At 43.9% G+C, this 282179-nt stretch overlaps 2 protein-coding genes and 1 long non-coding RNA gene across 8 annotated transcripts in view; 1 reads left to right on the forward strand and 2 right to left on the reverse strand.

Moving 5' to 3' along the window:
- Positions 1 to 72420, reverse strand: part of CFAP44 (cilia and flagella associated protein 44) — a 444725-nt gene extending 372305 nt beyond the window's left edge. The window contains exons 1-6 of the mRNA XM_030203902.1: positions 72277 to 72420; positions 67733 to 67874; positions 38150 to 38312; positions 23583 to 23685; positions 14136 to 14352; positions 11482 to 11596 (exon numbers count right to left, since the gene is read on the reverse strand). Coding sequence (XP_030059762.1) covers positions 11482 to 11596; positions 14136 to 14352; positions 23583 to 23685; positions 38150 to 38312; positions 67733 to 67874; positions 72277 to 72418 — 882 coding nt within the window. The 5' untranslated portion in view covers positions 72419 to 72420. The remainder of the gene's footprint in view (positions 1 to 11481; positions 11597 to 14135; positions 14353 to 23582; positions 23686 to 38149; positions 38313 to 67732; positions 67875 to 72276) is intronic.
- Positions 72421 to 99520: 27100 nt separating this feature from the next.
- Positions 99521 to 243199, reverse strand: SPICE1 (spindle and centriole associated protein 1). 6 transcript variants are annotated; one of them, XM_030203904.1, is made up of 18 exons: positions 243129 to 243199; positions 241138 to 241236; positions 240518 to 240565; positions 222117 to 222263; positions 221044 to 221146; positions 211828 to 211949; positions 211020 to 211126; positions 204833 to 204978; positions 196000 to 196137; positions 193768 to 194027; positions 180586 to 180717; positions 155685 to 155811; positions 148380 to 148604; positions 121927 to 122444; positions 120276 to 120444; positions 107746 to 107848; positions 102501 to 102597; positions 99521 to 99737 (listed from the first exon to the last, which is right to left on the reverse strand). In XM_030203904.1, exons 2-18 carry the CDS (start codon positions 241234 to 241236, stop codon positions 99684 to 99686), a joined length of 2595 nt encoding a protein of 864 aa, XP_030059764.1. In that variant the 5' UTR covers positions 243129 to 243199; the 3' UTR covers positions 99521 to 99683. The 6 variants fall into 6 exon arrangements, with proteins under 6 accessions (XP_030059764.1, XP_030059765.1, XP_030059766.1 ...); XM_030203905.1 differs by having other exon boundaries at positions 242947 to 243177; XM_030203906.1 differs by having other exon boundaries at positions 243107 to 243166.
- Positions 209134 to 229722, forward strand: LOC115470608. Its single transcript, XR_003942223.1, has 4 exons — positions 209134 to 209204; positions 212540 to 212545; positions 227777 to 227783; positions 229712 to 229722. It is a non-coding gene; the product is annotated as an uncharacterized LOC115470608 (long non-coding RNA).
- Positions 243200 to 282179: the final 38980 nt, after the last annotated feature.

Below are 282179 nucleotides of genomic sequence, written 5' to 3' on the forward strand. Positions count from 1 at the left end.
TACTGGGTGCCGACTGCCTCGGCGACCCAGAGCTCTCGGTACCGAGACGGGAAGGAGACCGGTGATGATGCTTCTTAGACTTCTTCAAGCGAAGCATGTCACCGGAGCTTCCCGGTACCGACGAGGAGGACGTAGAATCCAGCCGTCGCTTCCTCGGGGCCGAGGCCGAAGAAGGTCGATCTCGGGGGGGGGGGCTGTACCGCAGGAGCCCTCAGGGCAGGGGGAGACCCACCCGAAGGCTCACCGCCACCAGAAGGGAATGGACAGCCCTCACCTGCACTCCAGACGAAGCACCACCGTCCGACGACATCAGCAACAGCGGAGGTCCTGGTACCACCGACGTCGACGCAGACTTTCGATACCTCGGTACCGACGATGCCGAAGGTAGGGGCCTCGATGCAGTCGATGCCGAAGGTAGAGGCCTCGATGCAGTCGATGCCGAAGTCGAAGACTTCGATGCTGTCGACGTTGATGCACTCGATGCCCGTGTTGTCGTCGAAGAGCCCGAGAACAACGCGTTCCACTGGGCCAATCTCGCTACCTGAGTCCTCTTTTTTAAAAGAGCACAAAGACTGCAGGCCTGCGGGCGGTGCCCAGCCCCCAGACACTGAAGACACGAAGCGTGCCTATCAGTGAGCAAGATTACCCGGGCGCACTGGGTGCACTTCTTGAAGCTGCTGGAAGACTTCGATGACATGGGCGGAAAAATCACGCCAGCGAAATCAAATTTGCGATGATGACGAAGGGCACCAAAAAGAAGGGAGAAAAACCCGAATTGAGGCCAAATAGGCCGGTCCCGAAAGCGAAAGGAAACTTTCGCGGGGAAAAAGCTGGAAACACGGGAAAAGGGTAAAGACCGAGCGGCCTCTTTTTTTTTTTTTTTTTTTAGCGAAAATCGCGAAGACGCGCGAGGTCAACTTGAGGGGCACGAAACGGCGGAAAAACACGACCGTCCCGAGTGCGGACAAAAGAAGACTGACGAACACGAGCCGGTTCGGGCGGGAAGACGGCCGCGCATGCGCGGTGCGCATCGGCACACGAGGACTAGCAAAGGTCTTGGCTAGTGAAGTTTCCGGTTGGAGGGGGCTGCCGTGGACGTCACCCATCAGTGAGAACATGCAGCCTGCTTGTCCTCAGAGAAAAGAGAACAAAGCCAATCATTTTTCTGAATCATGGGTAGAAGGGTGGACAGGGTCCTTAGGTCTAGGATAGGGCAAAATTCTCCCATTTTCTTGGTGATGAGGAAGTACCTGGAATAAAATCCCTGCCCTTCCTGCCCTAGAGGAACAGGCTTGACCAAATGGGCCTGGAAAAGAGCAGAGATTTTCTCTGAAAGTACCTGCTTGTGCCAAGCGGTGAGAACAGACGCTCTTGGTGGGCAATTTGGTGGTGTTTCTTGCCAATTGAGAGCGTATCCCACTCGAACTATCTGGAGTACCCATCGGTCAGAGGTTAAAAGGGGCCACCTTTCTTGGTAAAAATTCAGCCTCCCCTTTACCGGTATATCATTGATACTTTGACTGCGGTTATGCTCCTCTGGAATCAGTCAAAAGCTTATCCCTGCTTTTGGCTGGGGAACAGGCTGTGACTTCTGTGGACAGGACAGGTGGTCCAAAGGGTGTTGGGTCTGAGGCTGCTGCTGTGGATGGGCTGAGGAAATAAATTTACACCTTTGAGAGTAATAGGTACTTTTTCAAGGCCTGCCAGAAAACCTCCTAGTAGAGGAGGATGCAGGAGGAGGTCACCAGGAAAGGGACTGGATGGTTATCAGCATGTTTTTTGAAGAGGTCAGCAACCTCTTCCACCTTGTTCCTGAAAAGATTGTCTCACCAGCAAGGTACATCTGCTGGCCTCTCCTGAGCTGAAGCTTCAAGGTCACAGACTTGCAGCCATGAGTGTCTGCATATCCCCACACCTAAAGTGGAAAGTCTGGATGCAATATAAAAAATATCATATGCGGCCCTAGCAAAATATTTTTGCCATTCCTTCTGCTTCTTGGCCAGCCAAAAAAGCTTAGCAGCCTGCTCCTGTGGGAGAGTATCTGAAAAGTCTAGTACACTGCAGATCAAAGACAGCAAGTAAATGCTTGTATAGAGCTGGTAGTCCTGGATGCAGGAGACTAGCATCAATGCCTGATAAACTTTCCTCCCAAAAGAATCTAGGGTCCAAATCTCTCTGCCTGGGGGCATTGAGGCATGAAACCTGGAACTCCTAGCTCTTTTGAGAGCAGATTTGACCACCAAGGAATGGTGTGGCAACTGGCCCTTTTCAAATCCGGGAGCCTTCTGAATCCAATACATGGAATCCACCTTCTTTTGTGCAACCTACCATCTCCTTAATAAAAAAGGTAAGAGATATGGGCTCAGGTGGACACTTCCTCCATTTATCAGGTGGAGAGGGATCTGAGGGTATGCTACAAAACCCCTCCTCTGAGAGGTAGTCTAACTCTTCCTCAGACTCCCATGACCAGTCTGTGTCAGACTCAGCAAAAAGGTCTTGATAAGACTGCTCAGACTTCCCCTGTTGCAGTTGGCGCGAGGTATGTCTAGGCCTCGAGGTCAGGTGCCAAGGTGCCAAAGTGCCTGCTCACATCTCAATCTCGAGGGAGCTTCCTCCTCCAATATTGAGCGGTGCTATGCACAGGGAGGCATTGACACGGATGTCTTGAGGCATAGGGGTCGGAGACTGCTCCACAGGGTGTCATGGACCTCGAGGTTGGTGTGACAGTGCTGTAGCTGGCACAAGCACCCTCGATGCCTGAGCACTGGGGAGCTGTGGCAATCCTGCCAACTCCTCTCTCAGCATGGCCCAGAACTGGTCATCAAGGACAGGCATCAGTAAGACTGGGGCTGGTGCCAGTGTGGAAACAGCCTGCTGAGTTGTCGGTGCCATATCGGAAGTGGGGTTCTGGCTGCACAGGTGCTACACCAACGGCACCAGAATTACAAATGGGGAGCAGCCCTCTCGGCGCTGACACTTCTTGGGTGCTGGCAATGCCAATGCTCTGGAGCTCTTGGCACCATGCGTCGAAGGGGACTAATGCTGATGCTTCTTGGCCTTCACCCAACACTTGGCATGTGTGTCCCTCAATGCTAATGAGGATTATGTTGAATCCACTCATGTCCTCGGTGTCAGGTCTGATGCAGATCGATCCCGGGGCTTCTACCAGTACCCGATGTCAACAGAGGTGGAGACTTCCTCAATACCAGTGCATCCTCAGTGTTGGATGAAGCCCTGGCAGCCATCAGGGTTGATGCTTCCGATGTCAACGTCGATGGAGTGGACTTAAATGATCCAAAAAGTTCCCTCTGACAGGCCTGATGTGCCTTCTATGTTCTTTTCTGCATTTGTAAGAAAAGAACACATTTAGATGGGTCATGGTCAGGCCCCATGCATTCCACACACTAATTGTGTGGATCAGTACAAGATATCACCTAATTATATTGGGTGCATCTCTTGAAGCCACTGGGGGTCTTCTGGGGCATGTCAAAAAGCACTGATGCCAAATCAAAAGGCTTAATGGTGAGTTCAAAAAGGAGCTTACCTCAAGTTGAGTTCAGTGCTCCAGCCTAAGAGGGCCTCTGGAGCCGTGAAAAATAAAGAAAACTTTAAAATGCCAAAAAACACTAACAAAATAAAAGAGAGAGAAGTAACTAAACTTTTATGAAGAAAAATAAGTAAACTAGCTTAAAGAACCCCAAACGGGAAAGCACAAAAAACGCAAAGAGAAGAGCTGAGGAGGAGAGACACAAAACGCGACCTCCTAGCAACGCAGAAAAAAGATGACTGAGGATCCTGCACTTGCACTTCAGGTGGGAAGGCACTCATGCATGCACAGTGTGGCTGCTGCCAAAAGCCTCTTAAAGTTACAGAGTGCTGGGTAGCATCACGCACTGGAATCCATTGGATGATGTCACCCAGATGTAAGGATACCACTGTCCTGCTTGTCTTTGGAGAAAAGATATTTTCCATTCCTAGCCACTATGAATATTGCAACATGTCTCAAGTAGGGAGCAAGATATTTGAAGAAATCAGCTGCCTCCCTTGAGGGCCTACAGTTGCTTACACCGTCATCCATGTGAAATCCAAAGCTCCAGCAGATACCAGCAAGATGTTAGAAAATCATTTTATGAAACCCTCGCTCCTCCAGGAATACCCAAATTCAAACAACATCCAAGACCCACTGGTTTGAGATAATATGGGTCCATAATTGAGAAACTATCAAAGGTGAAACCAACTGAATCACCTCAGACTGCTTCCCTGGAACGATGCCTGCTTTCCCTATCTGTAACACCTAAAGTCCTTAAGGTGCTTGCAACTCTTATTGGTCCTGGAGAATGGATGAACTTTCTCTTCCAATACTGTCTTGAATGTAGTCACTCCAGGTTCTTAACTTATCTAGGCCGTGAGTCTACCCCCCTTTTCACAAACAAAATCTCATTCTACAGGCTAAGCTCCTGGAGCAGGTCTTAGAAGTCATATCCTCTGACAGTTGTACTGCCCCAAGAATTTTTGTGCTAGAACAGCCAAAGAAATCAGGCCAAGAAGAAATCCTCATAAGGCCAAAGACACAGCATCAATCAAAAAGCCTTGATATGATAGCTTGACTCTTAGTGGTAGTACTGCAAAACTGCTTTGAGGGATCACTGGCACCATTTTGAATCTGGCACTGGCAGGAGTGACTGTATTTCTGGTTTAACTGGGCATAATGTAAGCCACATTGAGCCTGCAAATAGGTGGGAAAATGTGGGATACAAATGCAGCAAATAAATAAATAATGTTATGTAATATGTGATGAAATGATATTGTATTGATTTCTTTGGGCCTGATTTTTAGCGGTCAAGACACCAAACTAATTTTTAGCAGTCAAGACACCAGACAAACTGCCAGTGGTGGTGCTTTACTTTATTCATACATTAAGCAGTACTGACCATTAATGGGGTGCCACTGAATATAAATTTATGCCATGACCATTTTGCTGCTTCAATGCATATTTTAGACATGCTTTTTTGCTGGTCTAACTTAAGCATGTAAGTTGTACACAAAGCAGCTTAATTTCACAACTTTGTGTATAACTTAAATGCCTGCCCCTAGCCCATTCCAAACCCCACCTTCTGGTCTATGAGATGGGTTGGATGGTTTTGTTTTGTTTTTTTAGAAAGGCTTTATCAGGGGTGTCAAACTGCAGTCCCTAATGAATATTTAATGCTAATGAATATTCATGAGATTTGCATACAATGGAGGCAGTACATGCAAATATCTTTCATGAATACTCATTATTATCATCCTCATTATTGCACACTATAATTCTTATGAATCATCAGAGCTAGTGGTGGGAGCTGTCGTTCTTACCTAAGGTCCTTTCCTGTACTGAGCCATATGTATTGCACTTTAGGTAGCCTCTCTGGTCCACTCCCAGATATCATCCAGCCATTTTTTTTTCAGTCTTACTCTTTTCTTCACTCTGTCATCTCTTCCAAGCATCACCATTTTTATCAACCTGTCACCTTCCGTCCTACACATATGCCCAAATTTCCTTGCTTTGATCTTGTCAGCAACCATTTTTTCCTTTGAATCCTCTTGGATCTCTCTGTTGTTCACCATATCCCTCCAACTTATTTTTCCTACTATCTGTAATACTTCATTGCAGATATCCTAAGAACATGACTGGTTTGTGGCCATCCAAGATTGCTGCTTGACACCCATGACATATGCAGCTGGCATTGACAGCAGTCAATTAAGTCTTTTTAAATATCAGGGCTTTTATTTACATTTCAAGGCATATTTTAGATAGTACATAGAGAGGGAATACACACATCCAGGCTGGGAAGTGGAGAATTCCCATAGTATTTACAAGAGGCTTTGTCAAACACAGAGCTTCTTGTAAATTAAGTACAGGACTGCATGAGTAGGACTGTTCATGTGTAATGGGAGCAGCGACTTTACAAAGTTGTAAATAGTGGGAAAAAACTCCACATATGCATGGGAGCAGCTTTTTAAAATTGTAGCTCGAGCATAACCCAAGTCAGCATTGCTGCTATTGCTCCCCTTTGATAATGATCGTTCCGTTAATTGGCCCCTCAATATCCAATCCCCCCCCCCCCCTCAAGGCAACTGAAGACCCTCTATTCCATACCTGTACCTGGTATCTCAGGCGGGCAACTGACACAGCCATGGCTCTAACATTGTGAGCTGTGACATGCCCCTCAAAAATCAGCCCTGCCTGGGCATAAGCAAAGGAGATGCAGTTTGCTATCCAATTTTAAAGTATGCATTTGCTGATGGCCATCCCCAATCTGTTGGGATCAAAAGAAACGAAAAGCTGGGTGGACTATCTATATGCTTTAGTCCACTCCAGATAGAAGGCTAAGGATCACTTGTAGTCTAAAGTATGTAATACACTTTCGACAGGATGGGCATGAGACCTGGGGAAAAATGTTGGAAGAACACTTGACTAGTTAAGACAGAACTCTGACATGACCTTAGGAAGGAACTGGGAGTGTGTTCAGAGGACTACTCTGTTGTGATGAAATTTAATATATTGTGGGTGAGCTACTAGGGCTTGGAGCTCACTGACTCTGCGAGCTGAAGTGACCGCCACCAAAAACACAACTTTCCAGGACAAAACTTCAGATACCTGTTTGTTCGCAAATACCTGTGATTGTTCATAATTTCATAAGTTCTGGATATGGAAATATAAATTAAAACTAAATATGGATAAAACTAAATTTTTGTTATCAAATAATAATCCAGACCCATGGGTAGATCATATTCTAGTAGACTACAATAATTATCCACTTTCATCTGAGATTAAAATTTTAGTTGTCTATTTAGCTCAAACCCTATCCTTGGAGATTCATGCCATACCTTGATAAAAAGTTCTTTCTTTCTGATGAGGCAACTGTGACACATTAAAAAAATGTTTTGAATTTGAACAATTTAGATCACTTGTGCAATCCCTATTGTTATCTAAATTGAATTGTAATCTCATAATTGGCAGCTTCTAAACAGGCTATTCAAAATCTGCAGACAATCCAAAATACAGCAATAAGGTTGATTTTTTTCTTTGCATAAGTATGATAACATTTCCAATTATTATGCAGATCTGTATTGGTTGCCTGTTGAGGCCAGAATTTTGTTTAAATTTTCATGTGCGCTGTATAGAGTTTTGAATGGAGAACGTTTGGAATACCTAGGGCCCTGTTTACTAAGGTGCACAAACGATTTTAGTGTATGGTAAAAATTAGCACACGCTAATGGTGTATGTATATGGTTAGTGCGTGCTAATGCTTAGTGTGCGCTAAAAACGCTCTAGCACGTCTTAGTAAACAGGGCCCTTAATCTCTCATTTTGAGCTTATGACTCCTAATAGGTCCAGAAGATAGTGTAACTATTCTCCATTCACACTTCCATCATTCAAGGGTATAAAAAGAATAAGTTTCTGTGAAAAACGTCTTGCCGACCAAGCAACAAAAATTTAAAATTTATTATTGCCTTGTTTTAATAATTTGTTTAATTATTGTATTTTTAGGAAAAATTTGAAGACCTTGCTTTTTAAACGATATATCTAACACCTATGTTTACTAAGGTGCGCTATAGGCATGTTAGCATGGTTAACGCGCGTTAAATGCTAACATGCCCATAGAAATATATAGGCACATTAGCGTTTAACCCGCCTAAAACGCTAACGTGCCTTAGTAAACATACCCCTGAGTTTGTTGTTAACTAAATTCTGGATAGAATTATTGTGTTCTATGTAATTCCCAAGAGTTTGTCTTCATTTTTCTTTTAAACTATTGTAAACCATTTAGAACTATATGTTGTTTATATAATGTAAGGTAATGGTACAGCTTTATTCCAACAAATTCAAAATATCACAAAGCCTGACATAAATTAGTTTTGCCCTATCAATGGGCTGCATCAGCGGCCAACTAAGAAATATATATAACAGTACACATATAAATGGAATAAATACATTTATTTTTAAAATATCTCTAAGTTACTTACAGTCGTCCGGTCAATCATATAACACTTGTTTTTAAAAAGAACATAAGGGGGGAGACACGTGATGCTGTGAGCGCCACCAGATGCTGGTCGAGTGACTTGCTTGGGAGATCTCCCAAAACCCTCGCCAATCTTACATAAATCAAAAAGTTTCCAGCTTGCAACAGGGCTGCTGGAGAGTAGAACTGTATGGACAGATACTTAACTCACTCAGGAGACGGCATGATGGTGAAACCATGGCGAAAAAAGCAAAAACATCCAAACTGGTATTTGTCTATGAAGTCCATCAGAAGTGCATTCAAATTACAAGGGGCGTGTTAGGGGCATGTTAAGGGCGGGATCTAGGCATTCCTAACACCTGGATGTTTTTCTGCCATAATGGAACAAAACAAAAACATCCAGGGCTATAAGTTGGACGTTTTGGTCTAGCCTGTTTTATTAACAAATAAGCCACAACAAAAGTGCCCTAAATGACCAGATGACCACTGCAAGAATAAAGGAATGACACCCCCTTACTCCTTCAGTGGTCACTGACCCCCTCCCACCCTGCAAAGATGTAAATGAAACAGTATATATCAGGCTCTAAGACAGCTTCAGATGTTATGGCCAGTCCTATTAAAGCAGCAAGCAGGTTCCTGAAATAGCCTAATGGTCAGGGCAGTGCACTGTAGAGCAGTGGCGTAGCTACATGGGGCCACTGCCCCCCCCCCCCAAATTTCCTGTGGGCTCCAGGTTTTGCTGGTGGGGGTCCCCAACCCCCGCCAGCTGAAGCGTTGTCCAGCGCCGGTCTCCAGCGCCGCCATGTTGCCTGCAGTGCTCTTTCTTCCCCTCACGTCCAGAAAGCTCCTTTTAGTGACCAAAATGTGCTCTCTTCCCACCTTAGGCTCTGGCCCCCTCCCACTATTGTAGTGGTGTATAGTTGGGTACAGTAGGTTTTTGGTGAGTTTTGAAGGGCTCACCATACAATAAAAGGAGGTAAGGGTTTATCACAGAAACTTATTCTCTTTATACTCTTGAGTGATGGCAGTGTGAATGGAGAATAGTTACACAATCTTCTGGACCTATTAGGAGTCATAAACTCAAAATGAGAGATTAAGGGCCCCGTTTATTAAGCCATGTTAGAGGCACATTAGCATTTTTAGCGCAGGCTAAGCATTAGCATGCACCAACCATATAGATGCCCTAGGTATTCCAGATATTCTCCATTCAAAACTCTATACAGCACACATGAAAATGTAAACACAATTAAAAACTGAGCTATTATCTTGGGGTTTAATCCATAAAAACTTTTGTAGGCCATACATGCAAGCATAAAATGTATATCACTATCCACCTTAAGCCAATGCAAATCATTTAACAAAGGAGTAGCTTCTAGGAGAATATCTACCTAGATTAAAAATCAATCTAGCAGAGGTATTTTCCAACAATTGAATCTTCTTCCTCAGTTTCACAGTGAGAAAATGATAAAGCGAAAAAGCCAGCTGGAATCAGAAAGGATCTTATAGATCTTAAAAGGCGCAAAACAAAAAAAAACCTTAATTAGTTCATTAATCTGATGTTCAAATGTTAATTTTGAGTCTAAAATAATCCCCAGCATCCAGACTTATGGGCCTGTTTACTAAGCCACGCTGTAGGCTTGCTAACATTTTAGTGTGCGCTAATGACAGAGACACCCATTATATTCTTATGGGTGTCTCTAGCATTAGCGAGCACTAATTTTTAGTGTGCACTAAAACGTTTGTGTGCCTACAGCATGGATTAGTAAACAGGGCCCTTAGTCTCAAATTTAAGGACTGCCCCTGAAGGTAAAACAGCATCAGTTGTAAAAACCCACTGCTTATACTCACTTTCTCTATCAGGTTCAAAGGTTAAAACTTAAAAATTTTGTAACCAGAACATCATAAAAAGTTTATGTCATCTCCAAACCTTCAAAAAAGTATGAAAAAATGAAGCAAAAAAAAAAAAACCCTAGCAAACAAGTGACACAAAAAAATTGCAATAAAAATTACGAATATGCATAATATAGCCCACTACCTGTTATCCAAACAAAAACGGTGGTGGAATTTAAAAAAAAAAGGGAGTTTAAAAGCATTGGAACACTGCGCGCTCAAGTCTGGAATGCATACGGATTCCAGTGATGCATTATTGTGTTCCAATAATGTCAGGCATCAAATTCCTATTGGACAGGCCAAAACCAACATGTAAATAACACCAGGGCCAAAACATCTTAAAAATGAAATAAATAATCGTGTCACATGCACTTGTTTAAGAAACTGGTGACTTTGATTAAAACAACCCAGAGGGAAGGAGGTGTAAACATCCAAATGCGGGAAACATATATTGATTAACATATAGAACATAATGTTGCAGAAGATGGGCATTAAATAACAATTATAACAGACAATGATTCAAAAGAAAAAAACAAAACACAAATCATAAATACAAATATCAACAAGTACCACAACTAAAATAAAAGGTAATACAAGAGAAGATTAAAACTTAAATTAACTCATTGACATACTGCAATAAAGCATGTCTAAAAAAAACATCAAATAAATAATATGCATATCTTTAATAATAACAGAAACAAAATTCCATTAAGGGCTTTTCTAGTTGAACATTCTGTGGTTCCCTATCACAGATTTGAAGTTTATACATTTTTAGTGATTTTTTGACCTACCATTTCATGGATAGGTGGACATGTGGAGGGGCATTTTCGAAAGGGACATCCTAGTTGCGATCTGGACGTCCTTGCAAAACGTCCAAATCCAGAGGCAGGGAAACCCATATTTTTGAAACAAGATGGATGTCCATCTAGTCATTTAGGGCACCTTTTGTGCCTTATTCGTAAGAAAAACAGGTCTGGGTGAAAACGTCCGTCAGGGACGTCCTTGTTTTTTTCCATTATGGGTCAAGGACGTCCAAGTGTTAGGCACGCCCAAGTCCCGCCTTCGCTACGCCTCTGACATGCCCCCTTTAACTTTGGCCATCCTTGCGACGGAGTGTAGTTGGGGACATCCTAAATCGGGTTTCGATTATACCGATTTGGATGTCCCTGGGAGAAGGATGTCCATCTTCCGATTTATGTCGAAAGATGGACGTCCTTCTCTTTCGAAAATGAGCCCAATAGTGGTTCATCTTCAAACTGTGCACTTAATCAAGAGACAGACCTTTCAGTTTTTTTAATAATGTTTGTTAAGAGATTGACCAATTTTGGAATTTTGCTTCTGTTAGTATTAAATGTATGCATAGTATTTATTTGATTTTTTAGATGTGCTTTATTGCAGTGTGTCAATAAGTTAATCAATTTAAGTTTTAATCTTCTATTGTATTACCTCTTATTTAACTCTTATACTTATTGATATTTATATTTGATATGTGTTTTGTTTTATCTTTTGAATGTTTGCCTTATATATGATTAAGTGTTATTTAATGCCTGATAGTGAGAGGAGGAAGATAAAATAAATTGCATCTCACTTTCCCATCTGGCAGCTCCACATAGCCTTCTATGTCAGTCAGTGCTGTTTTACCGAACCTCCCCAGTGCACCTTGAAGTTTGAGGCCTGTGAATGTTCGTGCCATCTTCCAGAACCTTGACAAAGAGAAATCCTCAGTATTAAAGAAGGTCCAAAAAGAAACACAATTTAGAACAGTACTTGGGTAGCTTGATTACCTAGTCAATCTTTTGAGAAATAAATTATAAGCAAGACCAACCCTACCAATAAGCAACTGTATTCTTCAACATGGCCACACTTTTCAGCCCTTACTGAAGCTCTGCAGTGAGTCCTTGCACACAGCCCTGCATTCCCCCCCCCCCCCCTCCATAGGCGCCCCGTATAAGAGGCTTGGGGAGGCTAAGCCTCCCCAGCCCAACCCTGACCATCTTTGTGTTTCTTCTGCTGCCCACCGTCTCCGTCGTCATTTTTACTGCCCTGAAGAGTTCTGCCTCGGCACCGGCGATTCAGAGTCAGCCTTCTGCCAGCATCGGGGCTTTCTCTTCAGGCGCGTCTCACTCCTACCTCTGTGGAAAAGAGGAAGTTACATTAGAGTCCAGGACGCCCCTGAGGAGAAGCCCCGATGCTGGCAGAAGGTTGACTCTGAATCGCCGGTGCTGAGGGAGAACTCTTCAGGGCAGTAAAAATGACGATGGGGAGACAGCAGCTGCAGGCAGCAGAAGAAACAGGGAGAAAGATGCAAGACTCCGGGGGGGAGGGGGGGAGAGCTGCCCAAGGAGGTTTAATAGAGGAGTGGAAAGTGAGCCTTTGTAGCCCAGTAAGTAAACAAGGAAGTCAATTTGTTTAATGTGTTTCCCCCCAATAGCTGTCATCCTCACTGCCTTCTCACCAAACAAAACAAGCAAACTTATGAGCTGCTGCATCCAGGTTGTTCTTGATTGTTGATCCGTAACAAGGCTAAAGCTGTTTCTGTTAATAGGCACGGTATTGCAGCTGGTAGAAAAAGCGATTATAAACTCTGTAGTTTGTGCTTATATATCCTGTTTCTGTTTCTTGAGCTTATACATCCTGTTTCTGTTTCTTGAGAGTTTATCTGAGTTTATCTTATTGTTGTTGTACTCTGCCTTGGGAAGCTGGTGTTATAAAGATGATAGAATACTGTATATTGAAATTAAATGGAAGTAGAATTAAACTCACCTTTCATTGGGGCACATGGAATCACATTTTAACGTCATCTCATTTGTAGGAATTTACATTTTAGATACACAACTGGATTATTCTGTTTTTAGGCATGTTTCAGGAACAAGCGGTTTTATAGGTCAAAATAAAAATAAATATTTTTTTAATGCAGATCTCTTTTGTTTAAACATAACTAAATGGGCTATAAGCCCCTAATGGTGTATTAGGTTCTGCCCAGTGTAATATTTATGGTACAGTAAGGTTTTGAGTGTGTTTTTGCACAAAGATGTGCATAGTGTTTTGCAGTTGAGCGATTGTGGTTAGTATATGCTTTCAGTAAACACTTTATTCTTTGACATATGATACATATCTAATATCTAAATTTAATACAAGGTATTAATTGTGACTTTTATTTTTTTTTTCTGTGTGTTATCAATTATGGATTTCAGCTTCACTCCTGGCCCCACCCCTAACCCCGCCCCCTTTAGCCTCCCCAAACAGTTGGGCCACTGACCGCCTATGCCCCCCTCCCCCAATTACAGGACTATTTAGGACTGACAGACTCCTCAGGATTTAAAATCACTACAAGTTAGATTAATTAGACCTAGGGCCCTGTTTACTAAAGTGCACTAGCGTTTTAGCACGTGCTAAACACTAGAGACACCCATATATTCCTATGGATGTTTCTAGCATTAGCGTTTGCTAAAAATGCTAGCACGCCTACAGTGCGGCTTAGTAAATAGGGCCACTAGTCTTTTTTTCTTAAGACTTTATAATGGAAGGTGTACACTTCTCTTGGTAAAATGATGAGTAAATAATCCTTTATTCCCCAAAGACTCTATTAATGAATAGCTCAATCTAGTTTTCAAGTGCCATGAGCTTCTAAAAACTGGATATCTAAGAGTTGTATTGGCATGCAATGAATCTGTACAGGTAATCCGCACAGTGGCGTACCAAGGGGGGGCGGTCTGCCCCAGGTGCACGCCGCTGGGGGGTGATGCGGCGCGCACCTGTGAGCTCTGAGTTCGCTACGCTAACTTCGCTGGTTCGTTGCAGCTCCCTCCCTCTGCCCCGGAACAGGTTACTTCCTGTTCCGGGGCAGAGGGAGCTGCAGCGAACCAGCGAAGTTAGCGTAGCGAACTCGGAGCCCACAGGCGCGCGCCGCAGCACCCCCCCCCAGCGGTGTCATTTCGCCGGGGGGGAGGTGTCATTTCGTGGGGGGAAGCACGCTGCACCCGGGGGAGGGGGGCGCATCGGCAATCCGCCCCGGGTGTCATCGAGGGTAAGAACGCCACTGAATCCGCATATGCTTCGTTTAACCTAAAATCACAAGTGGTCGCAGAATTCAAATACCAAAATTGCCAACAGTCTTTATGCTCTATTTCATCAACTGAGAGGTAAAATCTTTTTTTTTCCTGACAATACAATTCTTCATCAATTCAAGACAGATGTACAGAGCCATTAGTGCCATGTTATTCTTAGACACTGAAGACATACTTGATGTGTCCTGTTCCAGATGTGGTGAGCTGATCTTCATTTTCAGTGGAAAAAGTGACCCTGAAAACATCCTGAGAAAATGCTTTTGACCTCAGAACAATCTGTTCCTCTTTCCAGTTCCAGACTGTCAACATGTAATCAGGACTGCTGCCCACACTGGCCAAGAGTGTGCCAGAAACATTGAAATCGACATATGCATAAGCTTCTACAGTACCCCCTGATAAAATGAAAATGACAAGAGTAGCAAAAATGTGAAAATTTTAAAAAATGATAAAAACAAACAATCTCAACATTCTGCAGTTTATAATGGGGCGCTTTTACTAAGGTGCGCTGAAAAATGGCCTGCGGTAGTGTAGGCGTCTGGTTTGGGCACACAGAATTATTTTTCAGCGCACCTGCAAAAAAATGCCTTTTTAAAATTTTTTGCCAAAAATGGACGTGCGACAAAATGAAAATTGCCGTGCTTCCATTTTGAGTCTGAGACCTTATCACCAGCTACTTACCTAGCAGTAACCGAGCGGTAATGATCTACAAGCATCTAGTGCGCGTAGACGCTTACGCAGCTTAATAAAAGGGCCCCAATATTTGCAAATACTGAAGCTAGACTAGTCCAAAGTAATTGGATAACCCAGATAAAGAACATTTTTCATAAACCATAAGGGATTGGGGGTAGTTACTAGGATGTGTTAAGGGGATAGTACATGATTTTTGCAATTTAACACAAATTAAAATGGAAAAATCCTGTATTATTTGGATTTAACATGTTAGTTTATTAAAATGTCAGTTACATAAAAGTGTGGTGCAAAACACCTCAATATTCTGCAAACTGAATAACATTGCTTGTGCTAAACTTCACAGTCTATATTATTCCTGGAAAAATAACACGAGCGTTGAGGAATTAGGCTTCTAACACATAGTCGAATGCTCCCAGGCCAGTGCCTAATCTTGTACCCCTGACACTTGCAACCCCCTACCCCCACCCCTGCACCTACCAGGGGCTTGTGGAGGAGGTAGGAGCAATCCCCAGTTGTTCATTCCCTTGACCCCCAGCACCATTTTGAACCCAGTGCCCAGCAGTATAAGAATGACTTGGGATTACTCCTGCCCTTCTGCTAGTCACTGGAGAAGCCTCCAGTAGGTGCTGGGGGTTTGGGGGTAGAGAACACATTTTTGAGTACTAGTATGGAAATAGTAGGTTAGAATTTAGTTAAGTATGACCACTTTCTGAATGTGTACTACTTCACTATTTAACTATAAAGAACAGATGGGTCCTTTTACTAAGGTGCACTGAAAAATGGCCTGCGGTAGTGTAGCCGCGTGTTTTGGGCACGCGCAGAATTATTTTTCAGTGCACCTACAAAAAATGCCTTTTTTAAATATTTTTGTCAAAAATTGACATGCAGCAAAATGAAAATTGCCACGTGTCCATTTTGGGTCTGAAACCTTACCGCAAGCCATTGACCTAGCGGTAAGGTCTCACGCTGTAACTGGACGGTAATGGTCTACACACATCAAATACCACTTGATACGCACAGCTGCCGCGTGTCAGAAGATAAAAAATATTTTTCGGATGCATGTAGCAGACATGCGCTAAAATTGAAATTACCGCAAGGGCCACACAGTAACCGGGTGGTAACTCCAATTTGGTGTGTGTTAGGCGTGCATAGGTGCCTACGTAGCTTATTACAAGGGCCCCAGAGTGATCAGAGTATTAAGTGACCTAGGGACCTTTAGGAATAGAAAAACATTGTAAGTCATTTGTATCTTGGGAGCAATTTATGATTCCAATATATTATGGATAATCTGATGGTCAAGAGGTGAAGGAGACTATCACGGAGACGATAAACCCTAACCTATGCTCCTGTAATAATAAATCTTTTTATGTATTGTTTTGATCCTTTTGTGTTCAAGATGCCAAATTCTCTATATAAGGAACTGGCCTCTGTCCAGAAATTAGGACATACTGGTTTGCCATTAAGCCTTGTATATTCTTATATATCGATATATCAATAGTTGAATTGAGCACAGTCTAGTGTTTTTTTTTTATTTCGAGTTCTACAATAGTGGTGCAGGATGCGGACAGTTTAACTCCCTACGAGCCACACAGGACAGACCTTTCCCTGGCACCAACAAAAGGAGGTAGGAGGACCTCAGTTATTTTTTAAAAAATCCTCTAAGAAATGGGGCCAGATCTGTCCATGTATGGAGGAGCGTTCAAGGATACAACAGATTTCCCGGATAACATAAAACAGTCTGTGTTCAAAATTATCTGCAGATAGTGTCTTGTTTGTTTCTGTCACTAGTGTGGTTGTTGCTGTTAAATGTCCTTTGTGGGCAGGTCACTGTGGTCTAGCACTCTCTAACTTTGCCACCTGTCAGAACTCATTCTACCTTTCTCTTTGAAGTGTCTGCTTCTTCCTCTTGATCAAAATTCAGGGCTGCAGTTTCAGGAGGTAAGTAATTGTGCACAGGTTAAAGTCTCTAGGAAAGAGACAGGAAGTCTAGGTGAGAGATATAGGGACATATCCCAGGGCTCTTCGGCAAAAACAGCAAATATTAATATGGGAACTGGCATGAGCCAAATGCCAGAAGGTAAGGATATATGTTTAGTAATTGCATCTCAAATAGCCATTGAATTTTAACTAGGTGGAATAAAATCTAACAGACACTGGGGGGGGGGGGGGGGGGGAGAGAGAATTTCTAGGAAGTCATAAAAACTCCTTACAGAGTGATAGCCTGTGCTGTGTTTAAATGTTTAGAATTTTAAGTCGATGCAAATTGAAAGGGGGGAAAAAGGTTTTAAGGTTGCAAATCATTGTTGGTTCTAATAAACTGACTAGGTATGAAGCTATTTGGTTTATGGGAGCTGTCAAACTCTTTAGTCTAACGTGTGATTTGTATTTAATGTATATTTCTCATTGAATCTGCTTGCTAATAGACTTCTATAAGTTAAGTTTTCTGATTGTTGTTTTACCTTGCTGACAATTGATCTCTGTGAGTTTGAATTATGTTTAAATCTTTTTATTGATAAACGACAACATAAACTTGATACAATTCTCATCATTTCTGAGCATAATACCTTTCCAAAGGAGTGGGTGTAGAGGTGTGAGAGAGACTTATTAGCACACTAGTAAAAAAGGCCCGTTTCTGACACAAATGAAACGGGCGCTAGCAAGGTTTTCCTCGGAGTGTGTATGTTTGGGAGAGTGTATGTGAGAGTGGCTGTTTGAGAGTCAGAGTGAAAGTGTGAGTGTGTGTGTGTGAGAGAGAGAGTGAGTCTGGGTGTGAGTGTGTTTGTGAGAGAGTGTGTGTGTGAGAATGAGAGTGTGTGCAAGTGTGTATGTGAGACACAGTGTGAGAGAGAGTGTGTGTATGTGGGCGAGAGAGAGAGTGTGTGTGAGACACAGATTCTCTGTGAGAGTGAGTGTATGAGACCAAGCGAGTGTGTGAGTGACTGTGTGGCACATAGAGAGTGAATGTGATACAGTGTGAGACAGAGTGTGTGAGAGTGAGAGTCAGAAAGACATTGTATATGAGAGAGAGAGTGTGAGACCTGCCCTCCCAATCCATGCCCATCTGTCCCCTGCCCCCTCCATTCATCCTTTTCCAGCAATTCCCCTCTTTCCCTGAGCCCTGCCCTCCCAATCCATGCCCATCCATGCTCCTCTGTCACCTGTCCCCTCCATTCATCCCTATCCAGCAATTCCCCTCTCTCCCTGAGCCCTGCCCTGCAATCCCTATCCATCCATGCCCATCTGTCCCCTCCATTCATCCCTATCCAGCAATTCCCCTCTCCCTGAGCCCTGCCCTCCCAATCCATGCCCATCCATGCTCCTCTGTCACCTGCCCCCTCCATTCATCCCTATCCAGCAATTCCCCTCTCTCCCTGAGCCCTGCCCTGCAATCCCTATCCATCCATGCCCATCTGTCCCCTCCATTCATCCCTATCCAGCAATTTCCCTCTCTCCCTGAGCCCTGCCCTCCCAATCCATGCCCATCCATGCTCCTCTGTCCCCTGCCCCCTCCATTCATCCCTTTCCAGCAATTCCCCTCTCTCCCTGAGCCCTGCCCTCCCAATCCATGCCCATCCATGCTCCTCTGTCGCCCTGCCCTCCCAATCCATGCTTCTCTGTCCCATGCTCCTCTCCATTCATCTCTTTCCAGCAATTCCCCTCTCTCCCTGAGCCCTGCCCTCCCAATCCATGCCCATCCATGCTCCTCTGTCCCCTGCCGCCTCCATTCAACCTTTTCCAGCAAGTCCTCTCTCTCCCTTCCATGACCCCCCTCGCATCCATGCTCCTCTCTCTCCCATGTCCCAGCCTGGCCCGCCCTCTTCTCCCCCCCCTTCTCATCCATGCCCCCCCCTTCGCATCCTTGCTGTCGTTTCTCCCCTGCCCTCCCGCTCCCATTGTTCAACTTTACTGGCCACCCTCTTCTCTCCCCCCAACTTCTTTTTTTTTTTTTCTTCTTCTTTTTAAATTTACCTCCGTGGCGGTTCCGGCAGCGAAGCGTCAGGGAAGGAGGCGGCGCTCCCGACGTCTAGCCTTCCCTTCGCTGTGTTCCGCCTTCTTCTGACGTCATCCTGAAGGTGGAACACAGCGAAGGGAAGGCTAGAGACGTCGGGAGCGCCGCCTCCTTCCCTGACGCTGCGCTGCCGGAATTGTTTGGTTTTTTTTACGCCCTCGACGTCATGACGTTTGACGCGAGGGCGGGGCAGAGACGGCTGGCTGGCTTGAAGGCTTCACACCACGAATCCACGAACCCTTCAGCCTGGGAGTGACGTCAGATGGCTTCAGAACGTTGTCCTCAGAACGTTGAGGGTGCGTTTTATTATATTAGATGTCAAGGCACTCTTTATGCAGCAGCTAAACTGCAGAGGCATATTTTCAAAGCACTTTGGGAGGCTAAGTTCCATAGGTTTCTATGGAACTTTGGGAGGCTAAGTGCTTTGAAAATGAGCCCCTAAGTGTAACATTCTTTAGTGTTGCCAGGTAGATGCTGTTTCCAGATACCTTGAATCCCTTAGTTAAATTGCTAGGGATGCCAAACCCCCATATTATTAGGATTTTTCTGTTTTTGCAAATGGACTTTATCATCCACACATTAGAGATTAATATATAGGCTTTCTAGAGATAAGGGCATTTCATTTTATAGGTAAAGGAAGAGTAAAGTGTTCCTTTTCTAATGACTGCCACGAGAGGAAGGAAAGAGCCCTTCAACCCTGATTTTCAGGCAGAGGGAAAATTACTATCTATCTCATAGTTTACGACCTCATACCTGAGGATGACTCAATAGTACCTTTCCTGGTAGTTCCAACTTGTCACAGGGCAAACAAAAAGACCTGAGGCTACATGTGTTGCCTGTTATTAAATGACCCCCTTCATGTTCAAATTCTATCTGGTCCATTATTTGAAACTGAATTAAACAAATTAACATCTCACACTGATGTAGGGAGGAGGCAAGCATACCTTTTACTAACTTCAGTAGGGGAGAGGAGTTAGATAGTTTGGAATACAGACAGCAGTTGGTGGGGAGAAAAAGGGGCCAGGGTCTGTGGGGATTTTTAAAGAAAGGATAGTGGTGAGAAGGAAATCAGTAGGAATGTGTACAGGGCAAAACATTCAAGTTTGTTTGGAATTTTGTCTTGAATTTGAGAATTTTTTCGGTTCATTTTACATATTTGTTGTAATAAGAATTTTAATGCATGTTCGAACGTAATATGTGCTAATCAAGGGCCGAGGGGCATCCTTGCTCAGTTGTGCTTAGGGTAACAATCCAGCCTTGGAAAAATGCTTTGAGACAGAGAACTAGGTGCAACAGAAGCAGTTCCACTCACCCCCAACTCCTGTTCCTACAACTTTGATTTTCCATTTCCCCACAACTTAAAAAGAACCAAAGTTCCTGGTTCTTCAGCTCCTCAAATGACTCCAAAAGGGCTCCGAAGAGGTCAGACCTGCTCCTTAGGGCACTCCCCTTTGGGAACACACCTTTGGTTGCATCATCCTTGTCCGATGAAGTAACCAAGTTCACTCCCATCTACGGTTATGCCTGCATCCCAAATCAGACACTCACTTAGGGGCCCTTTTACTAAGCAGCGATAAAATATGGCCTGCAGTAGTATAGACGCATGTATTGGGTGTGCGCTGGGCCAGTTTTTACCGCATCTACAAAAAAGGGTTGTTTTTTTTTAATGGGACAGGAAAGAGCCCTGCGGTAAAAATGAAACCAGTGCGTGCCCAAAACCGGCCTGAGCCCTTAACGTCACCCAATGATCTAGTGGTAAAGGCTCACGCAATACATGCTAGGAGGAAATAAATAAATAATTCATCCACACATTATGGGCGCACACCAAATCTGAAATTACCACCAGGAGGGCGTGCTGGCCTGGCAGTAGTTTCATTTGGATGTGCGCTACCACGGCTTAGTAAAAGGGGCTCTCTGACTCTACCACAGTTGTTCCTCCTTTTGAAAACATTTAAATTCTGAAAATTTAGGATGTCTCAAAGACTCTTAGACTTTATACTACTACTAATCATTTCTATAGTGCTACTAGAGGTATGCAGCGCTGTATACATGATATGCAGGTATTTTCTCTGTCCCTAGAGGGCTCACAATCTAAGTTTTTGTTTTGTTTTGTTTTTTTGTACCTGGGGCAATGGAGGTTTAGCGACTTGTCCAAGGTCACAAGGACATGTGGTGGGAATTTAAATCAGGTTGCCATGATCAAAGCCTACTGCACTAACCATTAGACTACTCCTCCACTCCACTTTATGGGAATAAGAAAGTAAGGGGCCCTTTTACTAAGATGTGCTAAGAAATGGACTTAATATGTTTTAATGCAGGACTTTCAACACATACTGTGTTGTGTTGGAGTGGAGGAGTGGCCTAGTGGTTAAAGCACCGGTCTTGCAATCCAGAGGTGACCAGTTCAAATCCCACTGCTGCTCCTTGTGATCTTGGGCAAGTCACTTAACCCTCCATTGCCTCAGGTACAAACTTAGATTGTGAACCCTCCTGGGACAGAGAACTATCCAGAGTACCTGAATGTAACTCACCTTGAGTTATTACTGAAAAGGGGTGAGCAAAATCTAAATAAATAAAAATACTAAACATATCCCTAAAATGGGACTTCTTCCTTTAGCATGTAAGACCTGTAAAAATTTTAACACGGGAGCACTTACTGCCTCCTGTTTAGAAGGTGCTAAGTGCTCCTACATTAAGTCTGTTATGCAGTTAGCATGCACTAATGCGAACACGCTAATTGGATAACACCTACTCCCCCTTTTCCTACCCATGACTTGCCCCTTCCAAAAAAAAAATCACAAAAACAAAATAGCACATGGCGGGCAAATTACTGCAGAACACTTTAGCGCATTTTGCAGTACGCTTTTTTTATGTGCTAAGCCCATATTGGGGCTTAGCCCTCTTTAGTAAAAGGGCCCCTTATTTTGAGTAAAAACCATGATCTCCTTCAAGGCTGGCATTTCTTCAGTTCATCTAATAAAATATACACAATCATAGAAAAAAAATATAGCAAATGTCAGCACTGCACTGTCCATCCAGTATGCCCAACAAGGTGACCAAAGCTGTATCTAGCACTCTGCATAGGTTCTACTTCTTCATGATTAAACAGTGGCATATTTAATTTGTATCTCTCCCTACCAATTCTGGGGCACAGACCATAGAAGTCTGCCCAGCATTGGTTCTACTTCTCAACTACTGGAGTTGCTTTTGAATCAATCCTGAAGAAATACTGAGACAGGAATTGTTACTGCTAGGAAGAAATTTGCACTTGTAAGTGTTTACCAGCTGAGAAATTGACTTAAAACTTAGCGAAAAGGGAGATTTGGGTTAAACTGATCATTTTTTTGTCTATTTAAAAGTGTATGTTTATTTATACAAACAGTTAAGATATAGCTTAGCAGTTAAACTTTTTTCTGTTAGAGGTGACAATGCAGAACAACTGAAAGAAATTTCAGTGAACCTGGAAGATGTACTGAGCCAAATCGACAGACTAAAGAGTAGTAAATCACCTGAATCTTTTGGTATGCACCCCAGGGTACTGAAAGAACTCAAACATGAAATTAATGATCTGCTATTAGTCATCTGTAAACTGTCATTAAAATTGTCCCTAGTATCTGAAGATTGGAGGGTGGCCAATGTAAAGCTGATTTTTAAAAAGGCTTCCAGGGGTGATCCGGGATATTACAGACCAGAAAGCCTGACTTCAGTGCCAGGCAAAACAGCACAGACTATCACAAAGAATAAAATTACTGAGCACGTTAACAAACACTGTATAATGGGACAGAGTCAGCATGGATTCAGTCAAGGGAAGTCATGCTTAACCAATTTGTTTCATTTCTTTGAAGGTGTGAACAAACCAGTGGCGTAGCCAAGGGTGGGCTTGGGTGGGCCCAGGAGAGGGGGGAAGTTTGAGAGACCATATGGCATGCAGGCGAGAGAAGGAGAGACCAAATCACCTGTGGGACGGGGCGAGGTTCTTCTGCTCACCCATCTTGTGCCCAGGCCCACACAAAATTGGGTGTCTGGCTACGCCCATGGAACAAACATGTGGATAAAGGTGAGCCGGTTGATGCAGTGTATCTAGATTTTCTAAATCTGTTATGAATACTGATCTCACAGTGCCGATGTGATACTCTGCCAAAACAAATACAGAATATTCCAAAACATTAAGGGGCCCTTTTTCGTTTCAGCACAGCAAATTGGCCCTACCGCCAGGCTTGCCCAGGAACTTGGTGGTAATTCTGGGTCTGTCACATGCAAGTACTGGTGCTAGAAATTATTTTTTATTTTCTAGCACCAGTGAGTGCCCAGTTACCACTGTGTTACCAAGAGACCCCTCACTGCCTCCTAAATAGGAGGCGGTAAGGGCTCCAGCAGTAAATGGTCGTGCGGCAATTGTTTAATTACTGCACGGCCATTTACTGCCTCCTTTAAAAAAAAACACTTTTTCCCACAGTGGTAAAAGATGGCCTCAGCGCACGGCAGGGGCGTAGCCAGACAACAGATTTTGGGTGGGCCTAGGCAAGAAGTGGGTGGGCACCAAGTGTTCTCCCCCCCCCCCCCCCCCCCCCCAACCTTCAAAAATATATCTCAACTGGCAGGAAAATGCTTCTTTCCACTTTGGCAGTCTGAAGTAGGCATGCGCTGAAAACTGAGCATGCACAGGTGCCGTTATCATGGAGAGTAGCGTTTTCGTTACCATTAGGAGGAAGTCTTCAGTTGGCAGAGCTTGAGATCCCCACCAGCTACCGTTAAACGTGTGCTACTGTTGGGTGGGCCTGAGCTCTAAGTGGGTGGGCCCCGGCCCACCCAGGCCCACCTGTGGCTACGCCACTGGCGCATGGCAATCCCACGCACTTACACCACTGCAGGCCACCTTTTACTTCCGCTTGGTAAAAGGGCCCCTTTCATGCTATTACCTACCCCGCAGTATCCTGAATGGCCGCAGAGAAGGATATTCATAAATGATGACATGAGGGTTGATTCCTTTTTCTGCTACTGCGAAATACTGATAACTAGAGTGTACCTAGGAGCAAAAAAAACCCAAAATAAAACAATAACTGAGGCAGTACATTCAAATCTGTTTCAAGCATATTCTTTATGAATATCCTGAAAACCTGACAGCCTGGGGGAGTCCAGAGGGTGTTTCTCAAAATAGTCCTGGCATATTGTCTGGCCAGTCTGGTTTTCAGGATATTCACAATGAATGTGCATGAGATGGAAGCAGTGCATGTAAATTTATCATATGCAGAGCGATCTCAAATTCAGACTGCCTTCAGGAATGGCTTGAGAAACCTTGTAGCAGAGAACAAGTTTAGGAATCACTATTCTAGAAAGACCATAAAAAAATTTCCACATCCACTGGAAATTACACTAAAAGAATATTTGAGTTCCCAATATAATAGGGGTATCAGATGGAGATATGTAGTTTATTTTTCTGTATTTTCTTTATAGCTTCCTGATGTCTCATACTGTGCATAAAAGGCTACTCTGTACCACCTGGCATAGTGTGGGACTTTGTGATAGTGTGAGTGAGGATTGAGTGCTGAGCCTTCACAGAACAACAGGACTAGGTAGGAAATTTAAACAAGAATTCTTTATTTCTTAAACCAAAATATAATGAAGCATGTTTACTGCACAAGGCAGGTTGTCTTGCACATAGATTTGCTCAGACCTTTTTTTCAGCCGATGCGCAATAAGTACAGAGTACCAGCACTTTTCTTCCTGCCTTCCAAAAATGTCCTATCCACCCCACTGCATTTCTCACTTAAAATCTCCCAGCTTGTTTTGGGAAATTTGGGTTTCTGCCAGGTACTTGTGACCTGGATTGGCCACTGTTGGAAGCAGGATACTGGGCTAGATGGACCATTGGTCTGACCCAGTATGGCTATTTTTAGGTTCTTAGGGTACACCAGCCAGCTTCAAACTTGTGACCTTCAAATTCAGAGGCTGCCACCTTCCAGGAAGAGCTATTCCGGGTCGCATGGCTGCCGCATTGAGCCTGCCATGAGTGGGAAAGCGCGGGGTACAAATGTAACTAAAATAAAAATAAAAATGCACTGTACCAGTTGAAAAAAAAGTCCTGGTTACCTCACCCTCTAAGGTTGGCTCTGCTTAAGTACTGGCACCTTTTTTCCTTAAAAAAAAAAAAAAGCACTGGATTTGCTTGTAAATCAGTGAGAGATCCTTCCAGGGTTAGCTTCTTGCCCATCCTCAAACACAGAATGAAGTAGGTTAAACACAGCTTTTCTGTAACCCAGGCCTACCACAAAGGTTCAAACTCTCCAGGAAAAAGACTTTCCACCTTGGCAATCTTCCATTCCCTCAAATATACAGTGGGAGCATATGTGGAAGGAATTTGCTTCTTTTCCTGGGCCCATCCAGATACTGAAGCCCTTCCCGTGAACCCCCCTGGAAGACTCCTCCTCCCTGTTCTATTCTGCTCCCCCTCTAAATATTTTGTCTTAGTCTGGGCCCTGCCCTCCTGACTCAGAAGGCTAGCTGTGCCTGACTGAACCATGCCCCTTCTACTATACACTGCACTCTCTAGCCTCTTAAAATGATCCTGTGAAGGAGTGTTTTTAAGGGAGACTATCAATTTTCTATGCAATCCCTCACATACCCTCCCCCTCAACTCAACCATGCCTGGTTGAGTGCCTGCCACTACAAGGGCCACTGCAAGGGAAGAGGATAACCTCCAGCTAGAGAACCAAGAGCCCAGGGGACTGTCCCCTAAATAAAGCTATCACCCATTCCAGACAGGACCCCCCCCCCCCCCCCTTTCTTCATGTCTAGTTAAAGGGGATGCCAGCACCAGACTCTCCCATTGCAGACTCTCTTTAGTCAGTGAAATCCTGTGGTACTAGAGTCCAAACCACCTGCTTGGTGTCACCAATCTTTCTTAGGTACCTGTGAAGCCCCTCAGATTCTGTAACATCAAGATCAAGTTAGACTTCTAAATTCCAGTTCCCCAGTCCTCAGGGAAGTCCAAAACCATAAGCAGACAGAAGAGTGGAAATTCACATGACTCTGAGGGTTCAGCATCTGGGAATCTTTTGGTCAGTTGAAACCCATTGCTTCACTTGTACTATGACACCAGAGTTCCATAACCATACTGAGGTCAGATACTCTTACTGAAGACCACCACTGAGTTGAAGGACTAACATAGTAAATGACGGCAGATAAAGACCTGAACGGTCCATCCAGTCTGCCCAACAAGATAAACTCATTTTACATGGTATGTAATACTTTATATGTATATCCGAGTTTGATTTGTCCCTGCCTTTCTCAGGGCACAAACCGTAGAAGTCCTCCCTGCACCGGTTTTATTCTCCAAATACCGGCGTTGCCACCCTAAGTCCGCTAAGATTCCATAGATCCATTCCTTCTAAACAGGATTCTTTTGTGTTTATCCCACGCATGTTTGAATTCCTGACATTACTCCTGAGTCTGCTCCCTTGCAACCTCAATTCATGTCCTCTAGTTCTACCACCTTCCTGTCTCCGGAAAAGGTTCGTATGCGGATTAATACCTTTCAAATATTTGAACATCTGTATCATGTCACCCCTGTTTCTCCTTTCCTCCAAGGTATACATGTTCAGGTCGGCAAGTCTCTCCTCATACGGTTTGCAATCCAAATCCCATACTATTTTCGTAGCTTTTCTTTGCATCGCTTCCAGTTTTTTTACATCTTTAGCCAGATACGGCCTCCAAAACTGAACACAATACTCCAAGTGGGGCTTCACCAACGACTTGTAAAGGGGCATCAACACCTCCTTTCTTCTGCTGTTTATACCCCTCTCTATGCAGCCTGGCATCCTTCTAGCCAGGGCCGTCGCCTTATCATATTGTTTCTTCATCTTCATATATATCCTCCGACACCAACACCCCAAGGTCTCTCTCCTGAGTTGAGCTTGCTAATCTCTCCCTCCTATTCGGTATCCCTCTTTTGGGTTTCTACACCCCAAATGCATCACTCTGCACTTCTTGGCATTAAATTTTAACTATTGTTAGTCACAAAGTACTCCACTAAAAAATTCAAACAAACATGAATACATTTATTGTTACCCATATATATGCATACATTGTTCACAATAACCCTCGGTTCCCATGTAACTCACTTCCACATGCCTTTCACAGCGTCATCCACACAGTCAAACCAATCTCATATATTGCTCACCACATACTACAATCCACTGAAATTACATTACAATACTTGCACTTAAGATTCAACATATGACCACCTAAACTTCCGGAAACTACTAAAAACTCACCTGTTCAAATAGGCATACTCGAACGATCCAACTTAAATGCCTCAACTCTGCAACACAACAAAACCAAAGCTCGTACTGGACATAAATTAACTCTTCCTCCTTATGATTCCTAAATCTGTCTGTCACACATGATCTTTACTCTACCATAACCTCACTCTGTATTTGTTTATACCGATACTGGCGATCGCCTCTACGGTACTATGTAAGCCACATTGAGCCTGCAAATAGGTGGGAAAATGTGGGATACAAGTGTAACAAATAAATAAATAATGTATTCCCTTGGCTTTTGATGATATTAAAAAATGGTTACTGCATTCATTTAAGACCAGCAGTTCCAAAATGGCTGACACGGGCCGCTCTTACTTCTCAGCCCTCGTTTCGATAATCCCAAATTCAAAGTCAAAGTGACTGTTGTTTCTAAGCGCTCAGACTCCCAATGCTTAGCATGGTGATGAATCTTAGTGTGTACTCAAACCACAATTATATCACCCACAACTGGGTATCAAGTTTGGCTGGGTTCGTGGCTCCACTGCGCGGCATCTAGAAGGCTTCCATGAAAAACCGTTGATAAGGTCACCTAGATGACCAGACTTCAACTCCTCTTTAGTTCCTCAATGCGAAACCGCATTTCGTGGTTTACTTCATCAGGAAGAACCACTCCCCGTAACCTGTAACAATCAATAATACACATCCACTCCTAATCATCTCGAAATCTCAAAAGCCTATCTAAATTTTAACCTTGTATCACAATTGTAAATACGCTTAGTGGCTGCTTACCATCCGGGCAACTCTGCAAGCGGGGGATCCAAAGGTCTGCCCCCACACTTTACGACCATACTTTCCTGTTCCGGGGATTAAATACCCCCATTTGAAACGTCCCTCAGAAGAAATTGCCAAAGGTTATATCCATTCTACTTCCAGATTAAGACCCTTAGGGGCCACCATATCCCACGTGAAAATGTAGCGCTGTTCTATAGCCAGCAATTGCGCACTGATGTCACCACCCCAAGAGGGGGCGACATGCACTAATACTAAACACTTTAAGTCCTCAATCGCGTGGTTTTGTGTGGTCCAAGGGTGCTTCTTTTTTATAAGTTCTAAGATTACTGATCTGCTCAGCCAGTCTGTGTTTTAATTGTCACTTAGTATTACCTTGCAGATAAACTTTTTTGGTAGACCCCGGTATTAAAACCCACTTGGTAGTAACTGAATATTTGCAATAAACACATTTCCCAGAGGGGGAATGTTGGCCATCTAATTTATCAGGGGTAGATCTTTTTAACAGTTCTCCCAGGTTCGCTTTCCGACGTTAAGCGATCTTGGGGTGCTCACTGAATTCTGAATGCACAGCTAGAACATGCCAATATTTGTGTATTAGATGTCCTACTTTAGGGGCATGTTGAGAAAACGGAAGCACACAGGCTACAGACCTATGGGCAGGTTTTTGTCTAGGCAAGAATAGCCATGGTCTATGAGCATACAGCGCTCGCTTGTATGCCTTTCTAAGAACCCCCATTGGGTACCCTCTTTGCACAAACCGATTCATCATGTCTTTTGACTGAACTTTAAATTCATTAACTGAAGAGCACAATTGCCTCAGCCTAAGAAATTGGCCGACAGGAACATCCCTTCTCAATGCTGCATGATGATGACTTGTATAACGCAGTAGGGTGTTCCTGTCAGTCTTCTTTCTGAAAATCGTAGTGTGAAAACCATCACTATTGGTCTTAATGATCTTAATATCCAAAAATTCAATTTCATATTTATCAATCTGACAAGTGAATTTGACATGCGGATCGGCAGTGTTGAGGCTATCAATGAAGGCTAACAGCTCATTTTCAGGCCCCTGCGAAAACAATATGATATTGTCAATATATCTCTTCCACAGCATGACCTTATCATAAATACATAAGTAATGCCACACTGGGAAAGACCAAGGGTCCATCAAGCCCAGCATCCTGTCCACGACAGCGGCCAATCCAGGCCAAGGGCACCTGGCAAGCTTCCCAACGTACAAACATTCTATACATGTTATTCCTGGAATTGTGGATTTTTCCCAAGTCCATTTAGTAGTGGTTTATGGACTTGTCTTTTAGGAAACCGTCTAAACCCTTTTTAAACTCTGCTAAGCTAACCGCCTTCACCACGTTCTCCGGCAATGAATTCCAGAGTTTAATTATGTGTTGGGTGATTTGTTTTAAATTTACTACACTGTAGTTTCATCGCATGCCCCCTAGTCCTAGTATTTTTGGAAAGCATGAACAGACGCTTCACATCCACCCCACTCATTATTTTATATACCTCTATCATGTCTCCCCTCAGCCGTCTCTTCTCCAAGCTGAAAAGCCCTAGCCTCCTTAGTCTTTCTTCATAGGGAAGTCGTCCCATCCCCGCTATCATTTTAGTCGCCCTTCGCTGCACCTTTTCCAATTCTACTATATCTTTCTTGAGATGCGGCGACCAGAATTGAACACAATACTCAAGGTGCAGTCGTAACATGGAGCAATACAGCAGCATTATAACATCCTCACACCTGTTTTCCATACCTTTCCTAATAATACCCAACATTCTATTCGCTTTCCTAGCCGCAGCAGCACACTGAGCAGAAGGTTTCAGTGTATTATCAACGACGACACCCAGATCCCTTTCTTGGTCCGTAACTCCTAACGTGGAACCTTGCATGATGTAGCTATAATTCGGGTTCTTTTTTCCCCACATGCATCACCTTGCACTTGCTCACATCAAACGTCATCTGCCATTTAGCCGCCCAGTCTCCCAGTCTCGTAAGGTCCTCTTGTAATTTTTCACAATCCTGTCGCGAGTTAACGACTTTGAATAACTTTGTGTCATCAGCAAATTTAATTACCTTGCTAGTTACTCCCATCTCTAAATCATTTATAAATATATTAAAAAGCAGCGGTCCTAGCACAGACCCCTGAGGAACCCCACTAACTACCCTTCTCCATTGTGAATACTGACCATTTAACCCCACTCTCTGTTTCCTATCCTTCAACCAGTTTTTAATCCTCAATAGGACATTTCCTCCTATCCCATGACCCTCCAATTTCCTCTGTAACCTTTCATGAGGCACCTTGTCAAACGCCTTTTGAAAATCCAGATACACAATATCAACCGGCTCCCCTTTGTCCACATGTTTGTTTACTCCTTCAAAGAATTGAAGTAAATTAGTCAGGCAAGATTTCCCCACACAAAAGCCGTGCTGACTTGGTCTCAGTAATCCATGTCCTCGGATGTGCTCTGTAATTTTGTTTTTAATAATAGCCTCTACCATTTTCCCCGGCACCAACGTCAGACTCACTGGTCTATAATTTCCAGGATCTCCCCTGGAACCTTTTTTATCATACTGGGAAGAGGTATATACATGCTTCTTTTCAAACTGAGTCATGTAGAGACAGGCTAGGGAGGGCGCTACAGTAGCCCCCATTGCCACACCACACTTTTGTATGTAAAATTTATTCTGAAATTCAAAATAATTTCGACCAATGACCCAGGACATCAATTGCCACAGGACTGTAACTTTTGATTCTGGAATTAACCCTTCAGCCAGGTATTCACACGCTAACTGAATCACTTTGTTCTGGGGTAAATTGGTGTACAGAGCCACTACGTCTAATCCAACCATGTAAAAACTGTTATTATCAATCCTTTGATAATCCACTTGTTCTAACAACTGTATGAAATGAATAGAGTCACGAACATATGACTCTGCACAACTAACAAACGGGTTTAATAATTTGTCTAAAAATTTAGAAAGAGGTTCTAAGACCGAGTCGCGAGTAGATACAATGGGGCGTCTGGGTGGGTCCGACATGGATTTATGAACTTTGGAGACAAAATAGATGTAAGGAATCTTAGGATTAGGATGGCACAAAAATCGTTGCTCTTTAACAGACAAAATGCCATTCATAACCGCTGTACTCACATATTCATTATTACTCTGTTTTAATTCATCAGTAGAGTCATAATCTATTTGATCATAATATTCACTTTGTTGGAGCTGTCTTAGTCCCTCCTCTACATATTTTTGTGTATCCATAACTACTGTGGACCCACCCTTATCCGCCCTCAGAATAGTCAATTGTTTATTATTTTCCAATTCACAAATACAGCGACGTTGACTGGTAGACAAATTACTACCATACTTTTTCTCTGACTGCTCAACCTTTGTCAAGTCAGACAACACCAGTTTTTGAAAAGCCATGATTGAAGGGTCCACAGGGCCCGGAGGTACCCATTTTGATCTATAGCCAGTGCGGGGCAAAAATTCTTCTTCCATTGTATCAGTCTGGACTTAAACGAATGCAGTGAACATTTTTTGATATCATCAAAAGCCAAGGGAATGCATTAGAGTTGAATCTTAAGTGCAAGTATTGTAATGTCAGTGGATTGTAGTATGTAGTGAGCAATATATGAGATTGGTTTGACTGTGTGGATGACGCTCTGAAAGGCATGTGGAAGTGAGTTACATGGGAACCGAAGGTTATTGTGAACAATGTATGCATATATATGGGTAACAATAAATGTATTCATGTTTGTTTGAATTTTTTAGTGGAGTACTTTGTGTCTAACAATAGTTATTGATCGTACTCTAATATAAAGGGAAAGGGAAATGGGACTTGATATACCGCCTTACTGAGGTTTTTGCAACTACATTCAAATCGGTTTACATATATTCATGTACTTATTTTGTACCAGGGGCAATGGAGGGTTAAGTGACTTGCCCAGAGTCACAAGGAGCTGCAGTGGGAATCAAACTCAGTTCCCAGGATCAAAGCTATATCCCCCTGTGTGAACAGGATTAAATTTTAACTGCCAGACCCTCAACCATTCTTCTAACTTTCGGAGATCCCTAAAGGCAAACCTTTCCTTATAACCCTTCAGCAATATCACTCACAAATATATTAAATAAAATGGGCCCCAGCACCAACCCCTGAGGAACCCCACTGCTCACCATCCTTTCCTCTGAGCGGATTCCATTTACCACCACCCTCTCAGGCTTATTTTCGAAAGAGAAGGGTGCCCATCTTTCGACACAAATCGCAAGATGGGCATCCTTCTCACAGTGTCGCCCAAATCGGGGACCAGTGCACTATGAATGCTGGCTCCTCCCATGACCAAATGGCTTGGATTTGGTCGTTTCTGAGATGAGCATCCTCGGTTTCCATTATCGCCGAAAATCAAGGATGACCATCTCTAAGGTCGACCTAAATTTCACGATTTGGGCGTCCCTGACTATTATCGAAACGAAAGATGGACGCCCATCTTGTTTCGATAATATGGGTTTCCCCACCCCTTCGCCGGGACGTCCTGTGAGGATGTCCTCAGGAAAACTTGGGCGCCCCTTTCGATTATGCCCCTCTCTGCCACCTGTCGGTCAACCAGTTTTCTATCCAGTTCACCACTTTCGGTCCTAAGTTCAGCCCTTTCAGCTTATTCACGAGTCTTCTGTGGGGGACCGTATCAAAGGCTTTGCTGAAATCCAAGTAGATTACATCTAGCGCACGCCTTCATCCATTTCTTTTGTCACCCAGTCAAAGAAGTCAATGAGATTCATTTGGCAGGATTTTCTTTCCTTTGGTAAAGCCATGTTGCCTCGGGTCCTGTAACCCATTGTCTTCTAGAAAGTTAACTATCCTTTCTTTCAGCAGTGACTCCATTATTTTTCCTACCACTGACGTGAGACTTACCGGTCTTTAGTTTCCCACTTCTTCCCTGTCTCCACTTTTGTGAAGAGGGACCACATCCGCTCATCTCCAATCTCGCAGAACCTCTCCCGTCTCTAAAGATCTATTAAATAAATCTTGTATATAACTGTCCTTCCTGTGGGATTGGGATTGGAGCATTGACCTGGAATTTAACCGTTCCACTGTCAACATTGGGCCACTTAGCACAGGTCAGAGGCTTACATGCTCCCCTGAAAAAGAACCACTAACATTGTTTCTGGTTGTGAGCTCTTTGTCATCACTGCCACTGCTACTGTGTCCTGATCACTACGTTTAGGTTGAAATTCTAATGCAAAACTCAAAAGTTGCCCAAGTTCTGAGAATTTCACTTTAATGTCTTTCAAACGGTTCAAGACAGCATCATCATATTCTCAGATTAAGTCACCGACCCCTGAGGAACCCCACCGCTCACCGTCCTTTCCTCTGAGCGGATTCCATTTACCACCACCCTCTCAGGCTTATTTTCGAAAGAGAAGGACGCCCATCTTTCGACACAAATCGGAAGATGGGCATCCTTCTCACAGGGTCGCCCAAATCGGCATAAACGAAAGCCGATTTTGGGCGTCCCCAACTGCTTTCCGTCGCAGGGATGACCAAAGTTCATGGGGGCGTGTCAGAGGCGTAGCGAAGGTGGGACTTGGGCATGCCTAATATATGGGCGTCCTCGACCCATAATGGGAAAAAAAGGGCGTCCCTGACGAGCACTTGGACGACTTTACCTGGTCCTGTTTTTCTTACGACCAAGGCACAAAAAGGTGCCCGAACTGACTCAGCAGGAGCACAGAAGGGAGGGTGTGGTCAATAAAATTTCTCAGCATAGCTCAGTCAGAGAGGCCCAGAGGAAAAGTCTTACTTATCATTTCTATGGTGCTACTAGAAGTATGCAGAGCTGTGTAGTTGAACATGAAGAGACAGTCCCTGCTCGACAGAGCTTACAATCTAATCAGGACAGACAAGCAGTACAAATAAGGGATAAGGGAATTGCTAAGCGGGGAAAGATAAAACAGACATGGGTACTGAACAAGTGAATATGGGTTAGGAGTTAAAAGCAGCCTCAAAAAGGTGGGCTTTTAGTCTAGATTTGAAGACGGTCACAGATGGAGCTTGACATACTGGCTCAGGAAGCCTATTCCAGGCATACTGTACAACAAGATAAAAGGAACGGAGTCTGAAATTCACAGTGGAGGAGAAGGGTACAGATAAGAGAGATTTACCTGATGAACTGAGTTCCCGTGGAGGAGTGTAGGGAGAGATAAGAGTGGAGAGGAATTGAGGAGCTGCAAAGTTAATAAGAAGAGTTTGAACTGTACATGGAAACAGATAGGAAGCCAATGAAGTATCTTGAAGAGAGGGCTAATATGAGCATATGGACACTGGCGGAAGTTGTGCAGCAGAATTTTGAACAGATTGAAGGGGAGAGAGATGGCTTAGAGGGAGACTTGTGAAAAGCAAGTTGCAGTAGTCTAAGTGAGAGGTGATAAGAGTGTGGATATGGGTTTTGGTAGTGTGCTCAGAAAGGAAGGGACAAATTTTGGTGATATTATGCAGAAAGAAACAACAGGTTTTAGCAATCTGTTGGATATGTGCAGAGAAAGAGAGAGAGAAGTCAAAGATGACCCCAATGTTACGAGCTGATGAGACAGGGAGGGTGAAAGTGTTATCCACAGAGATTGAGAATGGGGGAAGAGGAGAGGTGGGTTTAGGGGGAAAGATAAGAAGTTCAGTCTTGGCCATGTTTAGTTTCAGATGGTCGTGAGACATCCAGGCAGCAATGTCAGATAGGCAGTCTGATACTTGGGCCTTGATATCTTCCATCCTATGCCTCCAGCACAGACCTGTAAGCTGCTGCAAAAGCTCTACTCAGGTAGGCCCAGTTTATCCTGAAACCTGCTGAACTGTATTGTTGAGACTAAGGGCTAAGCCTTTGCCCAAATGTGCTGAATACTGAGATACAGCACTTAAATCTGGGACTCTAGTTCAGAGACTAGTACACGTTGTGGCCTTGCCAGAGAAGGCCACAAGAGAGAGAGAGAAACTTTATATATGTATACAGACTGGTTTTTGTGTTTATTTGTCCTAACCTGTGAAGGCAACAGGTCACCCAATCCCCTGCACATAAATAAATCGATTTTTATTTCACCTTCCAACTTTTATGTGGCTGTGTTTCAAGGCTCACAAGCCCACCCTTGCTCACATTGTTACATATTATGGCAGTGGTGGGATTTGAGCTTCTGCAGATAGAAGAAGCCAGAATCCTCAGTCTCCAGGGCTCTGGGCCTTGTAACCAGTACCAAAACATAATTTGGGCTAAATAGATTAGCTCTGCCTCAGATAGGGACCTGAAACAGTGTATTTGGTGCTGGATAGGCAGGATTATTTTTCTTGTTTGTTTTTGTTTTACTCAGTGCGTATTAGGGCTGCAAGCAAAACATGGAGAAACTAATCCAGGCCCTGGTGGAGGGCCAGCAGCAGCAGCAGCAGTTCATGCAAAAACAGCAATTGTTTATGCAGGCGCACTTTGAGCAGCAGCTACAGCAACAAGTTTTACAAAAGCTAGTAGAATGGTAACAGGGCTCTCTGGCCCAGACTTCCCCTATACTATAGGGACCAATGTCCCATGCGAATGTACCTAACCAGTATTGCCTAAAATGACCCTGGAAGGTGACCTGGATCATTTTCTGGTGAATTTTGAGAGAACTGCCCACATGGCTGGCTGGCTGGAGGCAACATAGACTACATATTTGGGAAATTTGTTAACTGGCAGCAACCAAACCACCTTACAAAGTGCCAACCCTGATGGCTAGGCTGCCTATAAGGCAACCACCCTGGAATCCTATTGGCAACGGTTCAGGAACAGTACACTCCATGCAAAAGAAACACCCCCGCAGTTTTTTCTACAGGTTGAAAGAGATTGTGTGAAGGTGGTAGCAACCAGAGTTAAAATCCAGTGTGGAAGAACAAATGAGGTTCTCCTAGAGCAGTTCCTGGATTGACTACCTCGGTCTACAAGACAATGGGTGAGGCAACACCCCAAGCTGATGTTGGAGACTGCCTTAGAAGTGCCAGAAGGATTCCACCAAGCGTAACCAGTCCCTGATCCAGGGAAGGAGAGGAGACTAGGTAGAAGCCCCAGAAGAAAAGAAGAGAAAGCAGGATTAAGCACTCCAATGAGAGGAAGTCACCATCAAGCCAAGGAACCCAAAAGGAAAGGTCAGAGAATTGGAGGCCACCCTCCCCAGAACGCAATGCCCCATGTGGATTCAGGGACAAGAACTTGACTCTTTCACTTTGTGGAGACAAGGGACATTTGGCAAGAGACTGACTGGGAATAAGTGAAGAGGCTATGGATGTGAATGTCGTAGAACCACACCTGTAATTTTGTGGAAGCCTTTCAGCCAGGAGGCAGGAACCTAGTGCTCCAGACTGAAATGGAGGGGAGTCTATATCTACTACTACTACTTATCATTTCTAAAGTGCTACTAGACGTATGCAGTGCTGTACACTTGAACATGAAGAGACAGTCCCTGCTAGACAGAGCTTACAATCTAAGTAGGACAGACAAATATCAAGTATATTCCAGCAGTGTGAAAACTCTTATCCGAAAAGGAATCCTCACTTGACCTCAAGTGAATTATGAGTAGACAACAACTTTGTCTTGTTTACATGGAGATCAGAGGGAATAACCAACTGCTCCAGTTTCCATCAAAACTATTCAAAATTACAGTTGGAGAAGCCCATTTAGAAGTTGGGGTTTTGCCTTAGTTACCTTACCCAGTTATCCTGGGCTGGGATTTTCCAACGTTCGAGGCCCTCTGGACATCACCAACTACTAGCCTAGAGAAGAAGGATGAGTCTTTCCCCAAGTTCTTCCCTTTGGAGAATCCTGTTTTATATGTGGAGAATTCCATGTAACCCAAATCCGCTGGCAGCGATACCTGGAAAAGCTATATGACACCCATAATTTAGGGGCTGCATTAGATGAGGACCTGGGTACAGGTGAAGACACCCCAGAACATCCTGATCCATTAGAGAATTTGGCCAAATGGCGCAGGGAGGACAATCCGGGGAATTTTAAGAGGGCTCAGTTAGAGAACGAGTCTGTCAGAGAGGCACCTACCCAGGTGGTGATGGTAGATGGGAAACCAGTGGATAATCAAGAACCTTTCAAGATAGTTCCTCCGTATTTTATATTGAAAAATGACTTGGTATACAGGGTGGCCAAGGGATTGTTGGATGGAGAAGAGGTGGAACAATTGTTAGAGCCTCAACCCTTAGGAGAAGAGAAAACCTGGGAGCGGATAATGACCTGTTTTTGCCAGGCTTATAAAAACAGGTCTAGCTCTATTGCCAGTCTTGCCCAACCTGCCAATTGAGCAACCCTGCAAGGATTTCACCTACCCTGCTCATGCCCATGTAAATTGTCAAAACCCAATTTGAGAGAATAGCTATGGACTTTGTGGGACCCCTGGAGAGGACCACCTAAGGCAACAAATACATCCTGGTCATCTTAGACAATGCAACACACTATCCGGAAGCCATTGCATTATGTAACATGAAGGTCACTACAGTAGCCAGTGCGCTAAAGGAATCTTCTCCCACATGGGAATTCCCATGGAGATCCTGACTAGCCAGGGGACAACCTCAATGTTGCGAGTCATGAAGCAAGTCTGTGACTTATGGAAAGTGAAAACTTTGAGAACTTCTGTGTACCACCCCCAGACAGATGGCCTGGTCAAATAATTTAATAAAACACTGATACAAATATTAAAGAAAATTGTGGATGAAGATGAAAAAACCGGGACATCCTCCTCCCTTATGTGGTGTTTGCCATTCAAGAGGTGCCCCAGAGTTTGACAAGGTTCTCTCCCTTTGAATTATTGTATGGGAGAAGACCCAGAGGAATCTTGGATGTCATCTGAGAAGTCTGGGAAGATGAACCTAGCCCAGGGAAGAACCTGGTAGATTACGTGCTCCAGATGCAAAAGAGATTCAAGAAAGCAAGAGAGGCTGAAAAACTCTGCTTAGAGAAGGCTGTGATTTGCCTTCAAGACCTGCACCTTGATTCACAAAATTATCTATGGCATTGTTCCAAATTATATGCTAGATTTAGTTGATTTACCACCCAGGAACAAATCTAATACCACCCGATCTTATTTGAACCTACACTATCCAGACTGTTTTGGCCTCAAATACTTCACTGCTGCACTAACCACTAGGCTACTCCTCCACTCCTTTGGAGAGATAATTTATCTTCATTTAAAAAAATGTTTAAAGGCTTTGATTGTTTGTACATGTCTTTGGAGAGTGAGGGTTATTTAGGCTGTCATTGTATTGTACTTTTAAGAATATTGTTATGTGAAGATATTATACTGTAAACCACTTTGTTATAAAATATATTGTTGAAAGAGATAAATCAAATAAAATGAAATATAACAAGTATCAACCCAATAAAATTTTAAACACTCAGTCTTACCTTGATCATACCAATGCCTCCACCACTGCAACTTCTCAGGCATCTTTGTTCTTTAGTTTTCATATTAAGAATTAGTATTAGGTTGCCAGCAATATACATGACTGTCTGTTCATCCATTAGTTGCAGGTTTGCCCGTTTGGTGCAATCATAGCCAAAGGAATGCCTGGAAGAGCTACATTTAGGAAACTGTCTGTGCAAGATAACCAGGCAAACTTTTACCAGAAATACAACTTCAGTTGTATTGTATGATTATATAAATTAATTAATGCCAATTACATGTAGAAATTTAAATTAGTTCCTGTTAGTGGTTTGGAACATGAGGACAATGCCGGGCAAACTTTTATGGTCCCGCATATGACGAGATAAATTTAGATAGGCTGGAGTGGGCTTTGACGTCTTCCAAGCAAAAATGAACACACTGCTGACATGGCCAGGTTTAACCCAACAGTGGATGCAGAGCATCTAGGACATTTCCCCATAAAACTCACCATACAAAAATGTTTGTTTCTAGTATAATCTCAATAACAGGCATATTTTTGAAAGTAATAAAAAAATCTATCAAACAAAAAGTCACTCAGAACCTAGAGCAAATCTACCATACCAACACTAACATCCAAAACAAGGATCCTATTCCTACCTAAGATACCTTAGGACCCTAAATATTACAGTGGGGCCCTAAAATATCAATAAATGTATCAAGAAACCTGAACAAACCAAATCACTACAAAATACTACATAGAAAATTCATGCTAACAGAATACCTCAGTCACACACACAACACAAATGCCAAATACAGAATAAGTGACCATAAATATAAATTAAATCGAAACCCCAAGAAGACAGACCTTGCATGTAATACAACACCAGAGAAACAAAGATGCATTTCTTCCCACAAAAAGATAGCACAAGCCAGGGATGGAATTAGGGCGTAAAACTAGAGCAACTGCTCTTGGCCCCCTGGCCAGAGAGAGCCCTCAAACCTGCTAGAAGCTGAAGAAGATGCAGTCTTGTAGTAAGCTTTGGGGTCCCCTCCCAAATTTCTGCACTAAGCCCCAGCCATGTCTAACACCAGCTCTGGCAGGATGCCCCTTTCAAATCTGACATATTCTAATCACAAAATAGAAAAATAAAATTATTTTTCTACCTTTTGTTGTCTGATCATTTTATTTTTCAAATGTTGGCCCCAAGCTCTGGTTTCTGCTTCTCTTTCTTCTCTTAACTCTCTGAGTAAGGTATCCTGTCCATTACACATTTCTTTTCTCCCCATGTCCACTATACATCTTCTTCCATCTCTGTCTATCTTCCTCTATGTTCGGCATCTCCCTTTCTCTGTGTCCCTATATCTCCCTGGCCAGCTTCTCCCTTCTCTTCCTCCCCCATGCCAATGTGTCTCTCTCCTCTCTAGCTCCACCCCATTTAGCTTCTCTCCCTCTCACCCCCCCCCCCCCCCATCATTCCAGCATCTGGCTTTCATGCCTGCCTGTCCCTCCTCCTTCCTGATGTGGGTTCAGTATTTGAGCCCCACTTCGTTCATCCCCTTGGTCTGGCATTTCTTTCCTTTCCCTTCCTCCCCCCTCCTGCAGGCCCAGCACCTCTACCCCATCCCTGCAGCCCTCCTCCACCCACACGTCCAGCACACCTCTCTCTTCCCTGCAGCCCCCTCCTCCAACACAAGTCCAGAACACCTATGACTTCCCTGCAGCCCCCCAACTCCCACAGCAAGTCCAGCAAACCTCTCTCTTCCCTGCAGTTCCCCAACCTTCCCTGCAGCCCCCAAACAAGTCCAGCACACCTCTCTCTTTCCTGTGGCCCCCCAACAAGTCCAGCAAACATCTTTCCCTGCAGCCCATGGGCGTAGTTTGACTGTTTCATTTGGGGGGGGGGGGCATATTAGCATATTCATTTGCATATATATATATATATACACACACACACACAAATTAATATCCTAATATGGAGGAAGGGAGAAAGAGCTGGCTTTTTTGGGAATAACCAGGGCTTTTTTTGAGGGGGTACTTGGGGGTACTGAGTACCGGCACCTTTTCCATTGTCTACTAAAATTGACCCATGGACCCCAATTTTTAATGAAAGAGTTAAGGCTCTACACACCAATTCTGCCTTGTCATAGGTTCAGTGACTGGTTGCAGGGGGCCTGGCTATTGTGGGGTGGGTCCCCTCAGTGATCACCCCACCCCTGAAGGGTGGCCTGGCATTTGAGTACCGGCACCTTTTATGCTAGAAAACCGCACTGGGAATAACCATAATGAATATGTATGCGATATCTCATACATATACATTATGGTTATTCCCCAAAAAAGCCAGCTCTTTCTTCCTTCCTTCCTTCCTTCCTTCCTTCTTTTCTCCTTATCCAGAACTCCCTCTTCCTTTCCAGTAGTATTTCCCACCCCCTTTCCCATACCATGCCAGTGTAGACCTTAGAAATGCATAAGCTCTATATGTAGATCCTTCAAGAGGTAGTGTGTCATGATTTAGGCTCTAAAACCCTTTCTGATGTTTTGGTGCCACCTCAGTAAGACCAACACACAATTTCTCCGCTGCAAAACACTATACACAAACTTGTGCAAAACCTTACCAAACCATAACAGCACTAATTCCAAGGACAGGATGAGCTACAACCTTATAAGTGGAAAGGCAGCTCTGTAATTACACCAGGCTCTAAAACACCAGTACACTACCTAATGAAAAAACAAAACAAAAAGGACTGCAAATACTACACACTAGCAGAATACTGCACCTTGATCACACATGAAAAACACATGACAACAAAAATGACATAAGGAACTAGAAAAAAAGAAAATATGAAGGCAAAATACTGAACTGAACAGTAACCTCAAGAAGTTAGACTCGGCATGCAGCAATACTAGAAAAATGGAAACTTACATGCAAAATATCACAGATGCACATTTCCAAAAGCTGACATATTCAGCGAATGATACATACCTGTAGCAGGTGTTCTCCGAGGACAGCAGGCTGATTGTTCTCACGACTGGGTTGACGTCCACGGCAGCCCCCACCAACCGGAACAAAACTTTGCAGGCGGTCCCGCATGCAGGGCACGCCCACCGCGCTCCGTCATTCTGCGAAATGAGAGTCGGAAAACACTCCAATCTCCACGGTTCTTCGGAGGACAACTCCAGAAGAAGAGGGAACCAGATCTGGCGGGGCCAAAAAGGTGCTATCAGAATCATGGTGCCGTGGTCTTGCTTGAGCTTCAGTAAGGTCTTCCCCACCAAAGGTATGGGAGGATAAGCATACAGGAGGCCGGTCCCCCAATGGAGGAGAAAGGTATCCGACGCTAGTCTGCCGTGTGCCTGTAGTCTGGAACAGAAGAGAGGCAGCTTGTGGTTGGTCTGAGAGGCGAAAAGGTCTACCAAGGGAGTGCCCCACTCTCGGAAGATCTTGCGTACCACTCTGGAATGGAGCGACCACTTGTGCGGTTGCATGACTCTGCTCAGTCTGTCGGCCAGACTGTTGTTTACGCCTGCCAGGTATGTGGCTTGGAGGAGCATGCTGAACTGGCAGGCCCAACGCCACATCCCGACGGCTTCCTGACACAGGGGGCGAGATCCGGTGCCCCCCTGCTTGTTGATGTAATACATTGCAACCTGATTGTCTGTCCGAATTTGGATAATTTGACAGGACAGCCGATCTCTGAAAGCCTTCAGTGCGTTCCAGACCGCTCGAAGCTCCAGGAGGTTGATCTGAAGATCCTTTTCCTGGAGGGACCACAGACCCTGGGTGTGGAACCCATCGACATGAGCTCCCCACCCCAGGCAAGATGCATCCGTCGTTAGCACTTTCGTGGGCTGAGGAATTTGGAATGGGCATCCCAGGGTCAAATTGGTCCGAATGGTCCACCAGTGCAGTGAAGTGCGGCAACTGGAGGAGAGGCGGATGACATCTTCTAGATTCCCGGTGGCCTGGCACCACTGGGAAGCTAGGGTCCATTGAGCAGATCTCATGTGAAGACGAGCCATGGGAGTCACATGAACTGTGGAGGCCATATGACCCAGGAGTCTCAACATCTGCCGAGCTGTGATCTGCTGAGACGCTCTGGTCTGGGAAGCCAGGGACAGGAGGTTGTTGGCTCTCGCTTCGGGAAGGAAGGCCTGAGCCGTCTGAGTATTCAGCAGAGCTCCTATGAATTCCAGAGATTGGGCTGGCTGGAGATGGGACTTTGGGTAATTTATCACAAACCCCAGCAGCTCCAGGAGGTGAATAGTGCACTGCATGGACTGGAGAGCTCCTGCCTCCGAGGTGTTCTTGACCAGCCAATCGTCGAGATATGGGAACACGTGCACTCCCAGCTTGCGTAGATACGCCGCGACCACCACGAGGCACTTCGTGAACACCCGTGGGGCAGAGGCTGTTGGAATAATGTATTGTATTTTACATGCATTGTCTGTCACCAATTTTTTCTCTGTGATTACTCTGTGACCTCTGATGTGAATTGCATAGAGAGGTCACACCCATGCAACTTCCTGTGGGGGTTAGGCACAGCACATGGAGCTCTAATGATCTCTCCTAGCCTGAGGATCTATGGTGTGAGCATCCATTACCATCTAAGCACATGGAAAGAGCTGATAAACCAAATGTATTATATTATGTATATATAAGCCTGTCTGAATATAATCTAACTACAAACTGTGAGTAAACAGATGTTTTGTTACTTCAACTTTAAAGTGACTCAGCAGTGAATTATTCTGGGGTGTATGTGAGAGAGATGAAGAAAAGAAATTAACATTTCTAAAGCTGAAGCTGTGTGTATAACAATCTGCTAATTATTTACTACAAATAATCCAACAAAAGGGTTATGGGCCCAGCCCAGGAATTGAAAAAGGGAGAAATATTACCAGGCAGTGAAAAAGCCAAATTTTTCTCTTAAGTTTTAAAAGAAAGATTCAGTCTGTCTCTCTCTCCCCCCACACACCAAACAGGCTAAGAAATGGCTGAGGGAGGAAATTCACCATTTTTCTACTCTCTCAAGGTGCCTAAATTAACTGAATTTAATTATCAGCAATGGGAACTAAGATTCAGATGTCTCCTTCAAGCAAAGAAATTAAATATATGTTTAGACCAAAACAGAACAGCTGAAAATATGGCTGAATGGGACAATGCAAACTATTATGTGAAGTACATGTTTTTGGAAGCTCTCTCAGAAAAACAAGCCATATTAGTGGAGGCAAAAGATACAGCAAACGAAATTTTAGATAAACTAAGAACTATGTATGCAACTACATATGCAAAACAGCAACCAATTTGGTTGGCAGAGTTAAATGAGACCAAATTAAGGGATAAAAGTAAATGTAATGATCACATTATGCATCTTATGTCTTCATTTCAAAAGTTAGAACTTTCTGGAATTCCCATGTGTGATGCATTGAAAAGAGCATTTCTTTTTACCTCACTATCAAAGAAGTTTGATGTTTTTAGGTCTGTAAATGAAGCCATTGAAGGGCAATCTTTTGAACAGGCAGCATCAAAACTGAGGCAGGAATGCATAATTAATGATTCTGAGGAGATGTGTTCTCAAAGACAGTCAGAGAGAAATGAAACAAATTTCTTGGCAAAGAATAGAGGAAGGCGGAGCTATGGGAAAACTCCGCCCAAGGGCAAGCTGATTTGCTATTCATGTGGAAAGGAGGGACATGTATCTAAATGGTGTAAGGAAACACAAAACACCCCCTCTAGCTCACCTAAGCCAATGGAACAAAAGAATTTTCCAAGCAATGATAAACATAAGAGTTTTCTAATGGTAGAAAAATCTTTGACTATGGTAAATAATAATTCAAATGAAAGTACTTGGATTTTGGATTCGGGGAGCACATGCCATTTAAAATGCAAAGTGTCTAATGAAGTTAAAGAAATTCCTGTAAGTGATGTCTTGTATATTCCCCAAGCAGTTTGCAATATGCTTAGTGTATCTACATTAGATAAGAAGGGATTTGCGATTCATTTTGAAAACAATAAGTGCACAATCTCTAAAAATGATGAAGTGTATGCTGAAGCTTTTATGCATAATGATGTTTATAAACTGAGCATTTCAGGTGAAGCCTCACATATGGCGCAAGTAAGGAAGAATGATGGTAAATGTAGTCTGGAAATCTGGCCCCGCCGCCTGGGACATCGTGATTTTAAGGTGATCCAGGATCTTTACAGTAAGCAACTTGCCACAGGCATTCAAATCAGTGCAGATACTGGTAAAATGGAGAAATGCATAGACTGTGTTACTCAAAAAGGTGTGAGACCCTCATTTCCTGCATACACAGGAAATAGGAGTAATAAAGTACTGGACTTAATACACAGTGACTTATGTGGACCGTTTAATATCCCATCATTGGGAAATAACAGATTTGTGCTAATATTCTTAGATGATTTCTCTAGATATTGTGTGGCCTATTTGCTGAAAGAAAAAAGTCAAGTCACAGACATGCTGAAGAAATACGTAGCCATGGTGAGCAATAAATTTGAAAGAAAACCAAAGGTTCTTCAGACCGACAATGGTGGTGAGTTCACTTCACAAAGCATGCGCACATTTCTACAACAAGAAGGCATTCAGCATATCACAACAGTAGCTTATACACCAGAGCAAAATTCTGTTGCAGAGAGAAAATTTAGGTCACTTGTGGAAATGACCAGATGTATGCTGTCAGATAGCAATCTCCCTAAAAGACTATGGGAGGAAGCCATTCTCACAGCAGTGTACCTACAAAACAGAATGCCAACTAAAGGCGCTGAGCACACACCACATGAGACATGGCATGGTAGGAAGCCAAACCTGTCACACATAAGAACATTTGGAAGTACAGCATATGCTCATGTACCAAAGCAAAGAAGGCATAAGCTGGATTCCACAACAGAAAGGGGCATTTTAGTTGGCTATGCTCCAGGACACAAAGGATATAGAATTTTGAATCTGAAAACTGGCATTGTTGGCATAAGACTTGTTACATATTTTGATGAAAACAAAAGGGTTGATAAAGGCTGGATTATCCCAGATGAGCCTTATCATCCAGAATATGAAACTAGAACCATAATAGACATGCCAGTGTATATAAATGCCATACCAAGGCAGATGTCTGAAAGCAACTCATCTGTATCTAACGAGGAACAGGCAGAGGAAGCAGACACAGAAAGGATCATTGAAGAAGACAGTACAGTTGGAGAAGGGGAATCAATTGGAGAAGGACTCTCAGATTTAGAGGATGCGGAAAGGTCGGACCAACCTGTTGTCAGACGCTCATCCAGGGAAAACAAAGGTGTTCCACCCCCAAGACTGTCTTACCTAACAAAGTCAGCAGAAGCTCAAGAGCCCTTAACATGGGATGAGATTGAGAAAATGCCAGCAGAAGAAGCTGCTGAATGGCGTAAAGCTGCACAAGAAGAAATTGATGCATTGCATAAAAATAATACTTGGATTCTTACAAAATTACCTCCTGGCAAGAAAGCTATAGGATGCAAATGGGTATTCAAGTTAAAAAGGAATGCACAAGGAAAAGTGGAAAGGTATAAAGCCAGATTAGTCGCAAAGGGATATCTTCAAAAATATGGAGAAGATTTTGATGAAGTGTTTGCACCTGTAGTGAAACACACGACAATTAGAACACTTCTGAGCATTGCAGTCTCAAAAGGCATGCAAGTCAACCACATTGATGTGAAAACAGCATTTCTTCATGGAGATATAACTGAAGACTTGTACATGGAACAGCCAACAGGTTTCATAAATACAAAACAAAGACAGCTAGTGTGTAAATTAAACAAAGGTCTTTATGGATTAAAGCAAAGTGCAAAATGTTGGAATGACAAATTGCATGAAATATTGACAAATTTAGGATTTAAGCAAGGTGAAGCAGATAAATGCTTGTACACTAGGTGCAGAAATGGACAATATGCATACATTTTAGCTTTTGTTGATGATCTGCTCATTGCAAGCGAAAGTGAGCAAGAGTACAAGGACATTGTAAAATATTTAAACCTGAATGTTGAGATAAAAGAACTTGGTAATGTGTCATACTATCTTGGTATAGAAATTGAGAAACAAAATGATGGTTCTTATCTTCTAAGCCAGAAGCAGAAAATAAATGAGCTTATTGAAAGTTTAGGTATGCAAGATGCCCAAGTTGTAAGCACTCCCATGATCACTGATTTTCTGAAGGATGAAACAGTAAGAGAACCTTTACCAGATAACATCCAATATAGATCAGCCATAGGTAAGCTTTTATATCTGACTACCACATACAGGGCTGATATAGCAAATGCAGTAGGAATTTTGAGCAGAAGGGTCAGCTCACCTACCAAATCAGATTGGACTGCAGTTAAAAGGATGGTAAGGTATTTAAAAGGTACCATTGATTGTAAATTAAAGATTTCAGCCAATAGTAATCCAAAACTAATATGTTACTGTGATTCAGATTGGGCAGGGGATCATTCTGATTATAAATCCACAAGTGGATATGTGTTTATGTATGGAAATGTACAAATTTCTTGGGCCAGTCATAAACAAAGTATTGTGAGTCTGTCTTCTACAGAAGCTGAATATGTGGCTGTATCAGAAGCATGCAGAGAACTGATGTGGATTGAAAAACTTTTGCTGGATTTTGGAATAGCTGAACAGAGACCAATCCAGATAATGGAAGATAATCAGAGCTGCATCAGACTGTCACAGAATGACAAGGTTCAGTCACGCACCAAGCACATCGCAACAAAATATCACAACGTGCGAGAGCTGGCAAAAGAAGGGGTCATCAGTCTACACTATTGTCACACCAGTGAGATGACAGCTGACATCATGACCAAACCGTTACCCAGAGAACATTTTGTGAATCTGCGAATAAAGCTTGGACTTTGTATGAATTAATAATTGCATGACAGTTATGCATGAGAAGGGGTTTGTTGGAATAATGTATTGTATTTTACATGCATTGTCTGTCACCAATTTTTTCTCTGTGATTACTCTGTGACCTCTGATGTGAATTGCATAGAGAGGTCACACCCATGCAACTTCCTGTGGGGGTTAGGCACAGCACATGGAGCTCTAATGATCTCTCCTAGCCTGAGGATCTATGGTGTGAGCATCCATTACCATCTAAGCACATGGAAAGAGCTGATAAACCAAATGTATTATATTATGTATATATAAGCCTGTCTGAATATAATCTAACTACAAACTGTGAGTAAACAGATGTTTTGTTACTTCAACTTTAAAGTGATTCAGCAGTGAATTATTCTGGGGTGTATGTGAGAGAGATGAAGAAAAGAAATTAACATTTCTAAAGCTGAAGCTGTGTGTATAACAATCTGCTAATTATTTACTACAAATAATCCAACAGAGGCAAGCCCAAAGGGCAGCACACAATACTGAAAGTGCCATGTGCCCAGGTGGAATCTGAGATACTGTCTGTGAGCTGGCAGTATCGGGATGTGAGTGTATGCGTCCTTTAAATCCAGGGAACATAGCCAATCGGTCTTCTGAATCATTGGCAGAAGGGTGCCCAAGGAAAGCATCCTGAACTTTTCTTTGACCAGATATTTGTTCAGGCCTCTCAGGTCTAGGATGGGGCGCATCCCCCCTGTTTTCTTTTCCACAAGGAAGTACCTGGAATAGAATCCCTGCCCTTCCTGCCCGGGTGGTACGGGCTCGACCGCATTGGCGCTGAGAAGGGCGGAGAGTTCCTCTGCAAGTACCTGCTTGTGATGGGAGCTGAAGGATTGAGCTCCCGGAGGACAATTTGGTGGAGGGGAGGCCAAATTCAGGGCGTATCCGCACCGCACTATTTGGAGAACCCACTGGTCGGAGGTTATAAGAGGCCACCTTTGGTGAAAAAATTTTAACCTCCCCCCGACTGGCAGATCGTCCGGTACGGACACTTTGATGGCGGCTATGTTCCCGTGGATCCAGTCAAAAGCCCGTCCCCGGCTTTTGCTGTGGAGGCGCAGGGGGCTGCTTAGGCACACGCTGTTGACGGGAACGAGCGCGCTGGGACTGTCCCTGTGCCTGATGAGGCCTTCGGGCTGGCTGGGTGTACCTACGCTTGTTGTAGGCGTAGGGCGCAGCCTGCCTGGCCCGGGAAAAACATCCACCTGCTGAGGTGGATGCTGAAGGCGCCCGGTGGGAGAGCTTGTCGAGGGCGGTTTACCGCTGATGTAGTTGGTCCACCAACTGCTCGACCTTCTCACCAAAAATATTATCCCCCCGGCAAGGGACGTCGGCCAGTCTCTGCTGGGTGTGGTTGTCCAGGTCAGAGGCACGCAGCCATGAGAGCCTGCGCATCACTATACCTTGGGCCGCAGCACGACATGCCACGTCACAGGTGTCATATATACCCCTGGACAGGAACTTTCTGCACGCCTTCAGCTGCCTGACCACCTCCTGAAAAGGCCTGGACTGCTCCGGGGAGAGCTTGTCGACCAGGTCCGCCAGTTGCTTCACATTATTCCGCATGTGGATGCTCGTGTAGAGCTGGTAAGACTGGATGCGGGTCACGAGCATGGAAGATTGGTAGGCCTTCCTCCCAAACGAGTCCAGAGTGCGAGACTCCCGCCCCGGGGGCGCCGAAGCGGTATCCCTCGAACTCCGCGCCCTCTTGAGAGCAGCGTCCACGACCACCGAGTCATGAGGCAATTGGGGCCGCATTAACTCTGGGTCCGAGTGGATCCTGTATTGGGACTCCGCTTTCTTGGGGATGGTGGGATTAGATAATGGTCTCAACCAGTTCCGAAGCAGTGTCTCTTTGAGGACATTGTGCAACGGCACCGTGGAGGACTCTCTAGGTGGTGATGGATAGTCGAGGACCTCGAGCATCTCAGCCCTCGGCTCATCCACAGAGACCACGGGAAAGGGAATGCAAATGGACATATCCCTGACGAAGGAGGCAAAGGAGAGGCTCTCAGGTGGTGAGAGCTTTCTCTCTGGTGAAGGAGTGGGGTCGGAGGGAAGGCCCACAGTCTCCTCTGAGGAGAAATATCTGGGGTCCTCCTCGGCCTCGAGGAATCGGGTTCGGTCCCGAGGGCCCTGGGTAGAGGGAGTGACCGGGGCCGATTGCCCACGCGGCCTCTCACCCCTGCCGTCTTCGGAGGACCGGCGGGCCGACAGGACCTGTGCTCCTGGGGTCGGTGCCGATTTCGTGGACATCGATACCGGTACCGAAGATCCGGCCATCGATACTGATGCCGCCGAAGTCAACGTCGAGGGGCCGGCGCAAGTTCCAAAAAGACGGTCCCGAAGAACTTGCCTCGCTACCTGTGTCTGTTTCCGGAGACCGAGACACAAGGTGCACGTCTTGGTATCGTGCTCCGGCCCGAGGCACTGGAGGCACCAAGCGTGGGTGTCGGTCTGCGAGATATGCCGGCCGCACCGACCACACTTTTTAAATCCACTCGGGACCTTCGAGGACATCGACGGAAAAATCGCATCGGCGAAGTCAAAGTCATCGATGGTGGCGGTAAAAATCACACCTCGAAAATAAATCGACCGCGCGACCACAAGGCCGCCACGAGACGCCCCCGCTAAAAGACGAGGGAAAAACAAAGTTCAGCGTTTTTTTTTTTACACAAAATAAAAGAGAAAACGGAGAACAACGAAAGAGAAAAAAGTTCGCGGCGAAAGCGTAATCCGGTTTCCGGGGCTGACAGAGAGAGAGACGAACGCGGCTCTCTCCAGCGCGGAAAAGAAAAGACTGAGCGGGAACGGTCGCGCACGGGCGGGAAGATGGCATGCGCGGTGGGCGTGCCCTGCGTGCGGGACCGCCCGCAAAGTTTTGTTCCGGTTGGTGGGGGCTGCCGTGGACGTCAACCCAGTCGTGAGAACAAGCAGCCTGCTTGTCCTCGGAGAACAATTAATACATTCTGAATAAAATACTTTTTTCTACCTTTGTTATCTGATCATTTAGTTTTTCTATTTGCTTTGGTCCCGGTGTCTTCTGTTTTATGCAGTGTCTTCTTTCCATTTGATATTTTTTCACTCACCATGTCCACCATACTCCTGTGTCCTTATGCGTCCTGTATACCATCTGTAGCCCTGTCTCTATCCTTCCTCAAGTTTCAGTATCTGCCCTCAAAGTGTTCCGATCCAGCCCTTAAATTCAGCAGTTTCCCCTCCATCCATATCCAACATTTCTCCTCACTCCCCTCCCCTCCATCCATGTGCATCTACTTCCTCTGTCTTCCCTCCCCTCCATTCATGTCCAGCATTTCTCCTCTCTCCCTTCCCCTCCATCCATATGCATCTCCTTCCTTTGTCTTTCCTTCCCTCCGTCCTTGTCCAACATTTCTCCTCTCTTCCCTGCCCTTCACTCCATCCATGTCCAGCATGTCTCCTCTCTTCCCTCCCCTCCATCCATGTGCATCTCCTTCCTGACTTCCCTCCCCTCCATCCATCCATGCCAGCAACTCTCCATTCTCCCCTGCCCTCCCCTCCATGTCCAGCAATTTCTCTTCTCTCCCCCTGCCCTCCTCTCCATCCATGCACATCTCCTTCCTGTCTTCCCTCCCTCCATCCATGTCCAGCAACTCTCCTCTCTCCCCTGCCCTCCCCTCCCCTCCATCCATCCATGTCCAGCAAGTTTCCTCTCTCCCCTGCCCCCTCCATCCATGTCCAGCAATTATCCTCTCTCCCTTGCCCTCCCCTCCCCTCCTCTCCATGTCCAGCAATTTCTCTTCTCTCCCCCTGCCCTCCCCTCCCCATCCAGTGATTCTCCTCTGCCCTCCCCCCTATGTCCAACAATTCTCCTTTGACCCCCCCCACCCTCCCCTCCCATTCATGTCCAGTGACTTCCCCAGCTCCCCCTTTTTAGTCCCTGAGTTCTAGTTCCCTCCTCTCCATCCATGTCCAGCAACTCTCCATTCTCCCCTGCCCCCCTTTTCAGTCCCCAAATTCTAGTTCCCTCCTCTCCATCCATGTCCAGCAACTCTCCATTCTCCCCTGCCCTCTCCTCCATCCATATCCAGCAAATGTTCTCTCTCCCCTGACCCCTCCATCCATCCATGTCCAGCAATTCTCCTCACTCCTCTGCCCTCCCCTCCATGTCCAGCGATTCTCCTCTGCCCCTTCCCTCCATGTACAGCGATTCTTCTCTGCCCCCGCCCTCCCCTCCATGTCCAGTGATTTCGCCTCTCTCCCTGACAGCCTTCCTCTCCGTTCCTTCCTGCCCCCCGCGCATTTAAACCTTTTATTTTCAGCAGTAACGACAGTGAAGAAAACAGAAAAGCAAGTGGGCTCGCCTCCAGCCTTTCCCTTCCCTCACAGTGTCCGACCCTCGCGGAAACAGGAAATACGTCATCATAGAAAGGCGGGACACTGTCTGTGAGGGAAGGGATAATGGAAAGGCTGGAGGCAAGCCCACTTGCTGTTATGTTTTCTTCACTGTCGTTGCTGCTGAAAATAAAAGGTGTAAACGCGCGGGGGGGGGGGGCAGGAAGGAACAGAGATGAGGGCTGTTGGGGACCTGAGGTGGGAAGGAGAGACCGAGAGCGTGTTGTGCCAGTCCTGAGTTTGGGAGGGGCAATGCCCCCTTGCCCCCCAAACTACGCCCATGCCTACAGCCCTTTCCTCCCATAACAAGCCCTGCACACCTCTACCTTCCCTGCAGCCCCTCAACAAGTCCAGCACTACTACTACTACTTGACATTTCTAAAGCGCTATTAGGGTTACGCAGCGCTTTACAATTTAACATAGAAGGACAGTCCTTGCTCAAAGGAGCTTACAATCTAAAGAACAAATGTACAGTCAGTCAAATAGGGGCAGTCTAGATTTCCTGAAAGGTATAAAGGTTAGGTGCCGAAAGCAACATTGAAGAGGTGGGCTTTGAGCAAGGATTTGAAGATGGGTAGGGAGGGGGCTTGGCGTAAGGGCTCAGGAAGTTTATTCCAAGCATAGGGTGAGGCGAGGCAGAATGAGCGGAGCCTGGAGTTGGCGGTGGTGGAGAAGGGTACTGAGAGGAGGGATTTGTCCTGTGAGCGGAGGTTACGGGCGGGAACATAAGGGGAAATGAGGGTAGAGAGGTAATGAGGGGCTGCAGACTGAGTGCATTTGTAGGTAAGAAGGAGAAGCTTGAACTGTATGCGGTATCTGATTGGAAGCCAGTGAAGTGACCTGAGAAGAGGGGTGATATGAGTATATCGGTTCAGACGGAATATAAGACGTGCAGCAGGGTTCTGAACAGATTGAAGGGGGGATAGATGGCTAAGTGGGAGGCCAGTAAGGAATAGGTTGCAGTAGTCAAGGCGAGAGGTAATGAGAGCGTGGACGAGAGTACAGGTGGTGTGCTCAGAGAGGAAAGGGTGAATTTTGCTGATGTTAAAGAGAAAGAAGCGACAGGTCTTGGCTATCTGCTGGATATGCGCAGAGAAGGAGAGGGAGGAGTTGAAGATGACTCTGAGGTTGCTTCCCTGCAGCCCCCTCCTCCCATAAGTCCAGCAAACACCTCTGCCTTCCCTGCAGCCACAGCCCCCCTCCTCCCACAACATGTCCAGCACACCTCTCCCTTCCCCTAGTCCAGCCACCCACCCACCCACAATCCCTCACTGGCTTCCTCCCACATGTCCAGGATTGCTGCAGCTTTGGCTTCCTTCTCCTTCCCCCGCTGCAGTGCTTGCAGCTTACATTTTTGGGATACCCAGCAGCGATTCACAGAGGCACTCCGGTTCCTTCCCTTTGCCGTGTCTGGCCCTATCTGATGTAAGTTCCTGTTTAGGGAGGGCCAGACACGGCAGAGAGAACCTGGAGTGCCTCTATGTATCGCTGCTGGGCGTCCCGAAAGTGTAAGCTGCAAGCAGTGCACTTCAGCGGCAGCGGGGAAAGGAGAAGGAATCCAAAGCTGCAGCAATCCCAAACATGAATTGATGCCAGCCATCCCGCAGTGGGGGAAGAATTTCAGCGCAGATTCTAGGTGGGCCTTGGGCAAAAGTGGCTACGCCCCTGAATTCCTTAACTGCTATGTTTCAGGGTATCAAAGTTTCTATGCTGCAGAAAACTGGAACTGCTTCTCTCACAGAAATGCACTGGGTCACTATTGGGGGAAACTTTCTTTTCTGAAACCCTTAGTTTGATATGATCTATTTTCAAACTTGACGTATCATTTAAATTCTTTTTGTTCATGCAAAACTTGGTATCATTACATCAAATTTTTGGAGAGTTATTTTGTCCCCAGACAGACATTCTCAGTCCCTCAAGTGCAATTTCTTTCCAACATCTGTTGGATTAGAAAGAATTTATTTACTTCAAGCACCATTAACAAAGTAATAAATATGTTAAAATTCCAATGGTCAGACTTTGTTGATGTCTCTTTGTGGATTAAATCATCTTTTCACTGTAAAATTTCTCCTAAAACACGTAAAATTTGGTGCTCTACTAATATTGGGTCACCTTCACAGCTATTAATAAAAGATAATCTAGTTCCTTTTCAGGTTCTATGTCAACAATATGGTCTTCCTCCAAATCAACTGGATTTTTGGAATTTAATATCAAAAGCTATTGATACCCTTCATCATCACAAAGGGCATGCACATCATCAAGCTTTGTAAATTTTTGCCACGCCTTGCTTTTGGCTCCAAGGTTTACAAAAAAACTTTAAATCCCTTAAATCTCAGCACTATTCTAACCTCTCCACTGATAAGAAAACAAATTAAACATCTCTTTGTCAACTAAAGAATGGGAATTATTCTGGACAAAAACAATAAAACCAACTTTATCTGCAGCGTTGCTCCAATCTTCATACTTGATATAAGTACATAAATGTTGCTGTACTGGGACAGACCAAAGATCCATCAAGTCCAATATCCTGTTTCTAACAGTGGCCAATCCAGGTCACAAGTACCTGGCAAGATCCCAAAACAGTACAATACATTTTATACTGCTTATCCCAGAAATAAGCAGTGGATTTTCCCAAGTCCATTTTAATAATGGCTTATGGATTTTTCCTTTAGGAAGCTATCCAAGCCTTTTTTAAACCCTGCTAAGCTAACTGCTTTTGCCACATTCTCTGGCAACGAATTCCTGAGTTTAATTACACGTTGAGTGAAGAACCATTTTCTCTGATTTGTTTTAAATTTACTACTTTGTAGCTTCATTGCATGCCCCCTAGTCCTAGTATTTTTAGAAAAAGAGTACACAAGCGATTCATGTCTACCCATTCCACTCCACTCATTATTTTCTATACCTCTATCGCCCGTCTTTTCTTCAAGCTGAAGAGCCCAAGCCATTTCAGCCTTTCCTCATAGGGAAGTCGTCTAATTCCCTTTATCATTTTCACCACCCTTCTCTGTACCTTTTCTAATTCCACAAAAAAAATTTTGAGATGGGGTAACCAGAATTGCACACAGTATTCAAGGTATGGGCGCACCATGGAGCAATACAAAGGCATTATAACATCCTCGTTTTTATTTTCCATTCCTAATAATACCTAACAGTCTTTGCTGCCGCAGCACACTGAGCAGAGGGTTTCAAAGTATCATCAGTGATGACTCCTAGATCCTTTTCCTGGTCGGTGACTCCTAACATGGAACCTTGCATCACGTAGCTATAGTTTGGGTTCCTCTTTCCCACATGCTCACATTAAACATCATCTGCCATTTGGATGCCCAGTCTCTCAGTCTTTAAGGTCGTCTTGCAATTTTTCACAATCCTCTTGCGATTTAGCAACTTTGAATAACTTTGTGTTGTCGGCAAATGTAATTATCTCACTAGTTACTCCCATAGCTAGATCATTTATAAATATGTTAAAAAGCAGCGGTCCCAACACAGACTCCTGTGGAACCCCACTATCTACCCTTCTCCACTGAGAATACTGACCACTTAACCCTACTCTCTATTTTCTATCTTTTAACCTGTTTTTAATCCACAATCAGTGGACTTGCCGGCTGTTAAAATTTGCGACTTGCGAGCCGGCTGTTAAAATTTGCAAGCCGGCTCTGGCTCTGCTCCCTCCCTCTGGATCCAGTCCCTCACCAACTCCTTGTCCTTCTAATTCTTCGCGGCAGGCAGTCTTGCCTGCCCGCAGCCAGCTGACTCTCCCCCGTTGCCGATTCGCACTTTAAAAATGGCCACCGAGACTTCCAGAGCCAGAGGCGGCCTCGCGAGACTTCTGCTGAAGTCTTGGCGGCCATTTTGAAGTGCGAACCGGCAGCGGGGGAGAGTCAGCGCTGGCAGCAGGCAGGCATGACTGCCTGCCCCGAAGAATTAGAAGGACAAGGAGTCGGTGAGGGACCGGATCTGGAGGGAGGGAGGAGAATTCGCTGAAGGGAGTTGGGAGTCGCTGGGCATGGGTGGATGGAGGGGAGAGAAGGGTCGCTGGGTATGGGTGCATGCAGGGCAGGGGAGAGGAGGGTCACTGGGTATGGGTGCATGCAGGGCAGGGGAGGGGAGAGGAGAGGAGGGTCACTGCTGGACATGGGTGGATGGAGGGCAGGGGAAAGGAGGATCACTGGGTATGGGTGCATGCAGGGCAGGGGAGAGGAGGGTCACTGCTGGACATGGGTGGATGGAGGGCAGGGGGAGAGAAGGGTCGCTGGACATGGGTGGATGGAGGGCAGGGGAGAGAGAAGAAATGCCGGACATGGATGGAGGGGAGGGAAGAGTGAGGATGGAGATGAGATGAGGGGAAAGGAAGAGAGGAGAAAAACTGCACATGGATGAAGAAAATAGGCAGAAGCTGAGGACCAGAAATGAAAAAGAAAGGAGGAAAGGAAAGAAATAAATGGAAAGGAAGCCCTGGAAACGGATTTAAGTGGACAGATAGCAGCAGAATCGGATACTGGGCCAGCATGATCAGAAAAACAGTCACCAGACAACAAAGGTAGAAAAAAATAATTTTATTTTTATTATAGTGTTTGGAATATGTTCACTTTGAGAATCAGGTGCTGAACATTAAAAGTTTATATTTATTTACTTATTTATGGCATTTTATCGCACATTAAACATGAATTAGATTGGAACCTGGGATCATTTAATTTTTTTTCCTGGAGGAATGCATTGCCACCCCCTCCCCGGGCTCTCTCCCCAGCTATAGCCAGCTCTGCAATTTGGGGAGAGAGCCTGTTGTTAAACATTTACCAGCACACCACTGTCCACAATAGAACATTATATCCTATCCCATGATTCTCCAATTTTCTCTGGAGTCTTTCATGGGGTACTTTGTCTTATGCATTTTGAAAATCCAGATACACAATATCGACCGGCTCACCTTTATCCATGTTCGTTCACCCCTTCAAAGAAATGTAGTAGATTGGTGAGGCAAGATGTCCCTTCACTAAATCCATGTTGGCTTTGTCTCATTAATCCTTTATTTTGAATATGCTCTGTAATTTTGTTCCTTATAATAGCCTGGCACCGACATCAGGCTCACCGGTCTGTAATTTCCTAGATCACCTCTGGAACCCCTTTAAAAAATCGGTGTTACATTGGCCACCCTCCAATCTTCCAGTACCATTCTTAATTTTAAAGATAAACATATTACTAGCAATAGTTCTGCAAGTTCATTTTTCAATTCTATCAATACTCTGGGATGTATACCATCCGGTCCTGGTGATTTGCTACTCTTCAGTTTGTCAAATTGCCCCATTATATCTTCCAGGTTTACAGAGATTTGATTCAGTTTCTCTGACTCATCAGCATTGAATACCATTTCTGGCACTGGTATCTCTCCCACATCTTCCTTGGTGAAGACCAAAGCAAAGAATTCATTTAATCTCTCCGCTATGGCCTTGTCTTCCCTTTTACCTCTCAGTCTTCTAGCAGTCCAACCGATTCTTTTGCTGGCTTCTTGCTTTTAATATACCTAAAAAAGTTTTTACTATGTGTTTTTGCCTCCAACGCAATCTTCTTTTCAAAGTCTCTCTTTGCCTTCCTTATCAGCACTTTGCATTTTGATTTGCCATTCTTTATGTAGTTTCCTATTATTTTCAGTTGGATCCTTCTTCCATGTTCTGAAGGATTTTCTTTTAGCTCTAATAGCTTCCTTCACCTCACTTTTTAACCATGCCAGCTGTCATTTGGTCTTCCTTCCTCCTTTTTTAATAGAAGGAATATATTTGGCCTGGGCTTCCAGGATGGTATTTTTGAACAGTATCCATGCCTGATGTAAATTTTTTACCTTTGCAACTGTTCCTCTAAGTTTTTTTTTTTTACCGTTCTTCTCATTTTATCATAGCCTCCTTTTTGAAAGTTAAATGCAAACGTATTGGATTTCCTGTGTGTACTTACTCCAGAGCTTATATCAAATCTGATCATGTTATGATCACTGTTATCAAAAGGCTCCAGCATCATTACCCTCCTGCACCAGATCATTTGCTCCACTAAGGACTAGGTCTAGAATTGTTCCTCCTCTTGTTGGCTCCTGAACCAGCTGCTCCATAAAGCACTCCTTGATTCCATCAAGGAATTTCACCTCTCTAGCATGCACATTTATCCAGTCAATATCAGGGTAATTGAAATCACCCATTATTATTGTGTTCCCCAGTTTGTTAGCCTCCCTAATTTCTGATAACATTTCTACATCTGTCTCTTCATCCTGGCCAGGCTGACAGTAGTACATTCCTATCACTATCCTTTTCCCCTTTACACATGGAATTTCAATCTATAGGGAATCCAAGATGTGTTTCGTGTCCTGAGAATTTTTAGTCTATTCTATTCAAGGCCCTCCTTAACATACAATGCTACCCCCTCCACCAATTCAATCAACCCTATCACTGCGATATAATTTGTATCCTGGTATGACAGTGTCCCACTGGTTATCCTCCTTCCACCAGGTCTCAGAAATGTCTATCTATTTTTTCATTTAGAACAATATATTCTAACTCTCCCTTTTTATTTCTTAGGGTTCTGGCATTCGCATATAGACATTTCAGAGTATGTTTGTTGTTTCTATTTACATCTTGCTCAGCAGTTGACAGTGATAATGTGCAATCTTGAAAATCTATCTGCTTTTTATTTAAAGTCTCCTGGTCTACTATGCTTTTTATTGCAACCTCACTATCAGGATGCCCTATATTCCCTGATTTGGTGATATCTTTGAAAGATACCTTATTCTAAACCTAGCACCTTTGAGCGACTGTCTGCCTTCCCCCAGATTCTAGTTTAAAAGCTGCTCTATCTCCTTTTTAAATGCCGATGCTGCAGCCTGGTCCCACCCTGGTTAAGGTGGAGACCATCTTTTCAGAATAGGCACCCCCTTCCCCAGAATGTTGCCCAGTTCCTAACAAATCTAAAACCCTCCTCCCTGCACCATCATCTCATCCACGCATTGAGACTCTGGAGCTCTGCTGTCTCTTGGGCCCTGTGCGTGGAATGGAGAACATTTCTGAAAATGGTACCCTGGAGGATCTGGATTTCAGCTTTCTACCTAGGAGCCTAAATTTGGCTTCCAGAACCTCCCTCCCACATTTACTTATATCATTAGTACCTATATGTAGCAAGACAGCCGGCTCCTCCCCAGCACTATCTAAAATCCTATCTAGGTGACGCATGAGGTCCACCATCTTCGCACCAGGCAGGCAAGTCACCAGGCGATCCTCATGTCCACCAGCTACCCAGCTATCTACATGCCTAATAATCGAATCACCAACTACAATAGCTGCCGTAACCCTTCCCTCCTCGGCAGAAGCTCCTGGAGACACATCCTTGGTATGAGAGGATATTGCATCCCCTGGTGGGCTGGTCCTGACTACAGGATTATTTCCAACTTCACCAGGGTTATGCTCTCCATTTAGGAGGTCTCCTTCCTCCAAGGCAGCACAGAGGCTGCCAGACTGGAGGTGGGACTTCTCTACAATGTTCCTGTAGGCCTCCTCTATGTACCTCTCTGTCTCCCTCATCCAAGTCTGCTACTCTAGACTCAAGAAAGTGGACTCATTCTCTGAGAGCTAGGAGCTCTTTGCATCAAGCACACACATATGACCTCTTACCAACTGGGAGATAATCATACATGTGACACTCGGTACAAAAGACTGGATAGCACCCCTCTCGCTGCTGGACTGCTGTCTGCATCTTAATATTATAGAGTTGTTTAATTAAAACTTCTTTAGGTACTAGGGATATTAGATGAATATAAAAAGCCTTATGATTATATGGTATAATGTGTAATTTATTGTTTTCTTCCCAGAAACTAATTAAATGTAATTAAAACTAATGAAAACACTCCACTTGTTATCCTAATTAGAATAATGACTATAAATGAAGAGTTGTGCTAGGGGTAGGTGGGAATGAAGATTGAACTAAGTCCTGCTGTGCCTGTTAGAGGCTATCTGTTAATGCTGTGATACAAAGTTCAAGTTTTAAAACTAGGGGGAAAAGGGATAGAGACTAGTTGATAAAGTTTGCTTTTTCTTTTCTTTTTTTTTTAAATTCTGCCTATCAATAACCTACAATTCCTCCATTAAGCCCCAATCTTTAAGTTCCCAAAGCACAGAGCAAAATAATGTTCTCTTACCAGATAAATGTCCTCTTCTCTCAGAATTTCTCAGAAAACTTTGTTATGCATAAAGCATATTGGACTCCAGCAAAACTGGCTAAACTGCCACAAAAACCATCAAATCAATGCTGATTATGCCATAAAGAAACTGGCACACTCTTATATGCTTTTCTACAGCACTAATCTAAAATCATACAAGTCCCAAATCTGGGATTTTTCCCCACTAGAGGTATGGAAGGATACACATAAAGAAGACTTGTCCCCAAATTGAAGAGGAACACATCCAATGACCTTCCCTGTCATGTGCCTGAAGCCTGGAATAGACCTGAGGGGCCTTGTGGTTGATCTGAGTGGCAAAAAGATTCACCGAGGGGGTGCCCCACACTCTGAAGATCTTGCAGGCTATGCCCATATTGAGAGACCACTTGTGTGGTTGCATTACCCTGCTCAGTCTGTCGGTCAGGGTATTGTTTTTGCCCGCCAGATAAGTGGCTCGAAGGAACATGCCATGCTGGTGAGCCCAATGCCACATTCAGAAGTCCTCCTGACACAAAGTGCATGATCCAATGCCCCCCTGCTTGTTGGTGTAATACATTGCAACCTGATTGTCTGTTTGAATGAATACAATTTGATAAGACAGCCAATCTCTGAAAGCATTCCAAATCGCCCGGAGCTCCAGGAGATTGTTCTGAAGATTTGTTTCCTGGGTAGATCAAACACCTTGAGTGTGAAGCCAGACCCCCATCCTAGGAAAAATGCATCCGTCATCTGCACTTTATATGGCTGAGGAATTTGGAATGGAAGTCCCAGAGTCAAATTAGATTGAATTGTCCACCACTGAAGAGAGCATACAAGCTCTGGGGACACTTGGATGACATCTTCTAGGCTCCCCATGGTTTGATGCCACTGAGAAGCTAGGGTCCATTGAGCTGATCTCATGAGAAGATGTGTCATGGGTGTAACATACACTGTGGAAGCCATGTGGCCCATCAATCTCAACATCTGCCGAGCTGTGACCTGCTGAGAGGCTTGAATCTTAGAAGCGAGTGCAACAAGAGTGTCCACTCTCATCCGCGGAAGGTAGGCTTGAACCTTCTGTGTATTGAGCAGGGCTCCTATGAATTCCAATCGCTGGATAGGGCGAAGATGGGACTTGGAATAGTTTAAAATGAACCCTAGTAGCTCAAGCACTTGAATAGCCATTCACATGAACTTCTGAGCTCCATCTTAAGAGGTGCTCTTCACTAGCCAATCTTCAAGATATGGGAACACATGGACTCCCAGTCTGCATAGTGATGCTGCAACTACAGCTAGAAATTTGGTGAAGGTCCTGGGAGCTCACGCGAGGCTAAAAGGCAACACGCGGTACTGAAAGTGATGTGTTTACAGTCAAAATCGAAGATACTTCTGGTGGGCTGAAAGTATCAGGATGTGAGTATATGCATCCTTTAAGTCCAGAGAGCATAGCCAATCATTTTTCTGAATCACTGGAAGAAGGGTGCCCAGGGAAACCATCCTGAACTGTTCTCGGACTAGGAATTTGTTCAGGACCCTTAGGTCTAGGATGGGATGCACCCCCCCCCCCCCCTGTTTTCTTCAGCATAAGGAAGTACCTGGAATAGAATCCCCACCCTTCCACCCCTGGTGGAATGGACTCGACCGCATGGGCCTTCAGAAGGGCTGAGAGTTCGTCGACAAGTACCTGCCTGTGCTGAGAGCTGAATGAATTAGCTCTCAGTGGGCAATTTGTAGGTTCTGATACCAAGTGCATATCCGAGACGAACTATTTGAAGAGCCCACCAGTCAGAGGTTATAAGGGGCCACCTTTCAGGAAAAACTTCAACCTACTCCTGAGCAGCAAGTCATCTGGGACAGACACTTTTACTATGGCTCTGCTGAAGCCAGTCAAAAGCTCACCCCTTGCTTTGACTGGGGAACAGCAGGGGCCTTAGGCGCATGCTGTTGATGTGAACGAGCACACTGGGGCTGTGCATGAGCAGACTGATGAGCCACAGTAGTGTACCTATGCCTAGAATAATAGTAGGGACTGCACCATGGCTTGCCAAAAAACCTCTTAGATGAGGAGGTTGATGCAGAACGTGCCCAGCAAGAGATGGTATAAGTTTCTTGATTTGGTCAGCAACCTCTTCAACCTTCTCAATAAAAAAGTTATCCCCGGCAAGAGGCATCCACCAACCTCTGCTGAACAGAATGTTCGAAGTCAGAAACATGCAGCCATGAGAGTCTGTGCATTGTTATACTCTGAGTAGAGATCCTGGATGCCACACCAAAAGTTTCATAAGTGCCCCTGGCCAAGAACTTTCGACACACCTTCCACTTCTTGATCAACTTGCGAAGTGACTCGGCCTGCTCCAGAGGGAGTGTCTCAGCTAAGTCCGACAACTTGCACACCGAGTTTCGCAAGTGAATGCTCATGAAGAGCTGGTATGATTGTATCCGGGAGGTGAGCATTGAAGCCTGGTACATCTTCCTCCCAAAAGAATCCAATGCTCTACTTCTCTACCAGGAGGCACCGAGGCATAGTCCCTGGGACTCCTGGCTCTTTTGATAGCGGATTCCACCACCATGGAATTGTGAGGCAACTGAGGCTTATCAAGACCAGGTGCACTATAGATGAGATACTGGGTATTGATCTTCTTGGGCACGACCAGGACCAACAGAGGGGACTCCCAGTTCCTAATGAGGACTTTCTGGAGTACCTCGTGGAGAGGGACAGTCACATCCTTCCTAGGAGATGTGTAGTCCAGGACCTCGAGCACTTTGGCCCTGGGCTCATCCTCCACTTCCAAAGGAAAGGGAACAACATCAGCCATTTTCTTAACAAAAGATGGGAATGAAAGGCTCTACGGAGGAAACTTTCTCATGGAGGGGAGAGTTCAGAGGGAATTCCATAGGACTCATCAGAGGAAAAGTACCTTGGATCCTCCTCTGAATCCCATGATTGCTCCTATTCAGTGTCAGACAATACCTCCTGATGGGCATGTCGAGACCAAACCTCCCTCAACGTGGAGGAGCCAGGTCCTCAAGAACAGCATCAAGACGTCGGACCCTGTCTCGACTTAAGCGAAACTTCCTCCATCGACATCGAGGGAGTGCCAGCTTGAGTGGCAGTCGACATCAGAGATGCATGCGGTATTGGTGTCTGAGACCGCACCGCAAGCTGAGGGCCAAGTGGGGCTGCAGGGTAGGCACAAACACCCCCAATGTCCACCGTTGCGCATTAGGCTATCCAGCAGCTCAAGGAGCAAGGCCCAGATGTGCTTGAGGGCCATGCATTAGGCCATCCAGCAGCTCAAGGAGCAAGGCCCGGATGCGCTCGAGGGCCGACGCCAGAAAATGCTGGATTGCCGGCTCAGGTGCAGTTTGCATAACCGCTGGGGTCAATGCAGGAGCTGGGTCTTGGCTGCTGGGAGAGCGACACATCAGCACCTCCTGTATGAAGGGGGAGCAGTTCCCCCGGCACCGATGCTTCTCGGGTGCCAAATCCTTTGACACCCGGCACCATGCATCGAAAGCGACCGATGACGCTTCTTGGCCTTCACCCGAAGCGTGTCACTGAGACTCCTCAGTGCCGAAGAGGACAACATCGAATCTCACACATCGCCTCGGGGTCTGGTCTGATGATGGACGGTCCTGGGGACCCTGCACAGCAGGAGGCCTCGAGGCAGGTGGAGACCCATTCAATGCTTCACTGCTCCCAGGGTCTAGTAGCAGCCATGCTTACTGACGCTCCCAATGCCAGTGCAACACTCGATGTTGATGCCGATGCCGACGTTGAGGAACCAAATGGCTCCAAATATCTCTAGTTGAGCCTCTCTGGGTCCTCTTCTTCATGCAAAGACAGAGAACACAGTTAGTGGGACTATGGTCGGGCCCAAGATACTTTAGACATCAAGAATGGGTGTCCTTGCCAGGGATCGTTCAATTGCACCTGGTGCAGCGCTTAAAACCACTTGGAACCTTGGTGAACATGGAAGGAAAAACTTCCTCGGCTAAATTAAATAAACGATGATGCCTAAAAAAGGGGCAAGGCACAACAAAAAAATGAAGGGAAAAACCCTGGCACAAGTTAAGGCCTAAAAATGGCCAAATGACAATGAAAAATAAAGGAGACTTAAAACCGGGCAAAAGAAACTAAAAATGTAAGGGAAAGACAAAAAAGGGGATTCCACAACAGGGAACACAATAAAGGAGAAAAAAAAAAAAACTTGCCGAAAGGCAAAAAAAAAAGTTATTTTGGACTGAGCAAAGTAAGGAGACAGTAAAAAACACACCCTCTCCTCACCACGTTAGAAAAAGAACTGAGGATACCGTATTCTTGCAGCAGGTAGGAAGGCACGCACTCATGCGTGGTGGAGCATGTCTCGTGCTCCACAAAGTTCTTCTTATACTTGTTATAATTTCTGGACCGGGCAATGCAGGTAGGCGTCACGCACTTGTGAGAATTAATAAGCCTGCTTATCCTCAGAGAAATTATTATCCTCACCACCAGCATTTTGAGAATTTGAAATTCTGAGGTGGGGGTTGGGGGTCTATTCTACTTTATTGTAATAATTTCCTTTAACTGCACCTGAAAATGTTTTTTCTTGCCAACATGTAAAGGTGTTTTATTTTCAAAAAATATGATAAAATTAATAAAATAAGAAAATAGGTTTCACTTTCTTGGTATAACAGCATTGAAGCAACTATACTGTTACATAAGCAAATTGGATTCTTTGTAGGTTCTGACACTTTTTAGGTGATTATCATAACAATTATGATAGGGTATACAAAATTTTTAGATAACATATATCCCTTTTTCAAATGGGATTCAATCACTCCAAAGGAATTTGTATACTCCTACTATTTTGTACAGTCAGTGCAGTTTCACTCATCCCTGATGCTATTAACCCTCACTACTTGCACTACAGTCTCACTGACACCCTAAGCAATCTGGGTTCCAAGCCCATTTCAATATAGAAACAGTCTTGGCAGCTTTGTTGAGTGAACTTTATTTTCATTTGGATAAACACAATATTGTGCTAGCTAGCTGTATCTTTAGACTTATTGGCCGCTTTGTGTTTGGTCGACCATTCACTCTTACTCTCTCAGCTCTCTTCCCTTGGGATATCAGGCACTATTAACTTGGTTTTCCTCCTTTTTTACTGGTTGCTCCTGCAAAGTCCAAACTTCTACTATGTCGAGACCCTTGATCTGTGTTCCCCAAGGGTCTATTCTCGCACTTCTTGTTTTCAATCTATTTCTAAGCCCCCTTGCTGCACTCATCCAGTCCTCTGGTATTTCCTGCCACATTTATGTGGACAACATACTGTCGATCTTCCCTATAAATCCTTACTCGCCCAATATTGGTCCTCTACAGGACTGCTTAATGTTGATATCACGGCAGCTTCTATCTCATAGACTGGTTCTAAATAAAAAAAAATGGTGGCCTGCTAGTTTTAGGGGAGCTTCCCGCCCCAAACCTTACCTTGTTTCTTTTTGGGACTGTTATTCACCCAGTAGAGTCTTTCTGCTATTGGGAGTTATACTAGACTCCCAATACTCTTTTCAGCCACAAATTTCTGTGGTATGTAAATTTGGCTTCTATATACTAAGACAATTACGCTCAGTGTGGCGGTACTTTGAACACAACATCCTGCATTCTCTTATTCTTTCCCTGATAGTTTCTAGGCTAGATTACTGTAACATTATTTACCTTCGTTGCCCACACTCATGGCTAAAAAAGCTCCAAACTCTGCAGAACACAGCTATTAGACTTCTATGCCATGCCTACTATTTTGACCATGTTTCTCCTGTTCTCCAGCAACATCACTGGCTCCCTGTCGAGCAGCAAATCTCTATATATAAAACGCACCTCCAACGTTCTAATGAAGCCACACTTTCCAAACGTTCTAAAGTAAGGCGGAAGAGACCACTTTTCGTCCATGAGTGACTGCCCCGCCCATGTGTCAAACGTGATGACGTCAAGGGCGGAGCAATGACACACAACCAATCACATCGCACAAACGACCTACCGACCCAGGCAGGGGGAGGAGTATTTCCCTACTCTTCCCCCTGCCTAAGATTAAGCTGACAATGCCCGCCCCACGGACCTTAAAAGTAGCCCCTCCACACAAACCACATAACTCCCCAGCCCACGCTGCCCAATACGGAGTCACCCTTCGCATTTGTCAGCCTTCGCATTTCGCATGTCGTTCTCCGTGAAAGGACTCACGTTCGACCACAAAAAATGGAGCCTGCGCACACTCACAAAAGGACCAACACCATGTGCTGCGCCGCCGCTATCAGAGCCCAAGAAAGGCTCAAACAGGGGCATGCACAGCTTCATGCCCACAAACGAAAAAAATCCCGATTTACAGCAACGGAGCACGCTCATCTGCCGGCCCAAAACACAGAATTCAGTATAGACGCTGCAAAAGACAAACAGCTCTCCCAAACCTGCCAAAAAAACCCGACACTATCTCCAGGACCATCCACGAACAGCTCCAACCACAAACATGACTGGGTGAGACAAAGAACAGGGAGGAAGAAGGGGGAAGGATCCAGAGGTGGAAAGGGGGGGTCCAGAAGGGGGAGGGGTCCTGCAACCACACAAGAGGGAGGGGGGAAGTATCTCTGGCACACACACAGTGTCAGAACAAGGAGGAGGAGGGGGGAAGGGTCCAGAGGGGGAAAGGGGGGCAGAAGGGGGGAGGGGTCCTGCAACCACACAGAGGGGGGAAGGGGTCCTGCAACCACACAGAGGGAGGGGGGAGGTATCTCTGGCACACACACAGTGTCTCTCTCAATCTCATACACTGACCACCACACACTCTGTCTCACACTGTGTCACATTCACACACACTCTCATTCTCACACACACTACCTCACAGACACGCTCGCACCCACACTCTCTCTCTCACACACACACATTCACTCTCACACACACTCTCTCAAACATACACTCACCCAGGAAACCCTTCCTAGCGCCCATTTCATTTCTGTCAGAAACGAGCCTTTTTTACTAGTAATTTATCAGACACTGTTACTTAGTTTTAAGGCACTACGAATCAGTCTCCCTGTTTATCTATCTTCTCTCACAATTCCATACTCTCTTTCCCAGACTCCTCGCTCTCTGAACGACCATCACCTGGTCTTACCAGGTCCTAAACAGGCAATCTTAGAGATGACTAGGCATCAAGCCTTTTTTTTCACTGCTCCATTCCACTGAAACTCACTTCCATTAGCCCTCCATGTTGAATCATCTATTAAAAATTTTTAAATTGCCTTGAAAACCTGACTGTTTACACTTGCTTTTAACCCTGGTTGAAGGTGAGTGCGGTCCAAAATTGTTCTTCTATGGCTTTTAGCCTTGTTTAATGCTGCTACCTTGTATGAATGATGTCTCAACTTTCCTATCATTTTATTGTAGTTCCTTTCTGCACCTACTGTTTATAATTTTAAAGTGTTCACTGCCTTGGTCTGCTTGTTAATGAAGGTGGTATAACAAGTGTCTGTAAATAAATAAATACAATTATTCACAAAACACAAATATCAGTAGATGCCAGACTACCTTGAACTGGCTGTAGAAGTTAGAATTTAACAAATGTGCACATTCCCTCAATCTACATATATGTAGAGAATGAAATATATAACTGTATGGACTGTGTACTTTAACCCTTTCAGGGTTCCTTTAACCAAGCTGCAGGAAAAAGGGCTTTGCGCTAGCGGTGGGGGCCATTTTTCCCGTGCACTAGGGCCCTTTTTACCGAAGTGGGTAAAAAGCTCCCAGACACACATGGCCATGCGGTAAGAGAACTCTTACCACGTGGCCATGTGACTGGGAGCCCTTACTGCCACCCACTGAGATGACGATAATGGCTCCTGCGCTAACCTGGCGGTAACCAGGCATCATGCAGCAATGCCCGATTACTGCCAGGTTACCGCCACAGAAGCCATTTCCAGGGGTTTTCTTTTTCCACCAAAATGGCGCACGCTTAGGGCGGGACTACCGCCAGCGGCCGTGCTGGGCCGGTAGTAGTCCTGGAAGAGCGAATTGTAAGCCTGTGTTGGGCTTACCGCCGCTCTGTATAAGGGCTCATTAGGAAATCTCTGCTTAGCAAAGGAATTCCAAGAATACAAAATTCTCACAGAAGGATACATGAGCTGGAGAAGGTTGCTTGGGATTCCAGAGTCTGCAGTCACAGATGGCCGAGAACAAATTTCCTCATAATCATAGAAGAAGTCATCAGGAATTTTCTTTATGGATTCCTCAGTTGTTTTAGAATCAAGTACTTCTGCCTCTATATTGAAATACAGAAATAGTAATAGGCCAAATGGTTTTCAATCAGATATAGATCAATCCCAGCACTGGTACAGCATTCTTTCTCACCTGTAAGAGATGTTTTCTACAGACAGCTGAATTGATCAGGAACACAAGTGGGTGATGTCATCCAACAGTGCTGGGATAGAATAGCTCTCTCAGAATTTAGAGCTAGTACAAATTTCTGAGCATGTGTGACCCTTCCCATGAGCACCACTCTTCCTAGCTCTTCAGTTAGTTTCATAGATACCACCCCCCCCCCCGTCGCTCACTGGAAGAGAGGGAGGGAGGGGGTTTGGCTGGCGGCCACTGGACCACCAGGGACCATTTTCTTTGGGTTTGGGGGGGCTGGAGACCCACCGGATCTCCAGCCCTCCCTGAACCTGGGGGGATGGGATCGTCGGGGGGGCCGGAGGTCCGCCAGACCTCCAGCCCCGTTGGCAGGTTTGCTTTGGGGGGGATGGGGGCCTGCCAGCATGCAACTGCATGCTGGACAGGGCTCACCATTCCTCCCCAATGATCTGCAAACCCTAACGCCAGCTCGGAGCTGGCGTAGGGTTTGCCGCGGCCAGCAACCCAAATTTTGTAGTGCTGACTGCTGATCATTGGAGATGAATGCGCTAAGCCCTGTTTAGCATGCATTAGCATGCTACTTGCTCAAAGAGCCCTCGAGCGTGGTTTTAAGCGCTCGAGGGCTCTCATCATGGGGCGGTAGCAAACGCTGTTGCTAGTATGGCGCTAGCAGCCTCTAGCGTCAGCGTTTGCTTTTGATCATCTGCCTATGAGAGACAGACACCTTTCTCTGATGGGTATTATTTCACTAGACAACATGTAGTCCTTCTGAGTATTACTGAGGGGCTAAAGCCCTTAGTACACATAAAAGAACTGAACTACGAACATGTGCTGTACTGAGTAAGAACCAGTACTGGGTGGCATCTTAGATTCAACTAAGATAGTTCCAGAGAAGAGCTGTGTGCATTCCAGCTTCACCATTGATAGCCTTCCACAACAAACACAGACTGAAGACACTGTGGAGTAGACAGCCTATCTACACAGCGTTGGACTCCAAGCTGAAGTTTTCCTGCTGGCTTCTGAACAAGAGGAAAAGGAGAGACCTGCTATGCAGAGGGAGCCAAAGGATTTTTCCAGTCAGCCTAAAGGGCAAGCTCAGTTATCCTTCCTATAGTCAGGGCGACATAGAAAGCATTTCTAAGTTCCGAGTGAGTCAGAACCTTTTGGCATGTGGTCTAAGGGTAGCACCGGTAGTTATATCTCAGGAATAATTATTAGTTGCACTGTTACTTGTTACTTTTGCCATACTATGCTTTTCTATGCTTTTGCCATACTAATATATCTATCTTTCTATTTTACATAAAAGCAATAAAACTTAGCAAGACTTCTCAGTAATTTATACATTTCCAAAGTGTGGTATTCTTCTCTCATATTGCCAGCAAAACCTTCGTAAGAACCCTTTTCTTTGTTTTAGGACCACTTTAAGGAAAAACCATACTCCAAACAGAAGAGACAGGTCACAAATTCTACCAGAGTAATTGTTAGCTAATTAGCTAATCACCTTATTAGCCCTACAACATCACCTCTTTTACAACTCTCTCAAAAATGCACCATAACCCAGGCTCCTCTTTCAAAGACCCCTACAATATAACCTACAGCTTTTCTTTTATGACTTTCGCCTTTGAAAATAAACCCATAGTAGCTCTCAGCAATTTGTTCAAAGCCCGCCCTAATAAAAAATCCCCACTAGCACCCAGCTTCTCTTTTCCCCTGCATCCCACATTCCCATTCTTTCCCTGTCTTCCTCTGTACCCTATCAGTTGGCAAGAGGAGGAAAACAGTGGCAGCACCTCGTCACGTTACTTCTCTGCCACCTTGTACCAACTGAAGCATTTTAATCATATGGGACATCAATTAGCCATGCAGTTCAAACAATTGGACTTGGACCCAGGTAGTACAGGAAGAGGAAGTGGCTAGAGGTGCTACCACTGCTCATAGGAGCCAACTTTTCATAATTATTGGGGGTGCTAAGCCCAATGGAAATAACCCCTCCCTGGACACATACAAGGAATTTTCTCAATATTGGGGGTGCTCAAGCACCCACAGCACCCACAGAGTCGGCTCCAATGCCACTGCTTTCCTCTCTCCTACTGCCTGATGCACATTGGAAAAAGGACAAGACGGAAGTTCAAAAACACTCTCACTGCCACTTCTGAAAACCTCTACCTCCCCAACCCAAATCCTTGGTCTCCCATGGTGATTCGACAGCCACTGGCCAATTCCCCATGAAGGGCCAGATTTTGCAGCCATTCCTGTTGGCTGAGGAATCATAGGGGTATTAGGAGCCCTGTCTATCAGTCCCTGATCACATGGAGGTCAGTTTACTAATCCTAATGATTTTCCTTGGGTTAATGGCCTCCTTTGCATGAAAGTATGCTAACCATACAACATGGCCACTGTGAGACCAAGCTGGACCTGGGGCAAATGAGGGAGGCCCCCCTCCCCATCTGGCAGTAGCTTACTGCTCGCTTGGTCTGTCTCCTGCTTCTGTGTGTGCCAGGTTATCACGTTAACTCTGCTCTGCTGACCTCAGGTCCTTCTGCCAGCCACTGGTCCCTTCTTCCTTCTACATCCCCTCCCACCTATGCAAAAATAGGAAGTACTTCACATAGGAGGGGGGATGTGGCCAGCAAAGCAGAGTTAATGCGACAATGCAATAACCTGGCACACAGGAGCAGGAAAGCAATCCAGCCTTCTGCCTGTGCCTGCCACCAGAAGCTTGAAGAAAGAGGCTTTTCTATTGCTGGTGTTGGGCCCTCCTTGGAGACTGGACCCAGGGGAATCTTGCCACCCCCACCACCACCCCCCCCCCCTCCCTTGGCAGCCTTGCCATACAAATGATCTGGGTAGCAAAATCTACTATAATAATTTCCACCTCCAACGTTCTGAAGCTGACTCCGTGGCTTCACTGAAGTGAAGGGTTCGTAAGGTTTGTTAGGTTTGTCAGTCTGTCACCATCTCTCTCTGTCTCACCCTCACGTCAAAACGTGATGACGTCGAGGGCAGAACAGTGAGAGGCAAGGCAACCAACCAACAAAAATAGTTGAAAGCGCGCCTGCGCACAGCCTACCCTCTCTGTGTCTCGCGGTAGTCGTTCATTGGTTTTTGGCAGCCGAGCGAGCAAAGAACTCGGCAAACAAGAAAGGCAGTGTGGCGGTGAAAGCCGCACGGAAATATCTGACAGCATACGCGGAGACAAGACCAGGAGGCGAACTTTATCCTGCTGAGTGCCCGTGGCTGCGTCAGCCCCGCCGTTGCCTCCAATGTGTGTGAGTGAGACAGTATGAGGGAGCTCCTACTGGCTGTGGGTCAGTCCAGGACTTAGCTGGGGGACGGGAGAAGCACTGTGGTAGGGTGGGAGGGAGAGGACCCTGGAACTGGGTGGGTGGGAGGACCATGAAACTCAGAGGGAGGGACCCTGAAACTCGGAGGGAGGGAGGGACCCTAAAACTTGGAGGGAGGGAGGGACCCTGAAACTCAGAGGGAGAGAGGGAGGGAGGGGGGAAGGGTGGACCCTGAAACTCGAAGGGAGGGAGGGAGGGGGTTAGGGGGCCCAGAAACTCGGAGGGAGGGGGTGGGGACCCCTGGCACACACTCTCATTCTCACACACACACACTCTCTCTCTCTCACAGAAACACTCACACCCAGTCTCACTCTCTATCACACACTCACACATTCACTCTCTCTCTCTCACACAGTCACTCTCACACATACTCTCCCAAACATACACACTCCAATGAAAACCTTGCTAGCGCCCGTTTCATTCGTGTCAGAAACGGGCCTTTTTTACTAGTATTTACTAAAAGGATGGCTGAAAAATATACCTACATCTCAAGAAGCCAGTTTATAGTGTGATAAAACCAATATAAGGAAAAGAAACATGAATCAAGCTTGTTTCTTTTGGAGGCAATGTTTCCTTATGGGCTAGTTTTGCACATAGGAGGGGTGGGGAAGATAGGCTCTATCCAAACAATGGGGGAGACGTATAATAAATATCATTGTTTAATTAAATTATACGTCTCCCCCATTGTTTGGATAGAGCCTATCTTCCCCACCCCTCCTCTGTTCCCTCCTACTTGTCTAGTGGGGATCAAGTGCACCTCCACACTTTGTGTGGTTTTTCTCTGGTTAGTTTTGCACATACCATGACAGTAAAGAACCTCATTCCTAAGCCAGGGTAAGTAGAGTATGATCTCAGTGTCTAAAATTTGCTGCTAATGCTCATCGTAGTACTTTGTAGGCTTCAAAGATCTGTATTGAGAACAAGGCCTCCTGGATTACTTTAACTGTTAAAACGCCTTTCACTTACTTTCTTGTTCTGATGGTTCCTTCTCAGAAACAATACCACCACCTGGAGCAGCTGATATCTGTCTGTCTGGTGCTGTTTGTGATTTTCCAGCACTGGTCTCAGTAGTAAGTGCTTCATCTTTTTCAGTGCTTTCTCCTTCCATTTCCTACTTGTCGATCACTACAATATTAAAGGCAGTACAGTGAAGTCCCTTCAACCATTTGCTGCAGTTGCTTCTAAGCTTTCAGGATAATGAAAGCATCACCTACTGAAATGTATTTTTTGTGGCGCTTTCCTTTATTCCTATGATTTACCACCTATCTTCAAGTTATTAAAGACACTGAGCCAGCCATGATTTTACAAAGATGGGAATGGGTCATGAGGCTGAAATAGAAAGGGATCCCCTACAATGTCAGGTTGTGTGACTCTTCCTTTAGCTTAAGGCTTCCCAAACTTGTCCTGATGATCCCAGACAGGTTTTCAAGCTAACCACAATAAATAAACACACATTTGATTTAATTTGATATTCCACATCAAGCATATATAAAATATCAACATATCAAAAAATAAATATTGTGAATGTTTTAATTGTAAACTGTTTTGATTTGACCAGTGTTGATGTTGTGCGATATATACATTTTTAGTAAAGATTGATTCCTCTTATTTCCCATTTGTCAGACCTTAATCCTCATAAACCTGGCCAAAAAAACATGATTTAGTTTTTTTGTGAACTGGAGATAACCAGGGCCAGCTCAAGAGATAGTAGCACCCTGAGCCAACTTGCTTTGGCAGTGCCCTCCCCTCAGTCACATCACTTCTGGCTCTCCCTCCCATGCGTGTTCAGCATCTCCCCCGGGTCCAGTCTCTCTTTCCCCCTTCTCTGTCCTCCCCTCACAGGTCCAGCAACGTTCCCTTGCCTTTCTCACTCCTCCACTCATGCAGGGGCAGACTGACAGTGCCCAGGGGCCCAGAGGCTCTGCCCTGATGTCCGCTGCATACTACAGCCCTCCCCGATCCTACCTTTAAAAGGCATGCCACTGGTGATCTAGTGGCCTCTGCAGGGGGAACATGTTCTTTCCTGCTCATTGTGCTGCCGCTATTCCCCCTGCCTGGCACCGTCATATTTTAAAAATGGTGGCCAAGACTGTCGAGATCCATGAGACTACTGCGAGAAGTCTTGGCCACCATTTTGAAAGCACGGCGATGCCGGCAGGCGGGGGAATAGCGGCAGCGCAGCAGGCAGAAAAGAACATACTTTCCCCACACACAGACCACTAGACCACCAGGGCCCTTCAGGTGGGACCGGAGAGGGGGGGCGTTGGCTGCAGTGATAGGGGGCAGCAGCGCGGCACTAGGGGGGTGTCAGGCAGTGGCCGGGCAGAGGGTCCAGACCACTCTCAGTGCCCAGGGGCCCAGACCACTCTCACTCCGCCCCTGCACTGATGTAAACCACCAGTGGCAGCAGCAGCATGGCAGGCTGCCTTAAACCAGCCTTTGGGTCTTCCCTCTGCTGTGTTCTACCCACAAGAAATTGCATCAGAGGAGGCAGGATGCAGCAGAGGGAAGACCCAGGGGCTGGCCCATGGCAGTCTGTCATAAGTACATAAGTAATGCCACACTGGGAAAAGACCAAGGCTCCATCGAGCCCAGCATCCTGTCCACGAAGGCGGCCACTCCAGGTCAAGGGCACCTGGCAAGCTTCCCAAACGTACAAACATTCTATACACTAGTAAAAAAGGCCCGTTTCCAAAACCAATGAAACGGGCACTAGCATGTGTATGTGTCACAGAGTTATTTTGTGTGTGTGTGTGTGTGTGTGAGTGTGCGGTGTGTGTGCAGGTTGTTGATGTGTGTCTTTTTTTGTTTTGTTTTTTGCTTGGGGGTTGGGGGATGTGCTGTGCTGGCAAAGTAGGTTGGATTGGTGTGTGGCTTTGAGGGTGTGTTTCTGTTGTATTGTGTGTGTGTGGTTTTGTCTGTCAAGGAGGTTTGTGGAGGGGGGTCTTTCTGTTGGTGAAATGTAAATGTGGTTGTAGGGGGGTCAGCCTTTGTTGAGTGTTGGTTTTTTTTTCCATGTTTTTTTTTTTTGTGTTGTGCTGAGGCATCAGTGTTGTTTTAGATGGGCGGAAGGTAGAGGAGCACGTTCTTTGTCGGTATTTTTTGGCCGTTTCAGGGCTGCTGTAGGGGAATGCTGGAAGAGAAATGTGCTGTTGGAAGCAGCGCCATCTTTTTCCATTGGGCTGGGGTTCTGGGCATCCTGGAGGTGGGTGACGGCTTGCCTGAGGACGGGGATGGTTGTTTTAAGTTGGCGGAAGGGAGAAGAGCACGGTCTCGGGCCATCGGGGGGTGATCCGGTATGTTTGGTCCATTTCAGGCCGGCTGCAGGGGAATGCTGGAACATTTATGCGATGCAGGAATCAGCGCCGTTTTTTTCCGGGTGCTCGGGGAATCCCCGAGGTGGGAGACAGCTTGCCTGAGGCTGGGGATGGTTGGGCACGTCCTTGGCCGCTTCGGCAAAAGGGGAAGGGGGTGGGGAGTTACCTGCAGCCGCCTGAGAAACCATGTATTCTTTGTTTGTTTTGTATTATTAGTTTGCATTTCTGTTGAAGAAAGAGTGGATGCCTTTCGAATGATGGAGGTGGTGCGTCGGTGTGTGGTTGTTTCATTAATTTGGCAGCCAGTCTCCAGCGATTCCTAGGCAGGGAAGGAGTACTCCTCCCCCTTCCTTGGTCGCTGTTTGCTGCTGGCTGGGTCGTGGGTAATCCTTCCAGCTGGACCGCAGTTTGTCCTGTTCGCCCACGTCCCAGATGGTGACGGGCACGTTGTTTTCCGGCTCCTCTGACTCCATGTCAAGCGATCCCAAATATAGTCTGTGCTATAGGCCCTCTGGCACTCTTCAGTACTGACATTAGGCATTTAAAAATTTCTCCCCCCCCCCTCCCCTGGTCTATTTTTGCACATACCCATAGCAGGAATATTCTTCTCTCGTTCCAGCGGTGGTTCTGTGCTCTCCATGCTGCACAGATAATGAGCCATTCTGCTGGGGAATGCTCCTCCCTTATTGTCATGTAGTTTCCTCTGATTGGTCCGTCTTACGTTGCCTAGTGTTGCCTGGGAACGATGTTGTGATGGTCCTTTGTGTTTCAGAATGTTGAGGGTGTTTTTTCTGATTGGTCCGTCATGCGAGGGCGGGGCAGAGAGACATGGTCAGTGTTGTGGCTTCACCACCATGAATCCATGAACCCTTCAGTGAGTGACTGAGTGACTTCAGAACGTTGTCTTCAGAACGTTGAGGGTGAGTTTTATTATAGTAGATGTTATTCCTGGAATCAGGGCCGGTCTTAGGCAGAGGCGACCAAGACGGCCGCATAGGGCCCCGCACCTAAGGGGGCCCCGCGCGGTGCGCCTCAACTCTGCCTCCACTCCGACCTCCACTCGCCTCAGACGACCGTCTGCATCATTCATGATGATCCCGCGGCTCGGCTGCTCCGCTCCCGCCACCACCGGTGCGGCGCCCACCCCTGGCTTGGGCCCGCTGAGCCCACCGTCAGCTCTCGAGTCCTCGGACCCCGGCGAAGTGGCGACAGTAACTTTGCAGGCTTGCAGCGAGCCAGGAGGCAGCGACGGCCCCACCCGCAACGGCGACAGACAGTTGCAGTGCGACAGCTCACCTCCAGGCTCCAGCTTTTCACTTCCCGCTCAATGTCCCTCCTTCTGATGAGGTATTTCCTGTTTCCGCGAGGGCGGGAGTCACTGCGTGGGAAAAGCTGGAGCCTGGTCCGAGGTGGTGAGCCATCGTCGCTGACTGTGGTGCGAGCTAGAGCGCAGCCGTGCAGACTCGTGGAGCCGAGCGAGGCGAGCAAACTAAGCAACAGACAGGGGAGGGCTGCCTACAACAGTTGTGCCAATCCAGGCAGGCAGGCAGGCAGCAAGCCAGGTATGATGATAGCTTTTTTTCTAAATTAGGAAGAACCTTTTTAAATTAAAGTACTGTCTGTCTCTGTGGTGGTTTGAAATGTTTCAGCTATGTCCACCATTTTGTCAAAGCTTTTGCCTTGGACCCTTGCTTCCAGTGACAGTGAGCCACAGTAGTCCCCTTCTTCCCCTTTCAGTCCCTGCCCACCTTCACCCATAGATATCCTTCTAATCATCTTTTACCTCCCTTCTTCAATGCACCTTAATTTTATTAATTCTTCCTTCTGAGCCTTACTCATCCTCCCCTAAGTGGTCCCATATGCCTCATCCTTCCCCAGGGTTCACCCCAAGTCTCACTCTCACCTGTACTCCACACTACACCTCAGTCACCCTCCACCCTCCCAGTATCATTCATTCTCTCACTAGTGCTGCCATACATCCCCATCCATCTTCCTCCCTTAGTGCTCTCCCACTCCAGATCCTGTTATCCTTTCCCAATATTTATGTCCAAGCCTCTCATCTCCCCAGTAGCCTGTATTAGTCAGCCTTAGTCATCCTTGCTGCAGTGCTCCCCTAACTTCATTCATCCTTCCGCTCTCACTCATCCTGCCTCCCCAGTGTTTCCCCTAATGTTAGTCACTTAATTTCTCCACTGCTTCCCCAGGTATCTCCCTTCTACTCTCCACATCCAGTGACTCTCCCCTCTTCACCTCCCTCCAGCATTTCTCCCTACCCTATCCCTCTATGTCCAGTATCACCCATCTCTCTTTTCCTCTCCATGTTCACTGTTTCCCTTTTGTGTCCTATTCCCTTGCACCCCTTGTAATAGGGGAATTTGAAAGTACTGGATCTTTTCTTAATATTTTTCCTTTATTCTCCTTTGTTATGAGAATTGGAACTACTAATTGTAGTGGACTTAAGGAGGGGGGGTTCATGATAGCATTATGCTTATTATTTCAATCAGTTTTTTGTACAAGTTTAGCTTCATTTGTCTTTATTTGAAATTTCATAAATAAAATTTTTTTTCTAAAAATGGAATAATCTTATCAATGGGGTGGAGCTAGGGTGGGGGGTGGAGCTAGGATGGGGGGGGCTAGGATGGGGTCCCACCAAATTGGTCTGCACTTGCTAAGACCGGCCCTGCCTGGAATTGTGGATTTTCCAAGTCCGTTTACTAGTGGTTTATGGACTTGTCCTTTAGGAAACTGTCCAACCCCTTTTTAAACTCTGCTAAGCTAACTGCCTTCACCACTTTCTCCGGCAACAAATTCCAGAGTTTAATTACGCGTTGGGTGAAGAAAATTTTTCTCCGATTTGTTTTAAATTTACTACACTGTAGTTTCATCGCATGCCCCCTAGTCCTAGTATTTTTGGAAAGTGTGAACAGACGCTTCAACATCCACCTGTTCCACACCACTCATTATTTTATATACCTCTATCATGTCTCCCCTCAGCCGTCTCTTCTCCAAGCTGAAAAGCCCTAGCTTACTTAGAGGCTCATTTTCAAAGCACTTAGCCTCCCAAAGTTCCATAGAAACCTATGGAACTTAGCCTCCCAAAGTGCTTTGAAAATATGCCTCTTTGTCTTTCTTCATAGGGAAGTCGTCCCATCCCCGCTATCATTTTAGTCACCCTTCGCTGCACCTTTTCCAATTCTGCTATATCTTTCTTGAGATGTGGCGACCAGAATTGAACACAATACTCAAGGTGGGGTCGCACTATGGAGCGATATAACGGCATTATAACATCCTCACACCTGTTTTCCATACCTTTCCTAATAATACCCAACATTCTATTCGCTTTCCTAGCCGCAGCAGCACACTGAGCAGAAGGTTTCAGTGTATTATCGATGACGACACCCAGATCCCTTTCTTGGTCTGTAACTCCTAACGTGGAACCATGCATGACGTAGCTATAATTCGGGTTCTTTTTTCCAACATGCATCACCTTGCACTTGCTCACATTAAACGTCATCTGCCATTTAGCCGCCCAGTCTCTCAGTCTCAAAAGGTCCTCTTGTAATTTTTCACAATCCTGTCGCGATTTAACGACTTTGAATAACTTTGTGTCATCAGCAAATTTAATTACCTCGCTAGTTACTCCCATCTCTAAATCATTTATAAATATATTAAAAAGCAGTGGTCCTAGCACAGACCCCTGAGGAACCCCACTAACTACCCTTCTCCATTGTGAATACTGCCCATTTAACCCCACTCTCTGTTTCCTATCCTATCCTTCAACCAGTGACCAAGGAAAACTTTACAGGACTGTGGGAGAGTGAGAGAGGTGAAGGAGCAGTGCCAGACCAACATTGAGGGGGGAAGAGAGAAGAGGAAAACCAGACCGGGGGGGGGGGGGGGGGGGGGGGGGGGGAGAGAGAAGAAAAGGCTTAACCTATAGACCAGGTGAGGTCAGAGGTTGGGTATTTTGGCACCCTTAATTGCTGGGGCCTCACCTGGTCTAGCCCTGGAGATAACACTGTTGTGCTCTCAGTTCCACTGGAAGTTTAATATACAAAAGTGCTGCTGCATAATAGAATGATTTGCTTCCCAGTTAAGTCAGATCATCATACACACAGAAAGCAACTCCAATAGCCCTTCCTGTGATGTTCTAACACACTCCTTGGTTCATCATACTTACAGAGCATATTTGCTAGGCTATTTGTATTGGACAAGGTATACACCAATTTTAAATTTAACCCAGGCCTCTAGCGACAACAAATTCAAGACAGAATAATCTCCCCCAACATGATACACAGATATGCAAATTTATCTCAAGTATATTCATTGCAGACATCTTGAAAATGTGCAATCACCAGGATAGGTTTTGGAAGTCTTGTTTTAGATCAGTAACAAAGTTTTAGTTTCAGAGATCTGCAAGTTCAGATCGGCGATCTCTCAGCTAGATGACTGTGGAGTGCTGCAGCAAGTGTGGAGCCTTTAGTAACCTGAAAGATGTGATGTTGACCAAATCACAATCTCCCTGTGCCTCTTGGATCCATTTGGAATAACCTAGCTTTCTTATTCAACAAATTAATTTATGGCATTATTAAAAACTAAAGCAACATTAAAATATCAGGCAACTGATATTGAAATAGTCATGACAAGCAAACACTAAGCATGTCTTTTCCGTCATTAAAATAAGCAGATGCCCCATCATCAAAAACTAATGGATTATTCCTTGTACTTTGCATCTCTTTTCCCTGTATCATTATAGATTAATAAAAAAATTTCATGGCAGCAAAAACTAAAAATCACTAGCCCAGGAATTTTAGAATTCTTATTAATTTTTAGACTCATCAAAGGCCCCTTGTCTACTGCCCTTTCTTCATCAGATTTACCATGAAGGAAGATTATTATTATTATTATTAACATTTGTATAGCACACTTGACATAGATAGACAGTCCCTGCTCTATAGAGCTTACAATCTAAAAATACAGACAGACAATTAAGGGCGAGGGAAGTACTGGGTGAGAAGGAACAAGGGGGGAGGCAATTGAGTAGTAGCTAGGAACCAAAAGCAGTGGTGAAAAGGTGGGTTTTCAGCATAGATTTGAAAACAGGTAGAGATGGAGCTAGACGTACAGGCTCAGGAAGTCTATCCCAGGCATAGGGTGCCGAGAGAAAAAGATCATTACGTTTTGCTCGTAAGGTGGCCGGTTCAAACTTTGCTCATATTTCAGTGCCTGTCTTACAAAAATATAGTGCAGAAAATGCCAGTAAACAACAGATATGGGGGTGGGTGTGGGGGGGGGGGGGGGGGAGAGGAAGGAAATTACCTTTAGCAGCTCAGTCCTGCTCCGAGCCCTCGTTCTCGCTATTTACTTTGGTTGCTAAGCAACGATCGGCAACGCTTTCCGTGGTCACTAAGGAAGTGATGAGCAACGCACTGTGGAAGTTGTGGTCCTCAATTTATTGTTCTGACATCATACTAAGTTGCTACTGCTAGTTATTTTTATTGAGCCGTACATTTTCTTTGTAATAGAGAAGACTACAGAAGAGTGAAAAACGTATTTCGTCATTTACTTAATCTACTTGCCTGCTTCCGGGCAGTGCCTCCAATAAGTAGTTGGTGCACTTTGTAAACCTAGAAATACGTGGTCTAGATAGAATGCTGCAAGAAACATTACTACATAGTGATCTCTTTATGTTTAAAACATTTGCAAAAAAATAAGTCCCCACTTCCTACAAACTCAATTGTGCACTTGTAGCAATATTTGGGACTTTTCTGGCAAGCTTTAAAAAAATAAATACGTAGATTACTGACTGCTACTTAAATACCAGTAAACAAAATAGTAAGAACAGCAGATCACCCAAACTATTCTAGTCAGCTTGCTGAGAGAGTTGAGGAGCTAGAAGCAAAACATCGTCGTTTATACCACTTTGTCGTTTGTTTTGCAGACATGGGGTGGGGCAAGGAGAGATAGGGGAGTCGGGACCTCAGGAAAAAAAAGGTGAATCAAGGGTAGAAAATACAGCTCTCGTATCGCTAATGAACTCTATTTTTCAATCAGAATCCTGTAGGTTTGTTTGTTTTATTTATACCCGACATTATTCCAATAATATTAGAGTTCAATGTGGCTAACAATTAAGGTTATGTAAACAATAAGTAAGTTTACAGCTTTTACATTACAATACAATCGGGATCAGAAGCATTGACAAGTAAGAACAAATACAAAGAGCAATGGTAGGATAAATAAGGACATATTACAGCCTTGATGCTCAAAAGTAAACCCGGGTGCTACAGGCAATTAGCACCGGACTAGCGCCTGCATTTAGCTGCACAGAATGTTCAGATGCTCCGAGTGCAGGAACAAACCAGCATACAAACAGCCAAGTAGCATGCTAATGAGCCAAGCTTATGTAAATAATGTAATTTTTGTATTCCTTCCCAATGCTCAGAAAAGAGCGCCCAAAACAAAGCTGCCTTATGGGCTGATGGTCAGAAGCAAACGCATGCGCTAGAGGCTGATATCACCATACTAGCACCTGCGTTTGCTACCACCCCATGATCAGAGCCCCCTAGTGCATGAAACACGCTCACAGGCTCTGAACACAACTAGCATGCAAATGCATGCAAAACAGGGCTAAACCTATTCGTCTCCAATGATCAGCGACCAGTGTGCCAAAGATTAGCTTGCTGGCTGCGGCAAACCCTAAGCCAGCTCAGGCACAATCCTCCCACACTTGTATGACAAGTCTGGGCTGTCAAAAGCCCAGTCCTGTCAAACACAGAGGCTGGAGGTCCATGGAACCACCAGACCTCAACTACCCCCACCCCGAGCCAACCAAAACGGGGCCTGGAGGTCCAACAGGTTCAGGGGAGGCTGGAGATCCAGTTTGTCTCTAGCCCCCCTAACACCCCTCCCCCCAGCATCCCTCTGATGTCCCTGATGGCCCAGTGGGCTGCGGGTCATTGAATTCTTTGCTTCAATCTTTATGGAAGAAGACGTAGGAGATCTACTTGTACCATAAATAGTTTTCAACGGTGACCATGCGGAGGAACTGAACCTGGAGAGATGTGGTAGCCGTTTTAGATATACTAAGTCAAACTGACAAGTTAAAGAGTGGTAAATTGCTTGGACCGGATGGCATACACATAAGTACTTAAGTATCACCATACTGGGACAGACCAAAGTCCATCAAGCCCAGCATCTTGTTTCCAACAGTGGCCAATCCAGGTCACAAATACCTGGCAAGATCCCGAAAAAGTTCAATACATTTAATGCTGGCTCATCCCAGAAATAGCAGTGGATTTTCCCCAAGTCAATTTAATAATGGTCTATGGACTTTTCCTTTAGGAAGCTGTCCAGACCTTTTTTAAACCCCGCTAAGCTAACCGCATTTACCACATTCACTGGCAATAAATTCCAGAGTTTAATTACACGTTGAGTGAAGGAAGATTTTCTCTGATTCGTATCACATTTACTGCTTTGTAGCTTCATCGCATGCCCCCTAGTCCTAGTATTTTTGGAAAGAGTAAACAAACGATTCACATCTACGCTGAAATTTTCTGCCATGTGTGGCAGTGGCCAAAATGAGCAAACAGAAAGGTAGAAATTATTAGGAAAGGGATGCAAAATAAGACCAAGAATATTATAATGCTTCTGTATTGCTCCATACTGCGACCTCACCTTGAGTATTGCATTCAATTCTGGTTGCCGTATCTCAAAAAAGATAGAGCGGAATTAGAAAAGGTTCAAAGAAAAGGTACCACAATTATAAAAGGGATGGAAATCCTTCCTTATGAGGAAAGGCTACAGAGGTTAGGGTTCTTCAGCTTGGAAAAGAGACAGCTGATGGGGGATATGATTGAGGTAGAACAGGTAGAAGTGAATCAATTTTTCACTCTTTCAAAAAGTACAAAGACCAGAGGACACTCCATAAAATTACATGGCTGTAGAGAACATAACAAACCATATGCACAAAAACAATTATAATGCAAGCCAACCAATCTCCAACTATTACACATCCCTTCCAGACTCATACTACCATCCTCCCTCAATGAACCCCCCCCCCCCCCCCCCCCATTTTTGGTTTACAAAGCAGCAAAAACAATTCTAAACATCCAAGTCATTGAGTATGATGGAACGTACACGTGGGGAAAGTATGTCCAAATATGGTGTCCAAAGGCAAAGGAATCTATGTTTCATCTTTGTGCCTCTAGCCTCCACCAAGAGTTTTTCCATGCGCAAGAGCTCATACATATGGCACTTCCACCACATTAACTTTGGTGGTTCTGGAGATATCCATTGAAGAAGCAGACAATGCTTGGCATTTAGAAATGCTTTTCTCAAGAATAATCCCATAAATCTGGTACCTTCTTTAATCATTGTCACATTATCCAGCAAAGCTGCTTGTGGTGTGGTAAGCCATGAACAGCTGTATACATATGGGCCACAGTGTGCCACACAATCTGCCAGAAACTCTGAATCAGTGCACAGTCCCAGATACAGTGTTTCTAGGAGGCATCTGGGATGCCACACTTCACACAGGTACCATCAGATGGGAATACCATTTTCCAAACCCGAGAGGGATGGATATATGTATCAAGAATTTGTAATGAAGTTCTTGCAATGCACACTCTTAATGATCAAAGGTGCGGAATGCAAACTAGCCTGGAATTTTTCATTGTCCTGGTATCCAAAATCTGTAATCCAACGCAATACCACTCAATACAATGGGTGGAGTCCAAGGGGTAATTTCAAGATTTCATAAAAGTGACCCACCAGGCCTTTCATGACCGCCGCTAAGGGCCAGGCATCAGCAAAGGGTGATTCCTCAAAAGCTGCACGATTATCCCTCAACATGGTAGAGATATAATAAAAAACTTGCAGGCAGGCATAGGCATACCAGTTTTGAGGTTGGAAAGCATAGACAGTATGCACCACATCATAAGTCAGTAACAGAGGTTCATCCTCCTCAACTAGTAGATAAATGTAGGTCAATCCCCTCGTCCTCCACAATTGGAAATGTGGATTCTGCTGTCCTGGAGGAAAATCTACATTACCAACAATAGGAAGATACTTAGAGCAACAACTAGGCAGGTGGAAGTGTCTATGATACAAAGTCCAAGCAAAGCGCAAAGATCTCACCAAGGGATGTCATTTCAGTCTACAAGGTAGTTGTTGGGCTCGAGCATGTTATAGCGAGGAGAAGGATATGTCCATAGTTAGAGTGGATTCAAAAGCTACATCACTAAATTCAGAGGAGTCAAAAACCCAGTCACGCACAAAGAACTGACTCACTATAGCATAGGTCTTAAAGTCAAGTAATCCCATACCTCCCTCCCTGTGAAATAGTTGAAGATGGCTGAGGGATATGCACGGGCACTTGCCATTCCACAGAAAGCACCTGATCATTGTATGCCACCAATGCAAGTCCCTAGGTCTAAAAAGTAATGACAGATTCTGGAACATACATATAACAAAAGAGAGGGAACGAAGTACAAACTAAAGTCCCCAAAAAAAACAGCACCACGGGCCTTTAAAAATGGAACACAGTTCTTTAATGAATGAGCCTTGACAAAAAGACCCGGCACGGGCCGTGTTTCGGTGACTAGCACCTGTGTCAGGGGTCCCCACGTCTCATATAGTAAAAGCTACAAAGCACCAAGGCACTTTCACTTTCTGTATCCAAACGGATGAAAAGCTGTGCTCTCAAAAGGCTCTGCTTTTAATACCACATCACACAGGGTGGAAAAAAATTGTAATATACATATACATCCACTTGGGAAGGATAATCTTTTTAATCAAATGGATTCAATTCCAGAGAGAGAGAGCGGAAGTGGAGACCAGTGCCGAAAAAGCATCTGCGTCTCAGGCAATAAGGGAGCAACATTGCTATCATACAGGTGCGTGAGATTTCTAGGCAGTATCAAACAAATATTTTAAAGTAGTGCAGGCCCAATGGAGAGGAAAATGTCCCTTTCAGTGGGCCTCCAACCCCACTTCCAGACTCAAGGCTTCAGATTTATCCATATTAATCCATAAGCCAGAGATGTGGCCAAAGTATAACAAATGTGCAAGAGCTCTAAGCAAGGACACCCGGGGGGGAACTGTGATACCTAACAGCAGATCAGCTGCGAACAGCGCCAGTTTAAAAGTCTGTCGCACCCACCAGTATTCCCTTGAATCACTGTGTTGTTCTGCAATTTTAAGGCCAAAGGTTCCATAAAAAGAATGAACAGGGTAGGGGACAAGGGGCAACCCTGTTAGGTGCCCCAAGCAAATGGAGCAGAAAGCACACCATTAAGCAAGACCTGTACCTAGGGATCACAATAAAGCAGGCAGATCATGGATAAAACAGGGCCACTAAAATCAACAACTTAACACTTCCCACAAATATGGCCAAGAGACATAATCAAAGGCTTTTTTTTCAGATCAAAACTGATCAATAAGGCATCCAATTTATGCTCTTGTACATGTTCTGTGGCCATAAAAAATAGTGAGGCATGCACCAGATGGGACAATGCTCTTTTCTCAAGGTACGCAAAGTTAAATATACCACAGCGTGATCCAAGATCCCCACCTGGGCAAGATCAACTGCATCCACCTCTGAGAACACTGACACTGACATCCAAATATAATCTAGCTCACTCTCTGAGAGGTGAGCATGGGAGATATGCATTAATACACGTTCCCCCCAGATGGAGCGTCTGCCAGATATCTAAAAGATCCAAACTGGAACAGAGTAAGTCACCACCCCACACACTTAGAGGGAGCATCACGCCTCGTACTAACAGATTTCCTATCCCAGCTTGGGTCAGCCACAGCATTGAAGTCTCCACTAATCACAACCGTACAATGTGGCAAGGTCAACAACAATAATTTCAGAAGCTTCGGGAAGAATCTACTATCTGGGACATTAGGCACATACAGGGAGACCAAGATGTAAGGGGTCCCATATAAAGAACAGTGTAAAACCACTCAGCGTCCCTGCTCATCTGTATGACATTTGAGTTCCTCAAAATGGATTGCTTTGTTAATAAAGATAGCAACTGCTGCTCGACGGATACTGGAGTGGTAGAAGAGTAACAGTGACCCACCCATTCCCTCTGTAATTTTTGCCCTCCGTTAAATGGGTCTCCTGGAGGAGGGCAACACCAGTCCCATGGCAACGCAAGGCCATCAACAATTTTTTTTCCATTTAATAGGAGAATTTACCCTACAGATATTCCAAGACAAGATATTAAGGACCATCAGCACCATAAGACCAGGTCGCCTCATCCCACATAAAGACACAGAATCTGCCATCAAGCATCAGTTGCATGTAGAATTCCTTGAAGTCCAATATCAAAAGCATCCCATCATATCCAAGCTGTTGCTGCCAATCCCCACAACCTACTGCCCCCTCTCCCACCCTGCACCCCTTCCACCTCCAACAAGGATACTAAGAGAGAAGGAAACAATACAATCATACTTCCTGGCTTATCAAAAATAAACACAAACATACACATCCTCACTGCTGAGAATAGCTACTACATGAATATGAAGCAAACATTGCATAAAGTCATCAAACTGCATCCACTGAACTGGTATTAGCAGAATGGTGATGCTTGGCTCGAGTAGTGTGGGTGGATTGCCTGTGCAAGGGCTGGGGTGCCTCTGCTGATGTAGCTGTTGAAGTAGAAACAGGCTCTGCTGCTTGCCACATTCCCACATGGCTCAGGGATTCTTTCACTTCCACCAGGGTTTTAACTCAGTGCTGCTCGCCATTGAGAAAAAAAGATAATCCAAAGGGAAAAAGCCAGTATTAATATATGTTACAACCAGGGACCCCTCCACTGGAATAGTGGTGGGTAGAGCCATAGAGCCTAGGCTACTAAGAAGCACTGACCAGGCCAGAAAATCTGATGATGGCTTGAAACTGGGTACTTGCTGAAGCAGGGCCTAGCTGACAAGCCAAATCAGGATCTGGTGCAACATCCAAATACAGTTTTAAAGCCTAGATGAAGGAATAAATGGCTGGAATAGCAAGGAGTTAGGTCAAGTAATTGAATTTAAAATGGAGTCCTTTTCATAAAATGGATACCTGTCCCTGCATTTGAAGTTAGAAAAAGTTGTTTATCACAAAGGATGTTGCAGACATTGGGAAATATAGAAAGAAGGGGGGGGTTTGGGCTTCCGATCTAGCTTGTGGTTAGCAACTGTAAGAAAAGCAAGATTTGCATAATAAAATATACAGTTTTAATGAGTGAAAAGGGTATTTAAGAAGTGTGAATATGGGTGGAGTTTGGAGAATTCCCCAACTTTACCCAGAGGTGCAGAACTACGGTCGGTTGTCCTGAAACTTTGATTGATGAGCGTGCCTGATTGATGTATCACTTGGGTAAGAATAAATTCTATATTATCAGCTATCTTCCTTGTCCTCATCTGTTTCTTGTCTATACACTTATTTCTCCTAATACACCTACAGAGACAGATTATTCTCTATAATATCCACATAAGCAAGCAGACTCCTACTCATTAACACATTATGTGGGAGAACAGATACACAAAGATGTTCTTAGATATCAGGAGTCAGAAAACAGAGGTCATGTTAAAGGGACTTATTCTGAGCCTTCTAGAACTCCCTCTTCGCCCCCGTGGACAAAGGTCCAGCGAGGGTCAAGAGAGGGGTAATTAAAAACACCAGTGACATCTAATGCGTTCTTTTTGGAGGATCTTAGTTATAGGGTGAAAGTCTCTGTGCTTTTGTAGAGTGAGAGAAGACAAATCTTGAAAAAGCGAGCTCTCCAGTCCATGAAATGAGACTGGCACCTTCTTGCGCGCTAGTTTTTAAATTATGTCTTTTAAAGCATAAGATGGAAAATATGTACCAAGGCTTATTATTTCTGGGAGTCCACAATGTTCTGTGTGCATGCTCCACAATAATGTCATTCATACCCATCAGAGCAAGAGAAGCAAAGTCTGGGTCCCCCATTAGGATTTGATGGCTATTAGTTGAACCAGCCACCCCCCAATACATAGCTTGCCCTCCTGTTGCCACTCCAGATATTTTGTCTAGAGACACCACTATCTGTGTGCAATGGGGTAAGGCTAGGACTGGACCAACCCTGTCGGGCGAATATGGATCTAGTTGGCAATTCTAGCTCTACTCTGCACTGGCGGAAATGGGATGAAGCAGGGAAGGACCTGCCCAAAGCCTCCTGTCCCAAGGGAGCATAGTAATTGGTAGTAGTTGCCTTTCTCACCACTTTTTTGCATCCCTCCCCTGACTCCGCAGCGGTAGCAATGTTCAGCTCCCTGCTCTTGTAGCCCTGTCGGAGCAACGCCCTGTCCCTGGCCAGCCTGACATTGAGGGGGGAGAGAGACCCAGCACCATTACCACAGGAGCATGAGCAGAAGCAGGAGGGGCCTGAAAGCTGGTAAAATCCACTACAACGTTTAAATTAAAAAGAGAAAAATCGCATTGTACAACGACAATTACTACATGTCAATATTGTCTAAATACTTTTAAGGGCGGGGATGTAGGATTAGGAAGAGAGTTGCTCCCTTCACATTCAACTCTCTCAACTACTGGTAGCATAGCCCCTTACCACCTACTTTCTTCGTGTGCACCTAAGGCTCCACCGAGTCAACAAGAAGTCTATAAGCTATGCAGTCAGAGACCAAAAAAAATGTGAGAGACACAAATATTTCTAATTATCTTGGGCACTATGGGCTGTTTTAAAAACAATAAAAGCACATTTTAATAATTTACTTTTATTTGTATCTTATAACCCCCAAACACCCTTTTCTGATTCAATGCAGTTTACAATACGAAGAACTGGGCATACCCAGGATCAACCATTTTATCTATTAAAGAATACATATTTTCTAAATAGAAAGGTTTTAAGTAAGCTATGAAACTTACCGTAATGAGCAAACTTCCTCAATTGTACAGGTAGCAAGTTCCAACATTTAGTTGCCTTGTATTGAAATGTTTCTGAAGTTGCACTGAGAGACATTTTTGACATGATGTCCAAGTTAAATTGTAGTTGTTTTGCTAAAAATATCTAGAAATCTCATCCTGAACATGTCTATTTTCAAACTTGAAAAACATCTAACTTTTTGTTCCAAAAATCACTATTTTCTGGGAGCCAGCATTCTTAGTACACTGGCCACAAAAACATCCCAGCAGAGCAATAGGGCAGCCTGGGGGGGCACTGCAGTGGACTTCACATAAAAGGTTACAGGTACAAAATCAGTAGCTTTTGATTGAAATGGGTTTTTCTTTTATATATATTCCTGAGTAGAGAGGTGTGGTAGCTGTGTTAGTCCACTTTTAAAGGTAATCAATAGAAATAAAACAAAATAAAACATGGAAAAGAAAATAAGATGCTACCTTTTCTATTAATGTATTGTCATGTCCAATAAAAAAAGGTAGCATCTTATTTTCTTTTCGATGTTTTATTTTGTTTTATTTCTATTGATTACATATATATCCCTAGTAGAGAGGTATGGTAGCCGTGCTAGTCCACTCTTAAAGGTTATCAATAGAAATCAAACAAAATAAAACATGGAAAAGAAAAAAAGATGATACCCTTTTTATTGGACATAACTTAATACATTTCTTGATTAGCTTTCAAAGGTTGCCCTTCGAAAGCTAATCAAGAAATGTATGTATTAAGTTATGTCCAATAAAAAAGGTATCATCTTATTTTCTTTTCCATGTTTTATTTTGTTTGATTTCTATTGATAATATATATCCCTGTAATCGACTGGGTTGGTTGGCAAATAGGTTTCCTCCTCTTTGTATGGCTCTGTTTGAATCAGACTTCTGTTCTATATTTTAATGAAGTTCCTTTCTGTATTACTTTCTTGCTATTTTATATTGTTCATCGCCCTGACTAGCTATACTACTACTACTTAACATTTCTAAAGCGCTACTAGGGTTACGCAGCGCTGTACAGTTTAACAAAGAAGGACAGTCCCTGCTCAAAGGAGCTTACAATCTGGTGGACAAAATGTGCAGACAATCCAATTGGGGCAGTCTAGATTTCCTGAATAGAGGTATAATGGTTACGTGCCGAAGGCAACATTGAAGAGGTGGGTTTGAGCAAAGATTTGAAGATGGACAGGGAGGGGGCTTGGCGTATGGGCTCAGGAAGTTTATTCCAAGCATAGGGAGAGGCGAGGCAGAAAGGGCAGAGCCTGGAATTGGCGGTGGTGGAGAAGGGTGCAGAGAGGAGGGATTTGTCCTGTGAGCGGAGGTTTCGGGTAGGAGCGTAAGGGGAGATAAGGGTAGAGAGGTAATGAGGGGCTGCAGATTGAGTGCATTTGTAGGTTAGTAGAAGCTTCAACTGGATGCGGTACCTGATCGGAAGCCAGTGAAGTGACTTGAGGAGAGGGGTGATATGAGCGTATCGGTCCAGGCGGAAGATAAGACATGCAGCAGAGTTCTGAATGGATTGAAGGGGGGATAGATGGCTATGTGGGAGGCCAGTGAGGAGTAGGTTGCAGTAGTGAAGGCGAGAGGTAATGAGAGAGTGGACGAGAGTTCGGGTGGTGTGCTCAGAGAGGAAAGGGCGAATTTTGCTGATGTTATAGAGAAAGAAGCGACAGGTCTTGGCTATCTGCTGGATATGCGCAGAGAAGGAGAGGGAGGAGTCGAAGATGACTCCGAGGTTGCGGGCAGATGAGACGGGGAGGATGAGGGTGCCATCGACTGAGATAGAAAGTAGAGGGAGAGGAGAAGTGGGTTTGGGTGGAAAGACAATAAGCTCTGTCTTGGCCATGTTCAGTTTCAGGTGGTGGTTGGACATCCAGGCAGCAATGTCGGATAAGCAGGCCGATACTTTGGCCTGGGTTTCCGCAGTGATGTCTGGTGTGGAGAGATAAAGCTGGGTGTCGTCTGCATAGAGATGATATTGGAAACCATGAGATAAGATCAGGGAGCCCAGGGAAGAGGTGTAGATTGAAAAAAGACGGGGTCCAAGGACAGATCCCCGAGGAACTCCGACAGAGAGCGGGATGGGGGTGGAGGAAGATCCATGAGAATGTACTCTGAAGGTACGGTGGGAGAGATAAGAGGAGAACCAGGAGAGGACAGAGCCCTGGAACCCAAATGAGGACAGTGCGGCAAGAAGTAAATTATGATTGACAGTGTCAAAAGCGGCAGATAGGTCAAGGAGGATGAGGATGGAGTAGTGACCTTTGGATTTGGCAAGGAATAGGTCATTACAGACTTTAGTGAGTGCCGTTTCTGTCGAGTGTAGAGGGCGAAAACCGGATTGAAGCAGATCGAGGACAGCATGAGAGGAGAGAAAATCAAGGCAGCGGCTGTGAATGGTGCGTTCAAGTATCTTGGAGAGGAAGGGTAGGAGGGAGATGGGGCGGTAGTTGGAGGGATAGATGGGGTCTAGTGATGGTTTTTTTGAGGAGTGGTGTGACTACAGCATGTTTGAAGGTGTCAGGGACAGTTGCAGTGGAGAGAGAGAGGTTGAGGATATGACAGATGGAGGGGGTGACAGTAGGGGAGATGGTGTTAAGTAAGTTGGTGGGGATGGGGTCAGAGGAACAGGTGGTGCATTTCGAGGAGGAAAGAAGGTGGGCGGTTTCCTCTTCGGTGATAATAGGGAAAGAGGAGAAGGAGGCCTGGGTTGGTTGGTTGAGGGAGTGGGTTAAAGGGTGAGGAGGAGGAGGTGGTTTGGTAGTGAATTCGAGGTTTATCTTCTGTACCTTGTTGCGGAAGTAGTCAGCCAGTGATTGAGGAGAGAGTGAGGAGGGGTGGGAGCGGAGGGCACTTTGAGGAGGGAGTTAAGGGTGGCGAAGAGACGACGAGGGTTGGAGCTGAGGAAATTAGTCAATTGGGTGTAATAGTCCTGTTTGGCAAGGAATAGGGAGGACTGGAAGGAGGATAACATGAATTTGTAATGAATGAAGTCGGTATGGGTGCGAGATTTCCTCCAGAGGCGTTCAGCAGATCGGGTGCAGGAGCGAAGGTATCGGATGCAAGGGGTCAGCCAGGGCTGGGGATTAGTACGCCTTGTGGAACGGGAGATGGATGATGCAAGGGTGTCCAGAGCAGAGGAGAGAGTGGCATTGTAAGCGGAGACAGCTTTGTCGACAGACTCGGAGGACATGATGGAGGGGAGGAGATTAGAGATACTAGAGGATAAGGTGGGAGGGTCGACGGCCTGGAGATTCCTTAAAGTAGTGGTTAATGTAGGGCGGGACTGAGGGGGACTGTGATGAAGTATGAAGGTGATCAGGTGATGATCTGAGAGAGTAAGAGATGAGGCGCAGAAGTTGGAGGGTGAGCAGGTAGAGGAGAGGACGAGGTCAAGACGATGGCCAGTTTGGTGAGTAGGGGTGGTGGAGCTCAGCTGGAGGTTGAAGGAGGATGTCAGAGTGAGGAACTGAGAAGCGTAAGAATCGGATGGGTCATCAGCGTGTATGTTAAAGTCTCCAAGAATGAGGGACGGAGATGAGGGTTCAAGAAAAACGGAGAACCATGCATCGAAGTCGGTAAGAAAGGAGGGGAGGGACTTATCAGGGGGGCGGTAATTGACTGCCACTCTGAGTGGCAGCGGGTAGAATAGATGGATGGAGTGAACTTCAAAGGATGAGAAGCAGTGAGACTGCGGTAGTAGGAGAGGTTGAAAACTACAGGCGGGTGAGAGTAGTAACCCGACACCTCCTCTGCGGCCGACTGGGCGGGGAGTGTGGGAGAAAAGATAACCTCCATGGCACAGGGCCGCGACTGAGGCAGAGTTGTCGGGGGTGAGCTATGCAACTAGGGCAGTTTTATCAAATTTCAATAAACAAACATAGAAATCTCACCTTAACACCCTTATTTTGTATTGTAAGCCCTCCAGGAACTTAAAAAAAACAAAACTTACTATACCTAACTGGACACCACTACAATAGCCCTCAAACCTGCAAGCCTATATATAGGTACAGTGAATAGTTTGTGAGTTTTGGAGGGCTCATAATTTCCACCACAAGTGTACTAGTTAGCATGGGATATGGACCTGGGTCTTTTTCTCTACAGTCCACTGGACTGATCACTAAGCCTACTCCTGGGACCAGGTTGCTGTTGTAATAGGAATGGCCATAACTTCTGACACTGTCATAGAGTCTGGTATGTACTGTCACATCATATGGGGGTTGGAGGGGGTCAGGCTTTAATCCCTCCAGTGGTCAGCTGGTCAGTTATGGCATGTGGAGGGGCATAATCAAAAGGGGCGCCCAAGTTTTCATGAGGACGTCCTCACAGGACGTCCTGGCGAAGGGGCGGGGAAACCCGTATTATTGAAACAAGTGGTCACTCCCTGTCAAAAGTACCCGGCAGATCCCAAAAAGCAGATCTGTTTCTCTTAGCTTATTTACAGGATAAGCAATGGCTCTACTAAGTTGACCAAGCTAATACATTTTTTGGACTCTTCAGAACTTGTGTTCAAACCTCTTTTGAAGCCCATTATGGTAGTTGCCTTTTAACTACATCCTATCATAATAAAGTCCACAACTTAAATATGCACTGTATGGGGGGGGGAGGGGACCTTTTCGATATTTGTGTGTGTGTTTGAAAAGCTAAACAGCTATTCTCTATTTACCCATTTCACTCCACTCATGATTTTATAACCTATCATTATCCCCTTTCAGTTGTCTTTTCCCCAAGCTGAACAGCCCCCACCTGTTTAGCCTTTCTTCATAAAGGAGGTATTTCATCTCACTTCTTTCTCAACCTCTTCCACTATATCCATTTTGAGATGTGGCAATGAGAACTGCATATGATATTCCCTAGTTAAGTAGTTCTCAACTTTAACCACATGAAGCTCGCCATCCTTGAAGTTTATTTCCTATTCAGAGCTGCAAGCAAAATACAGCCTCCTAGCACATCAATTTTATAAGTAGCTGCAATTAACCCATTCCATTAAAACCAGTTCTATTAAAATTTCTATACTGCAAAAGTCATCACTCTTATTTAATACTTGTAATAGAGTTCTTATGAAGGGCAAAAGCACTGTGCTCTTTTTATAAGTTCCTTAACACTGCTCATTACCCATGTTTGATCAAAGGATTTAGAAATTATTTCCAAGAATATTGACTGGATTTATTTCCGGTCTAAGTTTAACAACTAATTGCTTCTACTAGTTTGTCAATCATTGTACTTTTTAATACACAGAACTATTTGGACCCCTTTAAAAAAAAGTGGAGAATTGGTATCTTCACTACCAATCAGTGCTGGCACTACAAAGTTTTTGAAGGAACTCTTGTGCATCTGTTATACCAAGGTCCACTGATTCAAAAGTATTGGAAAGAAATTTGGATCTACATTCGAGATATACTTAGTGCAAAAATCCACTTGTGAATAACAATTATTTTTTTCAGATCAGCTTATTCCAACCTCGATTTGTCGCAGGATAAATTTCATTTATTTGACAATCTAATATTTCTCACTTTGCAAACTATTTTGGATCTTGGAAGAATGCAGAAGTTTTAAATCCAACATTTTAGTGGAATACCATATATTTAATTTATAATTACAAATATAAATATGAATGTAAATCCTCTGAAATGACAAACTTCATAGGATAGAGTAGGTATGGCAACAACTAGAAAACTTTATTTTACAATTAGAGCTGGCATTCAGAGTTTTATATTGGTCTTCGTAGTATTTTAGTAACACAAAATTACTTCATTGTACCCTTTCCTTACTTAAAAATATTTTTCTTTTTAAGTTAGCCAAATGTTTACTGATTAATGTTTAGTGTATTTTTCTGTATTTTACTTGATTATACTCATTGGCTTCATAGTATTTTGGGTTTGGAGAATGAAACATTTTATTGAAATTTGAAATGTACAACCTGAAGCTCACCATCCTTGGTTTTTGTAAAATGTAAATTTGTTTTAGCTTGCTTGAGGGGTCTAGGTAAAGGCAGATCTAATGGATCTCCCTCAGCATATGGCCTTAAATACACACTGTCTTTGTTGTGATGGCCGCGGGACTGTCTTTCTTCTATGTTTGTACAGCGCTGCGTATGCCTTGTAGCGCTATAGAAATGCTAAATAGTAGTAGTAGTAGTAGTTTGGGTGCCACAGGCCCTCGTGCTGACTTCCCCTCTTTCTCTGCCAGGTCCCACTCCCACAGCAATAGGACAATGGCACCAGAGGGGGTGGGACAAAACACAGAGCAGGTTGACGGAAGGGCTCCTGGCAGCCAAATGAAAACATCAGTGAAAACAAAATCATTGCACACATGCCCAAGTTTGGCAGTGACATCTGCCTGCACAAGCAGCTCATTATTGGGGCTATTTTTTTAACCAGACCGGGGAGGGAAGGAAAGAGATGCTGGCTTGCTCCAGGTGGTCTCTGCGTTCCTAGCCCACCCCCACTGGAAGTAACAATTTTGGTACCAGCTCTTCTCCCTGGACAGAAAGATCATGTAGCCACACAGCTGAAGTGACGTCATGGTGACGTTACTGACCCGGGCCTTTCAAAGCACAGAAAACTCTAGAAAGACTTCTGCACGTCCACGTATTCCCGCCACACTGTAACTAGTGTAATAACTGCACACCACCCTCCCACCTCAGTTTCTTTTTATCCACGGTTGACACAAGAACCGCAGAGCCTTCAGCGTCCTTTCATAGTTGTAGACACATAATTATTATTCATTTTTATTTCTTCCTTTAATTGTTTTATTTTCAAGAGTCATAATTTACTAATTTAATTTTGCTGATTTACTTTTCCCCATGTCAACACAAAAACCAGGTTTTAAAACCTGTGATTCTTTTGTTCGTAAGATATACATAACGGATCCACATACCAACTGTCTCCGCTGACTTGGACAACAGCACCTTTCGGAGCAGTGTCCAGATTGTAAGAGTACGTTTCCTAAAACAATCAAAATTCAGACACTGAAAATAAAAAGTTATGATCACAGGCTCTTCTAGCTCACACTTCAAATTCAGCCAAAAGGAAGAGCTCCCATAGTAAGACTCAACTTCCAAAATAGGTTGACTCTTGTATGCAATTTGAATCAACGTCTGCAATGACTGAACCTGTTCACCCTCCTGTGATGCTGCCCGGGGGTCAGGATCAGGTCCAGAATGTATTGCAGAGCACATCTGGTGCCAAGGTGACTGCCAATGTCGCAGAGCATGGAGCTGCATAGGATGATCAGGGTCCTTGAACTGACTACTCTGAAGTGCTTGCACAAGCATCCACAAAGTCAATCACTGCGCCGAACAGGATGTCTGCAGTGCTCATCGACATTGAGGCATGGGGGGAGGGTGAGTGGCTCATCATTCTCAACTCTTAGCTCCCAAAGCAGATCTAGGAGCCGATCTCATTCTGGAGGTTGCCATCGATCCTATCATTCTCGGCATTGACATCACAAGCATGCCTTATCATGTAGAACATCTTCCAGAACTCCTCATTTCACGCCATCTGGCAGATCATCAAGATCTTACCACCATTCATCATTGCACCCACCGCTTTCACTGCAGTCGGGTTCTTTACAACAACACAGGCAAATGAACCGGTCGCATCAGACATCCTGAAATTAATTGCACAATTTTTACAGCAAAAGCACCGGCAGCTGCAGCCTGCTATACAGCAATACAATGTTCCTATTCCTGAGCCTCAGCCAATGCATCAGCAGCAGCAGTCTACATCTAGTCCAGTGTCCAGCCAGCAGAACACTATACACCACTCACTGACAGATACAACTCAGTCAAGGAAAAGAGCATGATCTGTGTCTTCTGCTGCTTCTCAAGGGAATGATATACCATCACAAAATATTGCTGCACACCAAACCAGATCACCATTTCCTCACTCTCATGCATCCTCAGCTAAGAAGTAAAAGGAGCATCTGACAAAAAAGAAGAACAACTCTCACAGGAGGACTCACCATATCCCAATTTTCTACTACAAATAGCAGAGGCATTGAATTTGCCATTATCATCTTTGACTACATCTACGTAAGAATCGAAATGTAGTGTTGAGATATTTAAAGCTCACCAAGGAAAAACTGCGCTACCTATTGACAACATTCTCCAAGAGCAACACAAACACATTTGGTCGACCTCATACTTAATACATCCTACAAAACACAACTTTAACAATAAATACAAGGTCCAAAACATATTGGGCCATGGAACTCAGCAGCTTCCTCACAACTCTTTGGTAGTCAAATCTACCATGAGGAACAACAAGATAGCTAAAGAATGCACTTCATACCTGCGCACTAAGGATTTAAGATGCATGGATATGATGGGCAAGTGTGCTTACCAAAATGCTATGTTACAGTCATGCATTGCAGTACATAATTATTATATACAGTATATCTATACAATAATGGATGAGCTCAATAAACAAAATATCTTGTTGCATAAGATTTTGGACAGTTTAAAACATTGCTTGAAGCATATGATCAGTGAAGCAGGCAATAGTTATGAAACTGCAGTACAAGGTTTGGGTATAGCTATAGCTACTAGACACAGATTGTCTGCTTTCTCCTTTTGCTCCTGCTACCAAGTTGCTGCACTTGGCCTCCCCCTGTCCTCAATGCCAGGCCAGCCAGGGACAAGGTGCTGCTCTCATAGCTCCTAGCATTGGAGGGCCCCAAACAGTGCTGCTGCACGCATAGTCAAGGGTTGGCAGCGAGGGAAAAGAAGGCGAGAAAGCCAGCTACCACCAGCTACCCCTAGAACAGGCGGCTTCAGGGCAGCTCATTCCCTGCTTCTTCCTGCTGCCACTAGTACTAATCAGAGCTGCTCTCACATCGCTCGCGGCTGCCATCTGAAAACACATAAAATATGGCGGGTCCACTGAATGTTCTCGCATGTTATTTAAGATGGTATTGGCAAGATGTGCCGATAACCGGGAAGATGCATCTTTTACTCATTCTTGGTAGGGTCTGAAGTATATGTTTATATGTAGTTTGAGGCATGGCCTTTCAGAAAGGAGGCCCACGCCTCACATAGAATGGGACCTTTATTTGGAAAAAATATTTAATATTAACAGAACCGAAAAATTAATTCAGCTACTGGATTTTTCCTTAATTATAAGTAAGTTTAAGCACTTTTACAGTTAAAAGTCTGCCTCAACTTCTTATGCATCTGGGGCCTCCTAATTTGCACTAGACACCTGCTCTTCACTCCCAGACTTCAAGGGCCACCAACAGGTTAGGTTTTCAGAACACTCACAATCCCACTGGCAGCCCTAGGCAACCCTTCAGCCATAAGCTCCCCTCTCATGGGTAGTGCAAGGTCCTATATTCCTGCCCCCTCCTCTATAGTCCAGTATCTTCTTTTCCCTACCCCACCTACCATGTCCACCTACCTTGCTGTCACTGCTGCCAGTCTACCTCAATCCACCCCCCCCCCCCCCCCCCCAGCCATAGCTGATATTAAGAAGATGAGATCTGGGCAGATGCTGAACGGGGGCAATGGGGGAGGTAGAATAGAAAGGTAGAATGGAAGATCATGAGATACTGAGAAGGGGACAGGAAGGAATGAGAGGGGAGTTGCTAAACACAGGGGAAGGAAAGACATTGAGGGATGACATCGATGGAAGGGGAATGGAAGAGGGTTGCCTAACATGGATAAGAAAGGAAGAGAAGAGAGAGGGGAGATGCTGGACATAGATGGGGGAGAAATGGGAAGCTAAAAAGTGGAATCAGTAAAAAGTGGAAGCTTGGATGGTGATATGGAGGAATGACATATATGAGTGGATTGAGAGGAAGAAAAATAAATGAAAGAAAGCTGAGCATGAAAGATCAGTTGGAGAATATAAGGAAGGAAGTGAAGACAGAAAAGAAATGTCAAATGGGCAGGCGGCCCTGGACAGCAAGCAAAGCAGATACAGGAAAGAAGAGATTGGGACCAATATGATTAGGAAAATGAAATCTGCAAAGGTAGATAAAAAATTATTTTCATTTAGTGATTGGTATGTCAGATTTGGGAATGGACATCTTCTATCGTTATATTTTGCACAGTACAGGAAGAAATGCATCTCTTCCTATTTCTCTCATGCTGCAATGCATGCAGAGTCTAGCTTCTTGGGAAGATTAATTTTTATCCAAATATTTATACTTTTAGTTTGTAGTCATTTACCCTGTATTTGAGTGGGTCTATCTGTGTTATGCCTGTGTGACTGAGGCCAGGGATTCTGTTAGCATTGAGTGTCTGTAGGGATCAGCAGTTATCATGCTTATTCAATTTTCTCAATAGGTTTACTGATGTTCTAGGGTTCACTACAATATTTACAATGCTGCCTTTACCTAGGAAAATCCCTGTTGGTGTAGGTATGAAATGGTACAACAAATCTATAGAACCTGGATTACTTTTGTAGGGTTTTGTATAAATTCATAATATACTTGCTACTGGAGAGGGCTTATGATGCTGTTACTGAGATGAAACCAAAATCAAACTTTTTTTGTGTGGTGAATTCCTCTAGTTCTACTCTGTACCCATTGTTGTGAAGAAGGCTTCTTAGACAACTCACCTACAGATATATCCTCACATACTCCTATTGTCCTATTCTTTGAGTGAAAAAAATATTTCCTCCTATTTGTTTTAAAAGCATTTCCATTATGAAGGGCTTTTTAGAACGTCCTTCAAAATACCTAGAGAACATCTACTCTCTCTGAAGGTACTTTGGCCCATCCTCCATTACATTACATCACATTACATTATTACTCAGCACAGATTAGGCGCAGGGACTCCAGTAATTTTCTCAGGTTAGAGATAGAAAAACGTTTTGCTGTCTTGTTGCAATTAATGCATCTTAAGTGCTTCAATTTTACACACAGTTGATGTAAAAGTGCGAAATGCTGACAACCATTCAAGAAAGGCTTGGCATTAGTTTTCTAGGAGACAAGAGGTGCTTGTCTATAGCAATTCAACACTGGAAAATGCAAAATCAGTATAACAAGGTAGAATTTATTTCCATCGTTCACGATTCTTTACTTACATCAATTCATCAGATAAAAAGCTGCATACTGTTCATGAGAATACGTTTAATAAAACATGCATACATATACACATATATTGTTTTTAAACAGGCCACAGGTGACAGCTTCATTCACTTCACATGTGTTGACAGCGCAAACCAGCCTTCCTCTCTTTGCTTCTCTACCTATAGGCGAAGAAGAGTACAGTGAAGTATATCAGATTCATTACTTAATAGAATTATTTTTATGTATTACAGCATTTTTTAAAGCTTATACATTTTATTGGTAGCCCACAGCAAGTTACATTCTGGTACAGTACGTATTTCCCTGTTTCCAGATGGCTTACAATCTTACAACTAGATTTATTAACATGTGTTAATGCACATTAATATAATTGATGCAATGCTCCAATACTGTCAATAGGGCCTACTTACTAAGTGCATATTAATACATGGCAAGGGGTACAGACGGGACATAGCCCTGGCTACTTTCAGGCTCGCTTCAGGGGCATCCCATTGCGCTGATATTAAGATCTGCATGGCTTCATGAATGTGGAAGGTTCTAGGCGGGCGCTTCGTTCCCAGCATAATGGCGGAGCCAGTAGAGGCTGAGAGAGGGCCTTCCTCCAGAGAGGCAACCTTCAAAATGCTCATGGCCTGCACAAGCAGGTTGGGCAAATCCTCTGAGCGAAAAAGCCGTGCTGCAGAGGGGTCGTCCACTCCATCCAAGCGAGGATCAGTCTCTTCCATTGAGTCCGCTAAAGATCTCTGGGAGAACTCAGACACGCTGCCGTCATCCACATCAGAGGAGACCGAGTCCCCCGGGGGTGGAAGATCCACCCGAGGGCGCTTAAGCATAGAGGCCTCATCACCCCTATCAGAGAGGTGAGCAGGGGCAGTGTTCTGCATGAGAAAGGCCTGATGCAGCAGCAAAATGAACTCAGGGGAGAAACCCCCCCAGTCTGTGCATTTCTGCAGCCTGTGCCGCGGCCCTAGAGGCGCCCTCCATCTGCGCTCCCAGGAGCGGGGGGAGAGGCGTGTTGCGCGTCCAAAATGGCGTTCGGCGCGAAACTCCGAGAAGGAGCTGCGCAGGAAGAATGGCGCTTTAATTTAGCCAAGGACGACCGAGCTGTTAACGTCTCCCCCCTCGAGGGCGGCCCAAGAAGACGCCGTCCGAGCAGCGTGGCCGGTCACGACCGGGAGGGCGGCCAGTGGGGGATGGGCACCTAAGGTGGGAAAGGCCGCCATGCCGGAGGGAAAACCGGGGAACTCTCCTGGCTCTGAAAGGGCACCCAAAAAAGGCGACTCTACCTTCGAGCCCCCCGCTTCCCCGCTAGGCGCGCGAACGCGTTCCGGGGAGCGTCTTTTCGCACCCTTGCCATCCGAGGCCATAGCCACGTGGAGACTGTTCGGGGAACCCCCTGCCCGCTAGTAAAAGGTAAAAATTACCTGCTTCTTGCTCCAAGCAGCGACGACTTGTTCCAGTGAGCAGCTGCAAATGGACGTCCTTTTTGAACGTTTTTAAAAAATCTTTTTTTTTTTTTAAATGGAGCCAGCGGGAGTGGGGAGAAAAGGAGGGACCCGGCACCACCAGGTTTGCACTTGCTCACGAAGAGCCCTCAACCCCAGGTACTCAACAAAACCTAAACAATTAGGCTTGGAGACCTAGCCAGAGCTGCTGCTGTGCGACCACACCCCTGCTGAGATAGAGAACATACTGGGGAATTTCCGGCAGCACATGACCACATATAGGGAGGCAAAAGATTGCTCTCTATCTCCACCTGCTGGTAGATGGACATAACCCACCAGTCTATGGATTGATCAGCTTGATGATAGGGAAAGTGACTTGCCAAAGGTCACAAACAACATCAATAGGGAGTGACATCATCAATAGCGCCCAAACCTTAAAGAATTAGGCAACTCTCAGGGAGCTGGGAGGTTCTGTGTACCTGCTTAATCCTGCTGTCTATGGACAACATCTGTTACAGATAAGCAACATTGCTTTTTTTGGCAACAAGCAGGATTAAATAAGGCACGCCTGTGGGTGACTCCCAAGCTTTGGACTGCTCAAACTGTTCATACTTTTTGAAAATTTAAAAGCAGCCTACACTAACAGAATGCGAGAGGTGCTAGCCTAACCCTTTAGTGTCCAATGTTCCCATCAATCTGTTCCCATATGGCTTATTACGGGAACATTGGACACTAAAGGGTTTTAAAGGGAAGATGGACCAGAACAGTTTGACTAAAGACACTGTCTGCAACAGAAGCTTGGTCCAGGCAGTAATGTGAAGTAAAGGTATGGGGGCGAGGACAACATTAATGCTTTTGAATACTGGATTGAATGTAACGGTGATCACCCTTGACAAAAGGTAAAAACTAAAAAAAAAAAAGTCAGCCAAGATTGGATTGGTCCTCTCAAAATGCCTCAACACCTTAGCTACATTTTTGTTTTGTTTGAAATACTGCTACAGCTATGTTCCACATGTTTTTCAGAATCTTATTGCTTCCTTAACTTGTTCTGTTGGGGATCAGCACTGCATATATCACACATATAGCCTAGCCACCTCATTCTCATTTGGTCTTCAAAACCTTAAAATCCTAATTCCTTAGAATTAGTTTGGACTGGCCTATTTTACTGGAAGTCAGAAGCTATACCTAAATGAAATTTGGAAATAAATTTTGTACTTTCACCATTGATTATGATTAAAATTTGAGCATTAGCAGCTGTTTTCCCTTCAATTAATTTGTCTTGATTTTCCAGTAGATTTCATTGGTTTGCATTTCTATATCTATTGTACTAACTGTTCAGCAGTTTGCATAAGATACATGATTTAAAATGTGTTTAGCATATTAATGTTTACTTAACAGTACTTAAATGTGTTCTAAAATACAAAAAGCAGAACAGGAAAGAGACACTGTAAAACTAAAGCCACATATCAGAAAACATACCTTATCCTTCTGTCTAACTGGTGTCACCCTTGCACCTGCTGTGGAGGTATTTGATGGAGAACAAACCTTGTTAATGCCCCATGCAGTTCTAGGGAAACTAGAGAAATGGAGTAATGATAAACATCAGAAAACTGACTGCCAAAGAATCAGAAAGCAAGCGATCTATGCTTAGGATATAAAAAAAACAATCAGTATATCTCACCACTTACCTGTGAAATGACCTTATGATTACTAACACCTTGCACTAGAAATCATTTGGTTGATAGAATAGGAGATGGAAAAGGGGCAGTGACTTTCTTTGAAAAGGTGAGGTAGTGGAATGTTGCACACTAATCCACCCTGGCTCCATTTATAAGTCTAACTCCTTTTAGAACAGTTTTTAAATTATAACTACATTTATTTAAGGAACAAAGTTATAGAATACCCATAGCACAAAGTCTCTATCGTATCTCCCCTCCCGTCTTTCTTCCAAAATAAATATATTGAGAACTTTAAGTCTGTCCCCAAATGCTTTATGATGAAGACCACTGACTACTGTAGTAGCCACCCTCTGGACTGACTCCATCCTGTTCATATCTTTTAGGTTTGGACTCCAGAATTATATGTAGTACTCTAAGGACCCCATTTACTAAGTGGCGGGTCTCTGGCACCCCCCTGCAGACTATCAGTTGGCGCGCGTGCGCGCGCCCCACCCCCCGCCTGGCTCCAAGGCGAGTGGAAGAGCTGGGCAGTGCCAAAGAGCCGAGCGCTGCTCCCCCAAGCTGCCGTCTGGGGCACGATGGATGAAATGGCTGGGTTTGGCCTGCAAAGGAGGCTCTGAGCATACTTCTCAGTCAGCCTGAGCCTCCTCCACTCCATCCCTGATTCCCTGGCACTTTAAATTTACCTCGCTCTGCCTCCGACGTCTGCACAGCGTTAGTGAAAGTGCTGCCTTCTGACATCTCTCCACCAGCCTTCCCTTCGCTCATTCGTTCCCTCTGTGTCCTGCCCTCAAGGAAATGACGCCAGAAGAAGGCGAGACACAGAGGGAACGAACGAGCAAAGGGAAGGCTGGCGGAGAGACGTCAGACAGGCAGTGCTTTCACTGACGCTGCGCAGACGTCGGAGGCGGAGCGAGGTAAATTTAAAGCGCTGGGGAATCGGGGATGGAGTGGAGAAGTAAGGTTTTTTTTTTTTTTTTTTTTAAATACAACTCGACGGCGCGGCGCCCTTGAAGGCAGGCGCCCCCCTGCGGCGCTTACCCCGCTTACTGTGTTGGCACAGCCCTGAGTACTGCTGTGCTGCATTTAAGCTGTTAAGACTTCAATATGTGTAGACCTAGTGGTCAAAGTTAATTTTACAGAAACCGAATTACCAAGTTTATCTTTCTTTCTCAAATTGTTCTTATTCTTATGCATCTTCATAAAAATATGGACCAATCAATGCTTTGATTAAGTCATTGAGTTGAGTCTGTTGATCCATCTAGCCTCTCCTTTGTAGTCTCTTCAGATGGTCCCCGCCTCTATTTAAGACGGGTTCATGGTCAATAGCAAAACATCCTAAGTCTAAAAACTCATATGAAAGATATTTATAGTGTTCAACCAATGGAGCTTTTATTCTTCACATCTTTATATTGGATTCATGTTCTGACAACCAAATTTTTAGGCTCCTACTAGTCATCCCAACATAGGTTTTCTTGCCGGGACACTGAATGATATATACAAGAAAATCTGTTTTACAATTACTGAAATGCCTTATCAGTGGTTAACAAATTCCTTAATCTGTAAAGCAGCATTGCAGAAACTATACATTGAAAGTGTCCTTTAACAGCATTTTTAAACTATATGGTTTCTGCCAGACTGATGGACACACATAACTCTTTCAGGTTTATATTTCTAGAAAAAGCTATTGTCAAATCAGTTTCTCCAAAGACCGGATGTAACTTTACTATATTCCAATTTCTCCTAATTATCTTAGCCACTTCTGATCCCTTCGTACAATATCTATCTGTTGTGCGTTCCATTACCAACTGCTGGATCAGTTCTCCCTGTAGAGAATCCAGGATCTCCCTTCTTCTAGATGACCTCAACAAAAGAGATGCCCCAATCAACATTTAGCACACATTAGAATCACCTATCAGTAGTATTTTCCCTTTCATAGCTTCAATTAAATCTCTGTCCACTTCTGCCTGTGAAGGAGAACTGTATAATCACTCAAAGGGTACTCTAACAGCTTATCCAGGTCACAAAACATCCCAGAACAACATTCAAATAACTGCAGGCCTCTCTTGCCTCAGTTAAGGTAAGTGTTCATGACTCCACAGTAAGATAGTCTGGGCAAAAGTGGAATTCATGGAAGGAGTAACAAGGCAGAAACTGTTGCTATCCAAGAGTAACATCAATGCTTGTCTCAGATTTGCAAAAACACACCTGGATGATTCCCATAGCCTTTTCTGATAATATTCTATGGACATACAAGCAAAAAGTGAAAATCTGGAAAACACTATGTCTGGCAAAAAGCAAATACAGCATTCTAAAGTAGGAATAGCATACCAACAGTCAAACATGATGGTGGTAGTGTGAAGACGTGAGGATACTTTGATGCCTCAGGACCTGGAAAACCTTGTCATTAATAAAGGGAACTATGAATCCTGAACTGTACCAGAAAATTCTTAAAAAGAATGTCTGGTCATCTGTCTGTGAGCAGAAGCTGAAGCATAACTGGATCATGCAGCAAGAGCTTTTTACTTAACTTTTGACTTTTGATTTTAAAAGATGTGCTGTGTCAAAGGCCGTGGAATAGAGTTACTTAACTTCAGCCTTCACAAGTGTACATTCAGAAATAGCATCCAATGGAGCACAAACTGCCAGCACTATTATCAGCCCCTACTGCCAAACTATCTCCTGCTTTTGACTCTCAGCTATCTAAATGCCTAATGATTGAATCTCCAACTACAATGGCCGTCCTAACCCTTCCCTCCTGGACAGAAGCCCCTGGAGACACATCCTTGGTGCGAGAGGATACTGCATCCCCTGGAGGGCAGGTCCTGGCTACAGGATCACTTCCTGCCTCTCCACAATGATGGTCTGCCTTCAGGAGACTTCTCTCATCTATCGCAGCACAGACGTTGCCAGACTGGAGGAGGGACGTCTCTACTATGTCCCTGTAGGCCTCCTTTATAAACCACTCTGTCTACCTCAGCTCCTCCAACTCTGCTATTCTAGCATCCAGAGATCAGACCCGTTCCCTAAGTGCCAGGAGCTCTTTGCACTGAGTACGCATTGACTTCTCACCAACTGGGAGATAATCAAACATGTGACATTCAGTGCAAAAGACTGGATAGCCCCCATCTCACTGCTGGACTGCTGCCTACATCTTATTATTGGTGATTTCTTAATTAAGTTGCTAATGAAATGGGAATATGTAAACTAAAGTCCCCTAAGATTGCTAGTTATATGCTAGGCTATGCTAACATTTAGTTATTATTATTTTAATGTTATTAGTAGGTTCCCCTCTATGGACCTAAATAAACTGTATTTCTAAGAGCTAATTACTGGTTGATAGAGATGCCCTACCCAAACACCTCCTCTCCCATTCTGTTCCCAGCTTAAAAATTCCCTTGTGGGCCCTATACCCCGGTTGCCTTCTGACCCAGCCCCTCCCTTCCTCCTATATTAAGAGAGTCTGGTGGTCTAGAGGCCCCACCAGACCAAGCAAAATTCCTGGTAGCCTAGAAGGCCCCCCCCACCCACCCTATGATCCTAAGCCGAGGCCCCCCACAACCCCATACCTCAAAACGGCGGCACAATGCACAGTGCAGTGCCTGTCTACCATATAAGGGAAACAGAAAGGGCATGGGATTTGATATATTGCCTTTCTATGGTTACAATCAAATCAGTTTATGTATTACATACAGGTACTTATTTTGTGCCTGAGGCAATGGAGGTTTAAGCGACTTGCCCAGAGTCACAAGGAGCTGCAGTAAGAACTGAACCCAGTTACCCTGATTCACAGGCCACTGCACTAACCATCTGGCTATTCCTTCACTCTATATTCTTATACGGTAGACATGCACTGTGCGGGGCAGGGAGTTGCCATTTTGAAGATGAAGGAATTGGTGCAGGCGTGAGTGAGCATCGCTCCTGCTTCATTCAAGATTCAGGGTTGGGGGGCTAAGCTTGTGGTCGGGGTGGGTGGAGAAAGGGACTACTAGACTACCAGGGAATGTATGTGTGGGTGGGTGGCCAACAGGGCATTTTTTTTAATATTAGGAGGAGGGAGGTCAGGTATGTGAGGGCAGGGTGGGTGCTACTTGACACCAGGGATACATTTTATTTATTTATTTGGACTTGCTATATCGCTTTTGCTGACCAGCAATTCAGAGCGGTGTAAAATAATAAAAACAAAAATAAACACAGAACAGATAGAAACAGAATCACAATAGGTGACAGGAAAGAAAAAGTGGCCACACATTCAACAAGAGGAGAAACAGGGTAACAAAAACTAGGGGAACAGAGGAGGTTGGGACGAGGTGTGGGGTTGGAGATGCTGGTCAGGGCTGATGTATGCTTTGGTATGCTTGTATGCATGGTTTTTACTTTAATGTCAACTCTTCCTGTTAGTTCCTGAGCCAATCACTTCTCAGGCACTGACAGAAAAGTTGACATTTAGCAATGAGCCTGCGGATTACTGCTGTGATTTTAGCATGGCAGTAACTTGCATGCTCCTTAATTCGAGCATGCTGCAGCTTTTTTGTGGTAGAATGCATCGGCCCCCAAGTAAGAGGCTTTGAGCAAAGGGATAAAGTACCTGCTCTTCAGGAATGCATCACTTACTGTAATTGGGCAAAACTGGAAAATAACAGGACTTTGCCCAAAACCAATCCTGAGACTCTGGTGGGAGAAAAGCACCCCCCCCCCCCCCCCCAAACTAGCTTCTGCAGAAGCTAGACAGCCTAGGCAGAGAAAAGACAGCTTTTTCCACTATCCTCTACTAACTCACAATCCATCAAAGGCCAAAAACAAAAGTTTGTTCAACTAGGTAAGGCAATGCCAAAAACTATTGTATAATTGAAATTATATATCACCATTCTCATAGAAGATTCAAACTAGTACTTTTATATTAAGATTCTTAAATATATATTATTTATAAGCAGTATTTTGTTTTTATGACTTTGCTTTACATATTTGATTTTAGTTATAGTAAACTACTTTGAACTTTTATAGAACAAACAGTATGACATTTAAATGAATAAAAAACTTAATACCTTTTTTCACTGACTTTACTGGGTGGAGAAGCAGTATCGCCCCTTAAAAGATCCACTGGTTCAGACTGAGGAATAGATACCTCGATCCTTTTACTTCCATTTTCTAAGGAAAAAGACGATAGGGTCGCATATCTATTACAACTATAGGACATTCCCACAAGAACCAATGAACTAGTCTCTTTCCATAGACAGTAGTTGTGCTCATGCAAAGGGACCTGTCATATATATATATATATATATATATATATATATATATATATATATAGATTGATATATTTTCTATTACCAACAAAACCTCCATTCTTTTCTTTTTCTATCTTCCTCAGGTGTTACTGTAGACAGCAGGATTGATCAGGCACACAGGTAGCTGACATCATCTGATGATGCCATCAAAGAACAGCTCTCCCAAAGCTCAAAGCCTTATGTACAGTTCTAAGCATGCAAGGCCCTATGCATGTGCAGTGGTCTCCCCAGATAATTCTATAGCTCAAAAAGCAATGCAGCTCTTGGGAGGTGGTTAGGAGTGTGTGCCTGAAAAATCCTTCTCTGTATGGAATATACTTGTTATAGGTGAGAAACAATTCTTTTGCATCAACAAACAGAACTAAGTCAGGCACTCAAATAAATGACAAGTTCAGGACTGCTCAGTTAATCTATAATTTGATCACTGGCTAGGAGCAGCCTGATCATAACGAAAGATACAAGAGTTGTTAATGCTACAAAGACAATTTTGCAGCATGACTCCAACAAATTCACCGTCCTTATAGAGTACTCCAAGCAGTAGTGTGAAGGTTACGAAGCAATACTCACGTAGCTGCTTTGCACATGCCGGTCAATATTCAGCTGGTGGTGGTTAGAGGGTTTTTTTGTTGTTGTTGTTTTTTAAACACTGTCTATCACCAGCTAAATTAGCCCTGGATATGTAATGCCGGGCCATGTCTGGTTACCAGCACTGAATATCCGGGCCTCACTGGACATTTTCCTGGCTACCAGAACTTATGCGGGTGCTGACCAATATTCAGCTAGGACATTAATAACTGGAGTCCACAGTTCTCCTCTCCCCCGAAGAGGCCTAGTGGACAGGGAAGGAGCGAATCCCACTTGCTCCTGTCCCTTGCGGCATCTGTTTAAAAATGGCTGCTGCAAACTCCACTGGTAGTCTCACACTACTACCTCTAGAAGCTGAACCCTAGCGGTAGTACCGTGAGACTACAGCTAGAAGTCATGACAGACTTTTTCAACAGATCTATGAGGAGCAGGGACAAGTGGGGTTTGCGCCTGCCCTGACCACTACTAAACCACCAGGCCTCTACAGGTAGGCCCAGGGGGACCTGCTATAACTTGATGGGAGAGCCTAGAGGGAGGATCTGAGTATGTTCGAGGGGGGCAGGAGGGAGGGCTAAGCAGCTTTAGGTCACAACCCAGTATTTATGTGAGTGCCAGCCAATATTCAGTGCCAGTACTCATATAGATAACCGGGAAAAGTTAAGGCTGCTATTAATGAGGTCCCATGTACCCAGTTAGCCATGTGGGCACTGGCACTGAATACTGCTGGCCCCCCTGTACCGCCCCTCACCTGCCCACTTCCAACATAGTCGGAAAGTGATGATGATCAGTAGCACAGATAAGGATCAAGGTTGGTGTGGGCTTCAATGGCAACTCCAGTAGTTGGGGAAGTAGCACCAGAGCTGGGCAGACTTCTACGGTCTGTGCCACAAATCGGTAGGGAGAGATAAAGTCTGCCAGTGTTTAATCATAAAGAAGTGGAACCTATGCAGAGTACCAGACACAACTCTACCCACCTTGTTGGGCAGAATGGATAGACCACACAGGTCTTTATTTGCAGACCTGGTTCACATGTGACTAACACAAGTTTTATTCTTCTGTTACAAGAATACTACTTTCCAAGTAACATGACAATGAAACTGATTCCACTGGTTCAAAAAGGGGGTTTCATAAGAGAGGTTAGAACAACATCAAGGTGACACAGCACAGAGGGTTCAAGTAATGGCTTGGCATGAAGAAACCCTTTTATGAATCGAGAAATAACAGGAGACTTGAAGCTGAGGGCCTAAAACAGGAGACATGACAAAGTGTATACTAAGACAGGTCTCAACAAATCCCAGATGCCAGGTCACCATGGTGCCTAGAAACTGCAGACTGGCGCCCAGGATTTAATGCTCCTCCAAATTTTAATGGTATTGTGTATGTGTGTGGGGGGGGGGGGGGGGGGGGGGGGGGGAGTTGTAACACTACCCAGCATCTGATATGTTTCTGCACTGCAATTTGGCTCTCTAAGTAAGCTTGAGCCGCACAATGCATTAAGTTCAGGAGTCTCGGGACTTGAAACTGCGAGACCAGCCCAAAGTTCCTGTACCGCGTGGCTCAAGTTTACAAGAGAGCTGAATTGTAGCAGGCGCTAGGAAGCATGCTATTTCCTCTGAAAAGGCAGCCTGTGAGGTAAGGGGAATTGGTAGCAAAGAGAGAAAAGGGGGGGGGGCGGCAAAGGTTAAGGTGCTGGGTTTGAGAGAGAGAGAGGGGGGGGGGTCGAAAGCTGAGGGGCTAGGTTTGAGAGAGAGAGGGTGAAGCCTGAAGGGTGGGGTTTGAGAGAGAGAGTAGATGAAGCCTGAGGGGCGGGGTTTGAGAGTGGGCGAAAGCTGAGGGGCGGGGTTTGAGAGTGGGCGAAAGCTGAGGGGCGGGGTTTGAGAGTGGGCGAAAGCTGAGGGGCGGGGTTTGAGAGTGGGCAAAGGCTGAGGGGCAGGGTTTTAGAGAGTGGGTGAAGGCTGAGGGATGGGGTTTGAGAGAGAGTGAGCAAAGGCTGAGGGGCAGGGTTTTAGAGAGTGGGTGAAGGCTGAGGGGCAGGGTTTGAGTGTGAGCAAAGGCTTAGGGGCAGGGTTTGAGAGAGAGTAGGCGAAGGCTGAGGGGCGGAGAGAGAGAGGGTGAAGGCCTAGGAGTGGGGTTTGAGAGAGAGGACGAAGGCTGGGGCAGGGTTTGAGAGAGCAAGGACAAAGACTGAGGGGTGGAGTTTGAGAGAGAGAGAGAGAGAGAGAGAGGGCAAAGGTTGAAAGGCGGGGATTGAGACAGACAGAATAGACGGCTGAGGGGCGGAGAGAGAGAAAGAGAGAGGCCAAGGGGTGGGGTTTGAGAGAAAGTGAGTGAAGGCTGAGGGATGGGGTTTGAGAGAAAGAGAGAGAAGGCCAAGGGGTGGGGGGGTTTGAGAGAAAGTGAGTGAAGGCTGAGGGATGGGGTTTGAGAGAGAGTAGGTGAAGGCTGAGGATTGGGGTTTGATAGACAGATAGTGGGCAAAGGCTGGGTTTGAGAGACAGTGTGGGTGAAGAGTATGGGTGGGGTTTGAGCGAGAGTGGGTAAAGGCTGAGGGGGGTTTAAGAAAGAGTGTGAGTGAAGGCTGGGTGGTTGAGAGAAAGTGAGAGTGGGTGAAGGTTGAGAAGGGGGATCTGAGAGAAAAAGTGGGCGGTTGAGAGAGATGGGCGAAGGTTGAGGAGGGGTTTTGAGAGAGAGGCTGGGCGAAGGTTGAGGAGGGGGGGTGACAGAGAAACTGGGCAAAGAATGAGGAAGGGGGTTGAAAGAGAGGCTTGGCAAAGGCTAAGGAGGGGGCGTAGAGACTGGACGAAGGCTGAGGAGGGGGCGTAAGGACTGGACGAAGGCTGAAGAGAGGGGCTGAGAGAGAGACTGGGTGTGAAGGCTGGGGACAGATATGAGCGATTGAAGGACTAGGTGAAAGGGGGGGTTGAGAGAGGTTGGGTGAAGGCTGAGGGTGGGTATGAGTGAGTGAGAGACTGGGTGAAGGCTAGGGGGGCAAGTACATGCGAGTGGGAGAGACTGGATGAAGGCTGGGAGGGGCAGCTATATGCAAGCGAGAGACTGAGTGAAGGCTAGGAGGGACGGGTATATGCGAGCGAGAGAGATTGGGTGAAGGCTGGGAGAGACAGGTATATGTGAGTGAGAGAGGCTGGGGGGTGGGTATATGTGAGCAAGAGAGATTGGGTGAAAGCTGGGAGGGAGGGGTATATGCGAGTGAGAGAGAGACTGGGTGAAGGCTGGGAGGGACTGGTATATGCGAGTGAGAGAGAGACTGGGTGAAGGCTGGGAGGGACGGGTATATGCGAGAGACAGACTGTGAAGGGGGAGTGGGTATATGCAAGCGAGCGAGACTGGGTGAAGGCTGGGAGGAATGGGTATATGCAAGAGACAAACTGGGGGTGGGTATATGCGAGCAAGAGAAGCTAGGTGAAGACTGTGGGTGGGTATTTGTGAGAGAGGCTGGGGGGTGGGTATTTGTGAGCGAGAGAGGCTGGGTGAAGGCTGGGAGGGATGGGTATATGCAAGAGACAGACTGAGGGTGGGTATATGTGAGCGAGAGAGACTGGGTGAAGGCTGGGGGGGGTGGGTATATGCGAGTGAGAGACTGGGTGAAGTCCGTGGGTATGTGTGAGTGAAAGAGAGACTGGTGGGAACCCTGGTTTTGGTGACATGTGAAACAGAAGCAACTGCTATCTAGAGGGTGCTGTCACATAGATGAGCATGCTTTGGAAAGGGAAACTTCTGGCTTTTGCCAGTGATTTGCAGAGGCCCTGTAAGAAACTGGATTACTAAAGTTTCTTTACTCACAGACACAAAATAGGAAAAGAGCCCTTGTAATCCAGTTTCTAAAAACTATTGCTGATCTGGAAGGAGATTTCCCCCCCCCCCCCCAAATCTTCACTGGGGATAATATTGGAATGATTGGGAGGGAGAAGAGCAGTATCTTCTGTTGGCTCCTACGTTTTTGGGCTGGCTCCTAGATTTTGCGAAAATTTATCAAAGCCTGTGCTAAGATGTACTCTGATGGAGAACATCTACAGAACCGAGTCAGTAAAGATGGTACATGTAGTGTAGTAAAGTGCTCAAATACATTGACTGAGGTTGTGGCTATTTTCAAAACACCAAATGGAGAATCTCTTCCAATAAAAGGAGCAGGTACATCTGATAAAGAGTACTGTTTTGCTGCAACCAAAGTATAGGGGTTGGTTGGTCTAAGGCAAAAACTGGATGCTGCTCAATTTCCACTGTTAGAGATAGTGACTTCAGATTTTGATAAAGAAGTGAGACCTTGCTCTGGGTTGTTCATGAACATGTGAAGCTGCGAGTCTTTTGATGAGGGAAAAGTTTTGCTGGGGCCAGTACTGGTGCTATAAGACTCATTGTGCCAATCTCTTTCAAAACCAGAGGGCACTCGCTATGAGAGGAATGGAAACATAAGCATAGATCCAACATAACCCTCACTAGTCAGTTTGGGTTTGGTATAATTGAACAGTAGTATTTTGCATTTTTGATGCCAGTGGAAAGGTCTATGTAAAGTGTTTCCCAGGCTTGAAAAATGTGCTGTAGAGTTTGATGTTCTAAAGAAAATCACTAGTATGGTGGGGAAATCCTGATCAGCTTGTTGGCTATCTGGTTCTGATCACTGGTGATATAAGCAGCTTGAATTTGTATGTAATTAGAAATGAAAGTCCAAAATGTTTGCTGCTTCCCAGCATAAATTAAAGGAATATGCTCCCCCACCACTTGTTAACAAAGCATAGCAACTTTATTGTCTGCTTGAATGAGCACTGAACATTCCTGCATGAAGTGCCCAAACTCTCTGAGACAAGTCTGCTTAGAGTTCCAGAAGAATGATACATTGCCCGAGTCAGCTGAGAGCTGGTGGAAACACTACACACACACACAGAGTAAGTTACGGCAGATAAAGACCTGAATGATCCATCCAGTCTGCCCAACAGTCACATTCATTATCAATTCAAGATTTAAATCAACAATGATCAACAATACTTGATCATGGTCTTTCTTAGGAGGACTTACCTGTGCAGATGAGTAGCTACCACCATGAGGTATCTGGTGAAGGCTCTCGGGGCCAATAAGAGGCCAAAAGGAAGAATTTTGGAGTGGTAAAGTTCATTGTGCAGGGGGAATAAAGTATTTTCTGCACTTAAGATGAATTGGGATATGTGAGCATCTTTGAAATCCAGAGAGCACAGTCAATCTCCTTCATCAAATAGGAAAGGATGGAAAAAAGTATATTCATTTTTAACTTTTCATTGCAGAGGGACAGGATGAAGTCCCTGGAACATAATATGGAATATATAACCCCCCTGTCTTTTGGGGGACCAGAAAGTACCTGCAGCAGAAGCCATGATTAGTTTCTTGAACTACAAAAGTTCTATTGTATTGGACTGTAGGAAGAATATGACTCTTCCTGTTTCAAATGGATATGGGGCTTGCCCAAAGTCAGAGGCATATTTAGTGGCAGACTGAAATCTGAAGTGGTAGGTGCTCAATGCTGAGAATGCAGGAATCTGAAGTGATTTGTTCCCAATGCTGAAGAATGACAGGGCAGCATATGTATTCCGGAGGGGTACTGGCTGTGTTTGTGGAGTACAAAAGATAGATGATTGCTTTGGTTGAATAGGTACTGCCCTCTTTCTTGATGAAGAGGTTTAGCAGAAATAAAATGTTGACATAGGGAAAAAGTTTTTCAATATCAGAAATTTCTTTGGCACCGGGTTGTACTTTTCATATAGATGGTGAGGCACAGCCAAGAAACGGTTTAATGTAGAGAAGTGATCCTTCATGTTGTCCAGTCTCTTTTTATCACCATAAAAGGAATATCCAGTACATGAAGCAACTGCTAGTCTCTTGTAATATCACAGACACCTGATGAACATAGCCACACAAGCCATCTGCTGAGATCTAGAATCTCAAGACATACCAAATATGTCATACACTGAGCTTATAAGATGCTCATCCACTTTTACCAGGATGGAAGTGTAGGAGTATTTCCCTGTGTGTCTCACCTTGCGGGCCTTGGCCTGTATAATCCTATGACAGCAAAATGGAGGCTGTACACTCTGACCCACACATCTCTGTGTCAGCAAGTAACAGCTTTGCAGCTTGTGGAATATTCCAGCAGAAGCTCAACACCAAGGACATGCTGTGGGCAAACCAGGCCCCCCTTATCTCCCTGAGAGGCTGGCTCCAGCAAGGCGGGTGAGAAACAGAAAATGCATACCAAAATGTAACAACTTGAAGGTCAAGAACAACGAACTGTTCTTGCCACGCAGTGAACCAAGGAAGATCCAGTTTGGTTCCTGCAGCCACCGGACCAAGAGGTACGGGGAGAGCGGGAACAAAGAAGGAGTTAGTAAGAAGCCTTGGAAGAAGGTGGAGGTGAAAGAAGACCAGTGAGACCTAATAAGGTCCACCAACTGATGAACTGTGTATCTGGAGGAAAGTATCGTGGTTCAGCTGTACCTGCCCTGCGTGACCTGTGACCTCCTTATCTGCTGCAGAGTTCCCTTCCAGCTGCGACTGAGACTCGCTGTGAATCCAGCTTGAGTCTGTGAGGTGTCCCGTGTCAGCTCCCGAGAGAAACGACCCTGAGGTCTAAGCCTGGTGAGAAACACGGTGATTCATTTCCTACTAGTCGGGGGCTAGTTAGTGGTATTTACCTGAGCAGAAGGCTGGTGCTGTCGTACTTGTGATTAGGAGAAGCTGCTAATAACTGTACTACCTCGTAACATAGTGTGACTGATCAGTGGTGTAATTTTACCTGGTAACCAGTAAGAATTAGTGTTCGTAGTGTGACGTATGAGTGTAAGTTTTATCAGCCAGTAATTTTGTAATCAGCCAAAGCTTGCAGAGTTCTATTTTGTATACCTTAGCTCTATTTTCTTACCTGACATACTATAATAAATCTAATATATATATCTCAGCCTACAGTCTCAGCTACAGTTCTTTCTAACGGAAGTATTTGGCTAGGTTCCAAGGTTCCCACCCCTAGACCTAATTCAGGATTATTTGCTTGCATAGTTCTGCTTAGGGGAACCTGGACACAGGTAATTTATTATCTGTGATTTATCCTACAGAAGCCAGTTTAGAGATACATACACTGACTACATAGCTTATTACCTTTAGATTGTAAGCTCTCTTGAGCAGGGACTGTCCTTCCCCTTGTCTAAACTTGTACAGCGCTGCGTAACCCTGGCAGCGCTATAGAAATGCTAAGTAGTAGTAGTAGTAGAAGTGAAAAGCAAAGATGGCTAGCAAAAGCAGAGGCAAAAATGGTTGGAGGTGAAAGGATAAGTAATTTTGTTCAGGTGTGTTGGGAAAAGAAAGAAGGCTAGAAATAGACTAGACTGAAAGATACTGAGAACCACTATGCAGAAGATGATGAGGAAAAGGCGAACTTGCTAAACAAATGCTTTTGTTTGGTATTCATGAAAGAAACCCTTGGGGGACAGACCACGGTCAGCTGACAGGGGCATATATGGGAATGGAGTAGATATCACATCTTTCACAGAAGAAGGTGTTTATGAACAACTTGAAAAACTGAAAAATGGACAAAGCCATGGGGAGGGAAGAGATACAACTCACGGTATTGAGGATGCTCAAAGTTCTGACAGGTCCTATTAAAGATTTGTTTAACAAATGCGTGGAGATGAGAGACGTTCCACAAAACTGGATAAGTGCAGATGTGCTCCCTCTTCACAAAAATGATGATGGAGAAGAAGTAGAAAACTACAGGCCAGTAAATCTCAATTTGGTGGCTGGAAAAGTAATAAAGGTGCCGCTGAAGGATAGGACAGTAAACTTTCTAGAATTCAATATAAAGGGGAAAGGGGTATAGATTTGATATACCAACTTTCTGTGGTACAACCACAATTGTGCAATTGTAATTCCCAAGGTTTTTTGGTACCTAGCTTTTAATCTATTTTAAACCTCCTAGAACGTATGGGTCAGGCGGTCTAGAAATTCTAAGGTAGTGTAATGTTTACATTTATTATGCACAGGTACATTTTCTGTTCCTAGTGGGCTCATAATCTAAGTTTTTGTACCTGGGGCAACGGATGGTTATGCGACTTGCCCAGGTTCATAAGGAGCTACAATGGGAATCTAACTCAGTTCCCCAGGTTCTCAGCCCTCTACATTAACCATTAGGCTACTCTCCTGTGGTCCAACGTGTTGCAAGATCAAAGGCAACATGGTTTTGCCAAAGGAAAATCATGCCAAATGACTCTGGGTGATCAAGGACACATGCTAGATGTAGTCTACTTGGATTCCAGCAAAGTCTTTGATACAGTTCCTCATAGGAGTTTCATAAATAAATTGAGCCAGCTAAAGTTAGGACCCAAAGTGGTGAACTGGATTAGTAACTGGTTGACTGACAGATGACAGAAAGTGGAGGTAAATGGAATTCATTCTAAAAGTGAGTAATGGAGTGCCTCTCAGATCAGTACTGGGACCAATTCTATTCAATATATTTGTGAACAACACTGCCAAAGGTTGAGAAAGGAAAGTTTACCTTTGTGCAGGTGACCCAAATATTTTTAACAAAGTGGACACCCCAGAAGAGCAGACATGAAAATCTGAACTAAAAAATTAAAAGAATGTTCTAATGTTTGGATGTTAAAATGTAATGCAAAGAAATACATATTGATGTACTTGAGGTGTAGAAATCCAAAGAAGCTGTATGTGATAGGGGGCAAGAGGCTGATATGCATAGACCATGAGAGGGATCTAGGGGTGACTGTGTCCGAGGATCTCATGGTGGCAAAAAAATGTGATGGAGGTAGCCAAATCCAAGAGGATGTTAAGACTACATAGAAAAAGGCATAACCAGCAGAAGAAAGGAGGTGTTACTGTCAGTGTATAAGTAGTTGGTGAGGCTCCATATGGCATATTGTGTTCAGTTTTGGGGGCCGATCTTGATGCTATTCAGAGGAAGGTGATAAAAATGATATGTGGTGTGTGTCAAAAAAAAAATGTATGAGAAGAGACTTCAAGACCTGAATATGTATATCCTAGGGGAAAGAAGGGATAGGGGAGATACTTGATGGGTGGTAATATACAAACAAATCTTTTTTGGAGACAGGAAAGTGGTAGAACTGGACAACATGAATTGAACTTGTCTGAAACCGGGTTATAAATGCCAAATTAAATTAAATCAGGAAATACTATTTCACAGAGAGGGTGCTAGATGCCTGGAATAACCTCCCAGTGGGGTTGCTAGAGTCAAAAACAGTGACAGAATTCAAAAGCATGTGGAAAACACACAGAGGATCCTTATATAGAAAGAGTACGGAATCAAACCAAACTTAAATGACCGTTAAACTTTAAACAAGGCATAGAGGGGGTAACCTACATGGAACAGGTGCAATCTTACACCAAGGCACTGAAAGGTGAAACCTGAATGGGTAGTAGGCACAATGCTAACCACCTTACTGGGCACACTACATATACTATAGGATCTTTATGTTTACTATGTTGGGATACTAGATGAGAAACCTTGCACCTTTTGGGAAATGGTATGCATATATTTAATCATTTAAAGTTGATGGGCTGAAATTTGGCCAGATAATTTCACACCCTGAAATAACTTTCTAGCCTAAGAGGTCCAAGAGCCTAGGATCTTTACCAGGCATCATATGTGAAACTGTGCAGATTTTCTTACTTGCTCCATCAAGGATTCAAATACTACTAAAGAAAGAAAAAATTTACCAAAACTAGATGTTGGTTGATACAGGCTGAATTGTTAAGGAAGATTGCCATATACAAAGCTTCTGCAGAAGGAGATGGGGCTGGGATGGTCAGAGGCTTCTGAAGAGTCTATGAATTTTAAGAAACCCAACATTTGTCCCGCTGCAACATAAAGCCTCTTTTGACATGCGATGAACTAAGCTCAGGTAAGATGTCCTCAAAGGGAGATTTCTTTTATCCACAAAGGAGGAGGGGATACCACTAGAGTACTCCTCATCTTCTAAGGAAGAGTCTGGAGGAATGAAATCCAGATACGGATAGTCATTCAGAATACTGTGCAAAAGCTCCAAACAGGGTGAAGAGGGAGGTAGGGAACTGCCCTCTTGTGCTTCTAAGTTCAGGAGATAAAGCAGAGAGATGACAAGGTCTTGTGATTAGTGAGTGAATGACAACAGTAGATTAGAAAAGCATTATATTTGGCTGCTGATATTGCAATGATTGTAATTACTTACAGTAGCCTTTGACAAATTCATTAAACAACTTTTGCAGGAAGAAAGGAAGCAGAAGCAATGAAGTAGATTAAGATAACTTACTGGCTATTGTAACCAATACTAGGCTAGATGCCACTGGAAGTTGATTGGTCTGTTATTTCATAAGACATAGCTGTATGTCAGTAGGATGATGTGCCCTGAGTCTGTACTATCAGTACACAGACACTCTTGCACTGGGGCAGCCTTTTCACGCTCTGACTAAGACGCTGATATAATGTCTGCACTCAAGGCGTAAGGCAAAGATCAGTACTACTGTCTGGTCGAGTGTCTTCGACAGAGCAAAAAGCATAGGTGGTGGCTGCACAGGTCTGTGCTTAGGAGTAGCACTTTAAACTCCATCTACATTTGTGTCTGCGCTTCTCTAGCACTTTTGATGGACCTTTAAAGGATGCCTTGACCTTATTTCTGTGTATGCATACAGAAGATAACTGCACTTTACTGATATATGCTTATATTCTGCAGCAACCTTTTAACTTCAATGTGGATTACATATGTCAAAGAGTTCAGACAGACATGAAGAATTTACAAATTTAAATGATAAAGCATCACTATCAACAATACATGATTAGCCCTAACCTAATGAAAATAGGATTGCAACTGGGCTCTTAGAAGCTAATTTTATAAAGGTTTTGCTGCATATATAGAGACTTTTCAACATGTAGAAAAGGCCTTTTATAACACTGCTCCATGGTTTATGTGCGTATAAGTACAAACTCTGACAAGATGGTGCAAGTTATCTGTCTGCTGCAGGTAGACATCCTTGAGGGCAAAGCATAGGCACAGAACTGGCAGAATTGCAGTGTACCCACATATTTTATACTAAATATACAAGCACATGCATAGAGCACTCTTACACAAGTTTATACTTGCTCTGGTGCATGTGTAAATACATATCTCGGCTTTTGCAAGCTATTAGGAGTTTGGTCTAGGTCAGGGGCATAGCCAGACACTCAATTTTGGGTTTGTGAGCCCAAAAGTAGGTGGGCACAACAACCCCGCATAGCATCTCTCTCTCCCCTCCCACCCAGGTGATCGGGCATTTCTCAAGTCCCTTAACCCCATGGCACTTTTAAAGCCTCAGTTCTTCACCAGCAGCAACTCATACCCGTTGCTCATACCAGCCCCAAGCCTTCCCTCTGACCTGGTCCTCCTATGTAGAAACAGGAAGTTGAGTCAGAGGGAAGGCTCAGGGCTGGCACAAACAATGGGTATGAGTCTCTGCTCACTGCTAGCAAAGAACTAAAGGCTTTAAAAGGTACAAGAGGGTTGGGGGAGTGGAGCTGAGAGACCCAACTGCCTGTGGAGGGGGGGGGAGGGAGAGATGCCAGGAGCTCCACCAGCCATATCGCAGTTGTGCAGCTGCTGGGTGGGCCTGTGTCCACCCATGGCTACGCCACTAGTCATCTCCGTTCTAACCCCTCTCCCCCTCCAAGTACAGCTACCTACCAGTCCATTCTGGCTGTGGTGGAATGGGTGATATCGGAGGAGAAGGTGTGGTAGTCTGTTTCTGCTGTTCTATCATCTGCAGTAGCTTAATACGAGCTTCAGCACTCTGGCGATTAAGTTCAGCAATTCGCTCCTCTAGCCGAGCTTGAACTGTAGGAGGAGAAGTAATCTTTTGGAAAATGTAAATAGATTGGGTTGTTAGATTGTACTGTCCCAAGTAGAGGAAAACCTTCGAATAGCATCTTTCACAAAATGCTTTACAACAAAACCAAATTATATTCAGTACAAATAAGTAGGATACCATTAAAAATAATTGTTTTTCTACCCTGAGATGAGTAAGGCACAGCAGAAAATCCACACATTAACATTTTGATATCACAACACTAACATACAGTTATTAAATCATGCTTCTCAGATGAACCAAAGAGGGGTATTTTCAAAAAGTTGTCCAAGTCCAAATTAGGATGTTTTGCCAATATTATCCAACCCCCCCCCCCCCCCCCCCCAAATCTGACAGCCATTTTCAAACAGGAAAAACATCCAGTTTTACTGTTTGAAAATGGGCTACGAGAAAAATGTCTTAGCCAAAAAAAAATCTAAAAATGCCCAACTTTTGGACGCCAAGAAAACAGGCACATAAACGTCTATCTGGCATCATTTTGAGAGAAGTGGCACACAGACGTCCCTGCAGAGCAGAGGGGCAGCCAAGAGGTCAGTGCAGTGGGTTTTAACAATGGCATCCTCTTCCACCATAACTCCTGTATGATGAAATGTGAGCCCTTCAAGAACAGAAAAAAACCCTACTTTACCTAACTGTACACCACTACAATTGCCTTCCAGCCTGCAGGTGACTCCTATATTTAGGTATAGTAGGTATTTGGTTGGTTCTGGAGGGCTCACAATTTCCACCATAAATGAAATAGGTAGAGTGGGACATGGAGCCAGGTCCCCTTGTGCACATTCCACTACACTGACCACTAGACAAATCTAGCGACCTGCTTGACACTCTGTTGGGTATGCTCATAATACCTGCAGATGTCAGGCAGCCTGGCATCTACTGTCACTGTCACTCCTTAAGGGGGTGGGAGGGGGTCAGTGACCACAGGGGAATTAAAGAGGGATCATGCCTTCATCCCTCTAGTGGTCATCTGGTCAGTCAAAGCACCTTTTTATAACTTGGATGTGATTGAAAAAGGTCTAGACAAAAATGTCTTTTTTTGCCTTGGACGTTTCTTCTTATTCTATTATCACTGAAAGACATCCAACTTTTCGGCCCACCCTGGTCCTGCATTGTCATGCTTTCAACACATCTTCTTTTATTTGGACGAACTCAGTGATAAACATCCCAATTATGCCTTTTTGAAAATCACAATTTAGACGTTTTTGGCAGATGGACATTTTTCTGGCTATTTTGAGACGTTCATCTTGCTTTGAAAATGAACGCCAAAGTGGGCTACAATTAAAATATCACAATCAAATACACATACACTAAGTTACACAAGTCCTCCCCCCTTCCATTCCCTTCCCATAGATCACACAAAAGCCACTCCTAAATATCCAATGCTGCATAAATTATTTAAACTACCCTTATATTAACCTATTCCAAAAGCCTCTTCAAACAGTTAAAAGCCCTCTTTTGTTAATCACTTACCTGCATTTTACGGTTTAATCCTGAACTTTTATTTAAAAACATCTCATTTTCACCATCCTGTGTTTTGATGACATGTTCCCCTTCCAAAGCCTCTAGTGATTGCGCTCTAGATCTGTTCAGTTGAGCTCTAATGGCAACGTTCTGCTTTGTTAGCTGAGCAATTCGCGCAACCAGATCCTCACTGAGCACATTCTCATTGGCAGCATAAGAACTCTGCCCATCCCCTTTCCCTGCATTGTCTCCTAGCGTTTTGGGTCCTCCTGAACAAGTAGCATTTTTTGATTGCTGGAGACCTGACCGAGGTAAACTGAGAAATGAGGATGCTTGGCTTAAATTTTCCAAATCCTCCTCAAGAAATGCAGTCTTCCAGTTGTGGTTGAAAAGCTGTCTCTCCTCTGAAGAGTTGCGTGTGTTCAGGGACACAGGAGAATTCTTTGTGTTCTGATATTCCTCTTGCTTCTTCTCCAGAAGATAAAATTCTTGGGATGTGGGATGTGATGGAATGGCCCTTTGCAGTGCTGCCGGTATTAAGAGAGAAGAAGTAAATACATAATCAGGTTGAGATTTTCAAATATCCTGAACCTGCTCTCCAACTTTCTCACAAATTCAGTTCCAGGAAATAAATGACTGATTACTGAGATGATTGTTAGTTGAACCTTGCTGTTCACCATTACATCCTATGTGTTGAAAGAAGGCACCCAAAGCAGTAAGAGAAAAAATGTGGGGGAGGGGGAGGAAGAAAGGAAGGGCTTTATGTTTAAAATCTTCATTAAGAGTTTCAACATGAAGAGAAAACTGAAAACACATCCCAAAACATATCCTATTAGGCTACCAAGAAGCAATAAAAAATTGTTAGGAATGATGTTTTCTTTCCCCCCCCCCCCCCCCTTTTTTGCTCGAGTATATCATGAAAGAGGATTTGCTTATCTGCAATAGGAAAATGCAACCATGCATATCGGTGATATCATTCAGTAATGGCATCCTTTTAGATTTCATTAAGATTGTATACTACTGAAAGCTTCCTTTCCCATGCACTAGCGCTCCTGCATCAGCAATGGCCACCCAACATCAATCTATAACCTAGCTCTTTATGCACATTAAGTCAATGGGACTGGGGGGGGGAGGGGGATGTGACCATTTCCCCCCTCTTGACAGAGAAACTATATTACAGGTAGCAACTCCACTTTCTCCAGTGATTGCAGGAGAAAATGCAGTCATACACACTGATGACTCTAAAGCTGAAGGTAGCTGTAGATTAGAGATATATGTACAACCCAGGCAATAAGAGATCTGGCGTTGAAGCTGTAATCTAACTGAAAAGGTTTTTTTCTGATTGATTGTCCAAACATGCTATTAGGTCTTGGCAAATTATCCAGACAGTAATGTTTTGTAAAAAGTGTAGACTGAGGACCAGGTTGCTACTCTGCATACAGCCTGAATTGAAACTGCATGCAGATTAACAACGGATGCTGCTTTTGCTCCGAGTTGATATATTCCAATCCAAACTGGAGAATAAAAGTCTGGAGTGCTATAGCAAAACTGTATACAGTCTGAAATCCAGTTTGAGGGGTTTGTTTGCTATCAGATGAATGAGACCTGGGTTAAAAGAAACAACTAATTGAGATTTCCTAAAATGTTTTGTAGCTTGAAGACAGTACTATCTAATGTATGTAGAGTTTTTTGTCCACTGTGAAAATGTGGTTTGGGGGACAAAAACACTACTATAATGATGTTCTGATTCAGATGGAATTCAGAAATGACTCTGGGCAGAAATCTGGGGTGTGCAGATCATCACTCGGTTAGGAAAGAATTAAGTATATAAAGGACAAAGTTCACTTACTCAGCATTCAGAAGTTATTGCAACTAGGAATAGCATCTTCCAAATTAATATTTAAAATAATTTCGGAGGTGCTTTCCTAATGACTCAAAGGGAGTATGTAATAGTTGCTGCAGCACAATCTTGAGATCCAGGGATGGGACAAGACCTTTTCTTTGGTCATTTCATGTTCACTAATCCTTGCATGAAACTAGAGATTAAGGAATAGATGGAAACATATCTATGTGTTTATGGTAATCAAGCAGAGGCATACAGAGCTTGTTTGTAATCTCAAATTTCAGAGGAGTAGTAGGTGAGGTAGTGATGAACTAGGCATAACAAAGGGTTTTATTTTAATGTATTTTATACTTGATATACCACCACTCATAATAGATTGAGGCAGTTCACAATCAATAGCGTACTAAAAAGGGGGGGGGGGGGGGGAAGAGAAGAGTTTCTCAGAAAAAGTGCATGAAAATAGCCAGGTTTTGAGAAGCATTTTGAACCATGTATGAAACAGTTCTGATTGCTGTCTCATGGGCGACATCTAAGTGCATCTGTGTTGGAGAAGGTAATGTGTGAGATGGCATATATGATATAGAGATGTTGATAAATAGGAGGTTGCCAGTGGTGCTAACCCTTTATGTACTAATGTTAACAGTTTGCATAAAAAGAGGAGTGTATAACTTTATCAATTTGTAATTTAAATGTCAGTTTATAATCAAATATTATGCTCAAAATCCTTATTTTCTCAGGCATTGGGAAAATGAATAGCCTTACATTTGGTAACATTCAAGAAAATGTTACGATTTTCTAGCTCGCTGCTAACCTGGCCAAGGCAAGAGTTGAGTAGTGAAGAGTCAAATGAGTAAGTGTAGATAATTTGAATATTATCCGCGTAGCAATATGGACTACAGCTGCAGGTTTGAATTAATATGATAGATCCCTGGGGAACACCAAGATTAAGAACTGTATCTGAAAAAGAAGTGATATTGGGGATTTGAGATTGATAGAACTGAAACCAAGTCATAGCAGTTGATGTAATTCCAATGGAGGATAATCTATTCAAAAGTAAATCGTGATCAATCCAATGATAAACCTAAGGAAGTGACAACGGCTGATTTTTTATTTAAAGCAATTCGTATTTCACTATAAGGCAGACGGAAGAGTCTAAATCCAGCCTGCCTGTGATATTTTGTCTGAAAAAGCTGATAGTAGGTTAAAAACTTGCTTCTCTAAAAGTTTGGAGAAGAGAGGTAAGTTAAAGATTGATCCACTTCAACCATCAAACTATCATCCCAAGTATCATCACCCGGGGTACAAAGTATATCGTAGTGATAGGGTGGACCGGACTGGTGGAGGGGTAGTATTGTATATTAACGAGACCCTTGACTCAGATAGATTACAAATTCAGCAGGACACAAACCACACTGTCGCGTGCTCGTGGACCTTGGCATACTGTCAGGCTTCTTCCCCGGGAGCACTGGGTTCGTGAGCCCATGGGCCACTACCGTGGAGCGGCAGTGGCAGGCAAGATCACCTCCAAGGTAGAGATGAGACAAAACTGGACCAGAACCCCGGACTGGAGTTCTACACCGGAATACACGGAACTGGAACGCACCGGACGGGTGCGCACTGGAGTGGAGCCCGCTGGACTGGAACACACTGGAGGGCCCCACAGGACTGGAACATACAGGAGTGAAACCCGCTGGACTGGAACACACTGGACCTAGGCTTCACCTACGCTTGACCACCTTTCCCCGAGGGTTGAGCCCTCAGGTTCTGGCAGCCAGTAGGACTTACAGGAAAACCCGGAACTGGAACTTGCAAGCAGGAACAGTAGGAATGAAGATCCAGGAGTGCCCCCTGGCACCTAGGCGCAGGCAAGGCCGACAGGCAGGGACTGTCTGGGTTCTGGCAGTCGGCAGGTTTAAACACAATGACTAGTAAACTGTACCTAGGCTAATAGAAACGCTATACCCAGGCAAACCAGTCATACACAAGAAACATACACAGAGCACACTCAGGAGACTTGAAAGCTATACACCAGCTAACAACAAAGCTGTGCCCAAGCTAACAAGTCATGCACTGGAAACAAACACAGAGCACTAGCAAAGCTATACACAGGCTAGTCTAAACAAACACAGAGCACTAGCAAAGCTATACACAGGTTAACAAGCCACACGGTGCCTAAGCTGGCTAGTCTAAACAAACACAGAGCACTAGCAAAGCTATACACAGGCTAACAAGCCACACGGTGCCTAAGCTGGCTAGTCTAAACAAACACAGAGCACTAGCAAAGCTATACACAGGCTAACAAGCCACACGGTGCCTAAGCTGGCTAGTCTAAACAAACACAGAGCACTAGCAAAGCTATACACAGGCTAACAAGCCACACGGTGCCTAAGCTGGCTAGTCTAAACAAACACAGAGCACTAGCAAAGCTATACACAAGCTAACAAGCCACACGGTGCCTAAGCTGGCTAGTCTAAACAAACACAGAACACTAGCAAAGCTATACACAGGCTAACAAGCCACACGGTGCCTAAGTTGGCTAGTCTAAACAAACACAGAGCACTAGCAAAACTATACACAGGCTAACAAGCCACACGGTGCCTAAGCTGGCTAAACAAACACAGAGCACTAGCAAAGCTATACACAGGCTAACAAGCCACACGGTGCCTAAGCTATCTAGTCAAACATAGAAACTCACACAGAGCAAACACTGAAACAGTGTACAGAGCACTCTATACACCAGGGCCCTAGATGAAATGCAAAGGCCAGGGCTGTAGTCTCTAAGTGATTAATAAACCCCTTCCACACCAGAGGCACAGCTGCAGCAATCACCTTGCATCCAAACAGAGGCTTGACACACAGAGCAGTCAGCCCAGCGGGAGCCATCTTGGATGCTGGCATAGAGGAGTCGGCGGCAGCCATCTTGGAAAAGGCATAGCCCACACAGGTGAGGTTCAGTAGGGCAATCAGCACACACAGCCAGAGAGAAACTAAGACAGAGACAGACACAGAGACAAGCAGAAGCCAGCACAGCCACTGACTCCCAGAAACAGGGTAAGTCTGAGGGTGGTCACGGCCACAGACGTAACACACACCTTTGAATCATTGTGGGTTGAAATTCCATGTATAAAAGGGAAAAGGACGGTGATAGGAGTGTACTACCGTCCACCTCGCCAGGATGAGCAGGTAGATGCAGAAATGAAAAAAGAAATCAGAGATGCAAACAAAATGGGCAACGTGATAATAATGGGTGACTTCAATTATCCAAATATAGACTGGGTAAATGTAACATCGGGACACGCTAGAGAGGTACAATTCCTTGATGAAATCAAGGACAGCTTTATGGAGCAGCAGGTGCAGGAGCCGACGAGAGAAGGAAAAATTCTAGACTTGGTCCTTAGTGGAGCGCATGATCTGGTGAGGGACGTTATGGTACTGGGGCCGCTTGATAACAGTGATCATAATATGATCAGTTTTGATATCAACCTTGAAGTATCTATACACAGGAAGTCAAATACGTTAGCGTTTAACTTAAAAAAAGGAGACTATGATAAAATGAGAACGGTTAAAAAAAAACTTAGGGGGGGCAACTGAGAGGGTAAAAACTGTACAACAGGCATGGACGCTGTTCAAAAATATCATCCTAAAGGCCCAGGCTAAACATATTCCGCGAATTAGAAAAGAAAGACGGAAGTCCAAAAGATGACGTTTAATGTGAGCAAGTGCAAGGTGATGCATGTGGGAAAAAAGAACCGAATTATAGCTACGTCATGCAAGGTTCCATGTTAGGCGTTACGGACCAAGAAAGGGATCTGGGTGTCGTCGTCAATAATACCAGGGCCGCCGAAAGACTTTCAGATTTGCAGGTGATATATAAGAAATTACATATATAAAATGTTGAGAGCACAGCAGTTCTACAGGTACCAATTCAATGGCTGCAATTCTAAAGGCCATTTCATTAGCATCATGGGTAGAATGGATTAAGTAAAAAACCATTTTCTTCAATGCTAAATAGCAGTGTATTCCTAATACAAACTTTCACCGTGGATAAGTCCGTTTCTTCAAGAAATAGTGATAATGGCATGATATGGAGCTAATGCACACTATACTAGAATTCAGCAGGGCTGCTTGATAAACATTCCTTCCCACTGTATCCAATATTTTAGGATTGCTGCCTGAAGGAGTGTTTGTTCTCGATTTCTGAGTTTCAGATTTTTTAAGAGCTGCCTCTACCACTTCTGACTGATGAAGTAACCGTGGCTTTACTTTGTTATGGGTGTGCAGATGGCAGACTTTGTCAAATGTCTAACTGCAGACCTTGGAAAACCTAACGGATCAGAAGAGATAACTGCTTGAGGGGTAATCGTGGATTTTAATATGAGATAAATATCACATTTATTATTTGAAACTTCTGCCTCATCAGGGAAAGTACCTGTGATAGTTTCAGAAGGAATTCAGGGTATAATGTGTTCTCACTGGGAGGATCAATTATAATAAGAGCAGGTGAATCAGTTCCTAATGAAGAGGAAAGTGATACGGGTTCTAAAATAGCATCTGCTTCAGCTTCCGCAAAACCTACATCATCAGAACCAGTCAAAAGTGCTTCTGAGTGAAGTTCAGTCAAAGGCAATGTCTTGGAGTGTCTTTGGGATTCTTGAAAATAGGCAAGTTTGTAACCCTTGCTGTATATTTGTAATGCTAGACAATACTGAGAGCTCAGTAGTTTTCGCTTGAATTAATTTTTGAACAAGCTAGAGCAATAAGAGTTTCTGATCTTTTTAGTGAGATGGTTAAGCGTTACTGGCTTGCAGGACACAGAATAAGACCAGAATCAAGAGTGCTGACTTTTCACCTGTGGAAGACACACAGTCATCATGGAATGGTTATACGAGTCCTTTCTATCTAAATGATTAAAATCTGGTGCATAAATTTGCTGCACAGCATTTTGCCTCTAGAATCATGTACCGTCTAAGAGATTTGTGCTTATGTTTGTCTCGGGGCAATTTCTGCAAATGGGTTATTTATGCACATACCATGACAGTAATGAACCTCATTCTTAAGCCAGGGTATGTGGCGTATGATCTCAGTCTCTCAATGTTTTCTATATGGGAAGGCTCATGCTTTGGTGCCATAACTGCAGTTGCTGCTTTCTTACATATGCTCTTGAGCTTATGGGAGTCATGAGTTTTGGTTTCTATTTTAGATTTATGCTTTTTCAGCAAGGTTAAACAACTGTCTTTCTATGGAGGAGAAGAAATAAATATAGGTGGCCTCTCAACAATCATGAACTCCACTTTCAATTTTTGTGTATGTGTATTTTAAGCTGAAATGTCACATCATGCAACATGTAACGGAAATAAGAGTCTGGCTGCACAATTTTTGAAATCCCCTCTCTCCCGCCACCCCCCTTTCCTATGTAGTTCCACCTCCTTCCCTTTGTATTTCATGTATTGTCACAACATATGTATGTTAAGTCTTTAAATGTACCTTTTAGTATGTAAACCACCTAGACAATTGCCCTGATAGGCGGATTAGCAAATCCTTAATAAAACTTGAATAGTCATTGCCAGTGCAAGACTGCTAGTACGCAGAGGGGAAGCTTTCAAAAGTAAATATTTATTGAAATTTGCATGGCTGCCATCATCGAGCGAAGTCACCAATGTGTATGGCTTTATTTCCCCCTCCTGAGGAAAAACGCGTTCTTCCAACATAACAGATGGAGTGGTGAAGAGATGGAAATTAAATTATCACTGTCTGTTTCTGATGCATCACAAGCTTGTAATTGTGTAGTAGTATCACCTTCAAAGTTTCTATTCTACTTACAACACCAACTTATACAGTTATAAAAATATTGTAATTTTAAATATAAACTTCAATAGTGCCAAACTTCCAAAAGAAAGTGCAGAATTGTCTGATGTATTTTGAGCATATAAAGTATGTCAGTTACTTCCTTTTTCACAGTACAATAGCTCACATTTAGTTGTGATGCGGATGTTTGAGATAAATTATTTTTCTACAGTGCAGCGTATTGCCTATGCTGACAAAAAATCAGTTACAAGCCTCAACCTCAAGTATTTTTCATTGGGTAGTATATGGACTGAGTTTGAGTGCAGAGATGTTAACTGGAAAATGTTGAAAAATGACACTATCTAAAATATGTATGTATGATGCTTCCTAGTTGATTCTGATAAAGGAAGATGCAGAGACTTCTATTTAAAAATGAGCATGCAAAGGAAATAGCAGATGGCTGTGAAACAGTAGGCCATGCATTCAACTGCAGAAATGTAAATACCACCTTTAATGGGCAGAATATCAGGCTTATTTTCAAAAGAGAAGGACGTCCATCTTTCAACACAAATCGGGAGATGGGTGTCCTTCTCCCAGGGTCGCCCAAATCGGCACAATCAAAAGTCGATTTTGGGCGTCCCCAACTGCTTTCCGTCGCAGGGACAACTAAAGTTCACGGGGGCATGTAGGAAGCGTAGCAAAGGCGGGTCCTGGGCATGCCTAACACATGGGCGTCCTCGACCCATAATGGAAAAAAAAGGGCGCCCCTGACAAGCACTTGGACGACTACTTGGTCCTTTTTTTCTTATGACCAAGCCACGAAAAGGTGCCCGAACTGACCAGATGACCACCGGAGGGAATCGGGGATGACCTCCCCTTACTCCCCCAGTGGTCACTAACCCCCCCTCCCACCCTCCAAAACATTTTTTAAAAATATTTTTTGCCAGCCTCAAATATCATACCCAGCTCCATGACAGCAGTATGTAGGTCCCTGGAGCAGTTTTAGTGGGTGCAGTGCACTTCAGGCAGGCGGATCCAGCCCCCCTCCACCTGTTACACTTGTGGTGGTAAATGTGAGCCCTCCAAAACCCACCGCAAACCCACTGTACCCACATCTAGGTGCCCCCCTTCACCTGTAAGGGCTATGGTAGTGGTGTACAGTGGTGGGTAGTGTGTTTTGGGGGACTCAGAACACAAGGTAAGGGAGCTATGTTTGCAGTGCCCCTAGGGTGCCCAGTTGGTGTCCTGGCATGTGAGGGGGGCCAGAGCACTACAAATGCTGGCTCCTCCCACAACCAAAGGGCTTGCATTTGGTCGTTTCTGAGATGGGTGTCCTTAGTTTCCATTATGGCCGAAAATCATAAACGACCAAGTCTAAGGACGACCATCACTAGGGACGACCTATATGTCAAGATTTGGGTGTCCCCGACCGTATTATCGAAATGAAAGATGGACGCTCATCTTGTTTCGATAATACGGGTTTCCCCGCCCTTTCGCCGGGATGTCCTGCGAGGACGTCCTCAGGAAAACTTGGGCGCCCCTTTCGATTATGCCCCTCCACATATTCCAGAGACACAAATCTATTTAATGCACATGCTTCTCCAGATACCAGTACAATCTCTACACAAAATATTGACTTTATAGCTATTGCACACCCAATGTGTGCATGTTTCCATGGCCATCACTACATTCTCTTGTGTTTATACATATATTATTTACATATGATTTTATTGCCATGTCATAGGCATATGGGGGAAGGAATAATATTTATAAAGGATTTAATCAAGCATAAAGCATTTTGTACACGTGGAAAAGCCTTTTACAAATATGTTGTGGCATATGCAAGTACACTCACCAAGATAACATACTTACATAAACTGTATGAAAGTATTCTTGGGGGCACAGTTTGGGTGGTACAGGGACAAAATTGCGATGTAGAAACTAACTTCATAGATGCCTACAGTACACACATACATTTACACCTACTTCAGAACAGGTATAAATGTGTGCATCAGCATTTGCATGCCATTGGTGATGGATCTGGCCTCATATTGCCTTTATAAAACATAACAATCCAAAATTTCCTTGAAAAAATATATGTGGTACAATGGAGGATATAAATAAATAAATGTAAAATTAAAGTGCAATGCAAATATCTGTGAATAAATGTATGGATTAAATGGGGATCTTTTCAGAGGCTTCGTGAGTGATGCTATTGATTTGGAGGAACAGCGATTTTGTGGTCAGCTTGGCCATACACAAAAGTGCATTGATATTGTCTACATAAAGTTTGGTGAATGGATGATTATAGGAACAAAAACTATTTCGCATAAATATTTTTGCACATGAGTTATGAAACTGGGAAGCTGATATTACTGGGTAAAATAAAGGGAGACTGATGATATGCATTACCCTTTATAGATTACACCGGATATTTAGTCTAATATCCATGTGGGACATTACAGGTGCTAACTGAAGGTTTCCCTTTTTAGTCACATATATTTGCATTACACTTTAATTTTACATTTCTTTATTGATAGCATACATTGTTTTTTTTAGTTGACAAGGTCTGTGGGAGGTATTCTTTGATTATGTATGATTTGTAGTTCCTAAAGGGCATATATGGCAAGGTTGGGTTTTGTCCTGTTGGTGGGCATCTTGGTTGGGTAATCAGTCATTCTTCCAGAGCATTTGATGGATGGTGCACCCTGGTTACCGGGAGGGGGAGGGGAACTACTTATTTTGGCATTTTCTTCTACCTGGAGGTTTAGGAAGAGAGGAGGGCTAAGGGAATATCTGCTGAGAAATTTTTTTCATTGGGGGGGGGGGGGGATAAACTGTGTACATTTTACTTTGTGAGGTTGAGGGAGGGAAGTACTGCTTGGCTGATTATTTGTCTGAACAAAGACAAGTGGAACTAAATTGCAGGTGAGCTCTATTAATGTGAATGGACTGAACTCCCCTAATGAGAGGTTTGCTTTATAGAGAACTAGGCCAACTGCAACTAAATATAGCGTTTGCACAGGAATCATATTTGTTGCCTAGGATTGAGTTCTTCCTAAAGCATCCTTCCTACACGTCTCTATACTTTAGCTCAAATAAGGGCAGCCAGAAGAAAAGGTGGGTAGTAATTCTTTTGTAACCTAACTTGCTATGGCAGTTTTTGAATAGCGCCAAAGACAGCAAGGGTAAATTTCTCTTAAATAATGGGGAACTTTATGGAGTAGCAGTCTCGCTATTGAATATCTATGCTCCCAATGACAATTCAGCACTCTTTCTCGGCAGCTTATGGAATTCATATGAGACTATGCCCAAGGCCATTTACTAATGGGTGGGGATTTTAATCTAGCCTGCAATCCCCTGACTGATGCATCACCCTCTAGGCCTACCCGTGCTAAAGGAGTGAGGATAGTTTTAACACGATTGATCAAGGAATTTAAATTAACAGATCTCTGGCGAGCGCTCTATCCAAGTACAAGGGATTATTCATTTTATTCTGCTGTACATGATTCTCGTTCCAGGATTGACATGTTTTTATGGTGATCAGTTCTGGCTTCCCAAGTTTTCCTCTAGTTCTATGTGGGAGATCCTACCCTCTGGGAGGGACTTAAATCTGTACTCGGAGGGGTGTTTATCAATCGGGGAGCATGTATTAAAAGGGATAAACAGGCCCAAGAAAAGCTCTTGATGAGACAGTTTGCTCTACTAAGAATCGATCCTACAAGTTGGAGGATGCTAAATGTAGAGCAACTTTGCAGGATATCCGCCTGGCAGATACTGCTCACCAACTGCAGATGGGTCAGCAAACTCACTATGAATTGGTAAATAAGTGTGGGAAATATTTAGCCTCTAAGCTCAGAAAGCTTTAATTAAGCAATCACAAAGGTGAACTGCTTTATCAGAAGGGGATGATACAAAAAAGGTTTTTACATTTTTTACCAACAGTTTTATGCTAAGGATGAGATTACAAACCCACTGATAGCACAGCTCAGTACCTACAGAAGGTGAAATTACCATGCTTGCAGGAGGAATGGGTCGTATCTTTAGATCACATAATTACAGTGGCCAAACTCCTCTCTACTATAAAGAATTTACCATCAGGCAAAGCACCAGGGCTAGATGGTTACTCTAATGCATTTTTTTCGAAACTTTCCGTGGCTATTCTAGCTCAGGTGTTTTAATAATGCAAAGGGGTGTAGTTCCTTGCCAGCTGAGATGAATACAGAAGGCATTACAATCTTGTACAAACTAGGGTGAGATCCTACTTCTTGTGGATCTTATAAGCCTATGTCGTTGATTAATGTTGGCCTCAAAATCTTATCCAAAATGTTAGATCACTTGAGTTCAATCTTGCCCGACATTGTTCATCCAGATCAAGCTGGGTTTACAACAGGCCAACAAACCACAGATAACATTAAAAGGGTACGTTATCTCTCCTGGGTAGCATGGCGAGGGCTCAACCAGCGTTGTTGTTTTTGGCAGTGGATGCTGAGAAGGCCTTCGATCGTGTCCACTGGCAATTTATGTTTGAGGTTTTGAAAAAACTAGATAGGTGAGCAGGCTATTTAAGTTGCTTGGAATTAATGTACACTGATCCCTGGACATGTTAAAAATTAACAGGGAATATACAGCTACTTTTCCCATGGGTAGAGAGACTAGGCAAGGGTGCCCTATGTACTCCCTATTTGCTCTTGTTATGGAGCCTTTTACTCAACGAATGAGAGATTTTGAGGATATAGCAGGTATTACAATCAATGGGACACCTCACAAAATTTCTCTATTTGCAGATGATATTATTTTATCTGTACTCAATATCATATATCTCTACCTATCATTATGAGAGAAATGTCATCTTATGGTCAGGTTTCTGGGTTTAAAGCTAACCTGGATAAAACAGAAGCTATGAATATCAATATGGAGGAATAAGATTGGAGGAGGATGAAGGAGAATTCTCCTTTTAAATGTGTGATTGCTAAGCTAAAATTCTTAGGAATTCTCCTTACTTGTGACCCTCATCACCTATTTGAGTCTAATTATGGCATCTTATTGCATAAGATTAAAGCTGATCTCAGACAGTGGTCTCGAGGACTATTTTCTTGGTTTAGGCGCATGGCCATTATTAAAATGAAAGTACTACCTAAATTTTTATATTTTTTTCAGTCTCTGCCCATTCCAATTTCTTTGCCTATTATTACTAGCTGGCAAAAGTTTTTGTTTAATTTTATATGTGGCCGCAGCACACCTCGAGTTTCATGGGCTATTCTGACTTGTAAACGAGAGCTGGGAGGTCATGGGGTTACTCATTTATATTCTTATTATGTAGCTGGCAGCCCACACTATATGTCAAGCCCTATGTGCAGATTGAAAAATCATTCTCTACCACTATGCCACTGTATCGTTTACCATGTATGTCAGGGTCTTGAACAAAACATCTCACGGCTAACAATTCATACTTTAAGAATGTATTGCTTATTTGGCATGAACAGTTATTTAAATTTGGGGGTCAGGGTTGGTCTTCTTGGGTATCACCCATCAGTTTTATATATGGAGAAGTGCCTGCACAGCGAAAGGCTGCGATCACAACAAGGCTTTACATAGTGAATTTCAGCATTTTTATACTAAAGGCTTGAAATCTTTTGAACAGCTGAAGCAGAAGTATGGTTTGGAGCCCTCTGATTTTTACCATTATCTACAGACTAGACATGGACTATCTGCAGCAGCAGCAGCATGAAAAAGTACTATATCTAGAGAGTGGCATCCTCTGGACCAGCTTTGGCAACATCATCCTTCTTCCAACAGTCTCAGCTCTGCTCTCTATGATATCTTGAAACCCTCTGTTTTCCAGAGGACTCGCTGTATGGTTGCTTGGGAGTGTGATATTAATCAGAATTAGAACCAGACTAGGAAAGTGTCTTGAGTAGTAACTACAAGATGTCTGTCTCTGTACAACTTAAGGAACATAACTACAAGGTTCTGATGAGGTGGTATCTCACTCCCTCTCGACTTCACCATATTTGCCATAATCTTTCTGCTTTATGCAGGCAACAGTGTGGTTCTCCCGGCACTTATCTCCATATGTGGTGGGACTGTGCTGTTTTACACCCATTTTGGTCTGCAGTCAGAGGAGAGATTGGCCATATATTTCATGCTGAGATTTGGTCCTTTACCCCAGCATCCTAAATGCTCCTTCCCCATCATTGGATACCACCTTGCAACGGGTTCTATTTTTTGCCTTACTGCTGCCAGACATGAAATTGCCCGTTTATGGAAAGCATCCCAAGCTCCTTTTGGTAGATTGGAGGCATTGTTAATGTTACATTCTGCTGATGGAAAACCTCACAGCTATTAAAAATGGCAACGACCAACAATTTGTTCACTTATGGGCACCATTGCAGTCTTCTCTCTGTTTTGTGGGAGGGGAGAGTGTGGTTGGGGTTGTTGATGCTTAGAGTTATATTTTTTATACTAACAGTGGTTTTCAATGTTTGCATATTGTTTTTTTCTACTGCTTCTGTTTAGTGCATTACCCTGAAAACTTTAAATGGAAAAAAAAAACACTCTCCCCATTAGTAAGCACTAAGTCCAGTATGGACCAATCCCATGTTGGTTCCATTACCAGCTATTAGAACAGTTTTAACCGTACAGAATATGGGATCTATAGAAGACCCCACAATAGGGATACACCAATCAACATCTGGCATATTAAAATCACCTATTAATAGTAATTCCCCCTTCACAGTTATATTTTGAATGTCTGCAATTAAATCTCTGTCCACTTCTTCTGTCTGTGAAGGAGGCCTGTATATCACACCAATATAAATACATTTTCCATTCCCTATTTCCAGATTGACCCGCAGTGCCTCTTCTTAACCCTGCAGGTCCTGTAATTGTGTGGCTTTAATATTATCTACTATAATAAAACTCACCCTCAACATTCTGAAGACAACGTTCTGAAGTCACTCAGTCACTCCCTGAAGGGTTCATGGATTCATGGTGGTGAAGCCACAACACTGACCATGTCTCTCTGCCCCGCCCTCGCATGACGGACCAATCAGAAAAAACACCCTCAACATTCTGAAACACAAAGGACCATCACAACACCGTTCCCAGGCAACACTAGGCAACGTAAGATGGACCAATCAGAGGAAACTACGTGACAATAAGGGAGGAGCATTCCCCAGCAGAATGGCTCATTATCTGTGCAGCACGGAGAGCACAGAACCACCGCTGGAACGAGAGAAGAATATTCCTGCTGTGGGTATGTGCAAAAATAGACCGTGGGGGAAATTTTTAAATGCCTAATGCCAGTACTGAAGAGTGCCAGAGGGCCTATAGCACAGACTATATTTGGGATCGCTTGACATGGAGTCAGAGGAGCCGGAAAACAACGTGCCCGTCACCATCTGGGACATGGGTGAACAGGACAAGCTGCAGCCCAGCTGGAAGGATTACCCGCGACCCAGCCAGCAGCAAACAGCGACCAAGGACAGCACAGCACATCCCCCAACCCCCAAGCAAAAAACAAAACAAAACAAAAAAAGACACACATCAACAACCTGCACACACACCGCACCCTCTCACACACACACACACAAAATAACTCTGTGACACATACACATACACACACACACAAAAAAAAAGCCACATGCTAGCGCCCCTTTCATTGGTTTCGGAAACGGGCCTTTTTTACTAGTCTTTAATAAAAAAATGCCACCCACCCTCCCTTCCGTCCTACCCTGTATTTCCTGACCAGATTATAGCCCTGTATATCTCCCAATTGTGGTTCTCTGTTAACCATATCTCCATGACTGCCACTAAATCCAAATCGGTCTCTTCCATCATAGCCTCTAGATTCAGAACCTTATTTCCTATACTATGTGCAATTAGCATACACTGCTATACTGCTTTCCAGATGTTGCCCCTTTCCCCCCATTGGTATAAAGATATTTAATGCTTCACTTGCTTGAGGGCTTAGGTCACCCAGCCCCAACAATTCTAGTTTAAAGCCTTCTTCAGTTGGTTAGTCAGTCTGCTGCTGAAAACACTTCTTCCCTTCTTTGATAGATGGACATAATCTCTGCTCAGCAGCCCTTGGAAAATCATCCCATGGTCCAGGAAGCCAAAACATCATCCAATGGAAGTTTCCATATTCAGAGCGAAAATTCAGGGTTGTTCTTCATAGCTTAACGAACACTAACCGTTCCCTCCTTCCCAATCAGTATATGATTTTCTTAAAATAATATCCACCAGAGTGTGGTTTTATAAATTTTTGTTACATTTGTACCCCGCGCTTTCCCACTCATGGCAGGCTCAATGCGGCTTACATGGGGCAATGGGGGGTTAAGTGACTTGCCCAGAGTTACAAGGATCTGCCTGAGACTGAAGTGGGAATTGAACTCAGTTCCCCAGGACCAAAGTCCACCACCCTAACCACTAGGCCACTCCTCCACTCCACTAAAGGGAACATATGTGCCTTTACAAAATTGCCTTCCATAAAACTGATTTACAAATTATACCTGCTGCAAGGCAGACATAATCCTGCACAAGTAAATTTCAGTATGAACTGGCAGTTATGCATGTATCTTACAGAATGAATGCGTAAGTGCTGCTCCTGCTCCATCCATTCTCTGCCCCCAGAATGCTTACACATATCATATAAAAGTAGCCACTATGCTAGTCTAGCATGTTTTTAGGCATTTATATGCCTACTTGAGCAAGTAAAATGCCTTTCTACACACACAAGTTGTATTGTCATACTGGGACAGACTGAAAGTCCATCAAGCCCAGTATCCTGTTTCCAAAAGTGGCCAATCCAGGCCACAAGTACCTGGCAAGATCCCAGAACAGAAAACAGATTTTTATGCTGCTTATCCTAGAAATAAGCAATGGACTTTCCCAAGTCCATCTTAATAATGGCATATGGACTTTTCTACTAGGAAATTATCCAAACCTTTTTTAAACCCTGCTAAGCTAACTGCTTTTACCACATTCTCTGGCAACGAATTCCAGAGTTTAATTACACGTTGAGTGAAGAAATATTTTCTCCGGTTTGTTATAAATGTACTACTTAGTAGCTTCATTGAATGCCCACTAGTCCTAGTATTTTTGGAAAGAGTAAAAAAGTGATTCACCTCTACTTGTTCCACTCCACTTAGTATTTTATAGACATCTATAATATCTCCCCTCAGCCATTTCTTCTCCAAGCTGAAAAGCCCTAGCCACTTTATCCTTTCCTCATAGGGAAGCTGCCTCATAGAGAAGCCGCCCCATCCCCTTTATCATTTGTGACGCCCTTCTCTGTATCTTTTCTAATTCTGTTATATCTTTTTTGAGATGCGGTGACCAGAATTGCACACAGTATTTGAGGTGCGGTCACACCATAGAGTGATACAAAAGGCATTAACACATTCATTTTTGTCTTCCATTCCTAATAATTCTTAACATTCTATTTGCTTTCTTAGCTGCCTCCGCACACTGAGCAGCAGGTTTCAACTTATCATCAACAATGACATCTAGATCCTTTTCTTGGGTGGTGATCCCTAATGTGAAACCTTGAATCATGTAGCTATAGTTTGAGTTCCTCTTCCCACATGCATCACTTTGCACTTCCTCACATTAAACGTCATCTGCCATTTGGATGCCCAGTCTCATAAAATCCATTTGCAATTTTTCACAATCCTCTTGCGATTTGACAACTTTGAATAGCTTTGAGCCTTCAGCAAATTTAATTCTCACTAGTCATTCCCATCTACAGATCATTTATAACTATGTTAAAATGCAGTGGTCCCAGCACAGACCCCTGGGGAACCCCACTATCTACTCTTCTCCATTGAGAATACTGATCATTTAACCCTACTGTCTATTTTCTATCTTAAAACCACTTTTTAATCCACAATAGGACATTACCTCCTATGTCATGATTTTCTAATTTCCTGAGGAGTCTTTTCATGAGGTATTTTGTCAAATGCCTTCTGTAAATCCAGATACACAATATCGACTGGCTCACCTTTATCCACAACTTCAAAGAAATATAGTAGATTGGTGAGGCAATATTTACCTTAACTCAATCCATGTTGGCTTTGTCTCATTAATCCATGCTTATGTATATGCTCTGTAATTTTGTTTTTTTTTATAAGTGTCTCTACCATTTTGTCCAGCACTGACATTAGGCTCTCCAGTCTATAATTTCCTGGATCACTTCTGTAACCCTGTTTAAAGAAGATTAGCATTACACTGGCCACCCTCCAGTTTTAAACAGGGTTCCAGAAGCGATCCGGGAAATTATATATATATAGAGAGAGAAAGAGAGAGAGAGAGAGAGAGAGAGAGAGAGAGAGAGAGAGAGAGAGATGATAGACTAATAGTTTGCCTTTTTTCTTGTTGGTAGAGAATACTTGATCTCTTGATGCTTTGGCCTTCAGTTCTGTTCCTTCATACTTAGAATGCATCTTTAGAGTGCTATAAGTGCTGCCAATCATTCCTCAAGGGCTGTTTGGGAAGGCTCCCTTGGCTTTCTGTAGGCTATATCCCAATAGGATCACAGAGGTGGTTTCCTATCATTACTGCTAGGCAAAGTGTGTAAGGTGTTTCTTCTGAACTACTGCCACATTATGCAGCATACAACACACCATTTGCATTAGCCTGGGGAGGCAGTTATAGAAGTCCAGTCATATGATCATGAAGACAGTGATGCATAAAAAAGATCAGCTATGTCCCTTAATCTCTCATGACTTAGTTGTAATTTTGTTATGTCATAGCAGAATATTTTAGCATCATGATTATTTTACTGCCCTAGCTCCTAATGTTTACTTTGTTTTATGTTTTAGGTCCTGATATAGCTGAGGCAGAATATAAATGCAAGACAACAGGTCTTCCTTCTGAAGTATACAGAATGTTCTATAGTAAAATTAATAAGTACCTCAGTCTGTACTACCAGAAAGGAGAATAAAGCAGCTGTGATATGAAAGTTACCATGGGGCTGTAAAGAAAGTAGTGGGTTTCTAAGCCTATGAACTGTATTAATTATTTCATGAAGTGTATTTTCCCTAATTGGCCAGCAGACTGCGTTTGTTTTGTTTTTTTTAAGTTGCTGCAGAAAAACACTTTCTTTTCCAGATTAAGCTTGGTGAAAGGCAATCTGCAGTACCATTGGCCAGATACTTTCAAAGCTGGTGCCCTGGCCTCTGATTGTCCATGGAGTTAAAATCTAGCCAGGAGGTACTGGATTTTCTTTAGGCTCAGCTTGGAGGTACAGAGGAGAAGCATCTCTGTCCTGAGACCCTATTCAAGACTTGTGAGCAGTTATTTTCCTGAAACTCCCCAGGTGCTACCCAGGTAGTAACAAACTGTTTAGATAGATTTTAATATTGATCCTTATTATGTTACCTGTTGCTTTTCCATCTGTTTCATATTGTTCACTGTTCACATTTTTCATTATAATAAATCAATTCATTTATTAGCTCTGTTTGTCCTGGACTAAGAATCCTGGTGGTTTGTGTTTTAGGTCTGTGGGTGCTTTCTAGGAACTGTAGGACCCCTGGGAGTGCGGACACAGTGTCCTAGAAATCAGTGGGGATTAACTTGAGAGTGGGATACTAACCCAGCAGCAAATGGGACCCAGTCGGTGGGGTGGAGGGTGCTAGTATAGAACACGGGCCCAGGTTCAGGCGGGCCTGAGCAGTGCTGGGGACAGACCCTCCAGGTGGTCACAGGGTTAGCCCTAGGCAGGTGCTAGGCATTCCATGATAGAGCGTAATTTTACAAGGGACCTGAGCATATAGAACAGCAGTTACATGCTCAACAGGCTCTTATAAAACTGTTCAGGGCATATCACCATATCTATAATGGATAGTAGGATCCTACAGCCACAGACGTAGCTAATGCCACCGGGAAGCAGCAAGTCTGAACAAGCTCTGAAAAATTCTGGAAAAGCTCTCTGAGCCTCAGCAGGCATTCCCACGCTCCCTAATGGCTGAGTTCCTTGAGTCATTTTCAACCTGAGAGGATGAATGGGAATGTGCAGATATGGGATCCTGCTGGTCCACACAGAACATCTATTACAGGTTTGCAATTATGCTTTCTCCATGGACAAGCAGGATTGCTATGTTCACACAAGTGAAGACTCCCAAGCTGAAGGTTGCTACTTCTCACATGCTCAATTATATTTTATGCAATCCAAACAATTAAGAAAAGGAGGCGGAGGTAGGTTGATGTGTTAAAAATATATATTCCTTGGAACTGCTTGACCAAAAGCACTGTCAGAACTTAGGTGGCTGATTACTACAATGTCTTGTAAATATATATACCAAGGACCACATTTAAGCTCTGCAGATGTCCTATGCAGAAGACAGCTAAATCTCTGCTGCTGTTGTTGCTCTTAGGCCCTCATGATCAAAAGCAAACTCTGGCGCTAGAGGCTGTTAACGCCATACTAGCGCCAGAGTTTGCAGCCGACCCATGATCAGAGCCCTCGAGCGCCTGAAACAGCGCACTCGAGGGCTCTCAGCGCAAGTAGCATGCAAATGCATGCTAAACAGGGCTTCTAGCGCAATTAGCTTGCAAATGCATGCTAATTGGCGCTTAACACATTCATCCCCAATGATCAGCGACCAGCGCGCCAAAGACTGGGTCGCTGGCCGCAGCAAAATCAACGCCAGCTCCAAGCTGGCGTTAGATTTTGCGGATCATTGGAGAGGAATGGTGAGCCCTGTCCAGCATGCAGTTGCATGCTGGCAGGCCCCCCTTCCCCCCCAAGGCAAACGCGAACGGGGGTTGGAGGTCCGGTGGGTCTCCAGCCCCCGAAACCCCCAGAAATCGTTGATCCATCAACGGGGGGGTGGGGGGGGCTGGAGGTCCGGTGGGTCTCCAGCCCCCAAAACCCCCAGAAAACGTTGCTCCATCGACGGGGGGGGGGGGGGGGGGGGGGGGCTGGAGGTCCACCCCAAATCCTCCCCCCAGCGTTCTCCTTAAATTCCCTGGTGGTCCGTGGTGTCATGACACCCCCCTGGGCCCCTCCCGGCCACCCTACCTTGTGTTGGAGGAGGGACGCAGCATGCCTGCCTCCCTCCTCTTCCAGTCAGTCAATGGCGGCGCCCAGCACCACCCACTGCATCCTGGGATGCACTGGGCGGGGCTACAGACCATGTAAGTGAATCGCTCCCTTACATGGTCTGTAGCCCCGCACAATGCATCCCAGGATGCAGTGGGCGGTGCTGGGCGCTGCCATTTTGGGCGTCGACTGACTGGAAGAGGAAGAGGCAGGCTGCGTCCCTCCTCCAACACAAGGTAGGGGGGCCAGGGGGGTGTCACGACACCACGGACCACCAGGGAATTTAAGGAGAACGCTGGGGGAAGGATTTGGGGTGGGCTGGAGGTCCACCGGACCTCCAGCCCCCCCCCCCCCTCCCGTCGATGGAGCAAAGATTTCTGGGGGTTTCGGGGGCTGGAGACCCACTGGACCTCCAGCCCCCCCCCCCCTCATCGATGGAGCAACGATTTCTGGGGGTTTCGGGGGCTGGAGACCCACCGGACCTCCAACCCCCCCCCCCCTCGTCGATGGAGCAAAGATTTCTGGGGGTTTCGGGGGCTGGAGACCCACCGGACCTCCAGCCCCCCCCCCCTCGTCGATGGAGCAACGATTTCTGGGGGTTTCGGGGGCTGGAGACCCACCGGACCTCCAACCCCCCCCCCCCCCCCCCCCCGCCGGGGGGGGGGGGGGTTGGCCGGCGGCGGCCCCAACGTTTTCTGGGGGTTTGGGGGGGGGGGGCCTCGTTCGGGCCTCGGGCAGGCTGTTTTGACAGGTTTGGGCTTTTGACAGCCCAGACCTGTCAAACAAGTGTGGGAGGATTGTGCTGAGCGCATGCTCGGCACAATTCTCCCGCACTTTAAACATGATAATCAAAGATAATAGCGCTGCTTAGATTTGCATGCATTATCTTTGATCATCGATGCAGAAAAGCCCTGCGCTGTCCCGGCGCTAGTTTTAGGGCGCTGTTTGGAACAGCGCAGGGCTTTTGATCATCTGGGCCTTAGTGAGCTGCTACTTTCTGAGTAAAGTGATACAATGGCCTTGTTACAAGAAGCAATACAGTTGTAATCCAAATCAACAAAATTATTTTTGTTTACCAGTCATCTCATCTTATTTGTCTTTTGATTCAAACAACTGAGGTGGTCTGTCTTGAAATCATATTCTTTGTAAATATAGCTGCATAACATCCTTACAGTCCAGTGGATAGAAAATTTGTTCCTAGGTATTAACATGAGGTAGATGTGAAAAAAAAACCCCAGAAATACTATTGCCTGACTAAATATGAAAAACCCTATACTACTCCAGGAAGAAATTTAGGGTGAGCTTGAAGAGGACCCACAGCAGGAACAATGTTTCACCACTTCTGCAGGAGATACCATGAAAGGAAACACTAAGGTAGTGAGTAGCAAAGAGAACTGCAAGCCAGCGGTAAGACAGCCATGGACTGTGGCTAAGAAAGGAGGCAGACAGGAACTCCAGACCAAAACCAAAGGGAAGCCAAAAGAATTTTTAAAGCACAAGAATCAGACTTGCTGCCACTGATCTTGCAACTCCCTGTAGCAGAATCCTCCAGAGCTTCAAACGCTAAGGTATTTTTTTTTTTTTTTTAAAGGATGATGGGAGTAAATAGAGTACAAGGAGGGAGGGGTGGAAAGGATGGGGGAGGGAGGGGTGGAAAGGATGGGGAAGGTGGGGGTGGACAGTGACTTAGAGACCTCTAGGTATGACCTTGGATCACACAGTGGCCCCTTAAGCTCAACTGGGAGCCAACTGAACCATTCAATTCCCAACTGCATGGAAGAATATTTTCCTATGTCTCGGACTTTTTTTTACCTTCCATATACTGCACTTTAGAATTGTATGGGTTCCATCTACCCTGTTTTCTCGTGGCTGATTCTGCATTTTAAGCCCCTTCATGTACTGATTAGTTCTTTTAGCTACGGGACACATCTATACTATGGGTTCACATCGCGCTCATTCGATTAAGAGCTGCCTCTGTATATATCGTTTATTAACAGTTGGGGATTGAATGGCCTCGTGGTCTTCCCAATTTCACATAGTTAGGAAAATTAATCTTTTACGATGGATGACAAAAACCTTCCCCCCTTCTTTTGTTGCACATTAGGCAATATAGCCTTACTGTTTGGTTATTTCCAAATTTCCATGACTATACCTATAAGAGCTTTCTGGTAAGATTGTTTTACTACAATTTCTCTGATACGGTAGTGGTCTCGGTTTGCACTATATTATTTATTTAATTTGTTTGGTCCTCTTTTGTCCAACATGGTTTGATTTTGTGAAATTGGCAATCTATTTGCTATTATTAAGCATTTAATCTATGTAAATGTTTTTCTTATACATGTAATTTTTGTTTTGATTGACAACTACTTATGATTATCATATTTATATGCTTTTATGTTAAGACCCCTGAGGCAGGCATTTGTTCCTGAAACACGGCCTGTGTCGGATCATTTTCAGAATAAAAAGGATGACATTTATCTCCATCCTGAAGGCCCAGTGTTGTTTTTTTCTGTTTTTGGCCACTGTTGAAAACAGGATACTACTACTACTACTTAACATTTCTAGAGCGCTACTAGAGTTACGCAGCGCTGTACAGTTTAACAAAAAAGGATAGTCCCTGCTCAAAGGAGCTTAAAATCTAATGGGCGAAATGTCAAGTTGGGGCAGCCTAGATTTCCTGAAGAGGTATGGTGAGGATACTGGGCTGGATGGACCACTGGTCGACCCAGTTTGGCTATTCTTATGTTCTTATGAGATTCTTTTAAACTCCACTTTACTGAACAAATTCATTAAGAATAGTGAACAATGTGGCACATATTTATACAGTAATCATAAAGGTCAATAATTCAGGCATCAATCAGATACAAAGAAATCAAAGCTACATATAGTTAAATAAATAGCAAGACAGAGTTCTCTAATATTCTGCACTGCTGGGTGCACCATACAGTAGACTTGAGAAAAAGGGTAGTGTCTTTTTAGATGAATGAATAAGTAGTGCTGGGCTAAGTCCTCTTAGAAGTAAAACCTCTTTCAAACTGTTGCATATGGGAATGCCCTAAAACCTGTAACTTAATATACTGTAATGTAGGTGTGCTTCCATTTCTAGACCTGACTCGCCAAGAAGTCTCATTTAGCAAGGAAACCTAAGGTTTCAGAGTCATTGTCCTTTCCCCTTAATGTACATAAGTACATAAGTAATGCCACACTGGGAAAAGACCAAGGGTCCATCGAGCCCAGCATCTTATCCACGACAGTGGCCAATCCAGGCCAAGGGCACCTGGCAAGCTTCCCAAATGTACAAACATTCTATACATGTTATTCCTGGAATTGTGGATTTTTCCCAAGTCCATTTAGTAGCGGTTTATGGACTTGTCCTTTAGGAAACCATCTAACCCCTTTTTAAACTCTGCCAAGCTAACCGCCTTCACCAAGTTCTCCGGCAACGAATTCCAGAGTTTAATTACGCGTTGGGTGAAGAAACATTTTCTCCGATTTGTTTTAAATTTACTACACTGTAGTTTCATCGCATGCCCCCTAGTCCTAGTATTTTTGGAAAGCGTGAACAGAAGCTTCACATCCACCTGTTCCACTCCACTCATTATTTTATGTACCTCTATCATGTCTCCCCTCAGCCGTCTCTTCTCCAAGCTGAAAAGCCCTAGCCTCCTTAGTCTTTCTTCATAGGGAAGTCGTCCCATCCCCGCTATCATTTTAGTCACCCTTCGCTGCACCTTTTCCAGTTCCACTATATCTTTCTTGAGATGCGACACAGGATAGGACACTACAGCATATGTAAAACACTCATACTTGGCTCCAGCACACTGCTTTTGGGCCTCTGGTTTCAGCACTGCTAATTACAGACTCTCTCTCTTTGTCACTCTGTTCAAACCTCCTTATGTGTAGCAGTTTATTCACAACCTGCAGGTAAGCAGCTTCCACTCTCTCTCTTGCTGGTGTTGCTAATCTGACGAATGGCTAAGATGGAGTTTGGTCAGCACCTTCTCTTGTTCCCCTTGCTAGGCATGTTCAGGATCCTCTTGCATTTCTCCTATTTCTTCCAGCAAAAGATGCCAGAATTCAAAAGACTTAGGTTATATCCCTACTGGGTCATGTGAAAACTTGCAGAGTGCTTCCCTCTCTCTCTGCTATTTCACCTGCTTGAGAGGGAAGTCTGCTTGCAGACTTCTTACATGTAAGTTCATGATCAAAGTGTCTTTTTTTGTTGTTGTTTTTTTTTTTTTGCTTCCTGTGACTTTTCCTGCCAGTCACAGTTAACCTTGCAGCTTCTGCCTGGTAGCCACAAGTGACTTAGTTTAGAAGGAAAGTACTCAAAATTAAACATCTCAATATTACACAAATAATGTATTTAATCCAACACAACTCATTTCCTTATATAATCAGCAGCACAGAAAAGGACAGAGGAAAAATGTTACCTTCTGTAGGCCAATGGTAGCGACCTTTATCAGTGGAACTACATAGGTTACTCCTATGTCTTCTCCTCTTTTACCCATATCCTCTAATTCTAGAATCTCCTACCTGTGCGCTTATTCCTTTAAGTTATTTAAAATACTATCACCCCTTTCTTTCCCCTCTTTCTTCCAGTCTGTCCTTATACACTTTATGATGAAAACCACTGACCATTTTAGTAGCTACCCTTTCAAGTAACTATCTTGTTTATATACCTATGAGAATACAGTTTCCAGAACTATACACAGTATTACAAATGAAGTCTCCCTAGTTTTCTACAGAGGTAGTATCACCGCCTTTTCTCGGGCTGGTTGTTCTTCTTCCAATGCACTTAAATATCTTTCTGACTTTATCTACCTGTTTGACCACTTTAAGATCTAGTTCCTTCGTTGTGCACAGAAGAACTTCACCCTCATATTCTACCCTCCCGTGAATTTTTCAACCCAAATCCATGACCTACATTTTTTAGCATTAAATCTTATCTATGAAACTAGGCTATTTCTCAGGCAAAGTAGTGAATCTGAAGCGAATCAGAGAGAATATTTCTTCACTCAATGTGTAGTTGAACTCTGGAATTCGTTGCCAGAGAATGTAGTTAGCTTAGAAAGGTTTGAAAGAGGTTTGGATGGCTTCCTAAAAGAAAGGTCCATAAGCCATTATTGAGATGACTTGGGGAAAATCCACTGCTTATTTCTAGGATAAGCAGCATAAAATGTACTGTATTGTTTAGGGATCTTGCCAGGAACTTGTGACCTGGATTGGCCGCTGCTGGTGGGCTTGATGGACCTTCAGTCTGTCCCAGTATGGCAATACTTATGTACTTACGCTTTTCTAGATTCCTTCTCATGTTTTCTACACCTTTCCTATTATCTATCCTATTTCAGATTTTGTTACCATCCAAAAAAGGCAAACCTTTCCCAGTAGCCCTACCTCAAAATATTACTCACAAAAGATGGAGCACAAATCCCTGCAACATACCACTGGTAATTCCCTTTCCCCAGAGTGAGGTCCATTTACCACTACCTTCTCTCAACTCTTACGCAACTGCTCGAATCTAAGTACACTGCATCGAGTGTTCACCCCAATCCAACTCTCTGGTCACCAAGAAAAATTCCCCTTCCTAAACTCTTTCAAACAAGCAGTTTGGCTGACCAGTCTTCTAGAGGTTTGAACCAGAGGCAGATAGTTTACTGTAAGACTACTAAACAATTTCCACAGAATATTCTGGCAAGTTAACATTAAAAATCAAACAGGAGGCAACTAACTATTCAAAGGCAGAGGAAGTGCAACAAGTTCCAAAGTGGTAAAGAGATTTCTTACCTTCAGAAGAAAATTCCTGGTGGCTCCTTTGTCTCGGTGGCGATAACAACACTGCTGGCTGGAACACTTCTGCTAGCAAATCAATGCTCTTCTTAGATTCTTTGGATGGACTGGGCCATTGACAAAGCTTAACTGGCAGGTTCTCCTGGGAGGCTTTATGTTGCTCATTATCTTCATTTCTGAAGGTTGAAGGCCTGCAGCTCTTGACATTAAATATTGCACTTTCTGGGAAAGAAGTACTCCAGCTTTTAAAACATAATTAAACACTCAACTTCCGAATTCTACTAAAGACCCATCTCTTTAACAAGGCATATAACAAGGATCAACAAATATGAACTCATGTACACATATCCAGAACTGCCTTTACAATATTTGCTTGCTAAACCACTATCATGTTTTATCATTTTCATGTTATCCAAGATCCTTCTGTTATCACTAAATGTATATTTTCTTATATATTTCTTACAATATTTGCTTGCTAAACCACTATCATGTTTTATCATTTTCATGTTATCCAAGATCCTTCTGTTATTACTAAATGTATATTTTCTCATATATTTCCACTTTTCATGATGTATTGTAAGCCACATTGAGCCTGCAAAGAGGTGGGAAATGTGGGATACAAATGCAACAAATAAAATAAAATAAAAACTTATCTGTAACTACAAAGTACTTTGTGAATAACAAAAGAGTAAGTTGTTTATAAAAGCTATCTGGGACCCATAGCTGCAGCCCTCGAACAGTGCATCAACTTTTGGTCTATAAACCAAAGAAAAAAAAATCACAGGTGATCCAGGCAGGAGGAAAAATGACTCCTTATAGAACACATATTAAAAGCATCTACCTTAGGCCTTATTCAGAAATGACCTCTTCATTTTCTGCCTATTGAAATAAATCTTCATTCAATAAAGGACCACAGTGTAACAGGGGCACTGTTCATCTGACCCTGTAATCATGACATCAGTCACCCTGAGAGATTACAACTCAGTTTTACAAAGTGTCAAAGCTATAATGAACATATAGTAGCACTGCATCAACGACCAATGGTTTTTGCATTACCACCATAGCTGAGATTGTGTGAAACAAAGGTTAGCATGTTACTGACATTGCTAGTTACTTCAGTCAACAATAGATCACTGCTGTACTATATACTTGCAATAAGATTAAATTGTTATATACGTGTCCTTGTGAAAACAAGAAGTTATTACACGAATACTAGAATGTAACAAACAGGATAAAAACAAATTACTTATCTGTAGCAAGTCCTCACAGCATGGGTTACACAGTTTAGAATATACTTGAAGCTTTTGAATGGCTCAACGATGCATGCAGACCACTTACCGCCAGCCTCATGGGTCCACCTCAGTCTATATACTTAGACCAGTGCTCTTCAAAGTGAATGGAAAAATATAATACTCAGACAACAAAGGTAGTAACATTTTTTTTATTCTGAATTTATAAATATGTCATTTTGGGAAAATGCATATTCCTGATATCTTTCATTTCAGCCTTTATGTCTCTAGTGTTACTTTACATGCAGAGTCCAACTTTAGGCTTTTATTTTTTTTCTCTTCATATCTCTATTACTGCTCTCTGCTACCTTGCTTATTTGTTGAGGGTCTGTCTATGACCAAAGTGTAGTATTTTGCTAGCTGCTAGTAATTTCTAGTAATCTATAGACACTACTTATCAATAAGTGTAGCCAGCAGCCTTTTTTTCAGGTCTCAGATCATGCCAAATTTATACCCCAAATACCCTCTCTGGCCTTCCCACGAGGAAAAAAAACCTCATTGATTGGCCTTCAATCTCACTCACTGTTGTGGCAAATCTCAATGTTTGGGACAGGTCACCCTTGAGGTAGCTGGGATCTGGTGGAGGTAATGCATTTGGTCAACATTAATATAAAAATATCAATGCATTTTATGGTTATGTAGGCCTGCCTTATGCTTTGAGTATTTTTTTCCCTTTTATATTGTTGCTGGCCTGTCAGTCTTTCTGCAGTTTGTCGTCACTGTCATGATTATACAGCAAGAAAGAGCAGTGGCGTAGGAAGGGGGGGGGGGGGGCGGGAGGGGCGGTCCGCCCCGGGTGCACGCGCTCGGGGGGTGCCGGCCCCGCTGGTTCCCTGCTCTCTCTGCCCCGGAACAGGTAAGAATGCGCTCCGGGGGGGGGGGGGTGCGCAGCGGCGACCCAACCCAGGTGCCATTAGCCCTCGCTACGGCACTGAGAAAGAGACCCCTGAAGTGAGCTGAAAGTGGGTCTGGATATTGACCCACTCACTGTACCAGGCCTGAAGTTTTTTCAAGAGTGGTGAATTCTGTCGAGGCCCACCCTCAGCTCACTCATGAAGTCTCTTCCTTGCAGTACAAGAGCTATTTACTTAGAGAGATGTGCCAGACTGGGCAGGGAGTAGGTCGGTAGGCAAATATGGAAAGGTTGGGAGAGCAGGACTTGGTTTGGGGATGGAATGCTGGGGATTGAGGGGAAGAGCATGGATTTGGAGATTGGGTGAAAGAGATATATGATGATTGGGGTACTGATAGACAGCAGGAAGGATGGATAGACTTTTGTTTTTATTACAAGGTGGGTTTGAAAGAAAGTAGTCAGACAGGGATTTGAGTGAGAGACTAGTTATACACAGGTATGGAGTGGAGATGTTTGACAGAGAGAGTCTGGTGGCATAAGCCTAGGTAAAGGTGAGCTTTTGAGAGAAATACAGTCTTGTGAGGACGGATGTCACTGACATATGCTGGTCAGCAGTATTGCGACCCCGTGTAAGAAAATATTTGGCAGTTCTCCTTCACATCATTTGGATCCAAAGTGGCCCCAATTAAAAAATTTGTGAAGACCACTGACTTAGGCTGAGTAGAATACAACTCCTTGGGGAAATGGGTGCACAAAGGCTTGTATACTGCTGCCCACAATGAACACCTGCTACATAAGTAACTTGGTCTTCTCCGAGAACAAGCAGGATACCAAGTCCTCGCATCCTGGGACTCCCTAGCTATAAGCTACCCTCAACAGAAAATAGGGGAAAATAACTAGTTGCCACTAAAAACATTCATGTTGGTGTCTTCCTATTGCAGCACGACTCTTTTTTGTTACTTATTTTTTTAAAGGAAAGCAGCTTGGAACAGAAAATAAATGGGTCTAAGAGGGATGGAATTGGATTCTAATCCCTAAATTGATTAGAGGACTAGTAGGCCAAACCTACTGTCGAGTCAGAAGTCATTTTCCAAACAATAGTGGGCTATGAATTTATGAACACATGTTTATACTGCAGTCTTATAAATTTCCTCCATAGTGGCCCTCTCAAGTACGCTACCAACCCTGCCATAACTCAAACTGTGAGCTTTGATATGAGCAACAAACAAACCCAACTAGGCATAAGCAAAACAAATGCAGTCTGCTTGTCAACAGGACAGAATGTATTCACTGATGACAGTTGCAGGTTTATTGTGGAGTAGAGGAGTGGCCTAGTGGTTAGGGTGGTGGACTTTGGTCTTGAGGAACTGAGTTCGATTCCCACTTCAGGCACAGGCAGCTCCTTGTGATTCTGGGCAAGTCACTTAAAAATACAACATTACCTTAGGAAGAAACTTGAGATGAGTGCACAGAACCACCGTTTAAAGAACTTATGCCCAGATGATCGAAAGCCCCTGTGCTGTTCCAAACAGTGATCTAAAAATAGTGCTGGAACAGCTTGGGGCTTTACCGCCCCTATGATCAGAGATAATGGCATGCAAATTTATGTACACTCTGATCATAGTGTAATGAGCGGGAGATTGTGCTTGAGAATCCTCCCGCACTTGTTTGACAAGCCTGGGTTGTCAAAAGCCCGGACCTGTCAAACACAGGGGCTGAAGGTTCGTGGGACCACCAGACCTCAAACAGCATGGCCCTGGTGGCCTAGTGCCCCCACCAAACCCCCACCCGAGCCAGCGATGGGGGGGGGCTGGAGATCCACTGGTTCTCCAGCCCTCCTAACCCCCCCTACCCCCCCAGCACCCCCCCCCCAAAGAAAAGCCCTGGTAGTGCTGAAAATCAAGGCCCCACCCTAACCTTTGTTGGAGGAGAGGTACACTCCCTCCTCTTCCAGCAGCACCACCTCGAAAATGGTGGCATCCAGCCTGCCCACTGCATCCTGGGATGTGCTGGGCGGGGCTTCACACCATATAAAGAAGTATGGTATGAAGCCCTGCCCAGCCCCCGGTGTCTCTGGGGTAGGTAAGGGTTCCTGCTCCTGCGATGGGAGGGAAAGGGGCTGCATTGGGGAGAATGGGGGGGCCTCCTAGTATGCAAATGCATGCTGGACAGGTATCACCATTCCTCTCCAAGCTCTGAGCTGGCGCAGGGTTTGGAGCGCTGCTCACTGATCACTGGGGAGGAATACGTTCAGCATGCATTTGCATGCTACTTGTGCTAAGAGCCCTGTTTTGCATGCATTTGCATACTAGTTGCGTTCAGAGCACGCGAGAGCGTTGTTTTACACGCTCGGGTGCCTTGATCATGGGACGGTAGCAAACGCAGGAACTAGTATGGCGCTAATAGCCTGCATTTGCTTCTGATCATCGGCCCATTAGTGTAAGGTGAATCAGTTAGAAGAGCCCGGAGCTCATTCACTGCATACTGAAGTCACTGTCACAAAAAAAAAAACAAAAAAAAAAACCTTCCAGCTCAGGTACTGAGCTTTCATGAGCTGGGTTAATACCACAATTATGTCCCATGAAATTGCAGGAGGCTTGATGTGAGGCCTCAGCAGAAGCAAGCTTTGTATGAATTGAACAACTAAAGGCTGTACAGAGATGGGTTTTCCCTTCTACATGCTGGTGATAAGCACCACTTGCACTAAGGTGCACCATAATGAAGTTGGTTTTTTTAACCCTGACTCAGAAAACGTAGAAGGTATTCAAGCATTTTTGTGGAGACAGGAAAAAGGGTCTAGGACCCTTCTGCCACAAAAGATGGCAAACCTCCTCCATTTAAATTTGTAAATAGTAGAATCTCTCCTGGAAGCCAGTAATACCTGCAACACACTGTCAGGTAATTTCACAAAAGTTAGTTACCCTGTTGATCCCAAGCTGTGAGGGCAAGGAACACTTATGTTGGGTGCAAGAGAATCCCTTGAGCTTCCATGATCAGTGATGGGGAATGGTTCAATTTTATAGGTCTTCTTCTAGAAAGTTTCTGCCTCTTCCATCAAGCTTGTCTCATTTGAGATGTGTTGGGGCATTGCATGCACTGTTGAGGTCATGAGGCCCAACATTCTCAGCATGTTAATGTTAATGTCTGCTGACTCTCTTGAATTTCTACCACTATGGGCATGAGTTTGGTAATCCTTTGCAGCAGCAGCAGAAAGGCTTTTGCCTGGGTCATGTCTAGAAGAGTTCCAACAAGTTCTAATGGGACTTGGGATAGCACATAACAAAGCCTAGTAACTCCAGCACCTAAATGATTGTATGCGCCCACCTTTCTACCTCTTCTTGAGATGTGATCTTTGCCAGCCAATCATCCAAATAGGAAAACAAAGACACTCCGGTCTCTGTAGATAAGCTACTGTAATCACAAGCCATTCTGTGAATACCCAAGGAGCTGGTGGAGGTTTAATGGCAGTTTGACAAATCAGAGATACATTCTATAGGAAGTATAGGTCATAACTGCTCAACCTTTTGGAGAAAGGAAATTAGGGTTCCAAGGGCAAACCATCCTGAATTTCTCTCTTACTAGAAACTTGCTCAGCACTTTAAGGTCTACAATGGGACAGAATCCCCTGATCTTTCTGTGACAAGAAATAGTTGGAGAAAAATCCCCTGGTGGAACAGGTTCAAACACATTTGCATTTAAGAAGGAAGAGAGCTCCTTGGTAAGTATTCCCTATGCTAGGTGCTTAACCAACATGCTCTTGGTGATCAATTTTGCTGGAGTTTCCAATAGATGAATATGGTATCCTAGATGGACAATCATCAGAATCTGAAGCAAGAACAGGAAACCACCTCTACGGGAACACAAAGGCAATAAAACAAAGTAGAGGAGACAACAAGAGTAGCAGCTCTGGGAGTATATGCGAAAAAAATCCCACAAAGGTAATTGTCCAAGACAAAACCTTTATTTGCGCCAGTATGGGTCCATGGATACAGGAAAGCTGGCTATGTTCTCGTGGAGGCAGTCAAAACCCCACCCTTGGTTTTGAATGCAGCAATTGTTTGGGTCTTTTGGGCCTTTTGCTGTCTAGGTCAAGAGAAAGATCCCTCTCTGGATTGGGGAATGAGGGAGCAAAGTAATAGGATCTCCTTTTCTCTCCACTCTGGTACCTCCTTGAAGAAGCAGTCAGGTCAGAAGTGGGCATGAAGAGGATTTGCGAGTGTAACTTTGCTGCTTTATTAGGGAAGCAGCCTCCCTTCTCCAAACGAGATTCTCTCCATGCATGTCAGCAAGCTTTGACACCAAAAAGAACAGTCATATCCCTACCTGTACTTCATGATGTCTGCAAGCTTTACCTGCACATCATATCTGAGGTCTGAACTGAAGCCCAGAACCAGGCAAGTCTTTGGGCACAAGCATCCACTGCAGCAGCTCTTGATGCCATATTGAAAACATAATCGATTCCTCAGATTATGTATTTTCCCTGCTCCTTCCCTATTTCTACTAGCAAACAGAGCTGCTCAGCCTTCTCCCAAGCAAAAATGCCTGCAAACTCCCCATCATTGTGCACATTGTTCCGTAAGTGCATGCCCATACCCATGAAGAACTGAAAAGGAACTATGCAAGAAGTGCACTTCTTAAAGCTGCTGGGGGCTTTTTTCTTTGATATCTCATCCAGCAAAAATAGCTGCTGTGAAATCAAAACAACTTGATTTTGAAAATTAGTATCCAGAATGGAAGCCTGAGGTCCTCACTGGGCAATGTGAAAAACCAAAGGAAACTGAAAACCTAAGATTCTAATAGAGAAGAAGTACTGTATATCAGCAACAGGACATGAGAAAATCTTACAAAAAAAAAAAAAAAGCATTAAGTTTAGTAAGAAAATATTATCCAAGGAAAGACAGAGACTAAAGTAAGGTGGTCCAATGTGGCAGCAGCAGGCATGCATGTGTGAATATATTCTAAGCTGTAGAAGCCTCCCCTGTGAGTTCTGTTGCTAATGTTGCCCATGCTGTGAAGACTTGTTATCCTACTTGTCCTGTGAAAAAGACTGATTTTCTCTCAACATCTGATTTACCACTAATCATCAACTAGCAACAGTGAATGCCGGCATATTCTCATTACCTCTATAGGTGATTTTAGTAGGAAACAGGTTATACATACCCAGCCTGCTAGGTGAGCTTCTGACTGTTTTAGAAACAGTGGCACTGAGAGTTCTGTTCAGTTCTAGTGCCCGGGTGAATGAACTCAAATGCTCATCTGTCTCCACAATGTACTGCTGCAACTTTTTCTTTAGGGGGCAGAATGAATAAAAAATAAAGGTTGTCATTCCAGAAAAATGCATATGCCTTAAACGTTTGGAAGTATTTCTATCCAAGGTTCCCTGTCTCACCTACATGGAATTGTCTATGCAAGGGATGAAGAGAGACAATTTTATCGAGAACTTTAAGGTTAAATTAGTTTACCTGCTAATTTTCTTTCCTTGAGTCCCTCCAAACCAAACTTGGGTTTGTGTCCTCCTATCAGAGGTTGAGACTGACCACTAATAATCTCTGATATCATCTCTTAAGAATCCTGTGCAGTAGCTTGGCCAGCCAGAGCAGTAGTCAAAGGACATATAATATAAAACTCCCCAATGAACTAAGAACGTTTTAACAGACAACTATTAAAACTGATAAAGTATATGCATGTCAGTGAAATTACAGGTGGAGAGAAAAAAGTTGCAATGAAAAACACTGAGCACATGCAGAATAAAATAAAACACTGAAAAGTTATCAAAGAGTGGGTTCTGGACCAGTCTGGAGTGACTCACGGTAAGAAACTTAACAGGTAAGAACTAATTCAACCTTCCTTATCACTCCACCAGACCAGTCCGGGTGCTTGGGATGTACCAAAGCAATTATAATATAGGGTGGGACCCCACAATTTCTGCTTCTAACACCTTGCCCTAAGAGCCACACTTGCAGATCCAACCTGTAATGACAACCAAAGGAGTGCATAGAAGCCCAGGTCACCACTTTATATATTTCATGTGGTGGAATTAAAGAGTGTTTCACCCAAGAGATAATTGTCCTCTAGTAAAGTGTGCTATCAAAACAGTAGGTACTGAATGTCCCTGAAGTATGTAAGCTGATGCAACAGCTTCTTTAATTCATCAAGCTATTGTCACTTTCGACACTGGTTCTCCCGTACAGGCTCCACCAAAGAGAACAACTTATCTATTTTGCATACATCATTCGTTCTCTTAAGAAACTTCAACACACAACCTACATCCAACTTGTTCAGGACACAGGCTTTTCTCTTATCTTTTACCTCCTGAAAAAATAGGAAAGAAGATGGACACATTCAGATGAAAAGAAGAAATCACCTTAGGAAGAAAGGATGGAACCAGTCGAAGAACAACCTTCTCTTTACTAAAAACCAAGAAGAGTTTCCTACAGGATAAAGCCTGCAACTCAGATTTGTTAAGCTGAACAAATGAAGTCAACAAAAACCAACTTAAGAGTAAGATCTTTCAAACATATCTCTTGTGGCTGGGTGGGGGGGATGTTTCAAAAGTAGCTAGTAACAAAGTGAAAAGAACCAAATCCCAAGGAGGGAATATTGGATAGTGAGGAAAATAAATCAATTTAACTACACTAATAAAATAAACCACATTCTGATCAGAAGACAAGGTCTTACCTTTTACTATCTCTGAAGCATGACAGCACTGCCAGATGAACCTTTAAAGAAGCAAGTGCTAAGCCAGACTGACCTGCAGAAAATCAAGGATATCTGAAATTGAGGGCTGTAGAGGAACACCCTTTTCTTCACACCAACAAAACCTCAGGTAGGAACTTAGGGTGCATGCGGAGAACTACGCTGTTATAGTAAAATAGTAACATAGTAGATGACGGCAGAGAAAGACCCGCACGGTCCATCCAGTCTGCCCAACAAGATAAACTCATATGTGCTACTTTTTTGTGTATACCTGACCTTGATTTGTATCTGCCATTTTTAGGGCACAGACCGTAGAAGCCTGCCCAGCACTAGCCCTGCCTCCCACCACTGGCTCTGCCACCCAATCTCCGCTAAGCTTCTGAGGATCCATTTCTGAACAGGATTCCTTTATGTTTATCCCAAACTTTTGAATTCCATTACCATTTTCATCTCCACCACCTCCCGCGGGAGGGCATTCCAAGTATCCACCACTCTTTCCATGAAAAAATATTTCCTGACATTTTTCTTGAGTCTGCCCACCTTCAATCTCATTTCATGTCCTCTAGTTCTACCGCCTTCCCATCTACGGAAAAGGTTCGTTTGCGGATTAATACTTTTCAAATATTTGAACGTCTGTATCATATCACCCGTTACTCCTTTCTTCCAGGATATACATGTTCAGGTCAGCAAGTCTCTCCTCATACGTCTTGTAATGCAAATCCCATACCATTCTCATAGCTTTTCTTTGCACCGCTTCAATTCTTTTTACATCCTTAGCAAGATATGGCCTCCAAAACTGAACACAATACTCCAGGTGGGGCCTCACCAATGACTTATACAGGGGCATTAAAACCTCTTTTCTTCTGCTGGTCACACCTCCCTCTATACAGCCTAGCACCCTTCTAGCTACAGCCACCACCTTGTCACACTGTTTCGTCGCCTTCAGATCCTCAGATACTATCACCCCAAGATCCCTCTCCTCGTCCGTACATATCAGACTCTCACCGCCTAACACATACGTCTCCCGTGGATTTCTACTCCCTAAGTGCATCACTTTGCATTTCTTCACATTGAATTTTAATTGCCAAACCTTAGACCATTCTTCTAGCTTCTGCAGATCCTTTTTCATGTTTTGCACTCCCTCCCGGGTGTCCACTCTGTTACAAATTTGAGTATTATCCGCAAAAAGGCAAACTTTACCTTCTAACCCTTCGGCAATGTCACACAAATATATTGAACAGAATCGGCCCCAGCACTGATCCCTGAGAAACTACACTACTCACCTTTTCCTTATCCGAGCGAATTCCATTAACCACCACCCTCTGGCGTCTGTCCGTCAACCAGTTCCTAATCCAGTTCACTACGTCAGGTCCTATCTTCAGTCTGTCAAGTTTATTCAAGAGCCTCCTGTGGGGAACCGTGTCAAAAGCTTTGCTGGAATCTAAGTAGATTACGTCCATAGCACGTCCATGATTCAATTCTCCGGTCACCCAGTCAAATAATTCAATGAGATTCGTTTTGGCACAATTTACATTTGGTAAAACCATGTTGTCTCAGATCTTGCAACTTATTGGCTTCCAGGAAATTCACTATCCTTTCCTTCAGCATTGCTTCCATTACTTTTCCAATAACCGAAGTGAGGCTTACCGGCCTGTAGTTTCCAGCTTCTTCCCTATCACCACTTTTGTGAAGAGGGGCCACATCCACCGTTCTCCAATCCCACGGAACCTCTCCCGTCTCCAAGGATTTATTAAACAAATCTTAAAGAGGACCCGCCAGAACCTCTCTGAGCTCGCTCAATATCCTGGGGTGGATCCCGTCCGGTCCCATGGCATTGTCCACCTTTAGGTTTTCCAGTTGTTCATACACACTCTCTTCCGTGAACGGTGCTATATCCACTCCATTCTAATTAGTACTTTTGCCAGTCAATCACGGTCCTTCTCCAGGATTTTCTTCTGTGAAAACAGAACAAAAGTATCTATTTAGCAAATTTGTTTTTTGTTCATCATTATCTACATAGCAGTTCACAGCATCTTTCAGTCTCACAATTCCCTTTTACGCCTTCCTCATTTCACTAATATACCTGAAGAAATTTTTGTCACCCCTCCTTACATTTCTAGCCATTTGTTCTTCCGCTTTCGCCAGACGTCTCTCTCTCTTGGCTTCTTTCAGTTTCATCCAGTATTCCTCTCCATGTTCCTCCTCTTGAGTTTTTCTGTATTTCAGGAACGCCAACTCTTTAGCCTTTATTTTCTCGGCCACTTGCTTGGAGAACCATATCGGTTTCCTTTTCTCTTGCTTTTATTTACTCTCCTTACATGATGAAACTTCGTATAAAGTGAAAGCTACATACCTGTAGAAGGTATTCTCCGAGGACAGCAGGCTGATTGTTCTCACTGATGGGTGACGTCGACGGCAGCCCCAGAATCGGAATTCTCTCTAGCAACAAATAGTTTGCTAGCCTCGCGCTCTCGTGCGTATCGCGCATGCGCGATCGTCTTCCCGCCCGAACGCGAGCGTGCTCCTCAGTCCAGTAAAAAGCAAAGAAAGGGAAGACACAACTCCTAAGGGGAGGTGGGCGGGATTGTGAGAACAATCAGCCTGCTGTCCTTGGAGAATACCTTCTACAGGTATGTAGCTTTCGCTTTCTCCGAGGACAAGCAGGCTGCTTGTTCTCACTGATGGGGTATCCCTAGCCCCCAGGCTCACTCAAAACAACAAACATTGGTCAATTGGGCCTCTCAACAACGAAGACATAACTGAGATTGACCTAACTTAACCAACTAACTGAGAGTGCAGCCTGGAACAGAATAAAAATGGGCCTAGGGAGGAGGATTCTAAACCCCAAACAGATTCTGCAGCACAGACTGCCCAAACCAACTGACGCGTCGGGTATCCTGCTGTAGGCAGTAATGGACAGATGACCACGTCGCAGCTTTGCAAATCTCCTCAATAGTGGCTGACTTCAAGTGGGCCACTGACGCAGCCATGGCTCGAACATTATGAGCCGTGACATGACCCTCAACAGTCAGCCCAGCCCGGGCGTAAGTGAAGGAAATGCAATCTGCTAGCCAATTGGATATGGTGCGTTTCCCTACAGTCACTCCCCTCTTGTTGGGATCAAAAGAAACAAACATTTGGGCAGATTGTCTGTGGGGCTGTGTCCGCTCCAGATAGAAGGCCAATGTTCTCTTGCAGTCTAATATATGCAGTTGACGTTCAGCAGGGCGGGTATGAGGACGGGGAAAGAATGTTGGCAAGACAATTGACTGGTTCAGATGGAACTCCAACACCACCTTCGGCAAGAACTTAGGGTGAGTGCGGAGGACTACTCTGTTATGATGAAACTTGGTATAAGGAGCATGAGCTACCAAGGCTTGAAGCTCACTGACTCTGCGAGCTGAAGTAACTGCCACCAAGAAAATGACCTTCCAGGTCAAGTACTTCAGATGGCAGGAATCCAGTGGCTCAAAAGGAGGTTTCATCAGCTGGGTGAGAACGACACTGAGATTCCATGACACTGTAGGAGGTTTGATGGGGGGCTTTGACAAAAGCAAACCTCTCATGAAGCGAACAACTAAAGGCTGTCCTGAGATCGGCTTACCTTCCACACGGTAATGGTATGCACTAATTGCACTAAGATGAACCCTTACAGAGTTCGTCTTGAGACTAGCCTCAGACAAGTGTAGAAGGTACTCAAGCAGGGTCTGTGTAGGACAAGAACGAGGATCTAGGGCCTTGCTGTCACACCAAATGGTAAACCTCCTCCATAAAAAGAAGTAACTCTTTTTAGTGGAATCTTTTCTGGAAGTAAGTAAGATTCGGGAGACACCCTCTGAAAGACCCAAGGAGGCAAAGTCTACACTCTCAACATCCAGGCCGTGAGAGCCAGGGACTGGAGGCTGGGATGCAGATGTGCCCCCTCGTTCTGAGGGTTGGAAAACACTCCAATCTCCACGGTTCTTCGGAGGACAGCTCCAGAAGAAGAGGGAACCAAATCTGACAGGGCTAGAAAGGCGCAATTAAAATCATGGTTCTGGAATCTTGCTTGAGTTTCAGTAAAGTCTTCCCCACCAAAGGTATGGAAGGATACGCATATAGGAGGCCCTCCCCCCAATGAAGGAGGAAGGCATCCGATGCTAGTCTGCCGTGGGCCTGAAGCCTGGAACAGAACTGAGGGACCTTGTGATTGGTCTGAGTGGCAAAAAGATCTACCAAGGGGGTGCCCCACACTTGAAAGATCTTGCGTACTACTCCCAAGTTGAGAGACCACTCGTGAGGTTGCATTATCCTGCTCAACCTGTCGGCCAGACAGCGAAGTTTCTTACCTGAAGCAGGTGTTCTCCGAGGACAGCAGGCTGTATATTCTCATATGTGGGTGACATCATGTCGGCCCGGAGGATTTTCTAGCAAAATCTAAAAGTCTCTTTAAACAGCGTTCTGTCGCGCGAGCAATCGCACCGCGCATGCGCGCGCACGTCTTCCCGCTCGCCGCGCAGACACGCTCCTCAGTTGAATCCAAAAGATGAAAGAAATACAACTCCAAAGGGGAGGTGGGAGGGTTTGTGAGAATATACAGCCTGCTGTCCTCGGAGAACACCTGCTTCAGGTAAGAAACTTCGCTTTCCTCCGAGGACAAGCAGGCTGATATACTCACATGTGGGTATCCCTAGCCCCCAGGCTCACTCAACACAACAAAGAATGGTCAATTGGACCTCGCAACAGCGAGGGCATAACAAAGATTGACCTGAAACAAGAAACATCTAACTGAGAGTGCAGCCTGGAACAGAATAAAAATGGGCCTAGGAGGGTTGGAGTTGGATTCTAAACCCCAAACAGATTCTGCAACACCGACTGCCCAAACCGACTGTCGCGTTGGCTATCCTGCTGAAGGCAGTAGTGAGATGTGAATGTGTGGACTGATGACCACGTCGCAGCCTTGCAGATCTCTTCAATAGTGGCTGACCTCAGATGAGCCACTGACGCAGCCATGGCTCTAACATTATGAGCCGTGACATGGCCTTCTAAAGTCAGCCCAGCTTGGGCATAAGTGAAGGAAATGCAATCTGCTAGCCAATTAGATATGGTGCGTTTCCCGACAGCAATCATGGGGAGAAGGGTGCCCAGGGAAAGCATCCTGAACTTTTCTCGAACCAGATATTTGTTCAGGCCCCATAGGTCTAGGATGGAACGCATCCCCCCTGTTTTCTTTTCCACAAGGAAGTACCTGGAATAGAATCCCAGCCCTTCTTGCCCTGGTGGAACGGGCTCGACCGCATTGGCGCTGAGAAGAGCGGAGAGTTCCTCTGCAAGTACCTGCTTGGGTTGGGAGCTGAAGGACTGAGCTCCCGGTGGGCAATTTGGAGGTTTGGTTTCCAGATTGAGGGTGTATCCTAACCGGACTATTTGAAGAACCCACCGGTTGGAGGTTATCAGAGGCCACCTTTGGTGAAAACATTTTAACCTCCCCCCGACAGGCAAGTCGTCCGGCACGGACACATTTATGGTGGCTATGCTCAACTGGAGCCAGTCAAAAACCCGTCCCTGGTTTTTGCTGGGGAGCTGCAGGGGCCTGCTTGGGCGCACGCTGTTCACGAGAATGAGCGTGCAGTGGCAGAGCCTGAACTGACTGTCGAGAAGTAGGAGTGTACTTACGGCCCCTAGAGGCATAAGGCGCACTTCCCTTCCCTTTAAAAAACTTCCTAGAAGAGGAAGCGGATGCAGAAGGCGCCTGGCGGGAGAGAGAGTCCATAGCGTTAACACGCTGATAGAGGTGATCAATCAACTCTTCGACTTTCTCACCAAAAAGATGATCCCCTCAGCAAGGGATATCTGCAATTTTCTGCTGAGTTCTCTCCTCCAGGTTAGAGGCACGCAGCCATGAGAGTCTGCGCATCACTATACCCATAGCAGAAAATCTAGATGTCACATCGCAAGTGTCGTAAATGCCCCTGGACAGGAACTTGCGACACGCCTTCTGCTGCCTGACCACTTGACGAAAAGGCTCGGCGTGCTCCGGTGGGAGTGCATCAACCAAACTCTCAAGCTGCCGCACAGAGTTCCGCAAATGAATGCTTGTAAAGAGCTGGTAGGACTGGATTTTGGAAGCGAGCATGCCAGCCTGATACGCCTTCCTCCCAAAAGAGTCCAAGGTTCTATGTTCTCGCCCTGGGGGCACCGAGGCAAAGTTCCTAGAACTCTTAGCGCTTCTGAGAGCGGAATCCACCACCGCAGAATCATGAGGCAACTGAGGCCGGACGAAACTCGGTTCCCCATGGATCCGATACTGGGATTCAGACTTTTTGGGAATAGTTGGACATGAAAGAAGCTTCTCCCAGTTCCTCATCAGCACTTCCCTGAGTGTATCATGAAAAGGAGCTGTGGTAGAAGACTTAGGTGGAGATGGATAATCCAGGACCTCGAGCATATTGGCCCTGGGCTCATCCACAGTCTCCACAGGGAAGGGAATGGCCTCAGACATTTCCCGCACAAAAGATGAAAAAGACAAACTGTCCGGAGGGGAGAGCTGTCTCTGAGGTAAGGGGGTCGAATCAGATGGAAGATCTAGAGAATCCTCGGCAGAGAAAACTCCATGACCCCCCATCTTCATCAGATGAGCCATCATCAGATGGGGCTAATAACTCAGAAAGAGCCGCCTGGATCCGAGCCCGTCTCGACAGAGGTGCGGTGACCTCGATGACAGTGTCGAGAAGTCGATTCCCCAGGAGACTCCGGTGAAGCTTCCTCCACCGAAGGCAGTGGAGAGTCGACCCGGGAGGCAACCGACCCCGATACTGGAAGCGCTACCAGAGAAGGAGACCTCACCACCGGCAAAAGGCACGGTGCTGTAGGAGCCTCCGGCACCGTCGGTACCGGTACCTCCGGTGCCGGGTGCAAATGTTGCAGCACCACTTCCATAAAATCTGGAAAAATAGCCTTGATACGCTCATCCACAGAAGCTGTCGGGGAAGGCTGTGGTGCCGGTGTGGTCATCAGAGGCAGAATCTGCAGAGGCTGGGGAGCCGATACCGGGCTGCCAGACGACCTGCGCGTCGATACCTCCAAGACTGAGGGAGAGCGATCCTCTCGGCACCGACGCTTCTCAGGTACCAAATGCCTCGATGACCCGGAGCTCGCGGTACCGTGTCGAGAAGGAGAACGATGACGGTGCTTCTTGGCCTTCACCCGACGCCCGTCATCGAGACTCCTGTTACCGGTGAGGAAGACGTGGAATCCACACGCTTCCTCGGGGCCGGGTCCGATAAGGGTCGGTCCCGGGGGGCCTGCAAAGCAGGAGGCGCCGAGGCAGGTGGAGACCCACTCAATGTATCACTGCTCCCAGCGTGCATCGGTCTGTTAGCAGCTGGTACCCGGTCTCCTGATGCCAACGCTGCTCTCGATGTCGACGGTACCGATGTCGACGCCGAGGCACCGGATCCGAAAAGTTTCTCTCTCTGGGCCTCTCGAGAAAGTTGAGTGCGCTTTTTCATTTTCAGGCACAACTTACAACTTTCCGGACGATGGTCGGGCCCAAAGCACTGAAGGCACCAGGAGTGCGGATCGGTAGCAGAGATGGTCCAGTTGCCTGCCTGTTTGATACCCTATAGGTTCAGATTTAAGTTGTGCACTGTGGAGATACGATGTTTTGTTTTGGATATATACATCGTCAAAACAGTGCAGTGTATTTGTGGGTAAAGCAAGGTTGCCTTGTTTCTTTAGAATTTTTACATCGGATTTGACGTCCGGTTACGTTCAATCAGCTGTTTCCCATAGCAGGGTTTAAATTCCCATGGGATTGTGGGTAACCTTGGCGCACATTTTGTCGGCGGCTTTACTGGCTTGCCGGGTGAGTTACATTGGAGTGATTAGTATTGCTTTTGGGTTTTTGCAGGTTAGATTGTGAGATATGTGAGATATTGAATGTATGTTGTGTGTTTGTTTTTTAGGTGTTTACCACAGTTTGGCGTAGCAGGGTGCTCTTCCCCTGACGAAGCTCCAAGTGGCAAAACGGGACCGTTGGGGAGCCCCTGGTTGGAGCAACAATAAGCTAAGTAGCTGTGGTGATTGATACCTATTGAATATGTTTGTGATATTTAGCACTAGCAAATATTAGAAACACACAAATGAATATTGAGGGAGGAGGCTGGTAGAGGACCAGTGATTACACGTTTGTGACCACATCAATATAATCTCATTGATTAAAAAAGCGTCACTGGTCTGAGGTCCTCTCCCCCTCTGTCACTTATTCACAATCGATATGTAATATCCGCTGTATTCTGGTTGTTATGATTTATAATCCAGCGGAGTGATCCCTATTTCTTTTGTTACTTGGATACAAATGTAACAAACAAACAAATAAATAAATAAATCTCCAGAAAATGGTGAAGGCGGTTAGCTTAGCAGAGTTTAAAAAGGGGTTGGACGGTTTCCTAAAGGACAAGTCCATAAACTGCTACTAAATGGACTTGGGAAAAATCCACAATTCCAGGAATAACATGTATAGAATGTTTGTACATTTGGGAAGCTTGCCAGGTGCCCTTGGCCTGGATTGGCCGCTGTTGTAGACAGGATGCTGGGCTCGATGGACCCTTGGTCTTTTCCCAGTATGGCATTACTTATGTACTTATCAGTATTAAAGTGGCTTCAAGGTTTTCTCACCAGCAGGTCTTATTCAGTAAAGTGGAATGAGGAAATGTCAGCTTGTTGGAGGTCGCCTTGTGGTGTTCTGAAGGGTTTGCCTCTGTCACCTACTTTATTTAATGTTTTATTACAGTCTTTGGGAGTTATTTTGGAACAAGCTAATCTTATTTCATTGATGTAGATATCTTGATTCTTTGCCCTGTTTTCCCTGATTGGTCTGTAACTCTTGATGGTTTAACAAGTTGTTTTACTATAATTGAAAATTTAATTACGGTTCATAAGCTTAAGCTAAACAAAGAGGAGAAAAAATGTCTTTGATTGGGATCTGTTGATCACCCTTTCAGCTGTCTGCAATTTAATATTAGGGACTGATTATTTTCAAATTGGTAAGTCAACTAGGGTGCTTGGTGTGGCGCTAGATAATATGCTTACTTATCGACCTTATATAATCTTGTTAAAAAGTCTTTCTTTCTGTTGAAAAAGTTGACTTACATTAAGAAATACGTCACCTACTTCCACTTTTAGATGAGTGGTCCAGTCTTTAATTCTTTCCAGAATTGAATACTGCAACAGCGGTTTTTCAGGTTGTACTAAAGCTTCTTTAGATAGTCCAAAATATGACAGCCAGGCTAATTTTTTCTTGACTAAATTTAATATCTTTTTTGTTTGATTTGCACCGGCTCGGTGGAATCGTGGGTCCTGTTCAAATTAGGGACTATCGTTTTTAAGATTTTGCATGGAGAAGCCACTTACTATGTTGTGAAAATGGTCAAGTCAATATTTCTACTAGCTGCTATAAGTCTGATTATTTGTAATGTTAGGTTTAAGAGATTGTTGGCTACTTCTATCTCTTATAAGGCAACTAGTAAAAAAGGTCCATTTCTGACACAAATGAAACAGGCGCTAGCAAGGTTTTCCTCGGAGTGTGTATGTTTGAGTGACTGTGAGAGAGAGAGAGAGAGAGAGAGAGAGAGAGAGAGAGAGAGAGTGAATGTGCGAGTGTGTGTGTGACAGAGAGAGTGAGACTGGGTGCGAGTGTGTCTGTGAGAGAGAGAGTGTGTGAGAATGAGTGTGTGTGCGACTGCGTATCTGAGACACAGTGAGTGTGAGAGAGAGAAAGTGTGTTTCACACAGATACAGTGTGTGTGTGAGAGAGTGTGTGTGAGAGAGTATGTGTGCGATACACAGACTCTCTGTGAGCAGCCACCCATGTCCAGCGACCCTCCTCTCTCCCCCTGCCCCCCCTCCAGCCACCCATGTCCAGCGACTCCTCTCTCCCCTGCCCCCCTCCAGCCACCCATGTCCAGCGACTCCTCTCTCCCCTGCCCCCCTCCAGCCACCCATGTCCAGCGTCTCTCCTCTCCCCTGCCCCCCTCCAGCCACCCAGGTTGTCCAGCAAATTCTTCAGGGCAGGCAGGAAAGATCCACAGTCTTGCCTGCCCGCTGCCGGCGCTGACCCTCCCCTGCTGCCGGATCGCTCTTCAAAATGGCCGCTGAGACTTCAGCAGAATTCGCTGGACAACTTGGATGGCTGAAGGGGGGCAGGGGAGAGAGGAGAGTCACTGGACATGGGTGGTTGGAGGGGGGCAGGGGAGAGAGGAGAGTCGGTGGACATGAGTGGCTGGAGGGGGGGACAGGAGGGTCGCTGGACATGAGTGGCTGGAGGGGGGGCAGGGGAGAGAGAAGAGTTGCTGAGCATGGGTGGCTGGAGGGGGGCAGTGGAGAGAGGAGGGTCGCTAGAAATGGGTGGCTGGAGGGGGGGGCAGAGGGAGAGGAAGATCGCTGGACATGGGTGGCTGGAGGGGATTTCAATGCAGGGGGCCCAGCTGGGTGGCGGACGGAGGGGGGAGCGGCGGCAACTTCGGGGGGTGGAGGGGGAAGCAATGGTGACCTCGGGGGGGGGGGGGGAGGGGGGAGCAGTTGCGACCTTGGGGGGGGGGGGCGGCGCCTCATGCTGCTATCGTGCGGTTGGTCAGTGCTGCGTGTGATGTCAGCCTGATCTACGGAGCCTAGCAGACCAACTCCGAAGAAAGCCACTGACACAGGCAGCAAGACGCATAGAACGTTGGAGGTGAGAATTATTATATAGGATATCATTTTGGAATTCATTACCATTAGACCTTTGAAAGATAGCAATTATTTACTTTTTAGGAAGTTAATTAAGACTTTAATTTAAGAAGCATTTTCATGTTTAATGCAGATTTTTATTGATTTTATGTCTATATCTGCTAATATGGCTGATGTATCTTCTGAATATTTGGCTTATTCTTGTCTCTTGTGACCTGCTTAGAACTATTTATGATATTGGCGAGATATAAGACCAGTGTAAAGTAAAGACGCTTTCCTTTGTAAAGACTACTGTTCTACAAGCAACAATTGAGACTTTTCCTTCGCTGCGCCTGTGTTAATTTTAAAACTCAGAGGAAGTCTCGAGTTTGAGAACAGCAAAAGAGAAGGGATTTCTGTAGCAGCTGCATATGCATTCTGGCCCATGGCACTGAGTCCAAGGTTGCAACCATCAAGCCCAACACCTGTAGGTATGCCATACCATAGGTTTGCAAAGTTTGAGGTTTTCAATCTGAAATAGTTCTCTCCAGTGCCGACAAACACTGCCCAGGACAGTGTTGAATCTTACTCCTAAGAATCCCAGACATTGGGAAGAAACAATGTTGCTCTTGGAAAAACTGGACACCCATCCTAACTCCTGTAGGAATTAAGTCACTCAAGTTGTAACTGCCTTGCTTTCCTCTAGTGACTTTGCACATATTAACCACTCATCCAAATATGGATGTACCAAAATATCTCCTTGCATAGGGCCACTGCTACAACTACCATTATCTTTGTAAATATTAAAGGAGCAAACCACATGGAAGAGCACAAAACTGGAAATACTGACCCAAAACTGTGAACCTGAGGTAGCAATGATGAGATGCCCTGATGGGGGGATGTGAAGGTAAGCTTCTGTCAAATCTGAAGTAAGAATCTCTTGGTTGTACCACTACAATCCCTAAAATGCAAAATTTTAAACTTTCAGAAAGCTATTGACAGTTTTTAGAATGAGAATGGGTTGAAAAATACCTTTTCTTTGGCACTATAAAATAAATGGAATAGTAGCACAGGGACCACTGCTTGCAATGGAATAAGGCAGTCTAGAATCTGCCTGACCACTGCTACCTTTAAACAAGATCAACAAAGTGACTCCAGAAACAGCCTTGGGAACAGGCCAAGGAAACTAAGGCATGTCTGTCACAAGTGACTTCTAAGACCCACTGATCTGTAGTAATCTGGGTCCGCCTCTGATAAACACTAATCAACCGCCTACTGATGGCACCAGAGAGTAGACCCACAAACGTTCAGTGTGCACTTTTGGAATTGCCCGTGGAGACAGTGGAAAATCCCCTGCCTCCACTACAAGGCTCCCACAAGGGCTAACCTCTACAGGAAAATCTAGCTGAGTAGCATTTAGTATTCCCATCCTATATATTCTAGCATCTGCGAAATGCCATCTGCTAAAAAGATTTGTAGATCCAGAAGGTTTGGGATGATCCGCTGGTAATCTAGGTACCTTAGACTCCAAAAAGAGTTTAAACTTACTCTTCTAAGTCTTCTCCAAAGAGTAAACTGCCCTTGAAAGATAAGATGAGTCTTAGAAGCAATGTTTTCTGACCAATTTTAAAGCCACAACATCTTCTCACAGCTTCCAGAAGAGCTATATGTTTGACAAAAGCTCTGATCAAGTCATAGAAGGTGTTTAACAAATAGGTAATACCCAAATACAAAAAGGATGGAGGTGAGACATCTCCAAGAAATGTTTGCAAAGAATTCTCCACTAACTGTTCTGACCTCCTAGAACAGCTACATAACCACCATATATTGCCACTTGCAAAGCCAGCATAGAGAACTCAAAGACATGTTTCAAGAGAGATCCCATTCTGCGATATTGTAGATCATTCAACAATGCACCATCTTCTACTGGAATGGTTGTCTTCTTAACAGATGAAACCACGCCATCTACTTTAGGCAACTTAAACCTAGTTGCTGGATGAGAACCCACCAGATACAACTGGACATGGAATGACAAACACAGAAGGAAGAATCAGGAACTTCTTGTTCTGCAACAATATCATCATCTACAACGAATTACCTAATGCTTACCAACAAAGGATCCTGAAAAGTATAAGGTTTAGAAGGTGGATCCACAGATATTTTAAGGGTGGATAAAACAAATAATTAGTGATGCTAAACCCTCCTTAAAAAATATCTGTACCACAGAAAGGTTCTCCTCAGAAGGAATCTCCTCCCCCTCAGAAAAAATTCTCTCCTTCTACAGGGTCTCGCTGGTCTACAGGAGAGAAATCCTGGCCCTCCATGTCACCTGAAGCAACAGATAGTACCATCATTATTCTGCTCTAACTAATCTGAGGCATTTGATAGCATTTGTAATTGAAGGACCAGAAAAATTCAGCATAACTAAAGAGGTAGAAGGCTTCCCCCCCACCCACCCCCAAAATAACATGCTTTGTGGAGCAATAAAATAAATTCTAGGGAGAAAGTCTGCAGAAATTCTGATCTTTGAGTCATACCTGAACACACTTTTAAAACTTCTGAGCACATAATAAATCTATTCAAATTAGAGCGTTTTTCTATCCTTTCACAGAGACTCAAACTTAAATACACATAATTTAGTGGTTCCCTCCCAACTGCCCAAATGGAACTTTTGGAATTTTCAAGCTCTCTCTCATGACAGCTCAAGTCCAAGCTGTCATATGAGCTGGTGCTACTCTCCCATGTATATCTTCCATGGTCACAAATCAACCCAGGCCTAAGCACCCCTCCATTACCTTGCCAGGGTCTGTCTCCCTGTTGTTGCTCAAGTTCTCTTTCTTTCCCTTACTTTTTCCATTTTTATCCCATGCTTCCCTGCACGGCTCCACTTCCTGAGCCTGTATATCAACACTCCTGCTCCCCCCTGTATCCGTGTTCCTGTGCATGTATATACAATCCAAGGAGTCCTCAGCAAATGTCCACCTCCACCCACCTCCCGATGATGCCATAACCTGTCCTGAGCCTCTCCAGCCGTCACTGTACCTTGCCAGAGCCATCCCATACAGGCACAATTCAATGTCAGCTGGTTACCCTCTGCACATGCACGAACTCGCAAACATGCACAGTCATTGCTCAAAAACCACAGGAACCTCCTGCTCTAGACCATGTCAAGCAACAGCAGGTTCAAAGCACAACCAGACCCGGAATGCCGCCTCTTTGTAGGCACAAGAACCTTTGGGCATGTGGCTATAACTGGCTCCTCTCTCTCTCACACCGGCAGCCCCAACACCAGCCAGCAGCTCTTGAGCTCTTTCTGCCTCACTGCACCTCATCACTACCCTGGGATTCTCACTAAGCAGCCTTAACTATGCTGCCTGCAGTTGCTACAGCCAGAATATGGGCCACCACAACCCTCCAGTGAGCTTTTTTTTTTTTTACTCTATTTACAAAGAGTCACTTCATACCATCATCTACTGGAGACTGAGAAATACTGGCTGGCTGGCTAAGCTAATGCACAGGAGTTTTGAGAGATGACATCACAGCTCATTAGTTCTCAGTCTCCACCTGCTAGTAGGGTAATACAAACCAAGCATATGGAGTGGTCTGGTGGGATGATAAAGAAACACCATTACCACTCAATCTGAATTGCTTAGACAGACCTAGAGAGAGCGAGTGATTTGCTCAAAGTCAAATTGAAAGAGCCAGTAGAACCACTGGCATTAGGACAGGCAGAAGTCCTTACTTTAAACATCTGTACAAGGGTTCAGAAGACAAGATAAGAACAAAGCAAGACAATTATAGGGAGTGAGACTTGAAGAAATACACCGTGGCTCCATACTATACTAGTCATATATTATCTAGCTCAACTTATCATACACTACTAAGCCCAACTTTACATTGTTTTACTATTGTTTTATTAAAATTCTATTAACTTTGTATTTCAAATTACTATGTAAGCCGCATTGAGCCTGCATTGTATGGGAAAGCGCGGGGTACAAATGTAATAATAATTATAATACTGGATCCTATAGATGGGGGGGGAAAACACATCTGTCAAAGAAACCTTTAGACTCCACTAAATGTATAATACTACAGCGTAACTAGAATTAAAATGTTATCTACTTTAAAAAGACGAAACAGCTATTCTTCATGGAAACACTGTGGAGAATGGGATTTATTGGCCCATATTCTTCACACATAGAATTATTCATGACTTTCTTTATTAATCTTCTATAAACACTCACCTATATCACCTTTCATGACAAAATAAAGCAACTTACAAAACAAAAACAAAGAAAGCATACAAGCAACTACAAAAAAAAAAAAGAAAAACTTTAAATGACAGGACAGCTAAGGAGGAAAAAAGTACAAAGGAGCTTAGGTCTGTCCAGAGCACCCCCCTCCAAACCACCACCAGCTAAAGACCCCAGATCATAGATTGTCAAAGGCATGACAGAAGAAACGAGTTTTGAGACCTGCCTTGAACTTCTTCATGGACATTTGGACCAAAGTGAAAGAAGTATTGAATTCCACAAGGGGAAGCTGCAAAGTCAGACTTGATTGTATTAGACTCATGCTACTGAGGGAATGGAAAGTAGGTACGCTTGCAAAGATTAAAGACAGCACATGAGTAATTATGAGACAAGCATAAAAAAATAAATAATATGGGATACCGGCTATAAAGAGCTATTGGGACCATACCAGTGTAAAGGGTTTAGGAGGATCATCAGCATGCTAATCCCTGTGGATTCTAGGATTAATGTTTTGGATTGATTCCATGAGAAGGAGGGTGACAAGGGCATATTTTTGTTAATTTAAAAATAAGTGCTTGCTGGGACGGGAGCTACATTAGGAACTCTCTTCCTCTATCTTTAGAAGATAAGGCAACTGAAAGTTTGACAATGTAATGCCAGCTTTTAAAAAAAGGTTCCAGAGATGATCCGGGAACTTTATGTTTCAAACATTTTTATTGAATATACTCCAAAATAATACAACACATAGTCCAGTTGTACAACATTTCCTATAATAATGCTATCAACATTGTAATAACGTGAACTGAATTATAAACAATCACTTTTCTCCCCTCCCTACCCCCCCTTTTCATTCCCTTAATATAACGTTCTGATGATTCGACGGTTCTATTACAGCCCCTTATCATCAACCATACCTTAGTCTCAATCTTATTGGCCAAATCTTATGCTTCTCCCCCCCCCCCCCACCCCACCCCTGTTGGCATGGTTCAGCCTTATCTCAACCTATCCTCTCCATTTCCCCATGGCAACCCATTGAGCACTTGGCTTCTTGCTTTCGGTGAAATCATATTTATGTATTGTTCCCACACCGTCAAAAACCGCACTTGCCGTTTTGGTGTCACTCTCGCCCCTCTCGCTTCCCATAACATCAGTTGGTGCATCTTATTCCGCCAGTACCAGTAAGAGGGGGGGGTGTCCAATATCCAGTGATTCATAATGAGCCCGCAAAAGGTGGGATACAAATGCAATAAATAAATAAATAAATAAATAAATAATACATTTTTTCCCCACTATACAAGATTTGCTCAGGAACACTCTTTCTCCCTGGGTCCCTGCATCCCATTGTTCAGGCACACTCAGCAGCATTCTTTCAAACGTAATAAGAACTTGGGAGCCTGTGACCTCCCTTACAAATTGGCCTATTCTCCCCCAGAATGCCTTTATGGTCTTACATTGCCATATACAGTGTGTTAGATCAGCACCGCCCTGCCCACATTTTAGGCACCCATCCGTCTCTGTCACCCGTGCATGAAATGCCCTTCTGGGAGAGAGGTATGCCCTATGTATTATTCTATATTGGCACTCTTGCAACTCTGCACTATGTATCACCTTCTGCATGCCCCTCAATGAGTGTTGTAAATGGTGTTCAGAGATATTCCTATGAATTTCAGTTTCCCACTTCATCGCCACCTCAGTTACCCGCCTCACCGGTAGCCCTTTCTCTAGCTCTCTAAAAAACCAAGATACAGAGACCTGTCCCAACGCATCCCCTTCCAAGAACTCCCTCAACTTAATCTCAAATCTATGAATTAGTCCTCCCTTTGGGATACTATGTATGTAGTGGGCGAGCTGGTGGTAAGCCAATATCCCCAATGGCCCCCCTGAACACTTACTTTGAAAGTCAGCTATGGAAATCACAGTGTTATCGTCCCTGAGAAAACTACCCAATAACTCCACCCCTTGGCCTTGAAGTGTGTGAAACACTGCATTATCACTGCCCGGTGTGAAATCCTTATTCTCAACAAGAGGTAATAGTCTGCTAGCCATTGGATCCTTGACCCCACCTTTGTACCAATTCCCGCCATATGTGCCATAGCGGCCCCAGCAACATGCTATCTTTAACTTTTTCAGGTAGTTGTCCTTTTCTCCTAACATGGATTAAGTAATTCAGGTGCCAGGGATGAAAGTATGCCCTTTCTAGATCCACATCCGTGTAGGTGTTTGTATCAAGGACCCAATCCCTCAAATGCCTCAATAGACATGCCTGATTATATGTCCTCATATCTGGAATGCCTAACCCTCCCTGCCTCCAATTCCCTATTAGGTATTGCCACTTCATCCTAGGTTTTCTACCAGCCCAGCAATACTTCACTACTAATCTTCGCAATGCTACCAACTCTCGCCTTCCCAGGCGCAATGGTAACGCTTGCAGTAAGTAAAGCCAGCGCGGGAATATTATCATTCAAAATAGTTGTATCCAACCCATAAGTGACACAGGTAGCCCAGACCAACGGGATGATTGTTCCTGAGTATCCTTTAGCAGCTTGGCGATATTCAGGTCATAAATTTGTCTGGTATCCATAGGGAGCTGTATTCCCAGATACCTAAAGGAACCCCTTGCCCACCTTATAGGGAATCTATCTCCCCACTCCCCCTCGAGTTCTGCATTGCTAGCTAGCGCTTCAGATTTCAGGAGGTTCAATCTGAATCCTGAGTAGTCCCCATATTCCTTTAAACTTTCCATGAGATGTGGCAGAGATCGTTTGGGATCAGTGATTAATACCAACAGATCATCTGCGAAGGCTGCTGTTTTAAAACTATGGTCGCTTATCGTGACTCCCTGAATATCAGTATTATGTTGGATTTCTCTGAGGAGAGGGTCCAACGCCAATATGAAAAGTAATGGCAATAGTGGACATCCTTGTCTCGTGCCTCTCTTTATCGGGAACCAGTCAGACCGTAGACCATTGGCGAATATCTGAGCCTGCGGGTCTGTATACAAAGGTCTGACTGCCCTCGCATATAAACCTGTGATCCCATAGGCCTTCAACACTACAAACAAATAATTCCAATCAACTCGGTCAAACGCCTTTTCGGCGTCGAAACTAATAAGCAGAGCTTTGCTCCTATCATGTCTTATTTTTTCCAGGGCGACCCATATTCTACGCATATTCTTAGCTATTACCCTCCCACACGTAAACCCCACTTGTGAATCTATAATTAAAGATGGAAAAAATCTGGCTAGCCGATTTGCCAGTATCTTTGCTAAGAGTTTTAATTCAGTGTTCAGCAACGAGATCGGCCTATACGAGTCTGGTTTATCAGCTGGCTTACCCGGTTTCGGCAATACGCTAATTTGTGCTCTATTTAGGTGCCTAGGCAGTTGTCCTTGTGGTATGTTGTCATTAAACACTGCGGTCAATACAGGGCTGATCTCACTATTAAGGAGCTTGTAGAATTTATTCCGCAGGCCATCCAGCCCCGGTGCCTTCCCCAATTTGCTCCATTTAATTACTAGGTCTACCTCCTCTTCTGTAATAGGAGCATTTAATACCTCTGCATCCTCTTCTGAAATCTGTGGCAGGTCCACACTGTGAAGATAAGTCTCACTAGGTCTCACTAGGTCTTTTTGTTTTGCATATAGGCGGCCAAAAAAGTCCCCCAATATTTTGACTATACTTTCATCCGTATTTACCCGTGTTCCCGTGTTATCCTCCATTGCAAGTATTTTTTTGGCACTGAATCGCCTGTGGACGATCCAAGCTAGAAATCTACCACTTTTATTAGCAAACCTATATAGCTTGTACTTGTAATATATGTTCGTTTTCTGCGTTTGCTCATGTAAAAGTTCATTGAGGGCCTGTTGTGTCTCCAATAACTGTCTTTTAAGTCTCAGTTCATGATGTACCCCATATTTCTTCCGCAGCGCTACTACCTGTCTTTCCAGCCTCATCACCTCCCTATTTCTGACCCGTTTTTTAAAAACTAGATAGGATATTATATCTCCCCGAAGTACCGCCTTCGCCACTTCCCAATAGAGTACAGGATCTATCCTATGTTGTTCATTGTTACTGCTATAATCTCTCCATTTCTCCACCAGGAAGGGCAAGAACTGGGGGTCGCGGTAAAGATAGGTTGGAAAACGCCATGACCCTAACTGAAATCCTCCCTCTCCTACTTTAATCTGGACTCTCACCCAAGCATGGTCAGAAATCGTTATGGGGCCTATCTGTGCCTCCTCCACTTTTGTTAGTAACTCTCTGGAGATCCATATATAGTCTATTCTAGATAGAGTTTGGTGTGCTCTGGAGAGATGTGTAAAATCTTTGTCTACCAGGTGCAATATTCTCCATACATCCACCAGTTCTAACATGTCACAAATTCTAGAGTTACCTCTCTCCCTTCTAGCCAGATCTCTCCCAGTTGGCTGGGACCTATCCCAAATCGGGTCTAATACATCATTCAGATCTCCTCCTACCACTAAGGGAATGTCACCCAAGCTATGGATTTTGCGCGTGATTTGAGTGACAAACTTCCTATCATAGGTATTGGGAGCATATATATTGCATAGTAGGAGTGGCTGTCTCTCCACAACCACTGAGGCTATAACATATCTCCCCCCTCTATCAGCCACCACCTTATTGACCTCTACATTCAAGTTTTTCCTTATCAATATCACCACTCCTCCCTTTTTCCCAACTGCTGGCGCATCATATAGCTCTCCCACCCACCAGGTTTTCAACTTCTCATGTTCATCCCTTGTAAGATGCGTTTCCTGCAAGAACGCTATGGACACTTTTTTATCATTCAACACTTTCAGGATTTTTTGCCTCTTAATCGGCGAGTGGATGCCCCCCACATTCCATGTTATGCATTGCAAAGTTGTCATGTCACACCTCTCTCTGTTCTGTGTCTTACTTGTAAGGCTTTATTTACACTCTTCTTTCTTATACACAGAGAGAGCGTCCCAGCCTCCGCCCTCTCCTTCGGGCCGCCCCTAGGTTTTCCTTCATACTTCTCCCTTTTCAATTCCATGCATACAGGGATTTCCCCTTCCCGTACCCCTCCCTCCCATCCACCCCCCCCCCCCACCCCCCGTATCCCCTTCCCCCTCTATACCCACCATCTGTCGTCCCTTGCCTATTGGCATAACTTCCTGTTTTCCAAGGCTAGGGCGCCTCATGTATCTGTGGCTATCCCCACCCACCCAACCCGTCACCAGAACTTATTTCTCACCAAGCCTCTTGTGTTAAAACAAGACCAACGAAAATGTCCCTTCTGTTCATGTCCATCGTAAGCACCCTCAGTTCTCCTCAGGCTAACAGTTGTGCCAGCCCCTCACTGTGCCAGTAATCATTTGGCAGGCTGTAGTCCTGAGAATTCCATGTCTTTTAGCCCGAACAGCCACATTTATCCACTTTGCTTGAACTTGGCACGTAATAAATCCTCAGTGGAGATTCAAACAATCACTGTCTACAGCCTTTATGGCCACTACTCCTCTGTCTTGCCTCTGTCATTAGCTGTCTGCTGTGCCAAGTGTCCTTAATGCTTCTAACAACTGGGCCAACTGTAAACTCTCAAAACACAAACAACAGGAGTGGGCAACGGCTCATCTCGCAGTATCTCCTGATATGAGCCAGTCAAACTCACTTATAACTTGCTACTTGCATAACAATACTCCTGTAGCCCGAACATGTCAGTAACTTGTACTTGTATGGACCAGTCCATCTCCACTGAGGCTGTTAACTTGTAAGCGATGCTCAGTGTAGTCTCTTCTCTCCTTGATAGAGCTCCCTCTTGTTCTCAGCCCTCACGCTCTTTGGCCAGCATTAGGTCTACATATTTAGTTGCTTCTTCCACTTTCTCAAAGTAGACTGCTTGGCCATTTTCCAGCAGTTTGAGCTTAGCTGGGTATAGGAGACTGAATCTGTACTTGAGCCCAAAAAGTTTGGTGCACAGCAGCGCAAAGCCTTTTTGCGCTGCGGACACTGCAGTGGAATAATCTTGAAAACAGAGGATTTTTTTGCTTTTATATTCCAATTGCTTGCCTGCACGCAGTTCTTGTAAGATGAGCATTTTGTGGGCATAGTTCAAGATCCTAAAGATCACCACTCGAGGCCTTCCTGTATTTTCCCTCCTCTGGCCGAGTCTGTGCGCTCTTTCCACCCGTAATGCTGTCGCCAGTTCCTCGTTGCTAAGCGCCTCCGGTAGCCATTTTTCCAGGAATACGCAGAGATTTCGCTCAGGCAGGGTTTCAGGCAGCCCCACAAGGCGCAGATTGTTCCGTCTCAAACGATTTTCAAGATTGTCGAGCTTTGCCTCCACCTCCACAAGGCGCGCCTGCATTCTCGGTTGTTCCTCTGAGACCTTTTGTATATCCTCCTCCGCCAGCCCAACTCTACGCTGCACCTCCTGAAGTTCAGTAAACAGTTGCGTGTGCCTCTCAGTCAGCCCTTCTAGTTTGTCCAATATAAGCTGCAGCTTATTGCCCACCGCTTGTTCCACCGCTGCCCTCACCTCTTCCGTGATTTCTGCAGCCCACGATGTGCCGGGCGATGGCGATGCTAGCTCGGCCCTGTCCGCCATTTTGTTCACCAAAGCGCAGGCTTTTTCTTTTGGATCTTTGCGAGCCGTTTTCGCAGCCATCCGCGTCGCTTCAGCCGTCACCAACAGCCAATTTTTGTGCGATATGCCTTCGCTTGTTTGTGTTTCGATTTTGGGGTGGGTTCTCGATTCTATGAGCGCAGATTTAGATATGCGCCCCGGAGCAGTTCTGTCTCACGTCTTCACCGCTCCATGCCTCCATCGGAAGTCCCAATCCGGGAACTTTAAAGACCAGTGAACCTGACACAAGTGCAGGGCAAAATGGTACAGACTATTATAAAGAACAAAATTACAGAGCATATACATAAGCAAGGATTAATGAGACAAAGCCAACATGGATTTAGTTAAGGTAAATCTTGCCTCACCCATCTACTACATTTCTTTGAAGGGGGAATAAACATATGGATAAAGGTAAGCTGGTTAATATTGTGTATCTGGATATTCAAAAGGCATTTGACAAAGTACCTCCTGAGGAAAGTAAAATGTCATGGGATAGGAGGTAATGTCCTATTTTGGATTAAAAACTGATTAAAACAGAAAACAGAGAGTAGGGTTAAATGGTCAGCATTCTCAATGGAGTACACAGTGGGTTTCCCCAGGGGTCTGTGTGTGATCACTGATTTTTATATATTTATAAGCCATCTACAGAAGGGAATAACTAGCGAGATAATTAAATTTGCTGATAACACAAAGTCATTCAAAGTTGTTAAATCAAAAGAGGATTGTGAAAAATTGCAAGAGGACCTTACGAGACTGAGCATCCAAATGACAGATGACCTTTAATGTGAGCAAGTGCAAACCGATGCATGTGGGAAAGAGGAACCCAAACTACAGCTACATGATACAAGATTCCACATTAGGAATCACCGCCCAAATGTTATAATGCCTTTGTATCGCTCCTTAGTGGGACCGCTCCTTGAATACTGTGTGCAATTCTGGTCATTGCATCTCAAAAAAGATACAGCAGAATTAGAAAAGGTACAGAGAAGGGCGACAAAAATGATAAAGGCGATGGGACAACCTCCCTATGAAGAAAGGCTAAAGAGGCTAGGGCTCTTCAGCTTGGAAAAGAAACAGCAGAGGGGAGATATGATAGAGATCTATAAAATAATGAGTGGAGTGGAATGGGTAGAGGTGAATCGCTTTACTCTTTCCAAAAATACTAGGACTAGGGGGCATGCAATGAAGCTACTAAGTAGTAAGTTTAAAATAAACCAAAGAAAATATTTCTTACCTAGTATACTATGACAATGGAATCATCATCCTGAAAGCTGCCCATAAACATGAAATGTTTTCCCCCCAGTGGGCAGCAGTCATTACAAATGCAAATCACAAAAGCCTTCTTAAGATAACTGAACGTTCTCTTTCCAAAGGAGAGATAACCCTTTCCCCAATGCATCTCCATCCTACTGATATTCAAATGTTCTACCACAGCACCTTTACAGATCAGTTTCTTTTTTACCTAGAAATTATTTCTCAGGGAGCCAGTTTGAGAGTTTGATGTAGGAATGAACAATTATAAATAGTGAGCAACCTGGAAAGTAATATCATTCAAAAATATGAGGGTTTACAACTAAGCCTTAACAACTTTACCACCTCCGCAACACCATCCCATTTATTTAAGAGCTTTAGAAATGAAAAAGTAATTAATAATTTTAAATTATTCATCCATAGGCTTCAGTAACATCTGCATTATACCTTACTAATGTAGAAGAACACATTCCTACTGATATACTATGATTATGTCATATTATCAGGTAACATTTTAAAATCAGATTTGAAAAACACAAACTGAGAGAAAGGGGGTAGGTGTACTGATTTACCTGGGTGGCAGCATTCACTTCTTTTAATGAAAGGATTTCTGCTGTTAGCGCATCAATTAACGCTCGATGCTCACTCAATTCCACTTCAAGACGCTGCCTCTTTGACATTTCCTGAAGTAGCTGGAGCTCACCCTATGATGAATGAACCAATCAATTGAAAAGTTCAAAATCCACTAAGATCGATCATATTCTCCGAACCACTATAGGAATACTTCTTACATAATGAATCATCTAGGTAAATTAGACCTTACTATTTAACAACACACTGTCGACCCATATAACAGTTCGCTATAACTGAGGATCACTTATAAGTCAAGAGATGGACCACTTTTTTTGTTCTTAAATAATACACTGTAGAGCTGCTATAATGCTGATTCACTTGTAACACGGTCAAGATCTTGGACTTAACATCCATGTTAGATGGGGTGTATTTAAAAGTAAATCTATTCCTAAAACCCTCAATAATAAAATTAACCACCAACACAATGCAGTAGAAGAAATAATAAATAAGAGTGCATATCAGAGTATGGCCACTTAATGGAGAGGATTTGATTAGACTGAAAAGGGATTTCTAACTGGACACAGAGTGGACAACTTCTACTAATCAGGAACATAACTGAAGCTATTAGGTTTATGGAATGAAAATACAAAGTTGCTTACCTGCAACCACTATTCTTCGAAGTTGGCAGGTATAAGTCCTCACAATGGAGCATGGTTCAGCAACAAGCAGTGGTGTGCTGGTAAATGTTTAACAACAAGCTCTCTCCCAGGTCCACCTCTGCGCTCCCTCCCAAATTGCAGAGCTGGCTATAGCAGGGGAGAGAGCCTGGGGGGGCAATGCATTACTCCAGGAAAAAAAATTTAAAAGATCCCAGGTTCCAATCTAATTCATGTTTAATGTGGGATAAAATGCCATAAATAAGTAAATAAATATAAACTTTTAATGTTGAGCACCTGATTCTCAAAGTGGACATATTCCAAACACTATAATGAAAATAAAATGATTTTTTTCTACCTTTGTTGTCTGGTGACTTTGTTTTTCTGATCATGCTGGCCCAGTATCCGATTCTGCTGCTATCTGTCCTCTTAACTCCGTTTCCAGGGCTTCCTATCCATTTATTTCTTTACTTTCTGCCTTTCTTCTTCATTTCTTGCCCTACATCCGTAAGTAAAAGCTGGGTCCTCTGCAGACTTGACTGTCCAGTGAATCCAGCTTCTGCCTATTTTCTTCATCCATGTGCAGTTTTTCTCCTCTCTTCCTTTTCCCTTATCTCATCTCCTTCCTCACTCTTCCCTCCCCTCCATCCATGTCCAGCATTTCTTCTCTCCCTTCCCTCTCCTCCATCCACCCATGTCCAGCAACCCTCCTCTCCCCCTGCCCTCCCCTTCATCCACCTATGTCCAGCAACCCTCCTCTCCCCTGCCCTCCCATCCCCTTCAGCCACCCATGTCCAGCGATTCTCTTCTCTCCCCTGCCCCCCTCCAGCAACCCATATTCTCTCCCCTGCCCCCCCTCCAGCCACCCATACCCAGCAATTGTCCTCTCTCCCCTGCCCCCCTCCAGCCACCCATGCCAGCGACTGTCCTCTCTCCCCTGCCCCCCTCCAGCCACCCATGCCAGCGACTGTCCTCTCTCCCTTGCCCCCCTCCAGCCACCCATGCCAGCGACTGTCCTCTTTCCCCTGCCCCCCTCCAACCACCCATGCCAGCGATTGTCCTCTCTCCCCTGCCCCCCCTCCAACCACCCATACCCAGCGATTGTCCTCTCTCCCCTGCTCCCCCTCCAACCACCCATACCCAGCGATTGTCTTCTCTCCCCTGCCCCCCCTCTAGCCACCCATACCCAGCGAATGACCTCTCCCCTGCCCCCCCTCCAGCCACCCATACCCAGCGACTGACCTCTCTCCCCTGTCCACCCCTCCAGCCACCCATACCCAGCGATTGTCCCCTCTCCCCTTCCCCCCTCCAGCCACCCATGCCCAGCGAATGTCCTCTCTCCCCTGCCCCCCGTCCAGCCACCCATTCCCAGCGATTGTCAGTTGTTGAGTGGATTCTTCGGGGCAGGCAGGAAAGATCCCCAGTCTTTCCTGCAAGCTGCTGGCGCTCCCGCAGCGCTACTGCATCGCTCTTCAAAATGTCCGCCGAGACTTACAAGGGCGGCCTCCAAGACTTCAGCAGAAGTCTCGCAAGGCCGCGGCTGGAAGTCTCGGTGGCCATTTTTAAAGGATCCGGCAGCGGGGGAGGGTCAGCGCTGGCAGCGGGCAGGCAAGACTGGGGATCTTTCTTGCCTGCCCCGAAGAATCCATACACTGGGAGGGAGTCTGAAGCTCGAGGGAGGGAGGGAGCCTGTAGCTCGAGGGAAGGAGGGAGGAGAGTCGGCTTGCCCTGAACAACAACCGGCTCGCAAGATGGTAAAAAATTTAACAACCGGCTCTTGATAGCCGGTGCGAGCCGGCTCCAGCACACCACTGGCAACAAGTGTTACAAAACTTGACAAGTTTGTAAAACCTTACTTAGTAGGCAAATCTGTTCATATGCATGATTTCCCCTGCCCACACGACTGTGTGGGGTCACCCAGTTCAGTATTTAGATTTAAAGCAGAAGTCAAATCAGTGAAGCAGGTGAGTGTTAAAAGGGCATATTCTTCTCTTCTTGGAAGATGCTTCTTACATGCAAGCAACTTCATTTTCTCAGAGGACAAGCAGGAGGAAAGGAAGTACTCATAGATGGGAATTCATAGCTACAAGTTGCCTTTAACAAAAAAAGGGAAAACACTGGCATAACAGAACGCCAATGGGCAATAAAGTTTGTTTTGGTGTCAAACAAAGGCTGTTTTGAATTCTAAAAGTGTTTAAAAAAACAAACAAAAGAAACCTATAAATAATTAAAATGGGCTCTGGAAGGAATGAAGATGGATTCTAAACCACAAAAGACTGTTTCAGGAAAGACTAATCAAACATACTGTTTTATCAAGAATCTCTAACCAAAACATGCCACAACCTCACAAATCTTTTCAATGGAGACCAACCACAGGTGGGTCACCGATACTGCCATGGTTCTGACACTATGAGCTTTGACAATCACTCATCAACATAGCCTGAGCACAAGGAAAAGAGATGCTGTTTGCTATCCAATTAGAATGCACATGGCTACGGCATTCACAGGTTTGGAATCAAAGAAAACAAAAAGCTCGGTGGACTTTAAGAGCTTTAGTCTGGTCCAAGTTAAAAATTAAGGCTTTTTTTCTAATCCAAACAGTACATGGCAGATTCACCACTACTAGTATGTGGATGAGGAAAAAATGCTGGAAACATTTCTGGTTAAGGCAGAAATCCAGTGAAACCTTAGGCAATGGAAGCAGATTTTTCTGTCTATGTAGAGAGGTGTGGTAGCCTTGTTAGTCCACTCTCCCACCCTGTAAGACTGTCAAAGTAATGCTTGGATGTTTCACTTATACAGTGGTGGAAATAAGTATTTGATCCCTTGCTGATTTTGTAAGTTTGCCCACTGACAAAGACATGAGCAGCCCATAATTGAAGGGTAGGTTATTGGTAACAGTGAGAGATAGCACATCACAAATTAAATCCGGAAAATCACATTGTGGAAAGTATATGAATTTATTTGCATTCTGCAGAGGGAAATAAGTATTTGATCCCCCACCAACCAGTAAGAGATCTGGCCCCTACAGACCAGGTAGATGCTCCAAATCAACTCGTTACCTGCATGACAGACAGCTGTCGGCAATGGTCACCTGTATGAAAGAAACCTGTCCACAGACTCAGTGAATCAGTCAGACTCTAACCTCTACAAAATGGCCAAGAGCAAGGAGCTGTCTAAGGATGTCAGGGACAAGATCATACACCTGCACAAGGCTGGAATGGGCTACAAAACCATCAGTAAGACGCTGGGCGAGAAGGAGACAACTGTTGGTGCCATAGTAAGAAAATGGAAGAAGTACAAAATGACTGTCAATCGACAAAGATCTGGGGCTCCACGCAAAATCTCACCTCGTGGGGTATCCTTGATCATGAGGAAGGTTAGAAATCAGCCTACAACTACAAGGGGGGAACTTGTCAATGATCTCAAGGCAGCTGGGACCACTGTCACCACGAAAACCATTGGTAACACATTACGACATAACGAATTGCAATCCTGCAGTGCCCGCAAGGTCCCCCTGCTCCGGAAGGCACATGTGACGGCCCGTCTGAAGTTTGCCAGTGAACACCTGGATGATGCCGAGAGTGATTGGGAGAAGGTGCTGTGGTCAGATGAGACAAAAATTGAGCTCTTTGGCATGAACTCAACTCGCCGTGTTTGGAGGAAGAGAAATGCTGCCTATGACCCAAAGAACACCGTCCCCACTGTCAAGCATGGAGGTGGAAATGTTATGTTTTGGGGGTGTTTCTCTGCTAAGGGCACAGGACTACTTCACCGCATCAATGGGAGAATGGATGGGGCCATGTACCGTACAATTCTGAGTGACAACCTCCTTCCCTCCGCCAGGGCCTTAAAAATGGGTCGAGGCTGGGTCTTCCAGCACGACAATGACCCAAAACATACAGCCAAGGCAACAAAGAAGTGGCTCAGGAAGAAGCACATTAGGGTCATGGAGTGGCCTAGCCAGTCACCAGACCTTAATCCCATTGAAAACTTATGGAGGGAGCTGAAGCTGCGAGTTGCCAAGCGACAGCCCAGAACTCTTAATGATTTAGAGATGATCTGCAAAGAGGAGTGGACCAAAATTCCTCCTGACATGTGTGCAAACCTCATCATCAACTACAGAAGACGTCTGACCGCTGTGCTTGCCAACAAGGGTTTTGCCACCAAGTATTAGGTCTTGTTTGCCAGAGGGATTAAATACTTATTTCCCTCTGCAGAATGCAAATAAATTCATATACTTTCCACAATGTGATTTTCCGGATTTAATTTGTGATGTGCTATCTCTCACTGTTACCAATAACCTACCCTTCAATTATGGGCTGCTCATGTCTTTGTCAGTGGGCAAACTTACAAAATCAGCAAGGGATCAAATACTTATTTCCACCACTGTATATACTATCTGCTACCACATTTGCTTATTTCCGATCTGACGAAGAAGGGCAACCTTCAAAAGCTAATCAAGAAATGTATTAAGTTATGTCCAATAAAAAAGGTATCAACTTATTTTCTTTTCCATGTTTTATTCTGTCTATGTATTAAGCCGTATATAATGAACTACAAGTCCCTGTTAGGTGATTGGCCCTTTCTGAGCTCTATTCCCAGTGCCTTATGGAATCAATCTTGTTAGCTTGGCTGCCCTATGCATGATGGGAGAAGCAGTCCCCCCCCTCCCTCTGAATGCCTGCCTGCCTATGAAAGGAAAAAAAGGCAGAAAGCTGAGAGAGATGCACTTGAGTGAGAGAGCCAGCATGTTGAGAGGCTTCTGCAGCTCTCAATGATGAGGCAGTGCTACTGCTGCTTCTCCTCTCGAGCCCTCAGCATTCCATGGTGTTTTTCACCTGATAAGTATTTGTACATCACCAGTCTGTACCAGTCCCTCTTCCCTGTGAGAGGGACTAATGACAGAATCGACTCAATCTGTAAGGGGCAGAATTCCTAATCCAGCACATCACAACTTTTAAGTGTCTATTTTCCTTGAATTTGTGAGCAACTGCATTAAAGGAAGAACTTGGATTAAGAACTGGAATCTTGGAGAGGAAGTGACATCCTAACTGGAGAACTTGAGAGTTTAGCTGTTGGGACAGTGTTTAATTAGTGAATTTCTCCCGTGTTCAGGCTTTTGTGGTTTCTCTTTGGTGGAATGCAGTGTCTGCACAGTCGGGATGAGCACTAGAAAGTGCCTGGATAAGTTTAAATACGTTCCAGAGGAGGATCACTGCTGCTTGTGTGCAGACCGAGTAAGTGTAACTGTGGGGAAGATGGCGCCGGAGTGCTCCGGCTCCGAGGGTGACAACGTGCTGCTCCATCCTGATAATGAGGATAAGATCACAAAAAAAAGACATTGCCTGGTGGTTTCATGCACTGCAGGCAGAAGTGAAAGCAGTATTTATTTATTTAGATTTTGCTCACACCTTTTTCAGTAGTAGCTCAAGGTGAGTTACTTACATTCAGGTACTCTGGATATTTTTCTGTCCCAGGAAGGCTCACAATCTAAGTTTGTACCTGAAGCAATAGAGGGTTAAGTGACTTGCGCAAGATCACAAGGAGCAGCAGTGGGATTTGAACCAGCCACCTCTGGAGTGCAAGACTGGTGCTCTAACCACTAGGCCACTCCTCCACAAGAGGTGATTGTCCAGGCAGCTCTAGTGCAATTCGTAAGTATGTGCATGAGACTGGGGGCAGAAAAACAGGCCGCAGAGCAGCTAAATGCACTGGAGGGTTATTGCTGATAACTTTTGCTGAGCTGACGCTATAAGAAACACGGGGGGAATGTCCTTGAGAGAGCCCATTATGGGCGAAACGTGCATGTCGGGCAGATGATCCCCTGGGTCCGACAAGTATAATAAATTGAAAAGATAAGTAATGCTAAAGCTATATATATATATATATATATATATATATATATATATATATATATAAATTAAGAAATTAGAAAAAGAACCGGTGAAGAGCTTGATGTTATTGAAATCGCTGTATCCTAAATGGATAGCGATTAACATCACTGAGGTTCTGGGATAAATATATGATTTGATCTTGAAGTATCTGTATTATGAGCTGTGCTCTCTTGAAAAAGGACTTTTACTATATTAAAGACCTAAAAGATCTAAAGAAGATTTAATCTGGATTGTATTGATAACAGCTATTTATAATAATCCAGCTTTAAAAGATCTATTTTGCCTTAATGTTGAGTGGCAGACTATATAACTATGGCAACATTGGGGCAAGCATCGTACTATTTTGGGCTTAGTGGAAGACCATGAAAACCAGTCTCGCTGATGTAATTTACAATTTAAAGCAGAAACTACACAATATCAAGACTGTGGACAGGTGATAACTCAAATCTGTCACTTTTTGTTGAACGGGCTTCTTGGGATCACAATTGGTGAAACTGGACAGGTCACACTGGAGCATGGGCATATAAGGAGTTTCTGCGCCCAGGGACATAATTGTTCGTTTTCATGATTACTCTCTCAAGGAAGAAATTTTGATAAAGGCCTGCTCTCAGAAGGAAATATTGTAGAACAATTGTAAAGTAGCTGTATTCCAGGACTTGGAGGGCACGACTTTGGCCAAGCAGAAAGAAATACAGGTGGGTCACCAGGTTCTTGCAGTCCGCAAATTACTGGTACCTTTTTCCCTTTGGACTTGTTTTCAGTGGTTGGCAAACCCAAAAAGGCAAATAACGGCTCTGAGGCCTGGAAGGATTTAGAGGAGTTGGGTTGAAATGAATTTCCATGCATGGGGGTCAGGATAAGCCCTCCTCTGAATTAGCTGTGAAGACAGGCTGGCAAAAGTCCTGGGTATACGCTCTAAAACTTTGCAGAGAGTGGACAGCTCCAATACTTGACTTTTCCTAAATGTACTCTTGGTTATTCCCCTTCTTACTACCTTCATTTTTACATTTGCTCTTGCTGATTTACTATTTTTCATGGTTTCTGGGCCTATATGTTTCCTCTGTGTTTGTTTGGGTGTCATCTGCTTGCTTTGCATGATGTGTTTGATTGGGCAGGGTGGTAGAGGTGTTGGAAATCTTTTTTTTTTTTTTTTTTTTTTTTGGGGGGGGGGGGTTCAAAGGTGTTAGGAGTGGGGGAGATGCGAGTGCATGTGACAATGGGTGCTGCTCCTGGCGATGGGTGGCTTTCTCCATGGGTAGGACGGGCTGGCTGGACAGGGGTAAGATCGGGGAACGGTGGGGGGGGGTAGAAATCAGGGGGGGTATGATTTGAGCCTTCCTTTGACACTGTGTTCCTGTGGGCTGAATGACCCAGGCAAGCAGAGTATAGTGTACATTGAATTAGAGAGATTAAACTGGGACATCACATCATTACAAGAAACTCACTAGTGGAAACAGGATAAACATCTAGTGAACTTCAAGAATTTTGAGATTTCTCTTACTCATGGGTTACAGGGGGCACCACTAGTGTCGTTATCCTCGTTCTTTCTAGGATGTGCCTTTCAGGTGGGGGAGATTTTTCAGGACCCATGGGGCGGTGCCTCGCAGTTACTGGGCGCCTGCGAAGCTTGAGATCACTATTGTTAATATTTATGCATCTAATGTTCAAGCAGCGTAAATTATTTACAGGCCTTCAGCCCTTTCTTCTTACTTCTGTGAAGGGTGCGGTCTTGTTGGGGGGTGATTTTTATTCAGTGTCTGATTCCTCATTGAATCATTCTAAAGGGCCATGATGGGAATAGGGAGTCTCATAAAAGGGCTTTTTTTGAAATTGATGGGGGCATTAGATTTGTTCGATGCTTGGCACTTGTATCATCCCACTCAGTGGACTTTATATTTTTTATTCACATCCTCGGATCAGTTATACCAGAATTGATTTCATATGGTGTCAGATTATTATGGGGGCATATTTGGGAGGCCCATATGGACTATTTCCATCTCTGATCATGCTCTAGTGTGGGTGGAGTTGGAGGGGTAGGGGGGAACCCCGTCACGATTCTGGAGGCTTAATGAACATTTTCTAGGGGATTGACAGGACCTCAAAGGGGTTATGCACATTTATTTGATAATGATAATGGCGAGGTCAGAGATAGTCATTTGTGGGACGACCTTAAGGCAGTTTTCTGGTGCCACCAAATAAAGTGGAGCAGCAGACTTATTGCATTTGCATTTACTGGAACAATTGGTGCGCTTGGAACGGCAACATCAGGAGCATCATGATCCAGCTCATTTTGAAGAACTAGCACAAGTCAGGGCTGATCTAGGCCGACTGCAAATGGGTAGAGTTATGTGCAAGCAGCTGCGGAAGCACTTTTTTTGAATTTAGAACACTGTTGGGCTCATCGGTTGCGAGTACAAGCGGCTCAGCTCATTTGAAAAATAAAGGGTACTGGTGATGTCCTTTTTTACTCTGGCAAGGATATTCGGCATCAGTTTTTGTTATACTATCTGGCATTGCATAGTGAAACAACTCTTACCCAGCCTGCTGATATTATGAACTATTTGGCTGAGGTGGAATTGCCCTGCCTCTCTGTGGAGGATAGGGAATGGATGGATGTGCCAATTTTGCTTTCTGAAACAGAATGAATTATTGTGGATGCCAAGTGGGAAGACCCAGGGTTTGGACAGGTTCTCAGTGAAACTTTACAAATATTTTGCGGGGGAGGTTGGGCCCTTGTTATGTAGGGTGGGTAATGGGGTTTTGGAGGGGTATTCTTTGCCTCCTAGCATGAGGAAGCAGGAATTTCTATTTTGCTGAAATCCAGGAGGGACCCAGAGGTCTGCAGTTCTTACCACCCGATTTCGCTTCTAAATGTTGATGTTAAAATCCTTGCCAAGATTTTGGCAGACCATCTGAATTTGGTTTTGCCCAGCTTATAGTCCATCTGGATCAGTCTGGGTTTGTCCCATGGCGCCAGGTTGCTGATAAAGTGAACGGGCGGTATACGGATTCTTTTGTTACTGAGCGAGGTACGCATGATGGCTCTCCACTCTCCCCTTTGTGCTTTCTATCGAACCCTTGGCGCATCGGATCCGGTCTGATCCAGATATTCAGGGTTTTAGGGGGGTGGAATTTCACACAAAATTGCATTATTTGTGGACAATATTCTTTACCCTTTCTATCATACTGCACAAATTTCAGGAATTTGGGGGGGGGGGGGCAGCCTTAAGGTGAATTTGGACAAAACTGAAATGATGGGGGGTCACTACAACACGGAAGGAGGAAGACAGGTTACAGCGATTATTCCTCTTTAAATGGGCCGCTGAGGGTTTTAGGTATTTGGGAGTCAGGATTACTCAGAATCTTAATCTTTTATATTCTCACTAGTAAAAAAGGCCCGTTTCTGACACAAATGAAACGGGCGCTAGCAAGGTTTTCCTCGGAGTGTGTATGTTTGAGAGAGTGTGTGTGAGAGTGACTGTGTGAGAGAGAGCGAGTGTGTGTGTGTGAGAGAGTGAGACTGGGTGCGAGTGTGTCTGTGAGAGTGAGAGAGTGTGTGTGTGAGCATGAGTGTGTGTGCCAGGGCCCCCCCTCCCTCCCAGTTCCAGGGTCCCCCCTCCCTCCCGCCCTCCGAGTTCCAGGGTAGTCCCCCCTCCCTCCCTTCCCTCCGAGTTCCAGGGTTGTTGTCCCCCTCCCCCCCCTCCCTCCGAGTTCCAGGGTCGTCCCCTCCCTCCCTCCGAGTTCCAGGGTCATCCCCTCCCTGCCTCTGAGTTCCAGGGTCGTCCCCTCCCTCCTTCCCCTGCATTATGCTCTCTCCCCTGCATTCATCCATATGCAGGCAACATCCTCTGTGCTCTGTCCCCTCCATCTATCCATGTGCAGCATCTCTCCCCTGCCCCCTCCACCTCCCTCCGAGTTCCAGTGTCCCCCTCCCTCCCCCTCCCTCCCAGTTCCAGGGTCCCATGGATTGTGACAGGTGGTTACAATCCCAGTGACACACATTGGAACATTTGAGGAGAACGTTGGAGGAGTGATGTCAGCAGGTGGTTACGATTCCAGTGAGACACATTGGAATGTTGGCGGAGCAAATTATTATATTAGATAATTATGATCCTCTGTTTACTCAGATACATTGGGATTTGAGTCAGTGGAAAGGGTTGTGGCTATCCTGGTGGATGGCGTACTGCAAGATAAAAGTACTCCCTCACCTCTTGTTTTTTCTCAAACTTTGCCTATAGAGGTTCCTAATTGGGTACTTTATCTGCAATGGGATTTTCTTAGCTTTATTTGGGGTGAGAAGTTGCTTATGTTATCCAAGGTTTAGTGGACTAACACTTTACATAAAAATTTAGCCTCCCTTTCACAGGACGGTTTTTCAGAATGGATACTGGAATACTGGCAAAGTCTTGTTCTCTCTAGTCAAAACCCATTCCAGGTTTTGACTGTTGTGGATTTTGGACCCTCTGATGTTTTGTGCAAGATTGAGCTCTCTATTGCAGAGAAAAGGGGGCAGAGGAAAGTGCCTCTTTGGATAATAAAAGCATCTCCTCAGCACTGCACTTGACTATCTCCCTGACAATGCAGAATTTCGGTTGGAAATGGCTGCATACAGGGTCTGAAGCATAGCATATGGATCTTTGATCTGATCCATAGCTTCCTTTGACCTTTTCTCCAAACAGATTATCTCCCTGCAAGCACACCAGCTAGCACTTCGTGCTCATTATAGCTGAGATCAAAGCTGGCAATTATGAAACTCTTGAAGCCATTTCAAAAACATGCATTTTCCACACACTTTACCCTTATCCACTAGTAACTTCAGATGATCCCGTGTCTCAAGAGAGAATTGTGACAGATGAAGAGCTGGGAGTAGGACAACACAATATAAACAGAAATAGAAAGCATGGTAGACCCTGAACAATTTTCAGAGGACTGTGAGGAGCTAGCTAAAGTAGAGGTGGTCAAAGTGATGGGGCCACATGGCATACATCCAAGGGTACTAAAAGAACTTAGGAAATTCCAATGGCTCCGCTGTCTTATGTTTTCAATGCTACTCTAGAGTTAGAAGTGGTCCTGGGGGACTGGAGAAGAGCTTATGAAGCCCCTCTTCACAAATTGAATACTACAAACAGGTTAGTCTGACCTCTGTAGTAAATAAATTAATGGAAATGCTTCTAAAACAGCGAAGTTTCTGGAATGCAATGGATTGCAGGACCCGAGGCAGCATGGTTTTACTAGAGGCAGATCTTGTCAGACAAATCTGATAATCTGATTAATTTCTTTGCCTGGGTGACCAGAGAATTTAATCAAGAGAAAGTGCTAGATGTGGTGTACTTAGATTTTAGCAAAGCCTTCAACATAGTTCCATGTAGGCAACTTATAAATAAACCAAGTGTCCTTGGTATGGGCCCAAAAGTGACAGAATGGGTTAGGAATTGGTTAAGTGGAAGACAAAGGGTAGTGGTAAATGGAACCCATTCTGAGGAAAGGGACGTTAAGAATACAAGAACAGCCATACTGAGCCACACCAAATGGTCCATGTAGCCCAGTATCCTGCTTCCAACAGTGTCCAATCCTGGTCACATGTACCTGGCAGAAACCCAATTAGTAGCATGTTATATGTGGTGTGCCACAAGGGCCTGTTCTTCGTCCAGTTCTTTAAGTGATATTGCAAAAAGGGTGTCTGGTAAGGCCTGCCTCTTTCCAAATGATACCAAAATCATCAACAGAGTAGACACCCCTGATGGTGTGGATAACGTGGAGGAACCTGGTAAAACTTGGTCCAAAATTTGGCAGCTAATGTTTAATGCTAAAAAATGTAGGGTCATGCATTGGGCTACAAAAACTAGAGAGAGCAGTACAATTTAGGGGGTGAAGAGTGGAACTTGGGGGGAGATCGTATGTATTGATCTTAAGGTGGACAAACACGAAGAAAGGGTGACACAAAAGCCAGAAGAATGCCTGGGTGCATAGAGAGCGGAATGGACAGCAGGAAAAAGGCAGTGATAATGCCTCTTTACAAGTCTCTGTTGAGACCTCATTTAGAATACTGTGCACAATTCTGGAGACCTCACCTGCGAAAAGATATAAACAGGATGGAGTCTGTCCAGAAGACAGCTACTAAAATGGTCAAGGGCCACCATGAAGTGTACGGGGAAAGGCTTAAAGATCTCAATATGTAGACTTTGGAAGAAAGGCAGATGGGATATATGAGAGACACATTTAAATAACCCCATGGCATAAATGCACAAGAGAGTCTCTTTCAATTGAAACAAAGCTCTGGAATGAGGGGAACAGAGTAAAGGTGAAAGGAGACAGACTCGGAAGTAACCCCAGGAAATACTACTTCATGGAAAGAGTAGTGAATGCATGGAATGGCCTCCTGATGGAGGTGATGGAAACAGACTGTATACGAACTCAAGAAAGCTTGGGACAGATATGTGGGATCTCTGAGGGACAGGAAGGGATAGTCGATGATATGGATGAGCAGACTGGATAGGTCACATGGGCTTTACCTGCCTTCAGTTTTCTCTGTTTCTAGCTCTGCAGTATCAACATTCAAATCCCTTTATAAGGGGACTGAAAATTCCAAAAATATAACTGAAGTGGCAACAACACAAAACCACCTTACCTCCTTGACGTAGCGCACTAGCCGACTTAGAGAGCTTACTAGTGTCAGACTGAATCCTGTTAGCCCAGAACTCTTCTGCAAACTTGTCACCTGACGCCCTGTCTGCCGTTCATACTCTTCCAGTTCATATTCCACATCCTTTATTAGGTGGTTCAAGATATCCAGGCTAGATTGATTACTCTGAAGGTGAAACGTTGTGTCCGAGAGCGAGTAGTCTGTCTTGTTGTAAGATGGAGTGTAAGAACTTGATTTCTTTTTCACTTTAAAGGAGGAGAAAAAAATGATTTAATATGGATGAAGGCACTAATTGTCAGTATTGTTATTCAAATATAAGTCACATAATAAACTTACTTCTCTATTAAATGTGTGAAGAAGACTCACATATTAACTGAACTTCACGCAGATGATCCAGGACACCCAAGCTCCAAGATAAATTGCACCATTACATGACTTTGGACACTAAGCTGTTAAAAGTCATAATTTGATTGGCTACCAGGACCACTTTGTGATGTCACATCAATGTTATAATGCCAATGTTATAATGCAGGGGTATGCCTTGTAGAGATAGCCCCAAAGTAGAACAGTACAAGCTGATATAACTTTGTAAACCTTCCACAGTAGTACGAAATGACCATGAAAATGTAAGATGGACAGCTGGTTCTCCAACTCCACTTAGCCAATCTAAAATTGCAAGAAAAAATTGCAGGAAAAAAATGAAAGCAGAACAGAGGCCCTTACACTTTACTATGCCAAATTTGAAAAAAGGTTTATAAATTTCTGCTTCTCACATTAATTTCACCATTTCTGCCACATTGAGTTTTACAGAAATTTATGAAAAACAAAAAATTAAAAGAATTTGTGGAGATCTATTTTATATAGTCATTGGTGTATTTTTATGATTTCTCAATCTGCAACAATCTGCATCATATACAATGAAAATTCCCATTGGAAATGTACAATATAGAGGAAAAACTTCTAGGAACAGTACGTGGATACTAAGTGGCGTCAATATACAGGAAGCGAGCCTTTTTCAAATGAAGGAAAACTCTGCAATGAGGGGACATACAATGAAGTTAAGAGGACACAGACTTAGGAGGAATTTAAGAAAATACTCTTTCATCGAAAGGGTGGTGATGCGTGGAATGGCCTCCTGGTGGAGGTTGTGGAGAAAGTGTGGGACAGGCATGTAGGATCCCTTAGGAAAGGAAGAGTTAGTGGTACTGAGGATGGGCAGACAGGATGGTCCATTTGGCCCTTATCTGCCATCATATTTCTCTGTTTCTAAGAGAAATAACCTTGCAGCACAGGAACTACATGGAACTGACTAGAAAGAGGAAAAGGACTCTCAATATTATAGGAACATTCTTCCCAGCATCAGTGACAAACATTCTTGGAACATTCTAGTATAATCAAGTCTTCTGTTCCCTGCAGGTAATATGTATATTTTTAAAAACATTTTGCTATCCTCTTGTTGGAAGTACTAAGAAAACACTTAAAAAATGATGTTGTTCTCCTGGCTAGTGTTATTAAACTACCCACATTCCTTTGTAACATATTAACATATTAAGTAATGTCAGAAAAAGGCCATCTGGCTTATCCAGTCTTCCCAGTTAGTTCTGTTCATTCTGCAAGAATATGCTACAGGGACCACTTGGCAAGCAGAACCCCTTATAAGATCTCTCTCTCCTTATCAAGAACATTTTTGTCATCTTGTCATTTTTACCCCATCCTAGGCAAACAAGCATATCAGATTTACCACTTCACCCACACCTAAGCACCCTTCTTTCTCATATCTGCAAAGTTATGACATAACCAAAGCAGAAAATGGTATTGGCAAGGCAAGAAATAAGATAAAAGGCACAAAAGTAGTCTGAACTTATGCAATAGTCACTACAGACAGCATTTTGTTGCACAGTACAATCCCCTTCTATCCTAACTTAATCTTACAGACAGAAGCTCAAGCACAGTTTACAGAGAGATTGCATCAAAGTATGGAACAGAGTAGATTTCTTACTCAACACCCTCACTTATCACCCCTACCACTGCAATTTCCCTACCCCTAGCTGTCTGTTCGTCTGTCCAATTTAGATTGTAAGCTCTGTTGAGCAGGGACTGTCTTTTCATGTTAATTTGTACAGCGCTGCGTAAGTCTAGTAGCGCTATAGAAATGTTTAATAGTAGTAGTAGTAGTAGTAGATTTCAAAAGAATAATTTTTTACTTAAAGGCAAAACCTTTAGTTCCTGCTTGCTTCTGCTTTCTCTGGAGAGGATTCAGCACCTGTCCAATCACAGAAGTTGATTCTGCCGATCGCTCATCCTCAGTCAGAAGCTGTGACATGGTCCTGTGAACAGCAGTGGTGGCATTCAATGCTGCTTAAACAAAAATCCAGATATTTCTTCAGCAATAATCCTTTATGGAATTATGGCTTCATTTCATTTATTATATGCATATAATCCTAATAGGAGCTTATGTTTTACAACATGCACAACTCAAGCATAACATCCAAAATAAAACATAAAGCTTAATAATTATATAAAACGAAACCCCCCTACCAAACCACAACAAAAGTTATACAGCTCTCTTGCCTAACAAAAATAAAAACACACCACAATAAACCAATAGAAGCAAAATGATCTGCAGAAGAGCCAGATCTTCACCTGTTTCTAGAAGAAACAATACCGGCAACAAATTCCTGAGAATCAGGGAAACGACAAAGGTGGCCTTTTGCATTGTTCTCTCTACATGGGCCTCCTGTCTTAAGTAAACAGATGCCACAGGTTTAAGGCTCAAGATGAAACCAACAGCTGGTTTGGAACCCTCACTAAATGTAAAGCTATGGTGGCTTTCAAAGACAACATCCTATTCCTAACATTTTACCTGTTATCCAGGAGCCCAACGTAAAGTTATCCGTTTGAGATGTTTTGACCACTCCATAATATCTGGGCCTCAAATGACACCTATAACAAAGTCATCTTTTTTGTGCTTCATAGGATCAGAGTGGTTGGATATTCCAGAGTTGATGTCATTACTCTGTGCCCTTGTTCTATTACGTATTGATTCTTGTAATGTATTTTACAGTGAGCTTCATTTGGAAAACTAAGACAACTTCAGCCAATACAGAATACTGTGGTGAAACTTCTGATTGAAAATAGAAGATTAGGTCACATCACTCTGTTTGCTGCCCTACTTAGCACTGGGGCTCCTAGTAACATACCAGATTAAAATGTTCATTCTGCTGCACAGAGCACTCCACACCAGTCAACCTGTTTACCTGTCAGTTTTTCTTTATATTGCAGCTTACAATCTGCAGTTATCACAGGCTTCTTTATGTGCTTTCCCACCACTAGCTAGAATTTGGTTACAAAGCACTCACCTGCTGCTTTCTCATATGCAGCTCTGGAATCATTTGCCCCTTCACCGTAAGCAGGAAACTTCTTTGGATAAATTTAAGTCTGGTTCAAAATTCTGGTTTTACTAGCTAGTCTCTGAACCTTGATTTTTCCTGGGTTTGAGTGGCACAGAGGTTCCTCATCCCTTTTCCTCCTGAATTCTTTTTGTTCTGTTTTTGTTGATTGGTTATTACATACTTTTCTGTGACCGTTAGGTGGACAAATTTATTTTGGATTTTTATGTAAACCATCATGATTGTCCTTGGGTGCAAGTAAATGGTATATAACAATAATAATCCCCAAACTTTGAGCTCTACAAATATTTGAATAATCAACAATTGTCATCAGTGTTCAAAACACTAAAGCTAAATGACAAAGATTTAGGGGCATAGTTATCAACATGGGCTACTCATAAGATGTGTTATTTTACCACCAACTCATTTCATGCTATTTTAGCACAGGTCCCATTTAATACGAGACCTAGTTACAAATAATTGGGGTTAACATTAAAATAACACATATTAACACTAGCCCACGTTGATAACTTCCCCCTTAAATGTGAGCCTGAAGGATGATAATATGTACAAATGTAATAGCTGGACAGAGAAAATTACTGAAACTAATACTGAGGGAGCTGCAACTTTGGATATTACACAACACAGGTACTACAACTAAGAAACTTGTATCAATGAATACTACTTTCCATATTTTAGGCTATTTTGGAAAATTAAGTTTTTATAGATAGGATGTATACATTGTTTCTGGGAAAAGGTCTGTATAATAGACAAGAGATATAGCGAAGTTACTCACCTATAGCAGGTGTTCTCCAAGGCTAGCAGGACATATGTTCTCAGACATGGGTGACGTCATCCATGGAGCCCCGGTGTGGATGCTGCCCACTGTTCTATAATTTCTAGAAGCCTTTGGCAGGCCTGTGTATGCGCGCATGCCTTCCTGCCCACCCTACATGGGACCCATGGATAAAAAAGGCATAAATAATCTAACTCCTAAGGGAGGTGGAAAGATATCTGAGAAAATGGGTTCTGCTGTCCAGAGAACACCTGCTAAAGGTAAGTAACTTCACTTTCTCCAAGGACAAGCAGAACATGCAGTTCTCACATGAAGGAATCCCTAGTTACCGGGTTCACCAAAAACAACGGTCAACAGGGACTTGCAAAGGCAAGGCCAACAATAATTAATAACTCTAACAAACAGAAAACCCTGTTATGACAGTGTAGCCTAGAAGGGAGAAGTTGGATTCTAGATTCCAAACAAATTTTGCAAAACTGTCTGACCAAACTGGCTGTCACGTCGGGAATTTTGCTCAAGGAAGTAGTGAGATATGAACGTGTGGACTGAAGACCATGTTGCAGCTTTGAAAATCTCTTCAATGGAGGCTGACGCATCCACAGCTCTGACATTGTGGGCCGTGATATGACCCTCCAGAGTCAACCCAGGCCGGGCACAACTGAAGGAGGTGTAGTCTGCTAGCCAGGTAGATAAAGTGTGTTTACCAATTGCTACCCCCATCCTGTTTGGGTCAAAAGAAACAAAAAGCTGGGTGAACTATCTATGGTCTTTAGTCCATTCCAGATAGAAGGCTAAGACTCACTTCCAGTCGAAACTGTGCAGTGCACTTTTGCCAGGATGGGCATGAGGATTCAGGAAAATTGTTGGAAGAACTAAGATGGAACTCCAACATTACTTTAGAAAGGAACTCAGGATGTGTGTGAAAAACTACTCTGTTATGGTGGAACTTTGTGTAAGGTGGTCAGCTACTATTGCCTGAAGCTCACCAACTCTGCTAGCTAACGGCACCAAAACCAAGCCCTTCCAGGTCAGATACTTCAGATGACAAAAATCAAGTGACTTTAAAAGGAGCTTTTATCATCTGGGTGTGGACGACATTGAGGTCCCATGATACAGTAGGAGGTTTGATGAGGGGTTTTGTCAGAAGCAAAGTTCATAAAAAAACAGACAACTAGAGGTTATACAGAGATGGGCTTACCCTCTGCACAGTGCCAGTAAGCGCTAATTGCACCGAGGTGAACCCCTACAGAGTTGCTTTTCAAACCAGACTGAGAGATGTAGAAGCTATTCAAGGAGTTTTTGTGTAGGGCAAGAGAAAGAATCTAGGGCCTTGCCCTCACACCAGATGACAAAGACCCTGGAAACACCCTCAGCAGTCAAAGGGATGCAATTTCTATGCACTCAACATCCAAGCCGTGAGGCCCAGGGATTGGAGGATGAGATGCTAAAGTGATCCCTCGTTCTGTGGGATGAGGGTCAGAAAAGGTTCTTCGGAGGATAACTCCAGAAGAGGGAATCAGATGTCTCTGCCAGTAAGGTGCAATGAGAATCATGGTGTCCCAACTTCTGCTTGAGTTGCAACAGAGTCTTCCAGACCAAAGTTTGGGAAGATGCGTATACAGCAGGCCCTTCCCCAAATCCAGGACAAAGATCAACACTAATCTGCTGTGTGGTCTGGAGCAGTAACAAGAGACTTTGTTTAAATGAGTAGCAAAAGATCCACTGAGGGGGTGTCCCACTCTTGAAAGGTCTTTTGGGCAATGCCTATATGAATGGAACACTCATGCAGTTGCAGTACCCTGCTCAGCCTGACCACCAGACTGTTGTCTTTGCCGGCCAGGTATGTGGCTCTGAGTACTATGCCATGACTGGAGGCCCAATGCCACATCCTGAATGCTTCCTGACACAAGGGGTAGGATTCCGTACCCCCTGCTTGAGGATATATTATATGGCATCCTGTTTGGATTAGAATAATTTGGTTCAACAGCTGATCTATGACAGCCAGATTGTCCATAGCTTTAGGAGCTTGATGTGAAGCCAAGTTTCTTGAAAGCACTAGTGTCTCTGAATGTGAAGCCCATCTATGTAAGCACCCTATTCCAGTTAAGATGGATCTGTGGTAAGAATTTTCTGGGGATGAGGAATTTGGAATGAAAGTCCCAGAGTCAAATTGCTCTGAACTGTCCACTACAGAAGCAACTGCACCAGCTCTAGGATGACCAAGATGACATCCGCTAAATTCCTTGTGGGCTCACCACTGGGAGCCAGAGTCCATTGAACACCTCACAATCGAGCAGTGACATGGTTGTGACATGCACTGTGGAGGCCATGTAGCTTAACAACCTTAGCATCTGCTGAGCTGTTACCTGCCAGCTGTTCTGAACCTAATGGGCGATGGAAATGAGAGCATCCGTCCTAACCTGGGATATGTAGGATCAAGCTTCAAAAGTGTCTAGCAAGGCTCCTATGTACTCAAACTGCTGAATTGGGAGAAGGTGGGACCTTGGGTAGTTGATAACGAACCCTAGTAGCTCCAACACCCAAATAGCTCTCTGCGTTGATCCTTGAGCACCGTCCTTTATTTGTTCTTTATCAGCCAATCGTCCAGGTAGATAAACACATACACTCCATTTCTGTAGCAATGCTGTGACTACAGCAAAACACTTTGTAAACACTCTGGGAGCAAATGTGAGGCCAAATGGCTAAATGCGATAATGGTAGTGGTGTTTCCCTACTTAAAATCCGAGATACCTCCTGTGACTGGGATGTATCTGGATGTGGGTATAAGCATCCTTTAAGTCCAGGGAGCATAGCCAAATGTTTGCTTGAAGCATGGGGAGAAGGGTGCCTAGGGAAATCATCCTGAACTTTTCACTGACCACATATTTGTTCAGGGCCCTGAGGTCTAGGATAGGATGAAATCCCCCTATCTTTTTTGGGCACAAGGAAGTACTTGAAATAGAATCCCTTCTTCCTTTAGTGGAATGGGTTCAACTGCACAGGGAAGGGATGAGAGCGCCTCTGCAAGCACTTTCTTGTGCTGAGAGCTGAACTTTCAGGCTCTCAATGGGTAATTTGGAGGAGACTGACGGCAAATGAGGGTGTAACCCTCCCAGACTATTTGTAGGACCCCATCAGTCTGAGGTTACAAGAGGATACCTTTCTTGGAAAAAATTCAACCTCCTTCCTACCAATAGGTCATCCGGAAAGGAAAACTTATTTTAGCTGTGCTCTGCTGGAACCAGTCAAAAGTGGGGAGCTCATTGGGACTTCTGGGCCCACTGCTGCCGAGGACAAGAGCATGAGGCCTGGGCTTGCTGTGGAGGACGAGTCAAGGGAGTGAACTTACACCTTTGAAAATAGTAGAAACCCTTCCAACTAGCACCCAAAAACCTCCTAGAGGTGGAGGCTTTATGAGGTCACAACTTTTCTTAATGAGGTCAGCAAGCTCTTCCACCCCAAAAAGATTTTCATCTCAGCAATGGACATCCACCAGCCTTTCTTGAACTGCTGTTTCTGGGTCAGAGATACACAGCCATAAGCATCTGTGCATGCCAATACCTAATAAAGAAAATCTGGACATCACATCAAAAGCATCAAAAATTACCTGGGCCAAGTGCTTTCAACACTCCTTCTGCTTGATGCTAGCTGACAGAGTTCTGTGGCCTTCTCTGGAGGCGGAGTGTGTCTGCCATCTTCATCACACTGCACACCAAGTTCTTCAAGTAGGGCTGGTGGGACTGGATGCCGGAAATGAGCATCGAACACTTTAACACTTTCCTCCCAAAAGACTCTAGAGAGCAAGTATTCTTGCCTGGGGGAGCTGAGGCATGGGTCCTCGAGCTTCTGACTTTGAGAGCAAATCAACCACCATGGAATGGTGCAGAAGCTATTAATTCTCAAATCCAGGAGCCTTCTGGACTCTATACCTGGAGTCTGCCTTCTTTGGTTAAAAACTGCACACTGAGAGAGATCTCCCAATTACTCATCTGTGTAGTCAATGATGTTGTACATGGACTTTCTCGCAGCCTCCTTAGGTGAGGAGTCATAATCAAGGATGTCCAACATCTTGACCCTGGGCTCATCTTCAGCTTCCAACTTAAAGGGATGGCCTCAGCCATCTCCCTGAAAAAAAACTGACAAAAGAGCTCCTCTAGGGGAGACATTCTCCTTTCCTGAGGCAGAAAGGGGTCAGAAGGGAGGCCAAGGGATCTCTCATCCGAGGGTTTTTCTGACTCAATGTCTGAACCCCAGGAACGGTCCGTGCCAAACTTAGCAAAGAACTCTTGATGAGAAGTCAGAGTCTGTACCTGCCTTGGGCCACGCTCTACACAAGAGCATTGAGGTATGGGTCTTCTCCTGAACTCTAGAATCACTTCATTTCCCAATGGGCTGGAAAGGAGCACCAAATCAGTCAGTGCCAGCTCCGATGCCCGACAAGGAACCAGTGTTGATGACCTCCAGAGAGGCAGATTGTAGGTCTCCAAGATGGTTTGGGGGGCACCACAGTTGACACCAACACCCTTGAGACCTCAGCAGCATGTCAAGCCAGGACATGCTTCAGTTCCTCTTGTAACATGACGCAAAGCCACTCCTCAGGGACATGCATCAATAAAGGCATGGTCAGTGCCAGTATGGGGACAGCCTGCAAAGATGTTGGAGTTGAATCAGAGATGGGGTCCCAGCTTCAGGGAGACTTGCACATCACTACTGCTTCTATAGAAAGGGAGCGGTCCTCTCAGCACCAATGTTTCTCAAGCACCAGAGATGCTGGTGTCACCGAACTCCTGGCACAGTGCTTCAAAAAGGACCAATGCCAATGCATGACATCGGGATCCCTTGATAGTGATGAGGACAATGCGGAATCCTCATGTGTCTCCAGTGCTGGGTTTGGATATATTCGTCCCGAGCGGGTGCTACCAACGTCAAAGCAGGGGGAGACCTCCTTGATGCCAATGTGTCCCCAGTGTCTGGTGAACATCCTAAAGCCGTGAGGTCTGAGGCCTCCGCTGCTGATGTCAATGGACTGGACTTCAGCGCATAGAAGTTTCTTGAGCAGGGCCTCTCAACACTTCTGTATCCTTTTCTGCATTTGAGTTTACAATAAGAGGACTTATGGGCAGGGTGAAGGCATGGCAGGCACCAGTTGTGAGGATCTGTCACACACATGGTCCTACCACACCCTCTAGCATTTTTTCAAGCCACTGGGAGGCTTCTGGGACATATTGGGAAACAAGGCTTAGGCGAAATCAAACAGCTCAGTGGTGTAAGACACTTTTTTTTCCCCAAAAATAAAAGACCCGGCCAGGATCTCAGGCCAAGACCACAAGCTATGTAAAAGGAAGCACTACTACTACTACTATTTAGCATTTCTATAGAGCTACAAGGCATACGCAGCGCTGTACAAACATAGAAGAAAGACAGTCCCTGCTCAAAGAGCTTACAATCTAATAGACAAAAAATAAATAAAGTAAGCAAATCAAATCAATTAATGTGAACGGGAAGGAAGAGAGGAGGGTAGGTGGAGGCGAGTGGTTACAAGTGGTTACGAGTCAAAAGCAAACTTTAAAAAGATAAACACACTAACAAAAAATGGGTTTAAAGAAAAAAAACTGAAAAGAAAATAGGTCCCACACTACTCAGAGCGAAACAGGCAGGAAAGACAAAGAAATACTTATGGAAAGGGAAAAAAACACGCATCTGAGGGAAAAATGTAGAGTCTTCAATGCTCCACTGAAAACTTGCGGGTCTATGCAAGTTGGGCAGGCAAGAAAGCATGCACACGCATGGTCGGGCCTGCCAAAGACTTCTAGAAATTGTAGAACATTGGGCAGTATCCATACTGAGGTTCCGTGGATGATGTCACCCACATGTGAGAACTGCATGTCTTTCTTGTCCTCAGAGAAATGCTCCTTCAGAAAAGCTTTTCCCTATTCCCTTCCTAGGCAAGCACAAGAGTAAATTCTTTTTCTCTGGTGGTCTAAATTCAAGAGATGACATATGTACATTATACTACTATGTTATAGGAATAACTTCATAAGAACATAAGAATAGCCATACTGGGCGAGATCAATGGTCCATCAGTATCCTATTTCCAACAGTGGCCAATCCAGGTCACATGTACCTTGAAGAAACCCATATAGTTGCAGCATTCCATGCTATCTATCCCAGGACAAGCAGTGGCTTCCCCCATGTCTATCTCAATAGCAGACTATGGACTTTACCTCCAGGAACTTGTCCAAACCTTTTTTAAACCCAGATACGCTAACTGCTGTTGCCACACCCTCCAGCAACGAGTTCCAGAGCTTAGCTATTTCCTCCTATTTATTTTAAAAGTATTTCCATGTAACTTCATTGAGTGTCTCCCAGTCATTGTACTTTTTGAAAGAGTAAAAGAATCAATTCGCTTTTACCCGTTTTACATCACTCAGGATTTTGTAGACCTCAATCATATTCCTCCTCAGCCGTCTCTTTTCCAAGCTGAAGAGCCATAATCCCTTTAGCCTTTCCTCATATGAGAGGAGTTAAATCCCCTTTATAATTTTGGTTGCTCTTCTTTGAACCTTTTCTAATTCTGCTATATCTTTTTTGAGATAAGGCAACCAAAATTGAACTGAAGATTTGTTTACATACCACTTCATTCTACGGCTCTCTGTTACTGTTAGGATGAAAATGGGGGCAAATGTTTTTTCTTTTCAAATGAAAAATGTTTTCTTATGATACGTAGTAACACTTATGAAGGAATAATAAAAATAGTTTAAAGGCACATTTCTTTTGATTTACGCTACCTAAAGATGTTTCCAAGTAGAATACCTAACTTGTTCCTTACTATTCTATGAGATGATTGTCCATTAAAAGTGCTAACCTGTCTGGTCCGGTAGTTGAGAAGCAGCAGGTGTACATGGAGTCAAAGGTGGGATCATTACTTGTGTTCTTCCATCTGTCTTGAGTCTTTCATCTGCCCAAAGCTGCAAAGCAGATTCATCCTTTTCTTTCAAAAGATGGAGCACTCTAAATGCCACAAAATTACAAGCAAAAGAGAAAAAGAAAATTAAAATGAAACAGATGTTCTTACAATCCTAAAATAGTCTAATAATGTTTGTCATGTTAAAATTCAGCACCTTGTAATTTTCAAAATTTCTAATCAAATAGATCAACGCTTGTGCCATATTTGGTAGTAAATATACCTACCAGCTTTGGAAATATGTACAATATACAAAAAGCATCATCTCTCATTCTAAACAGCTCAACACAGAGACTCTGAGGGAACCATTAAATAGCAATTGCTCTTGGAAGGCCGACACTCACCTAGTGGTGTTGGGGATGTCTACACAGGTACCCACAATTAGTACCTGGAAAGCCATATGTGCAGAATTGAGAAGGTATGACAAAATTGTATGTGGCTTGAAAGGCAAATCTGCACAACATGACAGAACATGGGCATCTATACCATTATGATTTATAATTTATAGTACTCTTATGGTTCTCTTTGTCTATAGGTAGAACTGGAGGGGTCTAATCTTGCTGCTATTATTCTCAACTTCCAAACAGGCGCTATCCTGCAAATTGGATGTGTATTTACCTGTTATGTATGTCTGTTTGTATAAGAGTTGATACGGGAAGGTGGGATTTGGGGGGGAGGGGTTCTCTAGTGATTGTATTGAAAATATAAGCTCCTTTGAGCAGGGACTGTCCTTCTTTGTTAAACTGTACAGCGCTGCGTAACCCTAGTAGCGCTTTAGAAATGTTAAGTAGTAGTAGTAAGGTGGAATGTTGATGCTTCACATTTTATTTCCTCCTTTTTTCGTATTTTTGTTACATATTAGCTGTTTTTTGTAATGGAAATCTTAATAAAAATGTAAAATAAAAAAAATGTTAAATATTTTGGTCTTCACTATATTCCTTATCCCGATCACCTGTAACACCAGGATACTTTCCTTTCTCCTTAGTCAGAACTGTGGCACTTGTGCAAGAATTGTACAGAGTTTCCACAAATTTCAGAAGCCTCTAAATCAGCAACACAGCAGCCTAGCCTGCGTGCTCACACCGGCAGGAAGCAGAAGACAAAAAAAAAAAGGAGGGCAATGACATAGGGGAGACAGCAAAGGAAATTATGGAAGACAGAAGGATAAAATGGTATGACACACAGGTAGATATAGTGATGAAGGAAGACAGTGATCAAATAATATGAAAAGGAGAGAGATGGACAGATAAAAGAAGAAGAGTGATACAAGACTAGAATGCAAACAGCAGCTAGATAGAAAGGGTTTCCAGAAAGTTTTAGGGATTTGCACTTATGTACTAATGATGAACAAAAACATTATTCACAGAAAATTATAATAAATAGTATAAGTTTTTTATTAGCTTATATAAAATGAACATCAGGTTCACCACTACATGAGATTTAATTATTGTCAAAAACAAAGACCACAGAGGAAGTGATGTCACTGGGCCGAATGGAAGCCTAAGCCCATGGCTCCTCACTAAACCAGGGGAATCAGCTTGCATCTACCTCCGTAAACACAATTTTTGGCTTGCTTTTGTAATATAAGAGTACGTGAGACACACTGCTACTGGACGATTTGTGTAAAAGGAGACATATTGACCATGAATTTGTGTATCAGAGCAGTTCACAGCCCCAGCAGGATGAAAACAGTATAGCAATGCCAACCCAGTGTGGAGAGGCCAATTTGACAGTAGAAAATCCCCAAACGAGCGAGGAAAAATAAACGTTATTGATGGATGAGATCAAGAATTGGTTGGTGGATATTAAGAATGAGATAGCAGTGGCCCGTGCAGATATGTTGCGCTTGGATTGGAGCTATGGGCAGAATTGGTCAAATTAGGCCACCGTATACAAGAAACAGTGAACTGGGTTGAGGATCATGATGACTACTGGAGCACCAATATGCAAATCTGCAGAAACAGCATGGAGAGATGTCTAACAAATAAGAGTCGGAGAAACAATCTCTGTATACAGGGACTCACAGAGATTCCTGATTATAAAGATGTGGTGCTAGAGATGATATCCTCCCATTTGTTGGCGCAGGTGAGGAAACAGTCTCTGGTGGACAAGATCAAGGTCCCTTAAGAGCAAATTCAACAAAAGATAACACTGCCTGCTTTCATTCCTTTTCGGTGAAACAGTATTACTGGCAGCTTGTAAGCAAGAGAAGCTCCTATGGGACACACGAGTTCAAATCTTTGTGGATTTGTCTCCAACTACCTTGCAGAGGCAAAGGGGAGCTACATGATATTGTGTGCAAATTGGGGGGGGTCCTTTTACTAAGCCGCAGTAAAACGTGGTCTGCGGTAGTGCGAGTGCGTGTTTTGGCCATGCGCTGGGTTATTTTTTTTACCATATCTAGGAAAAAGGGCTTTTTAAGGGGTCATAAAATGGACGTGAGCTAAAATTGAAACCAATGCGCATCCATTTTCGGCCTGAGACCTTACTTTTGCCCATTGACCTAGTGGTAAAAACTCACGCACTACATGCACAGTGACCGGCTGGCGCACACCAACTGCCGATTAACATCGTGTGTGGTAGGAAATTAAAAAATCATTTGTCCAGGAGTTATGTGCGCATTCCAAATCCAAAATTACCACCAGGGAGGCAAGCTAGCCTTGCAGTTGTCTCATTCTGGCGTGCACATGCATGTAGAGCCTACCATGCCTCTGTAAAAGGGCCCCTCAGAGAGGATCATGTCCGCTACAGATGGACATGTCCATTTGGTCTAGCCTTTCAGACTCAAGGAAACTCATATAGAGCGATGTTGTGGGAAATGGCTATCCACACTTTGATTAAGCTTGGCTGGTCAGAGCATACAGAATCTATGGTCGAGCTTTCTGTGCAGAAAGACTCACCACCTAAATGGGAGATAGTCCCATCGGGGAGAGGCAGACTTCGCCACCAACCTAAGCAATTTCCCCATGCACAATCAGTGGCCAAATGAACAGTTACTTGCTTGGTTCTTTTGTTCTCATTATTCAACAGTTATGCTTACTTGAGAATCCTCAGCCCTGAAGGTGAAGAAGATGCATTTCTGTAGAGTCGGTTATTAATAGACTGGTACCAATCGGACAGTAAATGGTATTTTCCCTGTTACAAGCTTTAAAGTTATGATAGATCCCTTGTGCTGATCCTGTGGTTTGGTGGTTCCTTCCTCACACGCTCATCCTGACTACAGTTGGGGGGAGGGTGAGATAGGGAGGAGGGGTAAGGGAAATATGGGGAAGAGATTGGGGATGGGGAGTGTTATTCAGGTCAATAGATAGCGTTGGTATCTTAATATTTTTGAGTCCAGTCCAATATGTTTTTGTTTGTGTATACTCTGTAGTATGAGCAGGCTGCAAGCTAAGGTAGTAACTATCAATGTCAAAGGATTAAATCCCCCATTTAAGAGGCAATGCCTATGGAAGTTATCTAGATCAGTGTTTTCCAAGTCCAGTCCTGGAGTACACCCTTGCCAGTCAAGTTATCAGGATATCCACAATGAATATACATGAATTTGACTTGCATACACTGCCTCCATTATATGCAAATCTCTTTCATGTATATTCACTGTGGATATCCTGAAAACCTGACTGGCAAGGGGTACTCCAGGACCGTAATGGGAAACACTGATCTAGATTAGTCTTCAATTTGCCTTATACAAGGGACCAATCTTAGAAGGTGGGCTTCTTAGTAGTTATAACTCCTTCGCTTTTGCTATCCTGGCATCTCACCCACAGAGGAAAATAAATGGGGTGGGTATCTTAGTTTCTAGGGAGATCAGGATGACACTCCTTGAGCAATAATCTGTTCCATTGGGTAGATACGTGGCTATTGTCCTACTTCAGGTGTGCTGCACTGCTTCCCATGCCCCATCTTTCTTTTCTGTATGTGGCTGTTGGTCTTTGCTATTAGCCATATGCAGGAATGCAGAATTTCTGGCTGATCACAAGCTCTGATAATATCCTCGTTACTATGGCAGCCCAGTGTCTTGTTACACATAACTTTTTTCATTTACGAGATGGTAAGGACAAAAGAACCAATCGTGTATTTGCAACCTTTGATTGGTGTAAGGGAGAGGAGAGGTCATGACATCATTATTACTATAAAAATACCTGCAGACAAAAGAAATCCTTAGAATGAGCCTTTTTGCAAGAGAGTTTTCTGATTCAGGGCATTATCATTGCTAATTGGCTATTCTCCAGGAAATACATTATTTTCCTTTGTCTGTTTCGGCTTGTTTCGGGTAAGAACTATTTCTTTATAATAGATAACTATGTACTGTTCTCGTTTCTCTTTATATTTTATTTCCCTTCAGGATCTATGATATTTCCTATTAGTGGTTCCTTTCTCTCTCATTTTCTTCTCTTTACAGCTGTTCTTTATCTAATTAGTCTGATTGCTTATCATTACCAAAACTACTGATATTAGATTCTGTAAGTGTGTTATTATTTTTCCATAACTTCCAAATGATATCTGAAGCTGTGCTGGTGAATAAGAATAAAAAAGAATTTAAATTCTCTGATTCCTGTATAATTTTTCTATAATATTTTGTAAGATGTTTAGAGAATGGCATCCAAACGCAGCCCAGTACACTATACAGTAGATACACAAGGATTTATTTTTTTACATTGTATCAGACTGATGTTTAAACAACCTTGTAATAAAAATTACTGGAGATGGGGGAAGGCATATGGATTATAGTGGGGGGGGGGGGGGGGGGGGAATTTCAATACGTCACTGTTTCCACCCCTTGATAATACCTCCAAGATACACTATCACAGGAAGGACACAGCAGCTCAAGTCCTTTTATCCAGCACATGGGAGTGGCAGATACCTGGAGAGTAGTACATCCAATCGTTACTAAATTTACTTTCTATTCCCATGTTCATAAATCACATTCCAGGATTATTTGTTTCTAGATAATACTTTAATGTCTCGGGTGTCCAATACTGACATAGATGTAATTATGTGATCTGATCATGCACCTATATGGGCAGACATAATGCTATGTCCTAATGATCAGAAAGTACAATTCTGGAAATTAAAGAGAGGTGAGGTAGCTGTGTTAGTCCACTCTTAAGGTTATCAATAGAAATCAAACAAAATAAAACATGGAAAAGAAAGTAAGATGATACCTTTTTTATTGGACATAACTTAATACATTTCTTGATTAGCTTTCAAAGGTTGCCCTTCTTCATCAGATCGGAAATAAGCAAATGTGGTAGCAGATAGTATATATAAGTGAAACATCTAAGCATTACTTTGACAGTCTGACAGGGAGGGAGGGTGGGGGTGGGCAGGAGGTATGCATGGGGACATCAAAGCAGTTCATTGATATTCTAACAGGATGGGTGTGGGTAGGTGAGAGAACGTGATAAACAGAGAAACACAATTTTATGGTTTATAATGGGCTAGAAAACCCAGATCCTTGTTAAGTCCTGTCTGTTGGGTGTCAAAATATTCAATCATTCTGACTTCAAAGATCTTACGTTCCTGTATTGTTTTAAAGTTACCTTTCAGGATTCTGACTATGAAATCACTGGTGCAGTGTCCTGGTCTTGTAAAATGCTGGCCCACCGGGGTAGGAACCTGACTGGCACCAGCTATCTTCATGTAATGTCTGTGCTACTTTTTTGCTGAAGTTCCCATGCAAATGTCATGTAATGTTTGGTTCAAAATCTTATATACTTTTTACCCCTCAAAAATTATTATTTCATCTAAGGAAAATGTTCAATTACATAATGTGTTGCCTCCCTAATTAAAGCGTTGTTACGTTGGTTGTAGAGACCAGCTATGTCCCTACCGTTATAAATAATTGGATTATTTTTATAGGCTTGTTTTTTTTTCAATTTCCTAGTATCTTGACTCAACTTATTGGGGACTAATATAATTTGATATTTTCCTACTTGGAACCAAATTTGGTAATAAGTAATTTTGTTTTTCTTGTTAAGTAGTATTTCTGATATTTCCTATGTTTATGTCATGAGATGTAAATGTGAAAATTTATAAAGAATTAAAAAAAAAAAAGAGAGAATGGATTTTTCAAACAAACACAAACCTGTCTGTGTTAAGATTGGATTGGAAATTCACAGAAATATCATGTTCATCTTCACTGCTCTCCAATCGACTGAGGAAGGAATCTTCTTTTTCTACGTCATTCAGAGCCTAGTTCATGACCAAAAAAATAAAAATAAAATAATTAGAAACACAGGTATCAGTCCTTTCACATTTCAAAGTAACTGACTATTCAGAGCAAACTGGAAGAAATCCAAGTAAAGATGGAAATGTAGCTGAAATTCAAAGCCCTTGCTCAACTTTGAAATTATGAAGAGCAAATGGTTGAGAAGAGGTGAGCCAAAGATCCTATCATGCCAAGATGGGTCAAGAAGAAAGAAAAGTCTGGCACTCAGAATTCCACGTGAGCAGCAAGAATTTCTTCCCAGAGCAGAAACTGCATTAGAGAATGATCAGTTTTTAATAACTACTGCTCTTTCAGGTGCAGATAATTAGAAAGATTACCACATTATTTTTCCTCAGAAAGTGACCAGCCCACAATACAACTTTAGAAAAGTCCAATTATGAACCAAAAATACTATGGGCGTTTGTAGTTTGTGAATAGAAAACAGTTTGTTCAACAGTGCTATTAGAAATAGTCTCCCATTTTCAGGTATCTCGTATGGAGAAGTAGCATGAAAATAATTTCAACATATAAACATATGTCAGGGCAAAGTAAATGCAGTTTTACATAAAACAACTGAGCATGAAAACTTCTAGCAAGGCACCCAAAGTAATGTTTATTGAACAATGTGCATCATGTATACATGTAAGAATAAATATGCACATATGCCCGAGACAGTGTGTGTTACCTGGCGATCCATGACTGACTCACTAAGAATAGATAGCTGTGTGGGAGGGTCCCGTTTCTGTACAATGGGACCTTGAGAGGATTCTGAATCACAATAAGGAGCCATAGTTACATTAGGAAAACCTAAAAATATCAAAAGAAGGATAAAATTGATTACAAAACCCACTCTGCCTTTTCTGATTTGTCACACCAAGGGTAATTTTTATAACAGAGCACTAAGACTGTCAAGGCATACTGGAGCATATGTTTTACTTATTTTATAAAAGACAACACATTTACAAAATCACCCTAGAGATAAGACACATGAATTCACTCAATTCCACATGGTACAAGGTGTAGGCATAAGGCACATAGAAGTACCTACTGTATATTTATGCAATATTCCCCAGATTCTATATATGGTACCTAGATTTGTGTGCCAAAATTTGGGCATGCTACTTCAGCAAGTGTTCTACATACACAACTGACTATAAAAAGTTTCCTTTGTAACACTGTAATGCAGAAAAAAATCAAAGATGCACGTTACAGTTTTACCAGAGATTGTTTGAATTTCAGTTATTCAGTAGCAAGACAGAAAAAGATATGACGTGCTGAGGTAGAACCTACAGTACGCACTATAATGTATCCACTGTCAACTATTAAAAGAGTAGCAGATTAGAAGGGTAACATCCAGCTTAACATCCCAAACTATGACCTCATTTCCCTGGAATCAGTGTATGGTAAGTTTGCAAGCAAAAGGCATCATCTATCAAAATACCCTCTAATCTATTTAAAAAAAACAAAGGGTCCAATTCTAAAAAAAAAAAAACCACCTTTGCTTTGACAATTTCACATCAATTAAGAACATAAGAGTAGCCATACTGGGTCAGACCAATGGTCCATCCAGGCCAGTATCCTGTTTTCCAAACAGTGTCCAAGCCAGGTCAGAAATATCTGGCAATCCCAGGGCAAGCAGTTGCTTCCCATTTCCTCCAGGAATTTGTACAAACTTTTTTAAAACCCCAATACACTAACCGTTGTTACCACATCCTTTGGCAAAGAGCTCTAGAGCTTAACTATTCGCTGAGTGAAGAAATATTTCTTCCTATTTGTTTTAAAAGTATTTCCATGTAACTTCCTTGAGTGTCCCCTAGTCTTTGGACTTTTTTCAAACACACTCTAACCAAAATTACAAATGAAATCAAACACAGCCTCCAAATAATGAATTCATGGGTGCATGCATTCCAACTAAAGCTAAACGCAGAAAAGACACAATGAGGCATATTTTCAAAGCACTTAGCCTTCCAAATATAAGATGAACAAGCCCACCACCATAAACACCCCGGGCTACACCCTTCCTATTTCAGACAGTCTGAAAATTCTTGGAGTTACAATTGACTGAAATCTTACACTCGAAAGCCATGCGAAAAATACAAAAAAGAAAATGTTCCACTCAATATGGAAACTAAAAAGAATCAAACCTTTCTTCCCAAGGGAAATATTCCGCAGCCTGGTACAATCAATGGTGCTAAGTCACCTAGAGTACTGTAATGCCATCTATGCCGGATGCAAAGAACAAATCATTAAGAAACTTCAAACTGCCCAAAATACAGCAGCCAGACTCATATTTGGAAAAACGAAATACGAAAGCGCCAAATCCCTAAGAGAAAAACTACACTGGCTCCCACTAAAAGAACGAATTGTGTTCAAAGTCTGCACCCTGGTCCACAAAATCATTCACGGTGAAGCCCCGAGCTATATGTCAGACCTCATAGACCTGCCAACCAGGAACACAAAAAGATCAGCACGCACATTCCTGAATCTCCACTACCCCAGCTGTAAAGGACTTAAATATAAATCCAAACCAGCTTCTCCTACATATGCACGCAACTATGGAACGCACTACCGAAGGTCATAAAAACAATGCATGACCTAACAATCATCCAAAAACTACTGAAAACTGACCTATTCAAGAAGGCATACCACAACGATCCATCTTAAATGCTAGACAACTAGACTTTGCATGAACTAGACAAAACAGAACTCCCTACACTTGACTGATAACCTTGTTGCTACTAATGAAAGTTATGCAATACGCACTACCACTTTATTTCTCATGTCGGAAACGAACGTTTTATAGTTGATTATCTAACTTATGTTATAATTTACTCTATCACTGAGGAACCTCTATGCAATACCATATTGTATTATACTTCACCATGTATGCGCCTTAATGCAATACCATTTGTAAATCTCTACCCGGAAATGGCGATCGCCATTACGGCATAATGTAAGCCACATTGAGCCTGCAAATTGGTGGGAAAACGTGGGATACAAATACTACAAATAAATAAAATAAAAACTCAATTTACTTCTACTCATTCTACAACACTCAGGATTTTGTAGACCTCAATCATATCTCCCCTTTGCTGTCTCTTTTCCAAGCTAAAGAGCCCTAACCTCTTTAGCCTTTTTTTCATACGAGAGGCACTCCATTCCCTTTATCTTTTTGGTCGCTATTCTTTGAACCTTTTCTAATTCCGCTGTATGTTTTTTGACATATGGTGACCAGAACTGAACGAAATACTGAAGGTGCAGATGCACCAGGATTTTCGGTCTTATTCACCATCCCTTTCCTAATAATTCCTAGCATCCTGTTTGTTTTTTTTGGCTGCCGAAGCACACTGAGCAAAAAATTTCAGCGTATTATTTATGATGACACCTACATCTTTTTTTGATGCGTGCTGACCCCTAAGGCAGACCTTAGCATCAGGTAACCAACCATGATTCGGACTATTCTTTCCAATGTGCATCATCTTGCATTTGTCCACATTAAATTTCATCTGCCATTTGGATGCCAAGTCCGCATGTGTTTTAACTACCTTGAATATTTTTGTATCATCTGCAAATTTAATCACCTCACTTGTCATTCCGATTTCCATATCATTTATAAATATGTTAAACAGCACAGGTCCCAGTACAGATCCCTGTGGCAATTCATTGTTCACCCTCCTCCACGGAGAGAAATGACCATTTAACCCTATCCTCTACTTTCGGTCCAATAACCAATTCCTAATTCACACCAGAACCATGCCTCCTATCACATCACTCTAATTTTCTCAGGAGTCTCTCATGAGGAACTTTATCAAAAGCTTTCTGAAAATCTAGATATAGTACATCAACCAGCTCACCTTTATCCAAACGTTTATTCATGCCTTCAAAGAAATGAAGCAAATTGGTGAGGCAAGACTTCCCTCGACTGAACACATGCTGACTCTGCCCCATTAAACCATGTTTGTCTATATGTTCTGTAATTTTATTCTTTATGATAGTTTCCACTATTTTGCCCGCACCAACGTCAGACTTACCAATCTATAATTTCCCAGATCACCCCTAGAATCCTTTTTAAAAATCAGCGTCACAATGGCCACCCTCCAATCTTCAGGTACTATGGACAATTTTAACGTCAGGTTACATATTACTAACAGCAGATCAGCAATTTCATGCTTGAGTTTTTTTTCAGTACCCTTGGATATATGCCATCCGGTCCAGGTGATTTACTACTCTTTAATTTGTCAATTTGGCTCAGTACATCTAGCTTCACCGAGATTTCTTTCAGTTCCTCCGCATCATCACCCTTGAAAACCATTTCCAGTACAGGCAGATCTATCACATCTTCTTCTTCCATAAATACAGGAGCAAAGAATTCATTCAGTTTCTCCAGTATGGCCTTGTCCTCCCTGAGCGCCGTTTTTGCTCCTTCGTGATCTAACGGTCCCACGGATTCCCTTGAAAGCTTTCTGCTTCTGATGTACCTGAAAAGTTGTTATTGTGAGTTTAAGCCTTTGTGGCAAGTTTCTCTTCATATTCTCTTTTACCCTTCTTTATTAATGCTTTGCATCTGACTTGCCAGTGCTTATGTTGCTTCTTATTTTCTTCATTTGGGTCCTTTCTCCATTCTTTGAAGAAGAATCTTTTGGCTGTAATGGCCTCTTTTACTTCACCTTTTTAACATGCTGGCTGACATTTTCTCTTCTTTCCACCTTTGCAAATACGTGGAATGCATCTGGTCTGATTTAATGTCCTAACCTTTGCAGATGATCTTTTAGTTTCTTTTTAACCATCTTCCTCATTTTATTATAGTCGCCCTTTCGAAAATTAAACGCAGCTACAGTAGATTTCCTTTGTGGGTTCATCCCAGATAGTAGCTCAGACTTGATCACGTTATGATGATTGTTTCCTAGGGGACTCAACACCACAACCTCTCGCACTATGCCCAGCATGCCACTAAAGACCAGATCCAAAATGGCTCCCCCTCTTGTCGGTTCCTGGACCAGTTGCTCCAAGAAGCAGTCGTTTATTACATCTAGAAATTTTCTCTCCCTGGCACTCCCTGATGTAACATTTATCCAGTTAATATTGGGGTAATTAATACCAAAAAATCATCAACAAATTCTACTGTTCAAAACCCTGTATTGCAGGTGTAGATTCACATATATTTATGAAAATATGTGGAGAAAAAAAGACTTCAGAAACCACAGGACAATTCTCTATAAAGGAACACCTTTCAAAATCAAGAGAACTCCGTTCTTCAATCACCAGTCTTCACAAAAAAAAACTCCACTCTTCTTATTCATAAAATACCTGTGCACACACCTTTGACAATACAAAAAGGTAGAGGCTCATAACTAAGCCAGAAATGCAGTGAAATATACTTAAATTATAACTTAGCTTGAATCTTCTTGATATCAACAGTCCATACGCCAAGAAGAGGCATTATGGTGGTGAACGTGTGAAGCTTGGAATTTGAAAGTATGTCTAGCCCTTGAAACAGCCCGGTGGTGACGAAACAGGGTTCTCCTGTTGGGCTTTTGACTATTGGACATTATGCAAAAGAGTATGGACTGTTGATACAGGGTTTTGAACAGTAGAATTTGTTGATGATTTTTTGATATTCTACTTATCCTGTAACATATATTGGTAATTAATACCACCCATTAATTTAGCATTGTTCAATTTGCCAGCTTTCCTAATATCTGTAAACATTTCTTCATCCGTCTATTTGTTCTGTCTCAGTGGAATTTCTATCCATAATAATTCCATGCTGTGTCATGTGGAATGTTTACTTTATTTGACTCAATTCCCTCTTTAACATATAGTGCAGCCCCCCCTTCAATTTGATCCTCTCTATCATTGCAATACAATTTGTACCCTGTTAACACAGTGTCCCATTGATTGTCCTCTTTCCACCAAGTCCCTGAGATGCCTATTATATCTACCTCATCATTTTGTGCTATATATTCTAACTCTCCCATCTTCTATGCAGTCAAACCATGCAGAAGTAAAAGCAGGGGAAACTGGTGCTCATGCAAAGAAAAAAAAATCTAAAGTGGTCTCATCATCATAGTACACCTCATTACATTCACATAGGTTCTGATTACAGGTTGTCAGAACTTGGTCTCTTCATGTGCCTCATACGTAATAATTCTGTCTTCAGGAACTACTTAAAAGTTCACGTCCAGCTTTCCTGCTTCATCCCTTCCTCGGGTTCTCCTTGGGTTGGCTCCAACTCCTCCTACTTAATGCTGTATGGTTTGTCCTGCTGAAGTCCTGTCAATCACCAGTGCCCGCAGGCTCAAAATGAAGGCCAAGGCAGCATATGCAGGTAGATGAGGTCCATCTGAAGCACAGCAACTCACATCTTGCCACAACAATAAATTTTGACTATGGACCCCACTGAGCTGGCACTAACTTTGGCCACACGTGGAAATCTCCCAGGTGAGTTAACTAACATTTAGACTGTATAATTGAGCAAATGGGTTTACTTACCTTAGCCCCCTCACTTGAGGCTGCCCCAGTTTTTATGAATTCTTTATCCTCTGCACAACTCCTTAAGGAGTCCCAGGTTAAAACTCACCTGCATTTTTCAAGGAACCTGTAGGCCAGCACAGAATCCCTGAACTAGTGTTCAATTGTTTACACCCTTCAGACTGCTTGTTCTTTTGACTGCAAATCCAGAGTTCCCTATATTATATCCTTGCTGGCTGAGAAACCTAAGCATGAGCCTAAGATCCTCCCCCCCCCCCCCCCTTTTTTGTTTTTAATTATAGCAACACCTTTGTCTCTGCCTTTAAGTATGTCTTTGATGAACCTTGATATATATTTCCAGTATCCACCTCCTGATTAAACAGGATCCCCAATACAGTCGACCAGTATGCCATTCAATTACACATAGTGGGGCAGCAGAGATACACTGTAATAATTATGAAGTCTTCTAGAATGGCTTGTTGGAGAAGATCAGAGAGCTGCCTTCAGATCTAGATTCCATAGTATCCGTCTGTTTGCATGTTAATGCCCTTATTAGAAAACACTGCTTAAGCAACAGCATTCTCCCCAAAGACTGGTGCCTTCCACCTTGCAACCCAATTCTGCCATGTGGCCTGAAGAATTCAAGGAGTTTCATTATCCTGAGGAGGAAAGAAGAGTATGTGCCTTTATTGTACCCGTCAGGATGACATGACCAAGAAATATCCTCACAAACCTAGATCTAGCCTGACTAGCCTTTCAGTGCTTCATGCAACTCCAAGCTTGTTGACTTCAGCTTTTATGATCCTATTCTAGTCATTTGTAACCCATCTAATTCCAATAAGTACAAAGCGGCTTTACAGTAAGGTCAACAGAATATTGGTGAGAAATTATATCAAAATCCTATCATGGATATATAATAAACCATACAAAGACAGAACAAAAATGCTATCAGACAATGTTCCATCAAATTTTTATAAAATAAAAATTTTTAAAAAGCTTTCACATGCCTATGAAAACAATTACAAGAGGGCTGTAATCTAATCTGTAAAGGTAGGCTGTTCCAACTTTACTAGCTTGAAAAGCATTGGTCTTCAGCTTTATGAGAGCATCAGCCCTCATCAATTCTTTCACTATTCAAGATTTCATCTATTTACAAAGATACTCCTCAGATCGAACCCTACACCTTTTTCTGTCATAGCCATCAATGACAGACCATTAGACCAAGAGGAGATACAACAAATTATCACCCGTCTCAACTCAACAGTAGGCACTTGGCATCTTGTTGGGGGTTTTTTTTTTTTGTTACGGTACCCCGCGCTTTCCCACTCATGGCAGGTTCAATGCGGCTTACATGGGGCAATGGAGGGTTAAGTGACTTACCCAGAGTCACAAGGAGCTGCTTGTGCCTGAAGCGGGAATCGAACTCAGTTCCTCAGTTCCCCAGGACCAAAGTCCACCACCCTAACCACCAGGCCACTCCTCCACTCCTTGGTCTCACTTGTGTGCAATCCTCCTGAGATGCACTGGTAGTTTTCTACGACATTGTAGGAAAAATAACCAAGATGAAATGAAAGAGCTTGATAGTGAGAAAGAGGGCCTAGTGGGCCATGGAAAAACAAAGAAAACTTAGAAATGCCATAAAATCTAGCTAATGAAAGAAAAAAGGGGGAATAGAGGATACTGGCCCCGTTCGAGTACTTATACATGATACAGAAGAAGGAAGTAGCTGAAGACACATGCTGTATATGGAAAGAAGCAAAAACTAATCCACACTGCTCCATGAAAGAACCAAGACTGATCTGGTCCCACATGGTGACAAGGGTAGGAAGACATGCACATGCTAGGTGAGCCACTCTCAAACACTTCTAGAATGGACACTGGACAGCGAGTCCCATGCTGGGCTCCATCAGATGACGTCAACCATCAGTCAGAATATTGCAGCCTGCTTGTCCTCAGAAAATAAATTATATCGTTATTTATGCTTTTTATCATTATATTGACTATTATAATATTTTGCTTATGGATCTTTAAGAAACAGTATTGTATGTCCAGGATCATGCAAGCAGAATTTTATCAGGTCTTACACTAACCCAGTGTTGCCTGCTTTGGTCATGCTATATTTGCTTCTAGTTGAGGACCATAAAATATTTAAAGAATTATCAATTATATTTAAGGTGCTATTTTTGGATACTCAAGTTGTTTTGAAGACAAAATAAATAAGATTTGAACCTACATGTATCTTGTGGTCCTCTCAGAGTTTTCATCTCCACTAATTAGTGTATCTGAGTTGAAGTATTCTGATAACCAGAAGAGAATCTTTTTAAGTGCCCCTAATTTATGAAATAAAGCTCCAACAGCATTACAATCAAGGAATGTTTATCTTCCTTTTTGTAAGGCCTGTAAGACCTAGTTGTTCAATGAAAAGTGAAGGTTTTTTGTGTTGAGACCTGTTTAGATGTATCTTACTTTGGATTACTGTTACCTGATGCTATGTTTTTATACTGCTATAATTGAGCTATATTGATTATACTCCTTATGTCAATTTGTTGGTGTATTGTAGAGTATGATTTGTGTAGGGATGTGCATGTTTTTAAGTCATCTGAAGTTCTTCTCACAAATCTTAAATAGAGGATCAATCCTATAACCATGCAGCTTCAGCTTCCTGAAAACCTCAAGGTTCCCTCCTGATATCATGTGTTTTATTGAAACCAGCTACTCCAGAAACTAAACACCTCCAGTGTCAATCTTGTCCAAAGGGCAGCCTGAATCTGACGTGTAGGATGTACTGGATTCCACCATATTCGACTGCAGGACAAAACTGGTTCACTAGAAGAGAGATCCTGGTTTGATGTAAATGATCTTCATACACAATGTCTTCTAACGATGGAACATCCATTGGTCACTGCTGGAAGGAACAGGGTATTGTAAAGCCATGGTAGGCAGTTCTTGCCTCCTGCCATGAAGGTCCTCCCAGCTCAATGGCCCACATAGCCTGATGATGGCCATCTTGTTTTCCGTTCAGAATACATTATCATTATATACATACCATTTACTACATACTTCCAGGTGTCCTGGTTACAGGTTGCCAGAACTTGGTCCCCCCCCTCCTGCACTTCATACATGGGAATCCTTCTTTCAGAAACCTCTCTCCTGATCAAGTCTAGCTTTCTTGCCTTATTGCTTCCTCACATTTGTCATGTTTAGGCTCCATCTCCTGCCAGCCATGAGCACCTGCAGGCTCAAACCAAGGCGGAAGCCTGTGCAGGCAGAATATGTGGGCTTGGTACAGCTCTTTTTGTTCCCACTTCTGTGCATGCTGACTTCTGACTTTGAGCTGCTTACACCTTTGCCTGACCGCACCATGACAAGTATGGTACTTGTTTAATGTAAATAATCTTACTGCCTCCTCTAATCCTGCTATGTGTTTTACCTGGATGTCTGTGAGGGACATCACCAAAAAGGTCCTTCACCACAGCCATTGCTCGATCAGATCTTTCCAAAACATCTTTCAGTTGATACTGATCGAAGAGAACCTACAGGCATAACAGAACAAAAATATCAGATCAAAACAAGCTCATCTCGCTTACTATAACCTATTTTTGTCCAACCTTCATCCTGTCCTAAAGATTTCCCACAAAAATGATTCTTAACTCTGGTTACTATTTTTTCTTTTTACACCTGGTGAAGCTATGAGTATTGCAAAGATACCCAAGAGCAGAAAGTCTAAAGTACCTACTAACACACTCTAGGGCCCATTCACACCAGAATCCAGGAGGACAGAACCTAACGTTTCTTCAGAGAACTATCACTGAAGTGTCTGAGCTAACTATTGAGTTGCTGGACAATGTTAATGAAGTAATTTAAGAGAGAGTGAAAAATGCAAAGGCAAATGTTAAGTAGTATTAACTTTGCAGACATCAAGGTCCCAAACGGTTTGAAAGCCTAGCTGAAAAGAGGCAAAAACCATACAAGAATACCTTATTAATCTCACGGACCTGCTGTCTCCCCAACAGTCTTTACAATAAAGTCTCTAGAGCAGAACAGAATCTACAGTGATAAATGTACTATGTCTGGGAATGCTTGATATTTAGAAGCCTAGTTTTATTTCTTCCAGCTTGTTACATCATAACCCACATTACCTGCAGTCTATTGTGCAGTTACAATACTTTAAGATGCTTAGTTTGATTTGTGCTCTTTACAAATTTTTGGATTCCCATGGAAACATTAGATGCACTCTCAGGCTCACTCCAAGTGACATTTTTAACACTGCACCAATGCAAGACTTTAGACATTAAAATACATCATCCCCACTGAAATTTAAGCCAAGCCCATCAATTCTGCAAATTTTAAAAATACGTTCAGTTTTTTGAACACCAGTCACCCAATTTCTTTGCCCTAAAGCCCTGCCCCCACTGACATCATAGCAGCTAAGCAGGTCTAGCTTATGTTTAAACACTGAAAACAAATGTCAACTGGATTCACTGTTACAATATTACTGATTACCTCTTTCATTATGGCCAGTCTCCTTTTTTCCAGAGGATCGGGTGTCCCATGCCTTTTGTTTCTCCATTTCTTCTTTAGAGCTTTTTCTCGAAGTTCCCACTGGGCCAGCACTTGATTCTTTGACTTATGTATTTCATGTCGGTGCATCTATATAAACGCAAGACTAAATTACTATGTTAAAACTTATGCCTCCCCTTTTTTTTCCTTCTTGTGGAGTCCTGCTAAAACCAGCAGCATCTGAGCAAAGTTAGAGCACGCCTACTTGTCCAATCAAAAGCACTAAGTTTTATAACAGATACTATCCTACTACTACTATCCCAAATAGGCCATATGGTCTTTATCTGCCTACATTTTTCTCTGTTTCTATATTTTATTTATGAGTACATCCTAGGAGAGCTTTGCTCAGCTGTAGCCTGTGTGCTCTGTTGGTGAGAAGCTATAAAATAATACTGGCTAGAGATAGGGATAGTTTGTAGCAGAATGCCATAGAAACTAAGTAAATTTCATGAAAGGCCACATTAATTTTGAGGTGGAAAGAAAAACAGAAAATATAACAGTACATAAAGCCATTATACAGTAGCGGCCACAAAACCGACATGCCAAACAGAAAGGGATATCTTACTAACAGGTTTTATCATTAATGGTGTTCTCTCAGACTTTGTGTATATAATTTTCAGGTTTTTTTGGATGAACCTTAATTACTGTTATTAATTATAGATTGTGAGCCCTCCTGGGACAGAGAAATATCCAGTGTACCTGAATGTAACCCACCTTGAGCTACCACTGAAAAGGTGTGAGCAAAATCCAAATCCAAAAAAAATTAGTATTTAGAACTTGCTCTACTATCAAATTAGATTTATCTCTGCTGATGGAACACTTGCATTCAAACATGCCGAAACTACAGGAAGTAAAACGCTGAATGGCCGATTGACGATCCTCCTTTGCTGCAATATGGATGGGAGTGAGAAGTTGGAACCACTCGTCATTGGAAAGAGCAAACAGCCCTGTTGATTCAAAAATGTTAAGCGACTTCCTGTGTCATATGAGGCTAACGCAAATTCATAGATGACTGGGGAAATTTGGAAACAGTGGTTAAAGAAGTTAGACACTAGAATATGGGCACAAGAGCATCAGATTTTGTTGCTTTGTGATAATTGTGCTGCACACAGTGCTGCACACAGTGATGATGTCAGGCGGTCTAACGTCAAGGTGGTCTTCCTGCCACCAAACACTACCTCTCTGATCCAACCTATGGATCAGGGCGTAATAGCCAATTTAAAACATTATCGGGCTCTTGTGCTATGTCGTCTGATGAGCGTTATGGATGACCAGACTGGCAAGGATAAACGTGCTGTTGAACTGGCTCGTAATCTATCACTGTTGGATTCCCTACATATGCTGGATTCCCTACATATGCAGAAAGAAGCCTGGAATCATATTACACAAGCAACCACTGTGAACTGCTACAAGTGGGCAAGCTTTGTTAAGGATGTGGAGAGGGATGAAACAGATGCAGCTGTTGCAAACGCGTCAGATGAACAGGCTATTGACATCCCAGCCGGTGTTACTGAAGAGGAGTTTCATCACAACGTAGCTATTGATTACAATCTACAAACAGCTGAAGACAGCACTGATGTGGAGATATGTGCCTACACGCAGGCACATGCTGACAAAATTCAACAACCTCCTGTCACTTTTGCAAGAACGCTGGAGAGTCTCAACACTGTGTGGGCCTATCTGGAGGCCACTGGATGTCAGTGCTATGACAGTTTTTACAGTCTGGCAGACGCAGTCTATGGAACTCACAGACACAATAGTGTACAGAGGACTATGACTGATTACTTCAAGTAAGCCTAACGTCAATTAACGGAGACTGTATAACGTCAGTTAAAGGAGACTGTATACTGTACATATAATAAACAGTACTGTACATATGTTTATCAGATGTCAAGCTTCTTTGGGTCACAACGGTTAAGTGCACGCTCCGGTTAACTGCATTTCTTTGGTCCCAGACTCTTGCACTTAAGCAGATTGCACTGTACTTATTTTCTGAAAATATACTGTAACAACCACCATCTCGAAACTGATTTAAAAATGTCTTACATATAGGACATTGTAAGATATAATTAGAGCAGAAAATTGTTCAACCATGCACAATTAACAGCACAGGAGCATCTAGGTAACATAATGATAGCCTTGCTTTGTGTACAAACATGGAAAGTTTAAAGAGTCCTCCCTTCAAAATCTCTATATATTTCTTTTCCACTTACTGTAATAAATACATTGTCATACTTGGCATGGTGTCTGGAACATTTCACCTTCAAAGAAATCTATAGTGTCATGAATGGAGTTCATTCTTCTCAGGAGACAGCTGCTCCTCACAATATGCTGAACATCAGAAAAACAATTTTATGCTGTTCTTTATTTCTAGTGCAGATAGCCCAGGTCCTTACATAGAAGTAGAGGTATTGGTGCAGTCATACATTTTGTTGAGTCTTGAAGGGGAACTACCTGAGTAAATGCAGATTTAACCTAACAGCAACTGTTGTAAAAGGACAGATTCAAACAAAAAAAGAGACGCCAAGAAAAAAAAATATTCACACGACTGAAAAAATAAATCTGAGTAGAGAGGTTACATGGAAACAAACTTTGCCTATCCCCATCTGTCCCCACTTGAATGTAACCCATACTCACCTGTACCCACTAAGATCCATTCCACTCTCACCCGCAGGTACTTCCTTCAATCCCTCACCCAAACTTTACCCTTTCCTAAAATTCTGCACCTATTTTGACTTCATTCATTTCAAATTTTTGTTGACCTCCTTCCAGTCTGCTCTTTCACTTGCCAAGACAAACTCTCTTTTTACCCCACACTTTTCTAAACTCTGTTTCTTTACAGTTAAGGGCTATTCGTCACTTTTGTGATCATGATAGTTTCCATGCACTCCTTTCCTTATTTTTACGTCACATCTGGATTACTACAATATCAATTATGCAGGCTTACCTCATTTCGCTTTTAAAAAATTACAAACTCTTCAGAACACTGCCAAAAGATTACTTTGTTGTGCCCGTCATTCGGATAATACATCATTATTGAAACATCATCCATCACTAGTTACCTGTTGAATTTTGGAACACGTACAAAATTGAGTTACTAACATTTAAAGGCCCTTAGGATTGATACCCATGATTATCTTTCCTGTTTCACCTTACTCACCAGTTAGGGTCCTCCATTCAGTAAACAATCATTTGGTTCTGCCAGGTTCAAAATTTGCTCACCTTGAACCAGACACTGTGCGTTCTTTTTTCCTCTCCCCCTAAATGTGGAACAATCTTCCCATCTCGTTTCATAGTGAATTATCACTTAAGACCCTTCAAAGTAGGGCCAGGCTGTTTAGAAAGGCTTTCAGGGAGACAGACTGGGGCTGCCAACCAGAATAGAGAAACTTTTTAATGTTATTTTATATCTCTTATTGTTTTTTCTTTTGCCTCCCTTTGTGTGTTTCCCTCTCTTTCCTATCATTAAATGGAGTTTATTATTTACTATTTAGATTTTGCTCACACCTTTTTCAGTAGTAGCTCAAAGTGAGTTACATTCAGGTACACTGGATATTTCTCTGTCCCAGGAGGGCTCACAATCTAAGTTTGTACCTGAGGCACTGGAGAGTTAAGTGACTTGCCCAAGATCACAAGGAGCAGCAGTGGGGCTCGAACCGGCCACCTCTGGATTGCAAGACCAGTGCTCTAACCACTAGGCCACTCCTTCACACACAGTTCTTTTCTCTTTCAAATTGATTTGCAATCTTTACACCACTCTGTTCTGCCTTGGTAGCATTGGTGGGGGTACAATTATGAAGGTTTAGACCAAATGGGTCCAGTGCTGGTATGTGTTTAATATAAAGAAAAACTATAATCTACAGACGGTGAAGTGTGGAGATATTTTCTTCTTCTGTGGATTACAAAAACAAGGCAATTTGGTGCCCAGCACAAGCAAGCATCCCACTTCCTCCCCTCTTCTGGCCAGGTAATTTAAAGACAATGAGTCGTGAAATTCATTGTTTTCGATAGGTGTCTTCAAAGATGCACTTGGAAACTATTTGGACGCAGCAGGTTTCTCTCTGTTGAGAACTAATTACTATTTGAAGGGAGCAAGGAGACAGACAAGAGGAAGAGGAGACAAGATTCCTGTTTAGCATTAAGTCAATGGAGGAAAAGAGATATTCTGAGAGTGGAGACTCTGTGGGAACTGGATCCTAACCTTTTGAAGTGAGATGTTTTACTGAGGATGTGTTTAATTAACAAAAGAACTGAAATGTATCTTTTAAGGAAATGTAATTTTTTTATGTACCTTTTGGCAATTATGCCAAATGAATGACATATCCTTCAAAAACCAAACAAATGATATATCCTTGAAAATAAAAAAACAGTTCTTTGTGCTTTGGGCTGAGAAACTCTTATATAAAATGTCTGGTCTGAAAGGCAAGGGCCGGGAATGACAGTCCTGAGTCTCTGTGGAGCCAGAGGCTTAGTAAGTGCCTCACTTGCTGTTTTTCCCTTTTGCTTATGCATCCAATTTCCCCCTGCTTATTCTTGCAAGAAACTAGTTTCTGCTTTGCTGCTAATTTTGTAAGAATAAACAGTTATTGTTATTATTATTAACACATTTGTATAGCTAACATGATAACAGTTTGTAGTTATCTTTTTGTGATTGCCCAGGCTGGTGTCCAAGAAAAATACAGCTGAGGGTATTTGGTTTGGGTAGGAGCTTGGGTTCTGGTTCTGTGATCCAGCCAGCCCCAACAGGCCCAAACAATAGCTAGAGCGGTCTAGCAAATTTAAATAAACTATAAAATCACTGAAGGGGAACCTGCGCATCTTCTTTTCCTCCTCCAAACTTACTACCTGTTCCTCTGATCCCATTCCCACCCATGTACTCTGCACACTCTCTCCTATTGTCATCCCTTCTATCTGTCCTATTCTCAATCTTTCACTTTCCACTGCATGTGACTCAGACCAACAGAAAGCATACATGGAGTCCGGTTGAATTAAAGTGTATTATAAAAGATAAAGGGTGGGGGACGGTAGTTTTGGTTTAAGGCTGGGGATCAGATGGTTATATTAAAAAAAAAAGTATATATTGTAATACCATGGTAGAAAGTTTAAAAAAAACAAGCTGTTGAACATATGCAAGACTTGTAGCTCCCTCTCTGCATCTTTTGAAAGGAATAAGGGGCCTCCTTGCTTTCTGCAACTCTTTCACTTTGGGACAAACTTGTTTATAAATTTCCATACTCAACCTAACAACAGTTCCCCATCCACCATGTCTTTTATTTGAACTTTCAACCCTTTTCCTACTGTTGTACTCTCTTATCAGTCCCAAGCATGTCAAAAACCTGTTGAAGAACCAGTCTCTGCCACCTCCACTGGTAGGCTATTTCAGCCTTTGTCATCTTACTCCATGGTTATTACACAACCGACATCAAATCCATCCCAGGCTGCTCTGTCAATTAAGGAACCTACAGGTATTATGCAGGAGAAAAACAGCCGCCATCCATAAAGTCATCATGGCCTCCCAGATCCAGTTTCTTTGTCTAACTGAAACCTAGCTTTATCATTGCAGTCTACAGGGTCCTTTCAATGCCCAGGGCCTCTAAAATGAGTGATGGAGTCATCTTTGTGAATATCCTCCCAACCATGCAGCTCTCCCCTAATCTCCATGCCTACCCAGAATCAGTTCTTCTTTGCCTCAATTTCAGTTCTACAATTCATTAACTGCATATCTACTACCTGTCAGCCGCTGACATAATTGCCTGGGACTCTCTCTCTCTCTCCACGACCTAGTCCAGAGGTTTTGGTCAACTACCATAACCTTCTAATTCTGGGTGATTTTAACCCATCTACCCATAAGACAGACATTTTCTCACTTTCCTTTCTGACCTTGGTCTCCAACAGTATATTAACTTTCCCATACATACAGCAGGACACACATTAGACCTGGTGGTTTCCAAATTCATCTCCCCTGAATCTCAACAATTTCTCTGCCCTGCTGGTTTTCTAGTCAGATCACATACTAAATCTTCTAATCTTACAGTTTCAGATGTTTCTCACCTCCTTGATATGACTCCTTTTTCTCAAGGTTTAGGGCACATTGACATCTCCTCATTACCTTCTCTTAATTCCCTGTTCCCCTAAGATATTTTTGCTCAATCCTTCTATGATCAGGCCACTTCCTGAGACCTGACACTGTGGTCAGCCCTGAATTCCATTGCTCTAATAAAGCTGTTTTATCCTCCCTACACTTCTCGCCAGCAGACACAGTATCATCAAGTCCTCAGACTCTCTTACACATGAAGCAAGGCAAGCAGAGACAGTGGGGAAATGCTAGGGGCAATGATATCCTTACCTGGTGCAAAGCTTCCCTCCAGTTTTATCACAAAAAGCTGAAAGAAGTTCATAAATCCTATTATTCAAACTTGATTAACAACACAGTTAATTGGCCAAAGTAGCTATTTGCTATTATAACCAGATTTGACCCAAGGAAGTCATAAATCGTCTATACCATCCTTACTCACTGCAGGCATTTGGTCATTTCTTCAGTTTGAAGATCTACATTAAGTTTTCAGTTCGTCTATTCACTCTGTTCTGTGCTGAGCCATTCAGGTCCAGTCCTCAGATCTCACCACCTTTGCTTCCACTTAGCCCAGAATGCTGACACAATCCTGGGCATCATTTAATAAGGTCTCTTGGTTACACAAGTACATAAGTGTTGCCATACTGGGACAGACCGAAGGTCCATCAAGCCCAATATCCTGTTTCCAAAAGCGGCTAATCCCGGTCACAAGTACCTGGCAAGATCCCGAAACAGTACAAAACATTTTATACTGCTTATCCCAGAAATAGTGGATTTTCCCCAAGTCTAATTTAATAATGGTCTATGGACTTTTCTTTTAGGAAGCTATCCAAACCTTTTTTAAACCCTCTATGCTAACTGCCATTATCACATTCTCTGGCAACGAATTCCAGAGTTTAATTACATGTTGAGTGAAGACATATTTTCTCAGATTTGTTTTAAATTTACTACTTTGTAGCTTCATTGCGTGCTCCCTAGTCCTAGTATTTTTGGAAAGAGTAAACAAGAGATTCATGTCTACTCATTCCACTCCACTCAGTATTTTACATACATCTATCATATCTCCCCTCAGCTGTCTTTTTCTCCAAGCTGAAGAGCCCAAGCTGTTTCAGCCTTTCCTCATAGGGAAGTCATCCCATCCCCTTTATCATTTTCATTGTCCTTCTCTGTACCTTTTCTAATTCCACTATCTTTTTTTAAGATGTGGCGACCAGAATTGCACACAGTATTCAAGGTGCGGTTGCACCATGGAGTGATACAAAGGCATTATAACATCCTTGTTTTTATTTTCCAATCCTTTCCTAATAATACCTAACATTCTATTTGCTTTTTCTGCTGCAGCACACCAAGCAGAGGATTTCAAAGTATCGTCAACAATGACTCCTAGATCCTTTTCAAAGTTGCAAATGAAAAGGTAACCAAGAAAGAATAAAATAAACTTAAAGTACTTAAACAGAAGGTAGAGAGAAGGAGAAGCCTGGATACCTGATGGCTGCATGTTCCAGAGAAATAGTACAGGTAATGAGACTGCAAGGAAGCGAGAGGTTACATGGAATAATGAACATATAGACATTTGAATGGATTTATTTGGCAATGATAAAATTGTAAAATATTGGACCTCTCTCAATTAGAGCGATTTTCTGTGTGATGCATGGGACATTTGGATGACATTACCTACAGCACTAAATATACTTCTTAGAAAAAAGTTGTATACTTGTGTACTACATGCCATGCCTTATTATTGGATGTTTAGAATATGTTCTCTGCTAGAAAATAAAATTAATAATTTATTGTGTGATGCATAGAACACAGACAACTGGAGTGATTTCATGTTCCATGGGGTTGTTGCAAATTTCTGTGAACTACAGTTAGATAGAATTTCAAAACCAAATATTTACATAATCAAAGCTTGACTAAACTGTGCTAGAAGTTTATTTAAATATTATATAGTAAAGTCAGTCAGTGCAACTTAATTGACCTGCAATAGTGTGATGCACGGGACGTGATAAATGCAACAATATTGTCAGTGGACTAAAAACCATATTGTTGTAGCACTTTGCTCTCAGAGCAGCCTTGTCAACTGTCTGGGTTGTGGATGACTCCCCTTTGGAGTGCGCAGGCCAGTGCCACAGGTCATTTCAAAGGAAGAGGGAGTGGCAGTTTGAGAGGGGAAAACTGAAAACTGTTAGACACAGGCAGCGACAGTATTTATTCTGTGTGTGCTGGGATAGAACAGGGTGTTTCAATTCAGAGAGAACATGGAGACAGCAGTATTTTATTTAATCACAGTAAAAATTCAGTATGTTGGGAAGGACTGTGCTCAAGCTGGGGCAGTGGTCTAAAGATGCAGGGTCCAGACAACCAGCTAGCAAGAGAGGCAAGGAGATTTTATGACAGAAGATGGCATGATCCTATCTGGCCCATTCTGTGGGTTGAAGCCAGTGGGCGGAGCTTGCTGCAATAGTGAATTACCCCAAACATTCGCAGACGCTACTGAAAACAATAGCAAGCTTATGAGGTTTATGACTGCCTGTGTGTGTTGGGGTTTTTTTGACAGATTTTTTATTTGAAAGCTTCCCATATGTAACACGAGGTTTTTTTTTTTTAACCTATTCTGGGGGGGGGGGGGGGGGGGGGGGGGGGCATAAGCTACAGTCCCACTGTGGGTGCAGGCACTCCAGAGCGTCAGATGTGCTTTTGGAGCCACAGGAGTCCCCATAACGCGACCCTGAGGCTCAGGCCTTTTTTAAAGCTGACCCTTACAAAAATCGAGCCTCCTGCAGCTCTAAAAACAAGTCTGCTGCTCCAGAGCACCCGCGGCGGGACCGCAGCTCATATGGCTCCCACCAGGTGTCTCCTCACCCCCCAGGACCCCCCCCCCCCCCCACCTTGAAGTAAAAAACAAAATAAATTTGGTAGAAATCCAAGACAGCCACACAGTGAGGGCACTGGTGGATTTGTCCCTGCTTACCTCATTTTTCTCTTACCTTTCGTTGGCTGTAATATTTTTCTGATGCCGAAGAAGAGGGGGAAGCAAACAGCTTCTGCTTGGCTGCAGCAAGACTCCTCTTCGGTTTGGCAGGTAGCGATTACCAGCTTTGTGATGCATTCATTTCGGGGCATACCGACTGGCCCATTGGTGAAGGAAACTTTGGGCCTTTGGAGCAGTCTCGCTCAGCTCCGCTGGACCAGCACCTCCTTCACAACCGCGAAACCCTCTGTTGGGCTCAAGTCAGACTACGGAGATTACTTTGCCTGATGCAATCAGTGACATGCCAGCTCCTCGGGAAGTGCTAGCAGTAGGAACAACACTGGGGGAAGATAGTCAAGTCCCTTAGCTTTGTGGAGGTTCGGTAGAGGATGTGATGGGAGAAGGGGCTATTCCAGCAGTCCCTCCCTTGATAAGACACTCTGAGGTTAATGGCCCATCTCTTTAATATTCCGAGTATACAGTATAACAAAACATTTTCCTGGAAGTACAGTGCAATATCTCATGGCAAGGGTGTTGTAGACAACATTGGAGGCCATGAAAAATCATTAGTAAGGTCTGCAGTTATGAGTAGAGGTGAAATTGGCTGCTTGTCTCATGCCCAGCACAACTGTAATCTTTATCAGTGACCAGGATATCCCATGTAATGATTTATTTTGGGAAAATGCATCACTCCTTTCAAGTATCAAGAAGTTGTATGTGCTCAAGGCATTTTCAAAATGGTGAACTGCAGCTTTTCTACAATCACCAAAACCTTTTGCTCCAAAGTCTAACAGTAACCCCAGAGATTCCAGACCATTAATGTATTAAAGAAAAGAAACCTCAATAGCCCAAGGAGCCTACATAGATGGTCTACCCTTGAAAAGGCATTTATCATTGGTTTCAATCAATTCTCTGCAAAACAAACCTCAGCAGAAAACACCACCCTCAGGAGAAAAAAACCGCTGAAGCCAAAAAACAGAGAAAAACGTTTAGCTGTACAAAATTCTCTAGAATTAGTGTCAGAAACACTATAAACTACTGAAAAAATGTCCAAAACATGCTGCAAGTGCACAGAGTAAAAAACGTTTTGCTACTTAGCTTATCCACCTGGGTGGTCGCAGCAACTACACGATATCTGCTTGTAATCAACAGGATCTGGCTCCATCAGTAGTCTCTCTGTAACACACAGCAGCTCCCACACAAGGAGCACCCTTGTTTCTCTTCTGCCTCAGGGGGAAATGACAACCAGGACGAAAACCTTTTTCAGTCATGTAACCAGGCACAAAATGGTGGCAGTCCGAATAAAGGCTCTCAGAATGCAACGCCCCTCTGATGACGTCAACAAAGAACCAATAGAAAATGCCATATTGTTGGATGACAGCTATTTGTACTTATTTGTGATGCAGCATCTCATATTAAGGACTGAACTGTGTTCTATTTGATCTATTATGCAGTATGACATACATAAGTTGTACTTTGGCTTTGAGGGTTAGGATGTTTTGAATTTTGTCAAAAATGATTCAAAATTTTTAATCGTGATAAAGATAGTGTTTCATATATCTACAGGCTCTTCAATCTTAGCATTATATTAAAATTAAATAATGTCCTACATTCTTTAGACATCCTACTTTAATAAAAAGGACAACTAGATATGTTAATACTCAGAATTATTTTTTAGCATTTTGATTTCAGTTTCTAGAGAATTGCCCATTACAGAAAATACTACACAAGAAACTTTTGTTAAAAATGAAATGATTTATCTTAAAATAATTCACAATAACTCAAGATTCTTGTATCATGAGAGGTTTCACAGCTTTGAAAACTATGCATTTCTCAAAACATTTACTATATAAAAAGAGTTTCCCTAAATTTGACCTCAACAAAATATGACTGCTGGTAAACAAAGCTGGTACAACTCTAACATATCTTGTGCTTCTAAAACACTGAGTCATAATGCTACCATTACATCATCACTTGTCTTTAGTGCCCTATGGAACAGCTGATTCTTTTACGTTATGTGAACGTCCAAATGGATATTTCTGGATTGCTGCCCCTACGTCTTGCCCCATCCTTGGCCACCTTTAAATCTAGACTGAAAGCCCACCTCTTTAACATTGCTTTTGACTTGTAACCACTTGTAACCACTCGCCTCCACCTACCCTCCTCTCCTCCTTCCTGTACACATTAATTGATTTGATTTGCTTACTTTATTTTTTGTCTATTAGATTGTAAGCTCTTTGAGCAGGGACTGTCTTTCTTCTATGTTTGTGCAGCGCTGCGTACACCTTGTAGCGCTATAGAAATGCTAAATAGTAGTAGTAGTAGTAGGTAAGTCACATGCTATGCTTGAAAGACGTTTAGACTTGGAGATTATTTGCCAATGCTTTCTTCCTCTCCTCAGGAAAGGCTTTAACATATTGTGGCTGCAAGAAATGATTGCAGCCAGTAAAAGTTTACTAGCAGGAGGACTCAACATCTTATGGCAATTGTTACTGACCGATTACTTTTGTTAAACAAAACATATTCTTCAACTATGGAAATTTGTTTGTAGAAATCAGTAAACAATAGTACCACCAAGTGAACAATAAGAATGTATAAGGCCAAAATTTCAGTTCCTTTAGCTTATTTTCACACAAATTTTTAAGGACCATTAAAATAAACAAATACGCACAAATAAATGCATATCCCTAGTAAGCAAAAAGGCACTTGTATCGAAATTCAGTAGCTTTATTGCAGTACATACAGACTACATGGGGGTAGGCACAGAGGCGTAGTCAGGTTCTGATCTCAGGGGGAGCAGACTTTTATAAAATAGGCGCCGGTTGGTGTCAGCTAGACAGCAGAGTCTGTGTTGTTGCTCAGGTGCTATGGTGGCCAATGATTAATACAGGCGGTCTCTGTTGCGTCCTGCCTACAAGGGAACAGTAAGTTACATCAGGAGGCAGGAAGCAGAAGAGGTCCCTGGACTGGCCAGAGCAGGCAACCTGTCTTCTTAACTACAAAGTACAAATATTCAGGAATAGCACACATATTCCTTCCACTGCTAGACACCTTGTTTAAATCAGATGGACTTTTATTTGTGTGGTGACTGGCAAGGGGGTACTCCAGGACTGCCCTAGAACACAAAACTTACAACACCATAACAGCCCTAACCCACCTATCAGAAGACAGTGCTATATATATATACACTTAACACTGGACTGTGGAGCACCAATATACATACTATTGGGAAACTGGAATAAACTGCACTGTTACACATTCCTACACAGACATTACATGCTAGCAGAATCCTTCACCTCATTCACAAATGCAGAACATGGACAGACCCTCATCTATATAAACATAAGATTAGCCATACTGGGTCAGACCCAGTATCCTGTTTCCAACAGTGGCCAACCCAGGTCACAAGCACCTGGCAGAAACCCAAATTGTGACAACATTCCATTTTACCAATCTAATACAGAATAGGGAGCCACCAAAAAAAACAACAACAAAACTGAAATAGATACCCCCTCACTCTCTGTCCAGGGGAGCCAGACTCTATAAACAGTGCAATGCTGGTAGAAAAGAGACAGAAATGCATTTTCTCCTGTACATTTCACAAAGCAGGTACATCTCAGTCCTTCCGAAGTATTAAATAACATTTTCTACCTTTGTTGTCTGGGAATTTGGCTGGTCCCAGTCTTTTTTTTCCATGTTCCATGAGTCAGCCATACAAATTCTTTTCCAGGCTGGCCTTTCCATTTTTCTCTCGCCTCTTGTCTTCTTTCTTTCCTTCTCTACATCTGTATGGCACTGAACTTGCATTTTACGCCCCCACTATCAACTAGCTGTGTATAGAGCTGCCACGTGATCCAGTTCCAAAAGAGAGACTTTTCAACTAGTCCTAATGTGACCTCACATCCCAAATTCATATGGAATTTGCACTCCCTGATTCTACCCATCAAACTCTGTGCTGCAGTACATCCAAAATAAGTACATAAGCATCGCCATGCTGGGACAGACCAAGGGTCCATCGAGCCCAGCACTCTGTCACTGACAGCGGCCAAAAGAACAAGCAATCTGTCCCGCCCATCCTAGAAATACTGTATTCCCTTGTCCATTCACTAATATTCTATAGCTTTTTCCTCCAGGAAGCCGTCCAACCCTTTTTTAAAGTCCGCTAAGTTAACCATCTTAACCACCTTTTCCAGCAGTGAATTCCAGAGTTTAACTACGCATTGAGTGAAGAAAAATTTCCTCCGTTTCGTTTGTCAAATCCTGGGGAATTCTGGATCCGATATATGATGTCAGTCTTCTTAAGCAGGACAGGGACCGACAGAGGGAACTCCCAGTTCTTCACCTGAACATCTTTCAGAATCCAGTGAAGAGAAAATATCACAGCCTCTTTAGGAAGAGATTTGTAGTCCAGGGTCTTGGGACATCCCACCTCGTCCTGCCTCCAAATGAATGGGAATGACAGTAGCCATCTCCTGCACAAAACCTGGGAAGGAATGGCATTCTGGTGGAGACTTCCTCCTTTCCTCTGGAAAGGAGGGGTCAGATGGGACGCCATAGGACTCCTCTTCTGAAAAGTACCATGGATCCACATCAGACACCCATGAGCGCTCATCAGCATCAAGAAAAAACTCCTCATGGAAAGGCCGAGACCAAGCCTGCCTCGAAACAGAGGAGCCATGGCCTTGAGAAGGGCATTGAGGAGTGGGTTCCAGCCTAGACTCCAGCAAAGCTTCCTCCACCAACACAAGGGGGTGCCCACATGGGTGCTGCACACAACACTGGCGTCTGAGACCTCACTGAGCTGAGGGCCCTGTGGGTCAGCAGGAACTGGCAAAGCTGGTGGAAGCACCCCAGATGCCAGTGCACACTGCTGTAAAAACTGCACCGAGATAAGGGAGCATGGCCCAATGGGCTCATCGAGAGATGCCATCGGGAAAGGCTGAGGTGCTGGTTCAGAGACAGAGTGCTGAACTACTGGTGTCGAGATAGGTGTTTGGTCCTGGCTGCATGGACACCCACACATCAACGCTCTTGTATGGAGGGAGAGTAGTCCTCCTGGTGCTGAAGCTTCTCAGGGACCGAATCCCTCAGTGCCCCGAGCTCCCGGCTCCATGTGTCGAGGGGGATCAACGCCGATGCTTCCTGGCCTTTGCCCGAACCTGGTCATTGATGCTCCTTGGTGCCGTCGAGGATGAGGTCGAATCCCCACATCGCCTCAATGACAGGTCCAATGCTGACCAGTCTCAGGGGACCTGCAGAGCAGCCAACGTTGAGGCAGAGGGAGACCTACTTGGTGCGTGTCCATTCCCAGTGTCTGAGACAGACCTCTCAGCCATATGTACCAATGCAACTGATGCCCGATGTAACTCCTGATGTCGATGCCAATACCGAGGTTTTGGACCGGGCTCCAAAAATCTTTTCCCTTTGAGCCTCTCTGGCCAGTTGGGTTCTTTTCTTCATACGAGATCAAAAAACACAGCTAGAAGGGGTAATGTTCAGGGCCCAAACACTGAAGATACCTTGAGTATCTTTGCCAGAGATGGTCCTATTGCACCAGGTACAGCGCTTAAAGCCACTGGGAATCTTCGATGACTTGGAACAGAAAACAGTCATGGCCAAATCAAACAGCTCGATGGTAACTAAAAAAAATGGGCATGAACCAGAAAAATCGAGAGAGAAATACCCGAACGGAGGTCAGGCTTTAGAGGGCCTAATCAGCGCGGTAAAAATAAAAAAAACCTAAAAGTGGGGGAAAATAAACTAAAACTATATAGGAAGGGAGAGGGACCTTTCTGAAGAAAAGAGAACAAAATGTCAAGGCAAAAAACCCTGAAGCGAAGGCATAAAAATCAAAAACGTATGTTCACAGACCAGATACTGTGAGGAGATTGGGACAATCGCATTCTCTCCTCATTATGGATCAGAAGAGACTGATGGTACAGTGCTCTTGCAGCGGCCAGGAAGGCACTCATGCATGCTTGGAAAGCTCCTCACTGGGTGACATGGATAACATCACACACATGTGAGAATATGGCCTGCTTGTCCTCGGAGAATTGGTTTCGTGCTCAATAAAGAACTGAATGAAAGTGCACATCCATACCCTTTAATTCACTTCTTCCAGCAGGCTGCCTGAAATCCAACAATATCAATAGTAAGACAAATACAAGCTCTGTCTCCATTACTAAAGATACCAGCAATGGCAAAACCCGAATCTTGTATTTTATTCCACTTTGCTAGCTTTCCTCTGCCATATAGTAACATAGTACATGATGGCGGATAAAGACCTGCACAGTCCATTTAGTCTGTCTAATAAGATAAACTCATATCATCTGTTGCAATATAGCATATATACTCTTGATCTGTCCTTGCAATTTTCAGGGCACACACCATAGAAGTCTACCTGGCAGTGGCCTTATTTCCCAGTTATTTGAGTTACCATCTAAGCACTGCTAAGTTTTGTTTTGCTTCCATTCTCTTTCCATATAGGGGTCCTTTGTGTTTATTCCACATATTTTTAAATTCTGTTACCGTTTTTGTCTCCACCCGTGGCAGGGCATTCCAGGCATCTATCACCCTTTCTGTGAAAAAATACTTCCTGACATTATTTCTAAGTTGACTCCCTGCAACCTAAGTTCATGTCCTCTAGTTCTACCACTTCCCCTTCTCTGGAAAAGATTTGTTTGCATATGAATACCTTTCAAATATTTAAACATCTGTATCTTATCACCCCATCTCTCCTTTCTTCTAGGGTATACATATTCAGTTCCTCAAGTCTCTTCTTATGTGTCTTTTGGTCCAAACTCCATATCATTTTTGTTGCTTTTCTTTGAACCGCTTCAAGTCCTTTACAAACTTAGCATGTGGTTCTACTGAAACACAAGCAAAAAAGTCCGTTTCTCGAAAAATGAAACGGGCCCTAGGAAGGATATCCTCTTAAGCGATTTCTCCTTTCTCCCCTGCCCTCCCCCTCCATGTCCAGCGATTCTCTCCTCCACTCCATGTCCAGTGACTCGCCCCAGCCCCTACCTGCCTCCCTTTTAAGCACCCGAGTTCCAGTTCAAACCCAGCCCTCTTCTCCCACAACAGCCCTCCTTTCCTTCCTGACACCCTTCCTTTAAAACTTTTATTTTACCTGAAGTCGCAGCAGCGTCAGTGAAAGCGGCAGGCTCGGCTCGCCTCCACTTTCCTTCCCTCTGTGTCCCACCCTCCTCTGACGTAATTTCCTCTTTCAATGAGAGCAGGACACTGAGACAGAAGGGAAGGCTAGAGGCAAGCTGATTACGTAGTAGCTCATTTGCATACAGTTACAAAAACAGCCAGCCATCCAGGGACACAGATTGACAAATTATTATATAGGAGATTGTCTTCTTACTGTGATATAACTTTGTGTGGCTCCACTGTATGAAAAGTGAGCCTCACACACAGTTTTGTATCCTTAATGAGTCATCACTGATGTCCAGTTACCTTACAGTGCTCAACCCTCTCCTAAAGGCACACCTAGCTAGAATTATCACAGTGAATAAGTAGAATAAATCTACATATGCTAGAGACCCACAGCATGAAAATCTCTTATATATATATATATATATATATACATATACATACTAGCCGTTAAGCCCGTAAAAACGGGCGAGATTTCCAGCTACCCTCCTCGCCGCCGCTCCCTCCCCCCTGCACTGACCTGACAGCACTTCTCACCTCCATGTGAAAGCGCTGCAGGCAGCAGCAGATCGCTCTGCTGCTGCCTGCAGCGCTTCCACACGGAGGTGAGAGGCGCTGTCAGGTCAGTGCAGGGGGCCCGATGCGGAGGGAGGGAGGGAGCGGCGGCGGGGATTGGGGGAGGGGAGGGGGAGGTTGGTGTGCGCAATGTTCGTTTCCAGGTGGCAGCATCCAACAGTGACTCCGACTCCGTTTCCCTCTCTGTTCCGCCTTCTGACGTCATCACATCTTGACGCGAGAGCGGGACAGAGAGGGAAGTCTCTACTGCGCATTTGCAGGTGAGTCGGTCACTTGCCGTTTATATGTTTGATATATTCATTCATTATAATAAACCTGAAAAATAGACTGGCCAGGTGCACTTCCACAAGAGGCTTGAAAAGCACTGCTATAGTATATAGGATCTAATAGTTTCTTATCACAGCACTGTCCATTTTAGCTATTTTCACAGCACTAAATAGATTTCTTGAAATCTCTTGTCTTCTCTGTTTTGAACAGATTGTAAAAAACTCCATGGTGCAGAAATCATCTCTTATGTATATGTCTAGTAGCTCTGTAGAAATGATAGTAGTACTAATAGAGAAACTTAGAGATAATCTACTTCAAACAGCTGACTACAAGATACAAACTGGCTTGCTAACACTAATTTCATGGTTTACTTTTCACTAAGGGCCATATGTACTAAGGTGCACTAGCATTTTTAGTGTGTTAATGCTAGAGACACCCATATATTCCTATGTATGTCTCTAGTGTTAAGAGCACGCTAAAACAATAGTGCGCCTATAGCAAAGCTTAGTAAACAAGGCCCTAAATGTTTGTTATAGCCCTTTTTACTTTATTTATTTTTCAGTAGGTAAGCAAATATTAAAATGTGGCATAGCCCACAAAAATACACAAATATTTAAAGAAAAATATTGATACTAATTGATCATAACTCACTAAAACACCAGTGTTTTGAAGTTATGGTCATCAAAACCTGCTGTTTTTTGGGGTAATTAATCAAGTACCGATACAGAATTAGGACTGTTCATCTTCAAGAAGGTAGTAAGAATATAGAACACATGCAGACCAGTTTAACAAACCATACTATTTTAAAGGAAGAATAAAACCTAACCTTGTTTCATATTGCAGTCTATATCCCAACAGTGCACTAAGCAGCATCTACAACAGAGACTGTAGACTGATTTGAGTGCCAGACATTCTAACCCCTATGGCTCAGCTCATTCTCAGCTGTCTGCCATTCATTACTGAAGTACTAAGCCCAGGCCTGATCCAGACCCAACTTTTGCTCCAGTAATCCACACAATATTTCTTTCTGCATTGCAGAACCCGATTCAATGCTCAATACATTTTTTTTCTCCAGCTTCTTCATAAACAGCTGCTAAAGTGCTTTGGTCTGAGAAAGATCTAGACACTTCTATTTCAAGACAGTTTCCAAATACAGTCAAGACAAATATAGTTAAAAGAACGCTTCACAAACAAGCATTAAAACTTCAAGGTTTTATTGCTCTGTGACTGAAAATAAGAGGGACAGTAAAGAACACATACAAGGGTTCATGTGGATAGTCACTTATTTTAACATACCAGCTCTTCTGAAGTTGCACGATGTACACTCAGATCACTGATAGTATTCTAAAATAAACAAAACATACAAAACCAAATATCATGAAGTGGGGAATGCAAGTACAGTAAGACAGTAAGCATGTCTACACATTTTATTACAAAATAGGAAAAGCAAAATATAACCAAATTTCTAGCTTTTTCCTTTCATGAGCTGAAATTTTCTAGGCTGGCACTGAGAATCCAAAATCAGATGCTGCAGGAACTGAACACATTGTAGAAACAATATATGTAGACCCTGATGAAAGTGTGATAGCTATGTACTCAACAGGTCTGTTCTATTATGAAAAGAAAAAAATGTTCAAATTTTAGGTAGATTATTCAGCTGACCAATGCTAAAGACCAAACATTGTAGAAGAGACAGTGGCAATTCAGGACAAGGTCAGGGAACAGTGATGTAGCAAAACCTCCATCCACACAATTTGAAACTGAAGCAGATATGCCACGATTCTGTATGAGAATTCTTCAACTTGCAAGCTACTTTGCATTGTCCTTTGGTGGACTAGAACATGGTATAGCTAAACTACTTTTCAGCATTTGCTATCTTTCCTGAATAAGATCAAAACCTTAAATTTGTAACTCACATCCCATGCCTGTTTTCCTTGAATGTTCTTCTTAGACTTCAGTATTTTCCTTCCTCTTCCATAGGAACCATGACAGCGAGCTGCTCTCAGAAATGACATCTATACAAAAAAAAAAAAAAAAAGTTGAACCAAAAAAATTGTATAAAGCCTAGATATTCAAATTAAAATATGCAATACACATGCAACAGCACCTACATTGAGGTACAAAAGTTACCTTAATTCACCTAGAATTTTAGATAGTGAGAAATGGCAATTATTTAAACAAATATGCACAGCATCAAGAATATCAAAATTAAATATTTGCAATACTGCTGTAGCAATTCCTTTCTGGAAATAATCACTGATCTATTAAAGTATAAGGAGACTAGTAAAAGAGGCCAGTTTCTGAGCAAATGAAACAGGCGCAAGGTTTTCGTCGCCAACACCCCCCCCCCCCTCCCAGCCCAACCCCTTCATTGTTCTGCCATTGCTCCGCCCTCATCGTCTTGACGTTTGATGCGAGGGCGGGGCCCGGAGCAATTTCGCAACCCCCCCCCCCCCCTGTCAACCCCTTCGTTGCTGTGCCATCAAGGTTTTCGTCGGCAACATCCCCCCCCCCGCCTGCCAACCCTTCGTTGTTCTGGCATTGCTCCGCCCTCAACGTCATGATGTTTGACGCAAGGGTGGGGCCCGGAGCGATTTCCCCCCTGCCTCCCTCCCTGCCAACCCCTTCGTTGTTCTGCCATTGCTCCGCCCTCGAGGGCGGGGCCCGGAACGATTTCGGTGGCTTCACCACCACGAACCTTCTTGAAGGAAGTCAGGGCTTGGCTTCACTGACGTCACTGTCTTCAGAATGTTGAGGGTGAGTTTTATATATATAGATTTAAGGCACAGAAAATATAGTTAGGTAATTTATCCTCGTATTCTTATAACTACTACTTGAGTGCACATGAAGTTTTTCATGACATGACGTAAATAACTTGTGCTGCCTACACTGTTGTGCACCAGCTCTGCTAAATTTCTAAGTATCCAATGAAATAAGCACCACTAAATATTAAAGGAAAAGGCAACAAAATTCACATTATCAACAAGCCCAGCTCCACTAGATATTTCTTGACAATAAACATTTTAGAAATATATTACTGAGTTACTGTTGGATCCATCAGATACGCATTGAGCCTGCCATGAGTGGGAAAGCGCGGGGTACAAATGTAACAAAAAAAATGTTTACACCATTAGGCTAAATTATTTGAGCCAAGCAAAAATAAGGATGAGCATGTAATCGTCATTGATTCTTTATCTATATATTTTTGTCATTTTCTTCCCAATATGTAATATATATCAAGTACTTAGCTTTACTTCTTTTTAAATCCTTCATTATGGGATGCATGTAAAATCATAGGAGACACATCAGACCGACATGAATTCACATTTCGCTGATGGCTGTCTCAAGGTCAGTCTCCATACAGATTCTTATTCACTGCGGTTTGCCTGTATTTCTAAAGTGTTTTTTTGGAGAGAAATATCTAGTGGAGCTGGGTTTGTTGAAGTTTCTAAGTATGTCATGCTCACATCACACTGAAGACACAGAAAGAAAAAGTAGATTGTAAGCCCTTCAACCACTGGAAAATACCCACTGTAGATACTATGTAACTTTGTAAGTTTATGTACTTTGAAAATGAGCACCATAAACTTCAGTCCTGTAATAGAATACGCAAACATAATCCACTGGCAATCATCACCCCCCCAAGAGAGGTAAAATAATTACAAATTTACATGTGGGGGGGGGTGGGGAGAGGGTAACATGGGGAAAAGTATATGTTTGTGTACCTTCAACTCAGGCAAACATCCTATAAAACAAGCTACTGGCCAGATAGGTTGTGTCCTATTGTTCGTACTTCAAACTCTCCCTCTCATCAGCAGCTGCTCTCCCAGGCTCTTCCTCTAACCTACCCGTTTCATCCCCGACTAACAACAGGTCTCCCAGTACCTGTTAACTATCTCACGCCTACCTCAGCAACAACGGACTCAAACGCTACCGCCGCCGCCGAGCTCTCAATACCCGCCTACAGGAAAAGGCCGCAGCACCAACGTCACATCCGTTTGCTGCTTCCTTCTTCAGTTACCCCAGCAACCCATGAAGCTAAAACTGTGCAGGCTTGAGAGGCGCGAAGGAAATTAATTATGTTCTCTCGATTCGGGACTTCAGTCTTTTTGCAGAAACGATTACAAATAGAGAATTCATAACGGTACTTCAAAACACAATTGATCAAACTTCGGCCACAAAGTGCAATATGCCTCCTGTATTCCCGATATACAATTTAGCACAATTCTTTAATTGGGAGAAGGTAAAAAATAACCAGCTTATAGAAAACCTAACTCCACAAAAATCTTTGATAATTTTATCAGTTTCTATAATATTATTGGATTTGTCAGACTTGCATATTTCAACCCTCTTGCAGTAACTTTTTTGTTATATTTGTACCCTGTGCTTTCCCACTCATGGCAGGCTCAATTTGGCTTACATGTTGTATACAGGTACTTATTTGTACCTGGGGCAATGGAGGGTTAAGTGACTTGCCCAGAGTCACAAGGAGCTGCCTGTGCTTGAAGTGGGAATTGAACTCAGTTCCTCAGGACCAAAGTCCACCACCCTAACTAGGGTTACCATACGTCCGGATTTCCCCGGACATGTCCTCTTTTTGAGGGCATGTCCGGGGCGTCCGGTTTTGCCCCCGCCCACGTTTGTCCGGATTTCTGGACAAACGTGGGCGCGGGTGCGGGCAGGCGCGTGCGTGCGGTGGGCGTGTGGGCGGGCGATCGGCGCGTGGTCTCCCGTCCCCTCCCCTCCCCTTCCTTACCATGTTCCCTGGTGGTCTAGTGACGTCTTCGGGGCAGGAAAGAGCCCCCTCTTTCCTGCCCGGAGCGCTGCCTCCCCTGTCTATCATCCTTCTCGGTCTGGCTGGGGATTCAAAATGGCCGCCGAGAGTTGAACTCTCGCGAGGCCGCTTCAACTCTCGGTGGCCATTTTGAATCCCCAGCCATACCGAGGAGGATGCAGCAGGCAAGGGCAGGCAGCGCTCCGGGCAGGAAAGAGGGGGCTCTTTCCTGCCCCGAAGAGAAGACGCTACTAGACCACCAGGGCTAGACAGTAAGTGAGGGGGGGGTATGTGATGGGGGGGAGGGGACTATGTGACGGGGGGGGGGAATAGGGGCGGAACCCGGACCTGAAGGGGGCGTGGCAGTGGCGGGGCATGAGGCGGGGCGGGGGCGGGGTAGGGGGGCGTGACATGTGTCCTCTTTTTCAGAGGACACAAAATGGTAACCCTAACCACTAGGCCACTCCTCCACTCCAATTTAGCTATAGCCAGGGCTTTTTTTGAGGGGGTACTTCAGGGCTGCAGAGAGACTGGGCTGGGCCCCCCCTCCATCCACCACCGGGCCCCCTGAATTCAAATCACAGCACCTCATCACCTTGCTCAGTGTGAAAGCGCAGCAGCGGCAGTCTGCAGATTGCCTCCCTTCAGGCTTTCCCTCCCTGTGTCCCACCCTCGTCTGACGTAACTTCCGCGAGGGCAAGACACAGGGAGGGAAGGCCCGAAGGGAGGTGATCTGCAGACTGCCGCTGCTGCGCTTACACACAGAGCGAGGTGGTGAGGCGCTGCGATTTGAATAAAGGGGGCCCGGCCCAATGGCGGACGGTTGACAGAGCCGAGGGTGGACGGGTGAGACTGTGGCGCCGGGCCCCCCATGGAGGCCCGGAGAATTTCGTCCGCCCTGCCCCTCCCCCTCGGCGACCCTGGGGGTACTGAGGGGTACTGAGTACCGGCACCTTTTCCATTGTCTGCTAAAATTGACCCATGGAACCCAAGTTTTAATGATAGAGCTCAGGCTCTACAAACCAATTCTGCCTTGTCATAGATTCTGTGACTAGTTGCAGGGGACCTGGCTATTATAGGGTGGGTTCCTCAGTGATCACCATACTCCTGAAGGGTGGCCTAACATTTGAGTACCAGCACCTTTTTTGCTAGAAAAAACACACTGGCCATAGCATTAAGGAAAATAATCATCATTGATCCATTGATGTAAGTAGGAATATCATCTCACTAATGTTATGGCTAAGTTTCTGCAGGAGGATTGAATCTGGTGGATCCAATAATATTATATAGATATCGATAAAATTATCAAAGACTTTTGTGGAGTTAGGTTTTCTATATGCTGGTTCCTGTATTCCCAAACAGGTTTCTGGCCACCCCTGAAAATTAATGTGATTTCATACCCACTCTTTTTATAATAGTTTATTGTAGGCTTAGTGTAAGACAATAAATAAGCACATAATTAGTTTTAGGAATATCTCCTAAACCCCCTATTTCCTCACAAATACAAGAACTATCAGGACAAAGATATAAAGTTGAAATGAAGTACATGGAGGCATATTTTCAAAGCACTTTGGGAGGCTAAGTTCCATAGGTTTCTATGGAACTTTGGGAGGCTAAGTGCTTTGAAAATATGCCTCATAATGGACCAGATTAAGTACATAAACATGGCCACACTGGGACAGACCAAAGGTCCATCAAGCCCAACATTCTATTTCCAACAGTGGCCAATCCAGGTCACAAATACCTTGCAAGATCCCAAAAAAGCTTAATACATTTTATGCTGCTTATCCCAGAAATTAGTAGCAGAGCTGTGTACTGACATATCACAGAGCCAAGGTTCAGATCCTTCTTCATGTATTCAGCTACCCAATAAGGTTGAGGATAGTGTACAGGAAGCATTCAGTGGGGGGGGGGGGGGGGGGGGGGGGAGTATGGATAGCCACAGCCATTGTGTAACGAAAACACTAGTGCCCAACTTTGGAGCCCACCATGACTACATGCATATGCACCAACATTTCAAAATGATTCGGGGTGCCAAACAATACAAATACCCCTCCCAGGACATAAGGAAACAGCTTAGCTCCTATAATTGCAGAGTCCAAGAAGGAGCCATTTTGCATGGCCCCTGGCTAAAGACTTCCACTGCAATGACTAGGCTAGCTGGGTAAGTCTTAGCTGAAGGAGGGGAATGGGTAGTCGTATGGCATCCAATCCCAGACCCAGTTCCGATTGAGCTGGAAACCCAAATGAGTGGGAGGATTAGCTACAAACCAACAAACTTATTCTTAACCCAAAATAAATCAAAGACCGTCCTCTTTACAAATGATCAGTACAAATCGCTTGCAACCCGTATTTTACTCTGTTCTACTCCTGTTCCCCTAGAGCCCACAACTCATGTACTAGGGGTTATCTTAGATTCTGCTTTAAAATTTACCTTTCAAATCTCTACAGTAGTCAAGCATTGCTTCTACAAACTCTGTATGATCCGATCAATTTGCTCCTTATTACATCCTTCAGCACTAAATATCCTTGTTCATTTCCTTGTCATCAGTCAACTGGACTACTACAATGCATTATATAAAGGAATCAGAATTAAGGACAGCAAAAGATTCATAATACCACCATTAAACTAATCACCAGTCATCAAAAATATGACCATGTAACTCTGCTTCTTAAATCAGCCCATTGGCTACTGATATCTCACTGCATCACATATAAACTTCTGCTTTTAATCTTTATAAACCCCCATGCAGGAGAACCACCCTACCTCTTTAGGCTTCAGATCCCCTACTGTTCTAGCCAATCACTTGGATCTTCACAACAAAACAGATTTGTTGTTCCTACTTTCAGAGAAATTGTCTGTGACACCACTTGCAGCTCCATTTTTTCAGTTCAAGGGCCTGAACTCTGGAATTTGCTCCCACAACATCTCAGACTGGAATCATCTCTTTCAAAAATTAAAATAGACCTTAAAACTTTTCTATTTACAGATGCATGTGCATAACTATCTTCAGATGCATTTGCATGACCTCATTTAGGCCCTTCTTTTTTTTTTATTCTTTTGTTTTTATAAAAGCAACCTGGTGTCGAACAATTCAGTGTTCCCAGAGTAACTTCCTACTGTACTTCTCTACCCCTCTGTCCTATTAAATTATGTCGTTCTATCCCCTTCTTATTACTGTGACAATTTTGTCTTTACACTTCCCTCCCCCATTTTTAGACTGTAAGTTGCTCAGACATGCTTTTATGAGTGGGATAGAAAGTCTTTTAATAAACTTGGAAACTTGGAGGAGACGACCAGGTCACACTCCCATTCCCTAAACTAACTGAACTACAGTGCAGTCTTGATTTTCTGAACTTCACTAATCCAGCCATCCAGCATATCCGACAGACTCCCCTGGTGATGTCATTGCACTGCCGTTAAGAAGTATGTGGCTTCTCTTCCTGTTTTCCGGCTTCATACGCTGCAAGGAAACCATCATTGAGTCATGTTTAAGCTGAGACTGTGCTTCTCTGCAAGGGAATAGAATAAAAGTCGGAGAGCGACCAAGGATACCAAAGTCTGAGAAGATGTATAATAGTAGAAATGTTTATTGAAGTATATAGACTCGACACAACGTTGTGTTTCGGCCTTTAGGCCTCCATCAGGAGTCTAAAATAAAATTTAATACACAGGTAATAAAAAATGATAAAAATACAAATAAGTTACTTACATTTATAGTGTGTAAAAATAGAATATATAGATATGAAAAATGGAATATATAGATATCTAAAAATTTAAGTTTTTTAAAAATATACCTATATTTTACTTAAAATAAATTTAAACATATGTATATAAAATAATAAATAGGTATCAGAAAGTGAAGAGACATACAACCTGTATCCTATATATTAAAATGACATCATATACTTTTAAAACATATTGGAAAAAAATATATCAAGAACATAAATAAATTGCTGTACATGTGCAAGTTTTTAAGTGTATATTATTTTGGTATTTTAATAAAGATAAAAACAATTACAATCAAAGAGAAATTTAAAAGTAGTCTTCTTAAATAAATGAATAATGTTTATCTAATGCAAAAAGAACCATCTACTATAATAAAACGCAGCCTCAACATTCTGAGGACACTGACGTCACTCACACACCGGTTCGTGGTTTCATGGTGGTGAAGCCACACAACATCTTCATGCCCCGCCCTCGCGTCACACGTGATGACGTCAAGGGCGGAACACAAAAACAAATTAACGCACGGGGAGCAGTAGGGAAACACGCGGAGCGTGTTTCCCTACTCCTCCCCTTCCAACAAATCCCAGCCGCCGCCAACGTGCACATGAACCCGGCCCCTTTCGCCACATAGCCCCGCCCCTTACAACTTACCGCCCCGTCCACGGTAGCACACGCTTAACCTCACCAACCTCCCTCCCCCCCCGTCACCTCCCCTCCCCTTACGTGTGTCTACCTGGTGGTCTAGAGGTACCTGTTCCGTCGGCCCAGGAAAGAAAGAGCCCCCTCTTTCCTCCCGTACCGGTGGCTTCCTTGCTGCATCGTGTGGGAGTGCGGCTCTCGGCGTTTGAAAATGGCCGCCGAGAGTTCAAGCTGCCTCGCGAGACTTCAACGCTCAGCGGCCATTTTGAAACGCCGAGAGCCAGACTCCCACACGATGCAAGCTACCACCACCGCTACGGCCAGGAAAGAGGGGGCTCTTTCTTTCCTGCCCCGACCAAACAGGTACCGTAAGGGGAGGGGAACGGAGTCCCTTGCCCGCTAGCGCCCGTTTCATCGGCGCCAGAAACGGGCCATTTTTACTAGTATGAAATAAAAAATAATAGTAAATAAAATATAAATAAATAATATAACTGCGAATTTTATGCATTCACTTTCTGATATCTATTTATTATTTTATATACATGTGTTTAAATTTATTTTAAGTAAAATATAGGTATATTTAAAAACATTTAAAATTTTTGGATCTGGGACCCCGCTTGTGCAGCAAGGGAACTGGTGAAAAAGTTTTAAGCTGAGACCTTGCTCTTATAACATTACAACATGGCAGTAATTTTTGGACCTGGGACCCCACTTGTGCAGTGAGGGAACCACTGAAGAAGTTTTGAGCTTTACAGCATGGCCAGGGGCGTAGCTACGGGTGGGCCTGAGTGGGCCCAGGCCCACCCAATTTCAGCCCAGGCCCGCCCAGCGCCAGCCCCAGCACCCATTGCCGGCCACTGCTGCTTTTCCTGTTGAGCAGCAGGGCCGGCGCAACAAAAAGAAGAAGCGCTAACGGCGCTAAGGACCGTAGGACGAGAAATGTTTAAAAAAAAAAAAAAGCGCGGCACCGGCAGGCACTGTCTCGGCAGCCTTGAGGCATTGGCTGCTGGCTCGCAGGCTCCTCCCGTCTGCGGGAGGAGCCTGTGAGCCAGCAGCCAATGCCTCAGCAGCCAATGCCTCAAGGCTGCCGAGACAGTGCCTGCCGGTGCCGCGCTTTTTTTTTTTTTTTTAAACATTTCTCGTCCTTAGCGCCGTTAGCGCTTCTTCTTTTTTGTAGCGCCGGCCCTGCTGCTCAACAGGAAAAGCAGCAGTGGCCAGCAATGGGGGCTGGCGCTGGCATGCAGGGCGGGCCTCGTCGAAGAAAAGAGGGAAAACATGGAAGGATGGGGAGAAAAAGAGGGAAAACAGATGGAAGGATGGGGAGAAAGAGGGAAAACAGATGGAAGGATGGGGAGAAAAGAGGGAAAACAGATGGAAGGATGGCAGAGAATGAGGGAAAACATGGAAGGATGGGGAAAAAGAGGGAAACATGGAAGGATGGGGAGAAAGAGGGAAACATGGAAGGATGGGGAGAATGAGGGAAAACATGGAAGGATGGGGAGAAAAGAGGGGAAACAGATGGAAGGATGGGGAGAATGAGGGAAAACATGGAAGGATGGGGAGAAAAGAGGGGAAACAGATGGAAGGATGGCAGAGAATGAGGGAAAACATGGAAGGATGGGGAGAAAGAGGGGAAACAGATGGAAGGATGGCAGAGAATGAGGGAAAACATGGAAGGATGGGGAGAAAGAGGGAAAACAGATGGAAGGATGGCAGAGAATGAGGGAAAACATGGAAGGATAGGGAGAAAGAGGGAAAACATGGAAGGATGGGGAGAAAAGAGGGAAACAGATGGAAGGATGGCAGAGAATGAGGGAAAACATGGAAGGATGGGGAGAAAGAGGGAAAACATGGAAGGATGGGGAGAAAAGAGGGAAAACAGATGGAAGGATGGCAGAGAATGAGGGAAAACATGGAAGGATGGGGAGAAAGAGGGAAAACATGGAAGGATGGGGAGAAAAGATAGAAAACAGATGGAAGGATGGGGAGAGAAAGAGGGAAAACGGATGGATGGGGAGAGAGACTCTGGATGGAAGGATGGGGAGAGAAAGGGGAGAGACTGGAAGGATGCAGAGAGAAAGGTGAGAGACTAGAAGGATGTGGAGAGAGAAGGGACACTGAACAGAAAAGGGTAGAGTGATACAGAGACACTGGTTAGAAAGAGGGAGAGAGACATTAGATGGAAGGATCAGGAGAGAGGATAGATGGATGGAAGGATGGGGAGAGAAAGAGGGAAGACGCTGGATGAAAGGGTAGGGAGAAAGAGGTGACACTGGACGGAAGGATGCAGAAAGAAAGAGGGGAGACTACTGGAAGGATGGGGAGAGAGAGGGGAGACTGGAAGGATGGGGAGAGAAAGAAGAGAGCTGCTGGATGGAAAAGGAGAGTAGTGAAAGACTGGAGAATAAGAGGAAGGGGCATGGGGAGAACAAGGGTGAGAAAAAGATGAAAAGCCATAAGTAGATGAAGGAAATTAAAGAATGGATAGTAAGAATGAATTAAATCAGGACAGAGAGAGAGAGGCAGAAAAATATTGAAGAAAGCAAAGAAAAAGGAGAGAAAAATGAGAAATGGCCAGGAAACCGTGGCAGAAGAGTTAAGCGAAAACGAAGGAAAGCAGAATCTAGAGACTGGGAGCATTGAGAAAAAGTAAATGGCCATACAAGAAAGGTAAAGAAAATAATTTTATTTTTAATTTAGGATAAAGTAATATGGTACCTGTGTTAATGAAGTTTCAGAGACCAATACTTCCTTCCTTAGGTCAGGCGAGGATACCGTAACAGCATTATACTGACCTGAGGCAGGAGGTTTTGGCCTCTGAAAGCTCATTGAAAAGGGTGATAGGCATAAATTTTCTGAAATCTGATGCACTGAAAAGCAGCACTTTACCCTGTGTGACAAATGCATCTGATTAGCGTGACTAAATTTTGCTGGGGGAGGGGGTAGAGAGAAAATTTTGTGCCCACCCACTTTGGGTTCAGGCCCATCCAAAATTGGCAGTCTGGCTACGCCACTGAGCATGGCAGCAATTTTTGGGCAGCCGAAAGAGGAAAAAGTTGTTTGTCTACAGAGCAGAAACATTTTCAGAAAGAAAGTGCTAAAGAAAGTGAACACTAAAGATGTTTTGTGCTGAGATCTTGCTTTCCTGCGAGGGAACCATTTTTGAACTGAGACCATGCTTCTGCATACATTTTTGGACCTGCATTATGTGACTGAGAGCCTGATTTTCCTGCCAGGGATCCATTTTTGATCTGCGCTGTGCTTTTGCAGAAACAGAACCATGGTAAGATTCTTATGTACAATGAGTTTTATGTAGTACTGTATGTACAACTACTGTATTCCTGTTTGCTCATTTACATTTACAGCACTTTCTTTATTCTTACTCTCATTTTTAGATCCGGAAGGTTTCCAGTTGCAGTTCTTCTGTCTTAAGACATGGATTTCTGCTTGGTTCTGGTGTCTTGATTTCTGTTGCATACGGTACTGTTATTGACTGGAGAAGACAACTCAAATGAGGTTAAGAAATGGGGCTCTGCTTGGTTCTGTATTTATATATTTACAGTTGATAAATATGCTTTCCCTTGCTTGGTTCTGAACCTGTACAGTACTGTTTTTCTGTTCACATTGCCTGCTTTACAATTGCTGTGCTCTGTATTTGTGCTCAAATTGCCTGCTGTACAATTTTTTTCATTGCTGATTAGTGTTAATAAATTTATGATAGTGTGAAGAAACAGTGGGGTCCTTTTACTAAGTCACGTGAGCATCTACATGCACCCAACGCGCACCAAAATGGAGTTACCGCCTGACTACCACATGGCTCTTGCTGTAATTTCATTTTTCACGCGTGTCCGATACAAGCATCTGGAAAATATGTTTTATTTTCAGGCATGTGTAATGGACACACACCAAGTGGCATTTGGCAAGCATAGGTCATTACCGCCCGTGAGTCTTTACCGCTAGGTCAATAGCTGGTGGTAAGGTCTCAGACCCAAAATTGACGCGTGGCATGACAGACCTTTGTCCTTCTTTTTTGGTGGTAGCATGGTGGGATTGTCAGGCTCAGCATGTGACATGAGGGTTACCATCCACTGAGTTGTTCAGAGTCTTTTTTATCTGTAACCTCCAGACACAGAGCACAGTGAACAAGTGCAGTAGTAACAGGGTCCCTTTCCTGTTCAGCTTTTTTTATTTTTTTGGTATTTTAGAAGATTAGCAGTGTGTTGATGGTGACTGGCAGTGGTCAAAAGACACTAGAGATGCCTGATCTAACACAAGAACAACCGAATGGCCTCAGCGAGGTAGAACTGCAGGACCAGTCTGCGCAGAGTTCTCCTGAGAACAGACCAGATTCCTTGTGGACAACGTCCCGTGTGTTGGCAGGGCCAGGTGCCACACCAGCTGAAATCTGGCAGATCTGCATGATAGAGCAATAGCGGCTAGACCAGCTGCGGCATGAGAAACAGGAAGTGCACCATCAGCAAGAGGAACGGGAAGAGCGATGGCAGCAAGAGGAACGAGAGCATGAATTCCAGCTGCAGAAAATGAAGTTGGAAATGGAAATGGCTCACATCCAAAGCTCCAGCCCAACTTCTATGCCAAGGCCCGAGGCAGGATCAACAACCTGGATTGGGCCCAACTTTTTTTCACAGTTTGATGATACCAGAGGTGACATAGATGGATATCTAACTGCCTTTGAAATAATTTGCCGCCTCAAGAGAGATTCCTCAGAAAGACTGGGTGCGCTATCTGGGAGGAAAGCTCACTTGAGGACTTTCAAAGACTGTCCATGGAGACGTGATCCCCAAGACCTACAGACTAAAGTTCCAGACTTTGCAAAAGGGGGTGGATGATACTCACAGCGAGTTTGTGATCCAGCTAAGATACCAGCATCAGCGGTGGTTCAGTGGAGCTGAAATTAAAACCCTGGAGGACTGCCAAAACCTGATAGTCCTGGAGCAGTTTCTGCAGCATTGTCATCCAGAGGTGAGGGAACATGTTCAAGACCACCAGCCCCATACTCCAGAGAAAGTAGCTGAGTTGACTGACATCTTTATGGCTAACTGTCCCTGGTTGAGAAACAGAAGCAGTCCTTATCCGCAGCAACTGGGATCTAAGGGCAGCCAGGGCTCTAAGCCAAATATCCCTGCAACCTCAGAGACTATCAGCAAACCCTCCAGTGTTCCCCAATAATCTAAAGATGTTAGGCATGAGCGCTCTTGTTATCAGTGTGGGCATACAGGTCATTTCAAAGCAGATTGCCCAGATAATCCCAAGCCTGCACTAATCCGGTTCCTGCACCTAAGCTGGTGGCTTTTGTGGGTGGCTCCAGTACCAAAAAGGAGACCCATACAGTTGCTGCAGCACAAACGGTTACTGGCCATTCATCAAGCAAGGAAGCAGATGGATTTCCACAACACTACAGCACTCCAGGAACTGTGAACCAGACCCAGGTGGCTGGGCTTATGGACACTGGCTCTAGCATGACTTTGTTATGACTAGAGCTAGTGCCGGAAAATGTTATTCTAACAATGCGCACTGCAGAGGTAGTGTTAGCCAATGGATCCAGAGAGACTGTACCCATTGTTCAAGTATTCCTGGATTGGAGTACCAAGCCTGGGTACAGAGAAGTAAACATAATGAAAAACATATTGGTAACAATGCTGTGTGGGACCGACTTGGGTCCAATGAACATTACCATTGATAGCGGAGTCAGCATTTCCGTTATGGTGACCCGTAGTCAGGCCCGAGCAGCCCAACAAGCAGAAGCAGCAGAGATTACCTCCCTAGTTCCAGATCCTGAGCCAGTCCAGGTGGGACCAGCTGACCAAGTAACAGGAGGAGGCGCTCCGGTGCTTCCAGCAGCACCAGTTCCAGAGCTGACCAGGGCCATGAGTATGGAACAGCCTGACTTAACTGACACACCTATTGATCAGACTGATGACTCTGATTTGTCAGAGTCACCAGCGGAGACCCTTCCAGATATGGATACTGATATAGGACAGATATGCTTTTCAGGAAGCACAGCGCTCTGACGCAGACCTGAAAGCCCTGAGGCAGAGAGCTGGTCAGCCAACCAATGAGACTGATAAAGATCATATCTTATGGAAAGGGGGCTTGTTGTACAGAGAGACTGATTCTGCTGATCCTATAGTGCCCAGGGCATACAGAGAACAACTTCTACAGATTGCACAAGACTTTCCACTAGCAGGACATCAGAGGGTGACACGCACACGCATTAGATTGACCCAGAACTTCTATTGGCCGGAACTATTGTCGAACCTGTCCCATGACCAACCCTGAGCTTCCTTGAAACCTTTACCCATTATCAGTGAGTCCTTTGAGAGAATAGCTGTGGATATAGTGGGACCTCTAGCTGTCCCTAGCCGGATTGGGAAAAGGTATATATTGACAGTGGTAGACTTTGATACCAGATATTCTGAAGTGGTAGCCTTATCCTCCATAGACTTGGAGAAAATTGCCACTGCCCTACTAGAAATAGTTTCCCGAGTAGGATATCCATGAGAAATACTCTCAGACCAAGGGTTCTCCCCATTTGAGCTGCTTTATGGCTGAAAGGTGAGAGAGCACCTTGACCTAATCAGAGAACATTGGGAGGGGAAAGTTAATACCTCTGACACCCCTCTAACTGAATATGTAGTTAATAGGTGGCAGAGAGTAGAGGAACTTGTGGGCTTTGTCAAAGATAACTTGCAGGCAGCCCAAACTAAGCAAGACCTGGTATGATCCTAAAGCCCGAAATAGAGAGTTTTACCAGGGCCAGCAGGTACTTGTTTTAGTCCCAGTTCGTCAAAATAAACTTCAAGCTAATTGGGCAGGACCTCACAAGGTCATAAGGTGCCAGAATGATACAAACTATGTTATATCTATGGACTCTCAAGACAGAAAGCAGCATACTTTTCATGAAAATATGTTAAAGGCCTATACAAATCACACCACTATGGTGCTAGCTGTATGCAGTCTACCAGAAGAGTGTCAGGATATTGAGCCCATATCTGACCACTTAGCAGAGACCTTACCAGAGGGATCTATACAACAAATTGTAGTGGGAGAGCAATTAACCCCCACCCAGAGACAGCAGTTAGAAGCAGTATTGCGAAAGTATGCTGATGTGTTTTCCACTAAACCAGGACGTACCCATTTGGCTAATCACAATGAAAACACAGGTGGCCATGACCTGCTGAAGCAGGGTTCCTATCAAATATCTGCTGAGGTGGGGAGGCAAATGAAGCAGGAGACTGATGAGATGCTAGCCCCAGGTGTTATCAAGAAGTCTCATAGTCCCTGGGCATCTCCTGTAGTTCTAGTTCCCAAGAAAGATGGCACAACCTGCTTCTGTGTGGATTACAGGAGACATGGAGGGGCATAATCAAAAGGGACGCCCAAGTTTTGCTGGGGACGTCCTCGCAAAATGTCCCGATGGAGGGGCAGGGAAACCCATATTATCGAAACAAGATGGATGTCCATCTTTCGTTTCGATAATACGGTCGGGGACACCCAAATCCTGAAATTTAGGTCATCCTTAGAGATGGTCGTCCCTAGACTTGTTCATTTCTGATTTTCAGCAATAATGGAGACCAAGGATGCCCATCTCAGAAATGACCAAATGCAAGCCCTTTGGTCATGGGAGGAGCCAGCATTCATAGTGCACTGGTCCCCCTGACATGCCAGGACACCAACCAGGCACCCTAGGGGGTACTGCAATGGACTTCATAAATTGCTCCCAGGTACATAGCTCCCTTACCTTGTGTGCTGAGCCCTCAAAACCCACTACCCACAACTGTACATCACTACCATAGCCCTTACAGGTGAAGGGGGGGCTCACATTTACCACCACAAGTGTAACAGGTAGGGGGGGATGGGCCTGGGTCCGCCTGCCTGAAGTGCACTGCACCCACTAAAACTGCTCCAGGGACCTGCATACTGCTGTGATGGACAGTATGACATTTGAGGCTGGCATGGAGGCCGGCACAAAATATTTTTAAAGATATCTTTTGAGGGTGGGAGGGGGGTAGTGACCACTGGGGGAGTAAGGGGAAGTCATCCCCAATTCTCTCGGGTGGTCATCTGGTCAGGTAAAGTCATCCAAGTGCTCGTCAGGGACGCCCTTTTTTTTCCATTATGGGTTGAGGACGTCCATGTGTTAGGCACGCCCAAGTCCCACCTTTGCTACGCCTCTGACACCCCCCCCCCCCCCCCCCCCCCCCCCCCCCCCCCCCGTGAACTTTGGTCATCCCTGTGACGGAAAGCAGTTGGGGACGCCCAAAATCGGCTTTCAATTATACCAATTTGTGCAACCCTGTGAGAAGGATGCCCATCTTCCAATTTGTGTCGAAAGATTGGCGTTCTTCTCTTTTGAAAATGAGCCTGTTAATGATTGTACTGTATTTGACTCCTATCCGATACCCCGGATGGACGAGTTACTAGACCACTTAGCTGGGGCCCAGTACCTGACTATTATGGACCTTAGCCAAGGGTACTGGCAGATCCCCCTAACAGCTGCTGCTCAGGAGTGATCAGCATTTATTACCCCATTTGCATTGTATGAGTTTACTGAAATGCCTTTTGGAATGAAAAATGTCCCTGGTACATTTCAGTCCTTAGTGAATCGTCTGTTAGATGGACTCCAGGAGCATGCTAGGGCTTATCTTGATGATATTGCTGTGTACAGTCAGACTTGGGATAACCACTTGATCCATTTGAATAGCGTATTTGACCAGATCAGGGAGGCCCGCCTGCCTATAAAACCCATCAAATGCCAGGTGGGATGGCAGAAGTGCAATATTTAGGGCACAAAGTGAGAGGTGGACAGCTGAAGCCTGAACCAGCTAAGGTGGAAGCTATACAAACTTGGCCCACTCTCCAAACTAAAAAGCATGTGTTGGCCTTCCTTGGAACAGTGGGGCATTACAGGAAGTTTGTGCCTCACTACAGCACCATAGCCAAGCCCTTGACAAAAAAAAAAGAGACTACTCTGAATAGTTAACTGGTCACCAGAGTATGAAGCAGCCTTCCAGTCATTAATGACAGCATTAGCTACTGATCCAGTACTAACTGCACCTGACTACCAGCAAAGATTTGTGGTACAGACTGATGCCTCTCGGAACTTTCTGAGAAGTTCTGAGAGAAGAGAACATTTCTCTGGTAAGTGAACGCTATTTTGCTTTGTGCTTTGGGAACTTAAAGATTGGGGTTTAAAGGAGGAATTGTAGGTTAGTGTTAGGCAAAATAAAAATATGAAAAGCAAATTTTATCAACTAATCTCCATAGTCTTTTCCACTTAGTTTTAAAAACTTTGTACCACAGCATTAACAGTTAGAATCTAACAGGCACTGCAGGATCTAGTTTAGTATTAAGGGGGAATAAAAAGAGAGAGAGAGAGGGAAAAGCAAGCAGGACCTAGTTTAGTATTAAGGGGGGAATAAAGAGAGAGAGAGAGAGAGAGAGAGAAGCAAGCACCATTAACTAGTTGCCATTTTTCCCATAGTTTTAAACTGAAACCTTTTCTAGAGGTAGAAACAAAACAGCCAAAAACTCTTGTTCTAAAAGGCAGTTATTTTCTGTTCCTTGGCTGCTGGAGAGGTAGCTCATCCAGCGACCTCAATTAACTGTTAATTAAGGTGTGGGGCAGTAGAATACTTGCACAGGTTGCTGAGTCAGCTTCAAAGAGCCTGTTTAAAAGAGGCCCCAGATTCAAAACTATATAAAGAGGAAAGGTCCCACTGAACTTTCTTTCTGAGAAGTTCCAAGAGAACAGGACATTTCTCTGGTAAGTGAACACTATTTTGCTTTGTGCTTTGGGAACTTAAAGATTGGGGTTTAAAGGAAGAATTGTAGGTTAGTGTTAGGCAAAATAAAAATATGAAAAGCAAATTTTATCAACTAATCTCCATAGTCTTTTCCACTTAGTTTTAAAAACTTTGTACCACAGCATTAACAGATAGAATCTAACAGGCACTGCAGGATCTAGTTTAGTCTAGGATTAGTCTAGTTTAGCCATCCTAGGATTAATAGAAGAGGCAGCGCCCTCGTCAGGATCTTCAATACAAAGGACCTGTAAGGCATCAGAAATGAGAGCTGGCAGCTCGTCGCAGTGGAAAATCCGAACCGCCTTAGGGTCATCCAACTCCTGTGGCAAGCAGCCTCCCTCATCTGGATCATCAGTCTGTGAGGGCCTGCCAGACCCCTCAGACTCCCCGAAACTAGACCACGGGGGAGAACAGAGTGAAGAGTCCCCCTCAGACGGGGTATTCACTCGTCTACACTTAGTGTCAGCCAAAAGCTTAGGGGAAGAAATAAAGTCTCCAGCAGACGCTGGGCTATAAAGAACCAGAGGCAACCCAGACCGACAGGAATTGTCAGGAGCCTCAGGCAGTGCTCTTTTTAACATAAAAGCCTTATGCATCAGCAGCACAAATTCAGTGGAGAAAAACTCACCCTGTACATCCGCCCCCACATTGGGGAAAGTGGAGGCAATAGCTCCTCTAGAAACCTTGAAACGAGGCGTCCCCCTGCACAACTGCGAGGGTCGAGTCACGCGGCGCCTCCAAGATGGCGGCTGCTGCCAACTTCGGCGGGCAGGAAGAATCACCGCCCACCATTCTCATGCCAGCATTAGCATCTAGGCAGCATGTGCTGCAAAGCCCCGCTGCTGACCTACATTTCCCACTGTGGGAGCAGCACTTAACCCCTTCAGGAGCCTTCAAATACAGAAAAATAAATGGCGTCTTCACGCCAAAACTTACCCCACACAGAGCGCTGTCAGCGGGAACCTCCCTGGAGGAGCTGGGCACCACTCTCACCTCAGGACACCGAGTCATACGAGCTGCGGTCAAGCTGCACCGAACCAGGAGGCTCAGGAGAAAGCATCTCTCTGTTTTTTTTTGTTTGTTTTTTTTACTGTGAGGAAAGTTAGATGCAGGCAGCCACAGAGGAACTCCGGGAGGAAGGGGTATGGGGTAAGGGTGGGACAGGGAAAACCAATTTATGCCTTTAAAGTGGACACTACCAGCCACAACACCCCCTGCTCTACTGGCAAACCACAGGAGCCACCCCAGGCAGAAATTCAGGAGCTGAGAAGCGACGTCCACACCTGCTGGGAGATAGAGTTATACTGAAGGCAGAGGGGGTTGGGCGTCCTGGAACACCATGTGCTTTCAGTGTTCTCTATCTCCACCTGCTGGTAGGAGGATACAACCCATCAGTTAATGGATTCATCTGCTGTTGATGACAAGGGATTTACTGTTATCACAGATCACAATCCGTTGGTCTGGCTGAAGAGGGTCTCAGGAAAGAATGGGAAATTACTCCGGTGGAGTCTGTCCCTGCAAATGTACAACTTCACCATACAGCACTGGAAAGGTGCGAACACAGTAACACTGATGGCCTTTCCAGAAAGGAAGAGCCAGAACCACCCTGACAGTAAGCTATTGAGACCAGATCAGTGATCTGTGGAGGCCACAGTCCAGGGTCTCTCTCTTAAGAGGGGGGAGGTGTGAAGAAACAGTGTGTTTTAAGCTGTAGATGTATTGGATATTTTCCTGTCTTAAATATGTCTGAAGTGTATTTCTTCTATTTGGCCAGCAGATCATGCATGTTTATGCTTAAAGCTGTTACAGAAGACTGACTTCTCTTTAATTTGGCACACAGATAATAGGAAATGCCTGTAGTGATGTAACTAGTTTTTATTTGAAACTTGACTGTTCTGGGCTCTGATTGGCCTGGAGTTCTGAAATTACCCGGCAGTGGCTGGCTGTTGCTTCAATCTTAGCCTGTAAGAAGAGGGAGACAGATCTCTTTACTAAGGCTCTGTGAAAAATTGTATGTCCTGATCTTCCCAGGTACTGTTTAGACAGTATATAGATGTTTAGTTAGTTTTCTAATTGATCCTTTTTTCAGTTACTTGTTACTGGTTGCTATTTGTACAATTTTGTCCACTGTTTAATATTTTTATGAGAATAAACAGAATTGTTTGTTTGTTCTGCCAGTCTGGTTTTTGTGTCGGATCTGTGAGAGTTTTCTGTGAACTGTGGGACCACTGGGAGTGTGGCCCCAGTAACCTAGAAATCACTGGGGATAATTTGAGAGCGTGAGACTCGCCCAGAGGCAGTTGTGACCCAGTCAGTGGGAGAAGGGTGCTAGTGTACAGCACCAGTGGCAGGTGCAGGCAGACCTGAGCTGTGCTGGGGATAGACCTTCTAAGTGGCCACAGGGTAAACTCAGATGGGTGGCTAGGCGTTTCGTGACAGATACCCTACACCTGTTCTTCATGCATAAAGCATGTTTTCCATGCATTGTTTGAGGGGTTACAATTGTTTTCTGTATTATCCAACTTTTCACTTATCTGACATTGAGCCAGTCCCGTTTATGTCAGACTAGCTGTTAAGCCCGTAACAACGGGCTAGTTTTTTGTTTTCCTATGGCTGCCCCCCCCCCCCCCCGGGTCCACCAACCCTGCTCTCTCCCCTGCCCTCCCCCCAGCGTGTTTCCCTCAGTTCCGCCCCCTCCTTCCCTCCCTGCTCCTTCCTCCTCCGATTTTCACGCCCATGTCCAAGCCCTCCTCCCTATTGGGCTGTACTTCTGGAGGAGGCAGGGCTTGGACTTCTACACTCTTAGCGTTCTGAGTGACTCTACTGCGCATTTGCAGGTGAGTCGGTCACTTGCCGTTTATATGTTTGATAGTTGAGACTGTACTGTACCTATCTGCTATGCACCTTAAATATATGCAGGGTCATGCATTTGGGTTGCAAAAACCCAAGGAGCAGTACAGTACTGTGTAAATAGAAAGTTCTGTGCACAAAACAAGAATGGAATCTGAGGTTATTATAACCAATGATTTTAAAGTGGTCAAACAGGAATAACTTTAAAAAGCCTGAAAGATACATGGTTATGTAAGGAGAGAAATAGCCAGCAGAAAAAAATTAGGCAATAGTGTCTCTGTATGGTAGCCCTGTCACAGACAGTATTAAAGGGATGGGAGTACGGGCCAGCAAGGCCAACAAAACATGCCAGAGGCTAATAGTGGGCCTTTCAGTACCCACATATGCTCAAGTTTGGTCATGTCCTGCACACTTCAACTGTGTTAGAAGAGGCAGGATGCTAAAGGCCTGGAGTGTGCAAAGGTCTTCAAAGGCACTACCCTATTTCTCAGAGGTTTGAGGTAGGATTGTGGCAGCGTCAGTAACGGAAGGGGAGAAGATAACAGACATGGCAGATACAGGGGGAGAGAAGGAGAGATGCTGTTCATGGCAGGAAGAGGGGGAGGGACAGAAAGATGATGAGCACAGGGGGAACGGTAGAGGGAGAGAAGGCGAGATGCTAGACACAGTGCAGAAGGAAGAAGAGAGAAGGACCGATACTAGACATAGCAGGAAGGATACGGAGAGAAGAAGATATACTGGATATGGTGAAAGGAATGAGAAAACGGAGATGCTGGCATAATGGGGGCATTTCTATAGATTCTCTTAGGCCAGCTCTGTATCTCTATATAAGCCTCTATAAGACCTTATTTGGAGAACTATGTACAATTCTTAAGAATACACCTTCAAAAGGATATAAATTGGATGAAATTGGTCCAGAGGATGGCTACTAAAATGATCATAGTAACATAGAAGGGCATAATCGAACAGTGTCAGCAATCTATATGGCCAGCGCTGCAAACAGCAGTCCCAAACCATATTATCGAAAAAGATGGCCGGCCATCTTTCGTTTCGATAATACGATTGGGGCCGCTCAAATGTCAGAGATGGCTGGGTTTGAGATGGCCGGCATCGGTTTTCGCCGATAATGGAAACCGAGGCCGGCCATCTCAAACCCGGCCAAATCCAAGGCATTTGGTCATGGGAGGGGCCAGCATTTGTAGTACACTGGTCCCCCTCACATGCCAGGACACCAACCGGGCAACCTAGGGGGAACTGCAGTGGACTTCACAAATTGTTCCCAGGTGCATATCTCCCTTACCTTGTGTGCTGAGCCCCCCAAATCCCCTCCAAAACCCACTCCCCACAACTGTACACCACTACCATAGGCCTTAGGGATGAATGGGGGCACCTACATGTGGCTACAATGGGTTGGGGGGGGGGGTTGGAGGGCTCCCATTTACCACCACAAGTATAACAGGTGGGGGGGGGGGGGGGATGGACCTGGGTCCACCTGCCTGAAGTGCACTGCACCCACTAAAAACTGCTCCAGGGACTTGCATATTGCTGTCATGGAGCTGGGTATGACATTTGAAGCTGGCAAAAAAATGTTTTTTTATTTTTTTGGTGGGAGGGGGTTGGTGACCACTGGGGGAGTAAGGGGAGGTCATCCCCCAATCCTTCCGGTGGTCATCTGGTCAGTTGGAGCACATTTTTGAGGCTTGGTCATGAAAAAAAAGGGGCCAAGTAAAGTCGGCCGAGTGCTCGTCAGGGCCGGCTTTCTTTTTTCCATTATCGGGCGAAGCTGGCCATCTCTTAAGCATGCCCCCATCCTGCCTTCTGTACCCTGCCGACACACCCCCCTTGAAGTTTGGCTGGCTCCGTGACGGACTGCAGTTGAGGCCGGCCGATTTCACCGGACTTGATTTGTGTCGGAAGATGGCCGGCCTTCTCTTTCGAAAATAAGCAGGATAGTAACATAGTAGATGACGGCAGAAAAAGACCTGCACGGTCCATCCAGTCTGCCCAACAAGATAAACTCATATGTGCTACTATTTGTGTATACCTTACCTTGATTTGTATCTGCCATTTTCAGGGCACAGACCATAGAAGTCTGCCCAGCACTAGCCCCGCCTCCCAACCACCAGCCCCGCCTCCCACCACCAGCTCTGCCACCCAATCTCGGCTAAGCTTCTGAGGATCCATTCCTTCTGAACAGGATTCCTTTATGTTTATCCCACGTATGTTTGAATTCCATTACCATTTTCATCTCCACCACCTGTCACGGTTGTGCCCCTGTTACATGCTCTCATTCATCTCGCCACCTGGTGGTCAGACCTGGTGACTGCGATTGACTGTCTGGTTGCTGTTTCCCATGTTCCAGAAGTCATGCCGGTCCGGTCCGGTCCGGATCTTCCAGCCTTCCAGACTGGCTTGGGATTTTTAGAACTTAACAGCACCCGTACCTGGTGAACTCCCTTGTATGTGGCCTTTATTAAGTACCTGGGAACTTTCAGACTTTGCCTTGGCAACAGAGGTCTTCAGTCCTGTTCTTGTCCTTGTTGGTTTGTTGCGATTCCTACCCTGAATGCTTGCTTTGCCTGTTTTTGACCCGGCTTGTGTTACTGGATTATTCTACTGTCTGCTGCCTGCCCAAGACTCTGCGTGTTTACTGGATTATCCTACTATCTGCTGCCTGCCCTAGACTCTGCGTGTTTCCTGGTTTCTTCTACTGCTTGCTGCCTGCCCAAGTCCCTGCTTGCTTCCTGGTTTACTTTTGATTGCCGCCAGCCTACAGACTCTGTGTGGTTCCTGGTTTCCCTGTTGCTTTGCTGCCCGCCAGTAAGACTCTGCTTGATTCATGGACTATTCTCCTGCTGCTGCTTAGTGCTTCTGTTCCAGTCCAGCTGCTCCAGTCCAGCTGGCGCCTGTCTGTCTGTGGTCTGCCTTGCCTCCTGTTTGGGTGATTTGCCTGCCGCTGCCGCTCCTCGGCAGTGGTCCAAGGGCTCACTAACCCAGAGGTTCTACATGAAACCTGACACCACCTCCCACGGGAGGGCATTCCAAGTATCCACCACTCTCTCTGTGAAAAAATACTTCCTGACATTTTTCTTGAGTCTGCCCCCCCCCCCCCCCCCTTCAATCTCATTTCATGTCCTCTAGTTATACCACCTTCCAGTCTCCGGAAAAGGTTCATTTGTGGATTAATACCTTTCAAATATTTGAACATCTGTATCATATCACCCCTGTTTCTCCTTTCCTCCAGGGTATACATGTTCAGGTCAGCAAGTCTCTCCTCATATGTCTTGTAACACAAATCCCATACCATTCTGGTAGCTTTTCTTTGCACCGCTTCAATTCTTTTTACATCCTTAGCAAGATACGGCCTCCAAAACTGAACACAATACTCCAGGTGGGGCCTCACCATCAACTTATACAGGGGCATTAAAACCTCTTTTCTTCTGCTGGTCACACCTCTCTCTATACAGCCTAGCAACCTTCTAGCTACGGCTACCGCCTTGTCACACTGTTTCGTCGCCTTCAGATCCTCAGATACTATCACCCCAAGATCCCTCTCCCTGTCCGTACATATCAGACTCTCACCACCTAACACATACGTCTCCCGTGGATTTCTACTCCCTAAGTGCATCACTTTGCATTTCTTCACATTGAATTTTAATTGCCAAACCTTAGACCATTCTTATAGCTTCTGCAGATCCTTTTTCATGTTTTCCACTCCCTCCGGGGTGTCCACTCTGTTACAAATCTTAGTATCATCTGCAAAATGGCAAACTTTATCTTCTAACCCTTCGGCAATGACACTCACAAATATATTGAATAGAATCAGCCCCAGCACCGATCCCTGAGGCACTTCACTACTCACCTTTTCCTCATCCGAGCGAATTTCATTAACCACCACCCTCTGGCGTCTGTCCGACAACCAGTTCCTAATCCAGTTCACCACATCGGGTCCTATCTTCAGCCTGTCAAGTTTATTCAAGAGCCTCCTGTGGGGAACCGTGTCAAAAGCTTTGCTGAAATCTAAGTAGATTACGTCCATAGCACGTCCCTGATTCAATTCTCCGGTCACCCAGTCAAAGAATTCAATGAGATTCGTTTGGCACGATTTCCCTTTGGTAAAACCATGTTGTCTGGGATCTTGCAACTTATTGGCTTCCAGGAAATTCACTATCCTTTCCTTCAGCATCACTTCCATTACTTTTCCAATAACCGAAGTGAGGCTTACCGGCCTGTAGTTTCCAGCTTCTTCCCTTTCACCGCTTTTGTGAATAGGGACTACGTCCGCCGTTCTCCAATCCCATGAAAACCTCTCCCGTCTCCAAGGATTTATTAAACAAATCTTTAAGAGGACCCGCCAGAACCTCTCTGAGCTCTCTCAATATCCTGGGGTGGATCCCGTCCGGTCCCACAGCTTTGTCCACCTTTAGATTTAGTTGTTCATACACTCTCTTCCTTGAACGGTGCTATATCCACTCCATTCTCATTCGTGCTTTTGCCAGTCAATCGCGGTCCTTCTCCAGGATTTTCTTCTGTGAAAACCGAACAAAAGTATCTATTTAGCAAATTTGCTTTTTCTTCATCATTATCTTCATCTTAAACATAAACATAAGGGGACAGATTTAAACATTGACCCCCCCCTGTTTACAAAGCAGTGCGGCATTGCAAACACAGCCCATTCAAAGTGAATTGGGTGTGTCAGCAGTACCACACTGCCAGCTGCTAGCGCGGCTTTGTAAACAGGGACCTTAAATACTGTATGTATACCTTGGATGAAAGGCCGAATAGGGCAAATATGACAGTGACATTTAAATATTTCCAAGATATAAATGCTTTAAAACAAGAAGTCATAGGATGAGGGTCAAAGAGGAAGACTGAAGACTAATCTAAGGAATATTTATTTACACAAAAAGGTGGTACATGTACAGAATACCTTCTCAGTGGAGGTAGTGGAGACAACAACAGTATCTGAATTCAGGAAAGCAAGAGACAAGCACAAAGGATCTACTACTACTACTATTTAGCATTTCTATAGCGCTACAAGGCATACACAGCACTAGGCCACTTTTTAGAGCAGCTTTGTAAAAGGGTCCCAAAGTTTTTCCAAAAGCCCTTAGCGTGATATCCCCCCTCCCCCATCAAATCCTACTTTACAACCTATACAAAATTAGCTATCAGAAGCTGCAAATTTCTTCTGCTCTAGAAGGACAAAAGCATATTTTATCATACATTTATTTATTTATTACATTTATACCCCACATTTTCCCACCTATTTGCAGGCTCAATGTGGCTTACAAGTAACCGTAAAGGTATTTGTCGTTACGATTGGTAACAAATACAAGATTGTGTTGTGGTCAGATGAGGTAGATGTGATTCATGCGTCACTGGGTTGAAGGGAATGATGATAGTAGGTTGTCCAGTATGATCCTTGATTATGTTATGTTGCTGGGTGTGGGGAGTTATGTTGGATCGGAGGGATAGGCTTTTTTGAAGAGGTGAGTTTTTAATGATTTCCTGATGTTTAGATGGTCATGTATTGTTCTCACAGCATGCAGGAGTCCATTCCGTAGTTGTGCGCTTGTGTAGGAGAAGCTAGATGCAAATGTTGTTTTGTATTTTAGCCCTTTGCAGTTGAGGTAGTGTAGGTTTAGGTATGATCACGCTGATCTGGATCTGTTTCTTGTTGGTAGATCTATGAGGTCTATCATGTATCCTGGGACTACGCCGTAGATAATTTTATGGACCAAGGTGCAGATTTTGAAGGAGATCCATTCTTTGATTGGGAGCCAGTGCAGCTTTTCACGGAGGGGTTTAGCACTTACGAATCGTGTTTTACCATATATCAATCTGGCTGCTGTGTTTTGGGTGATTTGGAGTTTTTTTGTCAGTTGTTGTTTGCAACCCGCGTATATTCCGTTGCAGTAATCTGCATGGCTTAGGACCATAAATTTACAGGGGGAGGCTAACAAAAAAGTTGCACCCAGAGTCAAGACTTCTTGTCTCATAACCAACAAAAGTTGTCTTTGTTCTTGCCTGTGTTTTGTTACATCTAGGTAAATCCAGATATTTTTTTTCACAAAAATGCTCATCACAGCATTCAGATCTTGTTCAAAAACAAATGAAACTAATAAGGTAGCCCTTTCAGATTCTTCAGTTAGAGTCTCTTTTACTAAATTGCACTAGCAATTCCCGACACAGCAAATGTGCCACAGTCCATTCATTTTGAATGGGCTGCGTTGCATTTGTCGTGTGGAAATCACTAGCATGGTTTAGTAAAAGAGGCCATTAATAAGATTGATCAAGTATTTCAGATACAATCAACATATCATTTCTTGCCTCTCGAACCACAGCCCCTTGATTACCCTCTGAAACATTTTTAGTAGGGATATAATAAATCCAATTTAAAGAAGGAATTGTTTTGGGGGAATTTTAATTCCTCAATCCAATATTTTTTAAAGGCTTCAGGAGATGAAGATTAAGGGGCTCATTTTCAAAACAGAAAAACGTCCTGAAAGTGTCAAAGCACCATTTGGACAGATTTCTTCTCAAAACTTCCAAATCGGTATTTTCAAAACCTGTTTTCAGACATCTATCTATGCATTTCATCTGCAGTGTCTCCAAATCACAAGAGGGTGTATCAGGGCATTTTGAAGGTGGAATTAGGGCGGGTTTAGGGCGTGCCTAACACTTGGATGTTTTACAGACATAATGGAAAAAAATCAAAATGTCAAGGCTGACAACTTCAACATTTTGGTCTAGACCTGTTTTTCTAACAAATAAGACACAAAAAGGTGCTTAAATGACCAGACGGCATATTTTCAAAGCACTTAGCCTTCCAAAGTTCCATAGAAACCTATGGAACTTTGGAAGGCTAAGTGCTTTGAAAATATGCTTGTGGTCACTGGAGGGATTCAGGGATGACCCCCCCCCTTCCACCCCCAGTGGTCACTGAACCCCTCCCGCCACCAAATAATGTGAATAAAAATAGTACTCACCAGCCTCTATGACAGCCTCAGATGTTATAGCCAGGTCCATTAGAGCAGTATGCAGGTCCCCAGAGTAGTGTAGAGGTGGGTGCCGTGCACTGTAGACAGGTGGACCCAGTTCTATACCTCTCCCTACCTGTTACATTTGTGGTGGAAACTGCAAGTCCTCCAAACCTCACCAGAAAACTACTGTACCCACATATAGGTGTCCCTTTCACCCATTAGGTCTATTGTAGTGGTGAACAGTTGGGGGTAGTGGGTTTTGGGTGGGAGTGACGAAACAGGGGACTTATGTCTGCAACTTCTTATGTGAACATATGACATATTTGTTCCCCAGTGCATTTCCCTAGTTTGGCCAGCAGATGGTGACTGTCTTTTTTTTTTTTTTTTTTTTGTAAAGCTGTTACAGAAGAAGTAACAGTTTTTTCCCGCCTAGGCACTGAGGAAATCTTTAGTCTCTGTATGGGCGCACAGAGGTAAACATCTCTGTCCTGAGACCCTTTTCAAGGCTTGTAAGAAGTTAATTTTCTGAAGCTTCCCAGGCACTACCCAGGTAGTGACAAAGTGTTTAGACAGTTTTAATATTGATCCTTATTCAATTACCTGTTACTTTTCCATCTCTTTTATATAATTCATTGTTCTAATTCTGTGACAATAAACATAACATAGTAACATAGTAAACCTTTTGGTTTATTGGCTGTATTGTCCTGGACTGACTAAGAATCATAGTGGTTTATGTGCTGGGTCTGTGGGTGCTTTCCAGGAACTGTGGCCACTGGGTTACTAGGTTACTGAGAATGTGGCCCCAGTAACCTAGAAATCACCAGGGAATAACTTGAGAGTGGGAGACTCACCCAGAAGCAAGTGGTACCCAGTCGGTGGAGTGGAGGGTGCTAGTATAGAGCACATGCCCAGGTGGCTGCAGGGTTGACCCCAGGCAGGTGCCAGGAATTTCGTGACAGTGGGTTTTAGAGGGCTCAGCAGACAAGATAAGGGAGCAAGGGTGAGATGTGTACCTGGGAGCTTTTATATGAAATCCACAACAGTGCCCCCTAGGGTGTCCCATTGCTGTCTTGGGATATCTGGGGGACCAGTCTGCTAAAAATGCTGGCCACCCCTACATCCCGATGTCTTGATTTTCTACTTTTTTCACTTGTGCTTTTTTCTTTTTTTTTCAAAAATGGCCTGAAAAGATAAACACAGAGCACAAAACCTTGTTACAAATGGTACTTTTTTTTTGGGGGGGGGGGGGGAAGATAGACATTTTGCTTCTTCAAAAATGCTATTCAGATTTGGAACATTTAGTGCTAACCCCAGGATTCTATATATGGTTTATAGTTTATTAGAACTTGTTATACTGCTATGACTAACCAGCAGCTCTCAGCAGTTTACAATGCAAAAAAACAACCTCAGTTAAGAAAAAGGAAAGGAACTACAAAATGTGACAGGAAAGTGGATAGAGCAGAGACGCAGAGGGGTAGGGTTAATAGAAGGATTGAAATGAAGAGGGGAGAGGGCAGCAGCAGTTTTCCATAACAAATCAGTCTGTGGTAAAAGCTTTAGCAAAGAGCCAGGTCTGTAAGTTTTAAAGGAAGTTTCGGCACGGACGTCAAGTGGGAGAGAATTCCAGTGAAATGGGGCAGCAAAGAAGAAAGCACGATGACGAGTAGATTTGGGCAAATTTGGGACTGGGCAGAATTAGGTGGTGATTATTTATTGAACGAAGAAGATGAGCCAGAGACTATGGGATAGTGGGGTAGACCAAGTCTATGGGATTTAAATGTAAGGACTAACAATTTAAAGAGTATGTGTTGATGGATTGGTAACCAGTGTTATTTTTGAAGCAATGGGGATGCATGTTCATTTATCATTTATTGGCTTTTACTATACCGTGTCTTGTTGCAGTGCAAATCAGAACGGATGCCAAATTAATAAAAACAAGATAAAATAAGAGAAAGGAACTCCATAAAATGATAGGACAGATTCCATCCATAACCATACAAACAAGAATAAAACTAATCACCCTGAAGAGCATAAAGGCAGACATACAAATCCAGAGCTAAAACATGAGTTCAGTAGAAGATACAATCTCTGCAATTCCCTCGCCACAGAGACCCGGCAGCAGCATACAATAATGAAAGTTCAAGGTAAACTAAATGCTAACTGGAAAATGTGTGTTTTTAGTGCAGAATGAAACAAAGTGTAAGATTTATCCAGGCAAATTGATGTGGAAGAGAGTTCCAGAGAGCTGGTGTCAAAAAGTAGAAGGCTAAAGTTTCTTGTGGATTCCTACCTAGCCTAGATCGAAACAATGGGCATGACAAAGCAACCAGATAGCTGTGTTCTGAAGAGACTGAAGCCTTTGAATAGAAGTCTGAGTATAGCCTAAGTATATGATATTACAGTAGTCCAATCTTGTAGTAAATAAAGAGAGAATGAGGGAATGAAAAATTTTGCAACTAAAATACTGACGGATTGCACAGAGCTGGCGGAGCAAGAAAAAGCCTGTTTTACAAATGTAGATCCCCTATGGGTGAGGTTTAAAAGCGGATGGCAAAAAGGATTCAATCACGGTGTAAGGTTCCCACGTTAAAAACACTCACCAATTAGGGGAAATACAGGAAAAATAAGGAGATTCTATATTATATATGGTAAGTAGCGTGCAATTCAAGATATTAGATAGAGAGGTGTGATATTAGATGAATTTCCTTTGATGTTTCAGATTTTTTTAAAGAATGACAATACTGCACACTGTACTTTAGATTAAAATGATTCAAATGATTTATTGCACAAGATGCTTCCTTTTAAAATGCAATAAATATTGGTTATAAATATATTAAGGAACAGCTGTATTAAAATTTATTTTTGGATATGCAATTTATATCTCTGTAATAGTCTCTATAACCCTTTTCCTTTAGCTATAGAAAAGTATAAAAGGATATTTTTGTAGACTTTGCTATGATAGTCTTCTTTTCCCTTTTCCTTCTTTCCTCTTCAAACGGTGGGTACCATGAGGAGATATGATGGCGCGATGACCCCTGGCCAGGGAGCAGGAACCAGGAACAGGGATACCTACTACACTATGCTTTAACAAATCAATAAACCCTAAACTCTAGCTAACAGTCTGATTCAATTAGGTCTGTGATAACACTCCCTATCTACCTTCCAGAAAAAAAAAACATATAATTAGGAATCCCTATTCTTTCCCTCCCACAGTTGACAAATACAAGGAGTGTTGAGAGTAATTTTCTTTAAACTGGCTGAGAACATAAGAAATACCTGGGATTAAAATAAATAACTCCCAGCAATATGACATATACACTGCCGCCTAAATACGGTGCAGTCAATGTTCTCCCATAGATGATTACCCATTCATGGTCACTGGGAATTTTTATACTTTTAAACCTCCTTCCCAGACCATTTAGATTTGAAGGAATATTAGAATACACTATAGTCAGCATTTATGCTGAGGTCTCACATATAACACTTTATTAACTCCACCCGTTTCACCAGCTCATTTACACATTAACAGTCTGGTAGGGTTTATGTTCATTGCCTTTCCACACCACTTCTCAGTTAGCTCAGGCCTCTCTAAAGCCCCTAAACCGCGTGAGGCTTTTAGTTTAAGTACTAAGTCTTACTCATTCACTCCACACTCCTTCATGTCATTTAAAATACTCCCAGAACTGTTCTAAAACAGATTTGGTGTAACATCTGAGCCCAGAGCATTTACACACGTCTGCCCAGTGTCTCACTCACCTCCCAACTAACCAGCAAGCCGTTGCCAAGGCAATCAGGTCTCAGCTTGCTCAGCTGTTCTCCCAGAGTGATGTCACTTTAGAACCCTCTCCCCAGCTCTAGCCCTCAGCACGAGCCCAACACTCCAAATTCCCCCAGCACACAAACCCAGCGTTTAAAAATTAATTAACACCAATTTCAAACATGTAACCAGCTTTTTAAAATTAATGGTAATATTAGTACCTGAGTGTCCCTTGAGCCCCCAAAATCCCCGGAGCAGGTAAACCCCTATAAAGGGGCACTGATCATTTTTATTACCCCATCTACACAAACATTTGAAATCTGAAGTGTGAATGATAATTGTGAATCAAGAATGACTCCAAGATATGTGAAAGAATCTACTGGTTGAGGAGTGGATCCAAAGAGCTGAAGTAGAATAGAAGGGGCACTAAGGCCACCTGTAAACCAACACGTTACAGTTTTGTCCTTGTTGAGGATGAGTTTGTAATCAGAAAGCCAATCGGAGACAAGTTGAAGACAGTCCTGTAAAAAGTCCCAGGGAAGGGTTATAGGGGCTCGTAGGATAGAGCAGGAGAATATCATCCACATAGAAGTGAAATGAAATACTTGTGGATTGAATTAAGGTTGCTAAGGGACTAAGGAATGTATAAAAGAGAAGAGGAGAGAGGACAGAACCATGTGGGACACCACAGGGAAATAACCGAGGGGCTGCCCTAGATAACCATAGTGTAAGTACGATTAGAAAGAAATGATGAAAACCAAGATAGGATTGAACCTGCGATACCAAGAGAACATAAAAGGGATAGTAGAAGGGAGTGATCAACAAGACTGAAAGCAGCGGAAAGATCAAGAGAAACAGCAAGAACCACATTGTGTTTATCCACACGGAAATCGAAGTGTATTCTATAACAATGCACGTAACTTAATTTAACTAACTAATCAACGCTGTTAATTGGATGTTAACAAGCAATTATCAGCACTAATTGGCATTCAGATTTACACGCACAACTTGCTAGATGTATTCTGTAATGGACACCTAAATTCTAAGTCACATAGTTGAAAAGGGGGCATGGCCATGGGTGGGATGTAGGCATTTCTAAAATCTATACATGTTGTTATAGAATACACCCGCTTTGTGACTAATTAGTCATCAGGATTTACAGCAATTAAAACATGTTATACATGACCGCAACTACATTTGGTCATGTGGAGAGGCACTCAGCGTTATTCTATATACCACATGGAAATTTAAGCCTATTCAATAAAATTTAGGCTTACATTACAGAATTATGCTCTCACCTATCCACCCTTAATTATTTGTTTGGCCTTGAGATGGTCTAAATCCCTGGTTACTTACTGCACATGTATTTATTTGCTTCTTGAACTTATTGTAATTTGTGTTATATTCTGTACATTATAATGTTTTATTCACTTTATTGTTTGTTTGTAAGCCACATTGAACTTGAGTCTATTTCGGGATAATATGGGGTATAAATGGCATGAATAAATAAATAAATACAGCTAGACGTATTTTTTCCGCATGAAATTTTCAGGCGCCATATATAGAATCTAGCTGTCCCGTCCCGCGTCCATACCTGCGCTCCTGCAGTGGGGAGCGATCGCCAGCGACCGTCACGGCGTCCGGGACTGAGGGAGAGGGCCTCCGGGGAAGCTGGCGCTGCCGCAGGTCGGGCCGAGGTCGGCGACCCGTGGGAGCGAACGCCGGCCTCGGGAAATGGAGCTTCATGCCGGCCAAGATGGCGGCGCCGGCGCCGACGCTTCTCGTGGCCCAACGCTGACTGAGGCTGGAGCTCCTCCTACCTCGCGCCGGATTGGCGCACCGGGACGACGACTCCACCTGGAGGGCGGGCCGGCCAATCCGGGAGCTCCACTGCCTTCCGGGACCGGGTTGGTTGGTTCCCTTCCCGGGGGGGGGGGGGGGGCGGGACGGCGCGATATTTAAACTTGGAGACCAGAGGACCTGATTGCTTCCGGTTTTTGTCCCGAAGCAAGTCCAGGGAGTTCGTGTTGGACGGCTAGCCGCCCTTGCTAGCCACTATACTGAGACTGTGATTGCTACCCACGGAGGACTAGCCGCCCTTGCTAGCCACTATACTGAGACTGTGATTGCTACCCACGGAGGACTAGCCGCCCTTGCTAGCCACTATTCTGGGACTGAGACTGTTACCCACGGAGGACTAGCCGCCCTTGCTAGCCACTATCCAGAGACTATGACTGTTACCCACGGAGGACTAGCCGCCCTTGCTAGCCACCATCCATAGACTGTGCTTGCTATCTGCCGGCCAGGCCAACCGTCAACCCCGCGGTTCCAGCAGTCCTGCTGGCCGCCTGCAGCTGAGGGCTCAACCCTTGGTGAACGGCGGCCGCCGCGGGTGAAGATTCGGGGTTGCACGGCTGTCCGCTGAGATCTTTTGGCCTTAGGGGACCTAAGGGCTCACCATCACAAGAGACAAGACACTAGCCCTAAATGTCCAAAGTCCAACTTAGACGTCATATCAAAAATGCCCCTGCACATCTACAATTATAATTTTCTATTTGCTCTTTCTGTGCAAAATAGCTTTATCCTTAACAACAGCTGTTGTTAAATCTTGTAAGGGCTTGACTTTTTCCTTGACATTCTGAATTTGAGTGGAAAACTCCACCTTTGCGCCATCCAAACTTTTTGATAAATAATCCACTGTACTCACATAGGCTTTGTAATCTCTACTGACAAAGCATCAGAAATGTCAGCACTGTTACTCTTTCTGCCTTTACATGCAACCATTTCACCCCAATTAGGGCCTCCACACTAGCACCTTCCACTGCAGGAAACCCTTCCAAAATCGCAGGTGAGCTTGGCAGCAGGTTGTAAACTGGTGGAGAGAGCACGACATCAAATCGCACAGCCCCAGGCTCTCCTCCACCTGAAGGCACTGCGAGGGAACTCCTTCTGGCATCCTATGATAGGGCCCTAGTGAGATACTGTGGTATCATTTGCTGAAAGGGAGATGAGGTCTTGTCTGTCAAGGGAACTGTCTTGACCACATCCTTTTAGTATGAGGCGAAGATAAACAAGGAATTATAATGAAAGAACCACAGCAGGTAGGGAAATGGAGGCAACGCCCTCAGCTCTCATGCTGTCATCTAGGCCACTCCCCCCATTTTTAATCCAGTTCTGTAGAAAGGGGAGGATGATATATATAAATCAACAAGAAAGTTCAAAATATCTCAGTCTATCATATAGAATAAAAAAAATCCTTATTTAATCAGAAAATCAAATCTCAATACATAATTTGGTTATTTTCTGGACAAAATCACAATGCAGTGCTATACTGGGAAAAAACAAAAAAGGCAACAGTCTAGGTGGGCGAAACACGGCCTGTGTCGGGCAATTTGTTCATACACGGTATCTTCAATAAAATCTTTTTGTTGTGACATTGATCTGCTGGCTTTCTTTCCCATATTGGATTTTGCAGATCGTTTGCCTTGTTGTTTTTTGGAACAGTCTACTTGCTACATAAAAGTCTGTTATAAAAAGTAGACCGATATACATATATAAAAACAAAGAAATAAATTATTTCTTTGTTTTTATATATGTGTATCGGGATACTGCTTGTATCTTGGTTTGAATAAATTATTTCTTTGTTTTTATATATGTGTATCGGTCTACTTTTTATAACAGACTTTTGTGCTATACTGGGAGCCAATAGTATATAGTAACCACTGTTTCATTGAAAGAAAATGGGAAAATCCAGTTAATATATCAGATTTAATGATTGTTATTAGGTAATTAAATCAAATTTAATTACCATGTTTGCTAGGGAATAATATAGTCTGTATAGAATCTACTAATCATTTTTGTAAATATATACTGCAAATGTCTTAAAATACTGGTTCTATTCTATTCTCCTTCTTTTATCTCACCAGGGAAAGGGGATAGCCTAGTGGTGAGAATAAGTTTAGAGGAAAGAATGGTACTCAACGGTCACACACAGGTCTGGTTTTCCAGACCAGGATTCAGACCTGCTTCTTATATTAATATTCAACTTGACCTTCAGCTGGTCAGGGCTAGTGTTATATATGCAGGAGTCCAGGGCAGAAACTTGAGAAGGGGCCCCAAAGCCCCCCTTCAGGTTATGCTTCAGGTTTGCTTGAGGCCCCTTGTGGCATGGGTGATGGCGTATTTTCAAAGCACTTACACGTACAAAGTTACTAGTAGTCTATGGAACTTTGTAAGTCTAGGTGCTTTTTAAAATGAGCCCCATAGTAACATAGCGTGATGGCAGATAAAGACCTAAACGCTCCATCCAGTCTGCCCAACAGTCACACTCAATATCAATTTATAATTAAATCAACAATGAATGTGATATTATATACTTTATCAGGAGTCTTTCTTTAACGTTTCTGGGACATAGACCATAGAAATCTGCCCCGGCTCTATCCTTATGTTCCACCTACTAGAGTTGCCATCAAAGCCCACTCCAGCCTATCCAAATCCATCTCGTCATTTGTGGGACCCAGACCATAAAAGTCTGTCCAGCACTGGCCTCAGTTCCAGCTACTGAAGTTGCCATTGAAGCCCTTTCCAGCTTATCCTAAACCGGATTGTCATATACAGACACAGACCTACAAAGTCTGCCTGGCACCAGCCTTAGTTCTTTACAGCCAGAGTAGCCATCCAAGCATCACTCACATATCCACCCCTTGCAGCCATTTTTTTCTGCCATTTTCTAAATAGAGTTTCTCCCATGCCTTTTTGAATTCTATTACTGTTTTTGTCTCTACCACCTCCTTAAGGAGGGCGTTCCAGGCACCGACCACCCTCTCCATGAAAAAGAATTTTCTCACATTACTGTTAAGTCTACATCGTACAACCTCAGCTCATGTCCTCTAGTTTTATCATTCCCCCTTCTCTGGAAGAGATTTGTTTTGTAAACCCCTAGGAGTTTCTCAAGCGTGCTGAGGCCCTCTAGTGGCTCTTGTCCTGCCTCACATACTCTCCACCCGACCTCACAAGCACTTGGCTTCTTGAGAAGGATTCAGACTGTTCTCATCTATAGCCAGGGTTGCCAAAAAAAAAAAAAAAAAAAAAATTCCCATACAAAACCGCCCACACCCCACCCCCGCCATCACCAACCCCACCCCTTCCATCATAACCCCCCCCCACTGTCATCAGCCCCACCCCCACCATCATCACCCCACCTAATATATCAGCAAACCCCACCTAAAATGTCAAACCCCGCCTCTGTTGCCATTAGCCCCACCCCCTGCCATCCAAAAAACCGCCCCAAAACCCACACAGAAAACACAAAACGAGCCTAAAAAACCACAACCCGCCGCAGGCAAAAGTTTCCCACGCAGGTTGCAGAAAACAGCCCAATTGGGTAGGAAAACTACCCATCTGACAACCATGTCTATTGCATCCTGTAATCCCAGCCTCAATATTTAGACTCCCCTTTCAACTCAGGGTGACTGGTCCTTCATTCCCCCCAATTCTGGAAATTCTTCCCCACTGCATCCTCTGGTAACTGGTCACCCTTTTGGTACTCCAGCTGAGTCCCTGGGACACCCTCCTTAAGAATATAACCAGGGTTTCTCTGCTTCCAGAAATATGCAAATTAGTCAAGTAAATGCAAATACAATTTATTAGTATTTGGCACAGTCTTGTGGGGGAACAACTTCTTTCCAGCTTATTATTCAATTGGTTTCTTCTTTACTGAGTCCACTCTCTTGGGAGACCTGGGCCTCAGTGTAAACAGCCTCCTCCCCTGGACAGGACTTTCCTCACTCACTTCAACTTTACTGTCCTGTCCTCCACCTCAGGGCTGTTAGTTACTTTCAAACAATACACAGTTCCATCAATGATTTGTCCCTAGTCCAGTAAATACCTTCTTGGCTTCTAGAGGGATCCTTCTCTACCCACTTCCAGGGCATCTCCTCCACTAGGCTTCTGGCTTCTTTGGATTTCAGGTAGCTGGTTTCAGATCTCCATCTTGTCTTCCTCCCTTTCTCTTCTCAGAGGGGCTCTTTTATAGGGTGGCTAATAATCCTCCCCACCTCTTTAGGCCTCTCCCCCTGATTCCAGAAAGGTCCATGCCCATAACTATCTCCACCTGCCCCTCACCTACTCTGAGGGCTCCCCCTGGTGGGCTCTTCAGGGAAGGGCCGGTCCTATACTATGAGCACCCCCTAGCTGTCCCGCCAGGTCATTACAGGAACGTACCCCTCTTGGCTCCCTCTAGTGACCAGAGTGGGCATTTTCCCGACTTTCTGTAGGACAGCGCCCTCTGGCAGCCTCCTTAGGGTAGGGCAGTCTTGTGATTATCACAGTTTCTATATCAATACATTTTAAGTATTTAAATGCCTGTATCATATCTCCCCTGTCCCTTCTTTCCTCTAGGCTATACATATTTAGGTCTTCTAGTCTCTTCTCATATGTCTCTTTTCTTTTCTTTTTTTTCCATATGTCTAATGGCACAAGCCCCATGTCACCTTCGTCTGGACCGCTTCTAGTCTTTTTACATCCTTAGCAAGATATGGCCTCCAAAACTAAACACAATACTCCAGGTGGGGCCTCACCAGTGACTTGTACAGGGGCATCAACACCTCCTTTCTTCTGGTGGTTACTCCTCTCGATGCAGCCTAGCACCCTTCTAGCTATGGCCATCGCTTTGTCACACTGTTTTTTCACTTTAAGATCCTTGGATACCATCAATCCAAGGTCTCTCTCCCTGTCTGTGCATATCAGCCTCTCACCTCCTAGGACATACAGCTCCCTTGGGTTTCTGCTCCCCAAATGCATCACTTTGCATTAGACCATTCTTCTAACTTTTGCAGATCCCTTTTCATGTTTTTTCACTCCCTCTGGAGTGTCCACTCTGTTACAAATCTTGGTAACAAATCTTGGGTGCCCAGGGCAATTGCCCTGGTTGCTAGCTCCTAACGCTGGCCCTGCAGCTGTTGAACCCATTTTATCTCCTCTTGCCTCAAGTACTTACACTGTAACCTCTTTAAAAACAGGTATATTCATTGTGTGCAGAAAGATGTTTTTCTCTTTTTTTAACATCTATTGCTCAGGTAATGTTCCTTCTAAGCAGCTTTGAGCTGTGCAGGAGTTCTCTGCTATCATTCCCGCCAGTGGGGGGAGGTATGATAATATTGTGCTTTCAATCACAAGAAATCACCCTGCCTCTGGGGAATGCCTCTGCTCAATGTGGATAACAGTATTTTTACTTGCATATTGAGCAGGGTTTTGTAAAAATCCACTTCTACTGGTAAAACATGATTTGCCCGCAGAACTGGATTTGAAAATTATCCTCTAGGGGTACATTTCAGTCATTAGAAGGCATCATTTTTACCAACTAAAACTGATATTGCTCAAGCCAAATGACTCAAGAAAGGCAAGGCAGCTGGGCCAGATCAGATCTCTGTATAACGCTTAAATCAGGAGGCAGTTTTGTTGTTGACAGCCTACACGGACTATTCTCTGCTATATGGACTGAAGAACATGTTCCCACTGACTGGAAACTTGCTGACATTGTACTTATCCTTAAAAACGGTGATAAGACCAAATGTGAGAATTACAGGGGAATCAGCCTTCTATCAGTTGTTAGAAAAGTGTTTACTGAAATAATTAGCGTCTGCCTACAGCCAATATGGAAAGTCAACACTCAATAGGAGCAATGTGTCTTCAGCACTATATGGATCAAATTTTTTCTATTAGCCAAATATTTGAAGAAAGAAACATCCCAGTATTCATAGACTTAAACAAGTGCCTTCCACAATGTCCATCATATATCTATGTGGAAAGCACAAATAGGTGTATGATAAGGAGTCACCACTGCTATTCAATGCGGCCATCGACTCAGTCATGAAGTAAAGTTTGGCTGGGCATGTCAGCGTGGAATGTAATGCATATGGCTTAACATTTACCAAGAAGAAATCCGAATAGTAGGGGTGAACAGACAAATATAAAATGCAACAACTTTATTCAGCACCACTTGTGTACTTGACCCGACACAGGGCCATGTTTCAATGAGATACATCTGTCTGCTTCAGGGGTAATACACTTCAAAAAGTAGAACACCAAAGTATGGGTGTATAATAAATCAATATATGAAAAAATACTGAACCGCAGTATTATCAGACAGGATGCCGTTAAGCCCGCCAAAATTTTCAATGCAGGATATGCCGATTAGAACATAAAGAATAGCCATATTGGGTCTAGCCCAGTATCCCGTTCCCAAACAGTGGCCAAGCCAGGTCACAAGTACCTGGCAGAAACCCAATTATTAGCAGCATTCCATGCTACCAATCCTGGGGCAAACAGCTGCCTCCCCATGTCTGACTCAATAGCAAACTATCTTTTCCTACAGAAACTTGTCCAAACCCTTTTTAAACCTAGATATGCTAACTGATGTTATCACATCCTCCAGCAAAGTGTTCTAGAGCTTAACTATTCATTGAGAGAAAAAATAGCTCCTCCTATTTGTTTTAAAAGTATTTCCATGTAACTTCCTTGAGTGTTCCCTAGTCTTTGTACTTTTGGAACAAGTAAAAAATGGATTTACTTCTACTCGTTCTACACCACTCAGGATTTTGTAGACCTCAACTATATCTCCCCTTATCCGTCTCTTTTCCAAGCTGAAGAGCCATAACCTCTTTAGCCTTTCCTCAAACGAAAGGAGTTCCATCCCCTTTATCATTTTGGTTGCTCTTCTTTGAACCTTTACTAATTCCACAATATCTTTTTTGAGATATGGTGACCAGAACTGAATGCAATACTCAAGGTGCAGTCGCACCATGGAGCAATACAGAGGCATTATAGTATTTTTGTTCTTATTCACCATCCCTTTCCTAATAATTCCTAGCATTATGTTTGCTTTTTTGGCTGCTACTGCACATTGAGCAGAAGATTTCAGCATATTATCTACAACAACACCTACATCTTTTTCTTGAGTGCTGACTCCCAAAATGGACCTTAGCATTCAATTATTATTTCCAATGTGCATTTGCTCACATTAAATTTCATCTGCCATTTGGCTGCCCAGTCTTCCAATTTCCTAAGGTCTTCCTGCAATATTTCACAGTCCACACCTGTTTTAACAACCTTGAATAGTTTTGTATCATCTGCAAATTTAATCACCTCACTCGTCATTCTGATTTTCAGATCATTTATAGATATGTTAAATAGCACCGGTCCCAGTACCAATCACTGTGGTACTCCACTATTCACCCTTCTCCATTGAAAGAAATGATCATTTAACCATATTCTCTATTTTCTGTCCAATAACCAATTCATAATCCACACCAGAACCTTGCCTCCTATCCCATGACTCTTTAATTTTCTCAGCAGTCTCTCATGAAGAACTTTATCAAATGCTTTCTGAAAATCTGGATAACCTACATCAACCAGCTCACCTTTATCCACATGTTTATTCGTGCCTTCAAAGAAATGAAGCAAATTGGTGAGGCAAGACCCATGCTGACTCTGTCCCATTAAACAGGGTTTGTCTACGTGTTCTGTAATTTTATTCTTTATAATAGTTTCCACTATTTTCCCCAGCACTGACATCTGTAATTTCCTGGATCACTCCTAGAGCCCTTTTTAAAAATCAGTGTCACATTGGCCACTCTCCAATCTTCAGGTGCTATGGATGATTTTAACAACAGGTTACATATTATTAACAGCAGATCAACAATTTCATGCTTGAGTTCTTTGAGTTCCCTTGGATGTATGCCATGAAATCCAGGTGATTTACTACTCTTTACTTTGTCAGTTTAGCTCAGTACATCTTCCAGGTTCACCAAAATTTCTTTCAGCTCCTCTGCATCATCAGCTTTGAAAACCATTTCTAGTACAGGCAGATCTCTTACATCTTACATAAGTACACAAGTATTGTCATACTGGGACAGACCATAAGTTCATCATGCCCAGCATCCTGTTTCCAAAAGTTGCCAATCTAGGTCACAAGTAACTAGAAAGATCCCAAAACAGTACAACACATTTTATGCTGCTTATTCTAGAAATAAGCAGTGGATCTTCCCCAAGTCCATTTTAATAATGGCTTATGGACTTTTCTTTTAGGAAGCCATCCAAACCTTTTTAAAAACCCTGTTAAGCTAACTGCTTTTACTACATTTTCTGGCAATGAATTCCAGAGTTTAATTACAAGTTGAGTGAAGAAATATTTTCTCCAATTTGTTTTAAATTTACTCCTTTGTATCTTCATTGTGTGCTCCCTAGTCCTACTAATTTTGCAAAGATTAAACAATTGTTTCACATTACCCATTCCATTCCACTCATTATTTTATAGACCTCTATCCTATTTCTCCTCAGCCATCTCTTCTTCAAGCTGAAGAGCCCTAGCCACTTTAGCCTTTCCTCATAGGGATG

The sequence above is a fragment of the Microcaecilia unicolor genome, chromosome 5 (assembly GCF_901765095.1).
Source record: "Microcaecilia unicolor chromosome 5, aMicUni1.1, whole genome shotgun sequence".
NCBI classification, from domain to species: Eukaryota; Metazoa; Chordata; class Amphibia; order Gymnophiona; family Siphonopidae; genus Microcaecilia; species Microcaecilia unicolor.

Coding starts and splice junctions, on each gene's coding strand:
- SPICE1 (XM_030203904.1), bottom strand. CDS start 241,236: ATGTCATTTCTGAGAGCAGCTCGCTGTCATGGTTCCTATGGAAGAGGA. Junction 222,264..240,517: donor GTGCAACTTCAGAAGAGCTG/GTATGTTAAAAT, acceptor GCGTTTATATAG/ATGCACCGACATGAAATACA. Junction 180,718..193,767: donor TAGTGCGCTACGTCAAGGAG/GTAAGGTGGTTT, acceptor CATTCATCATAG/GGTGAGCTCCAGCTACTTCA.